The sequence below is a fragment of the Corvus cornix genome, chromosome 3, assembly GCF_000738735.6.
Source record: "Corvus cornix cornix isolate S_Up_H32 chromosome 3, ASM73873v5, whole genome shotgun sequence".
NCBI lineage: Eukaryota > Metazoa > Chordata > Aves > Passeriformes > Corvidae > Corvus > Corvus cornix.
In genome coordinates, this window is record NC_047056.1 from 5,807,226 (window position 1) to 6,036,395 (window position 229,170).

The following is a 229,170-nucleotide window of genomic DNA, read 5'->3' on the forward strand; positions in this document are numbered from 1 at the left end:
ATTTATCCTTTTTAATCACAGTAGGAGAAAAAAATTCATCGTTATTAAAATTATCTATATACGAAACAATCTTTTAGTTCAGGTATAAATGAAATTTTAGCTACTTACCAAAAACTAAATTTATTTTTTTCAGTTTTCTAATCTGCAAATTTCTTTGGGGGAGAATAAAAACCATTGTCAGCTCTAATTCAAGAGCTGTGATCTGACCTTCAGATACCAAGACAAAAGAACGCTCACAACTTCTTCTACTTGAATATTGTTTTAATTTTCACTTCACAGCTGTAGTCACTAAACTCAACATTTTTCACACTGCATAACAAGCTGCTATTATAGGAAGTAAAATAGTATAATTCAGCACTGAGCTGGAGAATCACAATTAGATGAAGTATTACCAAGATTCTTCTGTGCCTTAAGATACACACCATCATTTGGCTTCATTATTCCTGATGTTTTCATATAGTTCATGGCATACGGGAGGATCAAGATATAAAAGCAGCCTTTTCAGTAACCAGCTTTGAAGAGCCTCCATTCTCAACCCTTGTAACATTCTCCCACAAGTCCCCAAAGGATGCCTTATAGCACTGAAGCAATCATTTCAGGTCATAAAAAGATAAAGAACTTTAAATAACTCTTCATTTTTTCCCAGTGAGAAAATGATTACTTATACTCTTAAAATTAAAAGGACTTGGTACAAAAGGTCTGGAAAGATCTGTTTTTAATTACATATTTCAAAACTGAGTTATACATAACAATTCTACTGCTTATATTAAATAAATATATTAAAACTTAAGAGACCAGGAAAAACATAAGCAGACTAGACTACAACTGACTCGGATGTTTTCTGGAAACACACCATGAACAATTTGTCCCTTGTGACTGAAAACAAAAAGGGAGAAGAAAAGTGGTAGAGAAAATGAGCTTAAGTAAGAAACTCTAACACCCTTTTTGATCTTGCATGCAAGCTGAGAATGAGAAAAAGTTTTGATCATTCAGTCTACAGTCTTATTTAAAGATCAAAACAAGCCTCAGCAGCTTAAAGCCTTACTTCATTAAAAGAAGCCATGCATAGTCAGTTACTTGAATGGTAAGTGGGACATTCTTTCTTGCAGCTTTGCTTAAATGATAGAAACTTCATTATAGACTGTCCTGTATCCCACAGAAGACAATCAAGGTCCATTTGACTTTTTTTTTTTCCACCTAGACTGTCATTTCTTTTCAAATCTTCTATTAGCTACCTGCTACCTTAAGAGCTCCAGGTTAAAGTTTTTATAACTTCTTAAATAAATTACATATATGAATTAAAATCTTTCAGCCATTTAGAAACAGAAACTGCATGCAGCGTATGGTGACGAAAAATTCAGAACAAAATTAAAAACAAGGGGCTCAAGGCATCTGCCAAGCCAAGCCTTTTTTACCTATAAAATTAGAAGTTTCAGTGACAAAATTCTGCTGCAATACGTCTCTTTGAATGTGTAAAGCTTTTGTTGAGACTATATAAATTCTAATACATAACATGTTTTCTCAGCTAGTGAATTCATTTTTCCCTTTCCTTTGAAGATGCCACAGAGCTAACAAACATCCAAAACTTTCCTTAATGCAGAGGTAACAGGTTGAACATTTGAAAATGCTTGAGAGCACAGTAGGTTAACAATGAGAATAGTACTCAGTGGCCAACTGTTGAATTTAAAATTTCTGTGTGTTATCCACATTCTAACCAATTCAAGTGTTTTAACACATTATACATTATCCTGCTTTCAACCCAGTGTCTTGCTATACAACACAAATCACGTTAGATCAGAGCTAATTTTGATCTTGAATTATGTATGAAAGATCCAAAATCAGGTTGGCTGTCTCCAGAGCTACTTGCAGGCCACTGCACTTGGCAGCAAAGCAATCCAGAGTCAGGAGGTCAGTAACCTTTACTGAGGGCTCTTGAGGGCAGCCCTGCACAACAGGAGACCCAGACTGGCCTTGCAAAAACCTCCAGCTGAGGTCCTCTGTGTTACCATTCATCCCACAGCCGCATTTTGAAACTAAATCTGACCACTTTGAGACACAGGGAGAACCTGATGGAACAAACCAACAGTGTCCATAAACCATGTCTATAAGAATTTCTCCATCATCATGACTCAGAGAGTGAGCTACAGACTCCAGGGAACGGCAAAACCCATCAGCAACCAATTGGTATTGCGTCTGAGAACAATCTAGGTCTTTGAAAGTGCTGTCAGGCAGAGTGGAACTCTAAAAAAGAAACCAGAACCAGGAAAGCAAAGTTAGAACACTGTTTTACAGAAATAATTTTAAATTTTATGTATCATGCTGCTGCATCTTTCCCCGAAACAGATGGTTCAGTTCTAACTAAAAATGTTTAGGTCATGATTATTCCACAATAGGAGTCAAAGATGTATTATCATCTTTCAATATAAAAAATCTACATATTTTTAACACTTAAAAACATGCAATTACTATAATAGATACCTAAAGATTAACGAGTACAAATATAGTGTTAAAAAGACATAATTAAAACGGAGTGCTTCAAACAGACGCCTTTATTTCATATTAGTAGTTAGCAAAAATGCCACATTAATCCAGAAAGAGACAAGTGTTTTAACTGCTGCAGTGATTCTACATAAATTCTTGTTTCTCAAGTATATTAAGCATCTTTGAAACCCTGATGTCTTACATACCTTATGTCTTATGTATGAAGCCAGGTGAGTTTCTGTACAGCCCCCTCCTAATAATGCCAAAGGTTCCTTCATTGTTAACTGTAACACGTGTTCTGCAGTTTCACAGACACGCTGAAAATCATATGAAATTCTTGTCAGACATACCATGATTAATAGGAATTTTCCCCATTGAAAATTTCCCCAAATTTTCAGTAGTTTCTGGTACAGATTCCATAAACTTGAATTACACGTAGATATAAAGCTGCTGAGTGATTTCCAAACCCATGTTCACTTAATGAGAAATTTTCTTTATTTGTCCACACTATGGAAAAGCAGAAATAAAAAGCTGCATTTTATTCATTTTTTTTCAAAACAGGGCTATATATAAAAAGTCAATCAGTATCAATGACATTTCCAGGCCAACTATTCAATGCAAAACAATGCTTGACTATCATTGTAGGTGTTGCTGCTGGCTTTTTGCTAGGCAGTTTTTATTTTTATGTTCTCATAGACCAAGTAATGAGAATGAAAATATTTATCCAGCACTGGCATCAAGAACAGGTGAAAGATGTGTCTGTCCCTAAACAACTTCCTGTATTAAAAGACACATTAAACGAACATGACCACTTCAAGGATTTTGAAATCCTAGAAACAAATTTCATTTATGTACCAAAAAAATTATGTTTCTAAACTCAGTGTATTTAATATTTCTCAGTATTTTATTTTTCCATTAAAAACGTGACTTTCCAAGAAAAGATTTGAAGAAAACTTGCCTACCTTCAGCTCATCCCATGCTGTTTCACTTCTGTTACAGAGTATCAGGCTGCAGATAACCGTGTCCTCCGGAATTAGATGCAGAAAATGCTTTGAAGCAAAACTCTCAAGGCACAAATCTTTCAAGCTGCCATAACAGGCAGGAGACAACGAATGTATGGAAGCTATAGGCTGTGAACCTGTCAATTAAAAAAAGCAGAAAACAGTATGCTGTACCATCATAACAGCTAGCAGATACATTTCATAAAGTATAAACTTTATTCCTCTTGCCTTTTAAAACTATATACATTGTCCAATAGCTATGATTTCACAGGAAATCACAAACAGAAACCAACACATTCAAAGTGCAGGACTTGGTGGTAGTTTGAGATAAAATAAAGTAATTGTTTCATTTGCCTTGAATCAGAGTTTGAAAATAAAGTTACTGGAATTGGATATCCCTCATGCAGCAAGCAGTAATAACACCTATGGCCTGCAGAAGACCAGTCTCACCTCAAAAAATGGTTTTCAGACTAGACAAGAACAACTCCTGCTCAGCTGCTAAGGTAGGATACAGAGTGAAATAAGAGACTCCTTCCTCTGCAATGACACCACCCCAGGTAATGTTCACCTTACAATGAAAGCTCCAGGCCAAGGGTTCAGAGCAGAGAACTGGCTCGTTACCTGTCATGCGGCCCAGGGGCTCCATCAGAGACAGCCCAGCCCTGTCCACGGCAACGACACCGTTCTCCTTCAGGTACTGCTTCAAGGATGGATGCATCACTTTCTGGCACATTACAAGGCCCACCTCGTCCTTAACCAGCTGCTTCCCCACATTAAGCAACTGATTCAGCTCTGACATTTCCAGAGAAACTCCGTGATGGACTGCTATAGTTCCTTCCTCGGCGTTAAAGCCATCTCCTGACATGGACACACTGAAAAGTGCAGTCTTGATCGTGTTTGAACCAGTCCTTTTGACAGCAAGTGGTTTTCCCCATTGAAATTCTGGCGTTTCTATCAGCAGTCCAGGAAGAACTGTAGAATCCACAACTCTTCTACCTTTCACAGGTACTATCATACACTTCCCTAAAACAGCATTAGTCTGAACATGACATGGAATAGTAAATATAAAAGCCTTTAAAACCAATGTGGTGAGATGATCAACTTCTGTTTTATTAAGCATGCAAGCAGGTTTGCTTGTTAAAATGCTACGTACCAAACAAACAAGAGTCTCAACACTGCCAAAATCCACGGGCACCCGGCAGCCACAAGCCTCAGATTTCAGGTGGTCCATGCACAAACTCAAAAGATGCTTGCTTATTTTAATGATAGTAAAAGGTGCAACATTCAGGCTCCTGAAATTTTCAATGAAGCCACAGCACAGAATGGCAGTGAATAAGCCACAGTCACTGAAACGTGACACATGGTTCTGTACAGAGGCTGTCAGGACACGCAGCACAGGCTGGCTGGTGGAAAGGTGCCCCAGGAGGGCTGAGGATTGGGAAGTGGTACAAACACAACCCCCCACACCATTGTGGAGCTGTTTGAGTCGGCCAGCAGGACCATAGGAAGATTTTAATATTCCACTCAGCAAAGACAGCGACTGACTCACCGCATCTCTAGTTAAAGGTTCACTAATAAATAACGGAGGCTTTTTAGCTTCAAGGCGAGACATTGTCAAGGTAAGATTTTAATTCTAGTCAACAAAACAATTCATTTTTACTTGGATCTATAACTTACAGCAATTTTAAATTTTAAAAGTAGTGCTTTTAATTCTTTGCAGGTAGGAATTATTATTTTCAGTGTGAAACAGTACATACAGTAACATAACATTCCTGAAATCACTCATCACAGCTCTCTTAAAATGAGGCTTAAATCATGTTGCAAAACATGAGAGTGACAGCAGGAAGCCATTTCATTCATGACGATCTCTTTTAGCTTCTGAATGAGATTGAGCAGACTTTTTTGCAACAAAGTTTACAAGCATGCTTCCTAAATGAACACCTATAAGTGACAGTCCTGCTACAAGCAGAAAGTTCTTTCTACTCCAGGTAGTTTTCTTCATCTTTTCTGGCAACAGTCACAGATGAAAACCTTCAAGGTTAGTTATACCTACAATAAAAACCAGAAAGCTATTAGAATAATCTTATGAAGATATTGTATAGCTTGACCTATTTTAGTTTTCACCAAAAAAAGTCACAGAAGGACAAACACTGCATCACAAAATCATTGTGGCTGGAAAAGACCTTTAAGATCGAGTTCTGTTGTTACCCCAGCACTGCCAAGCCACCACTGAACCATGTCCCCAAGTGCCACATCTATGCATCCATTAAATACCTCCAGGGATGGTGACTCAGCCACTTCCCTGGGCAGCCTGTGCCAGTGCTTGCCACCCCTTTCTGTAAAGACAGTTTTCCTAATATCCAATGTAACCCTCCCCTGGTGCAATCTGAGGCCACTTCCTCTTGTTCTATCACTTGTTACTTCGGAGAAGAGACCGACCCCCACCTGCCTGCAGGCTCCTTCCAGGTGCTTGTAGAGAGCAATGGGGCTGCCCTGAGCCTTCTTTTCGCCAGGCTGAAGACCCCCAGCTCCCTCAGCCACTCCTCACAGGACCATTGCCTTTCTCTGGACTCATTCAGCACCTCAGTGTCCTCTTTGAAAGAGGATGCCCCTCACCAGTGCCAAGCAGAGGGGACAATCACTGCCCTGGTCCTGCTGGCCACACCATTGCTGATCCAGGTCAGGATCCCCTTGGCCGCCTGGGCACAGCTGGCTCACGTTCAGTTGCTGTCACCAGCATTCCCAGGAATCTCTCCAGCCACTCTTCTCTGTAGCTTAGCACAGGGTTGTGACCCAAGTGCACGACATGGCACTGGGCCTCGTTGGACCTCGTACAACTGACCTACATATGCTAAAATGCTTTTTAACTGAGAAAATCTACTAATATGATTTTACTACAAACACATTGCACCAATTATACCCGTTTGTTAATAACTTCAATTCTGACCACTGGTCTATACTGTTACCAGCAAGTCTATAAGTAACAGGCTACCATAAACTTCACTGAATTGCACTGAAGTATCAAAACAACAGCGATATTCACCTGATTTTACTCAAGAACAAAAGAACTCAACTAGTCAGCAGTGCTTGCCAGGCAACAGAAACAACAGCTTTTGATGTCCAAACAACTTTAAGAAATCTGGCTCAAACAAAGGTTTCTTACTTCAAGATGCCAACCAAGAAAGTTTTTCAGTTCTTAAAACAGTAAAACTTAAATCAATGTTTATTTACATTTCTATGCAAACTCTACAGTATTTACACTTGTACTTCATTTTGTTTCATTCTCTATTGTAATCACCATCCCTATGAACACAGAATATGTTACAAGTCACAATTATTTCTGGGCAGTTTTGAGCCTGAAGGGATACTGTTATAGAGTCCGATTACTCTCTTGAAGTTACTGGAGTTTGTTTTTAGATATCTTTAAGACATGTAATACCCTCACTTAATTGAGCCCATCAAGTGGGATTTAGCAGTAGTTTCTGAGATTTTATGATGCGCTTTTTGGGTCCACGTAGGTACAAAAAATTAACTCAGTTTCAAAGAAGAACAAAACTCTGAAAGACTAAAGTTAGAATACCAAGGCTGTACCTGTTTGAAAATTCTCAATAAATTCATCTCCTCCCTCAAAGACACAGATACAACTAATTAGGCAACTTACCCAAAAAACAAAGTACTAATGCTACTTTTCTTTATTTTTGCGATCACTTTGCATCATGAATGTCACAATCCCAGGTTCTGGAACAAAATCCTCTGTCTTCACTTGGAAGATAGGACTGGACTTCATGTGTAACCAGCCCCCGTGCACCAGCCCAAGGCCAGCTCCCACAACAATCAGAACTTTGTAGTCCTTCCAGAAGGTTTTAAGACCCATTGCAAACTGGCATCTACCTAGGTAAAGATAATTTATTATTTTGAATATATCCTAGAAATCCTTTTTTTCTTACTCTATAATAATAACACTGAACAGATGAAGCTGAATGTTAATACTTTTAATTGCATTGCAGCAGATGACTAAAACACTAAACAAAAAAGCCTTACTTTGTGAACCTAAAAAAAATTACAAAAATAACCTCAATTCAGACATTTTGAAATGTTAATTGCAGCATTTGCTTCGAGCTTTGGCATGCTAAATCTTAAACACAACAAAGCTTTAGCTAATTACAAGCGCTACTGCTCAGATGGTAAATATTTGAAGCCCAAAAGTAGATGCAAAATACACCTTCCCCTCCTCCCCCCCAATTAATTAATAAAATTCAATGACAAACTGAGCTCCTAAGGGAATATAGAACTTTCAAACTGCAGGCAAAACAAGGTGTGATGCTTCTGACACCACTTTATCTTCGTGCAGCTTTGCCTGAGCACCTTATGGTATTCAGAAGCGGCACCATTACAAAGACAATAAATTAATCCTTATATAATAAGAAACGGGAAAGCACTACTTTCTATGGGATTTCGTCAAGAAGTACCTACTTCAAAAAGAAAACGCACGTATACTCAAGCTTCCTACCAAAATACCTCACTGGTCTGAGCGGCTACGAAGCTACAAGTCGGAGAGGAAATGCTCCTACACCCGCCCAACGCCATGCCCCTGACAGGTGTAACACGCTCCACCAACCACCCCTGCACCGCGCTCCGGAGCCCTCACAACCCGCTCCTTCTCCTCCTTCCCCGGGTCCCAGCGACCTTGAAGCGCGGGCGGCTGAGGGGGCAGCGGCTCCCTCGGGCACAGACCGCGGGCGCGGCGCACCTGAGGCTTCTCCCCGCTCTAGGAGGGCCCGAGGAAGCAGCTGCCCAAGAGCCCTCCCGAGGCAACGAGAACTCACCCGCCCACCACGCGTTCAAACGCGGCCCGGCAGGAAGAAGAGGAAGTGAAAGCAGCACGACCCCGGACGTGCCGCTCCTCCCCGCTCGCCATTAGCCGAGCGTCGCGTCACTCGCGGCCCGGACCCGCCTCGGCCGCTGGCGGCCATTTTGCGTGCGGGCAGCGCGGGGCGGGCGGTGGCGACAGGCGCGGCCATTTTGGGTAGGGCAGAGGAGCGGCGGGAGGCGGGCGCGGCGTGGGAAGAGGTACGGCCGCCTTGTGCCGCCCGGCTCTTGCGGTCGCCCCTCGGGCTCCAGCCCCTCTTTTCTCCTCAGTTAAACCTGTGAGGGGATGCTCGGGGAGAACCGGTGCTCTGGCGGCGGTGCCGGTCGGCTCCCACCGAGCCTCCCTCAGGTGCCGCCTCAGCCGCTGTGTCCCGTTCCTCACCCCTGCCCGGCCCGGCCAGGCACTGGCCGCGCTTAAAAATATGTATATGCGTATATAATATCTCTGATTCTTCTTCCTTGCTTACCTGCCATTGCAGTCACTCTGCCTTACACTTGCGCCCAGGTCTCTGAGGCTTTCTGTGGGCGGGCAGAAGTGCCCTGGCCAAAACAAGTTCAAATAACTTTGTTCCCTGACCTCCGCTTTTCCTTAGCTGTTCTGCTTTCCTGTATTCACTTTTCCTGTATTCATTCCTGTAAGTACAAGAAATACTTCTGTGAATACATTAATACTTTTCACGTGTTCACTCTTCTCTCTATTCCTGCAGTCACTGTCAGGAATATCCCGTTTTATATTAATGTGTTAATGAATGGGTTTGTTTTCATTTATAGGTGCAGAGTTTATAACTAGCCAAAAGAGAAGTATTTAATGCCTGATCTCCATGCAGAAAGGAGTATAATTATTTTTCATTGTACAGTAATTTTTCATTGTTAATTGCATTCAGCTGTTCCACAAAAGTTTAAAAAGGCACTTACCAGTGCAAAAAGATAATAGTACCTGTCTGTGACAGCCCTCTCATGCTCTTCAGAACATCTCGTTCCTTTAGTTCTAGGCAGTTCTGTGGTAAGTGGGTCATGTTTTTGAAACAGAGTTGTTGAACCTTAAAGGTGAATGGGCAGTTTATGAATGAAGGAGTGTGAATAACAACGAGGAGAATAGGTACTGACTAGCTGGAAGAGTACTTTTCAAGGGTTAAGTGGAGTAATTGGCAACAGTGAGCATAAAAATCCTGAATGGCAAACATGGGAAGATTCTGGTGTGTCTTTTCAGAACCAGAGATGCTTTACTGGATATGAGAGTAGCTGAGCATTGCCCTGCTCATCCCAAGCTTAGGATCCGGTCCCAGAAACTGCAGGTGCTGGACTGGGAAGTTCAGAAAACTCCTCTTTTATGTTGTGATAGCTCATTTTGAACTACAAAAATAGTTAACCTACAGAGTTCCGTAATTAGCGTTTGTTTGTTTCTAGCGTTTTCAGGTGCCCCCTGTCCCCAGGTGTGGCAAAGGCATCCAGCAATGAGCAAGTGTGTGAAGTTTGCTGCTGTGTCTCCAAGTGTGTGGCAGGAGTTTTCAGTTCCTCGTTCCTTCTGAGTTCTAAGTTTCCTCACCACGGGAAGCTACTTTGCTAAGGTAAGATGCTGTTCATAGCTGGTAGAGGACACTTGAGCTTGCTCTCTGGGTGACCATGTTTTCTGGCTTCTCCTGAGTATCCACTGCTCCACTGGGCTCAAATTTAGGAAAGGAAGATATTTTGCCACATTATTTTTCAAGTGCATCTCACTCTACTTACACGCAACCTATGTGTTTAGTTCTAAATCATGTCTTCTTGTACAGGTTGTATCAACATTTTAGGTCTTGAAATACTACACATCCCATATCAGGACTTTTTTTTAAAAAAAAAATATATATGTATAGTCTTGTGAGAGGAGTTTTTCTGCTGTATTTGCTTATCTTTGTATATCCTTATATAGAGTTTACTTTAGATGTTTGCAACTGAAAAAGAACATGAAACAGAATCTTGCTGTCAGACAGTAGCAATTGTAATAGATCTGTGTTTTTGGTGGGGTTTTTTGCTGCCCTTTTTTTTTTTTTTAAACACAGGAAATGGCAAAGTATTTTGGGGCTAGTTTTTTTTTTTTTTTTTTTTCTTGGACAATTGATGAGTGGTTTTCCTCATCTTCTGATGTCTGAGTAATGAGTATTTTTTCACCTGTGTCACTTCAGTGATTTTCCTGATGGTTCACACATAAAATATTTTCCTTTTTGTTTTCTGAGGATTTGCTTACATTTTGTCTGTCTGCTGTATTTCCTTTGTCTTATCTGTGAGGTCAGTGCAAAGAATGGGGTAGTTGGCAAACTCCCAAAGTCAGCTTACTCCCAGGAAGAGCAAACTGAACCAAAGCTAACTTTTCTTGTGCATCTTTCTCCTTTTTATGTGTTTTCTTGTATTATTTTTGTAAATTGTATTTGGAGGGTATTTCTGCCTGCCAGTGGCTCACACCTGAGTAGCAGCAGATGTGTTGCACAAGTAGTATTCTGGAAGATAAATTGTTACCAGAAAGAGATCAGTGACCCCGGGATAAGTTCAGATTCATCCACCTGCTTTGTTTGTTCTCAAGAGAACATGAGAACATTTGGAGAAGAGGTGATGCTCTGCCATGTTTTGTTGCAATTCTTTTTTATAGTATTGCTACTGTAAGGATTAATGAGAAAACATTAGCAGTTCAAGTATTGTTTCTTGGAAGCAATGTTTTGAGGAACTGAGAAGCTCTTGGTTTTGATTTGCTGGCTGCAATTTCTCTTCAGCATCTCTTCTGAACTAGTTCTAGCAGCTGCTCTTTCAACAATGTGTGGGTTTTATATCCTAGGGAGAGTTCTCATGTAGTTTCTCTACTATGTTTACTTCTCTAGAGTAGCACTTACTACATGACTGAACTGAAACAGGATGTCTCAAATGATCCAGAGCACTGTTCCTTGCATTGTGTTTCTCAAAATTGCTGTCAGTAAAGTTGACAGGGTTTAATCTGATAAGATGGAGAAGTTTCCAGGGCTGTTTGGTGCAAGGGAGAATGACAGTGTCATGGTGCAAGGCATGATGGTATTCCAGTTTCTGTGTGCAGGACTGTTAAGTATTTTAGGATTAAAATCATCTGTGCTATGCTGTGTTGTTGTAAAGTGGGTGTTCATCTTGTTTTGCACTTTTTTGAAGTTGAGTAATGATAACAAGTGCATTTTGAAATATGTAAGTGTAGTGCCTGACAGAGACACATATCCCCAACCTGATTTGTGTCCTGAAATTTTGACAGCTCTGTCGTAGTACTTAACGTGAAGTATGCAATGACAAATGTGTACATATTCCTCAGTTTTTAGTATTTTCCTATACCATCTCCTACAAAATTGACCAGATTTTTCCACTTTAAGAGACTAATCCTTTAGGAAAATTTAGATTACAAAAGGCAGCTCTGTTCTTAGTGTGGTTTCTGTTGCTGTTCATTTATTGCAGACAGCAGCTACTGATGCTCATTTTCCTTCTTCATTTTGAAGCTTAAGCTGTATGGTTTGGGTACTCTACCTCCTGCCACTTTACTGAGACTCTGCTTCACCTGGTTTTCTGACCAATCCAAATCTCTTTGTTGTCTGTTGGCTCTCTTCCTACCCTGTGTGAAAATAGAATGTATCAGAGTTTTTGTATTCCTGTTTCTTGTAGCTATTAATTGGTACCATAGGGTCCATTGCATGTCTTTCCTGAATCCCAGCATTGTGGAGTTAGCTGGAAAGACTTTCATGAGTTTAACCTGATTTTCTCCTTTTTTGACAAGTCAGTTTTGGGCTCCTATTTATGTGGAGGATGATGGGCTTCCCAAGTAGCTTCAGTGCTGTGACTGTAAATGTCAGTTTGGAAAAAAATCTTAGCAATTAATTGAGGGTTTTTTCTTGAGCCCAAGGGAGTGTTTAACTTCTAGCACAAGTTAACACTTCCTGAGCTACTTGGAATGGTCTGAGGCAGGGTCAGAGTCTGTGTGCAGCTCAATGTACTTCACTCAGGATCCCAAAGGAAGTAATTCAGGTCCTGTTTGGGATAAGAAAGAGAAGAGGATGTCCAAAGCTCACTTTACTTTTGTGCAACCACCGTAAAACTCAGGTTATGTTGCTTTATGTGTGTAGTAGTCTCAAATTTTAAATGTGCATAACGTGTGTATGTATGAATGGATACCAGGTGAGCCAAAAACTATAGTTTCTTACTTAAAAGAGTTCTAACTTTGTATTTCCTGTGTTGAATGGAAAGTGCCTGGGCAGTTATGAGGTTCACTAAAAGAAACCAACACAGGTAGCTAAGAAATTCTCGTTTAAATAAGAGTTTTCCTTGTTTTTTTTAAAGCAGAGTGTAGGTTTGAAGAATAGCAGTAATGAAAAAATGAACCACAGATGTAAAAATCCTTCTCGATGGGTGTTGAGATCTGAGTGTTTCTCCAGTGCTGATCACTTTTAATTGGTATTTTTATAGGACCAGCTCACATTGACCTATCATGGCATCCAACAAATTTGTCATTAAGGTAAGTGGAATGTCATAGCTTAAAAAAAAAAAAAAAAAAAATCTGTAATACTGCTTAGAATGTGTCTGTTGATACTAAAAGTGCATCCTTCAGCCTTCTGGTCATAGTAGCAGGCTTTATATGAGCTTTTCTCTCCCTCTGGAAGCAAACTTGGGATTGCTGCTGTATCATGGCAGAGTGCGTCTGGGGTCAGCTGAGGATTAAAATGCTGTAACTCAAAGTGATTCGTTGTGCAGTTAGAAGTAGAAACATGAATTCTCAGTAAAACACTATTTGCTCCCTGAAGTAAAATTTTGGCTGGATTCTTTTCTTATGGTAATCTTGTAATATTATTTATGTACCTCCCAGGTCTAAGGGTTCCTGGTTTAAGGTGTAGCAGTGTTCTTAAACTATTTATCACTCTTGACATTAAATTTGTCTCTTTTTTAGCCTCTTTTTCCATTTTCAGCAATTAGTTGTTTCATGTCCAATAAAATACCGTTGAAGTACATTTTGCAAACAGTCCCAGACTTTTGGTTATGTGCTGAAGAGCAAAGCTTTTCAAAACATTCTATAATAAACATAGCACTTCATAATTCTTCTCCTGTAACTATACCAGCTAATCAATAAATATACCTACTTGTGATTAGCACAAAATATTATTTTCTTGGAAATGTTTTTTTCCTAACAGAGGAGATTTTTCCTCTGTGGGTATGCTTGGGGTTTTTTTGGAGGGCAGCTACAAAACCCTTCCTGAGTGATCAGACTGTGGAAGCTGTTGAAGCTTGGTTTTGTTTTTTTGAGAAGACCAAGCACTTAATTTTTGTGTGCTACGGGTTCTTTTCCAAGGAAAACTGCTGTCGTTTAGTGGGATGTTTGCTTTAAATTCTTTCTGTTTAACAGGATTGTAAACCTTCAGTTAACAGTATGATGTTTGTATTATTCAGTGCTGCTGAGTTGATAGAGGACTTAAGGAGAAATATCTTTGAGCACATTTTAGCTGATACTGTGAGTCCATGCACCACTGATGTGGGTAACAACAGGAGCTGAGGCTGAAGGCATTGCTTTTCTCAGCTGAGAACTCTTGATATCATCAATATTCATGTAAGCGCCCAAGAAAACAAGTGGTGTGAGTTGGAATGTCTTTACTCTGTAAAAAGCCTGAAGACACTTGGTTTCTGACCTGCATCATTACAGCTTCATTGTTCAGTATAGATGTGTTACTGGTATTCAGCATGGGCCTTGCACTCACCAAGTTTAGCATCCTTGACTGCCTGAGCAAGGGCTGGGTTCTCATTGAGGATGTGTTTGGTAAGCAGTATCACAGATAAAGCTTTTGAGAATGGCAATAAAATACAACTTTTTCGTTCTTACAGTATATGAGAAATGAGAGTAAGTTTTGCATGTACCAAATGCTGAAAATTAACTTTACCTTGACCTGATTGAAATTCACTTTGTGCACAGATGTGTAACATTTTCTTGTTAGATCAGGTAAAGTTTTGTTTCTTTACATTCACTGGATTTGTATTTCATGTGAATATTTTCTAAGACTGTTCAGCTTTCACATAAGTTTTGCAAGGAAGGTCCCTGTGCAGAAGATTCTCCATTAAAAACTATTCTTGCTTGTCTCTGCAGAGGGAGTGCAGAAAATACTATATTCTTGATTGTAGATTCCTTGTGTTTAAATTGATGGGGGCATTTTACCGAGTCTGAAAACGTTCAGGACAGATGTGTTAGAACAAGTCTACAGGAGGGACATGGAGATGATAGATGGAGCTGCTCTCCTTGAGGAAGGTCTGAGAGAATTGGGATTGTTCAGCCTGGAGAAGAAAAGGCTTCAGGGTGACTGAATTGTGGCCTTCTAGTACCTGAAAGGAGCCTACAAGAAAGATGGAGAGAGACTATTTACAAGGGTATATACCCCTACAGGAGAAGGGGGATGGGTCTAGACTGAAAGAGAGTAGGTTCAGATTAGGTCTTAGGAAGAAATTCTTCCCTCTGAGGGTGGTGACACACTGGAACAGGCAGCCAAGAGAAGTTGTGGATGCCCCATCCCTGGAAGTGTTCAAGTCTGCTCAGAGCCCCATCCAGTCCCTCCTGGTCTACTGGAAGGTGTCCCTGCCCCTGGCAGGGCGTTAGAACTGGAGGAGGGATGGTCTCTAAGGTCCCTTTCAACCCAAACCACTCTGTGGTGCCATGATTCCGTGTTTCAGGTGCCTCGCCTCATCTTACACATTCTCTACTTTTAAGTTTTTTTACTTTTTAGATTTTGCAAACTTGTGTTTGTGAATCTTTTAAGTAAAAGAGTGAAAAGTGCAGGTTATCAGTCCATCAAATCTTAGCTGACTGTCAAGTAATTAAGTGGAAACCCCCTCTAATTTGTTTAACTTCCCTTCTTACCAATGTGTGTTTTATCTGCCGGTCTCTGCACGCCGGGTAATGGTCTGTTACTTCCAGTGGAGGGAGCAATTGGTCTGTTTTTGAGAGGCGATCTTAAGCTTAGCTTTATGGGCAGTTAAGAGGGATTGAAATAAACTACTTGATGCAGTAAAATAGCTTTAAACCTTAATACAAAAACTACACTTAGGTCCGAAACACACTTTCTTCACCTACCAAGCAGCTGGACGATACAGTGTTGTGATTTGCAACAGATAATATTTTGTGCAAGTTAATTTGATCATCAATTTTCAATTTTATTTTATATTGATACTTCATAAAGCATTGCATGGTAAAATACCCCCAGCATATGAATTTAATTTATCTTTCTCTGTGTATTGCTAAAATATTTTACTGCTGTTCTGAGAAATAAATCTTAAATTTAATTGGTGAGGCTTAAAGCAAAATCATGAATTCTATATGGATTTCAAAAATAATATCACTAGGGCCTTGTTTAAAACTTTGGACAAAGTAGAAAGAATTTTTCTTCCAGAATTGTGTAAATTGACTTTATTCATGCCAAGCTGCAGAACTAAATATAGTAATTTTTATGGCTGCAATAGAAAAATTTCATTTACTGTTTTCTGCAATTCATTCGTTTGCCAAAGACGGAAGAGTAACTTGTTACTACATTTCAATAGCTCAGCTCAAAGGGAAGCTTTTTTTACTTTGTTTCCTACTTTGAGCACTGTTCTGTCTCAGATTTGTAGGCCTTATATTAAGATAATTGTAGTTTCAGTGTTCCCTCTGGTCATCCAGCTCACTCTACAATTGATTTTTCAGCATTGTTGCTCCTTGTTACCAATTTAAATTATTGCATGCTGGACATATATGTACCTTTTTTTATCCTTCCTACTCATTTTTTGCTTGCTTGAAGTGGCAAGTTCATTTGAAATAGCAAGCACAGCTTTTTGTTTTATATTGGGAACAAAGATGAAAATACTGGATATAATTGGCCAGGAAAATGATGGTGGGATTTTAATATGATCAGTTTGTGTACTTAGGTTTCTTTATATTGATGTACCTTAATGTAATCATTAAGATACTGACGTATAACCAAAGGCATCCTAACATCTGTCTTTGGAATCTTAGGAGTGTGCCATGAAAGAAGGTGTGTGTAGCAAGAGCATTGGTTACAGGCTCTAGCAGTAGGTAGAAGGAAATGGAAAGCCATCTTCCTGTCAGACAGTGTCCCAGTATGGACTGGCAGCCCTGGCTGGGTCAGTTTAGGGTCTGCTCACACACCTGTGGATTGTCTTGGGTCTGCAATAACAAGATGAGCATTTATTTTGAAGTTTATTTTGGTATTTCTGATGGGTTTTTTAGCTACCAGTTGAAATGTAGTACAGTGACAGTACATCAGCACAGATTTCTCCACCAGTTGTGCCTGTCTGGATGATTCTTAGGTGACATCTCAGTGGGCTTGACAGATTAAAGTTCACATTTCTGTGAAGTGTGTCCATTGAGTTAGCTGATCAGTATTTCTGTAAATATTTGTGGTTAAGTCATAATATTTTTGTGAGAAAGTGATGTGTTTCCTCTTTCTTGGGAATTGTTTGGAAAGAAAAAAACTATGGCGTTGAGTAGATTTTCTTACCTGACTTTTTATTTATCTGATCCCATATAGTGGGTGATAAAGGATAACAGATGTGTTTACTTCTGTATTAAGTCCACAGATACATGAGTGCAGTGCTCTCAAGGGGAGAGCAAGGATAAGGAATTCTGTTTGTATTTAGAGTAAATTTTTATATATTGTGACTGCTCAGAGCTATAAGACTGAGTCTGCAGCTGCTTTTTTATGTACATAGTTGTGAGCTTGTTAGCATTCTGATTTCTGGTTTGAGAGTTAGGTTTTTTTTAGAGAGTACTTAGTTAAATTAACTAATAAATACAGTCTTTTCTGATGTTCTTTTCCCCTTCACTGTAAAATGAAGACATTTGTATGTGAAATTCCTGTGGTTGGAGTACTCACAAATGTTTCAATAGAAACATGCTAAGATTAGGTTTCTGTGATTTAAATAGAATTTTCTAAAGTATTGTAAATCTAAAACTAAGGTACTGGTGTTCTCCAAACAGATTTGGGGTTGTTGAGTTTTACATGTATTGTGTGTTCTTGTATTTGCTTTTTGGGTCTTTAAAAATTAAGAAATAGTTATGTTAACCATCAAATAGTGGTTTTCTAGAGATGGAGCTTTCCTGAAGTGGTATTGCTTAGAACAACTGGAAATACAGGTGGCTGAAATTGTTATTATCAAGTACCATCACACTTCACTCAGCTGTCATGTTTGTTTCTGTATAAATGGATAAAATAGAATACTTGTCTAAAAGGGCTTAGAAGTCTTAAAGAAGATGATGAAAAAGGGGCAGGAGGGAATGTGATTTAAAGTAGGAAGTGCAAACAATAATAATGGCTGGAGGGACATCTATTTAGTTCTCTCTCTTAATGCTGCATTTAATTCCCAATTTCATGGGACCAGATATGGAATGGCTAAAGTGATGAGTAAATAAGTTCCAGAAGAAACAAAAGAGGAAGTTGGGAGGTAGAAGGGGGAGGAAAATTAAGTGTATAATATAATTCTAAATCCTGGAGTCAGTGGAAGTTTCCTCACTGACCTCAGAGGATTAATTTTCAAGCCCAGGGAAATGATGAGTGGATGAAGAGTTGAGAGATTAAAGTGTTAGCAGAAGGAGAAAGGAATAGGAAGCCAGAGGGATAAACAACAATAGTGGAAACACTGCTTTCACAGGGATCACTTCAAATAAAGAATAAAAGGATGGTTCAACTTGCATTACTTCTTTTGGTAATTCAAATCTGATTAGTTTTTAAAGTACCACTTGTGCCTGAAAAGTAGGTTTTTTGCTAACTGTGAGCACTATATTACTGTGGCAGTGATATGGGATTCTAAATACCCACCATACTAAGTAACATGGTATTTTTTTAATCTAATTAATTCAAAGACTGTAGGTTCCATGATACTTGCTGTGTGCTTTATTTCTGACCAGCACTACCAGATTTTACACCTCCACTGTTCTGCTTCGTGGAGATGCTGGTGGTGCTGCCTGCTTGACCTCGGAGTCCAGCCCTGAAGGAGGAAAGGATGGGAAACTTAGGAGCAGACTTGAATCTCTCTGAGTCCAGCAAAACATGAGGGCTTAGCAGCGATGCTGCGTGGGGTCACAGAGTGTCTTTAGGTCCTGGGAGAGGCTTCAGCTTAGACTGTAGGTGAAATTCTTCAATTCTTTCCAGTGGGTTCAGATGGAGGTTAGTAGGCTGGGAGGTAAAGGCATCCATGTTTTATGCAGTACCTGGTAAAAACAGTTTCATGATGCAGTGATGCAGTTTTTGCTCTTGATGTTATGATAATGAAAATGTATTATAATGTTTTTTGGTAATTTTTTATGTGGCCTCTCCTTACTTAGGACAATGTAGATGGATTCTAGTATGTGGGAGCTCTCTGAATAGTTGGTATAAGAGTGTGTTCTGACAGGCCTATGGAGTAAAGGGGGGAAGAGTGACTGACAACACGTTTTTATTCTTTCCCGATGTTTCATCCATATAGTTCACAACTTCCTTAAAAGGCATCTATTTTTAATAGCAAAATTATTGCTTACTTTCAATTCTCAAATAAAAGCTTCGTTTCTGGACATTTTGTGTTCCAGTTTGGGGACATTTTGTGTTCCCTGCAGCACTTATTCCACCGTGACTTTGCAGTATTTTTCTTGAGTCAGTAGCCAGACTTTTCCTTAAATAATGGTACCACAGCACATGGCCCCGTTTCATTGTTGTGCTGCAGTCACTGCTGTGCATGGGCACCGATGACGCTCAACTATTGTGAAAGTCCTTTAAACTGCTGATAAAATGATGACTCATGGTCACCTGATGAAAACAGATTCATTACCATGACTCCAGAAAGTTTAGCTCCCATGAAAGTGTTTCACTTCCCACACTAGTTCTTCTAAAAGAGATGATACTGCAGTTATTTTCTAAGAGTTGTCAGCTGCCCAATTAAGCTGCAACAGTGTGGTTGGCAAAAACTTGGAATTCCAGACTTCTTTTAATAATAGTTCAAGGAACTAAAATCTGTATGAGCTGTGAAGCAGTCACCAACATTCTTCACAGTGTTACTTGGAGTGATTTCTAATCAAATTATATATTTTGGATATCATTTACCACTACCGAATTAAGTTCTTTTTACAGTAGATCTGACCCAAACCTCACTGGAGTCAATGGGCTTTGGATCAGAGCCTGTAGGAGTATATTGGTAGCATGCTGTAGCTTAAGTAGGGACACACTTCCTCAGTCCAGTTTATCTGTGTTTTTAATATATTTTGTTCATCTATAATGTCAGTGTGTAAGGAAGTTAGGTTGGAAAAATATGGAAATGTGATACAGCCAAATAATAAAACATAAATTGATTTTAATTCCAGTATGAAATGAGTAAAATTAAATCTTCTGCATTGCTGACTTGCGATTCCCCAGGGACTGTGAAAGGATGCGTGAATTAAAATAGAATTATGAAAAGACCTATTACATTAGGCTTAGGTGTATATGATTTTATGTTGTAAGGCAGAAAAAGTTTCTCAACCAGTATTTGAATGTAGGGTAGTGTGGGATGGCTCATTCACTCTAATGTGATTAGGGGTTCAACTGGTGATTTTTGTCTTAATCTAGTTTCCCTCTTTTGACTGGAAGTATTTCTGACACACAATGCTTAAGAAAGTCAACATATTAAATTGCTTCAAATGTGTGTGATTGAAACTTGCTACAATAATGACTAATATAAAATAAACAAATGTTGACTAAGTAATTCATGCTTTAAAATTTAACATGCAAACTCCTACATTTTTTTAGTTACATCTTCGCTTCTGCTTTGGTTTTTTTCCTATTTATTTTCCAGCTGACTCATTTTAAATTTAGATTATGAACATCATGTATTTATTTTGTGCCAAAAACTTGTCTAGTTTGAAAAAGAATGGTCTCATCAGAATTGAAAATTAACTTCAGATATTTAAAAAAATGTAGAAATAAGAGAGATTTCTTGAATGTTTTAATATCAGTCATACAAACTTTGTCAACAAATTACATATGGAAACGTCATGGCTTGTTTGTGTTGTGGTGTTTGTTTTTTCTCTGAATACCTCTCCACCATTTTCATTACCACAAGCAGTGTTGTAATGGAGAGGCAAAGTGTTGCAGATATAATAAAGACATTTAGTAATAAGTTAAAAACCCCTTTGAAATACAAGCCCCAATATGGAGGGAAGAGGTCTCTTGATTGACAGAACTCTTACTGCAGAAGGCAACTTCTGCACAGTGTGTCTGTATTGGGGCCCTTCTGCTGTTGTGTGGTGGTGTTTTTTGCAGGATCTGTCAACTTCTGCCTTCGTGTGATGTTGCTTGGCAAAATGAAAGAAGGAATAAACACCTTTCTATATCGAATAGGAGTCAGATCAGCTGTGGATGTTCATTTAGTCATACAGAGGTGTGGTGAGTGAAGCTGGGTCTTGCCAAGCCATGGTGTCTGGCCCTTCACATGTGAAGCTCACCCATTGTTTATTTCCCTGCTTCAAGGAATGCAGTACTTTGAATGAGGCCAGCACAAGAGACAACTCTGCCTTCTTACTACCAAACAGTGTTTGTAACTAACTGAAAGCTTTTCACTTGGGAAAGTGGGAAAAAATAGTTTGTGGTCTAGATCATGTGCAGATGTTTTCAACCAAAATCTTCACTTCTGTGATTTGAGTATTTTCCTGTTGGCTGTGTACACTTTGCTAGGGAAGTAGGGTGCGTTTATGAAGCCTTAAGGGCAAGTACCATCTTTCTTGGGTTTGTACTTTTTTTGTCTTTGACCTTCACGGAGGGTTCTTTGCTGTTTTTGCTATAGGTGTGTTTTGCAGACAGATCCTTGTGCAGGAAATCCTTAATATCCACGCTTCAGCAAAATGGAGATTTTTTCCTTTTTCTGTGTAACTTGCCATGTACTATGAGATAGGATTCAAGTGGAGAATCACTGTAAAAATGTTGCATCAAAGCTGGTTGGAGAACAGTCAGTTGTTGGTCTTGAGGGAGAGTGAGAACAGAGATAAGGAAGAATGACACAGTGGTTTCCACCCAAGAAAATGTGTCATAGCCACAGAACATTTTCTCAGCATTTTCATGTTGTTGATGACTGAGGCTTGTAAAGTTTCTTCAATAATTCTATCCTCATTTTACTCAAAAAAGTTATGCAATAAGTGAGCTAAACTAAGCTCTGTTCTGTGTGCAAGGTCCTCTTTGCAAGTCCCTGCTTAGTTTCCAGGAATTAGTACGATGCCTGGCATATCTGACACCACTGTGCTGGTGAAACAATAGTTTATATAAGGTATAGTTAAATACAGCCTTTCAAGCTTGAGCCAATATTCTCCTGTTGTAAACTCTGAGGATTGTCTTTGTTCATTGAATATCCCAGTGATTTAATAGCACTCATAATGGACCAAATATACATGGCTGTGGTTTATCCTGCTTTGTATCATACAGATAAAGGCTGAGAGAATAGCAACGTCTAGATCTGAACAGAAAATATTTGCTGAACTAAAGAGTTGGGAAAGAGCTAACTCTTGGGCCATTAAAGAGGATCTGTTCAATGCCAAGATCCTAGGATGTGACAGTTAGTAGGCTCATGCAGAATATAACTTTCCCTTCTTTATTTTGACATTCCTGTAGCATAAAAATAGGAAGGAGAATCATTTGAGCTGTACCAGAGTGTGCTGCCCTGCCATAATAAGGTAATCTTCAGCAGTGGAAAACAAGCCTCCAAAGAGTTACTCATTCCCTTTGTGGTATTGTCTGCAAGTCTCTGGTTCTCATTTGCCTGGGTGTTAAACTGACACAGTCACAATCCATGGCTCAGGGAATTTACAAACAACTTGGATGATAGGATTAAGCCTGACACATCAAAAGTTGAAAATGAAGCCCATAATTTAAAAAAGCAATCAAACAACAACATATTCTCATCTCAAAGAGTGAGTACTGAATGTTTGTAGCATAACATAAAATAGCTGAATAGCAGAGAGCAGTGATTAAATCATCATTGGCTGCCATGGCTGGAATAAAAGAGCAACATCGGTTTACAGATTTCTTTAGAAAACTGATAGAATTTGTCACTAGTTTTAAATGTTTTAATGTCAATTTATGCGTGTTTCAGTAAATTGAATTGAATATTTAATTTTGCTTCTATTGTTTGGTGGAAATAGGATGGTGTTTAGAGATGACCTCAAAGGACAAAAAAATGTTAAGGAAAATGTGTCTTTGTCTCTGTCCCTTCACCCTGATAATTGGCAGGAATTTTGATTTGTAGAATATGTGGAGGATACAACTAGGGGTACTTTTTGATTATGAACTGGAAAGAGATTTAATTACAGATGCTCAGCATATTCTACATAGTTCAGAAAACTTTTTGCTAATTTGAAGCCATTTTCCGTAGGGTTATTAGAGATGGTTCGTTTGTTGTTGCTGTTTTGGAGAGGCCTTCATTATTAAGCATGTAGTAACTGTTGGGATGTAATCTGGTTTTGTAAATTCCTATTTGAACTATGATACAGGTTTTGGGAAGGAAAATCCAGTGATGAAGAATACAATAAAAAAATATTGTAAGTTCAGAAGTGAAATGATACCTGGATATTGTTAGAACCTGTCTTTTTTATCTTTTCCAAGCATCAAGGAATCTCACAGTATTTCAAGCTGTACACCTAGAAAGTCACTTAAAGCTCTCTTCTTGGTGGCCAGTGCTGTGACAAGGTGAGGTAACTGTTTTTCATGTACCATTATGAGGCAGCATTCACACTCCGAGCCGAGAAAATGAAGATGGCAAAATATAATTTCCAGATTTGTAAGTAGGCCAGGGTATTCGAGCTGTTACAAAGTGTTAGGAATACCAGTGATGATCACAGATTCCTAAAACCCAGTAGAAAGTTTGGTCTTCACTGTGGACTACAAGTCTAAAACTAGTTTAGAAGTAGAGAATACTTCAAAAATTTTGTCTACAGAGATACTGGTGGCTTTAAATTGACACAAGTGGTAGTTTCAGAATAGGCAATGTAATGGTACTTAAGAAGGTAAGCTCATTCGCCAGGAGCATCTACTCTGTAGTAATGGCCAAATCCAAATCATCTCTGCTGCTGCTGGCTGTCATCATGTTGGTACTTGGTTTTGAAATATGTCTTTCTCTTTGGATTGCCACACAGATTTGGTGGTTAGGTCCTGATCAACAAGTGGCTTGCTCGTTTCTCTCATTTGACCATCTGCAAGTCAGTTCAGTGACCCTTAAGATGTTTAGATTTGTTCCCTTGTGTTTTCAGTAATGCTTTGGATCTCCTCAAAATGTCCATATGCTATTTGTTTAAATGTTAAAATAGTTAATCAGTTAAAAGATAATTCAGTTTAAATGCTGTGTTATCTATTACCTTACTAGTGTGGTGAAAAAGAGCAAGGTTTTGTAGTTTTCCTGTGGGCTGTGTGATGGAGGTTCCTGTGTATTCAGGGTGAGGATTCCAGGCTTTTCCACAAAGTGAAAACACTATGAAAATTCCGTTCTGTGAGAGCTCATTCTCACAGCAGCAAAGATCTCCCTTGCTATTATTTTCATGTTTACAGCAGCACTGTATAGAGGCTTAAAAATCAGACAGAACTAGGGAAAGGAGTAAAGTGAAAAGTGGCAGGGTCGTGGAACAGGCTGTGGAAGGTCTGTCCTATGGGGTGGGAGCAACTGTGGCATAAGCTGTCACCTGTACAACTGCTGTTGAATAGCAGGGGAGCCTGTTTAACTGTTAAATTGCAGATAAATGCAGATAATAAGCATAAAAATGCAAAAATTTGCCATTAGCTTCCTAAGGAAGAGACTGCACATGAACAGGTGATGGGATTGGAATGAGTACTCTGCTACCTGAAGAGAAAGGCAATCTGCCACCGAATGCTTGTGTATTCTGGAGTTTCCCTCTGTGACTTCCACAGGAAGGTTTTGCAGTCCGGCATTACACAAAATAAATTCTCAGGCCTTCCTTTGTTGTTTGCAGCTGTCTTCAACCAATCCATTAATGTTTCTGGACTAGAGCAAAAGCTGAATGTTTACAAATAATTCCACACTGAAGAAATGTGTAGCGTAATGCTTTATTTACCAAAAAATACAGATTCCAGCAGCCAGGCTCCAATAGCCGGGCTGACAGGGCAGTAGAGCCATGGAAATCCCGTAAGGCTGCTTGGATCTCCCTCCCTAGGACACTTCAGCCAACGAGGCCCCCTCCTGTGAGACCGGAGTGGAAAGTGGGGATACTGCACTGCAGTTCTGCCTGGTTACAGAGCCATGCTGCTTCCTCCAGGAAACTCAGAAGGACCCCTTTCAAGGGTCATTTACTGTTTGTTTTTGCAGTGAATTACCCTTCATACATATTTCTTTTCTATTGGCTCCCTGTTCGTTTCTCTAATTTGGGAAGTGTACTTTTAAAGACTTTCGGTGACATGTTTATTTTTCTTAAATGCTTATGGAACAGAAACGCAACCTCATGGGGGCATGTGTGTCCCAAATGGAATTAGAATGATCCCGCAGTGTTAATTCTGTTCATCCATTATGTTCCTGATTTTTTCTCTTCTAACTTTAATCCTGTAATTTTAGAGAAGAAACTGATTTGAAGAACTTTGCTTCCTGTGCACACATAAAATTATCAATAGGGTATAAACATGTGGGAAACTTAATAGGTTATTCCTCCTTCCCCGTTCAGCTTCCCACATATGCAAATGAACAATAGGACCAGAAATCTGTCTCAAACCTTTGGACAGATGCATTCTTGATACAACCTTGTACTTTCAATCCTTCATTTTTTTTCCCACTGAAATCTTAGGAATTTCAGCCATGGGTAGTGGGGTTCACAGATAGATGCTGGAAGGATGAGGGCCTCTGTTTTCTGTTGCTGGCTGTGGCAGGAAGTCTCAATTAGTGTGAAAAATATTGTGAGTTCTTGCATTAAGTGATTGAAGTAAGTATTTCTATTTATTCTGCATACTTGCCTTTTAAAATTACATGTTTGATTGCTAGACATAGGGAGTGGGAAGGTGGGACAGTTTGATACACTTTACCTACCCACTGGCAGTCCTTGGCTGTGCGTGAATGGTAAAGCTGCTAATTGGTCTCCCTGCAGTACAGGGAGCTTGCATCTTCTTTTCCTTAATGATTTCACAGTGTTCTCTTTCCTCAGTAAGGCTTTGCTTTTTATTAAAAGGAAAAAAAAATTGTTGCAGGAGATTTTTCCAGTGATTCCTAAGTAAATTAGTAACAGCAATTTGTAGCAAAAATCAGCTAAGAATCAGCAGATTAGAGGTTTAAGACATTGATGAGCTAGAGCTGTTATATATGCTATATTTGTATAAAAATTAGGGCAATTTAATACATTTTATGTGCTAAAACAATACAAGTGAAATTACCATAGTTACAGAATGTCTCAGCTTTTAGCAATGATGATGTTTATTATTTTTAATTTCTTGATTTTTTTCCTTTGTAAGCAATGTAAAGGGAAGAAAACTTAATTTTGTGAAATATGAGTCCTCTTTACTTTTAGAAAAGCTTTGTTTCAATTTATTAATTCCTTTTAGAAAAGGAAATAAAAGCTTTGTATGTAGGTATATGTGTGTTGTAATGCTCATTTTCAGAAACGTAAATCTCAGTGCTTCTAATATGTGCAGTCTGGCATTGATTGTAAGTATAATAGGTTATTTCATGCTGCTTCTCTTTATATTAATGGTTATGATACTGAAATGTTAAGACCACACACAGACAACAAGATCTCCAGCCACTTACGCGTGTAAACAGTCTGGCTTTTTACAAAGTGGAAAAATATTTCTTGTGCAGCATTTTAACATGATCAGCATGTTAAGGCTCAATCTGCAACTGTGTCAACATTTCTTTGGCTGTAACCATTAATTCTGTAGCCTCTTGATAATATGTAAAATGTGAGACTGGTTTGTTTACTACTGGGATTTGTCAGCAATTACTGTCTGCATTTAGCTTAGTGCTTTCAAATATATAATAGATCAAACAGTTATTTTGCATCATCACTGTGGTTTTAGTAAAACAGAGGACTTTTTTATTCTTCCCGGCTGGCTTTGAGACCTTCAAAGGGCTATTGGAGCAATAATTTTCATAAATATTGTACTTACACCTTTTTGATATTGGTAGGCACAGGTACAATACATTAAATAACCTTCTGTAGCTACTGTTTGACATGAATTTAGCTATAGGGACAGGAATGCACATCTCCTTCAGCCTCAGTTATTGTGAGACTTGGCATGGCTTCAAAATAGCTGGGAATTTTTGTTTTCCTTATTTTTGTGTAATTAATGCATGTTTTCAGCATTCTTCTTACTGTCAGGAACTGCAAGTGCAGTGGTCATGTGCAATATTACCTAAGTGCCATATCATTTTCATCACAAAGAACTGAGGATTACAAGTTCTGATAGACAAGTTCTTCATATGGATATGTATGTATGGAGCTAATAAGAGTAAGATGGCATAAAAGCATTTTAATGGGTAATGTATCTGTTCAAATATTAACTGTTTGGGTTTATATAGTGTCTTTTATCTCTGTTCTCAAAGATAATTTATTAGCATATTTATGAATTTAGTTTCAACGTATTTTTGAGGTTTTGCAAGTAACAAAAAGAATGGTCCCCCAAACTTATCAGACAAATGTGCAGAACTTTGGTAAGGATTTTTTTGTTTAATTAGAAGTAGGCTGTAAAATCAGTTAGACTTGCCACTGCTCCTAAGAAGGTTGCCATTAATTAATTCTGTGATCTCAGGGGCACTTGATTAAAATACTTCGCTTGAGCTTTGCTTATGACTTTGTACAATTCTGAAGTGCTTTTTTTTTCTATGAGTATTTTATTTACAAGATAAAAATAATGGCACACCAGTACATAAGACCGATTAAAGATCTCAAAAATGCAGATACTGCAACAAGGATAAGGGAAATTGTTAGGGGAGTTCAGTTTTAGGGATAGTCAGCTGACAGAATGAGTTTTTATGTGAAACTCTTAAAAGGCAAACCTGTATTTTTGAAGTCAGTATTATAAAGTATTTAATAAATGTGTCAATATTACTGCTGGAGATTAATAAAGCTTTCAGTTTGTAGATCACTATCTTTTTATTTTTAAGACTTAAATGCTCTTTGCTGATTAAATTCAATTGCCATTTCTTAGCACCACTCAAACCAGAGGTTTTGTTAAAATTGGAATGAGTCTTTTGCCCAGTAAAGCCCTAAAATACTGTTCTCCTAAACAGCATATGAACAAAGAGAATCGATGTTTCATCATTCCTGTTCTGCTGTCTGGCCCAGTTTCATTTCCTTTGATGAAAAAATGATAAATACAAATTACAAAGTGAGGCAGCAAATGATTTCTATCAGTTAGTTAAAACTAAATTCTTGATATTTGTTTTGTTTTCCAAGATTTTAAGTATTTAACTTAAATTACAAATTTCATGCAGATAAGTTGGTTTAGTAAAATAATTGGAACAGAACTTTTAACTCATTTACTCCCTGCAAAGGTGTTATTTTGGACATATCTACCAGCTATGTATCCAAGTCTTTTGCATGGTAACAAATCCCAGGCTTTAAGAAGCAGCAGTTTTGTGATGGAGCTTTGTGATGAGCCCTTTGCCCTTGGTTTGGAAATCTCCCCACCAAATTATACAGCTTTGGGAAAATCAGTTTTTAGATTCACTTTTCATTTAGGAAAACCCTCTACTGAGAGTGAATCTCCTGTGATCTTGGTGGCCTCTGCTGCACTGGAGATGAGAAAGGGGGGAGATGGAGCCTGTCCAGTTTGAAAGTAAAGAGAAAGGGTTGGATGATTTATTTAAACAAAATTTAAAAAATAATAATAAAACAAAACAAGAAAAAGAAAACAGCCCTGCAAACAGCAAAAAACTGTTTGAAGATTCTTGTTATTTATGGAGCAGAGCCTGGGAGTAGCTGGCACGGGAATGGGTTACAGGGATATTCAGTAGTTTGTGTGAGGAATAAAGACTGATGGTAGGAGAGCAGTGGAGCAGGAATGAGGAAAAAATGAACGATGGATGTCAATGCTGGAGCAGGGATGTGCAGGCTGTGTCAAGCTGGGAACTGAGCTAAAAGGTGGAGAGCAGGTTAGGAACAAGACAAGGTATGGAGCAGCAGGAGTAAAACAGGAGTTAATAGCTGCTTGATAATGAGATGAGGATTAGGAGTGGTGATACTCAAACTGATGAAAAATCTCGACTGGCAAGATTAATTGCTTGAAAAACTGTTTTCAGTGGCTTGAAACAGGGAAGAGATCAGGAATATCTAGATGCTGGAAAGCTTAAATTTTGAGGGATGATGGGCACAATTGTCTGTTTTATGTACCCCTTTGCACCCCAGAAGGAGAACCTAAGGCCCCTGAGGGGACACAGAGTGGCAAAACGTTTTATCCTTCCCCAGTGCTAATCCAAAGAAAGGCTGATGGTTTACTGCAGGTTAATTGTATTGATCCAGTCGGGGGAGAGGTCTGTGGGGCCTCCAATCCTGCCCATTTCCCTGTGGGAGTCAATGTCACCAGATGGCAGATTTTCCTTAATCACTTTTCCACCTGCCCTTACCAAGGTCATATTCAGAGACTGTTTAACTTCATAAATGTACTTGCAGTCATCAAGGAGCATGTGTGGTGTCCTTGGCCTTTTTGGAAGTCTTTCTGTAGGATATTGTGATTGTGTTTTATTATAGCATTGCTTCACTCTGTTTTTATACAGTTATATAAAATATTTCATGCAAAAAGGGTGTATTTCTCATGACGGCTTTTAAACACTTCTATATTTACCTGAAGTTTTTGAGAAATATTTGGTTGATAAAATTGAAGTATTTTTGTGGGCTGTTGTTCTTCAGTGTTTCTCTGAAAACCTAATGAAGGGAGGTTGAAGGCCATATTGAAAAACCTTAAAGCCAGCAAGATTTGGAACATCTAGCCCTCCTACCATGTTATAATCATTAATATTAATGAATTAAAATGTTTACACACCCTGATCACTATTCTTCTCTTTGATGTTAATTACATTACAGTAGATCATGAGTTCATTCTTCATATCAGGCAAGTAAGGAAATATTTCCTCTTCATTTACCTGTGCCCCTTAGCAACACAGTAGGTCTTAGTCATTGTTGAATAACGTGTGGTTTTGCTGCCTTTGCTATATACAAATGCTTGTCTTTCCATCTTTTTAAAAAGCCCTGAGTGGAGCTTTGTTACTAAATTCAAGCAAAAAATAATATAAAGATATAAATACATGGATATAGGTGAGTATAATGAAGCTTAATAGTGTTCTTGGACATGTTAAAACCAAGTCATCTTTTTTTTTTTTCTTTTTTGTCTTGCTCTTATTAATGTGAATCAGATGAAATGGATGGTGTGTTCACTTGCCTGTGAACTGTCTGTGTGGTTCTTGACATCCAGGAGCTGTAATCTGTCATGTGCTGTCATCTCTGTTCCTTCATTACTTTTACCAAAGACAGTTGTGCAGCTAGCATACTATCAATTTTTTAAATTAAAAAATGAGCTGCTGCTTTCCAAAGGGTAATTCCCTCTCAATCTGTAAAGTAGGTATGGTTTTTTGTTGGTTTTTTTTTTTTTCTTTTTCCCATGTTGAAATTAATGGGAAAAAAGGTAGGTTTTTAAACTTAATTTAACCAGGTTACTCTTTCCTGTGTGGCTCTTAAAAAAGATGCAGACTTGTAGGAAGTGAAATCTCAGCCACAGCTGTTCTAGCTCTGCAGATATTGTTAAAGTTCCTCACTTGGCACAGCCCTGTCTTTGGTAGGTGATTTTTGCAGCATGTGAGGGTTCATCCTTGGGTTTTGCTCCTGTGGTTTTCACACTTACAATTGTATGACAGGGGTGGGTTTTGTAACCAGTGAAGTCACATTATATTAGTAGCATCTGCTGTCATGTATTTTAATATAAAATTTGTGACTTCTGGTAGGCATTGCTTAGGTTCCATCAGCAATGTTACTGCTGCATGCAAAGAGGCCTTTCCTCCTGTCAGCCTGGTCTCTTGAGCACAATGGATTTCCAGTGCAGTGGGTACGGGTGAGTATTGTACCCGGAAGGAAAGAAACTTTCTGCCCTGTAATATGATCTGTCAGTTGGAGAAATGCTTCACAGATCTGTTTATCTGCTGCCCGCCAGGGTAAATACCACTGCTGCATTGCCTAGAAGAAAGGGGAAGTCTATTTCCTACAAGTGATCTTGAAATTCATCTCTGAAAGTCTTCAGCAGAATGCACGTGGATTTTTGCTGTTGAAGCTGATTGCAAAGTTTTTAAATGTTAAGAGTTGCATGTCTTCTGGTATTATTGTTAATTTTATGTGACTATTTGAAAAATTTAATTGGGAATGTAAAACTTCTACTGGATCTACAACCTTAAAGATACTGATGGATAAGTTTTGTCCTCAAGTACAACAAATTGAGTCTCTAAGTGTGTCTGTAAACTTGTTCTGCATCTGTGCAGAGGTGTTACAATGGCAGAATCTGACCATGTCTTTTAAAAATCTATGCTTTTCCATTGCTTCTACTATCGGTGATATCCTTTGGTTTTATAAGATGGATAATTAATAACGTTTTTTTGAAAATATTTTTTTCTTAAGCATCTGTATCCAGAAGTACATACAGGAATCTTTATTATCTTAAAAGGGACTGTGAAAACAAGGTAATTAAACATAATGCAGCATTAGAAAGACTGTAGTCTTAAAATCTGGTTCTGTATTATGCCAAATGGATCTTTACTTCTGCTGTTTCCATATGAGTGAAAGTGCTGTTGGCAGATAAGGTTTACAGCTATAGATTCATGCAGAATTTTCTTCTAAAATTCCAACACTTTCTTGTAATATTGAACCATAAGGATATTTAAAGCAGTTACTACTTAATTTCCCATGAATATTGAGTGAGAGCACTTTTTAAAAGCCCCTGGAAAGCAGACCTAAATACAAATCTTGTAACATCAAAACTTCAGTGGACTCTGGCAGGTTACATTTCTTTCATACTTCTGTGTTTCCTTTGAAAGAAAAGCTTTCCCAGATGGTCATTGCAGGGTACTGAATGAAACCAGTAATTTTATGTAAGCATGTAAGTTCATAGCTATGTCAGAATTCCTTATTTGGCTGCTGGATTCTTTACAGAGGTTTTTTTCATTTTTATCTTTACACTGTTAAATGAAGGCAAGTTGAGGGTAAGATTATCTGCAGGGTCAGAGAGAAACTTCAAGCATGATGGGCAAAGTATCCTTACCGAGTTGGAACTAGAAATAAACACACAAAGGGAAGGATAGGGCCATACTGATAGTTATAAATTAAGTGTCAAGGTTTCAAATCTGGGAAAGGATCATCAGAATTTATAAAGTTCTATTTAAATAGTCCATTCTCCTCACTTCAGACATCTGTTACTGGTTATTGTTTGAGTGACCACCATGTACATTATACAAAAAGGAATGTGTTTTTTGTAAGATCTCTGCTAATGTGGCAGATAAAATCCCAGTGTTTGATAGCAGTGCCAAAGGGCAAAGAGGTGCTGAACAATATTCCTCATCTTTACCATAACTTTCCTTCCTGGAAAAACAGGCTTTGACAGTGGGAAAATGAAGACTGAGATAAGGAGAGGTGGAAAGAGGCTTGGGAACTGAGAGTGATATAGACCAGAACTTGAGCAAGCTGGGGAAAAAGTCTTCTCTTAGGCTGATGCACCAATAATTTTTTTTGTTGATTACAAATAGGAGTTATATCTCCATGCTGTGGCAATAAATTAAAAGGACTAGCAAGCTAAGGAGCAGTTGTTTTTGTTGGCATGGAGTGTAATCTGGGCCTAGTTTTTACATCTCTAGCAACTGATTATTGCCTCGTGTAAAGTAAAATGCACTGGTTTTATTAATGTGAAATGCTGCATCAGTCTCCAAATTTCATTTTTTCAGAGAAGCAGTATTAGAACTGATGAAAATTATTTGCTTACTCCTCAGGAGAGATGAAGCAGTTGACAATGATGGTTCTCTTGTTTTTATTGATCATGGGCATTAAGTTTCAGTACAGCAAACAGGGAAGTTTTTTACCTTTAAACTGTATTTCTTTCACCCTTGGAGAGCTAAGCAGGTGGATACAGGTTATGGAAAATTAGATGTGCTGCAGACATATTAAGTAATTCCGTTTTAATTTTCCATTTTAACATCTTGCTGGGTAGACATAAACACTGCAATTAAGCAGGATTTAATTCAGCCAGGTGACATCTTAGATGCCCGATAATAGATGGCATAGCTGAATTTATTGAGCTGCTTTCTCCTGTCAGTTTTACTGTAGCCCTTGCCTGTTTAGAAGATGCATTAAGGAGGAATTTTGACCTTGGCAGGTGTCGAGAAAGTCTTGTATTTAAATTCAGGAAAAATGTCATGGAAGAATTAGGAGACCTTTGACAGTTTTTTTGCAATAGGGTTACAGATGGAGTAGGGAGAAAAAGAATCTAGTGAATGTACAAATATGTGTATTTTTGGATAGAAAATGATAAAAATAAGAATTTTGAGAGACTGTTTTACAGAAGGTGGGGCTTTTTTTCCAGCAGTTTGGTTCATTTTAGGGGAAATATGGAAGACAAGTGAAGCAGAATTAGCCATTAGCTTACGCATGATTCTCTATATTTGCACACAACAGGACAGGATGCTAAGATGCATTTGTAGAGTTTTGCTATTTACTAATATGTTAAAGAGCTGACCTTTTTGAAACATACGCATTAACTTTGGAATCATAATGTTCTCAGCTGCAAAAGAAACAATAGGTATTAATACACTTTACTAATTTTATTTTGTTGTAGTTAATTTGTACTCTGCACTGGAATAAGTACACAGAAAGCCACCTTTTAGAGTATGTGTGAAGAATGAACTTTGGCAGATGTTGCTCTTGTTAAACTGTCCTAGCTCCATGTATGTGAGAGTGCCTTGTATGATGGGACTAGAAAGTTGTCAGTTCAATATCTGACGTCTGTGTTGGGTGAATTAGCACAAACTCCAGTGGGGCAGAATAAATGGATATCAGGATTAGTGTAATACATTGGGAAAAAGTCAAAACACCCATTATAAACAGGAGTCAAGCATCACAGCCTTCTGGCATCTTTACAGGAGTGAGTCTAAGAACAGGGAAATCTGGTTGCCATAACCCATTCAGGTTCTCCAGAAGGGATTGACAAGGTGCTTCACCAAAGGCTCCTGAAGTGAGCTGGAAAAGAAGGTCCATGCACAGATTCCCTGGCTGAAGGATGAAGGTGGATGAAGGCGGTACTGGCGTTGAACAGGGAACTCTGGAGCAGATGCTGTATTTGTAAAGGACCTGAGAAGGGAGCTGAGTTACAAAAGGTTAAAATGCAGTTGTGCAAAAAATCTCAAAGTATTGAGTGACATGATGATTTGAAATGAACTAGAACATGTGATTCCTAATGGCATGTGTGATTGGATTTGCCACACGATGTTGTAGATGCAAATATTCAAGCAGTTTTATGAACCAGTTAACAAATTGTGGGAGAACACAATCACGGATGACTTCCAAATACAGATGCATCTTATGAGATATAAAACCCAGGGTCTCATGTTGACAAAAGTCTAATATATCTGCTGAGGAAAGTATCATTATTTGCTTATGTTTTTAACCTTTTCCTGTAGACTTCTTGTTTCTGTCAGAGCATACGGGTCGGTATATAACCCAATATAACATTGTATATATTTAATGTCTACATTTTGTTGCATAAAATCAACACTATTTATCATTTTCAGTGATTTTAATGTTTTCCACGTGTATTAGGATTGGTGCTAATTATCACTGGAATTTTTCTAAACGTAATTGTGGGAAATATTTCCCACATATCCCCAGTTAGTAACATAATCCACGGGAAACTTGGAATAAAAAATAATACAAAGGCTTTGAAATGTAAAACTTTTTAAAAAGGCATTCCCAAATAGCAGTTGAAATCCTAGGTACTGGTAGTGTTTTTTGACTGTACTAAAATTATGTCCTTGTTTCTTTAAGGCAACAGCTTTTTTGATCCCAGTGAAACAGAGAAATGGTTTTTTGAGAATAAATCAATGCTTCTTGCCATTCCATCCCTCTCCATCTGTAAAATAGAGCTTCTCTGAAATCTTGAGAGCATGTTGTTTCTATTATTCTTCATAATAGGTGAAAATGAACAATGTGTTACCCATAATGTCTGTACATTGTGTTTTTCACAAGTGTTTTTCCTTGGGTTTTCATGATGTGATTGACCACATGTGAATATCATACCTATCAGTGCATGTAGTATGAAAAAGAATTATAAAAACTGGCAAAGCCAGCTAGAGATTAGGCTCTACTTATGCAAAGTACTGAATTTGTTTCTTTAAATGTTTGTTTTCATGTTAGAAACAATCACACTTTGTTTGGATTTTCCTTTCCACCATTGGAAGAGACTGGAGTCAATTAACTGATTTTTATAAATTTTTAGAAGAAAAATGGTCAACACTTCCCAACCTCAGAAACTGAGTTGCAGGAAGAGGAATATTTGCAGAAGGATTCACTTTTACGAATTAGAACTGTTTGGTGAGCCTGCTGTGGGGGCATGTAAATAAATACTGATTAACCTGTGCAACCTAATGCTGTACTCACCTGCCTTCCTTAAAGGTCAGGGATGGGTTACTTGGGGCCTCCTGAAGGCCTGAGGTTGGAGCAGAGTCAGGTGCACTTTTTCAGCTGCATCTGATTTAAGTTAAGGTCTTGTCATCCACCACCTGCTTTTCATTGCCCTGTCCTCCTCCCAGCAGTTACCACTTAAGTTTGTTAGGAGAGATATATGAATAGTCACTTCCTATTTATTTCTGTCAAACTCAGTAGATTTTAGGATGCATTTTCAAAAAGATGTTGAATCAAAAGTGGTTCAGGTAGGGGACAGTTGTACCTGTTCAGCTCTGGTTGGTGGTAACCTGTGGGAGATGTGAGATGGAGGCAGTCTGGGGCAAGGATGGACAAATGGGGAAAGTGCTTCCTTAGCAGGTTGTGTTTTAGTCCCAGGAGCCTTTCTGGTGACAAACACTCCACCAGGTACTTTTCACAGTTGATTCTTGCTTTTCACCAGCTCCTCAGTGTTCAACTATGTTAATATTTTACATATTTTATAAATTACTTGTTGCTCCTATTCTTTTTGTATCCATTTTTCTTTTTTATTTAAGCACGAAGTCTATTTATTACATACTCTGTTCAATGCCAGATGAAATGATTTTTTTTTTTTTGGACATTAAAAAAAAATTATATTCCTTTGCTTGCCAGCTTGTAATTCCTTGAGGTTTTTGCTGATCTGTTTCCATTTTGAAATATGAGGTATTCTCCATCATCTGATTCTGCTTTTTCAGCAGTAAAATTTAGAGCATCACTTGTTCATTTGAAAGACTCATCTGTTTCTTCCCTTACACCTTTGTAGATAAAGCATTGAATATTTTGTTGAACTTTCCTCTTCTTCTGCCCTGTGTTGACTTAATATGCTCCCACTTAATAGAAGGATTTTGTCCAAAGGGTGTCACTTTTGTAATATGCCTTCTTCAGCAGTGAGTCACTTTTTTCTTACGCTCTTTCTGAAAAAGCCTTGTTGCTGTTCGGAAACTTTCCTGGCTGGGTTCAGACAACTCAGTTAAAACACAGAGTTAAAAAGAACTTCTTTTACATACTTGGAAAATGCAGCATTTCAACCATTTCAGTGAATTTAACAATATTAAGAAGTTTGGCTCGGTATACCTTTTTAGCCAATAAAAATACTTTTGCTTTATGTATTTGTCTTAAAGTCTGATCATGTGCAATTGATGTATCTTTAATCTGTTAAATTATTTTGGCATAAAGATTTAGCATCTGCAAATATTTTATATTGAAACATGGGCTGCAGATGTTGGGTTTGGTTTTGTGTTGCCTCCTGCTTCCCCGTTCAGTAGCCGCGTGCTGCGGTAGGTAACGTTTTCAGGAGAGGCAGGGAAGGAAGGGAGTTCCACAGCAGGTAAGACCTTGTCTCTTAGAATAAAAAAGGAATCTGAAATAATTGCAAAGTTGGACACGTGGAACAATTTCCTGCGCGGGACCTGCCCTCACATCCCCATTCTGTTTTTGTGAGAGGGAAGTCAGCCCATCCCTGCAGCTGTTGGACAAATAACTCAGAAGGATAGTCATGGGTGCATTATGTGCTGGAAAACCTCTGCTCCTTCACCCCAGCAATGTGCACGTTACCTTGTGAAACAAACACTGTGGTTTGCCTCTGCTTCACCTTAGGGGAACCTTGTAAATTGTGTTTTCATGCTATCTGATGGCTGGATTTATTTCCTCTGACAGAGTTTACATCAGAAGATACTGAGGGTGGTGTCTTTACCTAATATTTATTGCACTTCGTTTTCTGATATATGCAGAAATACATAAAATCAGGTGGTACATTGCTAATTTCCTCAGCCCTTCTCTATGGTGGTTCTTTTCATGCTGAACAAATCCATCCGTAACTTGCCAATACATACTTGGTGATCTTTTGTTGATGCTTTAAAGTCTGGCAGATTAATATTAAAATACAGCATGTAAAGCATGTATGGGAAAACCTGTGAAAATCATTTAACAAGTTGAATGTCTGAAAAAGGCCCTCAAACCTTTTTATTACTGGCTGTAATTTCTTCAAAAAATTATATTGTCATGTTACAGTTGGCAATCTTTAGGAGTTCTGGAAGCTTTAGTAATCATGGCAGTTGTTTTGATACCTATTGCTGTAGTATCTGATGACTACACACCGAGTAATTCAGCCTTGCAGGGTGTTTTGTACAAGGTGTGTATGAGTGCCTTTGTCTCTCCACCTGGGGAAGAAATGAAATCCCTGTACTGATTTTGTAGAACCCCAAAGGAGGTCCCCCATTCCAGTTTAGTACAGCAGTGGCAATGCAATTCTTCTCATGAATTGCTTTCATAATACCAAACTTTTATTATTGATAGCGCAGGGTAAGAACTCGGTAAGATAATAATCTTTATCTGCATCCACTTACCAATGATGAGGTGATACACAATAATGTGTTATCCTGTGGCACTCCGTTGGTGTGGCTAAGCCCTAGGAAGTGTCCTTAAAATTAAGAATTAATTGCATTTGGGTAGATTGTGAATATGTTCACTTCTCCAGTTAATATGGCCGCTCACCTTCCCCAGCCTGAAGTGGCATAAAAACAGGTTGTTGCAGACATGGGTATTTCATCATCGCTTGCTTGCAATGATTTAAAAAATACCATAGTTTTTAGAATAATACTTCACAACAAGAGGGTGAAAGCAGCTTGTTGGAATCTCAAATTATCTTTTTATTATCTTGAACAAATACTGTGCTGCTATTTCTGTTTTTCTGGATCAGTCCTGACACAGGCAGGGACATGGTGTATATCCTTTCAAAACAATGGTGAGATTGCACTGTTACTTGGAGATTTTGCCCTAAGGAAAAACTTGCTTTTTGCAATTGTTTGAGCTCCAGCTACACGACTCGTTTCAATATGTGGGCTACAAAACCTCCTACGGAATTGGGATCAGACCAGCACAGATTGACAACCTAAATTATGCTTAATTCTCTCATGCAATTTAGGCCTCTTTTTCAACATTGTTCCTGATAGAGCAGTTCTCTGAGACCAGTTCAGATGTTTAGATTAAGTAATTACTGCTTAGCCTGACTGTGGGTGATGAACTGAAGGCGCTGTTTGCACTGCAGCGTTCCTACATTGCTGAAAACATGCAGCTCTTTTACCTCGGCAGGTGCTTGGCTCTCTGAAGGAGGTGTCTTCATTAATTTATTTTAATCTGTTGATTTGGGTGGATCGCTCACAGTTATGTGCTTTAACAACAGTGTGTTAGTCCTTAATTTCAAAGTCTCCAGTGTCATACACAGCTCCATCAGATCTGAAACTCCTTGGTTTTTCTATGTTCTCCTCAGGGCTGAATAATTCACAAGTATTTCTTGTTTTCTTTTTCCTGTAATTTCTTAAGTTTAATATCCTGTCCATCTGCATCTGTTAAGAGTCTAAAATGCTGCCTTGATGTTGCATCCTAGTTTCATGTGTTGTCAGGCCACATTTATCAAAGGTGTGTTCTAAAGGCTTGTTCTCTGCTTGCACCTCTTTGCTTGGCATGGGAACCTCTCAGTGTGATCTTAGTGTGCCTATAACTTATTGATTGACTTTTCAGATAACTGCTTCTTCTCTTCCACTAAAACACCAGAAAATTAAATACTCCTCCCTTCAGGAATTTTTCATACATAAACTATACTTCTAAAAAAAGCAAGCCAACCAGTTGTGAAAGATTACTTAGATATAACTCTTATGCAGGTTATAAAACGGGGAATTTCCTCCCTGCTTTTGGAAAGTCTGAATGCACTTTAGATTGTCCAATTCCTGCTGAATCTGTGTATAATTGAGTACAGCTATCTTTGAGGATAGATTTTCAAGTTAGACCCCGTTCTAACTTGACCTTGATCTGCTTCTCCCTTTTTACTGTTGCAGTGACCCCACAGATCTTTGAAAGCTGGGAATTTAAAAGATCTAGGTGATGTTAGCTGATGGCTATAATCCTTCTTCAGTAAGAAGGATTTATTTATTGAAACTGTTCTCAACTTTAGTATATAAATTTATAACAAAGTACAAGCTTTGTACAATTTCCAGAACCAAGCAGCTCCTATTCAGAAAAAAGGTCAAAAGTGGAATGTAACTTTTTTATCCCCACTCCCGACATTTGCATCGTATTTCTTAAGCATTTTGAAAAGTGGACTTATGTCATGATTTTCTAGAGGGATCCTGGTTTTGGCTTCTTCTGGAGGCTTCTCTCATTTGTTCTGCTCTGTTTCTGAATCAGCTGTTTAGAAATCTTTCTATAATTGCAAGTTCCTCTTGTTAGGTGAGCTCCTGATTAATCTCATGACAGTAAAACCATTCACTGGTGACCTTTTGGTTGCTGAAAACCCCTGAAATAGAGAGTTGGAAAAACACCTTGCTCTGAGCATTAACCAGTGAAACACTATTTCTGTGCAACTTTGCTGCCTGTGAAAAAAAATTCTATTATTCCCCTCCCCCCCCGTACTTTTTTTGGTTTGTTTTTTGTTTGTTTGGGGTTTTTGTTTGTTTGTTTTGGGGGTTTGTTTGTTTTTTTGTTTTGTTTGGGGTTTTTTTTGTTTCCCTTGGACACCCCCCCCCCCCAAAAAAAAAAAAGAAAAAGGAAAAGAAACAAAAAATGAGCAAACCCCTGGAGATTCTGGAGAAAAATATGTGGAAAAGTCATACACATATCAAATTGTAACTTCATCTATTTAAAAGAATGAGAAATGTACGGTGTTAGCTGTCACCAAAGTTCCTCTGTCCCTTGTTAGCCATCAGCAGTGGTGGTGGCATAAATAACTATCCTGACTCCTGTGTTTATACAGGTTGAGGCATTTAAGTACTGGAACAGTGTCCTCTATGGTTTGGGAAACTCTGCATTACCTCCAATCATTGTGCTCCTAGACATGCTTGTAAATGAAAGTTAAATTAATGTTGTATAATGACAGATAAATCTCTTGTACTGTATGCTCACTTGCTTAAGTGATTTTTGCCTCTTGCTATTTAAGAGAAAAAGTCAAGATACTATAAATCATTGGTGCTAAAAGTATAAACAAAAGAAAACAAGTCATTTTCTTTGGGATCAGAAAGATAAAGGAGGAGAATAAACTTCTAATAAGCCCAGAAACGTGAATTTTGTCATAATACAGTTGGCATAGTGTATAGACCAATGACAATACATAATTATACTTAATGCTGCAGATGTTAGAACTTGCTTGATTCAATGCAGAACACTTAACTGATTTTCAGAAAGAACTTACGATGGAAAATATTTCAATTCTCCTGTTTATTTTAAGACAAGATATTTCACATAAGCTTTTTATGTGTGTTTTATTTTATTTTTTCCCACAAAATCTCTTGGCTGTGCTTTTGCCAGCTGGAGACTGGAGATGATAACGTCCTATCAATTTTGTCACAATGCCACAAAGGGCTTCCAGTGGCATTTTTGAGTGGTCATTGGGATCAAGTCTATTTTTTTTTTTTTTTAATTTTAGATATAATCTAAGACTGGAATAAAATTCTCTCTGTAACTAACAAAGTAGCACAGTGCTCAGGGAAGAGGGAACAGTAAGTAAACAGTTCCTATGTGTTCATCATGGAGCAGTTTTGGAGTTTTGAGTGTGTAAAGGTTGCAGCTCGGCTCCTTCCCACCCATTCCAAAAATCAGCCAAACTATCAGATGTTTCTGTTCCAACTCAGCTTCAATTAATTCTGACCCTCCAGCCCACATCCGTAATCTCAGAAATGGGAAACCCTAATATGTGTCTTGGGAGGCTGGTTCTCCAGTGCTGTCTGCTTTAATGATATAGCACATTTGGAGTGGTGTAACTGAATACAAACCCACCATGCTCGTCTCCAGCATCCCAAGGACTTTCTGTTTTTAAGGACTAGTTTTATGCTGTTCAAGTGATGCAGTTTAAGGAAACAAGAGTACCCATGTAGGAACCCACTGATTGTAAAAATGAGTATAGCAATACAAAGTATTTATTTGGGTTTATTTATTCATTGGGGATTTGCAATAATAGTTCACTGTCTAATATGTGCTTATTTCAAGGTTTCAGCAGGTTCTGAGCAGATGAATTTGCTTGACTGACCACTTTGTGTTGGGTTTCGTTCTATTTACGTTACGTGTCTGGTTATATTTTAAATTTGCAGAGGCTATGAAGTGTTTGATGTAGTCGTATAAACAATTTGATTTCTGAAAAGATGTTCTGAATTAGATGCCATTGCTGTACAACAATATACTAACAACATTCTGAGATCATTTTAAGCCCTTTGTTTAGTAACACAATGAATGTCATTAGACTGTTAGAGTAAGAATGTGAACATTAAAAACAGCTTGTAAAAATGAAGAGTTTTTGAAATCTAGAACTATGGGGGATATCAAATTGGAGCATCTGCTTCTGTCTTTAATTTTTGAGTGAAATGTTTTCCTATTGATTCTTGACAAATGTGTTTCCCATCAAATCAGGCATTCAAGTTTCAGTTTTGACAATCACACCTCAAAAAACAATTTTCAGTGCAAATTTTGAGATGGATGTTGAAAGCATGAAATTAAAAGTTGCCATTCTTTTTGTTTGCCTTTCATTTGTGGTACTTAGGAGTCACGAGTTGCATCTGGCAGCCATGCTGACTGGAAACACTTCATTTCCACTAAAATAAAAGCTAGTATTTTCATGGAATTGCATGTCATCAGAGTAAAAATAAAAATAGAAACTTCTATAAGAGCATCAGATCTGCTAATATAAAACTGTGTTCGTTTTTCTTCCACTTGCCTCTGTTCCCTGCAATTATTTGTATTGGCATTTAGTCTGTACTTGTCTTTTGCTGCTGGAGCAGCCAAAGTTGTATTGAGCTGCTCAGTATAAATATCATCCCTACAGCTGTACCGTGTGAAGGCACATAAAGCATAAGTCAGGTGTAGCTCTAGCAGGTATTGTGCAGCTCAAGAATGCAGGGGAGCCTGCGTGGGAGCTGTCGCTCATATCACGTCCAGGACTTATGGAAAATAGGATGTAGTGAGGCTCATGAAGGTTTGTGCTTGTGTTCTCTGACTCCTCATCTTCCTCTTTGCCTGTGCCAGTTGTGCATCCCTGTGTCCTGTCCCAAAGCTGTTCTGGTTGTGTGGTAAAACTGTTGGCTTGTGGTTATTGAAATATTTTCAGGTGTGCTGTCTACAAGAAGAGTGCTCCAAAGCTTAGAGGGATAAAAATCTTCCATGGGGAAACCTTGTCTCTTATAAGGATTTATGCACTATTTACATGTATTTGTTTTTTCTTTGAAGTACTACAAATGTTAGGTGTGTTTGTAAAATTTTAAAGATAATTCTAACTGTACCGTTATGTAGTTTTGAATGTGGTTTGTTATTTTCTTTTTTCCCAGTTGTTTTGAGATTGGCAACTGAGACAAATAGTGCCATTCAGAAGAAAATAATTACAAGCATTCTCTCTCCTTGAAAAACAGGTCTATACTTTGCATCTGTATCTATATATAAAGTTTTGTAGTCATTAGAAAATGATGCCAATTAACATGGAGCATTTGATAATTTGAATTTTCTTGATGTATCAACTACTTGTTTGTTGTTATTAGTGCTGAACCATGAATAATTTACTGGCTTTCACTTTAATCTGCAGCGTCTGCTAACTTTGAAGTTCAGTAGTCAATTTAAAGTTTGCTGGAGCTGACTAATGATTCACCAGAGATTTTTGTGAGATATTTTGTCATCCATTTAAAGCTTGGAAAGGTTTGCTGTTGCAGCCATCTGGCAATTCTTGGTTCTCTGGAGAAAAGAGAAGCCTTTTGATACAATAGATCAAAGCATTCTGCTCTTTCAGTGACTGATACCTATAAGTAACTTAGAAGTTTCTCAAAATGATTTCACAATGCCTGTCTCATTTCCCAAACTTTTGCATTCTAGCTACAATACAACACTGGCCATGAATTACATTTTAATTATATTTGCATCATTATTTAGAAACTTCTGTTTGCAGTTGATTTACAGATCCAAGTGTTCTATAAACCAAGAGGTTTTTAATTTACCAAATACGCTGCTATGATTAATACAATCAATGCTAAATCTTGTGGCTCTTAGTGCTAATGGCATAGGTAAGGGTACTCTCAGCAACTGTACTTGTGCTATACCATAAGCCTGAGATATTGATGTATCCCTTAGACTGTAGGTGATGTAAAACTAGAGTCTAAAACCATATATCCCACTATTTGTAGAACTAACTCTGTTAGCAGTTGGAATTCTGAGATTGGGCTTTGCAGATGTTTGGCAGTGAAGAGCAGATATGGAGAGAGTGAGTGAGGACAGGAGGTGAGCACTGCAACATCCCTTGAAACGAGCCCAATCTCACGCCGGATGGTCCGTGCACATGGGAAGTTTGTCTGGGATCAGGATGTTGTTTCTATTCTGTCAGACATTCCGGATGTGCAGTTGCCATGACCGCACATGTCCAGTCTTCTCACAGAGTGACTTCATTGCATCACAAGTGCGCCACAAGCAGCCAAGCCAGAATGATTAAATTGGCTTTTACCTTGCATGTTATTTAGTTAAAGGGTGTCTGAGTGAGATTTGGTGCTGGGTTTAAAAGGGAACCCATTGGCTTGTAATGCCCCATATCTCTGTGCAGGTCAGGAGGCAGCAGTGAATAAATGCCCAGTGGAACTGGGATGTGTTCATGCCATTCACTCTTCCTGGTGTTAGTTCATTGTAATGATTGATGTACCAATGAAAGAAAATAATCCTTGTCCGTCACACTGTCCTCAATCAAAACCTATCAAGGAATTTCAGAAATAGCTGATGTGTCTTGGGATGTAGCCTATATCACCCTACTATCTCTATGTAGTCTTTGGTAATAGTTAAGCCTTATTATTTAACCATTCAAAGTACAGTAATGACTAAATGGCAAATGTGGTATATACCAAATATCCACTGACAAGTCCTTCAAACTTGCTGTTCTTTACATTAGGCAGCTTGGAGAGAGGAAAAGACTTCTAAGATGCTGAATTTTTAAGTACTGAATAAACTTTAAACACCAACTGGATAATTAATGTGGTACCAAATTTTCAGAAAATAGAATGATGTGAGTTTGGTGAAGGAAGAGCTAATTTTTCACACATTAAAATTTGCTTGAACTCAGATTTAAAAGTGGCATTTAAATAGCAGAAGAAAATTCCACATACTTCTGCTTGTTATATTTCAGTGAGCTATCCAAGATAGGTCTGGTGCTCTTGTTTCTTGTCCACAAACAATGATAAATTTGTAATTGCGTACTTCATAAACTTCCACAATTTAGTGTTCTGCCTGCTGTAACTCTGAATCAGATGCATGTGCTTACCTGATTGTTTATCTCCCCGTCTGCTCAACATGTGCTTCCTAGCAGCTACAGTTCAACATGTTTTTTCTTCTTTTTTTTTTTTTTTTTTTCCAGTGTGGGAACTTTGCTGTCTTGGTGGATGTTCATATTTTGCCTCAAGGCTCCAGTAAAGACACCAGCTGGTTTTCAGATCATGAGAAAGAGGTACAACAAATATCAATTCTACTTCAAAAGCATGTGGCTGCAGGGAAAATGTTGGATTGCCTTGAACTGTTCAGAATTTTTCAGTGTTATGAGAATATTGTTAGTTATACCTAAGCATCAGTGGTTGCTGTGGGACCCCTAAGTCAACCATATGTGCTTTTTGGGTCACTAATGACCACTTTAAATTTGCTTTTTAATTTTTAAACTCTGTGTGTGTGCACATATATGCATGCATGCAATGTGGATTCTTCTGACTTAGCTTTTAATTTAAAAAATATGTTTCTCATGAACATTTGTAAATTATCTTCTGTGATATAAACCAGATTGTGCCAGGTATCGTTTTCTTGGTGAAATATCTTTCTATTAATTTTCTTTTTTCATTCTGAGAAGTGTAAATGATATTGCATTTAGAGGGTACAAGAAAACATAAGTATGCATGATAAACCATAGTAGAACTGTTGCATCTTATGAAAAGAAACTTCCATGATTTTTAAGTGTATCATGTGCATAACCTGATGAAACTGGGGAAAATCAGTGCATCAGTGAGCTGCAAAATTCTGCCTGTAACTTTCATCAGAATATAGAGAAATCACACATGATCTTGTGATGAGTTCCTGGCTGGAGCTTTCTCCTCTGTGTGGGAACTTGAGAAGTTCCCTATTGAAAATGAAGGCAGGACATGTTTGGGATGCCTGTGGACTTTCCCGCAAGTCTCCGTTACGGTAATTTTCAGCAGATAGCTTCCCTAATAATGCCATCATTAACTTGTCACTGCACAGCGTCCCCAGACATCTCAGAGTAATACATTTAAGTGAAATTAAAAGAAACAATAAATTAATATCCTGAGGGAGCAAAAGCCGAATATTTAGCAGTTTGTGGTTCATCTGATTTGTGGTTTATTAAGCAGAGAAATAAGAAAATAGGGAAAATATTTTAGATTTCTTTTTTATGACTAAATGAATGCTCATTCCCTTTTCTATTTATAACCAGCTTTACGCTCCTGGTTATCTGAGTTTTAAACGTTTTCAAAATGTATTTTGTAAGACAGCCAAAACAAAAGAGATTAATTTCAGGAAATTAGATCATGATTGATTTAATAAAGAGGCATGACAGGACAGCATTCAGTGCATTTCTGTGACTGCACGTTTCGAGAGAAGTACAAAGGTTGCATATTTTCAACAACTGAGAAGTGTGAGTCCAATAGCTTTGCAATTCACTTCCTGAAAGTCCTATGCAGAATCTTTGTGTAAGTGAGGGGAGGAAGGGTCCCAAAGAAAGATTATTTTGACATATTTTTTATGAGGGCTTTTACATGTTCATCTCAAGTGGTTTCTGGAAAATACTAGTGGTGGTGCAGCCCTCTCTGCCTGTCTGTGGGAAATGTGGATGCCTCTGTAACAAATGCAGCTCCTGCTGATCCCCTGCTTACCCTGGATGAAATGCATTGGCTTGAGCTCATGGACCCTGGTGATGCTGTCCCAGTGGCCTTTTGGCTGCCAGCTCCTCCTTGGAGCATGTGCCATGGAGGGCAGGATGGGAACTTCACCAGTGCCCAAAGCATGGGATTGGTGTAAGGAAATACAGCTGGGTGTTGGAATGACCACCAGCACTGTGACACATTGGTGTGACCAGTTGGATGTAGTGTATTCTTGGGATTGCTGTGAGATGCTGCAGTTTTTGTCCTCCTTCTGCCCTTCCAGTTTCCCTGCCCTTTCTTCCACATCCCTTTTCCCCTGGAATAGCAAAGTCAAAGTTTTATCTTTGCACTCTGAGGTCTATAGGGTACTTTGTGGAAAGCCATTTAAATAATATTTCCATAAGCCTAACAAGTAAAACATGTTCCATGTAAATGAAAGAAGTGCATGGTAATGTTTATTGCTGCAGAAGGAACCAAAGACAAACCATGTTTCTGCTGCTTTCTAGACCTTTTCATTCTAACCTGAACACAGGCCCATGAAGGAATGTGTAATGGGAGCACTTTAATGAGTTAAACAGAAGAAAAAGCAAATACAGTAATTTATAATTGTACTCTACAAGCAGAAAGGAAAATATATTTCTTACTGTAAAGAGAAAATACTGGTTGTGATTGACTAATGTATGTGCCCTGCTTTTATTTAGAGCAATGCACTAAAAATTTGTTGTTCTGAGTACTTTCTACATTAATCAAAAGGAAATTTCAGGCCAAGATAGCTTAGAAACTACTTATATAATTTTATGTGTTACCCAAACACATTACAGAGGTAAAGTTATATTTTTGTGTGCCACAAAGTATTGCTTCTGTGAGCACATAGTTATGAACAATGGAAAACGAGAACACTGAGGAAAGGGCTCAAATATGTATGTGTGTATTAAGCTTAAAACTTATTCTGGTATTCAAGAGATGAATTTTTTGTTTTTACTCCAAGTATTTTTTTTCCTGGGTAATTCTGGCTGAAGGCTTTGTTCTTCTGGAGTTGTGTGTGGTTTTATTGTGCTTTGTTGAAGAAAGTATGAAAGATATGAACATTTATGTTTAGGAGCAGAACAATCTAAATTAATTAGAGCAATTAAGTCGCTGTGACCTAATTTGTTCAGAGTCTTCTCTCTTTCCACCCCCCTCTCCCCCCTGAAATTACACTGAAGCAGAATATCTGTTGTGGTTTATAAGGATTCTTGTAGAGAAATAGTGTGTTGACAATTCCTGAGAGGATTTATACTAAAATTTTGCTTAAATAACTCATGCTGTGATACATTTTTAACATGTATCCTACATTTTAACATTTTCCTCCTTTGAATGCATATGAAACTAATTTCTGATAAAAAAGTTAGCATTGTAATATAATGTATTTCATCTGCCAAGTAAGAATTTCATAATGTACTTTCCTCTCTTGTTCTGCAGAAAAATGGTTTGATTGCCCTCCTTTTTCCCATTCATTTCCTAACTGATGTGCTTCTGCTCTCAATGTTTTTCCTTTTAATGTGAGAGGGGGTAATTTTGTATTGATTTCTGCTGTGTGCCTGTGGGCATTTCTGTAAATTTAGATCAAACCAGGCCGGTGGTTTCTCTTTCAGGAGGTCTGCAAGCTGCTAGAAGAAGTTGTTGCTTCAAGGGTCAAACACTACTTGGAGGCACATAAACAACGTGGTCAGTGGAAAGCCATGGAATATGGATCATCTGGGCCTTTGTTTCTTACCGGTAAAAGAAATTATTTAACTTAGTGTGAAGTAAAGTCATGGGGAAAATACTGTTCTTCATTTTTTTCTGTGAGAAACTTGCCATCAGGAAGGCCTGAAATAGCTGATGTTTGGGTATGGAATTACTTCAGTTAGTGAACAAATTAAGTGGATTTTAATTTTCTTTGTTACTTAAAAGTGAATGTAGTGCTGGTACTATTAGTCCAAGAGCCTATTATTAGAATTTAGAAAAAGAACTTATATAACCTGCAAAATTGATTGAAATCTTGCTGGTTAGTTAAGTCTCCTTTTTACTCAAACATTTAGTTTAGAATTTTTAAATACAGAAATAATACAGAAATAATATCTTTACTTCTCCTGCTTTGGGCAATCTGTTCAGTCTTAAAAAGTCGGTGTGGTGTGATAAATGACATTTGTCATTCCACCAGTGCTGCTGCAGGCTTGGCAGCAGCACCCATCACCTTGGGAGTGCAGAAGAGAACAGCATTAAGAGCCTTCACCCCATCGGAGCTCTTTTTTTGTGTTTGTGTAAGGGTTGAGACCAACGGGTGCCATTTCAGTACATCTACATTTGAAACTAAAGATCACGGTCACTTGTAGCTTGTACCTTGATGTTAGATCAGCTTTGGGGCTAATTGGCTGCCAGTTTTTGTTTGATACCATTGCACCAATAGCATAATGGTGGGGTTTAGTTGATAGGCTTATCTGTTGGTCTTTTATCATACCAGCAATTTATTTTTAAATAGTTCTTGGGCAAAAAATTACAGATTTTTGTTACTAGCCTGGAGCAGGTCATAAACTTGTCACAGAAAAGAAGGGCTGCAGTAGTAAAGCTCTGTGTTGGCCATGGTTTGTCACATTTCCTTAAATACATTGAGGAATCTCTGCTGAAGTGTGACTTCTGCAATGCATGTAATTACATACTTACAATATATGATCACTGTACTCATAAATTTTAGAATTCAACATATGTTATAGTAACAATTTTAATAGTGCACAAATTCTTTGCCTCTTGAAATGCTTTCCATTATGGAAAAGGTATATTCCTATAGAATTCTATTAGATGGTTGCAGCTTTAAACACTATTGTCAATAACAATGAGTGGCTTTAATGAGAAAACACAGGTTACATGCTGTATGGTTGGCTTATTATTGCAAAATTTTAGGCATATATGGGAGCCAGGTTCTTCTGGCATGACATGGCCTTTTTCTCACCCCCAAGAACACAATACCACATAAGCAAGGGGTGCTTCAGGCCACTAAAGTATTTTCAACCTCTTTTTTTTCCTTTCAAGTAGTAACTACATTTTATCCCTTTAAAATATTACTAATGTAAAGCACATGAACTTTCAGACCCCTGTACTTTTCTGATTGTGAGTGAGCAAAAAGAATTTTCTTCAGTGAAAGCAGAGGGACATTACAGATGGTGGGATCAGAATTTCTAAGATTTGTTGAGATTCTTCTGTGTTTTCTTTTATCAAGGGATGTTTTTTATCATTTATTTTTTTAAAGTTTCCTGCCTCAGTAAAAAGTAGGTTTTGAAAAATGATGATTTTATAAGGTAAAACTGCCAGACATAATAACCGGTTTTATATATGTGGGCAGATGCAACACTGATCTGAGGGTGTTTGTGAGAATTTAGGGTCTTCTATTTTCTTTTGTATCATGAACATTTCAGTAAAAATACTGGTATGCTGTCCGAGGGTTGTGAACTGATCTTCTGCTTGACTCTTCCCCTTGTTTCCTGAAAATTAAAATCTTAGGGATATGCATTTGAGGAGGTCATCAGTAAGATCAGTGACAGTTTTAGATTAAAGGATATTTACTTTGGATGAGGCAGAATGACTGTTCCATCAGTTTTCTGCAGTTAATCTCACCGTCATTAATTAACAATAAAGAATTAAAGGAAGAAAACAGGCTGTGATAACGAACATTCATGTTAAGCTTCATTTCCAAAGCCAGCTCTTTCTTCTTCTCTCAGCCTGCTTTGCTCAAGGCTGTAATTTGTAAGAAAGGAGTGCTTTGTTCAGGTCCAAGAATCAAGTTTCTTCAAGTTCTATTCAAGTCTGTTCTTACCTGGGGAGGAAATAACAGAATAGGTGGGTGTTCACTGGGGCAACCGGGCCCTGCCTCTAAGGACTGACCCTTTGAGGTGAGCCACAGGGCCGGGAGTCTTCACCAGTTACCTCTTGTGTTCTGCCTTCCTCTCTAGGATCACAGGTTCTGTTTGTAGGCTGCAGGGAGATGGTTTTGTGTTTTTCACACCAATGAAGTGCCTCATTCCAGGCCAGTGCTTGGCTGGCAGTGTTGTGTAGCACACAAAGGAATGCACGAGCCTGGTACTTGCTCCACAGAGGTGCTGCTGGGAAAAGGCTTCAGCTGCAGCTATTGTTGCATTTGGAGGCTATGAAGAGTTTGAGTTCTTCAAACTCTGAGTGGTTTCTTTTGCTCCAAGTTAGTCAATCTGTATTCAAACCCCTGCTATTGTAAGGAAGTGTGTATCTATAGAAGGAACCTCCACACGCTTACTAGCTGGCTACTTACTATTTCCAGTGTCCCAGGTCAGCATTCCATCCCTGTCTGAAGATGCATCTTTTCAAGTCAATTTTAGCTAGTTTGCTGTACACACTGCGGGATGTATTCAAAATTTCTTGAAAAGAGAATTATTAGACCAGTATTAATAAGATTTTAGGCTACCTTTAATGTGAAGGTATGTTGTATTAGGTTTCATTTCAGAACTAGAAGCCAAGCTACTTTACTTCAATGAGCAGATCTAATCCTGCAAGATCTGTTGAGCAGGGAAGACTTGTTAAGTCTTCTACTTCCTTACTACTATAACTATTTTGAAAAGAAAATTTTCACCTATCACAGCTTCTTTTTAGTATTAATGTTATATTCTGTTTAATATTAATATTATTTGACACTACCTTTCATTTTTGTGGCACTTAATGTAAATATCCATGCAAGTTACTCGTTAATTTACGTTTCTTTTTTTCTTTTGCATTTGAGTTCCACCCACTCTACAGTGTGTGGTGGGTCGCATACCAGCTCATTAGGAAATCTGTGGGTGTTAGACACAGGAGAAGAAAGAAAGAAGGAAAGAATGGAAAAATGAGAAAAAGTAGCCAAGACAAGCAAGTTCTTCCTATTCTTCCTTCTGTCTGAACAATTTCCACACCCCTCCCAAATGTCCAGTATGAACAATTTGCCAAAGTAAGCTTTAATTTAGTCTTTGGACATAGGCTTTGGTATAAACTCTCTGTTTCCTGTGTTTAATTAATGTCCAAACATGTTTGACTTTGGTTTATTTTATTTTTTTAAAGAGAAATTTAAAATGGGGTGGATTTTCAAAGGTTGAATTTTGCCTGCATCACATCTGCATAGCCAAAATCATGCGAGAAGGATATTGGCCAGGTATGGCTTGTGACTGCATTATTTGAAGTTTCATGTTCCACAGAAAGTGGCTGGTTTTGATCAAGAGCAGTGAGAATTAAGAGGAGACTACAGAGGACTGAGTAGAGATATTAAATACAGGAGAAATGACAAAGGATGAACTGAAAACAATAAGGAAGAAGGTAAGGTTTACATGGGCACAGAGGAAACAATAAGGAGAAGTGAAAAAAAAATATGGCTGATAGAAATGTCAGTGTTAGAAATGGAAGGAAGGAAGAGGGTATATTGTAAACTGACCTTCTTCCCCCTCTTGAGGGAGGAGAAAGTTAACTATGTTTTTCCTACAAGTAATTTTCAGATCTATTCTCATTCCTTCCCTAGCATCCTTGCTGTTTTTCTTGGCTTGAGGGTGGGACATTTTTGCTCTGATTTCAGATCTTTTTATTGTACAGTCTCTTCTACAGTGAAAATAATTAGAGATCATGCTGTCACATGGCACAGTGAGCTCCTAGCTTGATTTTATCTGCTTTCCCTGGGATTCTGTATATTTTTTTACATATTTTTAACTTTCTTCTCTAATGAAATGGGGCTTACTGTGGTCATGTTTTCTGTGTTCATCTGTTCATCCAGGTGTTTTTGCAAATGTGACTGTAGTTTATTAACAGGTAGAAGTCTCAGACTTGAAATTCTCTGACATTAACTTCTGAGAAGCTTACTAAAATGAGAAACTGGAAGAGATACAAGAGCTGTTATGAGTAGTTCAGCCTTACAAAGATCTGGAGTCAAAGTTCATGTCTCATTTAGTGTAAAGAAAAATGCATAAGATGCAATTTCATAAGAAAATACTTTTCTCTTGCTTATGAAACGATTTTTTTGGCTCCTGCAAGCACACAAAAAATATACAATAAATCATGATGGTAAATATTCCAAACTCTTTTGGCATTGCATTTTAATTTGAACATTATGATGTTTTTAAGGGAAACACCCTTTTCAGACTGCCCCAGTTTGCTTTAGGAGTGTTCACTATTGCTGTAGGACATGAATTGTGTGAAATGCTTGTAGGGTATGTCCCACATTATAATCCTGTAACAGCAAAACTGATTTATTCCCACCCTCCCAGCTGTTAAGTCACACTCCTCTGCTGTGAAACTGTTGGTTTGGTTTGAACTAGAATCTTTTCACTTGCCTTGCTCAAACAGCAACTCTACAACACTTTGATGGATGCAGCTACAGGGGAGAATAAGCTGCCATAGGGGACTGAGAAGGAGTCTTTCAAATGAACTTTGATAGTTGCAGTTGCACATTGTAATATCTGTCTCTCCAAAGAATTACATTGCAGCTTCTCTACAATGGGCTCATTTATGATTTGTGGCCAAGTCCTGCAAATCTGTGTGAACTTTAAACTTACATTCATCTGTCTGTGACAACAGAGCTCCCTGAAGTATGCAGTAACTTATGCAATAACTTATGAAAAATGTTTTGATTAGTATCACGTACTTAATATTTCCTGTATTTGCTTTAGGTTACTTCCCCCCCACCCCATTTTTACAGCCAGATAATGGGGGAATAAGGGCATTTTTTTTTTTCACCAAAGCATTTTTCTTCTAGAAGATCGAGGTTATATATCTGAACTTTTTGTTGTTGTTGTTTGGTTTTGTTCTTTTCTCAGGGTAACTGATACTTGACAAGAACAAAAGAAATGTCCATACTTACACACTCTTTGGGTGTTTTCTTTTTCTGTGATTTTTTTTTTTTTCTATCTTACCTTAGATTGTAATACAATAGAATTGGGAAAAATGCCAAGAAGGGCAACAGAGATGATCTAAGATGAGGAAATGCAATACAGGGAACAGTTGAGTGTTCCTGGACTCTTCAGCCTGGGAAGTATATAAATTAGGGGGAATACAACCAAGATCTATGAAATCATTTCTTGTCTCATTCTTTTCCAGTTTGAGAGCAAGGGTGTATCAAATGAAGGCATTGGAAATGCTGTGGTAGTTAGGGGAACTGTGGAACTCTTTGCCAAAGGATAATGGGCATGATAAAGGCTTGTGCTGCATCCACAGCAGCAAGAGAGAGTATTCCAGCAAGGGGACAGAATCTCCTTTGGTGCACTAAAGGCCTGAGTTGAGAGGGCTTGGAGCCTGGCAGTTACCAGGGGAATAACCATGTGCACTTGGCTCTTGTATTTAGTGTCTCCTTGTAGGCATTTTACAGCCAAGGTGTTTGGCTTTAGGGACCTTTGGTGTTCCCCTGTGTGGCCTTTCTTACCACCGTGCTCCTCTGTAAAACAAGACTTCATTCAGTCAGAGTCAGTGGGAGTTAGAGACTGGCAGAGGAAGTTCTGCACTGTCTGGGACTGAAGCATCTACCTTTGGAAGGATCTTCTGTCGTGGCACTGATACTGGCAGAGGCTTCAGCAATGGTTGTCTCTGTCTTACACGGGATATTTGCAGCTGCAGCACCAGGTGGGTTGAATGTGATCTTCCTATTTTACTTCTTCCCTGGTGGCAGCTCCCCGTGAAATTATTTATGGTCTTGGGTGAGAAATGAAATGTTGTACTTATTTTAAAGATTCCTTAATAAAGTGTTTTATGTAGATAGTATTGGATTGAAAAGAAATATAATTTATTTAAAACAACAGGAGAGTTGTTTAATTTGGTGTATTTTTGTGAAAAGGAAGAATTTGCTGTTGGTTTTGAAAACAGTCTTGACCTCTAGCCTTAAAATAATCTCTGCCTTAATGCATTGTATTGCTTTCTTTTGCTTTCATCGTTTCCATTTTTTGTCTCTTGTTTCCATATGATTTTCTTCATTTTATGAGAAGAAAAAATAGTATGAAAAGGACCCCTAGTTGTGTGTGTGCAAAAAAAATAGTGTTTGTATGCACAAACAGCTACTCTTACACATCTGTGTGAACTATAAAGGTCTTCCTTCATCATCCAAGTATTTCTGCAGTGATTTTGCTGTTAGTATTTCAGTTTATGCAAAGACACATATATTTATTAATTTATGCAAATTTGAACTTTATCTTTGGTGTTTTCATTCTATAGTTAGGCAAAAAAATCAGCATCCATTAATCATGTGTCTTTACAAAGTGGAGTTATGTGTCTCAGTCTCTCAAAGTTGGCTGGAACTTGATAGGTAATTTATCTCCATCAGTTAAAAATGAAGTTTAGGGTACTAGTTTGATGCAGGTGTTTCAAGTTAGGCAAGATGAACCCCGCCTTTAATTTCTGATTTGATACTCACCTGAGAATATCAAAGTGACTCTCATCTAGGCTAGGGAACATACCTTTGGAAAGAGCCCTTGGCATGCTTGTTCTGAGTGGGAATTCAGCATTTTTGGAGGGCACATGAGGTGAATTTGAAAATCTGTTCCTAAGCACTATTTCTTACTTGACTGCCTTACTCTTCTTTGCAACGTATTTTCCTCTTGAAGGTGCTCTTTCATGTGTGCTCGCCATAGGCTTTACAGCTTCTCTAGTCCCTTGAAATCAGGAATACAGAGGATGGATTCTCAGTGTACAGCCCATGGACCTGTTTTAGCACTAGGCACAGCTGGAAGAGGTGGCAGATAGGTTTGGGGTTTTTTTGAGTGCTCACTGTTTTGGTTGAAATGTTTTGATCCTAAAAATTAACTAGGTTTACAGTGTCTTTTGTGTTTAGTTCAACTGTGCATTAAATGAGGTGGAAAAAACCCCAAGGATTGATTCTTATTTTGAAATTAACTGTTGGGTTCCTTTTAAAAATGTTCTTTATTAAGTGTATCTAAAGAGAGCAATATTGTTTTGGTTAGAATGTAAGCAAGAAAGAATAGGGATTTGAAATAATACCTGAAAGAAATGTGATTTCCCTAGAAATGTTCAGAGGAATTCACTTAATTGCAACCAGAAGTTTGACCTGGAAGTGTAATGTTTTGACCTTTTAGCTGTCTGGCTTCCTAAATGTGTTGTTTTGCTCTCTTTAAACTGTGAGAAAATCTCTTTTATACATCTTTAACCCTTGCCTTCCCTAAAAGTCTCAATAAAGTCTCAGTAAAAGTCTGCAAACAATCACCAGCAAAAGAAAAATCATCATGATATTTTAAGGAAAAAAAAAAATCATTGCATCTATGTGTTGAGCACTGAAGTCCTTTCTATTTTCATTTTAACTGGAAGTAATTGGGGGTATAATTTCACTGTTAAATATGAATAGGAATTTCTTTTAAACTTTCCATGCTGCCGTATTATACAATAATACTCTCCTTTGTTCTTTTGTTCTTAAGTTTCATTATCATATGACCAAGGTAGAAATTACAGCTTTTAAAATTGCAAACATTTTTGTGGGTTTATTCATATTTGGAAAATTTTTATTAGCCATTATAGGAATCTGTCCAGGTAGAAATGGAGGGCCAATTCCTGAAAAAAACTGTGCCTCTTTTCCCCGTGTAAGTAGTTCAGTGGGAGCAGTTCTGGGTGTTTGATTCACCACTGAAGTACCAGGTATGTTGTGGTTGTTGCACACTAAGTATTTCTGTGGACTACAAAGGCACAGCGGCAGACCACAAACAAAGGCAACGCAGCAAAGCTTTGCAGGGCCCGTGCCTTAATTTGTAAAAAAAGAGATAATTAAATAAAAATTGAGTAGTGTAGCAAATAATAAAGACTTTTACTTAAAAACAGGAGAAAAAAAGTTCAGTGTAATCTTGACTGTGTTGTGGACTTTGAACTTGATGTATTCCATCAACTTCAGACAGATCAGAGATGTTGTAATGCACAGCAAATTACACATATTCAGGGAGAAACATTCAATAGTCACTGTACAAATCCAAGTTTAAATGTCAAAACTTGCTTTAGAAGGAATAGAAGATGGCAGTTTTGTATTTGTTTACTAGGCATTTTTTTCTTAATTCCTTTAATTAAGATGTTTTGTTTGGTGGGGTTTTTTTTTATGTGTACGCGTGTGGGCAACCAGAAGTTTGTCCATAGAATATGGGTACTGCCTGTCTTTTGTCTGCTGTTTACTTGCCATGGCACAAGACAGGGTTGTGGAGTTTGGTCTTTTGCATAAAGGACCTTACCTTTGATATTTAGTTTTGAGGAAGAGGATGTCCTGTTTACTTTTTTTTTGCACTTGGCATCTGTTAAGCTGATGTTGGACATGGAGGATGCTGAGCTGTGCCATTCAAGGTGGTCCCTTACAACACAGTATTCTTGAGTGAGCTAAGACGAGTGGTTTTATACAAACCGGTTTGCAGTCAGTCTCCAGCTCTTTGCACCAGAACCAGAGCTGAGCTGGTGGCAGTGAGCAGATGATCACAATCATAGTTGTTCTTGGTCTCTTTTGGTGGTATCCTCTTTGCATCAGAGCTTATGAGAGCAGAAGGAGATTGAGACTTATTTGGAAATAGAGCCTTTCAGCAGCTGACTTAATTATGGTCTGCTTGCCAGCATTTAAAAAGAGAAGATACAGAAGGCTCTATTGTGGTACTTTCCACCTATTTTCTATGCCCCAGAATTTCCTTCTGTTCTGAGCTTTTACAAATCTAACAAGAGTCTGTTGTGTGAAAAGACAAAACCTGTGAACCTCTGGCACAACTTGCTTTATTCAGACAACAGGATGAAACTGCAGGTTCAAGTCCACACATGCCTCTTAGAACTCAAGTTCTTTTGAAGTGTCCTCTAGATGTTAGCATAGAAGAGGAGTCATGGCCATCACCATCTACCTCCTAGCTCCACTGGGATATCCTAACAGGATTCCTCAAAAAAAAAAAAAAAAAAAAAAAATTTAAATATAAGAATATTTTGTGCTATATATCAAGATCACCTTTGAAGAAACCGTTTCATGTTCACGCCACTTTTTTTAAGTTCTGCTGAATATACCTGCTCCTGGTTGTTATCTCCCTCTCTCCCATCACATTTCCAGTGGCAGTGTTGGGCTTTTTCACCAAACCCAGAGCTTTTGTAGCCCTGTTATACAATATATTCCTGACATTTTTAGTGACCCTTGCCTAGAGACCTTGTTAATGGTCGAAGATGAAAGTCTTGGCAGCTGTGGGAGCTTTAGGGTTAAAACCCTTTCCTCTTGGGGGTAAAAGTTTTGCAGAAGTTATTTCCTATTGCCAGGGAAAAAAAAAATGGGGCCTGGAGACCTGTGAAAGGTTTGATTGACTTTATTTGAAAATCTTTCAGCATCATAGTATTTACACCAGTGATTTTGTTGTTCTAATTAACAGTAAGGGGAACCAGTCTAGGCTGATGAATTCCAAGAGGTTAATTTCCACGTGTTGGTTGAATTTTTGTGCTTGAAAAAACTTAGCTTTGTAGAGATTCATCACACTTAAAATACAAAATCCTCCATTTCAAGTACTTCATGGCATCAAAGATTTCCTGCAGCTCATGGATTTCTTCACGGAAAAACCACAGAGACAGGCTGAAAGGACATATTTTGTAAAAGTGGCATGTGCTGTGTTAGGCATTCCCTAGTGCCCTGTGAGTCAAACTTGAGTCCATCAGAGTGTCTGTCTCATCTGAGCCAGAATCTACCTTTCTTTTATCGCTGTGAGGAGTTCAGTGCTATGAGTGATTGGTCCATTTGGGTAGAGCTGTGTTTGTCCAGTTTGTGGGATGTACTCAGCCTGATGTGCAAAAGTGGCACTGGCCAGTTTAACTGAACTCCATCGCAGTACAGACACTTCGAAAATCCTTCGGCTTCTCCTGGGCTGCTGACTTGTCAGACAGTGTTTACCACAGGGTTTGTTTTCCAGCTCTCTCTGCCTTTTGGCTGGTAGCAACAGATGCCTTTTTCAGCCTTTCTCTTGGTTGTTGTGCTCATTCCAGTGGTTAAAGAAGTCCAGGCATGTGGCTTTCTCTGGAATATGGTTTAGATGTTCAAAACAGGGAGCGTTCGTAAATAGCTTTCAGTTCGTGCTCGTCACATGCAATTAATAATGTGGTTATTGAGTCTGAGACCAACAAAAGGGTGAAATCAAATCTTGTCTCCTGTTAGAAAACAGTTGTCTGTGGTAAAGGTGCACGGACCATCAAATATGTTGCTCTACATTTACCTGCTTGAATGCATTGGCAGGTGCTGCTGGATGTTACTGCTCATACATTATGGATGGATATGGATTTTCCAGGAATGGATCAGCCTTCCTCTCCGTTCTTAAGTATTAGTGAGGAGAAGATGGTCTTTTTCCTTCAGAGCTGCTGTGTTCCCAGGACCTCCATCAGGGGCATTAATCATCTTGCAGCCAGATGGTCTCAGATGTGCTTTTCTTCATTCTTTCCTCCAGAACAGAACTAACAGCAAGGCTAAGAAATGCCTTATCTTGGACCTGGTTTTGCAGGATAGTTCTGATTTTGCAGTGAATTCTCCACCTCTCCTGCTAGAGGAGAGCCCTACAAACCTACTCTAGGATTTCACAAAATGGCTCAGTCCAGTTTTGCACTTTGTGGTTCATATTCTGAATGGTTTAGACAGTGTGCTGTGTCCAGCTGTCCAGGTTCTGGTAGCAGGAAGGGTTTGTCTAGGCCCATCCCTTCTTCTCTTGATCACACTCTTTGAAAGGTTAATTTCTTTCTTCCAGTCAGAGACCCTGTTCCCAGATGGCAGCTAAATCTTGTCCCCAGGTCCTTGGTGGGAAGGATTTCTTACCTATTTGTGTTGGCAACTGGCCTGTGTTCAGAAGATTTAGCAGCTAGAACAGAAGCAGTAATGCTAAAAAACTACTGAAAGAGTAAGGTGAAAAAAATCAGCAATCTGGTTTTGTCTGTACTTGGTTTCAGCTGCTGTGAGGCACCCTGGAAAAAGACACAGGCAAATTCCATCCCTGAATTTATTTGCAGGTATAAGAGTTGGCAAGGACAGACCCTGCAGCAATACTCACTCAATATTGCACCCAAGTATTTTTTGTCCATTCTTCAAGTGTATTGATTTAATGGCCTGAATGCTTTTCCTTAGCTATTAAACTTCTTTTTAAAAAGCTTATGGGCTTGATGCTACGTTTTTCAGTACGCATTTTCCTGTGTACTTGCTTACAGTAATCACTTTCTTTGAGCTGAAGGCAGACTGTATGGAAAGAATGGATGCCATCTGACCTGTTGCAGTTGTTTTGAAGCCCACTCTTTGCTGTATAAAACTTTGAACTGAAGATGCGTCTTGTTTAAAAAATATCGAGTGGATTCCAGAAAAGGCTTTGGAATTTTCAGCAGCTTTTTGTATATGATGTCTTGCATCTGCTGTCCCTATCTTAGACTTGGCTTTAAACTTAAATGCCAATATTTTATTTGAATCTCTTCTAAATTAGAAATGGCAGCCTACTCTGCAGCACATGGTATTTGTTTTGGGAAGGAAAACTGCACAATTAACGGTAGGTTCAGAATAAAATGTTCCTTTTTTTTTGTGTTGTTTACAAATGATCAGGACTTTTGATTCCATGGTGAATAATTTTAAGTGGAGAAATATGAGTGCTAAAATGCAGTGTAATAATAAGTCTGTGGAGCACTTTGAAGATGAAAAGCTCTATGTACTGTAAACATCATTATTGGTATAGCCTAATCTGTGTGGAAAAATTAATCTAGCATGAGCTAAGTGTAGATTTTTTTTATTTTAATGTACAGTTTAGTGTTTCAGAAAGTTCAATGCACCTGTGTATTTACTTCCACATTGTAACATTAGGAATTTATCCTCTTATATTTTTAATGTGTGTTGCAATGATTTACTTTGTTGTTACTTTTCAAAAGTAGAGTCAGTTCTAATCCACAATAACCTTTCAGAAACGTGAAGTGTCTAAGCTGGGAGGGAAAATGGTATGATATAAAAATACTGTGTGATGAGAAATAGGTGCCTGTCAGATATGGAAATGTTTTTGGGGCAGTCAGCCTTAGGCTTGTGCTGTGGCTTTGGACAAGTCTGGAGTGAAGTAGGGAGCCGGGCAGGTGCCAGATCGTGCTGGGGAGTGAACACCTGCCAGGCTGCTCCAGATAACTCAGCAGCTCAGAGGCATTTTCCCAGGCTCCCAGCTCAATGGTCCATAATAGCCGTGGGAGATGGCTTCCCACTGCTCCACGCTGCACCACAGCCGCCTCTTGGCAGCCTTCTGGAAGCTCAAGTCAGCTTGGCTGTGTCTCCTTTGGAAAACAAGTGTTGCTGGATAGTCTTACAGGAGAGTTGGTGTCTGATACTTCCTCTCAGTGTCGTGGGACCCTGAAATACAACAAGCAGGGCAAATTACTGTTCCCTTAAAAGGCAGTGCTCACTGGTGCCTATTTCAGCTGAAACTGAGCTGTGGCTTTTCTAGAACCACTTTTATGCAGTCTCCTTTTGGGTTCCAGGGTCTGTTTATTTCCTTGGGGTTGGTTTGTTTGTTTGGTTTTGTTTTTCTTGTTTGTTTTTGGACCCTGAATCTGATGATTTAAGTGCCCAGTTTTGAAACAAGAAAAACAAAACTTCAAGTCACTAAACACAATTTTATTTCTGCCTGTGTACTGGTAATCCACAAATGGAGCTTTGTCTGTATTGCATGGTGAAGAGGAAATTGAAGATGGGATCAACTGGGTTTGCTGAGCCCAGGATGTGTGAATTTTCTACATTACTGGAAGCAAAATTGTCTGTACCTTGAGGTTCTCTGTGGTACCTCTGTGTTGTGCTCAGAAGGAGTTAGGGATGGAGCATTTGGTACATATCAGTTGATCTGTTCTTCCATGAGATCATGAACAAATTTAAACTCATGCTGAGTAACTGTGTAGAAAGTTTAAAAAGCTGCAAGTCGCATGGGGTTCTTGGATAAGAAGGTTTTCTTGTGGGTCTTATTTTTAAGTTTCTTTTTTTCATGAAGCGGAATAGTTAATTGGAAAATATATTTCCCCAGAAGGAAGCTGAAAGAGGATATCACCATTTTTTATAGTTCTACAGTAACTTTGACAACTTTAAAACTGACTACAGAGTAGATCATATGTCCTGTACAAGAGGGTTTCAAAGCATTTGATGAGTGTAGCTGTGTGACACTTTCAAAATGCAGGTATCTTAAATGCAGTGCATCTTAATATTTTCTCATATTAGAGGGTTAGCAACAAGTAACAGCAAATATCTGTTAAGGCCTTTTCAGCAAAGTAGTAAATAATAATGGAAACGAAAATGATTTTCTGGCGTTAGTCCCTCTGGGCTAAGCTTATTAGCTCAGGTGCAATTCTCTGTGAAGGCTTTATAAGACTTTCAGACTGAAGCTGGTGCTGCAAAAATAGTTTGTAGAGGTGTCTTGATCTCTTACATAATTATTTCTTTTGTCAGATCTGAGGTAGGTGTTCTCTTCCACAGAACAGTAGCTGGCTGAATCAAGGGTTTCTAAGGAGAATTTGAAACTTTGTTCAGTCAATCACATGCAATTAAACACTTAAGCTCTCAGAGAATACCAGGATAGCAAGAAAAACAAACAGATATGGATGCCACTGATTTATAAAAGAATTTCAGGAACGAAGTATCCTGCTTTTCCTGTGAAACACAAAGATTCGCGCATTTTCATTTTAGATTCCTTTCAAAAAAACCCCAAAACATGTGGAATATCACCAACAGATGAAGGTAGAAAGAAAAACTTCCAATATTTACTGTCTGAAGTTTTGTTTTCCAAGTTGTGCTTTTAGGAATGCTACTTTCTCAGCTTTCCAAGGTCACAGTGGAGGATGTTGTTATCACACTAATAACTTATTTATATACAGGGCAAATTCTTTGATTGGACTAAGCCTACTAGCAGTGATAAAGAATTGTAGATGCCAAACTGGAAATAGCTAAAAGTAATTTTCCTTAATTGTTCTTTTAAGTAAACAGTTAATAAAGCTGGTGGATTACATCCAAATTTTTCTCTAGCGCTCATCATTTTTAAGGGATGGTTCAACTTGTCACATCTTGACTCGATCTCTAAAAGGAAGTCAAATTTTGAGTATCTTCCTGAGGGGAAGGAAAAAAGATGGCTGATAAATTTCAAAGGGATTGGTTATGATTGATAACTGTAGTTCTTAATGAGAGCTGAGGCTCAACAGCACTCGATGGTGAGCTCCAGAAGATCTTGTAGAAATAGGAAAGTGGTGGACCCCACAGGAGAGGATGTGCATTTATACTTGAAAATAAGGCATGCCTTGACACTTGCTCAGTAGGGGTTGAGACTGCAACAAGCAAACTTTCCTTCTTTTTAAATGGTTAGATTATAAAAACAACAGGAGCACTTAATATTCTAACTTATCTGTGCTAACTGCACCTAGGGTAGCTGACTGTCTTAAAAGCATCAATAATTTAAGTCTTGCAAACCCCATTCAAGTTAGGGGAAATAACACCCAACCTTCTTACACACTTTCATTTCAGTGAGGTGCACAGGGAGATTGGGGAGGATGAGTCACAGATGTCAGGTTTTTTTACACTTTCTGTGGGAGTCAGTTGCTAAATACCTTCATGAATGAAGTGCTAACTGATTTACCAGGGTCATTTGGGAATTTAAGTAGAACAAAAGTAAAAGCTGATTTCCTTGGTCTAATACTCTCTCAGTCATAATATAATCCTTTCTGCCCTTTTCTTACGCCCCTGGTGCACAAGGATTTCTGTCATTCTTGGAAATAGAAACTGAAAAAGCCTCTGGAGGTTGCAGGTACCTGCTTAGTCAGCCAGGCCAGCTCTGGCTGTTGAACATACTGAGGAGTTCAAATGTCGGCATTTCTCACTTCATTCAATGGAATTGTAGATAATTAAGCCCTCTCATGGTTGGTTTTCTTTGTAGTTATCTTTTATTTTCCTACCAGGTCTGTCACCTTCCTCTAGAAGATAGTTAAGATAATGGACATCTGTAGTGTTCTTGTAGAATATGTATGAAAACCCTGTGAGTAGCCCTAGTGACCACGACACCACAGTATTAAGCAAACGACACCTCTGATCAATTAATTTAATTTCTGTGGTTGGATTCCAGAACTTAGTGGTTATTAATTTGTGTAGATTTTTGTCCCGTTTCAGACTTTAATTTCTTGAGACCTCAGTATGAGAATTCAGCAGTTTCTTTTGGAAAATATTCCATTAAAGTTACGTTTTCCTTTGTAGTGTTGAGCTGCTGCTCCTTTCTCTCAATCCTGTCTTAGCAGATGTGCAACACTGAGACCAGAATGCCCAAGAAACCCTTATACTTAATATTATCCCTTTGTTTTATGTTGCAGCCAACAGTTTGCACATTACTGCCTACTTTATGAAGAGATGGGTTAATCTCCGTTGTGCTCTAGGGAAACGTTATCGTGGTAAGAAATCAGTTTCTTACAGAGTTACTTACAAGAGGAAGAAAGGGAACATAACTAAGATTTTGTCAAATTTTGGTCTACTTAATCAAAATTTCTTTCAGAACTTGGGCTTTTTTCAAAGGTTTCCTGAAAACAAAAAAACCCCCAACAACAACAAAACAACCCACAAAACCCCCAAAAACGACAAAAAAGGAGAAGTGTTTCTTGAGATAAGATGGATTTTTTTTTTTAAACTTAATTTTAAATTTGTGTATGCCTTGCCCCCAGGGTTATCAGCTAAGCCACACCAAATTCTGTAAGTATGACGAGACTCAGCATTTTCCTGAGTCTCTGCAGGGTGAATCAAGCAGAGGTTGCAGCATGAATCACTTCATTATTGCTCGAGTGTCTTGTGACATCAACATACAGTACAAGTGTATGCAGGAAAGGCTTTCATTCACCTCACAGCTATAAAATCTTGACGTAGGTGATGTCATTGGGACCAGGTCTTCTCTTCATGTTTTCTCAAGCCAAGATGCTCTGGAAGGAAGTGATATCAATCCTGTCCTGGCAACAGCAATGCAAAGGAGCTATAATGATCACTGCCCTTTGCGCTGACCTTGTGGCATTAAAAAAAGAGCAAAATCCTTAAAAATACTGAATACTTGAATAGATATTTTAAAATAATTTCTTGTTTTTATAGGAATTCATGATATTCATAAATGTTTAAATCTGTCTTCAAATGCTAACTGGTTGTTTTCTAAGTCCATATTGGCTGAAGATATCAGTGTTGACTTTAAATATTTCATCAAAGTAGTCTACTTGTTAGACTAGAATAGCAGTGTCTGCATTGCTATCTCAACATTGTTTGCTGTCTATTAAATTTGAACTGTTGTGAAGCATCAGTGAATACCTAAAGACACCTGCATTTTGCTAGCCAGCAGATGAGATTGTTGTAAAATGTAACAACAAAAACATGTTCCTGGAAGCAACTTGTCCTACGCTTCAATTCTACAATAAAACATCTATGAGATCAACCTCATAGGTTTTTTCCTGCAAGCCTTGTCGCTTTCTTGTCCCACAAAAATAGTGTTGTGGCTTCGTTCTGAAATATAACTAACTTTAAAAATTATTAACTATCTTTTTATAAAAACAAAAAAAACCAACAACAAAAAAGCAGGGCTGAAAATATGAAGATACTGATCTGGAAATAATTCCATAATGTAAAACAAGAAACTATCCAGCTGTGTTCTTCCCATAGCATTGCCAGGTACTGAATAAAGCTTTGTCTCATCTGTTCTAATCTGAGGACTTTTCATTTTTTAATCCTTTGTAAATAGAAACTTTGTTGTGTTCATAACAAACCATTTGATCTTGAGTAAAATGTGTAATTCAGTGGGAGTTAACCAGTTTGTTTAATAACTTCAAAAATCTCTGTAGTCAGAATGTGAAGCACTCTGCCCTGGCCTTACACTGAGGTTTGATGCCAAGCCCCGATTGAATGTTGTTCTGGGCTGCAAACCTAATTTACAGCTTTTGTGATGAAAAGACTCATCACCAGAATAGCACAAAAGAAATCCTTGTTAAGTGGTTTGTCTGTTGGTTCTGTCTGGTCTTTCTGTCCAGGGGTGCAGGTGGACTAATTTGCAGCCCTGACTGTCCTTTTGGGAACTCAATTTATTCTACTTATTGATTTTTTGGAATGCTTTATAAAAACAAAACAAAAGGAGGCAGTGGCATGTTGAAGAGAGTAGGTGAAAAGCTAGAGGGATGCATGAAATGAGTTAGTGTGCAATTAAAAAAATAATTTTGCTTACTAAAATAACATGTATGTATGTTGTTGTTATGAGTGGTTTTGAAAGTGGTTATGATTTTTGTAATCTTCTTGTCAATTCTTTTTGTGTAGAGCTCCGTGTGTTTCCAGAGAAATTTATTGTTTGTGTCAGTAAACTTGACTTTGATCCAAGTGCTTGGACATGTGACAATGGTATGTTGGTAAGTACAAAACTGTTCTATAAATTTTGGGGGTTTTTTAATAGCAATGAGATGAATGTTTATATATATAGATGTAGTTATTCAAGTATTTGTTACTGTCCTCTTGGAAGCAGAAAGTCACATTAACAGTTGGGCCAAAGTATTCAAAAGGACATCCTGAAATGAGCCTAAGGCAGGCAAAAAGGGGAATTTTGAAAGCTCAGCATTTTCTGAGCTTTGTAAAACTTGGAGGAAAAAAAAAAAGGTATTTAGAAAGCTGGGTGTGATTTTAGCACCCTGATTTAAGGATCTTTTTTTTCCTTTATATTTTGTCCTTGTAGCTGTTTGTAATGTCCACGGGTTTCTTGTATGTTTTCTTAGCACTTGTCCTGCGCAGCGACTCAAGCGGATCAGTGCTGGCCCTGCTGGGAAAAAAAATCCCCAAACATTTATGGAGGAAAAGGCACTGGTGTGTGGTTAAATACCATAAGCAATTCTCCTTAAATATTTCATCCTGAAGGCTTCATCAGGGTCAAAGGCTTCTGAATTTTATGCTGCAGTTAAGTGCTGATTGTCTCAGGAGTGCTCACATGGGCCCAGGTGCTGCTCTGTGGCTCACACCGAGGGTCACAATTACACCCTGAGGTCTGGGTGGATTTTAGTAGTTGATCTTACATGTATTAAAGCATATTTGACCCTTGAAAAAAAGGGTTTTCTTTTACTCATTCGACTCTTTTTTTTTTTTTTTTTTTTTTTTTTATACCAGGCAGGGTGTTCATATTTGTAATGCTAAATGCAGATTTTCTTGTTTCAATTCCTAGTTTGGTACATACCCTTAAATGTCAAAGAATCAAGCAAACGTTTTTTGCACTCTCAGAAAAGATTATCTCTCTGCTCTAGACGTACTTTGCTATTTTGAAAAGTATTACTTCTTCAGTTTTGTCTTGAAAACTACTTAATGCTTTAAGTAGAAAAGTCTATCTCTGCATTTTGACTGAGAAATAATAATGGGTTTTTCTTCTTGCTTAAGTAACTCTTATGAAATATCCAATTCCCTCATCTGGTATTTTTAATCTTTCCATAAAATGAGAGCTGAGAAGTTTTCGTTAGTTTTTCACATGATTCTGTGTCGGAAGGAGAAGGCAAATTTAAAAATTTGATGTTAGGGACTTTGGCTTTACTGTTTCAAAATTGGATCTTGATCTGTGGAAACTCCTTGTTGTTTAAAAGGCAAGTTAAAACACTTTTATATTTAAAAAGAAAATATCTCTTAGTAGGCTGATAACCTAATCAGAAATAAAGTCTTGAGAGTTTGCTTTGCTTACAGATGCAATGCGTGTGCACAGATCTGGCTGGGATGGCCAGTGTAATGTGTTGGAGAGAGAGTAAGAGAAAGTTACCCCTAAGCATCTTCCCTGATTTGAAGAACTTGGCAAGATGAGAGCAGACCCTCAGCAAATGTTTTGGAACATCTGTTTAATTCCCTCTCTCTTAAAGGGTCCACTCCAGACTGTTTTGTTGTTCTGGTATTCCTACAGCATGTTAGTACCAGATTTGTCATATACTCCAGTTGAGTACTTTGCCAAACTGGGGGAGTGTTTGATTGCCACTGAGAGTTTCTCAAGTTTTTGGCATTCCAGAAGAAAGGCAAAGGATCTGCACTTTGTGTATGTCTGCTTTTCTCCATGCAGTTGAGCCGTGAGTAGGCTGGAATTCTAAACTCTGCCCTACAAAAGACCACCCAGAAGACCTTTCTGTTGATACACTCAGCAGATTCTGTCAGGGGCTGGAAATGAGGCTGTGTTTTGTTTTCTTCTGTATGTTGTTTGGGTTTGAATAGTGCCACAGTGTTGGATGCAAGTTCTGTTAAACCTTTAATCAGCTCACACCCTTGGATTTGAGGGCATATTTGTGTTTTGCAAAAGCAGTTGACTATACATTAATGGAGACTTTGTCACTTTCCTGTGTTGCTGTGACTGTGATTGACTTAGTCAAGACTTGGTGATTATTTATTTTTTTTAAACTGTTTTTATGCTGGTTTATGGTCTGGGTCAAGCTTTCGTTCCTGAGCTCTGTCAAGACAAATCAGGCTCAGTGCTCCCCTTTCCCATTACTTGGAACCAGTTCTATGTCAGCCTGGTGCACGTTGCCTCCACTCACCACAGCTCTCTTCCTTCACCTGTCTTCAGCCCTTTAGTCTTTGCCTTTTCACTGCTTTTTAGGCTGTTCTGTGTATCTCTGAAATAGGCTGTGCTTAAACCATGAGTTTCAGGGGATGTAGCCAGCTATGAAATGAAATTTTCATGTCCTGCACCTTAGGAAAGAGTATAATTAGATTGCTTCTGAGATATTCACAAGCACAAACCTCAGCATCAGTTACTGGGAGAACCAATTTGAATCCTTCAATGATGCCTCATGTAAGACTAAGGTTAGAGTGGATTAGACAGTCTGTCAAATTAGCTCTAAGCATAAACTAATAAAATATTTGAGAGTGCCTCTAAGGAGCAGAGATTAAATAAAATACAAGAAAATCTATCGACCCTTAATTTTCTATGATGTATTTATAAATGGGTGTGTCTGTGGTTATGTTTAAAACTCAGGCTGCAGGCAGTAGTAAGCATTTTGGAAGAAGGGAAATCCCTGTTAAAGAAACAATATAGCAAGTTATTGAAATTACATAAGCAAATTGAAAGTCTTAAGGAAAAGATGGAAGAATAGGCTGGCTGATTAATGCTAAGTTTAAACATGAAACTATTGTTTCCTGTTTTACCAAACTATGTTTGTAATCTTGAATAGTTTTAGCTTGAAAAAGAAGACAGTTTTGGGAACATGGCAGAAGAGGAAACCCAGGGAAATATATAAGAGCTCTGGAGAGATTAGTCATCTTTGTCAGTGACGACATTTTCTCGATTATTATTATGTAGAGAGCTGAAATGGAAAATTGGAAATGGGTTATCTGGAGAAACAGATAAAAGTGGAAATGGAAATGGGTGGAAGGCTTATGAGCATTTGAAAATGTGCAAACAATGGAGTATTCATTGATAACCACATCGGCTTTATACCAGAATCTATGAGAGGAAGCACTTCTAGGAAAAGCATGAAGGAGGTTAAGCTAAAGATGGTATTAAAGTGGAAATTTGAAATTACTCTTTGAAATCAGAAAAGAAAGTGGGGAGTAAGAGATCCTGGCTTGATTAAAAGGGTCTCAGGGTTTCCACTGAGCCTTGTTAAGTTACAGAGACAGTCGTACAAAAATAAAGATCTTTTTCCATCAGAATATTGCTCTTTAAAAACCAAACCAAATAAAAAAACCCCTCATAGGTGCACACGGAGAAGAAAAGTGCTAAAGATGTGCCCAGTGCTTTTTAAATCCCCAGCAGGGAAATAAAACTATTTCATCTTCATACATGTGCGATTTGTAAATTGTGTCATTGTAATATACTTCAGGAGCATTAGAGAATTCTCATTCTTAGAACTCTTAAGAGCATTAGTGGCAGGGTTTGCTTGGGTTTTGATTATGCTGGCAAGAGGCTTCTGGTTCTTTCATGCAAACATGAAACTTAGCTGTAATTAACAGGAGACTTGTCCCACTGGGGTGTGTGCTGCTGGAATGGTGTGTCTATTGGAATGTAGAATGAAAACTTCAGATAGCAGCAATTTGTAAAGATTAGTACAAGACTTTATGTGGAATTTAGTTATCTTAAATGCTTTAAAGACTTATTGTTAAGTGATATCAGATTGGGTAGGGGAAGAAGGAAATGCTGTGAAATAGAATTGCACAAATCACACTGTAAGTACTTGGCATGTGTGTGTTTATCTATATATGTGTATAAAATATTATAGTGAAACTGCTGTGCTGGTGGGCTACTACTGAGAAGGTCAGTCCACGTCCCCTCTACATCCAGCCACATACTCCTTTCCTTTCTGGTTACAATGGACCAAGTGATTCTTCAGTTGAGAATGAATTAGTTCATTGACTTGATCTAGCAGAAAATTATTTATTTGTGAAGTTTCTGTTTTTCATTGGAGGATTAGTTTTCCATCATGTCAGTTCATTGAACCAACTCATCCTGTACCCACATGCTTGCCAATTGTGATGTAAAAAAAAAATGTTGCCGGAGCAAGCAGCTAGGATTTGGATGAATGGAGCAGAAGCACCCTTTAGGTAGCGGCTGAGAGGGTTTGGAAGTAACATCCACAACACCTTAATGTTACATTTGTTGTAATATTTGTCTTGTTGCTGGTTTTTTTATGTCACTATCCTTTTTAAATTTTTATAAAATCTAGTTTTCTGGGATTTTAGATAATGTGCTGAATTCTTTTCAGTCATTACAGGAAACAGGATAAAAATATTACGCTGTAGTTGGTAGATATGAGCAGGGTTCACTACTTCTTTCAAAAAGGTAGAGAGGGGAAACTGCAGACTAATGAACTTTATCCTAATACCACATTAGTGAAACAGGCAAAGAACTGCTTTGGTGAGCTTTCACTGTCGCCACTTCAAGCTTCTGTCACTTTTTTTTCATTCATCCTTCATGTTCTGTTCTCCTCCTGCCTTTGCTTCCCTGGGCATTCTTGTCTTCAGTGCCTGTCAGTGCTGGCATGTGTGGGGAGCTGGGCTCATTCAGTGATCCCTCTGAAGCCAAGAGGTGGTTTTGTTTTGGTTTTTTGTTGCCGTTTGTGTGGTTCACTTTCAGCCAGATCCCTTCAGTGTTGATCCTTGGCAGGACCACGTGTTGGGTAAGGCTGAGACTTTCCTTTCATTGTTGGTCTAGCTTTAAATTAGCTTGAATCATTAGGCTGCTGTCCCTGAGAAACTACATCTCAGAGTAATGATCCTGAAGGCTTTGACTCGGTTATAAAAAGAAAGCTACAGCAGCTTTACAATATTCCCTTTTGTTCCAGCTGTCTGCCTCTTCTCCTTGGAGATTACCACTCCTGCAGCAGCGTTGCCAAAAGGGCTGTGTGCCTGCATCTCATCTTGCTGTGTATCACAGTCCTGCAGATTCATGCACACCAAACTTCCCTGGATTTTCGGCTAGCGCACTGAATTGCGGGTGGGAGCAGCTGGGGCATGTGTGTGCTCCCTCCTGCCAGCTCTGCGTGGGGCAGGAACCTCCTGCAAAAGGAGAGGGAGGAGACCTGAGAGCAGTGATGCTGTGAATTGCCTCAGTGAGATTTGTCTGAACTTGTCGGAGTTTCTTCTTATAGCTTCCAAACTGATTTATTTTCTGCATGGCAAAAGTCTCACAGCTGTCTGCTGCGTTAACTATCCAGAAAAGTGAACAAATGATGAAATGAAAACTGACACAATTATTTCAATTAGTCAGGACTAGAGAAGGCTTTGGAGCATTTCAGAGAAACCTCCCAGAGCTGGGTAGAGGGGCACTAGGGCTGTAAATGAAAATAATCTGTTGATAAATGCACAGTATTTTTAGTGAAAAGAGCAATTGCAGTGCTCATGCAAACTGCTGAGTGAATTAACTGTGGGATTGCTGGAAAAAGGCCAAGATATTGCTGCAAGGAACTTTGTAGCATCGTAGCATTATTTATCTGAAAAGCAGACAGAATATTAGAGTATATATGGAATGAAATAAAAAGTCTTATTTATTGCCTTAAAGCCAACAGTAAGTGGAATACATCCTCAATAAAAGTGTACCTCATTATACAAAATCAGGTAAAGCAGAGCAGAAATACAGATGGTCCTGTAGTTGCAGTATAAATGATTAAGCTCATAAAATGATTTCCATATGAACCAATCTTCAAAAAGTAGGGACAAATTGAGCAATCTTTTACTCATTTTGGTAGTTGCTTCTTATATGAGTGCTCCAGTTGATTTAGATCTAACTACTTAGCAGCGTTCACAAGTTCCCATTTGTAAAAGCCTTGTGGTTATTTAAGATATTATCATCTGTCATCATCCTTTCACCTCCCTCATTTTCCTCTCCCCTCTCACTCTTGCTGTCACAGCTTATGCTGGTGTTTCATGTGGATTTGAGCTGATCCTCTGCTCCTTCCTCTCTGCAGACTTGGAGAGGATGGGCACCCCTGGCAGAGGGGCAGGGGGAGGGCTGGCAGAGATCATGTTAAAGCGTCAGGGAGCTAAAAGTTCTATTTAGCTGTGGTGCATCTGTGAGATTTTGATGGCTCTAGGACTTGAAAAGGTTTAACTTACTTCAGATTTTGACAATAATTCTTGAAATTCCTGTTGGGCAAAGACTATTTGACAGGATTTTAAAAAATTGTTTTAAAGAGCAATCAGCCTTCAGCAGAAATCTCTTAGAAGTAATAGGAAGTTCATAACTTGACTGAACAGGAAACTGAAATATATGATGGTGTAAAGTTCATGGCAGGATTTTTGAACAATTTGTAATGATTTGAAATTATTTGGAGGGACAGATCCCCAGTGTGAGCTCAGAAATCTTGGGAGCTTTTGGGGTGGTGGTACTGGTGTTTGTTTTGGAAACCAAGCTAAAACATTAAATTGTTGCACAGTAATTATTTCCTGAGCTGTGCAGTTCTTGTTTTACATTTTTTGCTTCTGTATAACCAGCAAGATCAAGAGTATTAGTTATTCTTTACAAGATCTCCTCCAGTTGTTACTGTGTATTGTAATTGCATAAAAAGAACAAAAGAGCATAAAATTGATGTATTTTTTCCCAGATTATTTTCCTGTAAGTATTAAAAGTGTTGAGCATCTGAATCACATTGTATACATCATGTACTCTAAGGAGTATTCTCTAATGTCATATAACCCATGCTTTGTCTGCAAGGGCAAATGCAAAGTTCGCTTCAGTGTTGCTGGTGGGTGATGCTGATGGGCATCTGCACTGGTTGGCCCTGATGCCCAGTGAGATTTGGTAGGCACACAGAGGATCCTCATGCCAGGCCTGTCTCAGATATTGGCTCATGGTTTGTAAGTTGGAGAAAGGGGTCGAGCACCACATAAAATTGCTATTCCTTTATTTTATAAAAATCTCTTTCAAGTATGAAATGTGTGTCTTGCATGCATGTCCTCTTTCATAACTACTGGAGTCATGAACATAAAATTGATGGGAATTGATGGCTGAAGATGCATGCTTATAAGGCATTGGCTTCCTTTAAAAAGGTAAAAATTGACTGTTAATATGCTTTAAATTTTTCTTCAGTGTCACTGAGAGAAGTTATTTTGGTTGAAAAGCTGTTGTCTACTCCTGCATTTCTTATCAGTGGATACTTTCTCTGAAGATAGAATCTGAGTCTTGTAGCATCAGTGTATAAAATCAGAATGATTAATAGCTCAATTACTTAACATTAATTTTAGCACTTCTTGCCTTCAAGCAAATGCACACAGCCTGTGTCACGTGCTGCTCAGTATGTAAATAAATCGGTTGTTTCAGGAGCACTTCTCTGCCTCTAGAAAGTGTGATGGGAGTATTTGCTCTGTGTGTTACACATAGGTTGAATTTATAAAAACACTCCATTGCAGCTTTAGGTTTTAGGAAGAATCACATTTCATTTGTTCTATGTTATTTACAGCAGGAATTCTTCTATTTTCTCTTCTTTAGCGAGTGTTGAAATGCAAATCTAGAGAGCTCTGAATTTCTTACACTCAGAACCATCTGGGCTTCCTCCTATACGTGAAATACAGTTAAAATCTGAACCAAACACTTCAAAAGGAAGAAGGCTTTTTCCTTCAGAGAAGTCATATGCTTTAAGCTAATCTGGTGATGCCTGGGGGACCTTTGGAATGTTTGTAATTGCCAGGACTTATGTATTGAGTGAGAAACTTGGGTTCACACGTTGTGTTTTGAGAAAGTGAAATGTGTATCACGGGGGCTTGTAATAGACTGGGCCAGTGCTTGGACTAAATAGTACAGACCATAGGGTCTCCTGACCAGCAAAACTTAAGATCCATGGTGTCAAATTCTAAGGAATTTTGGTGGTAGATAATGAAGACTGTACTGATCCAGGAGTTTGATTTTACTTTCTGTGCTAGGTCATGGGTGGGTTGAACAGTTCTGCTCCTGCTGGCGAGTTGCAGTTTGCTCTGGCTGTGACATTCTTTTCAAGACTGAAATTGGAGTATTTTTGAAAACCACCAGTATTCCTTAAAAATACCTATTTCAAAGGCAACACCAGTATTCCAATGTAACGTGGAATGATCCGAATGGTTTTTACTGGAATTTACTGACTTTTAGAGCAGGGCAGTCAACTTTAAAATGTAGAGAGCAATATTCCAGAAATCTGATCAAGGAACTGTATTTCAGGTTGAGAATAATATCCATTTCTGTACTTGGAAAACTTCTGCAAGTGTTTTATGATGTGGTTGGAGTTCCTAAGTAGAACTGCCAGGACTGATGCATCACTACATTGGAAATGCAAAAAAATTTGCATCTTGAAACTGTGGGAAGTTTTTCCTTCATGTGGGTTGGGAGAGGGCAAGAGACCAGACCCAAAGTCCTGTCTCTGTCACTTTTTTATCGGTTAGATTGTAGTATCTGATTTATCCTTCCCTCACAAGCCTCCTCACTTGCTTTAAGGAGCCCTTTTTGTTTATCAGATTGGAAGGAGTCCTGTCTGACCTCTGTGATCTGTCAGTCATCTATTAGGACACCTCTGAAACCTAAAGGTTATCTTTGATGGTTGAGCTAATGATGCAGCTTACAATGACACTAAGAGAAATCATGCAATTGCAAGCTCCTATAAAGCTCCCCTAAATAAGTATTTCTGTCTTAATCATTTCAATAATTTTAGTTTTATTGTGTGTGCCTGGGATAATAGTTTAGTTCATAGCTTTGCCTATATTATTATCTTTATAGTCCCTTCCCATTTGCCACTGTGATATAAAAATTGATTTCTTGAACCTGTTGATATATTCTATTAAGTATTTTTGATGAGCCACATTGATAAATGCATTTTAAAAACGGTGTGTTTTTATTATGAGGTTGGTTTATTTTTGTTAACCAGACATAAAATTTAATTATCCCTTAGTCTTATTTTATTGGTACATAAGCTTGTGGCACTGAGAAGAGTAAGACACAACTAGAAAGCATGACATCGGAGAGGTAGGAAAGGGGTGCAGCAGTGTTCACTTCGAAAGTTTTCTTTCAACCCAGTATTAGACTGGAAAAAAAATGGGTATTTGTATGAGCATATTGTCATGCTGAAAAGGCCAAAGCTTTCACTCTGCTTCAGGGTAATGAGTTGTAAGGGTTCCTCACAAGTGCCCATCCATGGCTAGTTCTTTAATAGATATTTAATGCTGTACTGCTGAGTTCAGCTGTCCGGGAGAGAGCTGGAGATGGCAGTGACCACTTTTACAGTTTTGAGGGTTTCTTTTTCAGCTTGAGTGAGTAGTAAGTTGAGTAAGATGGCAAAAAAAAAGAAAAATCAATTTGATAAACCTTAAAGGAAGTATGTTCAGTGCCTAACAGTCGTATTTCTCTGTAAGTTTTGATAGAGGATTTTATTCCCCCAGACATCTCTTTGGATAAGTATTTTGGATCTTAAAATCAGGTTTGGGGAGGCCATTGTCATGAGCAGGTAGGCTGGTAAGACTTTGTAAGCTTCACTTCTGCAGGCCATTCTCTGCAGTTTTAGTGACAAAAAGGACTGAGCTTACCCTGGGATTTTAAGAGCACATATTTCTAATAGAACTTGGCAGTTCAAGGGCTAGAGAAGCATTTTAATCTTTTGTGCCCACCCAGTCTCTATACAAATGTAAATATGTCTGTCTTTAACAATTTGCCAAGAAATGTGGTTTTAATTTGTTAGCAGCAATCCCACTCCCTGCAGCTCTTTCAGAGTCGAGTCGCAAGTCTGGCGGTGCTTTGACGTTTTTCTCTGTCATGGTGTCATTGTTTATATGATGTCTGCTTCTGCTGTCCTCCCTTTTATGCCTGGAATATTTTTCTTTAATTATTTCACTGCCTAAAAGGAATTTGGGATTACTAGACAGGATGAGAGCAGATTAGCTTTTTTTCTTTCTTTAACAAGTCCTGAAGTTCCCATAGGAAATAAATAGTATTCCCAAAACAGACAGTGTGTTTTATTTTTTTTTAATTAACTAAAATTATTAAGTCTAATAAAGAAAATAAAGGAAGTATCACCAATAATGGCTGTGTGTCTTAGTAGTATATGGAGTGCCCATTGTTGTTATTTATGACTCTCTTTGCTTCTATTGTGGACTTATTCCAGCCTTAGGGAGTTTACATCACTCCTAATAGCAAAAGGCTCTCTGGTTCCCACAGAGTCTTTCAAAGACTGACTCATATGCCTTATGTTAATTGTTCAGCTCTCAAAATACAGCACTTACAGGGTGTGGTTCCGAGGGGAAAATCTACTGTACTTAGAGGGCATGTTCAGAAGTGTTTCACATATAAATCATTTTGATTTTTACTTTTTTTGATGCCTTAACCCTTTCTGTCACGGCTTTGTGTGATAAGTTATTTGAAAGCAAAACAAGGGGTTGATGACAGCGCAGGGAGGGAATGTGTTAGCCCTGCAACTTGGGGCCATTAACTCCGGCCTGACTCAACTCACAAGTGCCATGACTTCGTCATCCTTGCCTCTCTGCAGGGTTTGCTCCTCACACCGTGGCAGGACCATCCCAGTCCTGCAGGGTTCGGAATCGGATGCAAGTTAGAACTGGGGTTTATTGCTTATCTGCAGTAGGGCATACGTGTGGACAGGACTTATCCCCAGTCTTCCCCTGGATTTTGTACTAAGGGCTACTTTCCACGCATTGCAACAAGAGTTGCCTTAGTGGGTTGCTGATCCTGTCCTGGTCGGTGTGTTGGGGACTGAAGAAGATTAACAGAATTAACCTTACCCGGTTCCACCCAGCAGGAACTCAGATGGGCTCTCTGGCCAAGTATGAGTGCTCTCCAGCTGCTTTGATGCAGGATGATTGTGCAAGATCCTTCAGCCTCCAAATTGTGTGACTGTTACTGGAAATCAAAACAGTTTCTACAGACTTTACAGTCTCTGCCTTCTCTTAAAATTAGCAGAATGCTCAAGTATCTTAATAGTATTCCTGTCTTTAATAGCTTACAAAGTATGATAATATATTTAGTCAAATTAGGGGAATCTACCTCCAACAAGAACAGAAGCAGCAATTAATCCCTGAGATTAAACTAGTTAAGCTTGATTTCTGAGGTTGGGATCACATTGCATGTATGCTCCATGTGTTTTCTGCCTGCTGTAAGCACACTCGTTGCACCATGAGTGGACAGAGCTTCATGCATCGCTCAGTGCGCACACTTGTGTAACTTGTTTCTGAAAGGAAGGCTCAGAACAGCTGTAGTTTTTTAAGTGCCAAAATGGCTTTGCTTCTTTGCCTGACTATGCTCCTTCTGCTAGCAAAACAGGAAGCTGTTTTCACTGGCTATTTCTTCTGGAAAGAGCATGGAGGTCCCCCCACCCTCTCCTTTAAAACAGAAATAAAAATGGACAGGGCTTAATCTCCCCTAAGTGACAGGTTCCCGAGGGGTGTTCCAGGCAGGGGTCATGTACAGGCTTTGGCCTTGTGCCTCTGCTGGCTTTCTCTGTGTCCCTCAGTTCTTCCATATCACCTGGTTCCAGTGCCCTTGCTTCACCAAGGAATGGGCTAAAGCAGCACTCTCTGTGTTTGGGGAGCCCCTGTCAGAGGCTGCATCGTGGAGGCTGAGGGAGAAAAGTGCTGTCAAAGACAAAGAGATGCACAAAGCCTCTTCTCTTCTTCACCACTTCTTTTTCCTCTCCTCCATAGCCTCGGAGATAATATTTTTTTGGAGTGTGTAGTAGTTAATAGTGAAATCAGCAAATGGCCCTTCTCTGATTGAGATTGTTTCCTTGTGAAAGGAAGTGCTCACAGCTTGATGAAAAAGAGCATTTTCCTTCCCTCCCGCTCGCCCCAACCTCGTATTATATAAAAGGATGGTGCTGCTGTTAGCTGAGACCAGAAAGAATTCCCCTGTTGTCCTGTAGTAGCCAACCACTACAAGCTGCAAGCGTTTAAATGTTAGAATTAAAAGTTTTAACCCTTGCCGTGTTCAATGAGCAAATAATGCTGTGTATGTTTTTTTGTAAGTATGGAAAATTATGGGAATTCCTCTGAGAATAAGTGTATAGACCACTGCGCCAGTCAGTCTCTTTAGAAAAAAAACTGACAAGCATGCTCCTGTCTGCAAGAGAGATTCCTGGCATTTGTCACAGTTTGAGCCACAAAGATGTCAAATATTTGCCAACAGTTTCCTCAGATGGTTTGGAAAGCTACATCCTTTACATTGCAGTCTTGTTTGTTTGCGGTGTATTTTAGCATACAAAATATGTTGGTTGGGAGTCAAGGGGAGGGAACTGACTAGACTCCCAAATATTAAAAGATTAAAAATAATTGTTTCTCTTAGACTGCTCAGATCAAAATAATAAAGAACAGCTGTAAATCTTAGTATTAGAAATGAAGCTTTCTGTTGAATAATCGTAGCTTGATGTGTCATGTTTTAAACCTGTATTTTTTTCTGGAGCAGAAAGAAGAACTTTCCAGTGGGACGTCTGAGTATTTTACTGAATCTGCTGAGAACAAGAAGCTTGAGATTAGACTGAGTGAACAAATAAAGCAAGACATCCTGAAAAAAATGTATGCCACTGTTCTTTCTAAGCTTTTGAATTTATAAGTGGTAAAATTTGGTTTGGTAGAATCTAGCTTATGTAATAAAATTTTAAATAATATAAACTACTTTACAAAAGATTGTTTTGAATTACTGAAAGATTACTGCTGTGGTGTGGATAAGCACATAAAATGATTGTTGTTGTTTTTTACAGCATAGAGAAAGCTATTACAACCCACACAGATATCACACATAGCACTAGGCAGAGTCAAAACAGGCTGTTTTTCCTTGAATTAAGCTCTCAGCCAAAATAAATATGTGATGCTTGAATTGGGTGAAAAACACTTCACGAATACTTTTTTTTGTTAATTTTGAGCATCTGGATCACTGATCACAATTAAAGAATTGTGATGGAATGGATGGGGAGGGTGAGCTGATCAGCTGAACATGTTACTGCTCCATGTGGTACCAGGACACCATCCGGTCTTGCGTGAGCTCCCAGCAGCTCCAAATCACCTGTGAAATCAGGGATTTGTTGTGAGCCCTGGCAACTTTTCTTTTTACCCATGTTGTCTCATCTGTGTTGTCTTTAGAAGTTAGATTAGCTTTGGAGCTGTGCCAGCTCTACCTGTTTTGGGTGAGCCCTCTTTGAGAAGAGTTAGATACACTGACCTGGGAGTTACTCGGCAGCAGCTGGGCAGCAGAAAGTGGTTTCGGCTTGGGGCCATCTCTAGTAACATGTTTGGACTTAAAATGCAGCTTCAGTACTTGGGCATAACGTTCATCTTATGGGCTGTGTGAAATCCAGATCCATAGGTACCACACTGCTGAGGAGTGTTTATGTACTCACACTCCATCAGCTCCCTTGTGATCCCATTTTCCTGTATAATTCCTTTTAGAATATCATCTACTTGCATTACCTAAGTCCTTGCCAGATGAATGGGCTTGATACTAGATGAGTGGTGGTTAACTTTAAAGTAATGCTTTGAAATGTCCTGGGAAAAATTCCAGAGGAACATTCTAAAATAGAGATTAGGAACTCTCACACAGAGGCGCACTTGCTGCCTCTCCCCACCTGCCCCCTCTGTTCTGTAGATATGCATTATGCATGTGGATATATGGGAATGGTTTGCAATCATTTAGGCACTTAGGAAATGCTATTTTATCTAGCCGGTTCAGAAAGGAATTCAATATACTTCTGCTCTGTTGACCTTTAACATCTGTAATGAATCCAGTTCTGCCTCTTGGAAAAGAGTGTGAACTCACTCCTTCATGGCTTAGTCATTAATAAATAGGGTTCTCCCCTAGTGCAGTGGAAAATCAGATGGATAACGCTTGATACTATCCACACTAGACAAACATTGCTGCTTGTCAAGATGATATGCAGGGATTTTTTCCATGTTCAGAAAGAGGGTGGCCCAAGTGGTGTTTCAGAGTTGGAAAAACGGTAGGTGGAGGCAGTAAAGGTTCTTTTTTCTTTAAAAAACAAAATTCCTTTTTATTGCAGTGTGAAGAGGACAAAACCAAGGAGAAGTAGTGCAAGCAAACCTCAAATCAGCAAGGACTCCAAGAAGGTGTATCTTGGCTTGGGGGACTTGCAGACAGAGAACAGAAAGAACGACTGTCAGACTTCCCTCAGTGCTTGGTCTGATGTCAAACGTAGGAGTCCAGGCCTGCTGAAAGACTGCACAAACACAGCTGAGAGCACCTTGGAGCTTCCTGCGTTAGAGCAGAGAAATTGTGTTAATCAGAGACAGCCAGATGATGTTCGCAGCCAGCAAAAACCTCACTCTCTGGAGTGGTTGGAGACGAGTCTTCTACTCGAGAACCCTCCTTGCAGCTCTGAGTCAGCGCTGCCGGCTCCAAAACAAAGTCAGAGAGTGACCAAAACACAGGCTCAGCTAAAGACCTGTGGTTCAGAGGAAGAGTTGGAGTATTTCACAAAAGTGTCCTCCGAAGGGACTCCTTTAACTTCTATCAATACAGAAATTAGTAAATGTGATGATAATTGTTTGGGTCCGTTCCTGGAGGAGAAGACACCCCTTAATTCCAGGCTGTTTTCAAAGCAAGACATGACAAAGACTGTGGCTGACAAGAAATCATTGAGAAAAAACCCCTCCTGGTCTCTGTCAGCAATCAGCAGTGGAGTGCAGGCAAGCCAAAATGAGCCAAGCACAGCCACTGAAGAGTTGCCTGCAGTGCCAACATCGTGTCTAGAACTGCACCCTGTGTCTTCAGAGGAGCTTTCCCAAAAAAGAAAAAAAGAAGTGGAAAATGGTCTCAGGAAGTTAAAACTGCGAAGGCTTAAAAAGTCACAATCTGAAATATTACCTTGATGGCACAGGTGGTCAGCCAAGTTTCTGCATAAGCAAATAGTAGGTAGCGATTCAAAATGATGGAAAATAATATAAATACAAAATCAAAATTAGAGAACGTTAAGAAAATTTTGTTAACTAAGGATCTTAGTCATTTGGAACTTTAGTAATGATAATCCTTTTAAGTCTTTAGGAATTAGACATTATTATTGCACAAATCAGCGTCATATTTATAGAAAGAAATACCTCTTATAAAATAATATTTACTAAGCAAAATTTTAGATTTATGCATATTCACTGGTATTAAAAAGTCCTATCAGCTGGTGACAGCAAAAGGTAAAACCCCTTGTGTGATCTGTTAGCAGCTACAGTTATTTGGTATCTTGCTTGTTTCTGAACATGTAGTTTATTTTAGTAAAAATTAACCCTTTCTCTATATTAGAAAGTTTGTGGTTACTTACTTGATCTTTACAACAATAAAGCAAATTGAGGTTATTTAAAATAAATCTTGAACCGGGATTAATAGCTGATGATTTGAGGCCCACTTTTTCAGAGAAGTTTCAAAATAACTATAGTTTCTGCTTGTGTAGTTTTGATATGAACATTTCTTTCTAGCCCATGTTGTGGATACAAGTCATCATGCATTTCATTTTGGGGAAAAATGAAGATTGTTTTTATATATTTAGATTTATATATTTCCACCTGGATGTGCAGACATTGCTCTTGGGTGAAGTTCATATAGAAACGTGTACACATCTTCATGCATACATGTTTCAAAATCAGGCCTTGCTTGTGTGCAAGGGCAACACACTGGTGTTCATGTGTTAGTGATACCCAAGTTAATTCTTATTTTAAGATAATTTTTAATTTCATAGTGCTTGTTCATACTGCTTTTTAAATTTAAATGATAATGAGCTAAAGAAACATACCTTTTTTATTTAATGCTTATCTTTTTTAGATGTGTAAAATAAATTTATAAGCCATTTTCTTTCATCATTCTTAAGATCAGTGTGACCACAGACACTGAGTCAGCAGTGCCCTGGCAGCCAGGAGGGCCAGCCATGTCCTTGAGATGCACCAGGCACAGCATTGCCAGCCAGGCACAGGAGGGGATTGTTCTGCTCTGCTCTGACCTGGGGCAGCCCCTCCTCAGGTGCTGGGGACAGTTTTGGGCACTGCAATATAAAAAAGATATAAAGGTGTTAGAGAACATCCAGAGGGGAGTCCATGAGGATGGTGAAGGGCTTTGAGGGGAAGCTGTACGAGGAGCGGCTGAGGGCACTGGGTCTATCCAGCCTGGAAAAGAGGAGACTGAGGGGAGACCTCACTGCAGCTACAACTTCCTTGTGAGTGGAACAGGAGGGGCAGGCACTGATCTCTTCTCCCTGGGGGCCAGTGACAGGACTGTAGGAATGGCCTGAAGTTGTGGCAGGGAGGGTTTAGGTTGGGTATCAGGAATAGGTTTTTCACCCAGAGGGTGCTTGGGCACTGGAACAGGCTCCTCAGGGAAGTGGTCACTACACTCAAGCCTGGCAGAGCTCAAGAAGCATTTGAACAATGTTCCCACGTGCAGGGTGGGATTGTTGGGGTGTCCTGTGCAGGGCCAGGAGCTGGACTTTGATGATCCTTGTGAGTCCCTTCCAACTCAGCATATTCTGTGGTCTATGATTTTATGTGAAGTAATTTAGAAAAATCTCAGTGACATTTACTTATGACTGTGGATATCCTCATTGAGGTTAAGGAGATGATTCACATCCAGGAGCATTAGAGTTGGTGGTGTAACCCAGGTCCTGATGAGAGTTTGCAGCTCTGCAGCTGACACCAAGACACTGCTGATTGTACAGCTTCCTCCTGCTGGAAATAATTTCTGCTCTTGCTGCAAATGAAAAAGATTCTGCATGTGTCTGGAAGACATGTTCTCTTTTTTCTTTCTGCTATTTGGGTGATGTTTCTCAGTGCTTTGCAGTCAGGTTGCTAATCCTTACCCAGCTCCAGGTTCTGCTAAAAGGTCTTTCCCAGTACCAGCAAAACCAAGGCTGCAAAGAACCTGGTTTGGAGGAAGAAGAGCCTGAGGTATGTTCACTGTTGTCTTTTTTATGTGCTGGAGATACTGGGCCAGGAAGGGAGTGAAAAACCCCTTTTTGATGGACTTGAAAGAGATACAGGGATATTTAATTGAGTATTTATCAGAAAAATGAGAGTAGTTGGAATAATTTGATAATTTATATTAAAGTCTTAACATAGATAACTCAAGTGTCAGAAACCAGAAGGCAACCACATACGGTTTTTATCATCCCATACTGTTATTCTATATACATATATATGTATATTTTAACCTTATAATTACATTTTAGTTTTAATCTTAACTGAATAACATACCTGCCTGCACCCTTTCAAATTAATGTCATACATTTATAGGGGGCTTGGGTAGATTAAACCATTGTTTGTGTAGCTAAGAACACTTGATTTTTCCTTTAGGATGTTGTGTTAGGTTACTTAAAATGCTGTTTTCATCTCCTCTCTGATGCCTGGGAACATCTCACTTTCAAAGCAGTGATCCTGCAACAGTGAGAGATGTAGGGTGATTGAGGGTGTTAGAGCCTGGAGAGTCAGAACAAAGGCCGGTGGACTTTCTCACAAGTTCACAGTGGCATCATTCCTTCTGTCCTTGATAAGTTCTAGGCTCTTTGGAGCTGTGTATTTTTGAGCTTCATTACTATGAAAAGTTGTGTCCTGGATCCTCTCAGAAATGCAACTATTCAGGGAAAAAGCTTTGAATTCATGGTCATTTCTGGATTTTAGATGGTGTTGCAGCTCAAAATGGCTTTCTTTTGTCTGTGCGGCAGGACTTCTATACCAGCTTCCCTTTTGCAAACCTGGTGGTGCTTTGGGGTTGCTGGGACACCCAGGCTGTGTCCGTGTCTCTCTCCTCTCTCTGCTTCTAGCCCAGGGTCACCTCACACTTAGCATTTTTCTTTATCACCCATCCATCCACCTGCACCCAGAGGGCTGGCAGAGGTGTGGTCTGACATGCTCTTGAACCACAAACCTGATTTCCTAAGTCAGGTTTAGGGGGAAAAAAGGAACTGGAAACTGAGCTGGAGTAAAATTAGCAGTTTGCAAGTCTTGGCTTTCTATTACCAAATTGCTTCTGCACAGCATTAGCATACCTTTCTGTAAAAGTAATGAATATTTAAGCCTCTGTTCTCTTCTGAAACAGCCACTGGAGCACAGAAACAATGCCTTTGGTTCATTTTTTTATCCTAAACCAGCCAGCTTTGATGGGTTATTATTTTTAATGAATCATCTGGTTCATTTGGTCTGTGCTGCTTGCTGATAATGAACAGTCCTTTCCTAGTGAAACACTTTCTGCTGCATGCAGATGATCATTGCCATTATTCTTTACATCAAAGCAGTTAAAAATATTTGTTAGTGGACTTTTATGGTTAAACATATATCAAAAGCTAGGCCAGCCTTTTACATAATCATTTATAAAGAGGAAGCAGCTCATGTGAATTCTCCCTTGCCCAGCGTTTGTCGGTAGGAAAGTTTTAAGTATCATACCCAAGATCTTGTGGGTACTAAGCTTTGTGCTGGTTCTGGTGTTACCTGCCAGGTAGGCACCCAAACTTCCTTTCCTACAGAAAGTTTTGCCCAAGTAAGGTGTTAAGTAGCTTCCAAAGACATTTATTTGGTCAGTGTGAACTTCCTTCCCTCTCACTGCTCAGCATGTGGATTGCATTGGCTGTTTTAATTGGCATTTTGTATCATCATCTCATTGGCTTTGACTGGAAAATGGTTTCTTTCTAAAGAAAAAAAATGAAGGAAATATTTTTGTGTTTGCAATTGGAGTAAGAAAGATGTGAAATATAGGCTCTCCCAGATTGCATGCTATGAATAGTTATCTCCTTGGCTTTATCAGTACCCAGGGAAAGGTTTTGTTCTCTATTTAAACAGCTGCAGCAAACAGAGGCAATAGCACTGAGCCTCTTTGCCAGCAGTGGGAAGTGCAGGTTGGCCTCAGAAATTAGCTTTAATAAAAGGCACTCCTCACTTCTTTGCGTTGTGCTTTTTCTCCTTTAATAAACATTAACTCACTTCCAGTAACCCAAGTGAAGGAGAAGATGTGGGCTGAGGGGAACAGCCACGCACAGAGCCTTTCATCAGAGGGATATCAAAAGCGCTCAGCAGCTGAACCTCAGGGAGCTGGAAGTGCTTATTCTGACAGCTGGGGCAGCACTGAGGGAAGCAGTGCGTCCAAGGTAAAGCAAGCTGGTTAAGGAACAGCAAATTCTTTCATCAACTCACACAACTCCTTCTGTCCACATGTTTTCCCCAGATAATTAAAATTGAACCTGGTAGTGTGTGACCTTGTCCTTTCCACAGTGGCAATAAGGTGACATTTTCAGGTGGGGACTTTTTGTTTATTTGGTGTTGTCTTATGCTGAGAAATCCTAAAAGTTGTGGAAATGATGGAGTGTCGAAAGGCATTTCAGATGTAACCTGGAAATTGTCCAGGAAATTAGCCACAACTGTCCTACCTTCTTTACTGTCCACTTAAATTAGTCCAGAGCTGGGACTCTGTTCCTGTGAGAGCTGACAGTGCACCTTTTGTGAATGAGATTTTAAGTGATTTGCTCCCATTCTGTCCAAGTTAAATCCTTTAGTACAGTAGTAGGAATTGGTACTCTAGCTCCATAACTGCCTTGCTTGCTGGCATAGTAATTCTCTTTTTTATTTATGCATCAGATCTTTAAAGAAAAGTGTCTCAAGCTCTAATTCTAGAGCTGGGCATGCCCCTTTTTAATATTAATATGATCTCATAGTGCTAGAATGAAAGGAATAGAGATTTATTTCTCCACCCTGTAGAGAAACTGGTTGAAACAATTTGCACATCACAGAAGGCGCTCGCTGGCAGATCTGGGCTGGGACTCCGGTCTGACGCCGTCTGATCCCGCATGGCTCTGCTGCTGCCCCAGTGCCAGGGAGGCAGCTGCTGAACCATACAGAGCCTGCACCCCTCTCCTCCTCCTCTGCCCCAGAAACTGGAGTTAATCCTTGCACAGCTGTTTTACTGCGTTTTCCCTCTCTGGGAGCAATCACTGACCTTTGCAAGCAAACTCAGTGGCACTGGCAAACAGTTACCACGATGGCCACTGCTGTCAATGCTGAAAAAAGAGGAAGCCAAAAACTTCTTAAATATACTCAAATATTCTTACTTCCGTTTGAAGGGGAGGGGGAGGTTACGCAATCACTTCCATCTTCTGGGGAGGAAAAGGCTGAATTTGGTACTTCCCTTGTCAGAACTTCTCGTCTTTGCAGGAACTCCTAAAAACCATGAAGGCTCTGCCTTGTGACTCCACAGATGGCAGGCCAGCACCCTGAACCTGGGATAGCTGGGAGGCAGGGCTGGATTCCAGCCCGAGGGCTGGAAGATAAGGAGAAGAATCAGGCAGTCTTCAAGGAGCAGCAGGGAGCATAACCTTGTACATTTTAGCTTGGCAGGGAGCTGATTAATAACATTAACTCGTGCTGTGCAGGTGTCAGCTGGTGTGAGAACAGGAGGTGTGTCTGTGCAGGGGAAAATGGTTTCACCAGGACATGACTGGAGATGCAGTCGCACGTTTGGGCCCCAACCCGGTTCACATTCCTGGCCTGAGGGGCTTCAGGTCTCAGTGCTCACCAGCTGCCCTTGGCTCCTGTCAGCAATGGCGAGGGAGCCATTCCCAAGGCTGGCATTCCCGGTGACATGAATATGATGGTGTGAAGGTTGATGTAACCTGCACCATCAGCACCTTTCCCAGGTACCTCTACGTAAGATGGGCCTTTTCCATGCGGAGGTGCAGAGCTTTGATGTGGCCGTGTTCAGCTCAGGCTGAACCAAACCCAGATTTGGCAGGTTCAATTACCTGTAGGTAGAGCAAAGCTCAGAGTGCTAAGGGGAGCTATTTTATTTTATTTTATTTTATTTTGTTTTGTTTTGTTTTGTTTTGTTTTATTTTATCTTTAAAGCTCCTGTGCTTAACTGGCAGCTCAGGAAGCACACCTTTTTTATTTCTTAGATGAAGAAGGATCCAAAGAACAGACACATAGTAGCAGCAGGAAACTTCTCCTGACTAAACAGAATGTATCTGCCCTGAGTAGTAAAGTGTGAACTGGCAAAGTATGATTTCCACAAAAATAAATGTGCCTTGGTATCTTAAGGGGGAAGCCCTAAACTTCACGTTTCTATTTATTTTCATGGCAATGAAAACCACTTCATAGACCAGCCCCCATCCTGGTGGTGGATCTGGGCTTTGGGGGACTGTTCTTGTGTTACAGTGTACCATTGAGATAGGAGGATTAATTAAAAATACCATTATGAAAATTGCGCAGAATTTTCTGACTGCCCCCTGTACAAATTGCATTATTCTAATTTTCTAACACCATGAGGTAGCAACAAAAGGAGGAAAATCCATGGGGAAATGGGGAAAAGCAGGGGTGTGTGGAGCAGCTCTGCAGTAACAAAACCTCTGTATGGAGCACAGGAAAGGCTGGAAATAAATAAATGAACTCTGGGCTCAGGGCTTTGACACATTTTGAAGCTTGAGGAACCCAGGTTTTGCTTTCACTGAGTCTTCAGATACCTAAACAGCTTTGTCACTAAATTTACATTGTTAAATGATTAAGTCTGTAAATAGAAATGGCCTCAGTAGGTTTTGGAGAAGCCTGACAAATACATGTTCCCAGAAACAGCAAATGCCCTATTTTCATTTAATTACTTTTTGCTTAAGAGAAGGCAGACTCTTAAAAATTCCTAAAAGTTCAAGTATGTTTGAGCTCTTTGGAAGAGGTAGTTGGTTTCTGTATCACTGAATTTGAGACCCATGTTAACAGTAGACAGCAGGAAGATGGTTAATTCAACATGGGAAAGCAGTCAGGGAATAGCCTGGCTTTGCCCTTTGGAGGCAGGTGGAAGATTCTATTATCTTTAAGTGGCTTTTTTGGACAGGACATGTTTGCTTTATTGCAGATTTAGAAGTCAGGGAACAAAGGGAAATAAATACTCATGGGATTTGTTTGATGAGGAATTATTGAAGTGGTCAGCTGAAGCTAATCTTGTTGACTTCCCCTTCAGGAGGCAGTAAACTAAACAGGCTCCGGTACTTGCCCTGTGTGGCGTGTGAGTGTGAAGAGTAAAAGCAGCAGCCAGCCAAAGTAGAGTAGCCACGATGGAAACCTTCTAAAGCGAGTTTAAAATGAAAAAATTAACACTAACAAGATTTCATCAATTTTTTTGACAGCTGTAAAAAAAGTACAGAAGAAAGTATTTCTCACTCCCAGGTTTTGTTGGCATTCAGTGTATTGTCTTGGTTTGAAAGACAGGTGTCTGCTAAGGAAAGCAGGAGCCTCCCTTGGAATGGAAAATGTAACCCCCTTCCTTCCAAATTATTATAATTTTGAAATTAAGGGGCTTTCAGGCAAAGATATGAGGAATAGCAATAACAGTTCTTTACTAGTACATATATGTATAATAAGGCAAACAAACAACAACACCGGCAGCAGCAGCAGCAAACAGAGCAGCAGCCCAGCCCCAGCCTCTCTCGGCTGCAGGCGGTTTCCCCTTCGGTGCAGTTCCGCTCACAGCCGGCAGGGGCGCTGGGGGCTCCCGGCCGGGCAGGGCGGCTGCGATGGTTCCCCGCGCCTGCAGGGGGCGCTGTGGCGCGAGCTCGGGGAGCACACAGTGATGGCAGACTAGATGGAGCCGGGAAGGGATGGAAGAAAAGCTTCGCAAACGCCCAGGGGCAGCCGATCCCGGTGCCCCAGCAGGACCCTTGGGAGCAGCAAACTGGAAGGGCAGGAATGAGCAGAAAATCCTGGGTGGTAGAAGGGATGTATCAAACTCCACAGCTGTAGCGGGAATCTAGGGATGTCTTGGCAGGCTGGGAGTGAGGAGCTACAGTGTAGCAAAGACTCAGAGCAGTGGCAAAGGAATGGTGGGGGTGGGGCAGCTGTGGCCCAGATCCCAGCAGGTTAGGGAAAAGCAGGCTCGGGATCCTGGGGTTTTTCCCCTGAGGCACCCGAACAGACAGTGAAAAGTCCCTCTTTTAGTGAGGTAGTGTTAAATAAGGTCCCAATGAAATGGCCACTCCAGGGAGCAAGCTCCATTCATGGTAGAAGAAAGGCAGCAGAAGGCAGAACCCTGCAGTGGTGATGAATTCTCCCCACAGTGACCACAGCTTCTCTCCCCTCCGAACGCTGAGAGAACAAGTGGAGCTAGGGCCTCCACCCAACTCCTTTTCCCCAGTCCAAATCTCGTGGCATCTCTGCCCTCCACAAGGAACCCCAGGAAAAAGAGAGTAGCCATCTGGACCCGTCCCCGAGCTGTGGCCAGATCTTTTGTCTCTCTTAAGTATGCAGTTATTGTCTCCTAGCACCACGTATGGGGGAAAATTCCTTAAGAGGAAAAAACCAAAAGGAGAATTCCTAAAACCCCAACATTATTCATATCGCAGCAATCTGTATATAAAATATCTGTTTATTTACTACAAACAAATACAGATGGGAAGGCCTAACCTTGCAGCAGGCTGGTTTAACTATTTTTCAATGAACTTGTTACACGTTTAATTGTTCCTTCAGCTTTGCAGTAGCCCTTTACCAGAACAACTTTGCAGCTTCATCAGAACATGGTAAAACCAGAGCAGCCCCTGAGCCAGCAACCCCCTGCACACAGGTGGGAGGGGCAGCATTAGTTCAGCATTCGAAGCCATTGTGTTGAATACTTTCAGAGTTTATTTTCTGCTTTACAAAGCGCTTTTTTGCCCACTAGAAATCAGCATCATCTATGGATCCCTTCCCATCCAGGTCAGCACTTTGGATCTTGCCTAGCTACTTAGATTTGGTTCCTATCTGGGGGCAGCTCATTGGCCCGTGCAGGGTAAACTCATTGCACAAGTGCAGCCACACCATCCTCTCTCAGGAGAACACCGAGGGACATTGGCCAAGAGGCAGTGAGAACAAGGGACATGCTGCTTTCCAACCTCCTCAACGCCATTCGGAGCCAGAGGGGAACATGTAATCATCTAACAAAAAAACTGACTCCACCAAAGGCAGGGGCAGGTCCTGGAAACCTCCAGCAGCACCTGCCCCTGCTTTTGCACAACTGACTGGCCGGGAGCGCCTCCAAGCTCAATAATCTCCACGCTCTTTTATGTTTTCATACAAAAAATTTAATAAATATTACTTTTCAAGATTTATTGCCAGGAACAACACATCAAAGATGCATTTTCATATAACACTAATATCACAATACAAGGTATCTTCATGATCTCAATGGTTAACCACCGAGATGACTATGTTTATAAGCCTTTTGATCTTAAACATCGTAATAGCACTTTGATTTCCTCACTTGTTAAGGCGGGCAGTGTAATCTATGGCAAACCTACACAGTGATCTTACTGGACATTCTACTGTTCAAGTATTCAACAACTAGCTTATTAGAATACTCCCTAAATGCAGTAGATTACAAAAAAAGTCAAATCTACAAGTGGTTCAGTATTACATATTCATGGTGAGAAGAAAATAATTAGAATTTACAAAATAAGATTGCTGTGTTTCCAACTTCACACGCTAATTTGATATTTTGAATTACATGCAACCACTCACATTTCATCTACATAAAGTAATAGCTCAGTTTTGTTCCCTTAAACTGCTTCTTAGCAGATTATCTGCCTTTCACTCGGTTTTCAAGTCTAAAGCAGCAAAAAAAATTTTCTAGTCTAATTCTCTAAACTGCCTCAGTCAGTACTTACAAATAGTCTTAAAGTGATACTATGGAAGGTGTTTCAAACGTTTGACATTGTACAAAAACCAGCATCAAGGCATGAAAGCCCATCCTATTAAAAATAAACTATTTTAGAACACCTTAGTTTTGGCATATAGGCAACATGTAACAAGAAAATAAATTCAAAATAGAGAAGCCACGAGCTTACAATGCTATCAAAAACCTTCAACTCTAAACACATACATATAAATAAAAAGGAATGATATTTTAAGGCTTATGATTATTAAGTTAATAAATCAAATATACACAGTGATTAATAAAAAAAGAATTATTTACATATCTATACAAACTTCTATTTTTGACACATTTTCCTCTTTAAATTCTTCATTTACCAGCAACTGCTGACAAGTTCCCCCCACCCACCCCCAACAAAAATACAATAAAAAAATAAATAATAAACTTATTTTTGATAGTTGCTGTGGTTCCGAGCTGCAAAGGCACTTTCAAATACAGAACTAGTTGTACGTCACCATAAAACCAATATACAAAAAACTCAAATTCAATAAATATAAATAAAATGTATTATTCTAAAGAAACTGTATAAATCGGAACATCTGGCAGAAAAAAAATGAACACTAAGGAAGAGTAATAAGGCTATGTAATACCTTATGGAACGTCTCCGTGATGGATCAGCTGCAGCTGAATTTACAGGAGGGCACTTTTGACTAGTTTTGCATAGATGTGAAATGCAGCACTTGGTATTCCAGCCAACCACAGCAACTATCATTGCCAGTGTAAGCCAGCTTGTCCAAACTTAAATTAACACAGGGATTCTAAGTAAATAATAGCCTTAGACTCAAATATTACACAACAGTTTAAGAACTACAAGCTCTTGAGTGCCTTTATAATGATACTCAAAGGCCCTGCATGGCAGCACCCCACCGTCTGCTATACGATGTACTCCATCCGATTTAGGCTTTGTGCACTTTCCAAGTCTCTGTTGTCCTGTTTATTTGTCCAGTTTGGGTGTTTTGTAGGGGTGCTGTTGGGGGGCTTTTCATCTCTGTCTACCAAAGTGTAGGCTGGCTGCTTGGCAAATCGGGCCTTCTGCTGGTGCTTGTCCATGTCGTCCTCCTCCACCTCGGAGTTGTGTGTCCTTATTTTGGCGATTTTAGAGTTTTTGTTTTCATAGTCTTTAATGGGGACAGTATTTGCTCCGTGTTTCTCAATGGGGTTTTTGATCTGATTCAGCTGCTCCCTTACGTTGTTGGTGGTGTTGTCGTCAGAGGCTGTGTGGGTGTGGCTGCTCTGCTTTCGGCGCTTTTGGATGCACCAGTAAAACACAGTGACCAGGCAACAGATCCAGGCTACTGTTAGGACTGAGCTCAGCAAGGGCACAAGGAAATCTGGAAGAGAGAGGAGAGAGTTAGTCCTGCTGCAAACCACAGGGGACACTTCAGGATGTCTACAGAGAAAACAAACCTCAGTTTTTACACTTTGTTTCTTCACTTATTTCTCCATGAGGAGCACGGAAGGGTAGCAGCCCTTTTGCCAGGTCAGGCCACAGGTTTAGAGAACTTTTGGAAAGTTTTTTTAGGGTTTTTAGAAATAAAAATACCTTGGTGCAAAGCCTCCCCATTGTTCCTGATGAACAGGGCCAAGAAGCAGAGATTCCAAACTTGCTACAAGTCTCCGAAGAGAGGAAAGCCCCTGCCCCTTGGAAGGGGTGTTCCAGTCAGGGCAAGGTACAGGAGTCTGGGGCCAAGGAGCAGCTCACCTGTTTTGTTCTTGGTCGGCCGCCGCTGCACCCTGACTTCGGCAACGGCAGCGATGAGGGTGTTGTTCCCATCGCGCTTACTGACAAGGTCGATGATCTTATCCGTGATGTCTTTAATCGGGTTTTCATCTTCCCCAGTATCTTCTGCAGACTGCAGGAGAAGGCACGCAATTAACACCAAGCACCACATCAGATGCACGGGGGAACCTGCTATTTATAAACCTTCACCGGCAGCGAAGGCTCTTGCTACTTTTAACAGATGACAAAACAGAAACAAAGCAAAAAGGCCTGCTATGGGCAGAAACTAAGAACTCAGAATTTTTGTCCTCATCCTTAAAAAGACCAAAACCTCCAAAAAAGCAAGAATGTAACAGAGGAATGTTTTACTCCCCCTATTACAGCTGCCCCCAGATGGCAGCTTTCAGGTACGCACGCACATGTAACCAGAATTCCTTTCCTTTTCTTAAAGGGAATCAGGATGGAAACTAAACCACAAGAAGTGCTGACAAGCCAGGAATTAAGATTTTGATGAAATCCACATGTTGCACACATATCCAAGCAATTAACTACTAAGACATATTTAAAAATATTCCAGGAATACTTACAATAGCAACATGGATTTCATTATTTGCCAAGTGGGAAGGTTCACAGGTAATATAGATGGAATATTCAACAGAAACATTCTTCAGAATATTCAGATTCCTCAATTCACTGCAAACATGTTCTGTGGTAAGGCCCTGGAGGATACAAAAAAGATGTTGGCTTTGTAAAATACATATGCACACGAACACACAGATATAAGATTTGTTCGGGATTTTTTTTTTCTTGCCCTGAAGTAAGAGTTCTCAAGGGAAAAGGAGGTGGAATTTCCTCCAACCTAGCTTTTGTTCTTCTCTAGTCACAAAAGGATTTAGGCTGCAAGGCTGTATTAATCCTCCTCTGCTTTTTGTTTTCTTTGATAATAAGGCAGTGTCAGCTTTTACTGCACTTTTCCCTACGTGGAACATCATTCTATGCTCTGGGAAGTGAGTCTATGTGTGCCACAGCCCAGTGAGCTGCTGCTACTTACTGGGGCCATCATCTCTTTGTTAAAGGTGAAGGTGATGTTGGCACAGTTGTCCTGGTAGTAGGAATCCGAGTTGCATTTGGTCCTCACAGGCTGCTGGTTGGGGGGCCAGCATTCCCCCACGGCAGCACACGGGTGGGTGAAGCAGTGGTCATCCCGCACAGGGACACAGGTGTGGCCAGCGGGGCACTCGCTGGGGCCTTTGCCATGCAGGACACAAGGCCGAGGGCCACACCAAACCTAGGAGAGAATAAATACTGGTAAGAACCCACTGGTTAGAGGACAGAAAATGGTGTAACCCACAGCACAGCACAGCTGTACCTTAGAACAGGTGACTTTTCCATTCAGACACTGACAGGTATTGCAGTCGTCATCCCACTTAGTCCCATCTGGCATTACCCGAACACTGGTAATGCAAGGCCTTCCTGTAACTGAAGAGAGATTGAACAGAATTATAAGCTTAAAATAGGAAAAAACCCCTTTTCTAAGTTCATCTAAACTTCCCACTAAGTTTGCTTCTTCAATAAAGACACTTGCTTTAAAAAACAACAGATAATACACCCCAAAACCAATCCCATACAACCACAAACCCATCAACATGCAATTATACAGCTCTTGCTGCAAGTGCTAGGAGCAGCTCTGGCATCTGGAATACCTTCTTGGCATCCTGGACCACTGTGACCCGGGGGGCAAATGCAACGGTACCCATTAATTTCATCTACACAGGTGGCTCCAAAGGCACAGGGCGAGGACTGGCATTCGTTGATATCTATGATGGGAAGGAGAGGAAATAGAATAGTTACTCCATAGTATCCTTTTGTTTTGTCAGGAAAAAGGCAAACATAGGATAGAATTGCCTACTGGAGCTTTATGTTCATCTTCTAGTGTCTCCTGGGACATAGATTCCTGCTTGCAGCACCAGTATAACCTCAGAAAAGTCCTTTGACGTTTCTGCTGTGTGGCACTAACAAAGATCAAAACCTGACCCCTGTGGCTACTTGAGCTTTCCAGGGCAAGGACACATTCCTTCCTACACAGACACACTTCCTCTCCTCTGATGTGTTCCAGTTTTGTCCCCCACTAGATTCTTCAACTGATGTCAATGTTAAACCCTTCCCAGCTCTATTGCTGCTGCGAGACTTCTATGCCATGGCTGTTATTAAAAAAAGTGTCCTCCTACCTGTAATTATTACTAAATTACAGGGAAGCGCATACATCACCTCAGGGCTTGGAGGTGGCTTATTAACTGACAAGGTTTTTGGCTGGCACACTTTCATCTCAAGCAGAAGCCTGGGCCACACAAACACATGGAAGACAGTCCCAAAGAGTATTTTGCCCACTCAGCTGAACCAAGAGGTTTCAGCTCCAGCTGAATGACTTTAAATTTCTTTCATTTGCAGTGTGATTCCTGCCCTCTCCAAATCTGCTACGGATCCAGGTAAGGATAGAGATGACACAAGACATCTATCACTCATCTGATCTACCACTTAACTCAATTAAGATGATTGTCTTCCAACAAGATCCAAGCAAGACAAGAACTGAGGCAGAGAGCCATCGAACACTTACTGATCCTGCAGTCGGGCCCGGCGAAGCCTGGAGCACACTCACAGCGGTACCAGTTCTCTCCATCCACACAAGTGCCACTGTTGTAACTGCAGAGAAAAGGCATTATTACAGACATTAAAAACTGCTACCGATAAAAGGAACCCAGAATTCTAAAACAACAACAAAAAAAATCAAAGGATAAACATAGCAAACTTACCAAGGATGAGGACTGCAGTCGTTTGTGTCTGCAAAGCAAAGACAGACAGCATTAAACATGCAGACTTTGGCTAATACAGCTCTACTGGCAGTAAAGAATGATCAAACTTCCCCGAATGCCCAAGATACACTTAGCTCAACTTTTACAAAAATATGCTGAAATTCTCTACTAAATTGATTCCAGGCTTGTACCACAAAATTTGTTAACTACATTGTGGAACACATGTACACAGGAAGAGATCCTTGTAAAGAATCTAACGGGGGAAAAAAGTGGAAGCAGACAGAGCTGCTTGTAGAAAAAGAATGCAGGAGAAAACAAGACAACATCTGTCTCCACTTAGCTCATTTGCAACTTTCTCATGCCCAGGTCAAGGCTCTATCACATAAAGTCATTAAAAACAAAGATTCAGGTGATGCTAAAGCCTACATCAAACAAGCTTTCCCTTCTGGTTTCAATCTTGACTCCAAGGGCGACAGGATGAGCTCATGTTCTCATCATGCAACACTCTGGAAGAGTTCAAGCAGAGCTGACTTACTCTGGGTACATGTAGGTCCTTCCCAGCCCTCCTTGCAGACACAAGTGAAAGAGTCCCCGCTGACTACACAGGTACCACCGTTGTGACAGGGGTTTGGCAGGCAGCTGCTGTTCCTCGCTGTAACACAAACAATGTTTGCCGCTCAGTGGTTAGAAAGCCCTCAAGTCTGAGCCAAGAGGAACAGCTGAGGTCAGAGCTGCAGCGCTGCATCTGCTTCCTGGCGATTATGCAGGGTATTTACCTATGTTACAAGTGGCTCCTTCCCATCCCGCAGGACACATGCACTTGAAAGTGTCCCCCTCGTCATAGCACGTCCCCCCGTTGTTGCACGTCGCCTCATCACACTGGCTGTCACCTGTGGAAAACCCAAACTATCCTTAATACTGGTGCTCTCTTATGGCAACAAGTTCAAGCAGCCTATCAGAGCATGCCTGTTATGTTTTGGAAATGCTGAACTTACGGGAGTGGCAAGTTTTTCCTTTCCACCCATTTTTACATTCACAGAAGAAGTCGTTGACCAAGTCTCGGCAAGTTCCTCCATTGTGGCAAGGGTTTTTACTGCAGTCATTAATATCTGGATATGTTAAGGAGAGAAAACAGGCTCAGTGGTGTTTACAGAATTGACAAACACAGTGCTTGAAAGGAGCATAACCCATCCCCAATTTTGGCCTGTGTTTCAATCGTGGATTAAATGCTTAAGTCAGTATTTTAAAGCTTTAGGCACTGTCGCAGAGATGAAGACTGTTTCACCACATTCCTCCAGTTTGTTTTCATTTTGTTTGTAATCTTGTTTCAGAAACAAGCAGTGAAAAGGCCTATTACATAAACTGCCCTGTTAGTCAGGGGAAGGGAGCAGAGTGCTCTTCTGCTCCCGAGACTGACAAAATACAAGTGTGACATGCAGACAGCCATTCCTAAAGTGGCATCTACTAATGCAAGGGGTTTCTTCCTGGAAGTTATCCAAAGGATAGAGCAGGAAACTGAACAGTGAGAGAGCCAGGTTCTAATTCCAGTCCAATTTTGTAATTTGGCTTTAGTTCCAATACAAAAGCTTGGGACTCGGTGGAAGTACCTGGTCCTCCATGGCCTTTGAAGCAGAGTTTGTTGACACTGGTCACTGTAATCTTAAAGACAGTGCCAGCCAGTGTTCTCCCAAGAGATCTTTCTGTGTGCTGAAGGATGAATAACTTACTCGTTTCACAATACGTTCCTTCCCATCCATCGCTACAAATACATTTGTAGGAGTTGATGCCATCAATGCAAGTGCCACCATTTTTACAGGGGTTGCTCTCACAGTCATTGATATCTGCAACAGTTGGGAAGAGAAAAGAGGATTAAAAAAAGAGGGGAAAAAAATCAAACTAAAAGTACAGCTACTAGGAGTCATCATCTTATTACAGACTGTTTGGTGCTACTTCCATTTCTAATACCCTTTGGAGAGGAATGGTTATAAGCAAGATGAAAAAAGGGTAAAAAACTGTGTAAGGTGATGAACCTGTCACTATTAAAACCAGAAAAAATATCAGGAGTCCTTAAGATCCACGTTAAAACCTACTATTAACTCCCTCAGACCTTGTATACATAAGGTTTTTAAAAACATACGATTCAAGGCCACAGGGTTCATTACTATGAACTTCCCCCAAGGCCTAGCAAATTCCACTCTGCCTCGCCCATGAGGGATATGAAAACTTACAGCAGTTCCAAGGTTCACTGAGTTTCAATGAAGAAACCTTAAAGGGGTTTGGGAGGGAAGGATGGAACCTTTTTCCCGTAAGAGTGGGGGACAGTAAAATACATTCTGTTTTTTGCTCTTACTCTCATGACAGTAGGTGCCAGTGAATCCTTTGTTGCATTCACAGGTGAATTTCCCACCCGCTTGGCTCTTGCACTTCCCGTGAGGACCACAGACATTGGAAGAGATGTAGCGAACCCCCTCGGGTGTGCTGTTGGAAGCCACTGCCACGGTGCAACTGTCAATTACTGCAGAAAAGCAGAGACCAGCATGAGAATTGCCCATGTGACCTGATTCCTTAAGAACAACATTTTCACTTCCAGCCATGGATGTTTAGAAGACACTCGTGCCATAGAATCATTTTGGTTGGAAAAGACCTTTAAGATCATCGAGTGAAACCATGAACATATGACTGGAAATATGTTTGCTGCTTTAAAATAATAGGACTCTGCCAACTGTGCATAAAATAACCACAGCATCTTATCTGATGATTGCTGGACCACATCCATGGCCTGGAATAAATGCATCAGGCTGTTTGCTACCTGTGCTTTCTGTCCACATTGACATAAAACTGTCTTTCAATAGCTGATGCTTACAAATATCACTCATCTTTTCACATAAAGAGAGAACTAAGGCAGAGGGCAAAATTCAGCCTCTTTACATCAGAGCTACTCAAGTGACTCCCTTGCAGGAGCTGCATTAGGGCTCCAGCGAGGGGAGGGGCAGGAGCCACTGCCAGACATTCCCATTGACCCGCAAGGCAACACAAACCTTCGCAAGGAGTGGTGCGGCAGTGATCCTTCAGGTGGGAGCAGTTCTTCCCTTCGTAATCCTCAGGGCAGTTACAGAAATAGTCCATGGCAAGATTGAAGCACTGGGCACCGTTCTGGCATGGATTTGGCTCACAATAATCTATGTCCAGCTGTAAGTAGTGCACAGAGAGGGAAGGGAAATAGGAAGGGGGAGGAAAGGGAGTGAGGGAAAGCTGAGTGAAAGAGGTTTATCACGGCCTTCCCTCACCATGCTGACATTGTGGAATCTGACCTTTTTATCTGCTGTCTCAAAGAATCATTCATAGCACACAGAGTTTAGTCGGACTTGCCACTATTTCAGCAGACAACTCTTGATATTAAATTGCCAGAGTAAATAGTTAGAGCTCCACAAAGCCTGACGTGCAAACCCTGCAGTCTGCTTAACAAAGAGAATCCTCTGCAGCCTGTCAGGGGTTTGTTGGTTTCTTTCCCCCCCCAATATATATTAATCAAGCACTTTCTTGGCAGACTGACAGCGATATCGAGTACAACTTTATACTATGCTTCACTGGATGCAAGGCATTCCGTGCTCAGATCCGGAGCGTCGGAACAAACGGCACTGGCTGAGGGCCTGCCTTTCACCCAGGCTTCTTACCTGACAGAGGTTTCCTGAGAAACCAGCAGGACACAGACATTGGAATCCATTGATTTCATCCTGGCAATGACCCCCATTCATGCAGGGGTTACTTGCACATTCATTGATGTCTTTCTCACAGTGATCTCCTGCATAGCCAGGTGGACAGATACACCGATAACCATTAACCAAGTCCTGGGAAAGAACAAAAAAAAGTTTAGAGTTAAGGGTTTTCCTCCCTCAATACATTCTTATTAAGAAAAAAGAGTTTAAAAAAGTTAAAAAAGAAAAATCATATTACTGTGTCCAAACAAGGCAAAAATATTTAGAGGGGAAAAAACACACACACAGAGACCCAGTCCCAGCTTACACTCCTAATTTTCCAGGCAGGATACATCAATCCACAGGTTGAAGGCAAGTGCCTGCATTTCCAGTAAGTAGTTTGCACAACCACCAGCCCATTCACTGGTGAGACTGACAGTGAAAATGAGTCATTTATTGAAGTTATATTCTTTTGCCCTTACTGTTCTACAGACATATCTCGACGTGCTGTGGCATGACATAGGCCCTCCCCCCAACTTAAAGAAATGACAATTTATACCAGCTAATTGCTATTTTCCAAACTATTTGTGCTTAGACTCAAATGTTTCACTTACTGCTGCAAGTCGTGGGGAAACCAAAGCAAAACAAGAATGGCTTACCCGACAGGATCCTCCATTCTGACATTGTCCACGACAGTCGTTAATATCTGCAACAAAATTAGCATGGTTAGAAGGCAAAAATGTATTTACACTAGATAGAGAGTTCAGTTCTCTCTACAACTGCAGCTAGATAAACCTTTTGTCAAGTTTCCTGCATGCCTTCCTTGAGATAAGGTTATTATAATGGGTGGGAAACCTTTCACGATTCTTCTAGGAGAGGCAGTAAAACTTCACATCATTGTTTTAGTCCCTTTATCAGAATATAGCTATGGTACAGGCTAATGACTTTGATAAAATTGTATATTTTCATTCCTTACTAACTACTCCCTTTCTAAAAACATCAGCTGCTGGGGCTCTGCCCAGTGTTTAAATCTGAGCTTAGAACTCAGTGGCACACACACACATGCCCATAGAACTGGCCTTTAACAAACCCAAGGGTATGGACACTTACTTATATCACAGTTGTGGCCAGACCAGCCAGTAATGCAGTCACAGTAGTAGCTGCCGATCAGGTTCCTGCAGGAGTTGGCATTGACACAGGGCTTGCCCTCACATTCATTCGCATCTGGAAAACCAAGAGGAACATTCAGCGGGGAGGGGAGAAGCCCACGCCCCCAGAAGTTCCTACAGAGCTAAGAGGAACTTGCAGTGGACAACAGGGATTAGCGTGACTTGAAAGAATAAAAGTCAATCATACATCAGCCTCTCAAGCTCTTTCAGTTTCTCTGCAATTAGAACGTACAGGCTACGCTAATTATTTCACAATTACCCAGCCACTCATTAGGAGCAACTTGCCCCCACACACACATCTCGGCTGAGCATTCTGAGGGAGGAATGCTGCAGCCTGTTCATTGGGATGAGTGTGTTGTGTAAAGAATGCAGCCAGCTCATTCTCCCTGAGATCATCCACATTTTGGAACCCAGCTGTGAACTCCTGGGTCTGGAGGAGTTGACATGGTTGAAGAGATACAGCAACTTTCTCACAGGGTAAAGGGAGAAACACATGTGGGGGTGGGACTGGGAGGCACAACATGCACCCTTCCCCACTTCAGGGCAGTTCTGGTTTGAGAGATGTCTCTGGTTAACTATTTCCTTCAAGTGCCAGCTCGCAAAAGCAAGGTGATGGAAGCCACACTACTCTTAGTCACTGTCCTAGACCCCAGTCCTGCAAACAGACACTGAATGTCTTCAATGTGCCACAATACATCCACACGCTCCAGAAACATGACCATGACTAATGCAGGACCATGATCCCTTTTGCATTTATCTTTCCTGGCTCTGGAACAACACTGGATGAAGAGAAAGCAGTTCTTACCTAGCTGGCACGTTTTGCCAGTCCACTGAGGTGGGCAAATACACTTAAATCCATCAACTAGATCTTGGCAAGTTCCCCCATGACCACAGGGATTTGGAGAACAATCATCAATATCTGTAATGCAGAGTAAGGAAAGACTTAGCTCCGCTCCCAGACTGGCAATGGCAGTAACTGACAAGTTTGATAATGGATTGTTGCTACCCAGGGTTTTCCCTGAGGAGCAGAAAGGCAACAGGACTTCTACTTGGAATTTCTAGGTCATCTCTGATTTCAGCAAAAGCCTCCTTTAAAAATTAGAGCAGTGTGACAAATGGGTTCAAAGCATAGGGGAAAATTTTACCGCTGTGGCCTTTTTGTAAGTGGAAGTCATATTTTGATCCAGCAAGTCCGTCTAAAAAGCATTTTAAATAACATGCCAGAATGCTACAAAAATTCAGCACTCTGCTTCTTTCAAGATGATTTTGGCTATTCCCTCCCCTGGTAGTTGACAAAAACCTTGGTAAAAGCAGAGGGGAAGAGAGTACACAGGGGTATAAATGGCTGCCAGAAACCAATGCTCAGGCTGGGAAAGGTTAAGTAGTCTGCCCTGTAAGTTTATGAGGGATTAGAAAGACTGATCAAAACCAGCAAACTGGCACATTTTTAATAAACACTGAAAAGGACTCACTGTCAGTGCAAGTTGGTCCAGCCCAGCCAGGAGCACACACACATTCAAATCCCGTGGATGTCTCAAGGCAGCTTCCCCCGTTGTGACAAGGGTCAGACAGGCAGGCGTGCTCCGCTGCACAGGGACAGAAGGACATCATGGCAGCAGCTACAGCAATGCCACCAGAGCCACCCCTGCTCCCTCCACATGCTTCTGTTCTGGACACACCATCTTGCTGCACTGTGCTCCTGCAAGAACCAGGAATTTCCTGGCTCGCAGGAGGTCTCCTTCCGTGCTAACCTCATCAGCACACTGACTGGCACCTGCTGGAGCCACAGCCAGACAGGGGGGCTTGGAGTGACCTCCCCAGTGAGCAGAAGGCTGATTTCAGAGACACTAAATGTTCATGATGAAGCATGAACAGGAAAGGCTAGATCTTTGTACCCAGCCCTGACTGGATACACTAGAAATGGAGTTTTCCTCAATCTCATAAAGTGCATCCAAAACCAGCCACCAAAAGCTGGCACAAATGAACTGTCAGGTGGCAGCTCAGCAGCTGCATCCAACTTACCAATTTCACAGTTCTGTCCTGAGTAGCCCTCAGGGCAGGAACATTGGTATTTGTCAGGGCCAGTGTTGCTGCAGGTACCACCATTCAAACAGGGTGGGTGGGTTCCACAGTAGTTCAGATCTGCAAGAGGGGAGGAGTGTTAAAGCCATGGCTGGAAAGCAACAGGAACATCACCACGTGCTTTGTTCTGTTATCCCAGAGCCTTTACAGAATGCATCCCCACACAGGAGTGGGACAGGACAGGGACAAGCTAAGGACAGATGCTGACCATGCCAGAACAGCAGTGGGGACAAGGCCAAGCAGCTGAGGGCCAGCACGCTCCCAGCACGTTTCAGGAGCTCACTCAGCCCCGTGTGCACTCCCTCAGTGCAAAGTCTGCCAGCGCTGACATTCAAGTGTTACATGGCCCTCTGGGATTAGCATACCTTTGTCACAGAGCTGACCACCCCAGTTGGTTTCACAGAGGCACTGCCATGGTTCAATGCAAGTGCCATGGACACATCCCGGGTGCGGAATGCACTGATCACAGTAGTGGCCTTGCCATCCATACTGACACCTTCAGTTAAAGGGTGAAAAAAAGGAAAAAAAAAAATCAGAACAGGGAAACAAACCAAACCCCATCGTAATTGCTGTGTGTAGATATGAGTGTGCAACTCCAAAGCTTGAAGAAAGGCTGGGGAAGTGGGGCAGAAGGGCAGGATGAGGGGAGGGGAGAGGCTATTCAAGGATTGTTTGATGGTTTCTTGTAAACAAACATTTTGGTAGTTTTGCCAAGGTCTCTGTAGCCGGCCTCCTGACAAAAGAATAACTGTTCTGAGAAAACCAGCATGAGGCCATTCAGCACAATAATACTCCTTTGGAGCCTCATATAAATGTGGCAGAGAGGGTGGGTGTGCACTACAAATCAATCTCTGGACTTTGACAGGGTGCTTTATAAATTGAAGGGGGGACGAAAAAGTCTGTGGAAACAATAGTTATCCAGAGATCCTCATAAATACAAGGTTCCAGGCGTTTCAGCCATGCTGGGTTTGCAGGAAGACAAACAAAACCATAACCACCAACTCTGGGCCTTGGCAAAGCAGTAGCAAAACATGAGGAGTTCCCTGCTCTATCAAAAGCCAACCTTATTCTGGACAGAGACACGCACACACAGCCAGTATGGACTGGGCCACAGTCAGGGATGGAAGAAAGCAGCACATCAGGATTTTGCACACGTTCAAAGATCAGCTGTCGGTGTGTTTCTGAATTTGATTGATGTTAATAACCTCTTCTCAGGGAATAACTAAATCATATCCAATTCTGAGAAACACTGATGTCTGAAGAAGAATTTATCACTATTTGATTTCTTTACTGTCATTATCAATGAGCTACCTGAATTTTCTACTTAAAAGGAAGATGTTCTTTTAAAATAAAGCTCCCTTAAGGGAAAGCTTATTTTGGCTTTCATTTAGTTCTCACTAGCAAGACAGACCACGGATCCTTCAAATTAAAGTGGATCTATAGATAAAAACAAGCAAAACAAGTTGAAAATGAAAAGCAAGGCTCTGTTGAGGTACTGTATTTCATTAACAGGTCCTGAGAGTAATTGATCAGCAGCAATTATGCACTAAGCTGTCACTAAATTATGAAAACAAACCTCAGCTCTACAGAAGTCAGCTAAGCTTTCTATTTGTTAAACCCCCCACCATTCTTCTGCTGGCAATTTCTTCTCATGGGAAAAAGCCAGAAGGATCTATCCAATGGATAATCACACACAGCCAGTGGTAAGTCCAACTTCCCTTCTAAAAATCTCAGGTGACAAACTGCATCCTAATTAACTCTTTTCCTTTAACAGCTATTACAATAGCAGCCTTTTCAAAGTCAGTGGGAAATTCTTATTAGTTTGTGTATTAAAAAAAGCCAGTCAGTGCAAAGAACAGAAAAACACCCAGATAAGGCAAAACAACCTCCCTCAAGTGGCTCTTGGAAAATCCTTGGAAAATCCTTCTGTATAGGGCATATAATGAGAATGCACAAAGATCAAGATTTAGGACCGTATGCTTTTAATTTGTATTGCATTTAAAGCAACTTGCCTGTGAGCTTGCACACAAGCCCAACTAAGGGACCTCACCTGCAAAAGCAGGTATCCAAATTAAGGATTTTACTCCTTTCTGTCAAATCAAAGTGGTGGTGGGTTTTGTTTTCTTTAGAACAAGTGTGAAGAAAGCAAAATAATTTAAAAACCCCCACACCACATGGAAAAAAAATTAATGAGCTTTAGAGCCAAAGGTACTACTTCAAACATCAGCTTCAAAACATAACACACAAAATTGGATAAGGCTATGGGCATTTAGGAAAAAAAGAGTGAGATATCAGTTCCAGAAAAAGATTCACAGCAATAACTCATGTTTAATAATATGTACGCAGCAGTTTCTCATGAGAAATTTAAAGTTAACTTTCCTTGTATAGTGATTCATGAGTAAAAATGGTTTAGTTGGCTGGCCTGCATTGAAGAAAATGACTGGCAGCGAAAGGGAAAAGGATATTTTAAGAACATTTGCAAGTTGTCTGTTGTACCAGAACGCAGAGCAGTTTCTGCTCGGATGTTATTTTTAAACCCTGTTGCATTTGTAGCATACAGGCTATATGACTCATCAAAACTTAAAAGAAAATAAAATCTTGTTTCTGTGTTCACTTTAAAGATAGTGGTCTAACTTGGCAAGCAGAAGTTATCTGAAAGCACCAGAAGGACAGCATTGTTTCAAGACTATGCAAATCAAGTGTGGGAAAGTTGCACCTTAAGTAAATAAGAGCACTAGTGCATGTCTGGGCAGTGAGTGGGAGGCAAGAGACTTAGAAAGAGAAAGGGAAGAAAAAAATCTGGAAACAAAGCCTGTTGTTCTGACTAGGAGACAGCAACCCCTACAAGGCATGTTTATTCTGATGACAGAAGCACAAATCACTGGTAGTCCTGACTGATATGCTCCTTTCAGCATCTGGCCCCCCGATACTTCCTACTGCTTGTTAGGCTTTTTTTTAATTAAAACAAGATTTAGATTTGGTGTTCTGGGGGTTAACCAGCTTATATCAGTGCTGCTGAACATTAAAATCACAGGACAGCAGTCCATCCTGTGGCTGGACTTTCACTTTGCCATGGTTCTGTGAGGATGAGAGGTTATTTCCCACCTCACTTTCAGAAGGTTCCTTGGTAATTTTTTTTTGTTTTGAAGCATGAATTACAGAAGTAGAGGAAATGAGTGAGCCACTATGGCTATTTAGGCTGAATTCTTATAGAACAGTCTGTCAGACACTCCAGATTCAGTTCCTGTTGGAACTCTAGCTCATCAAGCAGTCCACTTCAGGCAAAGGTTCCCAGCAACAGAGAATCCACCAACACGCTCATCGGGCGGAAAAATTACTTTCTATTCCTTCAGACTTCTGAGTCTTATTCAGGAATACCCAAACTCCACTTTTAACCCTTCCCACACAGGATCAATATCAACATTTTGTAACCTCAGAAGCTCTCAGTTGTAAACAGAAATGATAAAGGGTTACATGCAGCAACTTAGAACCTGTCTGTTGATAAAGAATATCCACACTTAATATCTACTGCCCCTCTAAGAGTAAGGGACAAAACTTCCCTGTGCTGTAAATATATGCTGCATATTTTAAGGCATTCCAAATATTTAATTGTTGGGTTATGGATAAAATCTGCTTTCCATTGTCTCCTTGCCAGGACAGAAGGGACTTCAAAGCACAGCAACAAAATTTGGCATTCATCAGAGCCCACTGACAAGATTTCATCCCAGCCATTAACCTCTCAGCACTTGGAGCCAGGCTCACAATGGGAAAGGAACCCAGAGATTTAACTAATCCCATTCTAAAGAATGCTTGACTTTTGCCTACTGATGGAAGAAACCAGGGGGTGGGAGGGAAGAAGGGGGAAACAGTGAAAGGGAGAAGAAGAGAGAAAAGCCACACTGTACTTCAAGCTTGGAATTGAAAAAGCCTATTAATCAGGCTGTTGGAAAAAACACACCCACCAAACATTTGCACTATTTATACAGAAACAATTAGTTAGTGCTCATTAGGCAGCATTCATACGATTTATCCCATACCCCCCTCTCCCTCAGTGCCACCATTTCACAAACCAAAAGCTTCTTAAAATTATCAGTGCATTAAAAGCCTGCTCCCCTCTTATTCTGGGCAAGTCAGCATGAAAAATGTGTCTTGGTCAAAACCACAACTTCCAAAACGCCCTCCCACCCCAGTCCTACTGTGTTTAGCATCACTCGTTTAATTAGCTGGGGAGGGCTGGGGGGAAAGCAAGGAGGGATAGGAAGCATTTACCTGCAGTCTCCTGGAATTGTGCAAGAACCATGCTTGGGGCTACATCCCTGACGACAAATAGCTGTTGAAACAACAAAAAAGAAGAGTATCAGCATGCTGCCCGCTTCCAGCACCTTCGCACTCGTGAGAATGTTTTAATCTCCAACCAGCATTGTAATCCTGCCAAATCCTCGGTTTTAACAAGTGTCTCGCATCAAGTCTACCAGAAGGAAAACCAAGGTAGGTGACTCCCTAAGATAGAAAATCTATCAGCTTTTCTTTTCTATAGGAGATCTATTCCTCTGGCTTTGCAGAGGAATTGTCCCTAGTGCTGTTCAAAGAGCTGTTTTTATGTGGGAGAAACCATCTTGCCTCGAAGTCTACAGATTTCCTTTCTCTGTCTTTTGCAGGTGATCTGGGCCACTCTCCCTGGCTCTACACCTAATTCAAACCAACTTGTAACTACTCTGGATTTAGTTCTGGCTGTATCTCTGAACAGATAGGATATCAAGATGAGCAACAATTCAAATTGCAGGTAAACTCAGTCATTAAGACAGGCCGATATTCTGTTCTAGGTCCTGCTTTCTCCTTCCCCAATTACCTAGGTAGTAACCATTCCCTAATAAACATGTTGAACATGATCTCGGGTAGAACAAACAAGCCTGGGACTTTTCAAACACCAAAGCTTTACACTTGCCAGGTCAGCTTTAAAACAAGTCTCTCCTTCCTGCTTGTCTTGAAGTTCTGCACCAAAGGGGAAATCCTTTTTGAAGTCAGCAGCAGAACTCCCATTGAAGTTAGTGGGCTGGGTTTTCTTCCCAAGGGCAAAGATGCGGATAATCAGAGCAAGAAAACATCTGCTAAGTGCCCAGCACTCGGCAGACCTCTCCAAGACTTTAACACAAGGCAGAAACCACTCTTCTCCTGCCCCCAGCTCCCTGTGTAAAGAGCTGGTCACTGTCCCATCAGTCCTCAGCCCCCCTATCTACACAATCTGACCACTGAATGCAATCTGGATACGATGCCTACAAATCCCTCCCAATCCCACTGGTCCCTTGCAGGTTGAGCATCGGTCACAAACCTTTGTTGCACTCTGGTCCCATCCAGCCTTCCAAGCAGGTCTTGTTGCCGTTCTGGTCACAGGTGTGGTGAGTGAAGAAGTCATCTCTCGGTCGACAGAACTTGTTGCAGCCAAAGCCGTAGTAATGTTCTGCACAGGTCACACGGATTTGGTACTCAAAGTGGGCAACTCCTGCACTGTGTTTCAGAGTCTGCCACTGGCGGCTGGGATTGATCATGCCGGAGTGGGAAGCCTTCTCAATAATGCGATCGGGGTCTGCAAGGCACAAGAGATGTCAGAGTTAAAAGTTCATTTAGGTCTCATCATTGACTGCCACATCACAGCTCTCCAGCTTCACAGGCAAGACTATCTGAGGCAGCCAGCTGGTTTTATTAATTTTCTGTTTTAGACAGTCAGATAAGGCTGCCCTGGAGCTACAAACCATTAACTGAAACACGCATGCAGCATTATCAAACAGAACAAAGCTTGAAATCAAAAGGGACTGTTCAGTTACTGCCAATCACTTATCCCTTTTGCAGTGTAAGGGTATCCACTAAGAATTCATACAGTTCATGACTAAAGAAAATTCAGCTGCTTTTACTTCCAGCTCCAACAGACTGATACAAAATGTGTTTTCCCCTGCTTCTCCATTAATGGCACTAGTCTTGTTTTCAACTGGAGCATTTACAAAAACAACATACTACAACAGCCTAATAAAGCCATGTCTACAAACTGAACACAAGACACTGCAAAAGGTTTGCAGCCTTTTCCTTATGTGCAAACACTAAATTGAAAACGATCAACTCCAGCATTCAGATGACATCAGCAATCTCACCAGATTTTGGCTGAGAAATACCATGGAAGCTCTGTCTTCAGACGGCAGCTGAGAATACAAAGTCAAAACTACCGGAGCTCAAAGCAGAAGACCCAAACTACTGCATATATGTGCTATAGATCCCCTTCCTCTCTACAGAGCATTTCAAAGTTTAGGTTTGCACTTGACATTTAGCTCTAGCAAAAGTAAAGTCTTCTGGCTTCCAGAGCCATACAACTGTCTAAATTATGGCTTGAAATAATATTTCACATTTGCTTGGAACATTGTATATATCTGTGGTATTTCACTTTGTAGTCCAGGTCTTGTGACTCAAACGATCTGACACTGCCTTACGACCTGCTGCTACCCAGCACTTGACTGCTGAGTGAAAGTTTATCGTAAAACAGCCAAAATATCCTTGCAGACAGAGTTCAAAACCAACAGTGAGCACACGGGAGCATAATCCAGCAGCAGGAGAATTTTAGGTAGGAAGGCAGTTTGCCAATGGTGTGTTAGCAGCGTGTGAAGTATTGGCACCTCTGAGTGCTAAGAATTAAAACGTACTGATGTGCTGCTTGTTCTTCCAACAACTACAAAAGAACCTTCTGGGATTATACATGAGGCAGAGTTGAAGACTAATGAAGTCGCTACTAAAGCCTTAAGATGACACATGGGCAATTTTTAATCTAAAATGCTTTTAAATGTATTGCTAAGGACCTTTGATTTGCAGCTTTCAAAAAAGAAATTTCCCAGCAGGCTTCTCAAGCCTCGGATACCCATTATGGATCCACCACTAGGTCCTGCCTGCTTGTCTGCAGTTTGGAATGAAGTCAAAGCTCTTACTGCACAACCACATAAGAGTGTCAATACTCAGACATTGTGAGCATTTGCCCATTTTTGGGGGTATTTGTGACTTGAGACTACAGCATTCATTACATGTTTACAGTGTGAAATTAAGGGGAACAATTTCTTATTCACCTTCTGGTATTTCTGGTTCTATAATATTTTCCATTTCAATCAGTTTTTATTATTCATTGGCACTAAGCCCCCAACCCCACAACTATGTGTCAGACTTTCAAATGCATGCAGGCCTTTATTAATTTAAATCCCATTCACAGGTAATGTGGATGCCTAAGGACCTTTCCATACTGGTACATCCAGAGCAATACCATGTTCTGTGCTGTGCAGGTGTAAGGCTCTTAGATCTCATCAGCAAGGTTATTGACTAATTCTAAGAGGTACTTAAGCAGATGCATATCTGCTGGTCTTGAATGGGGCTAGTCTGGCAATTATAGTTCCACTCATGCGTGCTGGAGATGGCTCTGCTGCACTTGCCAAGATTACACTCCATCCACAGCACAGCTGGAAAGCAAAGGCACTTCCCCAAACACCGAGTGTGCATAAAGACATCCTGCTCCTCGTGAGTAAAACAACTTTTATCCTCTCCTGTAAGTGGCAGAAGAAAAGGAGAATGACACTCAATTTAGTATTGCAAACCAGCCCCCCACCTCCACCCCCACACTCATTCTTGCTTTTCCAGCCTTTTCCTGCTCCCCATTGGGAACATACCACTGACAGCTATTTCGGAGCTTGGCACCAGAAAGGGAGCTGCCTTGGAAAAGTGAGCCTTCCTTTTGCCTCTGCTCTATCATTTCTCCTATGTGCCAGCTCATTAGGAAGCTTGTCCTTGCTGTTTGTCTATGACCTCTCACTCAAGCCATCAGCTCTTTGGAGAGCTTAACCACAGGCTGAACTCAAACAGAAACACCCTTTTAAATCCACTGCATTTCATTTCTTTCAGGGGCTCAGATGAAATCCAGCTGCAATTTCACTCTGGATCATGGATAAAATGTCTTCCATTGGATACACGTTATAAAGCTACCCCCATCCACCTAAATGCAAGCGTGGTCTCACAGGTTTAGGCTTCCTTTCCATTAGCCATCACCCAGAGTTTTCACAATGAAGCGCTGGCATGTTCCTTCTTGTACAAAAACTCCTCCACCCTTGCTTATTCCCACCTGTCAGTGTGCACTTACACAAGGGTGCTGACCCAGACTCCAGGGGAGGCATTGCAACAACTCTGCCCTTCTTAGCCCGCACCAACCACAGTTTCAGTTTTATAGGAAGCAATCCCAACACAGCAGAATGGTTAAGCAAATAAAAAAGCAGCAGTCGGCCAAGCTTGAGACAAAGGGATCTTCTGAACTCCCCTGCCTTCATCTGACTCAGAACCCCATGCTTTGATAGAAAGGTTAGAGGAAGCATTAACCCATTAGAAATTGATGAAGTGGAAGAGAGAGGCTTTCTGTACATCTCAAGCTTCCGCTCGCACTTCGCTGTCAGAAACTGTTGGTTTCATTCACTTCTTGTGGCTACACTTCAAAGCTATGAATCTCTCTTTTTATTCAGTGGGCAACTGTATCAAAGGTTTTAGACACATGGAAATGAGCTATTTTGACTGCCCACCTTTGCCTTTCAGTGCTCCAATGTCTGGAAATTATAACTATGCAGCATCAGGAAGCAAAAACAACAACAGAAAAAGTCCAGACTTCTCTGAGCAGTTTGGGTGGCCAAGGACAGCACAGTTATTTTTGAAAGTCTTTGTTTCAGACAACTTCCAGCTATGGCTTGGTTTACATTGTGCTGAAGTCTTTTATGCCTGCCTAGAATTCACATGCAACTGATACCAGTAATTTACAATTGCTCTTTGACATAGTTTGAGATGCAATGTCAGCCCATTAGCTTTATGTATGAAGCAACAGTAGCAAGATGGCAACCAGACAAGAACCAGAGTAAGAAAACCATTTGAGTTGAATCTTGGCTCCAACAAAGCACGATTCTCATCAACTTCAACAGGGCCAGAACTTAACTGCAAGCCACTCTTGGAAGTGAGACAAGAGAGAGTATGTGGTAAAGGGAACGTAGGAGGAGCGGAATGTAGAGGGGGGAAGGAAGCATCCACTCCAGGATCTTCTAACAACTGCATTGATCAGAGGATGCTTTCAAAGCTATTGAAAAGTCACACAAGGCCTACTAAACCCACTTTTATTGTGGAGAGCTCTCACAGGGTCCTCACAATTCAGTGGCAATTAGGGCAAAAGAAAATCCTGGACATCAAAAACCCCCCACTCTTCACATTATATGACAACAATTGTGTAGTTCTAATTGTTTTCTTAACTAGTTCTTCAAGCCTTACTCTTCATCTCTGGGAAAGCTGACTAAGTCAAGCCACGCAGCATACAAAGGAAAAGTTTTGTGCACTGCAGTGACTGAAGTGACCTACAGATGGATAAGTGACAGCAAAGCTGGAGCAGGAATGCAGATCAGGAACATATGCAAGAACATGTCTGCACTTGGTCAAATGCACTGCTGAGAAATGAGGCAATTTTGTCTGAAGACAATTATACTTCCAGAACATGAAAGCAAAGAAAGGGTTCATTGTGTAGCTTTGGAAATGCAGTTGTTTCATGAAAAAAGATGAGCTCTAATAATAGAAGAAGTGGCAGAGACTCAGTCTGAAAAAACTCTCAGATCCTACTATAAAACAAGACCTTCATTTTGAATTCAGGCATCTTCCATTTTTAATACAACACTGCTGCTGCAGCATCTACTTTCTTCTCCTCCATAGAACACTCTATATCCAAGAAATCCCCCTGCCACTGCTCCATGACTGTGCTGGAATAGGGCCTGAAATCACAGGTACTGCAACAATGCCGAATGAGGTTGGTTGTGGCTACCCCTGACAGGCTACATGATTCACCTCAAGGGACAGCTGCTTTTCTGGAATGAAGAATTAATAGGATATCTCATGTATATTTTAAAAAATATAAGGAGCAGATCTGTGCAGAGAAGTTCCCAAGCCGTGCACTCTTCACCAATTAAAACATAAAAGCACAGCACTGTGCACACTTCTACAAGGCCTTTCTCTCGTGAGGCATGAAGCCCATTTCATTCCTGCATGGCTGCCGCCTTGGCATTCCAAAGCAGACTGCAAGGAGCTGCTGTAAGATTTCTGTAAGATGGACCACAGTGCTGCTGCTTCCTAGCTGAAGGAAAAGGCCTGTTGTGTCAACAAAAGCTTTATGAGTTCAGATTCACACTCTCTCCTGTGGCTTTTACCACACACACTGTTAAAGCCCTAGGTTGAAATAGAGCTAATTTTGCCCACCTCCTTCAGTAACAGTAGGCAAAAAGCAGAACAGTTCATGTGCCAGGAGACCCTGTACAGCTTCCTCTAGCCACAGGAAAAGCTTAGCAGAATGTTTCTGAAACCAAAAACATGCCAGGAGAAAGATCCCCACCCTCGATTTCCAGCCAGCTCTACCAGGTGGTGTCTGGTAAATATTTTTTCAGCCCCTGCATATAAACGCCCCGACATCCAACTCCCAAGAGCTTCCAGTCACTCCTATTTCTCACCTACAGTCATTAGACAGATATTGATATCAAGTTTTATGCAGATTTTAAGGTTTTTTTCTTTTTTTAAAGCAGTACATTCTGTTTTGAGAAGTAGTTTGTAGAGAGGTTTCAGGTGGACAAGACTTAGGCTTCTGAATATTGCTCCTAATTAAAAAGAACAAAACAAGACCAAAAAACCAAACAAAGACACCTGAAGAAATCCCTTGGCTTTTACTCTCCCAAAGGAGAGAGAAGGAATTAACAGCATCTATTTTTAGGCATCAAACTGTTGGTGCCTAGATGAGCAAGCTACTCATCCTCTGCAGGCAATGTGAGTGAGACAGGCTGCTGCAGAGCCTGGAGGAATTGCTTCAAATTGTTTGGGGGAGAGCTTTTCTCTCTCCTCGTGCTCTAACTCACAGCAAGCTGGTGAGGTTCCCAGAGGCCTTTCAACACCCAGGACACAGAGGTGTCAGAAGTAAATAAGCCAGCAGAAGGAATACTTACTCGTGGAGTTATCATTGTAATCCCACGCCTCAACAAGCAGTGTGTAGGATCTCTGCAAAAGAGAAACAGGAGTTAGTTTCAAAGCCACACATGTCTAAGGAAAAAAAAACCTGAAAACGATTTTAATTAGAAAGAAAAATTCTGGTCTCTGCCCCAAAGCAGAATACTTGAAAACAGAAATAGGTAAAAGATTATGGTTGAGACAAACATGATCTTCTTGAAACCCCGTAAGCTACCTTATCCAGTCTGACTTAGAAGACCTTTCACCTTGGATAGCTCATCTTTGTCATCATTAAAGCATCTTATGTACTTAACCAGGAAGTACAGCCTTTGACACTGCACTGCAGCCGAAATAAAGCACGTGTGGAACAACTGCACATGGAAGACAGAAAGCACCGGGATAGCACAGCAGCATCAAAAAACCCAAAACCAAACCCCCGCTCTCAAAAACTGCTTCAAAAGAATTTTAGTTACAGAAAAATAGTCTTGATGTCCCTTCCCCCAGCCATCCTGAAAGCAAGAAGTGTTGCTAAGATTACTGTGCCCTGCCTTGACAGCGCAATCTCCAGGGACTTTGCTTTTCAGCACCCCCTTTGAAAGCTTTGTCTGCATGAGGGCCATCGCAGCTCCCACAAGTATCAGGTAACGGAGGGAAGAACTGATGGATATGGGAAGGGGGTGGGGTGAGAGAGAAGCATTGTAAAACAAAGGCTAAGATCAGCCTCTTTGGAAGAGCAGGGAAAGGGAAGCCGCGCTATCCACCCCGTGTCACTTTTACAGATGCTCGAAGCTGCCAATGAGCTCTGTAGCACTCCAGCAATAATAATCATAAGCATAAACTGACTGAAGTGACTCCATGGGTTGGAAAGATGCCAGCTATTACATCTAAGCCACCTTTATCTTCAACCCTAACTTGAGAACAAGACCCATTAAAACATCTCCTCCTCCAGCTCTACCCTTAGATAGTATTATCCAGGCTGTATCTTTCAAAATTGCCATTTAGCCAGCCATATCCAAACTTACACAATGATTAAAAACCAAAACAAAACACCTTCTCTCCAGAAGGGAAAAAAAAAAAAGGCTGAGGAAAAATAAGCAAAAAATATGACTTGCAAAGTAAGATATATAATAATAACTACAGATAAGGCAACAAATGTAACATCTTTCTGGAGAGTAGAACAAATATAGTACAAATAAAAACTCTGTGAAGAGTTTTGATGCTTTGCCATAGCAGCTGTGCACTGCAAGGTTTATTTCTCCTAAATTATGTCCATGCTCAGTCACAGGCTGCTCATTTGTGGTCTCAGCGCTTCACACCCTCTCTGTAACAGAAACCAAAATGCAGTTCCGAGAGTGAGCTGCTACAAGGTGCAAGGGGGTAAGGCAGACCTCAGATTCCTGAAGAGGAGAGGAAACAGAAAAGGAGGGGAAAAAAAAAAAAAAAAAAAAGAGGAGAACAAGAATTGGAGCAGACTGCTTTCTCACGACTGGACACAGCATGAGCCTCTGAATGAAAACCCAGTTTGTGATGGACACCGGCTTGCTGTATAGCCTAAATATGTTTCATATTCAAAGCAGACCAGGATTCCATTCTGTTCACTGATAACTGTGGGAAAATGCTTCCAAAAGTAAGCAAAGCTGGGCAAGCCAAGACATGCACCCAAACTTCTATGCAGAGACTCTATTGGCCCAAACCATTTTTGGTTAATATTTCATGAAAAGTTTTATGTTATTGGTTTCTATTCTAGACCAAGTGTGACAACTTGAAAGAAACTCTGAAAATAAAATAAACCAAAGTGCAACTCAGACATCTAATACTGCTTAAAACAGATTCAAGAAGTCTTTGCACAAGTCAGTGGTAAAAAAAAAAAAAGAATCAAAACAAACAAACAAAACCAGAATAGAACTCCTGAGCCACATTACAGATGCAGATTGCACTATCTTGGGTGCCTCCTCACTGGTTTAATTACCAACATTAAGCAGCACAAGCTCAACATGTTACTGCAAGCTTGAAAAAAAATATTATGATATAGAGAATGAATTATGGCAACTGACACTACTTCCAATAAAGTTAAGGATGTTTTCCTTTCGGCCTTGCATAATTGTTTTGGAAGATATTTTGTCTAAACTCATAGCAACAGTTCCCTGCTGGTTCTCAGGACTGTTTACCAACACACCTAGCCCTTAAGGAAAGGAAAGGCTGAATCCTAGCTATGAGTGCTACTGTTGCTAGATACTTGTGTGACCACTTTACACTACCACACCAGAGTTTGCTTAGAAGAGAGGAGATGCTTCTGCATAACTGGATGGAAAAAAAAATGCAGGGGGAACAGACCTACCCTGGCAAGTCCCTTGTTTCTAAGTGCCCCCTCTCATCTCGTCTGAGTATTTTAAATGAAGAATCCCTGTCCTGAAAAGGCATGATACAAAGAATGCCATTTGAACGCTTGGCTCTGTCTCTCTCAGCATGGGGAAAAAAACCAAAAAAACCCAAGACTTTGTGTTCAAGATGGGACACTTTTAAACAAAAGCCACACAGACACCCAGAGCCTCACACCAGTAGCAAGCCCCCCTCAACAATCCAACTATCACATACCTCTAGCCAATTCCCTCAGCCCCCCCCAAAAAGCAGCTCTGTGCAAAGCTGCACTGTTGAGATTTTTTAGAAGTGCGTATCATCCCCACTCTATAGATCAAGGATTCAGATATCTCAGGAATGACTGCTTGCAGTGTGGAGGTTTAAGTTTTCCCATGCCCATAGATGACCTCTGCCCGTCTTTGAATAAATATATATATCCAGACACAAGAATTCCACATCATGCACCTTATTCCATCAAAGCAATGTCCTAGGCAACAAGGCAGCAGTGAACTTTCCAGAGTCACACCCAATTAGCCACTGTAAACCTGAGCTTGACCAGAAGGCAGGGATTCTGGCTTGAGAGGAAAGGCAGCTTGAAAGGAACAGCAAGTCCTTACCCTTTGCAGAACAGCCCAGAGGACTGAAAGGCAGCACGGCCAAATTTAAGCAAAACTTCTTTGAGTTAAGCTAGGACAGGATAGAAATAGTCAAGTCCACATTCCAAAAAACAAAGCCAGCACCAGAGTGCAAGAGCTGTTTCCCTCAATAACAAGACACCGTGTCTTGATCCATTTATAATACAGCTCAAGTGACTGTGAAGACCCAAAACCCATCAGAAACTGTCCCTTTTAAGGGTCTGAACAGGCAATGCAACCTGCTTTCTGGTTATTTAAATGAATCCTGGCAGCTGCGGGTAAACAGGTGTTTAAAGCTCTCTGCTTGATTACCTTCTTCCCTCCCTTCATCCAGACATCCACCCAAAAGAGGTGCTTTTGTACTTTGGCTTCTAAAGGCACTCTGCAAGTCAGTGGGCCAGAGCAAGATTAAAACATCCGGCTCCTTAGCGAAAGCACTCCCTCCGTTTTCAAAGGGCTTGCAACTTGTCAAACTCCTTTCCCTCCTATCCTTGTGGTTAAAGCATGCAAGAGCTTTGCTGAGCATGTGAAACCATGACTAGACAAATGCAGTGGGAAGTTTTGCATTCAGAGTGCTGCGCCCGCTCCTCCTCTGCCAAACAAGGAGAGCAGGTTGAGCCCAGCAACCTTCTCCTCACGCTCTGCACAGCTGTGAAGACCAGTTTGAGAACAGTGCTCACACCCTGTCTGCATCCAGGGAGGGTGGTGAGGACACTGGCACAGCAGGCCACAGCTCACTACCAAGGGGTCCAGCAACAGCTGGGAAGGGGGTGAGACATGGAAGAGGCAAACTGAGGCATGTTTCAGCATGCCCAAGGGCCAGGAGGAGGATATCTCTGAGCAGGGTTAATGCTAGTCACAAACCCACTTCCTCTGAACATCACCAGGACTGTCACTGGGGTACCCTGCCACTCCACGATGACACCATACAGGTGCCTCACAACATCGTGCTGTGGTCAGTCAGCTTTGACAACTAAATAGCCTTCAAAGGAGTTAAAGGCACTGGTTCCTCACCCAGAGGACATGTGAACGTACTCCGGAAAAGGAGGAAAACCACCTAACCCTCTTAACCTTTTTTGAGATGGAACATCATCAGGAAGCTCCTCTTTGGGACAGCCTATGTAAGGACAAGGCAACACCCTACAAAGCTGCTACTCCCTCCACCCCATGTATATAAACACAGCCCAAGCCATGGCAATCTCACACCTCAAAGCCCATGGCCAAGAGCTCAGCTGAATCCCAAGCAGGCAACCCAGCCAAGAGCCTCATCAGAACATGCCCACATGAAAACACAGCACGCTGCTCCTTTAGGCTTCATTCTGAGTAGCTCCTTCGCTGCTGTTAGTGCCAGTAAACTCTGCACTGCCACAGAAAGGAGACATGAAAACAAATTTAACCATATTAGCAGCTTCCAGGAGAGACTTGCCCCCCATTTTGCCTTGGCACAGGGAAGGCAGCAGCCGAAGTCAAGACTTTCATTGCACTACAACGGCCACCCTCCTGCCAAATGATGAAGGACACAAAAGTACCGCTATCCAAACCATGCATACGCTTAAGCATCCAGTAAACCAGGCTGATCTCTGATCTGGCAAGCCTGCTGGAATAATGAGTATCCTGTGAATACATAATGTGCTGAAGTTGCCATTGTGTGAAGTAAGTCCATGGTTTGTCTGGGAGCCGAGCAATGCTGAGTCTACTGCTGCTTCCTGTTGCTTGTCCTGTATTAGCATTATTTTTGGATAGGCCCCATTATGTTCTGTAATCCTCACTGCAGTCAGTATGGCCACACTATTGTTCTTGGTTAATATTAGCAGTCAATGCCTCTGTCTGGGTGGCCGGACTACAATGTATTCCAATCATAAAACTAGCATGCATTAACGAGACAATGTACTGGGCACAGGGGGGAGACTTGGGGTCTTCCCTCCTCCCCTCCTTTAAAAAAAAAAATATATATTTAAAAAGTATAGCAGCTTCTTCCCCCCCCCCTTTTTTTTCTCTCTCTTTTTAAACTAACGATTTTAAGTGATCTCAGCTACCAGGGTGCTTCACACAACAGCAGTATTTTAATCAGCAGCTTATCTAGTTACAGAGTTACTTTCTCACGGAGCCCCACTTGTCAAAGAGCAGCAGATAGGCCAAAATGTCAATGGTTGCTTTCAACCTTCCCCAACAAGCAGATTACCTGCCCTTATCAGTCCCCCTACCTGTTTAAAGCATCCCACTGATAATTAAATGCACCAGTTACAAAAGGGTGGCAAGGTTAATAGACAGAATACCTAGTAGCCAGCCAAGCAAAACAGTCAGGTTCACATGGAGCAAGCCTGAACAAGAAGCCTTTCTACTTATTTACCTAAGTGCCTAAGAACTGGGTTGAGCTGGTAAAGGACTCTGGATGTTTGACTATTTACAAACCACTTTAACCACTTCTATCCACTTTTTGCAGTTTCTTCTGAACACTACAAGAATAATGAGTGTAATTTATGCTGCAGAATAGTGACCACAGAGCCATGAGCTCCAAAGACTAACAAGAAACAAATGCAACAGCTTCTAGTTTTGACATCTTTCCCTGTGTTAAGACACAGGGATTACCAGTTAAATTATTAGAACTGAGTCAATTACCATACAAAACTTCTGTTCATCAAGAGAAATTCAAAGGCAAGCTTAGTTTAGTTTTCAAAACCAATCCTGTCATTTGTGTTATCTAGAGAGATACTTCTCCTTATCTACAGAGAAGTACTTTTAAGAATTGTAGCTTAAGGCTTTTGCTTTGCAGGGCATCACAACTCCATTAGGACTGAAGTTGGAATAAACAGTTTAGACCCGAGTTCACCAGCTTTAGAACCAGCTGACTTCTACTCCAGCCTCCAGCCCACAGTGGAGCGATGTTTCCTTGACTGAACTACAACTTTAAGCATAAAGCACCAATTTTATGTAACTCATTTTCAGCCATGCTGACTTCCAGCTGCATAAACAAGCTGACAGTACTGGATGTGTGTAGTCTGAGAAAGTTTAGGAATAAGCTTCAGTGCCAGGCCCAATCCAGCTGCCACTGAAGCTAAACTGGAGTAGGCTTTTATTATAACAAGAACAAAAATTCTGGGAGCAGGCAAGATGAGGATTTATTTTTAGACGTGTTAATATAGTCAAATGGATTTACCAGGAAGATGAAGTTCTGAACTGGCTAGAACATAAAAAACTCTAATTTAAACATGTAAGAAATTCAAAATCTCTGAATGGCTGCATCACTTCTCTCCAGCCCTGGGAAAAAAAACAGCCTTGTGATGCTAATTATGCTTCAGACGTCACTTAATACCTCCAGCTCCGTTTGAATAGTAATCCTAGGCCAAACATTGCACTTTGAGTGAAGATTTATTCTTATATTATTAATTCAACAATAAATGACAGAGTATGGATTTGATTAATATGCATTTTGTTATTATAAAGATTTCTTCTGATCTGCCCATCCTCCAAGATGACTTATCATGCATTGTTCAAGAAAATCTTGAACAATATCTAGCATTTGCTTCTACAAGTTTTCAAGAAGCTAACTGGAGGGAGAGAAGAAACAAAATCAAAAGATAAATTTTAGTCTTATGACTGTGACATACTGGGCTTAAGAGAAAAAAAGCAGATGAATGAAGTGGTTTTTTTTTTTCCTCAGATTCAAAAGGCTGTTACTTTAATATCAGCTGCAGATTAGTATTTTGGAAGCCTTTTGTGTTGAGAGAGAGAAAAAGTTCACAAAGCTTAAAAAACACTAAAGCTCTTTTACTATCCCTCTCTAGCCACAGAAAACAATGCCTACCTAGAAAACATATTTTACATCTTCAGGAATCAGCAGCACTAAGATTTGTTGTTAAACAGGGGCAAGGCTGACTATTTTTTAAGGTTGACTATTTCTATTTTAAGGTTGAAATAAGATGTTCAAAACTCTTTTTAATTGTATTTTATGTTAAACGCATTGAGATGCTGGAGGGTTTATTTCCACCTCAGTAGTTTCCTGGGGTGTTGGTGCAATTGGCCCCAATATTAAATAATTACAAGGGGCATAATATCGGGATAAACAAGCTGTTTGAAATTGGAGCTATGCATACCAAAGGAATTGCCAAGTTTGACCTTCTTACTCAGTCTCGCCAAACCCCCAAAAGATTTTTCTTTACATAAAAGCAAAGTTTAGTGTTAAGTTTTGCTTAGTTAATTGATGCTCAGCTCCCTTAAGGTAGAGCACACATCACACTTGGGGTTCTTTAAGAAAGGCCAGAGATTTGATTCATGTGAGAGAAGAGCATGTGTCTGCCTTGAAACAAAACTTGTTCAGACAGACTTTGACAAGTGGAACATGGAAATGCTTTTGTTCCATACTTTTTTATATGGCTTCATAAAGCTAAGCTTGCCTGTCAAGAAAGTCAATGAAGTCTCAAAATGAATGTAAGAAGCAAGCCTAGGTGCATTTTATTTTTTTTAATCATCATCACTACTGTTTCGATTTACTGAAGAATTACCAGCTACTGCAGGGGCAGCTTTCTGATCCACTCCAGTTCCTTTATGCTGGTCTGCTGCCCCGTTTCCTAGCAACTTACTCAAACCTCCCATCACTTAAATTAATTTATGACCCACCGTCTCCACACCCATTACTCACAGGGGTACGTATCAAAACTGACAAGAGCAAACCACATGAGTTATTAATAAGACTCTGACACTTCAAATCTACGTTACAACTGCAAGCTACCTCTAACAATACTTTTCAAGCACCTCATTCTCTCTCCTTCCTCTCCTGCATGATGAATAAAGGCCTCTAATGCAATCCAACTATTTTTCACAAATGGCATAAGGGGGCAGCTTGACATGGGAAGAGGCTTTTGCTTTTCAATTATTTTTTTTTAAGTAGTCAAGGCAACAAGACTTCTTAATGTTACTGACTCAAGCTGGAACATCCAAGAAAAGCCTCCCTCAGAGAGCAAAGCACAATTCAGAGAAGGGCATGAATTTTCAAGTGCAATATGATTAACATTTTAGTCTAGCTCTTATTACCTCTACTGTAATTTTCAGCTGAATGTATTCAAAGGTATCTCTCATGATTAGCCACGAGTAAATGCAATGCTAATTGCAAGCTCTTACTGAAGTCAACAGTATTCATCCACCTAAAGAGTTTTTCAAGTTCTGAAATTTCAGCATCAGATTTGAGCTGACTAAATTAAGTTTACGACTTTATCCACAGAGCTTTGAAAATGCCTGAAATGATTTGTGTACACAATTTTAGTACGAATAAGAGCTTTGCCACATTAGATATTCTTTTGTTCAAATGCCATTTTGAAGTCACAATAGCTAGCATAAAAGCTGTGTCCTGTGGAAGCTAAAGCTGGGAGGCAGGCTTGATAATTGCACACAGACTATCATCAGAGTCTCAAAAAGTGCATTTTTGCCTGGGAAAATGCAAGAGATTACTCCAAAATTCCAGGCTTATGAACTGAGTGTCTCAAGTTGTCGAGTTTTACCCATTTCAAAGGCTGCACTGGAGTTTTGCTGCTGCTGCTCAAGGATTCCAGTACTGAATGAGATTCAGCAGGACAATAGAAGCATTTCTTTTACTAAGATGCAGGCAAGCTTAAGAGACTTCTCCCAGGGTCCCCACCCCCCCCCAAACCACCCTCTACACACAGATTTCCCTTCCCAACCCTATGAAGAGAGAGGCTGTTAGAAGAAACACGTTTAGTTCTCACACCATTTTTATATGCACACATATAGATTCAAGGCACTCAAATTACTGGGAGCTAGTTTAAAAAAATCCTTGATGTACCTGACTTCTCTGACAAAAGTCAAAATCTGCAACACAAGCACTACAGCCATTGGCAGAGCTTCAAATACCTCAGATTTTTACAAAGCCCTTTATCCCTTTGATGGCATATTTGATAACAGATTTATCTCATTTCATGTTAGGGAAAAAAAAAAAAGAAAGAAAGAAAAGAGAAAGAAAGAAAGGACAGACTTGTACTTCCAACAGAGAATACTTTTGTTAACTCTGCTATTGTACTTTGTAATACTATCTCCTTAAAAATGGAGACTTAATTTCTCCCTTGTGCCTCTTCAGCCCTCGATATTCCAGAAGTCCCAAATGACGGAGGAGGCAGGTAGGAGGCAGCACAGGACATTTCAAGAACACATGGCTGCCTGCAGCACTTGGCGGCAGGACTACAAAGTGGGTGTCTACACTAGAGAAGGAAAGGAATGGTTTTGGGGCAGGCTTTCCTCCCCTCAGAAAAAGTCCAGGCTGTCCCAGTAACCGGCCCTTATCTGACTAGGAAGGGCCAAGCTTTGGAGGGTCTAGATATGCTTCCACCTCACCAGCAGCGACAGTGGCAGAGGATAGGAAACAAGATTCACCCCTCCCCTGCATGCACATTCAGGGCCCTCCTCCCCTCCCAAAAATGACCTTAGGCATCTAGGTTAGCCTGACTGGATTTACAAAACTGCTGAGCATCAACATACCCCAAGGCAGTTGGTAGGAAATTGTCTGCTCAGCGCCTTTGGAGAAGGGGTGTGGGGGGGAACAGTTGTGTTTCCTAGGTGATCTCAAAATAAAAGTTTTAGGAGAAGAAATTTGGGAGCTTTCAGCGCTCATACCACAGCATCCCAGAGACGCACCTTAAAAGCCAGACAGGAGTCCCCCAGATCAGTCACCCCCCGCTTCAGCTCGCCTGCACACAGCACTGCCGGGCACAAAAACCATGCACCTCCTGCCATCCGAGGCCACGGCACTCTTCCATCTCCACAGATCCTGTGGCCCTAGAGCCTGTCTCTGTGGGTCTGTCCTGCATGATAGCGATTATGGAAAGATGGTCCTCACTTTCTGTGCAGGGAGCTGAGGGTTCCCCTGCAGAGCTGCCAAAGCGTCAACCCTCCCAAGCAGCCCAGAAGAAACAAGCAGCAGTGATGTCTGAGTGTTTTTTCCACGGCCAACAAAGCAGGATCACTGATGAAAGAAGGGATCACCCATCCTCCATCTCTCCGCTCTACAGGGCTGACCAGTATTTACTAGAGTGGACAACACTGGAAAAGTTCCTGGCAAAAAGCCCCACCTCCTTGAGCCACCGAGTTTTGCACACAACTAGAGGGAAGCCAGAATCTCTGGACCACAGAGGCAGGTAGCCAGGAAAAGGTGTGCTGTGGGGAGGAGTGAGGGAAGTGCACCAAAAGCTAAAGCCAGACTTTTCCCAGTCTTTAGCTTCTTGAGCCCACAAGCACCCCCAAACACAGCCAACTTCCCAGGGAAGCTGGCAACTACTTCACCAAGAACAGCAACAGCAGCTCCCATCCACCCCAAGCAGTGCAGTGAGATTTCCCCTTGGGAGAAGCAGGAAGCCTTCCCAAACACGCTCCAGGGAAGGAGGCCAGCTATGACACACACTTTTCACACGGGATCCCTCTACAGCCCCTAACCCACTGCTCTTTTGGCATAAGCCCAAGACTTCACTGGTTAAGAAAAAAAAGAAAAAAAAAATGAACTTCTGACCTTCTAAGTCTCAAGAGACTTATTCATGCTGTAAAGTGCAGAGATACTGGGTTTGCTTCCCTGACCCATTTAGATCCCCCTCACTGCACATCTGACTTTCAAATTTAACAGGCTGTGCATTGTGAGCCCCAGGGAACAAAAACAAAAACACCACTACATTTTACTCATTTCTGTGCTGCGGATTCCCGACGCTCTTGCCAAGATGCCTGCTCCCTCCCAAATCCTGATCCCTCTTCCCCTGGCACAAGAAGTTAGAGTTCAGCTCACTAAGGACATCTCAAGCAACATCCAACAGAGCCAGAGCAGCTCAAGCAACTCACCGGCCAGGCAAAGCTGAAAGGGATAACGATCCGGTTCTTTTCATTATTCCGGCTGTATTTTAAATTGAAGGTATTTCCACCGATGACAGGAGTGGATTTGGATCCGAAGCTGCAAGGACCGCCAGCAGTGACCCGCGATTGATACTCCTTCAGGCAAACTTTAAAATAGGTGTCACACTCGTCTTTGGTGCATTTTTTATCTCCTGGGTTTCGGGTGCCATCGCAGCAATTTCCATTTTGCAGTTCACCATTCACATTTTGCATGGATAAGATCTCCAACTCGAACTGTCCCGACGCTAAAGTCACCTGTTAATCCCAAAAAAGAACCGAAGGGAAAAAAACCAAAACAAACAAGAAGGGGGAAAAAAAAAAAAAAAACAAGAGACAGACAGTTACCTAACTTTTTTCCCCAAACACAATCTACAACAACTCTGAAGACAGGAAAAAGTCATTTTAAGTGTGCTTTCAAGAAGCACATGCATAATATTAAAACAAAGCCAACCACTCCAAGCTTTTCCCTATCAGACATCCATGAGAAGAGCTCATAAATCAGCCCAACTAAATAACGCCATTAATGCCAAAAAAGAACCTTAAGTGCCAGCTCCGAAAAAACAGCGTGAGGAAGGCTTCCAAATGGTTAGGAAATAAAACTAAACCAAACCAAGAGTGCACACGCGAGAGGCAAAGCCAGCAAAACGATGCAGCTAATAATGCACTGCCGGGAAAGGCACCCAATCACCCGTCTGCCTCCTCCGGGGTGCAGCTGCGCCGGCGAAGGCTGGAGCTGCCCAGCTGAGACTCAGACCCCGCTCATTAATCACTCCAGCAGTGCTGCAACTAAGTTTATTAAAAAAAAAAAAAAAGGGGGGGAAAAAAAGTAATTTCGGGGGGCGGTGGGGGCAAGATAAAAGCGGCTTGCAGTAATTAAGCCTTGCTGCAAAGAGCACTCCCGCGTTTGCCATCTCCGAGAAGTTAAGGGCAGCAGCTCCGCTCCGGCTGGAGAGGCTGTGCAGAAGTGCCCGTCCGGGATCTTCCAAACCCATCTCCCGCAAGCACTACAGAAAAGCGCCAAAACGCCCGCAGCGCGCTCCGGGCGGCCGGAGCCGCCGCGTCCCCCGTGCCGTGCCCAGGTACGTACCTCGGCCCGCAGCGCCAGGAGCAGGGTGAGGATGGAGCACGCCGCCGCGGCTGCCCGCCGGGGCGCACGCATGCCGCCGCCGCCGCCGCGCTGCCCGCCCGCCCGCCCGCCTGCAGGGCCGCCGCCGCCGCTGCCGCTCGCTCCGGGTCGGGACGGGACGGGGAGGGCCAGGAGGGAGGAGGAGAAGAAGGAGGAGGAGGAGGTGGTGGTGATGGTGGTGAAGGAGGAGGAGGAGGAGGAGGTGCCGCCGCCGCCGCCGCCGCTGCTGCCGCCGCCGCCGCCCCGCTCTAATATACCGCGGCGCACCCGCGCCGGACAACGCCGCTTTTCAAGCGCTTTCAATAGCGCCCCGCTCTTCAATGCAAAGCAGCCCGGCCTCCTTTTATCCGCCTTATTCTCTCGCCTCCCCTCTTTTCTTTCCCTTTTCTTTTCTCTCTCTCCTTTTTTTTTTGTTTTATTATGGCGATTATTATCCCAATCCTTTTATTTCTTGCGGCGGAGCCCCTCGCCCCCCCGAGACACACACACGCGCACACACACTCACTCACTCACTCACACACGCACGCACATGCAGCACACGCACCGCCCCGCAGCCGCCCGCCCGTCTGGGAGCAGCGCCGCCGCCGCTCCGCTTCATCTAGCCCAGGGCGGCAGGCGCATGCGCTCATCCATATGCATGAGGGGGACAGCAGGAGGAGGGAGCAGAGGAGGGGAATGGCACGGGCAGGGGAAGGCAGGTACCGGCAGGAGGAGGCGGCGGCGGCGGCAGGGATGAAGTGAGCTGCGGGTTGGCGGCTCCTCTGCCTGAGGGAGGTGGCGCGCCCCGGCCGCCCCGAGGGTCCGTCCCTCGGGAAGCGCCGCTCCGCAGGTGCTTCCAGCGCTACCTGGAGCAGGAGGAGCCGCGCTGAGGCGGCCCCCGGTGCTCCCTCGGAGGCTCCCGCGCTCTCTCAGCGGCGCTCCCGGCTGAGAGTTTTTCCCGCGCCGCCGCTCGCTGAGGGGACGCGCGAGTCCTGCCTGCCCGGGAGCCGCAGCCTGTTCCTTCTCGCCGCTGGTGGAAGGAAGAACGAAGCCTTTTGGGGGACACTTTTTGCGGTGTGAAACCTTTCCCCTGCCACTGGCCGGCTACGGCCGCCCGCCCTTCCCGCTCCTCAGTACCAGAGGCGGGACGGAGTGGGAGTGCTGCCGGGAGCGGGTCGGCGCGCCCTGAGGGGACGAGAGGCACGGCCGGCCCGGGACTCTGAGGGAGCCCCGGCCAGCGGCTCTCCTCAGGGAAGCGGAGGTGGCAGTCGCCACCGTGTGATTCCTTGTGCCTTCCTCAACACGAGGTCGTGCCGCCGAGGGCCTCCCGCGCTTCAAGTGGGAGGAAAGATCCCTCAGCTGATCAGTCCCGGTATCACAATCCTGGCGGAGTGCTGAGACCATCAGGGACCCCGTCCCCCGGCTGGAGAGGCTCCTCCCAGCTTTCAAGTGGGTGCTGGGGTTGTTCTGCCGCACATCCTTTCAGGAGCAAGCTCCAGAGCCACACAGACAGGTGATTACTTAAGAGACTCCCTGTCACAGGCTACTGAGAAGCCCAAAAGTTTGCACTGTAGCAAAAAGAGTTCAGACTGGTTCCCAGAGGAAGACCCACACATCAAAGCGTATTGAACAAAAAAAGAAAACCAAAACCACCCCACCCCTAACTTTGTGTCTGGTTTGGGAAGTCCCTGGGCTGTGGGTCTAGAAGTTGGGTAACTGTGCTGGGAACTCGCTGCATCACTGTCCCTTTCTTCCTGAGGCGCTGGCGACAGGAACTTGGCCTACATGACGTTTGGTCTGACCCAGAACGGCTATTCTTATGTCCTGATCTATTCCACCCTGATCTAACAGAGTAGATGTGTGAATGTCTATTTTATACACCAGAGTCAGTGGTACAGAGGAAAACAAGATTTCTGACCTAATTTTATATCCTTTGTTTTCATTTCCTATGGCAAAAGCAAAACATATGCCTGTTCTTGGCTGTGGTGAGGTCTGTCCCGTTCTGGAGTTCCCCAGGCTGGAAAGCTGGTGATGTTTGTGCCCCTCACCTTGGAACTGTGCTCAGACTTCCACTAGACTCCTGCAGATCAGTTCCCATTTGTGAGTTCATGACTTGGACTGCACACTTTTGCATGCCTGTGAGGTGCGCAGTTGCCAAATACTCCTTCCAGCCTTGCTCAGCCCCAGGTTCCAGCAGCATTGGTTGTACCTTATTGGAGTCATTAACTTTTCAAAGGCTGGTAAACCTTCATGGTGTTTAACCCACAACGTGGCTGCAGTTTGGTGATAGCAGTGCCTCTCTTCTTTTTTTTCCAGTGGGTGTTGGTCAGCTTCCACAGCCTGGTTAAGCGTTACTCATTCCCAAGTGCTGCACATCTGCTCCTCTGGGCCTTTAAATACCCTGCTGCTTGCTGCTATGCTCCGTACCTTTAGGGCAGGTCTGGAGTTGGCCTTTCTGTAGAAGGTTACTCCACCTGTTTGACTCCATTGCTTAGGAAATCCAGAGTTCTGTTTCCCACAGTGCTTGTGACTCAGCAGTGTAGCTGCCCTCAAACAGAATTACTTGCCCAACAACTTAAAATGCTTTGCAAGCATTAATGAATTAATCTCCCAGTGTCTTGAGATGGAGAGTATTAGTGATAGGTAAAGCAAGGCAGAGCATGAGTCATGTGCAGAAGTGCAGTGCAAACCCTTGCAGCCCTGAAAGAAATTTTGATCTCATAGAAGACAGCAGTAAAATCTCCTTTAACTTATTTAGTCCACAATTTCACCCTTGAAGTCCTGTCTCTTGCCTTTTTTCACTGGGCTGTCAAGGCCAGATCTTGAAGCAGTGCACAGCAGCACTGAAAGCCAGCTGAGCGCATTGCCTGCAGCCTGATCATCTTTTCAAGATGCTGCTTTCACTGCGGATGCAGCAACGTGCAAATTGCTGTGTGTGCGCGGGGGCCTGAACTGCAGTTGCTTTGAGTAGCCCGAGACTGGTACACATAAAATCCCTGCTGCAAGGCTCTGCCTGCACGTCTCCTGAGGTGTGGAGCCGACGTGTCTTCCTCTGTGGCTGGTGAAGAACTTTTCGGCGTCTGGCACTGGGCTTTTTACATTGCGTAAAGTTACTTCCTGCTAATCTTCCTATTCCGCCATAATTAGATCACATCCACATTAGAAGCCGTTACAGACATCGAGTGTGCCAAAGTCCAGCATTACAGGCAGTGCTTCGCTTTGGGCCTGAATCAGTTCCCTAATATAGAGCTGTTCATTGAGGCCGCTGGGAGGTTGCCCAGGACCTCGGTGGGACGAGGATCACAGCCTTTAGAGGGAGTGCCTGGCTTACGAGGGTCAGGTGTCGTGAAGTCAATTCTTTGTGTGAGGAAAGTTGTAATTTCCTTTTAAAGCTCGGTGACTCATTGAGCCATGGCTGTGAACAATCCCACAGGATTTCCTTAGATTTGTGATACCTGAAGGTAAGCTTGGAATGGCGCCCCTGGAAAAATTCTTCTTTCGGGGACCTGATGCATCTCATTTTCAAGACGGTGACTAAACTTTTGTTTACTACTATAATGCAGACCAAGAAAGTTGCGTAATCATAGGGGACCGATCCTGCATCAGCCTTCAATAAACCACTTAAAGGTACTACCAGAAAAGAATCTGTTGACATGTGGAATCTGTAATCATAAAGCATTCATACAGCTCAGTGACCTCTTTTCACAGCAAATGAAGAGGCAAAAGGAGCCCTTTGTTCCTCCAGATTTTTATAAAAGTAGTTTTGCTCCTCGAAATTAGCCAATAAAATAAATTTCCTGCAGTTTTAGATATAAGTCTGGACAATCTGAGTGGAAGAGTGAAATTTCATCCACTTGGATAATCCTTTATCTAGGAGTTAAGCTTCCCTGTTGCAAGGAGAAGGACATATCGCCACAGTCAATCACGGATGAGTGAGCTTTTAGATAAGGCCTTTCCTATAATACACCCACAACACTTTATTTTCCTCTCGCTGTTCTGGAAGTGACCTCCCCACTTGGGCGAGTGTCGCGGAGCAGAGATAGGGACCGCGCTGTGCTGCTTGGCTGACACACATTTCGGAGCAACACATTCCAGCAGATGAACCCATTTGCACAGTTGAGTGATCTAAACTTGGAAAGCTAATTTCTCTAATTACAAAGTGAGACTGAACTCCTGTAAAGCTTTTCATCACCTGAGTGGAATAGGAATTGCGCTTCCATAATCATTTAATGTTTAGAAGCTAATTAGGAAGCGTTTTGTGGGGAAGCCACACCCAGGGTTAGACTATTTCACAAATGGAGCAGGGGAGAAAACTACCACTGATGAGAAAGTTGAGCAAGTGGCAGAGGTTAGGAGAAAGAGCACAGTTCACCCAACGCAGTGCATTCCTGCTTCCATGTAAGCTTCAGTTCTTCCCAGTCAGGCAATTTCTTAAAGCTGTGTGTTCAGGCAAGCTTTCCAAATGTGACAAAAGATTTTGGAGCAGAAGATGCTCTAGTAACCAGAGCCCCAAATCCAGTTTGTTGCCACAAGCCCTTACTATCCCCTTTCCCTGGAGTGTGTTGCTTAAGAGAACTAAAATTTCAAAGCTGTGCTGTGTTTATTGTGCATGTGCATTTTGTCACTTTGAAATTCCTACCTTACTTTTTCTGTATGTTAGCTCCCCAGAATGAAAGTGAGGCACTAAATCTATTTCAGAGGATACTCTGAGAACAATTTAAAAAAAAAAAAAAGGTTCTGGGGTACTCAGAAATTATTGCAGTGAGAACCAGTAAACTCCCTGAAAGAGTTAAAGCTGTAGAACCAAAAAACATGTCTATTGTAGAGCCTTTAAGTTTTATCCAGCTGTAATTAAGTGAATCCATAACATTATTGCTTTCTGTCACAGCTTAAAATTGAGACTTTACTCCATTCCAGAAAATAGTGCTGTTTCTCCTTCAGTTTCTTTCATATGCACATAGAACCTGCTCTCTGGCTGTTTTTCTGTTAACCCTTCAAGGATCAGATGCCTCCACATTAACCTGTGAACCCAACTGCTTTGCCCTTCACTTATCCCCCCCAGGGGTGGGATTCCTCTGCACCAGTGATTTGATCTCAAATCCCTGCTTTCTAAAAACAGGGAAGAGCTGAGACTACAGTTTTAGATCTGGGTAGGGGTCCAGCTTATCAAGGTGGAGTAGCTTCCAGTAGGTGCAAAGACTGTGACACTGAGCAGTGCTGGCACGTCTGTCACAGACAAGATGACACTTTCATTTGATAAGCAGCAATCTCGGCTATTCTTGTCGAAGAGGCTGCGCTGAAACCTGGGCTGAGCCCTATCTCTAATGAGCAACGGGTGCTTTTAAGAGAGCTCCAAGTTTTGAGTAGGGTTTTCCTCACAGCTCACTGCAAAGGTGCTTCTTTGAGCCAATTTTGTTGAGGAATTGCTCAGACCAAGTTCCATTTTCTTGTTGTGACAGCATCAAAATGCCTGAACTTCTCAAGCAGATTGTTTTCATTGTCAATTGCATATGAGAGTATGTGTTCAATACATTCTCAATCACAAATTATCCTGAGGGTGCAAGACTGAAGTACACAGGGGTGTCATTTAGCTAAGGAAATGACTAAAAAGAAGAGACCTGCGATTAGCAGACTTAAATTTGAGTGTACAGTGACTTCTTGCCTTTGCCTGCCATAATTCCATGGCTGATCTAATATTCTGGGCCTTGACTTTACTTATTCCTGCATGTGGTATATAAAGGGAGTTGCTTCATTTGGCCTGAATAAACTTTTAGAGACATTAAGATTGCTAAAATCCAGATTCAGCCCAAAATATAAATGTGCCTAAATCAAGGAACAAAAAACTTTAGGTTAGGGATATGTTCAGGTAACTTGCTGGAGTTGCCAGTGAGTTTGGGCCCCAAAGTTGAGTGCATGGGAGTGATGCTGCTGATCTGCAAGGGAAAACCTTTCTCCAGGGAGTTAGGGATGTGCACAGTGGCCTGGTTTTATCTGGTCCCTTGGCACTGCCGACTCCCTGGCGGAAGGAACCTTTTTGTATCAGAATATGTTTTTAGATAAAGCACAGGCCAGAGAGAGTGGCTGGCATCCTTGGTGGTACAGATAAAGACAAGGCCCTAAAGGAGATAAAAATTGCTTTTTCTGTGTTCATCCTTTACACAAGAATGTAAAAAGCCTCTTGACCATTCTGCATGTCACAGCAGTGCCACTGGCATGCAGATGTACATTGAGGACTTTTCTGTCACTGATCATGCAGTGAGAGATGTGACAGGACTGGGTGTTAGAGCCAACAGCATCTGGAAGAATCAGACTCCGCACTGATTTGGGAGTTATGGTGTTGAAAACTCTGCTTTTTGGACAAGATTCGTATTGACTCCCACAGTTCATCACTTGAGACTCTTCCCGTCCCACTCTGGAGTTAGCTGTCATCAAAATGCCTTAATTTCCAGCAGGGTAGTGGAAAATAGAGCAAATGAGAAGGACTGGAATAAGAATAGTCGAGGGCATCATGGAGAGGTGGCAAATAAAGGGACTTATCCTTGGGAGTCTGAGCATGATAGAGCTCCCTGTCACTCTGCCACTCTGGTTAAAGGTTTGTCTTTTCTCTTTCCACAGTACCTGGAAGGTTTTATGTTCCTGCCTCCCTGACAGCTGTTTTGTCTCACAACATTTTCAAACACATGGGAGACGATTTTCTCTTCAATTGCTCCTGATATCAGCCTTGAGTCATGGACCACTCCAAGTGTGGTGAAGGACATCCCTGATTTGTGGCACTGTGGCAGCAAGACAGCTTGGTGAAGATCTGAAAGAAAAAGAGCGTGGCTGTAGAATTGGACCCCTAAAACCTATTAGTTTCTTTGAAGGTAATGGCATTACCCAGCTTTATGTCTGAAAGGAGCCACAGATTCTCGCAGATCCACAGTCTGTGTGTTGCCCTGAATTGTTGGGGTTTTTCCTAAATATAATGATGATTTTTCTTTACTGTGGCAGAGAGGAACGAATGAGGATCTGCCACAACTTGAATAGAAGCAATTCCACACCTGTCCCTTTAACTGCACATTTGTGGTTGGCTGCCTTTTATTGTCCTCCCCTCACTGGGGCTGCAGGGCAGTGTGTGTGTGTGTGTGTGCATGTCAGGATTTCCCAGCCTAGTGGGTGACTCCTCATCTTGCTGCTCCGAGCTGTGGCTTCCATCCCCTCCTTTCTCTCCAATATTTATTGGAAGCACGTGCTAAGGAATCTGTGAGCCTGCAATGCTAATGAGTGCGTGGCACAGAGCGGAGTGGGGCAGCAGATGCAAAGGGACAGGCACGTTTCCTAATGAGGGAGTCTCGAGACCCATCTGTTGAGTCTCGTGGGCCCTCAATGAAGTTTGCTGCACGAGGTTGCCAGTGGAGGTTTTTTTCTCTAATGCTTTTAGTTCTCAACAAGTGCAATCCTGTATAGAGCAGCATGTCATGGGGTTAGGTTTTGTTGTTACTAGCAGATAATGTGACTTTGAAAAGAACGCCCCTGCCCCAGCTGAAAGGAGGATAACCCTCCTCTACCCCCTTCCTTCCCATCCTTCATGCTCAGATCAATAACAGGTCCCTAGGCACAAAGCCTGCATTCTTTTATTCTCAAATTAGAGCAGCTGCAGCAGCAACACCACAGCTCATTGGAAACCTATTAGCTTTTGAAAGACTTAATCCAGTTTGAAAATAACTAGTGTTTCTCAATCCTTCACGCACTCACTCTCGTAAGAGGCAATATTCTTAGGCTGCATTGACAGCGGACTGGGCTTATTATTATAATAACCTGCATCTCTCTCGTGTCCCAAAGGGGCAACAAAGAAGGCAAAATGTCAGTTTCCCAGCTTCACAGGGCCTAAGAACATTGGATTTACTCTGCCATATCATACCCTGTCACTGCCGCCTACCGTCCTGCCTTCAATAGTGACTGATGTCTTGTGATTCACTCTCCAATTTCATAGTTTTTAAGGCCAGAGGGACTATTATGATAATCTATTTGACCTCCTGCACAATGCATTAGAATTTCATCCTAGGTGGGATAAAAGCTGTGAGCAGCTGGATTCTTTGATGCGGCTCTGCTAGGCAGCAGTGGAAATTTGGGGGTTTTTGGGGGCACTCTTTGCTATAAGGGGAATTTGGTTTTTTTCTTTTTTTAAAGCACCTGAAGCACAGAGCTTTGTGAATGGGAGCATATTCAGAAAATGCCTTTCTTTGGAGGTAGGGGAGCTGATTTTACTTGGAAAGGGTTTGCCCCTTGTCTTGGTTTCTTGTTCAGCTTTTGTATCACGCCTTTACTGAGGATCTCCCTGCAGTGGCCCTGTAAGATAATGACTCTCGTTTAAAAGGTGGGGGTCTGAGTTTCAGAGATTTTTAGGCCTTAAATGCCTTTTGAAGACCGTAGCAGTGAGCAAATAAAGTTTTCTTGAACAGGATATTCAATTTCATGCCCCAAGTCACACTGGAAATCTACAGAAGATGAGGGAACTTGTTTTCTCATTTTTCTTGAGTCCCAGCCTAGTGTGTTTGCAGGGACATCTTTCTCTGCTCAGACTTTTCCTGTACTGTGCCAGCCCTGAACCTTTCCTGTGAGTGCTGCCAACTGTTATCATTAGTGTTGGTACAGCTATCTTGCCAGAGGTGGCTGGGGTGGGACCACCAACTGATTCCCGAAGGCCACTGAACAGCAACAGCTTTTGATTTCTACTGACCTGGACCAGATTCAGTGTGGTGACCTAGAGCTAAGGGGCTCAGTATCTCATTACTAATCCCTTGAGCTAGCCAATTCCTTCCACCAAGTCAATGTTTTCCAAAGTGTTAAAAGACTTTTCCTGCCTGCCTGCCCATTAAATCCTGCTCTTCTGTCTGTGTCCTTGGATCAGCCTAATCAGTGAAGTGGATCAGTTTCAAGTCTTAATGATGCAAGCTGTGGTCCTGACAATGCAGAAGATGGCAGGCAGCACAGCTGAGGCAGGCACTGGTCTGGGGGCTCTGCTTTGGGGTAACCCTGATGTGCTGCTTTTGCAATGCATTGCCAGCTGGGATATGGGGTGTTTCCTGCCTTTAGCTTATTTATCTGAGATTTACAATTTTTATATGTTTCTAGATACTTTAAATAAGTAACAGTAAAAAAAAGAAACTGTTTTCCTGGATTGTCCATTGGCATTGCTTTATGGGTGCAAGTAATAATTTCCTTCTGTGGTATTTTAGTCTTCTTACTTTCCTAGATGAGGATTTGGCTTTGCAGAAAGAACTATGCAGAGCACCATCACTGTGTTCTAATGTATCTTTATTATTAAAGTCTTATATCTTAAAGATACAGAAAAATGTGTTTCAAGAGAGTGTGTACAGACAACCACATTTCTCATTAGAATCAGCAATAGCCTCATCCACATATACCTAGCAGGAAACAACTTCCATTTGCTTAATTTTAGATTGAATACAGAGCAGTTTACAAGTCCCATATATGTGTCTCCTCTTCCAGCAAAGCTTGTTCATAATTCATATAGACTTTGTATTTAGACTTCATAATTCATATACAAAGGTGGTCATATACATTGCTCCATGTATATGCTTTTTTCTCCATCTATATATATATATATATGTATTTGTGTGAAAAAGGGAAGGTATTCTCAGATATTTCAGTTATTTATCCCTGGTAACAGTTTCCTTAGTATTTACTCTGGTACAACGGGCATGGCTGTGTTTTTATGAGGAATGTTTTTCTTCTTGCAAAGTAGGACTACACTTTCCCCCACTGCTTATGTAGCTCTGGTGGTGCCTGTGTGTACACAGGCATTCAAATACAAATTTCCCTCACCACTTTTTTCTTAAAACAAAAATTACCCATAGAGAGCAATTCTGGCTTTGACTGCATATAATAGACCAGGCTGCAGATGAAAAGATCATGAATCTCCAAGGTTCTGCACTTGCTCTTCTGGAAGGAGCTCAGTATCCGTTGAGTGATACTAAGCACATTTTACTTCCGTACTTTCGGTCAGTGGATCAGGATACTCTAATTCTAGGCTATCTCATTAAGAATCTTCCAAAAATAGTTAACTAATCTCCAGAATCACAGGGGGTTGCTCCTTTCCAGTACTGGTGATGTCAGTTAATGCTCTGTTACCATTTGAAACCAAGTTCTTAATGTGGAGCTTGACATGAAGGCCCGTGTCTAGTAAAGACACAGAAGCGAAATCTGACAGTGCCCTTCCTCTTGCTAGCACTTTGTTTATGTGAATTGTTTCCCAAGTTAACTCCTGTGGCCTAACCCCAAAGAGGAGAAGATCTAATCTCTGATTGTCCTCTGGGACCATCCCTGCAAGGTCCTTGAAGAATATATCCTGTTTCCCAGTCAAAGAGTCAATCCAAGGATGTGTTCTGTCTTCTCTTCTCATTTGAAGATTGTTTACCTGTTATTTATGAACTGTGTTTTGTCTATGGACTATTCCTAGTGCGGTGGCATTGTGATGCTTGTTAGAGAAGGAGGAAGGATTAAAACGGCACAGACTTTACTTTCAACATCACATAATCTATGCAGAAGGATTTACAGTCATTTTACAATTGCACCGAAGTCCAGTCAACCCGTGGAGGCTGCAGGAATTCTGCCACTGGTGGAAGACAGATTGAGTCTGTAATAAAGAAATATTGAGAGAATTCCTAATTACCTGCTCTGATGATGTTTTAGAGCAGCATGGTATATGTTATTTGGCATCTGATGTGGATCAAAATATTGACCATTTCAGGATGATGCTAAAATAAAAGCAATTCAAGGATCAGATTAGGTATGAGTGTATACCCATAACCCAGCTCTAGCAAACAGAATGCTCTCATTTATGCCAGCTGAGATTACAATTTGGACATTTTATTAGAGTATGAAGAGGTCACTTATTGTTCAAAGAGATTTTTCCTGAAAGGAAGGCAACCAGTGCTGAAGAGCTAAAAGGCACTGAGTTGTGTTCATTTGGATTAAAAATAGGTATTTTGGGCCAGCAGAGCTTCAAAATAAGCAAATTCTCAAACCAAACAGTTTTCCTTTTGGTAGCCGAAAAGGAAACCGCACATCCAGGAGGAATGTAGATCAAAGCAAACTCTGCAAATGATGCAGAAACACATAAAATAACAAACAAGACTGGTGGGAAGAGGGGAGCTTTTGTAAGTAGATAGGTCTGTTCATATTTCACTGAAACCAAAGGCAAGATTGCTAAAGAAGATACTGGAGAGGGGTATATAAGGGTATAGATTTTTCTCCTCAGAGGAATTTTCCAGCCTATTTTTGCATCTCCATTGTATCTGCAAAGTAACAAATAAGGGGCATACTCAGCAGCAGATCTCACTGATACCAACTTTTGCCTTTCACCACCCTACCTTATCTCTTACTTTACTTCTCTCCCTAGTTTTCCCTGAGCCTCCCTCTGCCGAAGTCTGTGGCAAAACTTGTTTGTTTCACTGTTCACCCATAACGCTCTTAAAGCACATCATCAGGTCATCCTCCATGACTAAACTTTCACTATTTAGGTAGTTTAGCTTTCATACTTGCTGAACAGAACAATTCTGAATGTATCTACTATTAGCTGTTTCAATTAGAATGCATTTGTTTAAGATTTAATGTATGAGAGTACAAATCTACCTCAGAGCTGTTTCTAATAGAAAATATAATACTGCTGAATATTTTTAAACTCGTTGTTTCACTTACATATAAATGACTATGTTGCTTCAATAATCAATTGTAAAAATAGAATTGATAGGGATTTGGTAATTGTCGTAGTGAAGTCATTCTTTAGCTGAACGACTGGTCCAGTCCTTTCTTGGATGCATCTTCATGAAGCGATGGGCATATAATTCCTGAACTCCTCAGGGTTTTGATTCACAGAATTCTCCACGCAAGACGAAGCACCTTGCAGAAGGGAGAAGGGTTTTTGTCTAACAGCCAAGAGGAGCTGGGATTTTTGGGCTGTGTTCCCTCCTGTGGATCCTGCAGACATGTCCATTTCCCTTTTGTATTGCCAGCTCTTCCATGTGCCTCTCCAGCTGAAGAAGCTGCAAGTGCTGCACCTACCTCACCTTTGGTAGGAAACAGCTCTTTTCTTGTGCAGGACGTAATTTATTTCATCTAGGCCAGCAAGTGGAAAGGCAATCATTTTTCATGAGCCACATTTTTTTACACAGAGCTAAATGTGTCTCTTACCTCTCACCCCCCTTTCTTACTTCTGCAGCCACACACATTTTGAAAGCACCCTGGTCCATATTGCTGGAGTAGAATGAGTTCCTAGAGCTCTGGAGATTCAAGGACAGGACACAAGCTGGACTGACATTGCCTGGTAGTTGGAAAGATTTGATTTCTTTCTTCTTTTTTTTTTTTTTTAATTTTTAGGTAGACAGCCCCTTTTCTCTCTGCTTTGCAGAGTGGCCGTTCATCAGGAAGGGCAGGCCCCGCTGCACCCATCCTGTGCAGGTCATGGGATATACATTTCACCCTCCCATCTTCCCCTGGGCTGTGCACAAATGATGCTTGCTCCTTGTGGAGAGGAACTGGTGGAATGCTGCTCTTCTGAAGACTCTCACTGAGATTGCTTGAGGGTGGGTGGAAAACAATGCTTTCCCACTGTACCAATTGAGCCTTGTTTGCACCAGACAGAGATTTCCTCTAGCAATTTTTTATTTCTCCAGGACTCCAGAATTGTTTGCCCGTTCTTTGAACTTTTTTTAAAGTGGCCACTTTTAGCCTGAATGGAGACCAGTGAAAGTTTGAGCTCTGTGTCCAGGGAAGCTCCTCTCTGCATGAGCCCTGGACCAATCAATAGGCTCCAAGTCTAGGACTGCCAGACAAAGGGACAGCCTGCAGCAAAAGGGATGTTTGTACTGTGGCCAGAGTAAGCTTCCTTAAAAATAATAGCCAGGGGTAAACACTATCAATTCACAAGTTAGATGCTTGTAAAAAACCATCAGCCCGTTTGCTAACCCATTAAGAAAGGAAATAAGACTTGACAGTTCACTGTGCTGTGATTCTAAGCATGATGTTTCCCTGAGAAAGAGTGCCTGTGGTGCTGTGAGTGCACTGCAGTCATCGATAGCAAGGGATTGGGAAAAGTTGTTGCTGTCCAGAAGTTTGTGCATGGGTTGGTTTTAGGTTGTTTAAACCTATCCACATCAAGTGACAAAATGCAAAGCTGTCAGACCTGACCTGGCAAAATGGAGCTGGCATTCCAAAAAGAGCATGTCCATACAGTGACTTCTGTTACTCTGTTCAAATGTGGTCTTTATATTTGTGACTTCAGGTAACAAAAAATGTGGGATGTTTTTTGTTGAAAGAGGATTATCCCAAGCCCAAGTTAGCTTTTAAAAATTTATTCCCTTTGATGCCTTCCAAACACAGAATAAATTCCCGTGTGTGACTTGCTTCGTTCTTGGTAGTTATATGTACAGCAGATCTGAAATTTGGGCAGAACTCTGTGGCTGAGTGATCCTGGTCACCAGAAGAGAAAAGGCTGGGCCTGCCCAATTTTGTGAGGAAGTTCATTGGTGGGAGAAAGTTGAAGAGACCGCGATGAAAGGCATGGAGTAGACCAGCTCTAAAGCAGACTGGACAGTTTCTGAGTAATTTTATACAGAGTATTTCAAAGTTGCTAGGAAATCTCTCACTGAGTCCAAGAGGTTTTATACTGTCCTAGTGTTTAGCTGGCCTCAGATGTATGGGAAGTCACCTTGGAATTTTTTTAAGGACAGCAAACAAACAGCTTCCAGTAAGACTATGATGGTTGTGTTTTGCACTGATAACTGGGATCAGAAATCAACTACATCAATCAGGAGATAATCCTTAGTCCTTAAAACTGAATTTAAGTTCTTGAGGCAGAAAAGTGGCATAGAGAGATAAAGTGAACCAAAGTGAGTAAGAAAACCTGCTTAGGAATAAGCACTTAACCTGGACCTTACACAAAAACAGGCAGGAAATGAAATATATACTTCAACATGAAACTGAAGACATCAATTGTCTGAGGTTCTTTTGCTGAAATACCTTGCTGTGTGCAAGGCTTTCAAGGCTGGTCTTTCATTCTGGTGACTCAGTGTTGATAAACATAGCTTGAAAACTGATCCAAAAGGACCTGTTGGGGTCTTTATTTTACACACTTTTCATCAGCACCCGGCTTTCTAAAACACATGATTAAATATTTGATGACTTTGACCACGATTAAAACTGATTAGTCTTTAATTCAAGGTTTTTATAAAGTAAGTAATCAGTTTCCCCCAAACTTCCAGAAGCTCAGAAGTCCATAAAGAAGATCCCTAAGAATTAGGAACAGCTGCTTTTACAGAAGTGTTAATATAGCTGTTCTTTTATTACAGTGTGGTTCCTGCACAGTGTCTCTTATGCTTACTTATGTTAGCACAAGAATCATATTCTCACTCAAAATAGTCATTGGGTTTTTGGCAACAAAAAGGTATAATCATAAAAAATTTTGTACAAGCAGTTTTCACAATTCAAGTCCTGCATTCAAGGGATTTCTGACAACTCCTAGATTGAAAGGGACAGTTTTTAAACAAGGAAAATGCTGTTAATATCACCATACTATAGAGAAGTCAATGACATAAGGAGGAAAGCAGTAGGGAAACACAAACACTGACATACCAGATAAGATATCCAGTGTGATAACATTTGTTATTTGCTATTGGTCAGTATAAGGAGAAAAGAAATTAGAAAACAATTAATTATCTTCCTAAATGAAAAAAGGATCCCAAGCCTTTTGTTAGTAATTTGGATGAGAATCACAGAGCTTGATAACCCTGTAGTTGTACCTTGTCATAAATAACACTAATTCATTTTGAAATGCAGCATTTGTGGTTTCCTGGTTGTTTTTCTGGCAGAAAGTTCCATGGATTAATTATTCATATTGAGACTTTCCTGAAATCATTTTAAAATATTATCTTTCTACTCCACTGACAGAACCTTTGTCTTTTGTTAGTAGAGAGGCTGAAGAGAACACAGCTCACTTTCTGTATGTTTGATCTGTTATGCCACTCTCATCTAATTTTCTTTAATAGTGATAATACTGGTGTTTTCAGGCTTTTATTCCCAGACATTTCTTTAAGCTTCCTAGGAACTTCACTTGCCCATCTCTGGACCCTTCTTGTTTCTGCTCTTCTCCCCTTCCTGTGGATTCAGGATTTCAGACAAGGAGCTTATATATGGACACTACTGTACTAGGAGAGTAATAAAATGTACACTAAATGCCCACATATTATAAACAACTGTCTAGACAAGACTTTACAACACTTTTCTCATCCATGGCTCTTATTTTTTTAGGTTTTAGACTATCAAAGTACAAATATAGTGAATTCTGTTGCTAGGAATGCAGTGGCTTGGCTGAGCCAGGCAGGTGTTTTATGCTGCTACTACTTAATACTTATGTCTGAGTGAAAAATACAGGTATTGAAATGACAGAAGAGCTGCAGCACTGAGCGTGACTTTTCAGCCTGAGCACGATCTTTCATATTGCTGCTGGAGGTAAGTTCACAGTGAGTCATAGCATGGTGGTACTGAAAATCTGTTGGTTCAGGGGCCTGTGGTCTTCTGCAGGATGATCACATTACAATTTAAAAGTTTCCTGTACATTTGGGTATCTTTAATTCTGGAGTACGTGTTTTAGGAAGGCTTTCACTCTCCATATTTCAGAGTGTCTTGCTGCTGACACTGAGCACTGAGCAGTGTGAATGGCTCATGTCAAGGGATCTTGGTCTGTGGTGAAAGAACAGGAACAAGTCCAGTACACACAGAACAGCTGGCTTTTGTTTACTGAGTCAAAGCTGTAAAACCATAAAGGGAGCAAAAGCTGAAATCAAGGGACGTAGAAATAATGGAGTGGGAATGGAAAAGGAGAATCAACATTTGAGGGTTCTTCTGTACAAAGCAGAGATCTGGGTTCCAGAGGTGGGGGAAAGACACAAATCATTCTTCCAAAACTTTTTGATGCAAGGACCCCTTGTTTTAAGTTTGGATTTGAGACTCTTGGAGGGGAAAAAATTATTAGCAAGTATTCCCCAACACCTTCCCTCCCTCTCAACTTTCAGCCCAGTTCATCAAAGCCAAAAAGTATCTTTACATGATGATAAATATTCTCTCAGCCTGCCAGCTGAAGCCAGGGTTCTCTGTTGTAAGAGGAAAAACTCCATTGCAGGAAAAGCTTTCTTAAATTTTATTCTTAAAAAAAATGCACTCAACATTCCTGGTGGAGACTTCCCACTTATTGGAAGCTACTGCTTTCTTGAAAAACCTTTAGTCTTTAAGAGCATTTTAAAACATACTCTTAGGAAATGCTGAATTGCTGTGGGGCATCTGGCTTGTAATCAGTCAATCCTTTCAGTCTAACTCTTCCGTCATGACACCGACCCAGAGCATGCCTGGTGAGGTCCTGGGGAGCCATGTGCCTTATATGTCCATTGCAACTTGCAGGAGGTCAAGTAGGGGGAAGCCAAAGGATTTGTGCAAATGGTGGAGCCAAGCAGAAGGTCAGGGATGGCATTTTGTGGCCATGGGAAAGAGACAGCTCTTTCTCCTGGGTCGGGATGAGTCTCCGTCAGTGCCGAGTCTCAAAGAATCATGGGGCTTCCATGGCTGGCACCCAGTGTTCTTAATTTTGTGGTGAATAAGAGCCCTGAAAGCACATAATTTAATCCGCCTGAAGATAATTGTTGAAATAAATCATTCTTTGGTTTAAAGAATAAATCTTCAGCAAGTTTCAAGAGAGCCTACAGCACTGCTGATTTTAATCATTACTCTGCATAGGGAAGTGTCTATACTGCTTAGTGTTTCCAAACCAGCAGTACTGCTATTAAAAAGTCAGGCCTGGATTTAGAAGCTGTCCCAACTCAAACTAAGCTTTTTTGGGGATTCCTGGATTCACAGCTGAAAGAGAAGTGGCTTGGTGAGCAGAGACCCCCCTTCTCTCTCTGGGTTTAACTCACTGGGGAGCTGCACTGCCACTTGGTGCCTCAGTTACTGTGTCCGAACACGAGGTTCTGTGGCCAGCACTCTGCAGTGCACTGGCATTCTGGAGGGGAGACGTGCTCCAGGAAAGATGGATATTTGGGGTTTTTTGGTGTTGCTGGGATGCTGCTGGAATATGGGTTGCGTATGACAGGAAATGTGCTGTGGTGTGTCAGGCTGTACCACAGAGAGCGATTCCAGTCAATGGTGGGTGATTTTTATCAGACTGCCCTGTGGTCACCCCATGGGTTCCCCAGGGCTCTGCTGGGCAGTTGCTCCTCTATAGCATGTCCTGCTTTGGTTGAAATTTTTCAGGGTTTGGCTGGTCCACAGGGGATTTTTTTTTTGAGGGTGGAAAAGGATCAGTTTGGGTGAGACGCATTCTAGCAAAGCAGAAATTACACTGGTCAGCTGAAGTCTGCAGAGTGGTGCTTCACTAAACCTCTCTGTCCTTCATCTGGGAGCTGTGCTGGGGCAGAGGTGGTTCACTGCAGAGGCAGGATGTGGGCTGGAATGACTAGCTAAGGTGTTCCAACGACGGGTGAGGTAGGATTTGGATACACTACAGCTTCTTTCGAGGCTTGAGGGTTCAATTAGCTCTTGGCAATTCAGTTGCTCCTATGACTGCACTCTTGATTCCCTGGCTGGCTAGTTAAAAGGTGTCCTGCTAATTTATGATACTTAAGTTTAATAGCAGGGAATTTGGGCCATTTGTGCATTAATCCATTATGGATTGCAGGCAAGTTCCTGCTACTTAACCATTTTTCTCCTGTCCAGTAGTTGAACGCCAGAGAAAGTTGGTGATCCTGATATTTTCCCATATTTTTGTTGGGTTTTGGTTTTTTTTGTTTTCTTGGAGTTCACTTGAAGATTTTGTCTCTGGGAGAAAATCTAGGAGGAATGGACACTGGTCCAGTCTTTTCCATTGCAAATAATCCCATTTCTCCCTGTCTTCTAAACTGGGAAGTACTTACTGTTCCTTTGAAGCTGATTGTAGTGCTAAAAAATAAATTCATACAGCATTTGGCACAGCAGCATTTGAATAGTTTTAAGTGGTTGGAAATTAATTCACTGTGCCATTTAAGCTACTTTGAAGAAGAAGAGATCTAGCTACGTTTTATTTTGGTTGTATTTTGTATGAAATGTGTGGAGTTACTGGAACCAGATATATTAATTTTGAGCTAGGCTGATGTACACCGGTTAAAAATGTGCCCCCTGGCACATGGGATTGAAAGCTGAGGGTTTTCTCAGGAACAGATTCCACCAAGCCCCCTCAATTCTAGGTACCCCAGCCCCTGGGTTTGTTACTGTGTGTAATAGATATGGAAACACCGGGTCCCAGTGCTGTTTCCATCAAGTCATCAAGCCTTAGAACTTGTTTTTGTCTGAAGCAAAATATTTGTTACGTGTTATTAGACAGGGCCTTGCTGTGGAGTAAATCAGGTTTGTTAAATTGCTAAATACCATAGAATGGTTTGGGTTGGGGGGACCTTAAAGGTCACATAGCCCAACCCTCTTGCTATGAGCAGGGACATCTTCAACCAGATCAGGTTGCTCAGAGCCCCATCCAACCTCATCTTGAATGTTTCCAGGGGTGGGGCAAGCACAGTTTCTCTGGACAAACCATGCCAGTATTTCACCACCTCATTGTAAAAAAATGTCTTCTTTTTATCCAGTCTGAATCTACTCTCTTTTACTTTATATGTGAGCATGGGATAGGTTTAACTCCAAAAGTGGTGAGGTTGTAAACAATATGTCATGAATCGTTTTATTGTGTCTGCATTACCAGAATATACAGAAATCATACAAGTATCGTGTGTCACAAGCACCAGGTTTCATAGGCAAAAATATTCTTACAAATTTTCATTTGCAGAAAACCTCGGGAGCCGTTGTCTTTGTTCAAAGTTTAAAAAAAAAAAAAGTAATCAACTTAGAGCATTTATAAATCAGCCTCCAAAGAATTAATTGTAAAAGAAACAGTGCAACATTTCCAGCTATCTTTAGAGGGAGGTCTGTTCAACAATACATTTCAGGTGACAAAACACAAATATGATGCACAGTGCCAAATGGAAAGAAAGAATAGACCCTCTGCTGCTGGGAATAGAAGAAGACTGTAGTAATGTGATTATGGTAATGGTCAACAAGTCATAGTCTTTTGCTTTTGTTCACTGTAATTAACTTCTTGGAATGGCACAGTTGCTTTCTCTGTGCTCATCAGATGGCCCTGCCTTTGTGTCTGCAGTCTGTTATTTCTCCTGCAGGGACTGCAAGCCTCCAAGTGCATTACTAAATGAATTCATTGCTGGAACAAAGATTCAGTAGTAGAATAGAGATTGATATCTTTTGTTGTCAGACATTCAATACCATATAGCAATCCAATTACTTAAGCTGTTTCTATCAGTCTTATTACGGCTCACTATTGAGGCATGCTTTAAAGCTGGATAATTCTGTCTTGCAAGAATGTAGTGGAACAGATTAGAGCTTTAATGAGAAGGCTTTCTGTGGGCTAGGACACTTCCATTGTATGTGTTGGGATTGAGGAATCATACCTAGGCAAAGGCCTGGAGTCATTGTTGCAAAGAGTGATCAAAGGGAAGCCTGAAATCTGTACAATTGCTTTTAGAAATTTTACCGGTTGTAAAAAAATAAAATAAAAACTGGCAAAGTTTCTGTCTACTGTTCCCTATCTGTTGAGAATCTGTGCTGCACTGGGAAAAGGAAATTACTTATTGGAATTCAGACTGTGGAATGGATATGACATTTTGTGTTTGAACTTTTCCTCCACTGTGCTATAGGTCAAATTCTGTGCTTAGCTGTAGCATTTTAGGAATGCTGGAGGCATGGATTCAACACAAGGCTTATTTGCATACAACTGCCCAGGGTGGGTGTTTGGAGAGGAGGGGTTTCTAGTGCACAAACACACAGAAGGCTTTTATAACTGCAGGTAGAGGAGGAAGGATTAGAGCAGCAAGTCAACCTTGTCAGGTTTGCATCCTCACTCATCTCTCTGTAGCACAAAGCAGGTATGGATTGAACCCCAGGATAGCAGAAAGCTGGAGCTGGAACGTCAGCAAGACCTCAAAACTGAGCCTGGATAGTAGAAGTGGAGAAAAGTTATTTTACCATGAGAATAAACAACAAATAAATCTATCTACTTAGTAAATTTTTTTCTTTTTGAGATTTTATATGTAGATCACACCTAAGTTTATTGTGTGAAACACAAGCAGTAGAAACTTGGGAGATGCCAGACTGAATTTGTATATCCAACTAGTCAATTTGGCTGCTTGAATGTAGGATTTCTGATGGACTTTTAAAATGCGATAAAACTCTTCAGCTCTCTTTCAGGCCTCAGCAGAAACATCTGTGCTTTAAGTCAACACAGTGTGACCAGAAGCACCTCAGAATTGCTGAGGTTGAAGTAAGCTGGAAACACAGATTAGAGTGCTTCTGTATGGAATACACACAACTTGGGGTCATTCATGAACACAAGGATTTCTAAACTTGTCTGAAATTCCGCCTGTGTAGGTCACTCTCCCTAAATAAGGTATGGTTTACTTTTTGGTATGATAAATGCACCAAAGCAAACACTCACTTGGTGTGAATGGCAAAGCAACGTAATTTCCAAAGGGCAACACCAATGTCCAACAGTCTGAGGATATAGCCTATTTTCTCTGGATGCAAAAAATTGTATGATTTGTAATTTCATTATAATAAGGCTGATTTTCCATTTCTTAGGGTTGTTTTACACTATCAACAGCTAAATATTTCCTCCTTGGGGACGAAGTTACAAAGTGTTGCCAATGCACACGTGTTGTCTGGCTGTAACATTTCCAAAGTATTATTTAGAAGAACAGCAATTATAAAGACATTTTCCAAAGGAAATTGTATTTGAGTTAGGATAAGGATTGTGGGGGTGTGAATGTAAGTCTGAGGAACACCTGAAAATTCATCTGTGCATTTAGGTTTATTTTCAGAAAGTGTTTGCGTTCCTGTCTATAGAACACGAACACTGATTTTCTTCAGCAATAAAGGTATGACCCAGTTCTGGACTGAAGCTAAACTTTATTTTGTAGCCTCAGTTGCCTGATGGGGATTGAAGTTAATGTTTTATGAGGCAAAGGAAAGCACCTGTTCATTCCAGGAGCAGTTACTGCTAAGATATTTGTTTTGGATTGGAGTTAAGGTGATTTTGTGCTGAATTTTCAGTTTCCCGCTCACTGAGGGGTGTAAGGACCAATTAAAGATTTAGCGTGGCCTGACCTTTATTCTGGTCATTGTTGACTTGTAACAAGTGATGTCTACAGTAACTGGTTTCTTGTAATTTATTTACTCTATTTAGGAATGACGGGTTTGGACATGGGATCTACCAAGGGGAGATTTTAATGTGCATTTTTATTTATTTTGTCTAAATGCATGGAAACCTCCAGGACAGATACTCAGCTGGTGTAAATCAGCTTAGTTCCATTGACGTCAGTGGAGCAGCATCAGCAGCAGATCTGACCCACTTCTTTAATCTGATCCCTTGTCCATCCCGTTTATTTCAGATTACATCAGAGTGAGCAGGGCCTTACCTCATCCACTATGAACTTGAGATAGATACAACCTTGCAAGTTTTGGCAGAGGACTCTCATCCCTGAGAAACATGTAAAACACAAGAGTAGCATCCAGTCCTCTGCCATGCAGAAAGTGCTTGGAGCCAGCGCCTTGACAGACTCAGCTTTTCTTCACATGAGACTGTGTGACATATGAAATTCCAACTTGTTCATAAGAAATCATGTTTATTTACCACAAAACATTGACCTAACATAGCAACTTTTGTGCATATGTGTTTGTCTAAATACCTATTAGCTAATCAGTAATATTCATTCAGTGCTCAGGATGTTCTGTGCCCCTGCAGCATTCTGTGAGTCTTCAGAAACCTCAGCATCCAGCTGTCAAGGCCATGGAGGTGCCCGCTTTAGAAATTTCCAAGGGAAATCAGATTTAAGTTTGTGGTCACACCTTGGATCTGGCACCTCTAACTTGTCCCTTCAGTTTTTCCTGTTTTTTAACTGTTGTTTTGCCCTTGTGTCTGTTCCCTGCCATTGTCCTCGCAGATCAGGGTTGGATGGTTTGACTGAGCATTATCTTCACATCACACACTTCTCTCCCAATGGATTTCATCTCTTCCAGTGCTTGAGTGAGCACCTTTGAAGGTTGGGTTTTTGGTTTTTTTTGTTGGAGGAAAAAGGAGGTGCCCATACACAGCTGAAAAACTATTTTCCCCCTCAATCTGAACTGATGGCTGAACTGACGGCTGAACTGACTCTTGGCTCTTCTGCTTATTCTCAAACAATAATATTCAAATGTTCTACTAGCTTCCAGGGAATGTACAATATCACGTGTTTGAGCTCTCTAAGTTTTGTGTACTCAGAGAAGTTGCTTGTCCTGAAAAGTTTGCATCAAAGTCTTTATTTATTCCTGTCCCATAACCTTGTGGTGAATTTACACTCTTAAGAAGAGCGGGGAACATGTTTTTTACTGCAGCAGTTACTTTCTCTTGGTACTACAATATATCTTTCTACTTTGTCTACCTCAATGCTTAATTTACATTTCTGTAGTAAAAAGGAGAGTTTTGTCTTTTTGTCAGCTGTTTTCTGTGTACATTTCTAATATTGAGTGGCAATATTAGTAGAACTAATATTGCTTTTTCTGGCATTGAGCTGTCTCGCACATTTCTGTCCAACTTGAATGAAACGATCAATTTTCTCAGCCACCAGCAGATCCTCTGCAGCATTATCTCATGTCCTACAACCTCTCCAGGCTTGTCATGCACTGGCCATTGACTTTGTACTGGAGGTTCTCCAGTATCTCCCTTCAAGAGCTTGCAAATGCCAAGATGATGTGAGCCATTGCAGTTCTGGTATCTTTTCGCAAATACCAGATGTTGTCTTGGCTTCTCTTGTTCCCAAACTATGTCTTGTTTTTGCAGACTCTGATATTTTTGTTGCAGATCTCTCTTTGTTGGTGTCTTGTCTCTTATATCTGTCAGAACTGTCCCTGCACTCTAAGTTTCAGTTTGGGTAAAGTGGCTTTCTTTTCTTGGCAAGTTCTAGTAGGGTTGTTCCTAAATCTTCTAGCAGTATTTCTCTGTCTCTTCCTCCACCCCTATGCTACACTATCAGCTTGACCCTCATACCAGCTTATGTTTTCAGCTATCAATTAATAACAGAGTATTTCCATCTTTTTTTGTCTATCCTGGTTCAGTCTAGTACTCCTGCACGTTTAATAGTCTGCCTCCCCTGCCTCGGCTAACCAAACTATATAAATCATCTTTGGCTTCAGAATCAGACATTCCCTGGAAGGAGAACATGATCCTGTTAGCTGGGAAGGACAGTTGCTGCTTAAGCGTCTCTTACCCCTACTCTGTCTCTCTGAAGGGCTTTGACTTTGGTGGGATTTTTAACTTCTTCTTTCTTCCACACAGAATATTGTCTTTGTTATTGCTGTAGCTGCCCCATCCCTGGACATTTTCAAGGCCAGGTTGGATGGGGCTTTGAGCAACCTGGTCTAATGGAAAGCGTCCCTACTCATGGCAAGGGGGTTGGAACTGGGTCATCTTTAAAGTCCCTCCAACCCAAATTGGTCTATGATTCTGTCATTCTATTACTCTTCTCATTGAAGAAGAAACAGTGAAGAAGAAGAAACATAAAGCCCTGTTCATCTGCCTTACATCTCTCTGAACAAGCTCTTCTCTTCCCTGCACTCATTGGTGCACTTTCCACTCTACCCAGAGAAACCCAGCTGAAGGGCAGGTTTGCTCTTAGAGGTGGTTTCCTTGCAAGTGTAGAAGAGGAAATCCATTTAGGAAACCCTAAATGTACTGGGAAACCTTAGGGAGTGCACAGAAAGCAAGACAAAAAGTCATACTTGTGAAGGTCAGGTTCAAGGTGTTCTGTTCTTACAGAAGGCTATGCTTGTGTTTGTGGAATATATGCTAAGGAACTTTGCTGGATGAGGGCCTTATTAAATTTGAGTAAACTAAATAAACAGAACAAGCACAAAAGAACCAGTTTTTACAATACGCTTGAGAGAAAAGCAAGCAAACAGCTTTTTTCCTACTGTTAGGAAAAAAAAGAGGCAGAAAAATGAAGTATCTCAGCTCCTGGGAGCAAGTAGCAAAGCAGACCCAAAATTCAGAAGATTTTTGTTCTGGGCTTTGTCTAGTGCGCTGACATTTTACTTTTTAAATGTTTTTCATGAGAAGTAGTACTTATTCATTTTTTTGATTGCTTTCGTAAATGGAAAGAAGTAAATCACAGTGAAGTTAGTCCAAAGTTGGGACAATATTGAGTTCAAGGGGTACAGCAGAAATTTAGTGAAGATGCTAGTAGATCTGGGTCCTGTCAAAAGTTACTCCTTCATTTACCAAGGAAACTTCACTAAATTAATGGATTTTAGAGGAGAAGGAAACTTAAGACTATCTAATATTACCATATGTATTTTGCATGCCATAGAATTCCACTCAATTATCTCTGCAAAACTATTTCCTGCCAGATAGTGGGCCAGATCTCACCTCTGCTAACTTTAACCACTTCAGTCTCAAAGCACTCTCCAGAGATGTTCTCTGACTGGGCTGTAGCAGCTTTACTGTAGAAAGGCCTAATGGTTCCGAAGTCCATGAAACATGAAGTGAGAGCTGTATGTATGTACTCCTCTCGTAATCCCACAATCCGAGGGATTGCTCAAGACAGGAATGAAATGAAGCAAAGGAAAATCAATGTTTAACTTGGAAATATTTGTCAGTTAACAAGTCACAAGGAAGTGAGTGCTTCTAGCACCTAGTAGGAATTTATTTTATGCTTAATTTCTACTCTTTTTTTGAGTGGGGAGTGTATTCAAAAAAAGTGAACACAGACAAAAAAATCTTCCTTTTGAGCTTTGTTACCGTTGAATTTCCTAAGTTCAGGAATATTCTCTAAATGTACTTGAGCACATTTATTTTGGAGAAGGCTGACTATCCAGACTCTGACCACACTTACACACAAACTGAAATCCATCCTTCTTATGGACAACATGTAACTGTGTACATAAACCCCTGTTCTGTTTAGGGATGCTTTCCTGAACTGGAAATACAGCTTGTGTGCTTCAATTAGTTTAAGGGATCTATTTTCTGGGATCTTGGTGCTTTTCTCCTTTTTTCCCTTCAAAAACCCCTCTGTTGAGTTTGAAAGTATATTCCTTTACAGTCTCACAAGTCACAGTTTCTGAAACCTGGAATTCCTTATTCAAGAAAATCTGCCGGAAATCCATAAAAACTCTGTGTACAATAAACAGGAGACCTACTTCACCCTCGAGTTCTGGATCTCAGGTCTTTGTTGTCTTGAAGAACAACTTAATCCCCCTGAGGGAGGAGTCTCCCAGGTATTTCCGTATGGATCAGTCCCGTAAAGCGCTGATCTCTGTCTCGGAGCCACATCGATTTGTCTTGTCTGCAGTGGCTCAAAGGACTTTATGCATTGAATTTTCTCAGAAGTGCTATAAAATAACACGTCTTGGTGAGTGAAGCCAGCCTGTTAACGTATGGATTTTCTGCCTTGAGTGATTTTCTAAAATCAATAACTCATTAAAAAGAAAAAAGCTCAATTCTCACAATTCATAACCATGCAAATAAACAGGCTGACTTCAGCAGCAGCGCCCAGCTGAGTTAGAACAGTGGGTTTGGAAGCTGTTGTGTTGTTTGTTCAGTTGCCCTGATTGCAGTTTCATTTTTGCTGGATTCTTCTTGAAAAAAAAATATTTTAACAACAGTACTCATTCATTAATTCTTAAGAATAATGCTCTGTTGGCAGAATGGTTAACTAGTTGCTAAAAATAAGGTCTGCTGGTGAATCCTTTAAAAATATGACTACATCCCCAGGAAGTAACTCTCTTTCAGCGAAGAATAAAAGTGTAAATCTTTTTCAAAATCACAATCTCTAGAAATGCTTTATGCACATAATAATTCCTCAAAAAGTGTCAGATAACTTGGCAGGGGAGGAAGCTTTCCATCCCAAGTGTGTAAAGCGTTGCAGTCATTAATTTATTGACTGAATTGATCTGACTTTTAAAAGACTCCCTGGTTTGGCATCAGTATTCTGTTTATCTCACAAGCAATGAATCTCCTCTTCCTCCCCGTGTGTAACTACTTAATAACTGTTAACTTAAAAGGTCAGACCTTTCTGGATCCATAAGTATTGTACTTCAAGGTACATTTGGATTGAAGTTTTCTTTTTCTTCTGCTCAGATCTCACGTTGCTGCATTACCTGCTCTACTTGACATTCTCAGTGGCTTGGAAACCGTGTCAAATGTTTTTCAGAGAGTTAGTCCTTTTCTTCAGGGTGACTTTTCTTGCACCCAGACGTATTAATTTAAAATATTTAGGGTTTGTTTTTTTTTCCCAAAGTACAGCGACAGGATTTAGAATTCTCCACAGGATGCTGAAGTCAGCCGCTTTCACAAAGCTTTTCCATATGATGCATGTCAGCAGCACAGCTTCAAGGAGTGTATTCTCATTTTGATTTCCACTTAGCATGACTTTAACAGGTGTCTCGGAATGCCTCTGAGCAGGGCAGGCCTCTGATCTGAGAATAAAAAGAAAAGGTGGTGGGGTGTGGGGGGAAGGAAGGGAACAGTGGAAGATGAACTGGTTCCAAAGGACACCCTCAAGAAAAATCACCCTGAAGAAAAGGACTAACTCTCTGAAAAACATTTGACACGGTTTCCAAGCCACTGAGAATGTCAAGTAGAGCAGATAATGCAGCAACGTGGCAAAAGAATCATATCAGGTAGATTCAACTTCAGTGTGAGAGAGAGCAAACCTTGCATGTCAGCAGGGACTCCTATTGTTTAATAAATTACTGGAAGGTTAGGACAGTGAGACATGTCCTCTCTAGAAGAGTCTTTGGAAGGCCTGAGGGAATCCTGAGCCCAGTAAAAATTTTCTCAATCTCAGATGAAAAATGTAGCCACTAATATGACCAAGCATTCTTGAATGCCTGTGTGCTGGATTCCTGGCCCTTTGAGGCCGCTGTAAGAATGAACAGAGCAGAAATTGTCCAGCCAAGGAATTAAAATCCAAAACTATCCGGTTCATTTTGTGAGAAAACGATCAGGGGCTGTTCCTGGAGCAACCAAAGCTCAGTTTTCTATGGAACCATATCCTTGGTCTCCCATGCACCTTGTAGGGACCTTTGTGAGACCCCCAGATCCCAGGACCACTCATAAGCAGAAGGGCAAAAGGCAGCTCCTGCTGCATCTGCTGTGGAGCCCCACACTGGGCTGATTGGAAGGCTGGAAATAAGCTGTTTGTACTGACTGGACAAGGAACCATTGATCCCACTCCTTCCAGGAGATTTTCCTCAGCTGGGGGCACAAATTTAGGTCTCTTTCTTCTGTGCAATGACAAGAGCTGTAGGAACATAATTATCTCCAAATCTTTTGCTTCTCCCCTGACAACTTGCATTGAAATGTGGCAGTGGGTTTGAATGTTATTAGGGGCAGACATGAACAGGCAGAAGGCATGACTGCATAAGCCTCATTTCCCTAGGAAATCAAGTGGAAATGTTTGTATAGTTTATATACAGCACAATATGGTTTGTGTCTGTCATATTACCTTGAAGGTTGTTGTTGTTGTAATCATATGTTCCATTGTTGTGCTTCATCTAATCTAGAGTTTGCAAAAATACTGCTTTGGACCTTTGTGATTTGTTTTCCTGCATCTCATAGGAAGCCAGGACTGGAAGGGGCGTCCTGGGTCAGTGTGTCCCAGCTCCTGCCGAGGTATATGGACTGTAAAAGTTAAAAGAGAAAAATACTCTATAATAAACTTCAGATTGGTACAGTGGGAAAGTTAATGAGACAAATGAAACCTTCTGTGTGGCCTTTGCAAAGCTGAAAGTCACAGCATGGGGCAGTCCCCTTGCAAATCTTGGATCATTAGCTTATCTTCTGCAGTAACTGCTATGGATAAATGTCAGAGGATGAAGGAATTTTCCCCTTTACAGCAGTGGAAGATGAAGTATTCACATGTTCCTCAGAAAATCCTGGGGAAAGATTGCCAGATTTTTTCTCATTTAACAGGAGTATTAAAATGTTAGACATGTTTACACAGGAGAAATTATTTGATCCAGACAGAGGAGAGACATCCCTTAGCTTTTAAATGTGCTTGAATGACAGTGAGGCACGTCCAGCATTCAGTAGGATTTTCCTATAGGAAACAAGATCCCAGAAGACTCTCTGTGAAATAAGACAATAGGTAAGAGAAGGATGGGAGTTTCTTATATATAGGTCACAAGGGAAAAATTGTGTCAGATTATTTCTGAAGCTCTATTATAATGCTCAAAAGAGAACCTGATGATGTAAGGGTAAAAACCACAAGTGCCCGTGTTTCAGAATTTGTGGTGCTTTCCTTTAGCTGTGCACTGATTGTCAGTATTAAATGTGCTTCTCTACTGTATATAAGTGCTTGCAGATTGTTAAGGACACTTCTAGAACATTTATATTCCATAAAATCTTGATTATTTCAAATCTCAGTGATAAAATTCCCTCTACATAGAATTGTATATGTGCAGATGTTCAGCGAAAGGTACAGCCTGAGAGAAGGACAATGGTTTATTTGACAGTTCCCAGAAAATGAACAAAAAATAAAACAGTACTTTGCAAATCTCAGTTTCGCATTATTTAAACTTGTTCAAAAATAGAAAGATATTTTTCAAATTGTTTTGGACCATTTCCCTTTTTGAAAGCAGAGTCTGTACATAAAAAAAGCGTCGACATTTTTAGTGTTTTGTATGGAATATCTCTAGGATGAACTGGGAAGTCCAATGACTGCCTTCAGTGCTGCCTTTGCCTTGATTTTGTGATTTTACACCTTTGTCCTTACACTAGAGTCTGATCCAGGAAACCAGGGAGTACTTTAGGCTCTTCCATCGAAATGCTTGAGGCTGAGTATTTTTAAGCATCCAAACAGTCTCTTTGGCTTTGGTTTCACTGTTTGACTCTTAGAGCATGAAGTGTACACTTAAATACTTCATTGGGCAGTCCTGTACTCCACACCTGAGCTCTGAGCACAGGTAGGACTGATGGTGATAAGCTGAGCTCCATCAGCCTCATGCCTGTTCACAGACACCCAAAACTGAAATGTTCAGTGAACTACATTCTCTGAGCAGTTCAGGAACTCATAATAAGAAAGATGAAATTTGCAGCTTTATTTCAGAAAAGTCCATTTGCCATAAAAATTTACATGCTTTAGTAGAATTAGGCAGTTTAAAAGACTCATTCTAGAGTCTGCATCATTAAACTTTGGACCTTTAAAGGTATTTAACTGTTAAACTCCTGACTCGATGGAGACCTGTTTCTGGAATGTTGTAGTTACTTTTGTTTTAAGGTGCTCAGAATGAGCTAGTCTTTTAAACACTGTGTTAATGCTTGCAGCATGTTAATTTTTAACAAAGAGGTTTTCTTCATGGAAAGCACATTTTCTGCCCAACAGAATTTGATAGTGTTTTCCATCAAAATTTTGAAGACTGCTAAATTTGACATTGCTGCTCGGTTTGCTCAGTCAGGCTCAGCCTTTAGAAAAAAGCCTATTAAAAATCTGTCACCAGAAGGAGGGATCCTGACTGCTTTCCATTACAGGGTTGCCCCTCATGGCTCTGTTGCAATGGCTTTAAGCAGGTGTGACTCATTTGTATGACTTTGGCTCTCCCGCTGCTTTGGGGAACCAGCTGGCTTTGGGCTTAGAGCTCAGCTCTGAGCCTCACCAGGACCCATTTCTAAGCCCACCTTATCCTTTACTCATCTCATCTTAAATTGCATCCATTACACCATGGTCATCATGCAGTGACTGATGAGCCCAGCCTGTCACTTCTCCTCTTTGTCCAGCCACCAGCAGCTAAATCCCTTTCCCCTGGAGCCTCTGCAGTGCCAGGGCTTTGTCATTATTGTTGCTGGGCAGGTGTGTTGACAAGTGACTGCCTGACCAGTGAGTTTGTCTCCCAGTTTTTATTCGGGTAAGTACATTGTCTCCCATACTTTTGTTGCATCAAGCTCAACATCTGTGTAGTAAATAAGGCCCAGTCCTGCCTCCTTCAACTACCTCAGTGTAGAATTGAGTTGCCTTGGTCGAACAAGGAAAAAGACTGAAGCCAGTTGGCCAAATCCTGTTTTCAGTCACCATTGCATAAACTACACTGACTCCACTGAAGTCAGCAGAGAAAACCCAGAATGAATAGTTTATATTGACTTCTGGGATAAGTGCAAGAGCAATTAAAAATCCTTTTTACCATTAGTTATTATAATGCCATATAAAAGCTCTTACATTAGGCATCATCAGCTTTTGAAGAAACCAAGTGCCGGAAGTGTGTCGATGCTCCCATAACATGTCAAAGCTACAGTTAAAAATTCCTCTTTCCCTAAGGGTGCATTTACCTACTGGATCCTATTGCTTTTTGAGGGAAATACTTGCATAAAGAAGGAAAAATTAGTTATGTATATCTGCCACAGACAGAGCGGGAGAAATTCCTATTGAAGATTTCCCACCTATGTTTAAGAAACTTCAAAATTATTTCAGTTAGCAGGAGAGCATCACCTTTAAGTTTTATCTTTATGTTAATCATTGACAGCACTATCCCCCCCACAGTGTTTAATATAGGCAATACATTGAGGGAAAAAAGTATATTCACTTGAAATTCATTACTGTATTTACAATGCTGCTTTCCCATGCTTATTTTAGGGTCATTTGGGAAAAAAGCTTTAACTCCAAAAAAAATGAATGCATTGCTATTCTGGGAGTTAGACTGTCACTTAATAAATATATTTCTGATAATAAAAATTGGTGTCATTTTCCTTGCAGGGACTTATTCGGAAGAAAGTTAATAAAAACTGCATGGAAAAACCAGCATCACAGCTATTTTTTTTTTTTTTTGGTCCGAAATTCCTGCAGGAAAGTTAGCCGAATGCAAAAAGTATCAAAAAACAGAGAAGCATTCCATGGTCCTTAAAACCCAAAGGTAAGATTCTCTTCCTAAATATAGCATTAAGCAAGGTAGCTCTGATGAACCTTTTAAATACCTTTTAAGGACAAAGACTTAACTGGCCCCGCTGATGGGAAAGTCATAATGTGGCTTTTTTTCCTGATGGCTTTCTATTCTTTGTATGTGTGACAGATGTCAATGAAGTTGAAAAGTGTCCGTTTCCCAGCAGGGTGCTGGCTGTTCCCCAAAATGCCTGGGCAGTTTATAGAGGCCCTAATATCTCCTTATGGTGACAGAAGGATTTGTAGGGAAAGCTTCCTGCCGGGCAGAGGCCTGCTGCCTTTGAATAGAAGGCAGCCAGCAGCTCTACGGGCCTCAGCAAGAGATGCCACTGCACCATCAGGAAACTTTGATTTATTATCTGAGAAATTCACCATCCATCTGCATGAAGAGGTCACAGAAGCAACTTTCCTAATGTGAATCTGAGACCCCCATTATTTCCCACTTATTGCTACAAGCATGAAAAATTGTTCCAACTGAGAAAGCCGGACTTTCAGGACTTGTTGCCATGGTTGAATTTATAGGAATATTTAGGAGCAATGCTTATTGGGGTTTTTTTGAACCTATTAACTCCAACAATTTTCACAGGTTTTTGCTAATTAATGCCACCACTGTGGAAATGGAAGCAGTTCTGCAAACAAGCTGCGACAAATGGGATTTTTATTGCCAGTAGAAAAGCCTGGGGAATAATTAGCGGGTCCACAGAGATCTCTTGATTACAGACATCTGCATTGGTAATGTCCAGACGCAAAGATCGCCCGGGGAAATGTTTTGGGATTTTCACCTTAGGGCACATTTATGTTGTCAGCTACACCCTTCAAAATGCAGTCGGACATATGTGGGAAAATATTTTGTGAAATGTTAGACCTGGTGTTGACTAATCTGGACTAGGGAAACTGGCTTTGCTTTCCAAAGTACTGTCCAGCCGCCAAGACTTGCAGATGTAATATTTTGATATGTCATTAAACCTGATTTCACAGGGATATTTCTCAGTGCTGCATCTGAGTTGCTGTGAGTTGCCTGAGATGCTTTTGCAGTTATCACTGCTTTGTTGAATAGGATGAAGAGGAAACAACGAGACTGATTATTAAAAAACCACATGACTCCTTGAAAATGAAGCACTGAAAAAAGAATTCATGTCAAGACAGGATTTATTAGTTCAGGTTGAAGAGTAACTTGATTTGGGATTTTCCTCTTGTCAAAGTGATTCACAGTATAAGTTATGGATCTACTTATAGAAGTGGTAGAGGTTTTGCCTTTTTAAAAACAGCATGCTTTTAAACTGGCCAATAAAATAATTATTTCAGGCCTATGAAGCAGAACTTAAAGCTAAGGGTTTTTTAAAAACCACAATTATTTTCATTCATATAGCATTAGAGCACAGTTGCCCCAGTTCTAGACTTGTTCATGATGTATTAAATGCCAATAAATCCCAAACAAAAGTTATCCTTTCCCTGAAAAATTTATAGCCTACAGATTTGCTTGCATTTACCAATTGTTCTTGGATGTAGGATTTAAAATAAACTTAATTTATAATGCCTGTGATTTTAAAACATTGGTGACACAGCAGGTCTGTCTTGCTTAGAATCTCTCTTTGATGGGATATTCAATCCCACAAGCCTTGAAGCAGAAAATGCCCTTAAATTTTTATTTAAACCCATCCTTCTCCAGGACAACCATTAAGCAAATGATTCATTTTAAGATACATTTCAGTCCCAGTGGCATCATTTATCCTACTCACTGCTCAGGCAGTCACTCACAACAAAGTTAAGTACTGAGCAGACCTAATTCTGAATCCAGGCTGTCCTTCAAGATGTCATGAGAAGCAAGAATAACTAATTCTTCTGGCTTTTAGCCACTATGTACACATAGGTAGAGCTGCACCCATTAATGCGCCAACATATCAGAACTCTCTTGGCTTAGCTTTTCTGGTCTCTCTGTGATGAGGGGCAGGGGTAGAAGGAGTGAAGGGTTAGGAAACAAGGAGATTTCAGAGGTTTTGAGGATACTTTTGTTCTCAGATAACTGGAACTTGTATGACAACTACATGTATATTCATGGACACTGAGTATTTGTTGCTGTCAGACCCAGGATATTTACAGAGATGTGAAGCAACTTTGTAATAACCTCATTCTGAGTCCTTATGAAGTCTTTCCAGAAGCCTCCAGAGATGCCTGTGATCACATGTATCTTATTGTCACCACCTTGGACAGATGGGAAAGTCCCCAGAGAAATTGCTTCAGAGTGGTGTTTACTGATCAGGATGTGGGCTGCAATGACACTGGTTTTGTGGAACACTTGCACTGGTTTTGGGGTGCAGGTGAAAGGACACTCTATCTTACAGTGTCCTGCAGACAGAGCTCCAACTTTGTACATTTTTCAGCTGTGTTTGAGGAAATAGCTTGCAGTGGTTAAAGGTATGAGAGTGTGGCATGTATATCTGCCATTCAGAAATACGATATGAATTCCTGTAAATAAGGTATTTAAGCATAAACGTGTTTGACTGATTTCTAATGAGCCTTGTTCACAGGCCCTGCAGGGTTAATTAGGTTTCTAGATCTTATCTTTACTCTATTACACTAAAGGCAAAAACCTCTACAGGAACTGAATCCACTCAGAAAGAGCAAATAAACTGGCTCTAAATGATCACAAACTGACCAAGCTTTTCTGCTTCAGCTCCTTGTATGCCTTCAGGCAACCGGGATTTAAAAGCACTGAGATTACAGGACCATAAAAATACACATTTACATTTACGTGTGGTCACATGCAAAATTTAAGATTTAGAGAAAGCCACAAAGGGAATGTTTAACATAAGTAGCCAGGCACAAGCTGAATTAATGACACAGCAGGCCCAGCAGAAACACAAGAAAAACATGTAAACCTTCTCTATTATTAGTTGCTGTAGCCCACACTCCAGAGCACAAGGACGCATGGTCATTAAAGGCTGTTCTTTTCCACAAGATCTTTTAGCTGCTTCATGAATGGGAGCTGGGCAAGTCCTGAAATGTAATGAATTCACATGTGAGAGTCCTTGTTTTGAATTTTTTTCCTTGTTGGATGATGAAATCACTGATGATGTGAAAAGAGTATCCAGAAGTCTCTCCCAACCCCTGCCCAGGTGGGGACACTCTGCAGGAGGACTCTCCAGTCTGTCCATGTTGGACACCCTGGGCTGGGAGAAGGCTGCAGATGGTGCTCCCAGGATGTACATCAGCTCCTCTCACACTGGAAGGGTTTGCATTCCTGCAGCCCCTGGCAGGCAGGCAGAGCTTTTGTACCAAGCCTTGCACATCTGCTACAGGCAATTCAAGAGCTTGTAGCAAATACAAGAGCGTGTGGTGACAGGACAAGGGGCAGTGGCTTCAAACTGACAGAGAGTAGGTTTGGATTAGATCTTAGAAAGAAATTCTTTCCTGTGAGGGTGATGAGGCCCTGGCACAGGTTGCCCAGAGAAGCTGTGACTGCTCCATCCCTGGAAGTGTCCAAGGCCTGGCTGGATAGAGCTCTCAGCAACCTGGCCTAGTGGGAGGTGTCCCTGCCCATGGCAGTGGGATTGGAACCAGATGATCTTTAAGGTCCCTTCCAAGCCACTCAGTGACTCTATGATTTTAGGAATTCCTTTGCTTAAAAGTCCTGTGTTGTAATGTAATGCAGACACATCCTGATGGAAAGCTCCAGGAGTAGATTCTGTTTGGTTTTCCACGTGTTGGTACCACTCCTACCAGACTGGCTTTCAGGCCTGATATGTTAAGCTTCCCGATGCAACTGCATCACAAGTAAATATTAGATATGAAGAGAAACACCTTTTCTTTTTAATTTTTCTTGCCTTGACACTGTTGTCTTTGCAGAAAATACGTAATTTTTTTCACAAGAGTGTCCTGTCAGGGAATAAAAACTAGACTGGTTCATTTTAAGCAAATCTGAGTTCTGGTTGTGTAATTATGGATCTGCTCACATGAACATGCACCAAAAAAAAAAAAAAAAAAGTGGAGGAGTTCCCAGGGGAAAAGTAATGAAGTCTGTTTGTCTTGCAAAAGCTGTGTTGTATAATATAGCAAATGATAGCACAAGAACTTCTCATGTGGGACATTCTTCAGGAATAAAATTCAACCAGCAGTTGAGTTTCAGAAACCAGTTGTCCTGTTGCAAACTTCATCCCATCTCCTGCAGAAGTTTGTTTAATTCCTTTGCAAATTGCAAACTACTCAGCACCTTAGGCAGGGTCTGCTCCTCAGCTGGCCTGGCTCAGCACAGTAATGGGATCAATAGTGGAGCTACTCAATAGCAGTCCTGAATTTAGAGTGCTAATTGTTTAACCTTGCCAAGTGGAACAATTACATTTTTGATACCACAGTGGTAGGGAGTTCAATAAGCAAAGGGGAAAAGGACATTCTCTTATGAGTGCACTTTTTTTTTGCACCTAATTAGGCTAATTAAAACCTGTGGGCCTAATGATGTGCTGAAAATTAAGCATTTGCAAAACTCCTTACAGGTTGGGGGAATAAAGGCAGGGATTGTAAGACTGAGAAAAGAAGAAAAATCAGAAGGTCATGTTGTTTTATCTCTCACTGGAGTTTTCTCCTAGGATTTGTTATGATTTACTGTCATTACATATTATGTAAACAGTCACTGTTTCCATGAAGTGGGAGGTCCTGTTAAACTTCTGTAGCTATTCAGCATTGTTTGTGAGTTTAACTGGAAACGTACCTCATTACTGTACGGGAATGATCAGGAGTCTGTGTACCCTATAGCCTCGGGTTATGGCTCTGACCCCATTAAATGTGTAGGTGGGGTCTCCCTGGTAAGTCAGTAAAGCCCAGGAAAGTCTGAGATGATTTCCGTGCTTCCTGCTGTTGTTTCCTCCTTAGTGGATGCTCTTGTCTCCTCCAGATTAGCAACTGCCTGGCCCCAGGGCCCACGAAAATACTCTGGAAGGATACTTTCTTTTTCAGCTTTAGGGAATGACTGCATGGCAGGTGGTTTAAAAAAAAAAAAAGTTAAATAGAGAAAGAAGCCTCCCTTTTTTCGTGCTTCCTTCTAAATCCTTTGCTGAACTACATCTTTAGTTCATCCTCTACCAGCAGAACCTGTATTACTTAGTCATACAGGCTGTCCACACTTTCTTCAACAGCAAAGGCAAATCAGTTCTAGCAAATATGTTGCTTCTAGTCTTGTGTTCCTTTTGTTGGAAAGCCCTGCCTTTTGGTGTTGTTTGTTCCCCAGCCTATACCCAAGGTTTCACTGACACCAGTGGGAGACTTCCTAGGGTGTCTGAGAGTAATACATTAATTCCCCTTTCCAGGAGTGATTCCTTCAGTGCTGCCATACCAGTGGAGATTGTGGCAGGGTCTCCTTCCATCCCAGTTGCTACACTGGATCCTTTGGCACTGGTTCCTGTTGCTGGGAGTTGTCCCAGCTAGATGGCTGTGAGGAGGTGGGAAGAAATGCACAGCAGTCCTGTGCTCACTCACTTGGCTGCCAAATATGCACATTTCACTGCTTTCTTGAGAGCACTTTCCTGCTGTGGAAATGTGATACGCCTGACTAGGTAGGCCAACAGCTGTGTGATTGTCCATCTGCTGCTTCTCCAGATTAAATATTAGCCCTCGTGTCTCCTCCAAAGCAATGAATTTTCTCTGACTGCAGTTCTCAAAGAAGAGCTTTTCTTCCTTCTCTTCTTCTGCACCAGATATTCCGTGAGATAAGTGATACAGATGGGCAGCGGGGGAATGTAAGCACACAACTGCCAAAAAGTAGAGCCTATTATTTGTGTTGATTTTTAAATGTAATTCTCTTCAGTGGCAAATGAAACAAAGCACAGAGCCACAGTGAGATGACTACACAGTGTTAGTGAGCGAATCCTGTCACATCTGCAGGGTGAAGGCATCTTGGCTGTTGGCTGCTGAGACCTCCCCAGGAGACAAATGCTTCACAGAGAACTTCTTCCATGAGAAACCTTTCAGCTTCTTATGGCCTTTGTTGCTACTTCTGCTCTACCCTGACCATGTACATTTGTTTATCAGTGTTGCTAGAATTTTCAGTTTCTATAGATGGGGATGTTTGAGCTGACTGTTTGTTGTTTTTTTCCAGCCGACATAGAGAGAAATATTTGAGATAGTTTTCAGAACTAGACAGAGTCATTCTTAATTTGTTTCTTTAGAGCTTCATTTTCCTCATGCAAGTTATTCATAACTCCCACTGAAACCAATAAATTCCTAGTCCTTCACGGCAGGAAAGGCACTAAAGTCAATGGGAATTATTTGTATCCTGCAGTGGGGGGCAGGAATAAGCCTCCTGGGAAACTGTGGATCTCCTATTTGCCATAAGCCATCCATTACTTCCCTGGCAGTAGCAAGTCATTCCAGGATTTGTAGGAATCTCTATTATTATTTAAGTGTATCTATGCTTTCATTCTCACTTCTAATATAAAAGTAACTGATGCGAGTTATGAAATTGCGTTAATATATGGATTTCTGCTGACTCTTCGTTTATGGCTTATCTTTCATTGCCTCTATTATAGCACTTGTTGCCCTGGGATTCAGAGTTATGTCCAGGCTTGCTGCAGATCTCCTCTCCTCAGAATTTCACCCATTGCTCGTGAGAATTTCAACTTCTGGATAAATAAATATTTTGGGTCAGGTCTTAAAAACACAGAAGTCCTTATTCTAATGTTATTTTTGGAACATGCCCATGTCTTAGTGGAACTCTCATACCACAATAGCTGATGGAAGAAATAGAGAAATGTAACTTCATGTCTTGGCTTTGAGGGTCAGAGGGAAGGGAAGGAGATGGGAGAAGGAGTAGACAGATCTGGTGACTGAGCTTTCCCTGCAGAGGAATAAAAAGGTTTTAGTAGTGACAGTAAGTAGAACAAGCACAGTGTCAAATGCATCTTCCAAAGAGAGCTAAAAATCATCAGGCTAAAACAGACTTATGTGGCAGCTCAGGGGGAGGTGCAGCAACAAGCTGAACTTGCCCCGTCCTGTCCCTCTTGGCCTTTTGTTCTAGGAACAGATGTCCCTTGTCCCCCAACTGTCTTCTAGATTAAGAATTAAGAACCTGGGCTCTGAACTTTTAATTCATGATTGCCTTCATAGGCATCTCTATTCCTGCAGTGTGACAGTAATTTCATTGTTTTTCTTCTAATTATCAGTCTCTTCCTGTATTGCCTGTGTAAAATTTAAAAAAAGACTGGGCTTTGCTGACTTGTTGGGCCTATGCTGGTCATAGGCTCCTGCCCAGATATTTAACCCTTTTCAATTTCCAACAACACATAAGCAGAAGAAGTTTCTGGAGCAGAATACTTCCTGTCTTTGGGAAGAAAAATTAGGTGGTACTTTTCAGACAGAAACAGTTTGAAACCATCTTTAAATAGTAGAATAGAAAATTGATCCAGGAAAAAAAAAAAATGAAAGCAGAGAAAACCTTTGGGATGTAGTGCTTAGTGTTTCATGCCATCAAGAAAGATAAAGTTTTGTTAGATATATTCATTTTAACAGGTGGTTTTGACAGTGCCAAAGATACTTCCCACACTCAGTTCTTAATTCTCTTCCAGACCTCCTAAACTAAGGAGGTGCAGACTAACTGCTCAGACACCCAGAACAGGCTTGTGGGATTTGGAAAATGAATGGGGAAAATCATATGTGATTGGTGGGTAAGCAGAGGGTGCCTGTATAGATCTGTGGCCGCTGTGGGCTTGGGTTTGGCACTTTCAGCCTATGAGTGAGTGCCTCGGTGAAGCCCCAGTAGAGAGAGCAACACGTTTGTAATCATGGATGGGACAGGCTGTTCAAGGTGGAGGCCTGTCTGGCTTATCAGCAGAGCATCACAGAATTCCAAGGAAGGCGGACAGAAAGGTTTAAATAAGAGAAAGCCTTGAAACCTTCTAGTTGCAAAGGCAGACCATTAGGCAAGCATTGCCTGTTGATTTTCTTGGCAACTGAATAAAAAATTATTGTAAAACATAGTCAGATTTAGGTCACGTAATAAACTTATAATTTATAAAGACAACCTACAACTATCAAACACCCTGCAATGATTTTAATAATCGGATTTATACACCTTTGCATCTTTTAAAAATACCAAATGAGGGTCAGACATATGATCATGTCCTGATGTGATACAAACTACCATACAGTGATTGAAGAGATTCGTTGGGGTCCTTTCCCTCTCTCATCTTCCAAACAGCAACCCCCCATGTGATCAGATGCTCCATTTCATAAAGCAGTGTGATTCTTGACCCCATATTTTGTGCAATTGTTTTATTATTTTTCTCCAGACAGCCTTCCAAATGCTTGCAGGAGGGGATAGTAGCAGCATGAAACCTGGAGGTGACCTAGAGATTCCACACTTGTTGCTTCCACTGTGTTGTCTTCTGTGAAACACTAACTTGTTTATGGGGATGCTGTAGAATATTGATCAGAGCACAGAATCATTAACACAAAGTAGTTTTCCACATCCTGCCTCATAGCTGTTCATGCAGTTGATGTTCAACTTTGGCAGTGTAGTGTTTGGGATGTGGAAGTCTCTTTTAATCAAATATTAGAAAACAAGGGCCAAATCTGCAGCTCCTGCAAATGCCCTGGCACTTGCCAGTTTCCGTCAGGCTGCACTGATTTTTCACTCTCTGAAGAACCTTGTCCCTCAAGCTTCTAAATTGAGATAAATGCTGTCTTACTACAGAGCTTTCCAGTGATCAGCTGGAAGCCTGAGGTCCCCTGGCTCCATCTGGGTAATAAAGTGCAGATGCTGGATGCCTCTCTCCACCTGATGAGCTGTCAATGTGCTGGATAGATGAGCTGTCGGGAAACGAAAGAGGTTTCAAATTGAAACATTTCTTGGGTTTTTCCCTTCATAAAGAAAAAAGAAGTAAAAATGATTCTGTGGAATGTCTTGATTTCACCAAATCAGCATTTTTTCCAATGAGTATTGGTTCTAAGAGAAGCCAGAGGCCCTGCGAGTTCAGCTGAATTTTAGAACACTGCTACTGTGCTGCTTTGGAGTGAGGAGGGTTTGGGGACCCGACAGCTAGAGATTGGTTCTTTGCATTGCACAGGCAGCATGGCTCAGCGGTGAGTCATGAGGCAGCAGGGAAACAGGGGAGAGTTCAGTGGGTAGGGTAAAGGCCTGCAGGATGGAAAAGTCAGTGCTAGCAGGGACTCATTTCAGGATCCCTGGAACACTTGGCACTGCAGGGGTTTAATGCATATGGCTGCGAGGTGGGTGTTACGTGGAAATCAGCGAGGGTGGTGGTTGGTGTGAGTGCAGAATGCCAATGTAACACACAGCGGGTACGGTTTTTGGGCTTTCCATTAAGGGGCTGATAGTGGAAAATGTGACACAGACTAACCACTGTGCTAGAGGTACCAATTTCAAACACTTTGCTCCACTTTGATTTCTATCTGCTGCTGTCTCGCTCAGTTAGGAGCATTCCTGTGAAGATCCCTAAGTAGATGGAAGTGGATCCTGCCTCCCTAGCATACAGTGGGAGCTATGCTGTTTATTTCATTAAGACACTGGGCCTTTAGGAAGACAAAGTTTAATTACTACTCAAACGTAATGAGTCCAGCCCACAGATTCTTTCCCCAGCTTTGAAAATCTCTCCAGTAAAGGAAAAGATGTTTTTAAACAGAACAAAGCATCCACAAAAAGCTTAAAAAGCTTCATCTCTAAACCACTCCCTCAAGCACGAAGGTGGCCTGAGCAGATACATTTAATATTGAGCAGCCAGGACATGGTCAGTCTCACAGCCCTGCTTTTGGGCCATTTGACAGCAGAAGAGAGTTCCCGTGTGAATGCTGAGTGCTCCAGCTCACTCTGCTGAGCCAATCCATTTCTTCAAAGACTAGACAGTGCTGAACTTAGTAACATGAAAAATGTGACTTTTTAAATTTCTATTTTAAGTCCACAGCTGGATTTTCAGTCAATTAGGATGTTTCTTTTCTTGTGGTTTCTGGTTAAAATATTACCTTAAGTCAACCAACTAATGTTTCAGTCTGCTCTTAAAATATGTGAAGTCAAGATTGCACTTTTAAAAATTTTCAAGACCCAATTTTTCTGTGTGATTTTTAACATAATTTCTGCAAACTAGTAATGATCAGGATCTGAGGTTTCTCTTCTAAATATTTGCTCTTTCCTGATAGGGTGGAACACTCAGCTGAAGTATCCATTTTAATGTCAGTGACATATTGCAAGTCCTCTGAATAACTGCAAATTGCAGATCAGGTTGTATGTCCATCTGAAAGGGTCCTGGCTTAGAAAAAATTGTTAGCATTATGAGAGAGCTCAAAAAAACTTTTGGGGTCAGAATTAGCCTCTAGAGGTATATTTTGATTTTCTATTACAGGGTACATAGTGTTGGTCTGGTTTTCCCAGGGTTTCATCAGACTCTTTGCCAGCAGGCTGTTTGAGTTAGACTGTACTGCAAATCAGCATATTACCTTATAAAGCACTGAGTAAAATGTTGTATCTTCTGCTGCAAACTATTATGCCCTAACCATTTTCTAGCAGCATTTCCTTTTCCTCTGAGTGAAAATTAAGGATGAAAAAAGAAGATAACACTGGTTTTATGTTCCAGTGAGGTGGTCAAAGTTCCTTAGGCAGCCTGAGCTCCTCGCACGCCTCACCTGAACAGCTGCAGGACTAAGCTTAAGAGTCTACCTCCTGACACTGCTGAAGCACTCATTGCACTGCCACTGCCTTCTTTCTTCACTGTTGACTGGGATTTTGTTTGATATACCTATGGTGTCCTCTCCAGGTCTAGAACTCCCTGGTTTGACTGACATCAGTTTTTTCTTTCATCAGTCAGAGACTTTGGTGTACTTTGACAATTTGTTTATGCATCGTGCCTGGGGCAGTTCTCTGACTGATAGCTGAGTGGGAAATGGAAGGGTTGCACAGCCTTGAACTTGAACTATTTGGGGTCTGGTCTACAGAGATTTGACACACATTTTATTGCAGGGTTACAGAAAGGGAACTATGTTCCGTGGCACTCTGAAATGAGAGTTTGGTGTATTGAGAGTGATGCTTTGCTTTGTTTCTTCTTTCTCCGTACATGCCTAGAAATCACACATTACCATGTTTTACCAGAGGCATGAAAAATAATAGGTATAATAGGTATTTCTATATCCAGTTACTCTCATGTTCATTCATGAACAACAAGTGAAGCAGCATCGAGCATGGACCTTTCTACCAGTGCTTCTCTGCAGTTTTCATACTCTGTCTCTTTTCTATGTCTATAAGACAGATCACAAGTGTGGAAAGATTCATAGGAGCAGACACTGATCTCTTCTCTGAGGTGGCCAGTGACAAGACCTGTGGGGATGGCCTGAAGTTGTGTCCAGAGAGGTTTAGGCTGGGTATTAGGAAAAGGTTCTTCACCCAGAGAGTGGTTGGGCACTGGAACAGGCTTCCCAGAGACGTGGTCACAGCACCAACCTGAGAAAGTTCAAGAAGTATTTGAAAAATGCTCTCAGGCACATGGTGTGACTCTTGAGGTGTCCTGCACAGGGCTGAGAGTTGGACTCAATGATCCTTGTGGGTCCCTTCCAACACAGCATTTTCTGTGATTCTGTAATAACAGTGTCAACACGTTTAACACTTGGTTCTCGTAAAAGCAAGGAATGGGTAGAGAGGTAGTTTCGTATTGAAAAATGGTGTAATTCTTCAGCAAAAAATTGCATTAATGGGCCTTATTGGCCCTGCCTGCCTTTCCTGAGGCTTCCACTAACATTCCTGTACATGGTTCAGGGCTGCAGTTCAGCCCAGCTGGGGCTGTCACTTGTTGCCCCTGTGATGCCGTAGGATGCTGCTCTTTGGCTTTGTCACAGCCGTGCCCTCACTGGCCTCTGGCACTGCTGTGCCAGGCCTTACCTGCAGTCTGCTGGCCTGGGCTGGCCTCAGCTCTCCCTGTACTTGGCTGGTGGTCTGGGCTCAGGGCTGACCCTGGGCTGTCACCCTGTATCTGCCCTGCTCAGCTCTCTGGCCCATCCCTGGCTGTGTCATCAGGCTCAGTCCCTTAGGGAGCAACTGGCCTTTGCTGCACTCTGACATTACACTTTCCTTCCCTTCTTCTCAGGGCTGGGCTGGATTGTTCACTCTCAATTCAAGGCCAGTGTTCCAAAATATTTAAGCTGTTAAGTGCCTCCTCTCTGGGTAAGAGGCACTTCTTCTTTTGCAGAAGGTGGTGAGGTGTCTTCATAGTCTGTATACGCAATCCATGACAAGTATCTAACCTCCTCCTTTGTGAGTCATCTTCCAGGAAAACTGCATCAGGAATTCCAGGTGTCGTGCGGATAAAATTCAAGGCAAGGTGTATTTGTTACCTCTTCAGTGTGTTCATCAGAAAACCTCTCAGAAAATGCTTTTGCTGTTCCAGCTCTGTTAATTTCCCCCGATTATTAAACCATCAGTGTTTGTAATGCTGTGACGCTGCCAAACAGTGAACAAGCTCTTGGCCTGGCCTCGCGTCGTTTTTTACTTTACACTGGCAAGTATTTAATTGTTTGGGAGTTAGTCCAACGTACACTGCCCTTCCCATTATTGATTGCTGGAGCAGCCAGCATGTTTTGTAACTGCCTGTTTTAAAGACCGACAACTGCATTTGAAGTGAATAGTCTGTATTTTGTCAGCTGCAGCAGGGAAACATCTTTGGAACTGGATCACATAATGCACAGACCTGATAGATGGACTCAATTAAATCAACAATAATGTAGTAGTTGGCACACTCAGTGTAGCTACTCTGATCCCCCTCTAACATTTTTCCAAATCCTTTTTATTCTCCAAACCTCTGATCAAAACTTTAGGCCCTTTATAACCCTAATTCAAACATCACTTCAGAGGTTAACACATTTGAACTCCCAAAGCAATGCTTTTAACTTCTATCTTGTGGTCAATAAGAGGCTAAGTCTATCTATAAACAGTGTCAGATGGTGTCTCACACGTTGCACTTAGGAAACCTTACTCCTGATAGTTCCTTGACCTTGGTGGCCTTGCAGATTGGCCAGTTTAAATGACACTGAGCAGGGTACCCATGGAGAGATCACACTCCTGATACTGTAAAGCTGACAGCAAACTGACAGCGCTCAGGGTGTGAGAAAGGAGGCAGGAGAGCATCTGAGGGAAGTGCACATTGAAGTCTGTCCCAAAGCAGCAGGTTAAGATAATTATAGGATATATTTATGGACAAATCCCTGTTGGTTTTGGTTTTTTTCTGTTGACTATATATTAGCTACATGCACATGTTCTAGAGAATCACAAAAAAAGATTGCTCTTGGTGGTTACTCTCTCCCTTTTGTGCCTGGTAGTGTGGTAAATGACTGTAATGTTAGGAATTACTTGGACCAGAAATAGTGTTACTGTAGAGCAACACGCACACTGGCAAACGAATCCTGGATCTTCAGCTGGCACAAGTGTGGGAATATTTTGTGACATGGGTGTTAAGTTAGTTTCTATTAGTTGGGGGTCTGGTCCAAAGAAGCATGAACAGGAATTCAGCATTCGGTTCATATTGCAAATCCTCTAAAGGACAAGTGACTACTGGTTGATAAAGGTGAAATTGTATGAGAGGAAGCAAGTTTGTTATTTCCAGGGAGTTGTTTACTAAACAAAGCTGTTCTCAAAGTAGTGTGAAACCTATCAGTATCCAAGACTGAAGAGAGAAGGTTTTTCATTGTGGTTGCTTTGATGAGGATGACAGCAGAAAATTTGGGGCAAGGTAGAGTCAAGCCCTTTTCATTCTTCATAGAGTACTGCCTTAGAGAGTAATGGAAGTAATCGCTGCACATCCAGCCTCTATCCCTAGATCTCATGCCAGATTTGTGCTGGGCGATTTCTCTCAGTTGCAAATATCATTTGCTGTCCAGCTCCTGCTGTAGCCGCAGCCCCGTTAGCAGAGATAGTCATATATCCTTTTGTCAGGAGCTGAACCAGAGCACCAACGGGTTGGCTGCTATAAATAAGCCTGTAGACGCAGCTCCTGAAAGCCGCCCATGTCCGTCAGGATCATTTCCCCTCGCGCACCTGATGGATCCAGCTATGCTGTCACGAGTCTGTAATACACATACAGCCTACAATCCATTTCTAAGCTCTTGAGCACATAAAATATTTATTCCACATGCCTCCGTTCTGCAGCAGCATACATTTTTTAGTTCTATATTGTGGGAACAAGTTGAACATGCCCTGCCTAAAACTTTACATATGCTGAGCTGGTGGGAAGGACGAGAGTAGGGGGCAGATAGATTTCTGCCATGCTGACATATTTCAAAGGCTCCCATTTCTTACTGTTCACAACTGCAAATTGTTTGATCATGGAGTTGTTAGAACTCAACTTTGCAGAGAATGATACAGTGAATATGATTGATTAATTTTTTTATCTTCTTCACTTGCTTGGTTGATGTGAGGCCCGTGAGCTTGTCAGATTTAATTTATGGAAATTAATCAAAGAATCCAGGGGGACTAAATGACAGAAACAGGGGTTTGTTTCCAAGCTGCAAAATTTTTTCAGTTGGCATGTAACATCTGTCTATTTGCGGGTGAAAGGAATGAAATGGAAAATCAGACACCCATGTTTCAGAAATAAATGAACTGAAATTATCTGGCTAAAGACACTCAAATTTTGAATCATAGGCTCATGACAGCAACTACTGGACAAGTTTAAAGTGACAAACAGGAGAAAAGCATGGCGATTATCATCGTTACCAATTATAAAATGGGAAGATTGTCAAGATGACAACTTTTTAAAGTGATTTCCACTCATACTTACTGCACCACATTTATTATGCGTTGAGACACAAAGAACCACGACTTGGGCTATTTCTCCTTTGAATATAGTTGCCCAGAAATTCTTTCTATAGTTGATACTGTCAGAGGCAGGTAAACTGTTTATACAGCTGATTCCTGTTTAGTAGGTATAATGTTACTGTTATTTGTTTTGCAGAAAAACAGCAAAGTTTTTGTTTAACTCCAAGTTTATTTTCTTAGGGAGCAGCTGAAAAGCTTAAATAATAGTAAATCTTTTGTTTTGTTATTTTCCAGTTATTTTACCTTCATAAAATCTCATTTCTGAATAACTTTAGAGATGTTTGTTTTTGAGAAATTTTCAAAGCTGTAACATTTGACTTTGCTGATGCACAAAGTTTTGTCAAAATCTTTTTGAAGTATCTTCATTCTAATCCTCAAATGGAGAACTAGCAATATTTTCATCACCTGATTACTTTTTTCCATGTTACTCATGACCAAATGACAGGTTCATTGATCAGTTCTTTTGTCTGTAAACACAGTTTAAACATCACTTTTAAATGGAAAAGATAGACCAAACAATCTGATAAGGATTCCTGATTGTGTACACTGCATGTCTCCTTGTAATTGCATAGCTCTGGGCTCACTGGTTGCGGTACCTTTATTATTAATAACATAAATAGACTCTCCATTCTGTGTTTCTGTGATTTCTCTGCTGGACTGACTTCAGCATGCAATTTTGTTGGTCTTTAACTATAACCTGTGCCTAGATCATCTTGTCTCCACCTCCAAATTCAATCCTTTTTGCTGGAAGGTTGCACGGAGCCTAGAGGTTTGTTACATTCCTTGTCATCTGGGTGTGTTCTGCACTGCTCAAATAAAAGGTGTATCACAGCACAGTGATCTCTCTGAAGATGAAAGGGCTGTTGTGCAAGCTACTTGCTGATCAAATAAAAAACATCTGCCTCTAAACACAGACAATCAAAGCAAAGAATGGGAGAAAAGTGTTATCAACTCTCATTTATTCTTAAAATGGCACAATGAAGAGAGCTCACAGCTCCACCTGCCCACGCAGGCAAAGCAGTCTTATGTCTGTCAGTGTTTGAAATTAAACCCTGGTCAGGCTAATCACTTAATTACATAACCGCGGTCATAACAACAACGTTTTCTCTTTTGAATATATTTTTCTCACTTGTTCCATTTTGAGATTACCTTGTTCAGGACTGAAATCAGTATGTCAGGAACTAGAGAGATGCAGAACTTTGAGAAGGATTTCTCTCTTTACCAAATACTTTTCTTGGAGCCGAGCTTATGAGTTTTGAGCTCATCTCTAATGAGTACTATGACCTACGGGGAGAAAAGAGCGTGATTTTACCTTACCCTTGTGAAAGTTAGACCCCTGGCCTGGGATAACTGGCTTCAGTTTTGTGTTCACTGCGGATGGACCAAGTGAAGTATCAGCAGCTGCATGAGTGGCAGAGATAGCCGGAGTTCCCCAGGAGGGGAGGGAGGCTTCAACCATACAGGACAAGTGTAAAATGTTTTTCTCACCAGGGAACTCAAAATAAACACTGTGACAGTCCTAGTCCCACATTACCTTGCTGCCTGAGAAAATGTAAAGTAAGTACCATCTCTAAGCTGGCCTGGAATTCCCCACTTGATGGTTTAAGCATTTCCTTGATGAGTGGAGGAGAGATTTGGCTGCCTCTATCTTTGAAAGGCGATAGAAATACTCCAGAAAAGCATGTGCCAATTACATGCATTAATGTGTCCAGCAAAACCCAATTCTCAGCTGAGGATACTGTGCAGGCGACGTCTCCCGTCAAAGCACAGAGCACAAAACAGGATTGCGGGGTCTGACATGGATGAGTGATAACTGAGGGGAGAGATATTCCTGCAGTGTTTTGTGAACTTCCCAGGGCTGTCACCGAGAGGCAAAGGCTGTTTAGTGGATGAAGTTGGTGACTCTGAATCCCTGACCTCAACAGTTTCTGCCTTCGTTACATAAGAGTGAGAGTGTTGCCTCTAAAATAAGAAAAGGGAAGTTTTTGTGTTTGCTTCTACCAGCTACATGCAGGAGTTACACAGGGGCATTTGACCTCCAGTTGTTTTGAGGAGTGAGGGCTCCATCCTATATATTGGGCCTTCGGAGAGTACCCAAAATTTGCACTTGTTTGTGAAAATTGATGTTTATATGCTTGGTAAAACATAGTGAGAGTATAATTATGTTATGAATAGATATCTAAAGTGCCCAGCTTTTCTTATCTTATCTGGCCTTCTACATAACAGTAAGAATGAACACAAACACCTAGGAAAGATGTGGCTATCCTTCCCCTTTTTCTCTAGTCTATTAGACAGTTGCACATTAACCAAAAGGTAAAGTCCTGGGATCTGGCCCTTTGTTGACATAATTCCTTAGAGAAATGAATGTACATCCGTTCTCTTCTGATCTGATCTCTTCTGTGCATCAGATCTCTTCTGCCGGGAGAAGGAGTTCATGTCCACCAAGGGTCTTTAACCCTTCAAAATACTGGCAAAACCCAAAAAATTGCTGTTGGGGCAAGAAAATTGTTGTAAATTGTCAATAGCAGAAGCAGCTCTAAGTGTGTGCAGCTTTAGAGTTAAAACTCTTCCCTTTTTTCTCACGTCTTGATCTGTGTCAGAAGAAAGCAGCTTGTTCCAAGATGCTTTGCTGTTATCCCGTGTAATATTCCCAAGAGGGGCAGGTGTTTAGGCCAGGACATTGGCATGGCTTGTTGGGACAGGCTCGCCACTTCTGGTATTTACCTCTGCCTTTCCCCATGGGGATTTCTGGAGAAGAGTGATGGCTGTAAGAGGCATCCAGCCAACCTGTTCTACCTGTTCCATCCCTGGGTACAGCTCCAGTTGTGGGGAGTGCTCCATCCTCCCTTTGAGATGCAGAGATTGGATCAGTCTCAGAGGAAGATTCAGTGGGCAGTGAAACACAAACACATCTGCCCTCAGCTCGTGTGACTTGACAAAGCCAAACTGCCTCCAGTGAAGCTCTGTGGGTTTGTAGCAGCTGAAGATCTGGCCCAATAGGACATGAAGAGCTTCCTACTGCAGACGAAGCAATTCACTTCTATTATTAGCAGTTGGAGGCTTTTTGAATCAGGAAGAATGGCAAAATTGACTTCCTTTTTGTTGGGCTCCGAAGTAAAAAATGGGGTGTTGTCATCAGCAATGTTGAAAAATACCGCCTGATTTTGAGAAAACATCCTGCTGTTGAATTGTACTAATTATTTACCAGCATATTAAGCAGCCGTTACAGATGTTGGGGGTGTGTGGAATGTTAACATACATTAGGATGAGAGATTAATTTAGGGAAATTAAAACATGTTTCTGAAAATTACATTAAAAGTTTGGAGTGCCCTGAACTACAATATGACACGAACTGGGACCGAAAGCCTGAGAATCTGAATTCAATTTGTGACTCTGTCACTGACACCCTGTGTGACCTCAGGGAACTTATATAAGCTGTGTGTGCCCTATTTGCCTTTTGTTAAAGGAGAAGAAAAGAAAAACTTTCTGTTTCTCATGTTTGCCTGCTTAGAGCTGGGGCCACTGGTTCTTTCTGTAGAGCACTGAGAAGAATGAGACCCAAGTCTCTTTGTGAGGGGCCCTGGGCTTTACCACAGAAGCAATTTTAAAAGAAACAAATTCAGTGATATCTGGAATGCTGAATCTCAAAGCAAAATTAGAACAAGGCAGTTCTGGGCTTGTACACACAATGCTGTTTTTAAATTACTACTTCAATCATTCATTATTTTTAAAACTAAATACACTGATGTTTACAAAATAAATAACTACATGTTTTATAGTCACCAGAAAAGTGCTAAAAGGAGAAGAAAGGAAATCCTGTAGACACCTTCTCCAGTGGGAGATCTCTTTGAGAGGGAGCTGCAGAATTAAGTCCAGCATTTATTTACGCAGTCCTGATCAGTTTAAAGCACAAATGCTCCAAGTTCTCACAGTTGTAGGACCCAGTGCTGCCTTGTTCTGAAAGCACAAGGGTGCAGTTCTTCATCTCCTGTACTTCCATGAAGTGTTGGAAGTTCTCTCTTGTGATTTCCTTGGTCTGTGCTCCACAGGTCCAGCACCCCTGCTGGGCTTGGGAGTCCCAGCTCTGTGTTACTTGAAACTGCGTTGCCTGTGATCCAGCAAGTTGTATGTGTTCCTCTGGGGCCTGGGTGTTTAAGAAACACATCTTCTTTCCCTTCAGAGATGCAAAGTAGCTGAATGGGGTGACCTAAGACAGTATATCATGAGATTCCCTTGGATTCGCAATCAGCCGTCTGCCCTGGATCCAGATGGTGAGGGATGAGGGTAAATCCCTGAGGGTAAAGACCCATATGCCTGTGTATGTTTACCGGTCGTACAGAGGGTCACCCGCTGCAGCACCTCTTTAAAAACTTATCATTAAGCCCGTCTCCTTTGTGAACTTTCTCATTATCATTTCATTGTGCTGCTCAGTTCTGGTCGGGCGCAATGAATATTGACTTCATGCTTGCTTTTCTAATTGAATTACAGGGGAGCAGGCTGAGCCACTGAAGTTTCCTGCCTGCAGTCCTGCTTCCCTGGCAGCCAGCTGAATAGAGGCTGAAAGAAAAGCTGTTTGCTTGGGCATTATGGTTAACAGAGACGTGTCACAAAGCTGCTACAATGATTTATTAAAAGACAGAAGAAAATGAGGGAGAAAGAGTCTTGCTCACTTTCAGCACCAGCTGCTTGCTTTGCTTGTCTTCTTTCCTTTTTCTTTCTTCCTTTTTTTGTCTTTCTTTTTCTCTTTAGCACTTGCTTGCTTTCTTTGTCATCCTCTCTTTCTTCCCCCCCTCCTCTTCCCTCTTTCTCTCTCTCCCTCTTCTCTCTCTCCTCTTCCTGATCTTGCCTTATCAAAAATAGAAAGAAAAAGTCAAAGAAAAACACATCGTTTGAGCAAATGCTTCAAGCAAAAAGCATCATTCTCCAATCCTTAAATAACAGTCCCTGCCTAAGACAGATGTGTTTATCATTATGGTCAAATCATAAAAAAGATTGTCACTGTAACTGCTCCAGCAAACAACATGTCCCTACAGTGTTAGCCAGTCTTGCTTAGGAAATCCTACCGAAAAAACCACCAGACTCTGTAGTTCACCTTTTCTACTATTGAATTTAATTGTCAAGCTCTTACTGATGTAATAGAAGTGGCATAAGTCCAGGTCTCAGTGGCTTTGCAAACACCTTGTTGTATTATGTCGTTCACCAACAATTCAATTTACAGTGGTGCAGCACAATGCGAAAGACCCCAAGATTGCTCATGGAACTGCTTTACCAAAAAGACCCAGAGCTCAGCTCATGGTGCTTGGTCAACATAGGGATCACTTGTGTTGGGTTATTTTTCCTTCTTTCTTTAGTTTGTGTTTGCCTTTTTTTTTTTTTTTTTAACTTTAAAAAAGTTTGATTCTGATCAAATAATAAGATCAAGAAGCATAATTCTATTGAGTTACTTCTGTAGAATGTGTAGCTCAAAGCTACTGGACTAGGGCAACAGTTGTTTTGGTTTTTCATTAAAATCTGTGCTGGTTTATATTCCTTAGACTTTATTAAAGGCGGCATTTCTGAAGTTTGGCGGGAGAGAGAAGAGAATTTCATACCCAGCTCTGGTTAGGACTAGCCCAGTCAAAAGCATCCAGGCTGTTGCCTACTGAGGAGTTGGGCTTTCCCATGAGAATTTGGGAAGAAGTCTTTCTTCTTGCAACATCTGCTTCCTTGGATCCATTTTTACTCCCTCAAACCAGAAGATTTTAGCCCAGAGTAAGCTGTGTGCTCTCAAATCAACTGGACCTTGGCGGTTTGATACACTGTTAATTTTAAAAAAACCCACAAGAGTTCATCTCTAATAGTGTTCATCTTTATTCAAAGGATTTATTCAGACCTGATCTTTTTTCCCATCCCCAGGTTATCACCTAAATACATACTTTGTTTGATTAAGTCATTATTGTTATCTTTCCTGCTTCCCTATCTTGTTGCTCTTTATTATTTTCTTTCTTCAATTTTATAGCCTTTCACTTTATTTTTTACAACTTTTTAAATCTTCTTGTGTTCAATTCTAGTTAGCCCCAGCGTGGAAGTTTGCAATAATTACTACAGAATAATCTGACTTTTCAGTGGCTGGCACTCTCCTTAGATTTAACCCTTCTCAGTGATTAATCAGGATTTAATCTTTGTTTGGAATAAGTTTATAGGTGACTGCTCCTTGGTAGCCACTAAGCTGTTTGCAAATAGAAGGGAGGTTTTCTGGTGACCTCATTGAAGATAGGGCAACAGGTGGATTTATTCTCAGGTTTACATCACTTGGAAGGGTAAACATGAGGCTGCAGCCAATGCTTTGCATTGTAAAGAACACTTCCATGGAGCATATATGTGCTTGGTAGGTACACCCCATGTTGAAATGGAAGGGCTGTTGACTGAATCTGAAGGGCCTTGTAACTTAATAAATGACCTTCTGGCATTTGCATGATTAACGCTTTGTATCTCGTATAACATAGCAGTGTGAGGAGATGGGCTGTTAGACACAGGCATGTGCACATACACAGCAGCAGCCGCATGCCGGGGCTGTATGGGGCTGCAGGCTTATGTAGCCTCTCCTAAATACAACTGGAACATTTCAGAGGTTGTACTTGACAGGGATTTACAGTCATGAAACAGAAAACTTCCTCATGCTAGTAGAAGGATTAATTTTCTCTCCTGGATCAGTGCTGGAATTGGTACCTGTGCTGGCACTGGAATGGGTATTGTTCCCACAGGGGATTGACTGCCCTGCTGGATACAGACTGGCAAAACTCCTGGTAACTTCACTGGGACCGGGACATCCTCCACCTGTTTTGTGACTCCTATAAAGAGAATCTATTACCCATGTATGTATCTGGCAGCAAAACTAGCACATAGGATTTAAAAACTGTAGCACGGGAACCATAGCAATCAATGCACTGAAAAGTGGCGTTACAATTTCTCTCAGCAGAGGAAGAATTTGAGTAAACAATCACAATTTTTCACCATGTTTATCTTAGCTATGTCAGAGACTGAAGAACTGAATATAGTTTTTCCATGGCTAACTAGCTGGCCTGAGTAACAACTGATCCTTTGAAGCAGCACAAGGGATTCTGAGCATTTTCTTAGATTTGGGGTCACTGTGGAAAGGAAGTTTTATAAGCCACCTACACACTATTTCCGCCTGGAATCGGAGAGAGAATCTTTCTGGATTACAGGCATTTCAAACCCATGAACCAGTTTAACTCTACAATTCATTCCACAAAGCTCAAGACAGGAACTGCTTTGTGTGGCATTCTCCCATCAGGACTGGTAGCCATAAATCAAGATGAATGTCTTTCTGAATGACTTGCTACAGTTCAGCCGCAGGATCTGGGCTGGAGGCAGTGACCACGAAGCGAAGTGCTTTGGCCTATGGTATTCGGAAGGTCAGGGCTGTAGATCACGATGCTTCCTCAAAAGGCTGTGAATCTTCACATTGTATATTATTCTGTGTTGTGGAAGTGTGCAAGAAGCAGAAGATTTTTAATTGCTAGTAATTTATTTTCAGCAACAGAAACGCTGTGACTGCCCAGAGTTTGGTATGTTTTCTGAAGGAGACAGAAGGAAAGAAAATCCTTCCACTTTGAAAAGCACAATGCTTTGGCCAGCTCTTTATGCTGGCAGGGATCCTGTGTTAGAGTGAGTTCCCTGAAAGGCGACCAAGTTGCCCACCACAGACAGCCATGATGAATAACATTCCCTGTCTTTGCAAAAAGCACTGCTTACAGTTCCCCGTCCAATCCCAGCACCCTGCAACATGCGGCGCATTGGGGTTTATTTGGTTTTTACAAGCTATTATTGCCATTCAGCAAAATTAATCCTTGAGAGCAAAGAGTGTCTTGTCAAGTCAAGACTTCGGCTGCCTAAGTACAAGTCTGCTTTGCTCATTCTGGCAGCAGTCATGAACAACACCTTGGATAAACCACTCTTGAGAACAGAGTAGGGAACCAAGCTGGCAGGTGCTGGTCTGAGCTCTGGCACCAGCCTGCTGGCTAATCTTAGATGTGTAACCTCATTCATTAGTTTTTTCCTTCCCTTCCTTTCTTTAGTCCTGTTTGCCCACACTGTCCTGTTCCTGAAATAGAGTTTTTCCTGTATCTTTTTACTGTACTTAAGAGAAGAGTCTTACTGCATGTCACAGATTCAGAATAGCTTCAGAGACAATGCTCAAGACATGCTGGCCAAAGCAGTGGCCTCCAGAGCATGCCCAGCCCTGTATGCAGGTGCCTGCTGTGTTGGTGCATGTGGCCCCACAGGCTGGATCTCTTTGTCCAGCTGCTGGGAGAACCACCAGAGATGGGGCTCCCTCTGCCCATTGCTGCACATGAGCTCTGTGCTACTGCAAAATGGAAAACAGCCCTTCCTGGGTGTCATGGCTGTTACCCCTGGGGGCAGCTGAGTTGGTGCAGCACTTCCAGAGCTGTTTTCTTCCTCTTCCTAAAATACAGTAGCAGGTAAATCATTGTGTTGCTTCTTGAAGACAGGATGCCCAACTTTGTCAGAGCTCTGGCATGCAGGACTGTCTAGAGGTTTATTAGTCTGACATCATCATTCATTCATTAGGAAACAAGCTAAGAGTCTCTGCATAACTGCAGCAACCTCTCAGTTTCTAAAAATTAAAATTATATACAGTGGCTTCTGAATACAAGTATAGGAATGTTTATCAATCCTTTTAATTAAATAAGTCTTTCTTAATTTAACAAGCTTTGCTCAGCAGGGTAGTGATAAATGCATACTATTTCACACTCCTGACAGGCATGTTTAAAAAGAAGGAAGGGAGGGAAGGGGGGAAAAAAAAGCAACAGAGCTCCCTAAATGGTAATTCAACTTAATTTTTTAACAAGCCTGTTTTGGCTTCAGAGTGATTCTATGACCTACAGCAATGATCAAAGTGGTGCCACAGTGGTGAGTCTCCTACAGCCAGAGCACTACTGAGTGTGCTGCAGCAGGCTCTGCCGTGCTTAAACATTTCATCTCTCAACCAGGTGCTTTATTCTCCTGTATCAGAGCTGCTGGGCTGACTGGATGCTCAGGTCCCTCAGCACAGCAGCCCACAGCTTAATCAGGATCATGAGAGGTCCAGAGAAGGGATGACAGAACAGAAGGATAAGGTTTGTTGGTGTTCAAAGGATTGCCTGGATGTACCTTTCTGGGCCATCAGTTAAGTACTTGTCGCTGTACTGGGTGCCTCCATATTGTTTAGATATTTTTCAGTCTAATAAATGTGGGTTCATACTAACAGGAACAACGTCTTGTTCCTGTAGCAATAGCACAGCTATTCTATTTCACTCCGAAGAGAAGAGCTCTGCACACTTCGTGCCTGTTACGTGGAAGCCACGAGCTGCAGGACACTCTGTGGCATCGCTACCTTGCTCTGCATGGTAAGCAATGCCCACAGTGGTGTTTATGTACGGTGCTGGTGAGCTCTGCACCCATTCCTCAGGGGAATGTTTCAAGGCACAAGGACTGGAGAATTTTAGAGAACCTGGTGTATTTCTCAGTGTACATGAAAACTGTTCAATACTGGCATAGAATTGCTCTGTGCTTAGACCATTTATTAAAGTCTAGACGCAACATAAAAGCACGTAAATTGGTTCCAGTCGTTGCTAGTAAAAACTTCAGCTTGAGCTGGGAATTGATTGGTGAATCTCTTAGCGTAATTAAAATTGACTGTTAAAGTTTCTCTCGCTTAATTGGTAACACTTTCTTTGGAAGTCAGTGAGTTAAGACTCTTGCTGGATCATTTAAAGGAGTTCCTGTGTATATGATCAGAACTCAAATGCAGTTTTATGGAGAGGTTTACAGTTATGTTCCACCCTGGTGGTCTTTCATCCTGTATCTTTCCTATTTAAGATTTATGCTGTCATTTACCACAGCCTAATTTTGTTTTGATAAAAATGAAACGATTGCTGACGCATTTCAGACTGAAAGCCGATGACATTTTGAAGCTTTCAGTAAGATGATCTGAAATACTGTACTGCTCAAAGCCCCTGTCTCCCTGCAAGCCTTCATTTTTAATTCCAACATTTGTTAGTTGGTTTTGTATGGATTCTAATAGGCACCTATAACTCCTCTCTGAGTGTCCTGCCAGCTGTGTTATTCAGTGTGCCTAATAGCTCATGCAGACTTTTTCATTCTTTCTTTAGGAGGAGAAATGCGTAGAGTGTACTCCTTGTGTTTAGATTTTTAAAAAATTATATAAATTTAAAATTACACGGGTTGGTACATTTTTTGATGAAGCACTTCTTATCCTTTGAGTACCGGACAGCTGGGTTTTTGGCAGCTTTTAGCTCCTTAAGGATATCCTTCCACAGTCTTAGTACAGACCCAGTTCTGGAAGTTGGTGTTATAGGATGGCACCACCGGACATACTTAGCTCTCTTTAACATAAGCTGTCTTGTCCTGACTAGCCATGGACTTAATCACAGCATTAACTGCTCTCCTGAATCAGGCACTAGAGATACACTTAATTCTCTCCACAGTCACGGTATTTTTAGCACATGGCAGTCAGAGCTTATCATTAGCAAAATGTAAATGTGTCAGGGGATCGTGGATGGGCACTACAGAAGCATTGTCACCCGCTAGACTCAAGATGAGGCGCTTTCATAACTGTGATTAATGTCCTACAGAAAAGGCAGGAAGGCACTCAGGTTACTTGGCTGGAAGTGATGCACTTACACAGTTGGAAATTGTTTCGGAAGACACAGTTAGGTACTTGCCAATATTTGGTGTTACATGAAGAATCCACAGAGCACAGAAAGAGTTCATTGAACCTTGTTAACTCACCATCAGACCCATGAAAATTGAAGCCAGTTGGACCCTTACATGCCTTGGTATCCTTGCTAATGATGCACATGGACAGAAATACGTATCTTAAACAATCCCTGTGCCATCATGATGGGCTCAGCAGTGTCGGGAACAGGAGATCAAGGTCAGTGCTCCATGCAACTCTTTGAAAGAGGTACAGTGTCACCTGGACTGGTGCCAGGGCATCCCAAGGTCAAGCCCTGAAAGTTTAAGAGGTGTTCAAGAATAACATGTGGTTGATTTCAGTTAAGCCACTGAAATCACTGGGGATATTTTGTAAGTACCAGTGGCCTTTGTTTTAGCTGCTTCTAACAAAAGCATTTGAGAGGGATGTAAGGTGTACTTTGGTGGTAAAGGAATTCTTAAATACTCTTGCAGGTCATTCTGCCACCCTGACTAAGGGCCTCTGGTAACAGAATTTCCAAGCTGCAAAAATTATATCTGGACTTCAGAAGTGACTTCTGTCATGCTAAGGTTAAGCTGCCTAAATAGTCACTGCTAGAGCATCTACATGCTGCAAGTGCTTGTACTCCATAACAGTTATGTTTTGTACCATACTGTGTTCCTTTCAAAGCCACAGAGCCAAATTCCAGCCTCAGCTTCAAGCCATTGAACTGCAAACAAGTGAGGACTCAGAAAAATAGATACGTATTATACTTTGTGGTGCATGTGCCATTTACACAGACACAGTTGTCTTTCATTATTTCATCGACTTTAAAAAAAATAAAGATTTCTTTAGTAAGTTTCAATGCCATCTTTATACCTCTCTGTTAAAGAGACAGTAATAAAGGCAATCCAGGTGTTACCATGAATAGAATCTAGAGCTGTGATTTTGACAGTCCTGTAAAATATATCAAGAGGGATTTCTGAATGACATTTGCATCTTCTCTTGCTCTTGCCGTTACAGGGTTATTCCCAGCGGCTGCATCGTGGCTGTCCCTTTTTTTGTACGCACATTTATATATATTTATCTATAGAATGAGTGGACTTGGAAGATACCTTTAAAGATTGTCTAGTCCAGTCATGAAGATCACAGAGTCCAACCCATGTACACATACTCACATAGACCCCCAAAGGTCTTCTTGCACACTCATATTTCCACAGCACTGAGCTGATAAATTGTACTCAGAATGAAGAGTTATTTCAGCTCTGCACAGGGTATAACACAAAGGTTGTCTCACAATATAGGGGCCCTGCCATCCTTGACAATGCCCCCTTGGTTACTCTGTGCGTGAGCAAAATCTTTTTGGCTTTAAAATCTGTCCCTAGTATATGAAAAGATGAGTTCTCCTTGATTTGGCCATTTTCTCTGCTTTTGACAGAGGATCAGTGGAAGAAAGTAGTGATGAGCATGTCCAAAGAGATTGCTTTAAGCATATTTGATTTTCTTTTCATGTATGCAACATGTTCCAATTCCTTTTAAGCAGCAAGGTCATTTAAGAGTGCCATGCCAGAGGTTTTTCCTTTTCCCCTCATTCAGTTTCTTAAATCTTATTGTCAGCCATGTTCCTTTTGAGTAGTAGAGCAGCTGCTTGGGGTCTGCTTGTGTGGTTATAATCCCATTAAAAAGCCCTCCATTATGTTGCTAATATATTTATAAAGGAACTAGTCACCTGGGATTAGTGGTTGATTCTTCTCCCTGGACATACTGTACTGAAACAGAATTATTCCCGATCCCCCGGCTTGTTAGATACAACCAGTTGCATTTGTCATGGTGCCAAATTGGCTGAAATAGATTAGCAATTAATGCAGAACATGCTTTCCTGTGTTTGTGAAGTCCTTGTAATCATCCCTGACAATCATCTTCTCATCAGCTCTTTCCTGATAGCGCTGAGATGGCAGATATGCTGGGGCTTTGGGAGCTTATGGTCTTTCATGGGAAGTATGAAAGGCATTGAAAGAACATCCTGACAGAGCAGGTGAGGAATCTGACAAAAGGGAACCCTTAAAAGCCATTGCAGAAGGCATTGTTCTGTAGGTTTTTCTCAGCCATTTCCAAGCGTGCAAAGCTAAGGAAGACAAAGTAACTGTTGGGGGGGATTTGCCAAGTCACTGGTACATCTGTGCTGTGACTTATAGATGTGACTGCAACCATGGGGACACTTCTGAGGTCAGTCTGGGGTACTGATCACAACAAAGCAGAGGCCACACAGATTCAACCAAGGCTGCAAACCCACTTGAGATGGCTGAGTAAGTGCTCAGGCACGGATCCTGCAGGGTGGTTTGTGTGACTGTCAGTATTTTATGAAGCAACTTCCAATAGGGTTTAAAGGCAGGGTCTTTCTCACTTTCAGCATCATCTAAGGGCTCACCTGCAGTCTGCCTCTCCATGAGAGAAATCTCTGATCTGCTGCAAATAACTTTTTTCTGAGTCCTTGTGAAGCCCAATCACCATCCCAAACCTTTTCTCTTTTTATCCAGTATGACCAGCTTCAGAGCAAGAGGCTTCTTACAGCTCCAGCCACCTGTGAAGTCTTTCTTTATCTACACATCAATTCTCCATCTCAGTTGAAATCATATCTGTCTTTCCTTGCCTCCATTTCATAGGTTCATTCTGCTCCTGCTCTTGGCTTCTCTCTGTATTTATAGCATTTGTGTTGTCAAGTGTTTTCAAATCCAGGCCTGGGGGATTTTATTTGGAGTGATGTTGGAGGATTAGCACAATGGCATGAGCTCCTGACCTAACTAATACTGGTCTGTTTCTGCCTACTCCTCTCAAGGGAGGAGGGACCAGGGAATGGCTCGTTCTGCTCTGGGAAGCAGAGCAGCCCAGCCTAAGGAAGGATCAGCCTGAGATGGGGTAGCTCAGGTTACCAAGGGCTGTGCCCACAAAAGCAACTCCACTATAAGAGTATCTGAGCTGTGTACAAGCCAATACAGTTTTGTCATGTGGAAGTCCATCTCTCTTGAATCTCTGGTTTTGATTCTTGCTCACCATGATTTTCTCCATACACATTCCTATATTGTTCTCATAACTGGGCTGTGTCCTTCTGAAATGCGATGTCTGAGCCAGCTGGTCTACAGGAGAAGAACATCACTTAAATGCCTCTTTTGTATTTTTAGCCCTGTTGTGGTGTGGAATTTTATGATAGAAAAGTACAATTTGGAGGATTAAACTAAAAGCACTGTCTATAGCTGGAGCAATGAATAATGGGGATACAATGGATGCAGGAGGAGAACAAAGCTCTCTGCAAAAAGTATTTGTTCCAAAGTGCAGTCTAGCTGCTTTAACCAAAATGTCTAATGTATGGCTTGCCAGTGCCTTCAGTCTCTCGTTTCATTTCCTCTTAGGGGAAATGGTTCCTTGGAACTGTTGTGGCCTCCTTGCATTGCTATGCTGGCAGTGAACCCCATGGAGCCAGATTCGGGAGCCTCCTGCCAAAGGTGTTAGGAAAGAGCTGTTCATGGCAGCAAGGGCCCTGAGTACAGCACAGCATGTAAGGGCTTCAGCTATCTTCAGCTCTCAGGAAGTCCCTAGGAGCTCCTGAGTCAGGGACACAATTCTGAGTAGATTTGAGGCAGTTCTTAATTGCACTGGGAGGTCAAACCATTCCTGCTGGCCACCAGGACTTGAGGCTGAAAACTGTCTTTTACTCAAGCCAGACACTCTTCAGTCATGGGTTGAATGCAGCTTGGTGGAAGCAAGAGATCCAGCCCAAAGGTCTGTTCAAATGTTTCCATTTCATGTGGCTTGGTATTGTAACATTCTCCCCTGGTTCTAACAAGTTGTGCAAAATTGTGAAGCCAAAGCAGCATTCTTCCTTTAAAGTTTCAAAATTAAGAGAAATGGTTGTGGGGTTGGAAACTTGGGAGAGATGTGCTGTGGTTATCTGCTGGTCCAAGAATAAAATTCCTATGGCTTCGTACAAAAGCACGGAGTAGTTGTCTATTAAAAAATAAAATAAAAAAAATATTTCAAGTCAGGGTACCTTTTTAGTGGCAGCTGGACAATGTTTAGAGGATTTGAGAGGCCACACATTTCCTTCTCATGTGCCTCTGCGATTCCCGTAAGTGCAAGAAGTGCAAGTCAGAATCCCTGCCAGGGGAACTGGACCAACGAGGGGAGCAGCATGCATAGTCTGTGGCTGGGCTTTGAAAGGAAGTACACCTTGGACATGGGAAGAGCCGGAATGCAGCTGTCCTGACTGCAGTGTCAACCACACAGGGTTTTTTGTGCCAGGACAAATCAGATGGTTACCTTTGCAGCCAGAATACATTGCAACATCCTTTAGGGCACCCTAACTGCCTCAAAAACCTGGAGCTGGGCTGGTTGTAACCTTAGTGGTAGGTCTGGCAGGACTTATCCTAGAAGTGGTCATGTTTTGAGCAGGAAGGATTCAGTGGCCTCCTAGTTGCTTTACCCAGAAGGAAGAGGCCAGACTCTTGTCTTTGTGGAATAAAGGAGGTTACACATTAGCTACACATGAAGAGGGTGATCCATTTATATAGGGGGAATCTAGGCTTTCTATGGGATTGATAAATGACTAAGACAATGAGTAAAAATAGCTGGAAAAAGCTTTTAAGTTTTGTTTAAATTTAACCATCAAAAATCAAAACATTAGAGGGTGTTTAGAGAAGTGCCTGAAACTTGGAGACCCTGAGAAGAGCCAGAGAGGGAATCAAAGTGCCTGGAAAAAAGAAAAAAAAAAGAATAAGGCAAGAGAAGGAGGGAGAGAGATTAGGATTAAACAAACCTGTCTGGATAAAGCTAATCAGCTGAGATCCTGCTCCATTGAGATCAACTGGATGAGTATTCACCCTCAAGATGTAACTGGGAGTGAGCCCAAAAAATCTGTGTGTTTTGGGTTGGCTGGAGAAGTCTCAGCCAAGCCAAATTGGGTGATGTGGCAGAGCCTGCTCTGGATGAAGAGGTAAAGTGGTGCTGCCTGTGGAGGAAGGGAGAAATTATAAAGGCCCCAACCATCTACGTGTGGTAAAACTGAATAATGGAGTGGCCAAAGGGAAAGGAGTTTCTGGCAAAGTCTGGAGTATTTATGAGAATCCAAGTAGGAGTTTGGAGCATTAATATTTATTGCAGTGCTGTCAGTTGTCAGTGCTGAGAAATCTTCAGTTATGCCATGACAACCTGTTTTTGTTCCAGTGGCCGTAACTCAACCTGCTGTGAGGTTCCCCTGCCTCCCTGGTTCCCAAGTCACACGTGGTGGCTGGTTAACTTGTTCAGCACTGGCTGCTCGGCTTCAGTCTTGCAGCTGATTTGGGTGAAGAACATATTTTGCCTGCTACAGAGCCTCTTGCTGAGACAGTTTCTCCTTCCCTATAGCTCCCACTAAGAGATTCCCAGAGGTGCCAAAGAAAATAGTGATAATGTTAAGAAACAAGGACTGTTTGGCTGTTAGGATATTTATTGCACTCATTTTCCTTTTGAGCAAAACTATAAAAAATGAAGACAAGTTTGTTTTGTTTAGCTTTTTTTCTTTTTTTTCTAATTTTAGTGTGATTCCTCCTGTTATCACTGCTAACACTGACCACTGGAACCTCTGGGCAGGCACTGCTTCTTTCATGCAAGGTCCTGAGCTAGATTTCCTTGACTCCAAGATCAAACCCTCAGGCTGAGCAGTAAGGAATTCCTGCAAAGATTTGCATGTGCTTCATCTTACATGCTGGGCCCAGCTGTTGAGCCTGGTGATGGCAAGGAGCCCTCTCTCTCCCCTGCATGGGATTTGCAGGCTGCCAGACACTGCACAAGGGAAGAGCAGATGTGGCCGGCCTGTTTCTCCTCTTCCCTCGCGGAGCGGGAAGGGAATGTTGCTGCAGCTCCACCCTCCATAGCATGCCAGCACTGCTGAGCCAGTGGAGGGAGCGGGAAGTTCTCTGCTAAGAAATCAGCACTAACCCAATGCACATCATTTCACAAAGGACTTGTCCCTTTCCACCTTTTCCTGCTTGCCTTGCTTGTGCCTTGGTGCAGTGCCCTGTGCATGGGCTTGGTCGTGGTGTGCCTGTTCCATCCTCTGTTGGATTGGAAAAGGCTCCTCGTGGTGTGTGATGTTCCAGATGTGTGTCCATCTTCCTAGGGCCAGCAGCTGGGTCTGTGCAGGGCTGCTACACACCGCAGGTCTGTGCTGTGCTCTGTTCTACAAGCACAATTTATCCTGGAGAACCAAAGAGGCAGCGGCGCCAAGAAGACATCAGATAATCTGAAATGTATCTACCTTTATGAGAAGACCAGTGTAGGATATGCAGAGGAAAGAACTCCAAAAGTAATTCCCCATTTCTCATCTAATGGCTTTAATTAACCTGAACAGTTATGCTGTGGAGCCGTGTGTACTTCAGGGACCAGCTCGATGGCACTCTTCCTGCTGCTAGGAGAGTAGGAGCATGACAGTTCAGTTATTGCTGTGCATTGTTAATATGGTTGATCTTGGTCCTGCTCCAAGAGAACCACTAAGCAATCATGGAAAATGAAGGGTAACACATTTTTAGAAGGATTCTGGATAATTTTGGCTATAAAACAGGCTGCATAATCTTGGCAAAAAGTGGATGAATTCATTATCTGCAAATAGTGGAAAATATTATAAATGGCAGTAAATGAAATAAATGGGTGTTTCCACTGTAATATGCTATTCTCTGAGCCACCCAGAAAGAATACAGCTTGGTTTACTGGGTGGGTAGTCCTAGATGAAGTGAAAGATCATGTTCGTATGCTCAAATACTTGTTTGGGAGTGAAATATTTTATGCCTTTGTTGCAGAGGGAAATCTATACATTTTACATTTAAGAGGCCTTATTTTATGGCCACATATGGATGCTGGAGGGAAGCTAAAGTTCTATATGTGCTGTATATATCTGTTTGCATTCCTCAGCTAACCACATTTTTATTTGCTCTACTACACCTTAACGGTTTGGAGAACTCAGTGACTCACTCTAATGGAAAGTCACCGACCCTCCTTATACGAAGAAATTGATCTTCTGTATATTTTGGATTTGTTTATGGGCCAACACTCTTGCTGTGAACACATGGAATTAAAGTCCTGGCAACTTTTAGTAGAACAACAATTGCTGTCCACTAATGAATAGGATCTGGCTGGATGCTCCTCATTCCCACTTGTTTGGTCTCAGGATATATCCTCCTTTTTGAGACTCCCTTCATTGCAAAGATCCTAAGCCTATGTGTATCCCTGAGCTCATGAGTAGTCCCAACATCATTTGTAGGCCTAAGGTTACTCACATCTGAGGGTATTTTGCTGGATAAGAAGCTCATCTACCTCATTTAAGCCAAATGGACCTTTCCTTTGGCAGCAATGGTGATGGCAGCGGCCTTGGAGGGAGGCCGCAGACATGGGATGAAAGCCCTGGGCTCTATTCAGAAAAAGCAATCCCACGTTGTGTCATTCTCCTCAGCAAGGTCAAGGTCTACCTGCTCACCTCAAAATGCCACTGGGCAATGGCTTTAGCGGGCGCCAGCACCAAGGGTGTATTGGTTGGCTGTGCCATAATTTGGTTATTAGCGCCCCGAGCCTTTACCAAACAGCCCGTGGTTTTGTCCTTTGGCCTTGCAGCCAGGTACAACAACAGGATGACTGCTTCTGTTGATTAAAGGGTCATTTTGTTACAGTATTTGTAGGTTGTTATTTTTACTTCTTAATCAGATGGTTACCGTTCCAGTTGATACTTCTGCTTCCTCCTGTGTTGCCTAAAGAAGAGTTGCCTCCATCCTGCTGGTATTATACCTGTTAGAAAGGCGTTTCCTCATATACTTGGATAAGATCATGGACACGGCCACAGCAGATGAGCCACCCCTTTTCCCAGGAGCAAATACTATTACAATTTACTGTTTTGCAAAGAAAAAATTGCACACAGAAACAAACAACTGTCTGCACCCATGTTCACATCTGGCTCTTTGTAGACATGCATATACTTTTATATGTGCATATGTATATATATATATTATAAGTTTGTGCACATGTATATTTGAGTGTGTATATCTAGGTGATTTTAATTAGGTAAGCTTAAGAAGCTCTCACTGGCTTCAGAGTTATTACTAGCTCTACTGGTATTTTCACATTAAGGATGGTTTAAATGTATGGCCCCTGCCTGTAAACATTTATGTACTGTGCTATGCATGGACAGATCTCTGTTCTCATGCCATGTCTGCTTTTGCAACCTCGGTTCTGCATTTATAAACAGCTGCACTCATAATCCTGCAAGTACAAATAATTGCAACTAAAGAGGTGAACATTTATAGCTGGCCTTTTCAAAGGAGTCTAAGGGAGTTAAGTACCCAAATCTCATTGAATTTGGTTACCTAATTCCTGTGGCTTCTTTGAAAATTCCAGCCTTAATTAACTAATTCAATCAACTATCTGTGAACCAAGCAGAGACATAACATGCTAAATCTAGTCAGTTTGGGTTGCACAGGAGCTACCTGAACACTTTTCAACTGAAACTTTAAAGGTTTCATTATTGGCAAACATTATCCAGTAATTTCAGTGAAGCAAACTGCAATGTGTAACTTCAGCTTTGCTATCCATCCTCTTTTTAGTGTGGCTCACAGGGTCTTTGACTGCTTTATGTATTTAGACTTGCTAACAAGGGTGGATGGTAACCTCACAGGCTTTCTTCAGGCATCATCTCCACCTTTAGATGCTCCTGGGAATTCTTATTGAGACTACAGGAGGGATAGCTCCTGTGAAAGTTCCCACACTGGACAAACACTGAGCCATATCAGTGGCACTTAGTGGTCTGTACCTTGGTGGCACCTTAATCCATGCGGAGACGTTTGTGTTTGAGTAGATTGGTGTTCAAGCAAAAAGCAAACAGCAAACAAAGAAAAACCATGGAATGAAAAGCTTCTGAGTCTGCACATTACCCTGCCCAATACTTACTTCTATTCCATAATAGCTTTGCCTTCTTGCATCTTTATTTTTTTTTTAATCCATGTTTTGAAAATCTTTGATGTGGTGTTTTTTTTTTTTTTTTAATTTTCTTCTTTGAAAGCCTATTCTGCTAAGTATGGAAAGCCACAGTTTTAACAGTTCTCCTGTTTGTTCAGAAATAGTATCGTTCCTATTTGGCATCAGAAGGAAGACTACACTGAAGCCCAAATTTACTCCTATTAAATTAAACATAATTGAAAAAAGGCAAAGACATTCATTAACTAGTTAAACAAACGGTATTAAATTTACTTTTTTATTTAAGAGAAAAAAGAAGACATCTTTAACTGAAGAAACGTAAGTGGAAGAGTAGCTATTAAAATGTGATGGAAGGAGTACATGTTGCTGAAAACTTAAGAAGAAACCACAGGCATGTATAACAATAAAAGAAATGTACCTTCTTGGCCATTTCTCTTCTCTGTTATTGTGTCAGATGTTTCTGATTTGAATAAGAGCTTTCCTTCATGTCCCTGAGCTTCTCCTTCCATTTGACTTTACATTGAAGTCATAAACCTGTTGTCATGGGAACAACTGTGACATCACAGATGGAGCGTTAACTTCACCACGGGGCAAAATAAATGAATGTGATGGCCTGCGAGGAGAGAGAACCTTTGTTTGAACCAAAAGCCAAGCTTATCCGAATCTTGGCCTGCAGCCCGGTACCCCCAGAGCCTTCAGTGGGATCCCAGCCCTGTGTTGTAGGCACAGAACAAACACTGCCTTGTAGCAGAGACCCTCTCTTGGAGCTGACAGTCTCTGTGGACAGGACATGGCACAGAAGAAAGGAAGCATTATCAGCTGGGCTTCAAGATTGGAAAACTAAGGAAGAGAGAGAATAAGCAACTTTACCCCAGGTCACAGAGAGGATTTGAGGCAGAGCCCAGAACTGTGCTCTGATAACTCAGCAGGAACTGCTGGAGATGCTGAAATGCAGGAGCCAGAGCCTGTTTTTACATATCAGTTCCTGGAAGTCTTTCCCAAGCTCTCTTCAAAACTGAGAAAATATGCAAAAGGCAATAGAGCTTGGGACAAGTTGAAACATTGCTGCAAGCCTTTTAAACAGTTCAAAATGTCTTTGCCCTCTAGGAAAGTTTGTTTTAGGAATCTTCACCACCACATGTGGGGTGAAGTCTTCCATGGCAGCATTCCCATGTTCTTCCATGGGCTCAGGATTCCATCTGTGGCTTTTAAGGAGCAACAACCAACACCTCGAGTTGCATTCAAATGTAAAACAGGAGCAGATCTTCTACAGAGCATAAACATAGCAGCTGTTACGGCCAAGCTGGCCAACTAAATTGTCTCACTGATTCCTGTGCTTTGCTGGCACTGTGTTACTGACCTCAAGAAGTTAATCTGAGTCTCTGATTGTCACTGCTGTAAAGGGGTGACATTGATCTCTCACAGGTTTCATGTGTCACAGGTGGCCTGTTATTGAGGATAGGTACGAGCAGTGGGTTATTCTGAAGTGGCATAAACTCTGCTTGCTCCATATTTTCAGTGGGAAATCAGCGTTTGGATATTGGCCCACCAGCTTGTCCACCTTGTGGTACCTGGCCGAGGTATCCAGTCAGATGCTCCACTGAAGTCAGCATAAAGGCAGTGACCCCACTAGATAAGGTATTTTTGCCCACCATCCTGCCCCACAGACACACAAAGTCTCCAGCTTTACAGGAGTTAGGTGGAAGGGTGCCATGCCACACCCATGGAACTGAACTTCTCTTGACTTTAATGACAGCTGTGTGGCTAAATCCCACGCAACTCTCAAACTGGAGGGGTTAAATCCATTTTGCTTTTGCCTGTTAGTCTGTGGTTGAGAAAAACAAAACTCCCATGTGTTTTAAATTGTTTTAACTGATAAGTCTGGCCAGCAATTGAGAGTAAATCACGGTATCAGTGCACGCCCACAACCTAGTTTGATATACGTCTACATTTTAAAGTGACTTCAATGAGTCATGAGAACAGTTTTAATTAAAAGGATTGGAAGTGTCAGAAATATATTAAATCTTTTACAAAACAAAGATCTCTCCACTACACTTTTGTGGGTAATAAACAACTGTGATTTGTGTAATGGAATTTGAAGGAGAATTTAGCTTCTGCAGTGTAATTTTCTGCTTAAACTGTTCAAGTTTTATTAAGATACAGAAAATATAAAGCTGGTATTCTTATCCCAGTAATTGTTTTATCATCTTAAGCTATCAATCTTTGTGACGGCAAGAGCCCTTATATTAGAAGAGGCTTGTGCAACACATGACAGAAAACTTAAGGCATGTCAAAAAACACAATCACAGTATCACAGTACTTCAGGCCAAACCACATGTTCATTAACCTAGCAAAAGTCTTTGGGAAGGTGTGTACAGCATTGAATTGGCAAAAGCTGGAAAGTCGTGTTAATTCTTGATTAAATAAAATGGTGGCTGGAATAAAATCCTATTGTTTAAGCTCTAGATTCTCAGTGGAACCACCTTGTCAAAATATAGTAGACAGATTTGCCATGAAGTGTCAAACGGTGAAAGGTATAAATCAAAATCCCAAGAAATACAATAAAAACTTGGTGTTATTAGACAATCAGTAGAAAAGGGAAGGAAATTTATTAAAAACTAGTTTACATATGCAAAACTGAGTTTGAGTTGAGCGATATCCACAATTCATTTGTATTTGTGTTCTGACAATATTTAGTGCCCAGTGTTTGCCAGGGAAAATATTTATCAGAAGCAAATAAAACAAAAAATGTTCGTTTTTAAATTAAAATTTTTAAACTAAAAAATTTGAATCAAAATCCAACCAGCACTTCTATTTAGTTTTAATATTCCTCATGTGGAGTTTTCAGCTTAAATGCACATTGCTTATCTAAACAGACAAAGAGGATGTCTGTGGATCATGACAACATTAGAGAAGGAATACTGAGCTTCCAGGCTTAATAGGAAATATCTGACTGTAAAGACAAGGATGAGTCCTCTGTGGCGATTAAACTGCTTCATGTGGCAGCAACTGAGACCTTATCGGTTCCTCAGGAAGATGTGATGCTGACCCCTCTAAGAGACAACATATGACTCCAAGCAGATTGGGTTGAATCCTATGGGGCAGCAGAACTGTTCTTAAAAAATTCTCTTTGGAAACAAACAGTGTCCCAGGTAATTCTGGGCATTGCCAGCTACTGGTGAAGTAAGGTGAAGTATCACAAAGAAGTGTTTGTCAGAGAAACTTAGAAATTTCCACATCCTACTGAGAAAGATGCATTAAAAATTGGAAATAAACAGTATTTGAAAGTTTAAAGGGAGAGACGCTATTATGAATTTATTTGCTCGTCTCTAATTAAGGCTTACTTTTTCCTGCAGCAATAATTCTTTCTTTAACATGCATAATCATTGTACTGTGTAATGCATTTTCTAGGGCGTGGTGATATTTCTTGTCAGCCAGAAGAGCAATGCCAGCATGAGCAGCCACCTAACAGTGTTGGAACTAGTAAAGAGTTATGTTTTCTCCACTCCTTACATGACCTGAAAAACTGTGTGAAAGATCAGCATAAAGAAGTACTGAACCATTTCAAAGGGAAAATCTGTTTTGATTGTGTTGGCTTTTGGGAAATGTAGCTTTTTTTCCTGGAAAGCTGGACTGATGATACACCCACAGCTCCATAGCCAGTGCTTCAGACCAAACATTTTCTCTATGTGCCTGTCCCCAAAGTATGTTAATTTTATTACTAAAGTTAAACAGATATGTCTCAACTTCAGGGATTTTGCAATCAGTTCCTATAGAAGCATCTGTGGACTGGACATAAATGAGAACACTGCCAGTTGGACAGAGGAAAGGAGAGTGTGGAAATGTTCCTGCTGTGTTAAGAGCAGTTCTCCTCTGCTCAATTTCCTTTCCTAGTCTTTGCAGAGGACTAGAGGAGTCTCTGTATTTCATCATTAGTGTGTACTAGGGAAAAGGATTCTCTGGAAATGGGACACTTTTGGTAAAAAATTTTTATGACTTGGAGCATCTAATGGCAATATTCAAGAGCCAAATCATGGTAAAAGACAAAACAGAGACCTTTCAAAAGCAGGAAAGTAATTTCTTGTATGCAAGTGATTGTGCCTACATGTATGATGTCTGTGATGTACAACCCAAAGGTTATGATTTTTGCAGGAAAAGCATTTCTATTGTAGCCATTACTGTGATGCCTAAAGACCTTATCATGTAGGATTGTGCAGTAACAGCAGCTGAGACCAGGCAGTTACTAGGTACAGCTTCAGATCTTGGATTTGCATGTAGCCACAAGAAAGCCGTTTTTATTTTTGCTTGCCGTTTTCTGAAACGGAGGCAAGTATTGCATTCCCAGCTTCTTGCTAGTGCCACAGATTTATCTTGGTTCATCTTGGGGTTATAAGGCCCCACCTAAGAAGTCTGGCCTATGGCCAGTGCTAGAGGGGAGCTGTAGAGAAAACCTCAAGAGCCTTCTTGAGGTGTCTATTTTTCTTTGCAGGCAGAGGGTCAAAGAAATAAATATACAGGAACCCAAAAGAATGTGTTGAAGGCTGGTTTGGGGCACCAAAAATTACCTGATGGCTCAAAGGCAGCAATTTTCAAAATACAGATCCTGAGAGGAAATCTTGGGGTTTTAGTCCCATGCAGAAAGGTGATCTGGTAGAAGACACTTGCAGGGAAGACTGAACAGAACATTTTGAAAAGCCATATTGCAAGTCTTGGCTTTCAGGAGGTAACTTCAGGTCCTGTGAGTAAGCCTGGCTGACTTCAACTGTTTTGCTAAATAAGAGAACTAAGCAGAGGGACTAAAATTCTTTGGCTTTCAGACTGGCATATAATTTTAAAGAGTAATTTGGCTTTGTCTTGTTTTACAGGCAAAAGAGTGGCTGTTACCACATTCAAATGCCATTTTTAAGAAACGTGGAAAAACTCAATTTATCTCCTTTTCACTGCTTTTTTAGCAAAACTATTTTCATATGGCTTCTGTAGTGAATGAGCTGGAGTGAGTCAGTAAAGATTGACTGTTTTGACTACTACAAACTGTACTGACACTCTGCAGTGTGGAGAGCTTAGTTAGTTTGGGTTTAAAGACTCTTGGAACTTTTCAAGGTAAAAGAGGATGTAATTTGGAACAAGTATTATTGCTTTTGACTGACATCCAGTTTGGACATTTTTAATACAAAATCAAAGTATCTGTATATGGTTTTGTTCACCAATATGTATTTAAAATTCACTCTGCCTTTTCTGTGAAAAAGTTTTTATGTGTACAAAATCCCTAAAAAAGTGTGAGTTCAAAAAATCCACCCTGAAAGATTTGTTTCCTAGTTTGATACTATGTAGAAGGAAGGAGTTAGCAAAACACATAATGAAAAACTTAGAAATAAACCCCACAATAGTCAAGACTTACATGCCAAATAACAATATAAACATTGAAGTCCACATAAAGACTGATCAGTTATTATCTCTGTTTTAGTCTTTTGACAAATGCACAGTTCAGGGATGGATGTCTGTTGCTCCTGGAACAGTTACCTGTGCAGGCATGGGAAACCCTTCTTCTTGGAAGTCAGATTATCATTTCAGTCTTCCCATGAAGAGGAAGCCTTTGCTGCATAATGTCAGAGCTGAGATGGGGAGGATCAGGTGACAGTTCCCTCTGTTGACACAGATCCTTGGACATGTCATTTAAGGGCTGTCTGGAAGCTGCTTTACATGAATGTGAATCAAGAATTGCCTCCAACGAAACACAGGAAGCAAGTGTTGTATAAACAGCCTGTCTTCTTCTCCTACATCGATTTTCTGTCTGTAAAGTGGGGGTTATTCATGATCCTTTATTGAATGGGTTCTTGATTGCTTGTGCAGAAGGAAAATGCTATGGTGATAATCTTCAAAACAAAGCCTACAGCCATTTCCACTTTTTTTGTTATCATGTTAATGAACTTATTTCATTACTTTGTGTAATGAGAAGTTTCCCCTGGCTGTTTTACCCATAATTAATCACAGCATTTCTGGCTTATAAACCACTTCCTTCATATGTTTAGTTGTTCATTATTGCCCTTTAGTCAGTTCCATACAATGTTTTAAATTCTGGGTAAGTCAATGATTTTTTGTTTAGCTAAAGGTATGCTTAGGCCAACGCCCTGAACTCCACAGAGACACCATCCCAAATTAATTCTCCAGGTTGCAGCTGCATGATCTTGCTAAAGAAGTGAGTAGTATTTTGACATTTAATATTAAATGAGTTATCTTTGAAAAATGCTTCCCTGCCCCTGATGTACCTCAGGCAAATGGAAACATGCTTAACGTGCATAATGAAACCTTGGTAATGGAAAAAATGGGGAGCTGGGATGATCTATCAGCATCTAGAATCTGCAGGACATAAAAACTGATGGTAAAATGATGGTGAGGTTAAACATAAGCTAATCAAATTGATTGCACTTAAGTGGAGCCCCCTGAACAATACAGCTGTAATTATTCTTAATCCCCTGCAAGTCTATTTAAAAAATTTTGGCAAGTTTTTAATTTTTCAGCATTGGAAATTAGTTTGTGATAATTTCAGTGGCACTGAGCACATTAGATTTTCCAGCAACTGAATTAGGAGAGAATTCTGCATTCCCCCATTCCTTTTCTTCCAAAGAGCACTTCCTGTTCCTGGAATGATCTCTTCCTACTTTGGCCACCAAATTGTACCTCTAATTCCAAAATTTACTTTTAATTAAAAAAACCCATAAAAATAAGCAATTTGCTGATGTTGATAGAGGAGTTTTCTGGAACTGGAAGCCCTGAGATTATGGTAGGAAGAGTTTGAACCTCACTGCTTATCTGCCAAGTCTGTGTTTGGCTTGAAAGGCAGAGGTGAGGGGAAGAGTAGAGGTCTGAAGTAAGCGTGTAACAATTTTTCTGAAATACAAAGCATCATCACTCCTTGAGGACATTTTGCATAACTCACTAATTGTGAGCAATTCAGCTTTCCCAAACCCTTGCCAACGAAGCCTTTATGCCATCCCATGCCATCATTTTTCTGCATCTATATCTGGCTCTATCTGCACCCATCAGTGCCGTGCTTCCGGTAAGGAGTGTTATTGCCTATGCATGTGCCTGACTCAGAAATCTGTGATCTCGGTGTTATTAGCAACTCTCCCAACAGAACAACTGACTCATCTTTTCAAAAATGTCTCTATCAGAATATCTGAACTTGTCACAGGCATTTTAAAGACGCTTAAAGCCCAGTTGTTTAAGAGGTGGCAAATCGGCTTTAACAGACTGAGCAGGTCTAATTCCCGTTGTTCTCCTGAGTGGTTGTGATTGTTGACTACTAAACCACTTGGGACCATTAGGGAGTTCAGCTCTTCCTCTTCGGATACTCTGTGCTAGATAGTTTTCCCTCAGGTAAATTGATTGCCAATCAATTTGAGGTAATTCAGACAGTTGTAGTGACTACTCCCCAGATGCTTGTTCAAAGCTGAAAATATTTACTGTTTGCTCTGATTGTCCAACAGGCAAGCAGCTGGTTGTAAAATGGAAAAAGCAACATGTAGGAAGTCTTCCAAATAAAGGATGTTTTCAGCAGGGAGGAAGAATAGGTGGTGTAAAATACCATGGATCATGAAAAGGATAGTCACCACCAAAGAGGAAACTGCTTAGTCTGTTCCATTTTTGAAGTTTAATGATTAATGTCACAGAAAGAAAAAAAAGTTTCTCAAATTGTCCCTATTAAGAGAAAACTGCCTTGCTGAGACACACTCTTATCCAAGATATTTGAAGTAAAGCACTATTTGCTGTGTCAAATTTATGATGTCTTCAATGTAAGTCTAAACAAGCTAAAAAGGCTGACTGAGTGCGAAATCAACATTTTGGTGTGCACATTAACACATATTGGGGGACTTACGGATTATATTAGCCAGGAAATAAGAGAACTACATAGAATAGTGAGTAAACTGCTTGGCTTACAGGCCTGCAACTGTTCATTTTAATAACAACAACAAAATTTGAAATGTTCTGGGAGGATCAGACCATTGGTCCTCACGGAGGACAACCTAGAGGACTTCGCTGCCCATGTTTTGGCTCAGTGGGATGAACGTAACATTGTCAGGGAGAGCTGGAGCCTCTCAAAGAGCAGAGGGGACACCATGGCATGGGGGAAAAAGGCTTGCACTGCCCCTGCCTGCCCTGTCCCTCAGGGTGGACAGCCAGGCATCCATTGCTGCCAGTGACCTCCAACTTTGTGAGCCATTTTGGAATTTCAGGTGGATGTAGGAGAGTGGAAATAATCTGGAAGACCCACTGAGAACACTGAGAGAAAACTGGGTCACTCAGGCTCTCAATTTAAATTGTAATTGGTTAGTGAATGAGAAAGCGTGCCCAAGTCCAGACTTCGCAGCTGCTGAGTCCTGCTCAAGTACCACTACTTTGGTGACCCCTGTGAGAAAGGAATGAGCTAACAGAAACAAAGTGGATGCTAGATAAGACCAGCAGTGGGGAATGCATATTCTGTGTTACACAGTGCCTAATACAGTGTTGGCACATTGCAAAAGAACGAACATATCTCCAGGTTACTCTGCTCAAAATAAAAACAAAATAGGAGAGGATGTCATTTGCTTCAATACTGGTCAATATGAAAATAATTTCAGTTTCTTCTTCTGATTGCCCTTCTGAGCTCAAGGATTAAGTGGGATTTAAGGATTTAATTTTATGATAACTCAAGCCTGTTTTATGTTTGTCACAGAATCTCTTTTTACTTGCTGTGATGGAAGATGAAGTCAGTAGTTCAACAGCAGTGTACAGAGAAAGAAGGAGGCTTTCCCCTCCAGAATTGACTGCCTAATGGGAAAGCAGTTCTTAGCAGGCCTAAGAACAGGACACTGCATCGTTCAGAAGCAAAGAGACCATTAGACTCCCTAAGCCACCTTTGAAACAATGCAGTACCACTGGGAAATGCATCTGGAAACAAAAATCTGGGGTGATTCAATAGATGAAAATCAAACATCAGACCTGAACTGATGGATGCAATATATAACTCTGCCACAGATTATTTTTAGCTAGTTTTTCATTTTGATTTGCTTTGAAAAGTCTGATAGGAATGGTAGGAACACCCACAGTGGGTCTTGTGTTCGGCCTGTAGGTTCATGCTTCATAATAATTTCAGTAGTAATAACTGGATGCCAAACCTTGGACCTAGAAAAATGCCTAATCCTTTTTTGTGAAAGCAGTCTAAACTGACCTCTGGGCCTGCTTCATAATTATCCTGCCAGTTAAAATTTTGCATTGCAATAAACTTCACCCTGCAGCAGCAGCACTGTCCAGGGGTCATTTTCAAGGAACCCCAGCATTTTCATAGTTAAAACACAGCTGCATTAGGACAGTGTGTTTCCTTCCCACCCCAGCTGGAAAATTCTGACCTCCATCCCAATAATGCCTCAAATGCCAGTGTGCTAACTGTGCTCAGTGCTGGCTTTTAATGGCTTCACTTCCATATCCTGTGTTGCATCGCCAGGGTCTCCAGCCGCCGTGCTGAGTGAAGCCTAAATCCCTCATGGATGGGAGCAATCTGCATTCTCACGGGTGACGCAAGGCCCAGGGTCTGGTGATGCTGATTGGACGTTTGTGCTCCATGGAAAGTCATCCACGGCGTGGTCAAGACATGTCATGGTGTGTTCTGTATCATTAACTCAAGAAAATTCAGTGAGGGCTGGCAGTGTTTCAGACTCACTTTTCAATGCTGAATTCCTTCCCCTTGTCTTCACTAAGCCTCCGCAGCAACGTTATTATTGAGTGAGTGAGTAATGGCAGCAGTTGATTCGAAATAATACCAACTCAGGAGCACAAGCTTTTCATTCACCAGTTGTTTCATATGTTACTGGTACAGCTAAGCACGGTTATCCCTTGCTTTTCACCACGTGAAGAGTGACATATGCCTGAAAGGAGAAGGACTCAAATGCTGAGTTATAAAAGCTTGTGCAGGAACATCTTCATTAACATAAATTTCATTAAGACAAATTTCACCTAAAATTGTTGCAGAGAGTCCTGAAGTTGCAAACATGCACGAAATATTATCAAGAAATATTTCTTGGACATATAATTTTTCTTTTCCTAATGAAGACCCTCATGAATTTTGCACTCCTGGAGATTCATGAAGAAAATACGGCAACTGAGGCTTTGGCATTCCAAGGGAAATGTTTTTTCTGATTTTTAGCACATCAATCTGAGAAGTGTGGAGGGTTTTGTTAAGTATTTTGATATTAGTACATGGGCATATTATTATGTGGGATTAGTCACTTTTTTCAGTCCAACAGAGAGATAATTCTCCATCCCTCAGTGTATCTTCATTTAACAAATGGGCATATGGTCGATGATTTAGGTGGCATTGGTGACACGAGACAAGCATTGACTCTTATAGACAGAAACAACTACTGATTTACTTACTTCAGCTCCACATAAAAAGAACACACTTCCAGTGTGTGCTGTCAGAACATGTCTGTCGTGTGCAATTCCCTCGTTGCTCCAGCGACCATGAGGCTGCTGCTTTCGGATCATCACTTTCTAGGGACATAAATCTCTTTTTTGGAGGTGAAGGAATGGACACCTCTCTGCTTCATATTTTGCTAACTGAACCAAACTATTAGAAAACAATTTGATTGAGCAGGAACTGAAGCAGACATTTTCCATGTCTTTCAAGAATATGTGAACCTCCCAAATTACATCCATATTTTGGCATGAAGTGGAATATATATTTTGGATTAAAGTATGACTTTACCCTTCACTTTCTTTTTGTTCTACGAATATTTTGAAACAAAAGGTACTGTCTTGAAATGAAAATACATTGAAATTTCATTACTTTCTTTTTTCATAAGTATATCTATGAAATATTTTGGCATTTCTGGACTAGATCTTCTAATTTGAAAATATTTTCCTCTGGTGAATCCAATAAGTATTCTGAAAAAAACCATTTTGGATAGTTATATTCCTTCTATTAATCTCTATTCAAAATCATGCAGTCAAAATTTTAAACATTTGCAAATTATTCTGAGTCACAGAGGTATGGCAATGGAGTAGTAGATTAATACTCAATCCTTTGAAAAGAAAATAATGTGTAAGGTCATAAAAAAAAGTAATAGGAGAAATGGAAAATTAGAAGAAAAGGGGGTTTTCAGTAAGAACTTATCCAGATATCAGTAAGAAATTGTACCAAGAGTGATCACTCGAGGTAACTTTAATTTCAGGCATGGAGAGCAGTGAGGGGCAGAGACCTGAGCTGGATGTTGCTTGCCCCCTGCTTTAGGTTACATTATTCCAAGGGCTGTTTGTGCTGCTGGCTAGCTGCTGCTAGCTCAGGAAATAACCAGGCATGCTGTGCCTCCAGAAGTGGCCTCTCACCTTCCAGTAACTGAGGGCCCCAACCTGCTGCCAGGAGGGAAGAGTCAGATCAACAGCATTGAATCTTCAGGTCCATTGCAAAGTCATCTGTTCAGTAACAATAGTTTGTCATGGCTTAGAGGCTCTGAGTAGATCCTGCTTGAAATCCATGGTTTCCCCCTGGCCTCCACATTGATCCTGACATACCAGATGAATGGAACCTGGCCCATCTTCTTTTGAAGGACTTATTTCGATCCCTTGGCCTAGGGCTGACCTAGTTTCAGAAAGTTGTTGGTTACAGTCTTTTGTATTTTAGCGGTGTTTTGGATAGACCTGAGCATTGGTTGTCACATATCTTTGATGCATTTGTTCCCATATTTGTTCTGCAGGGTCAAGTTCTGTTAGTTCCCATTCTGCAAAATCTGGGGGACAAAGAGGTGGTGGGAGATGGTGCAGGAGCCGGGGTTCACACACAATCTTTGACAGTTCCCTTTGTAGCAGAGGCTCCAGGAGTCATTCCTGGGACAAAGCACCGGGATTTGGTAATTCACAGAATCAAAGAATGGCTTGGGATGGAGGGGACCCTAAAGATCATCTTGTTCCAATGTCCCTGACATGTACAGGGACAGTTTCCACTGGACCAGATTGCTTAAAGCTCCATCCAGTCTGGCCTTGAAAACTTCCAGGGATAGGGCATCCATAGCTTCTCTGGACAGCCTGTGATAGTGCCTCAGGACCCTCACAGTGAAGTATTTCTTCCTAACATCCTATCTAAATCTCTCTGCTTTTAGTTTAATACCATCCTTCCTTGTCCTATCACTATCTGCAAATGTAAAAAGTTGCTCTCCTTCTTTTTCTAAAGTCCTCCTTTAGTACTGGAAGGTGCTCTAGGGTCTTCCCAGAGCCTTCCCTTCTCCAGGCTGAACCACCCCAGCGCTCTCTGCCTGTCTCCATAGCAGTTATTAATAGTGTTGAGGGAACTTGGGCTGAGACAGGACTCGAGGAACTGGCACAATAGCACTAAATCCTGCCTGAGCAAACTAAGAATTGTCATTGTGGGAAAAATGTTATGAAAGCAATTACTGTACCTGCTCATTAAGTGCGTGTGTGTGGGAAGCCAGGGCAGGCATAGGGCTGGGTGTGACAGGAGGCTGCTGGGGGAGACATGCAAGGCCAATGGCAGCAGAGAGGGGAAAAGCAGGTGCAGCCCTAAAGGCTGAGAGATGTGATTCTGGCACTCCTGAGAGGTAGGCAGCCTTGAAAGGAACAAGAGCGAAGAGTTAAGATCAAGCAACATTGGCAGGAAATTCCCCCCGAGGGCCAAACATGCAGCAAAGGAGGTGGGGGTGGCACAGACATGTTTTTCTCTACCTTCCACTCCCACCTCATACACTCACTGCATGTTACAAGGTATAAACAAATCTATTTAGACTGAAATAGATTTTTTTTTTCCATTCTGAGACGGGAATGGGTTTTATTAATTTTTTTTATTGGTAAAAAGGAAGAAAAAGTCACGTACGGGGACATTTGGCATACTTTGAAAATTATTTTAAACCCCTTTTGCTTGTGGAAAGGTCCTCCAAACTAATAAAAGCCATGACCTCCTCAAGGGACTTTCATTAACACCCTTTTACCTTTACTGCACTGCTTTATAATATCTCTCCCCAGAATTTTCAGAATGATTTAGGGTCCTGACCCAAAGCCAGTGGGAAGAGTCATATCAGCTGCAGTGAATTAGGTCCTTGGAGTCCTTTGCACAGCTGCCAACTCACTAAAAAGGGTGTAATATGCAGGCTAATAAGCTACTTAAAAAACATAATGTGAGCATAATTCTCCACTTCATTACATTGGTTTTACACTCCACTAAAGCCAATAGAGTTCCACTGGTAGAAAACTAGCATCCCAGAATAGAGGCTCACCCCCCGTATAAGCTTTTTAAAACTGGTTTTAAAGATCAGAGGCAGTTAGTCCATACCATATACTGGTGCTGGGCCTGATCCAAAGCTCACTGTGCTGCACTGGAGTGGTTCCATCAGGCCCTAGGGATATGTATGTCTATGTGCACAGATGTGTGTATGTCTCTGTGTCAATCTATCTGTGCAATTTATCTATTTTTGCCGTGCTCCTCGCTGCAGTGACTAAGAGCCTGGGTGACTGAGGTTAAGCAATATGTAAAGTCCCCAAAGCCTTGATCTAATATATACTTGCTGATCCTGTAATATAAAAATAAATGTAGGTTAGCCTATGATCTGTGGGACATATACATCCAAGCATGCAGAACACACACAGAAAGAGCAGGGCTGTTTTCCATCCAGTTGGACAGGTTGTGCCATTGGCAGGACACAGGAAACTGCTGCCAAACAGGCATCACCCATTTTTTAATTCTCAGGCTCTGTTTTTATATGCTGCTGATGGATATCGGATGAATTGCTCATTGTAGATCAATAATACTTCATCTTCAGATTAATGAGGAACTAAAACTGTTTCTAATAAATGTTTAAATGCTTAGCATTTTTAGAAACCAAGCCTTTTATAAGGAATCCTTTTTTTTCTTTTAGACCAGAATAGTAAAAAAAACATTTGGGATAACCTTGTGAATTGATGAGAAGGGGGAGAACAAATGGGCAAGCATGTATTCTAGCTCTTTGCTTTATGATTTCAGCTATACAGAACCACGTTGTGCAAAGAGAATCACAACATTATTGTCCTGGGGTGATGTTATGAGGCTGCTTTATTCCTTAACCATCTGCTCAATGCCCAAGGACGCTGTGCCTTTATGATGGGGTTGGGGCCAGAGCCACGGACCCAAGGGGGCGGTTGAACGGTTCAGCCCAATGGTTCGGGGGCTCGGCAGGGCTCGGGAGGGATGCGCCAGGAGCCCTGTGCTGCTCTTTGGGTTTCTTTTGTGTTCTGGCTAGCGGGAAAAAGGTTCTGTTGGTTTTTCTTGTTCTTTTTGCCCTTTCCTTCCCCTTGCCTCACTGCCTCCCTTCCCTCCTCGCTGGTCCAGGCAGCCTGTGGGGGTGGCGCCAGCGGGCCTGCGGGGTGGCCCTGGCTGGTCCAAGCCCGTGTGTCTGTTCCCTCTCTGGGAATTTGTTGTATTTTGAGGTGTTTTTTTTCCCTGTTCTACCCGGTTTTGTTTGGGTGTTAATAAAGAGTTTGGTTTTTTCCACTTTCACTTGCTGTGACCCACTTGTCTTATTGGTGGAGGAAAAGGGGAGGCCCTTTTCCCTTTGGAGGAGACACTCACTCCGGAGTGTTTCCTCCTGAAGTTTTGTCTCCAAAACCGAGACAAGTATATAAGATACACTATCTGGGTGAAAATTAATGCTCTTCAGAAGAGCAGCCATATTATTAAATAGTAGTGCTGTACTATAGATGTGGTTTTATTCCTCTGCTACAAATTGCGTACTGGAAAAGATCTGTGGAAACTGCAAGGAGGAGAAAAGTTTTCATAGTTTGCCTCTTGGTAGTTTCTGAGCCTGAAGTTTTGCTCACATAAAAAAAAAAGTCAACCTAAGTTTTTTTTCCCCTAGTTTTGTATTCAGGAATTCTCTCTATGAAGTAATGAAAGATGAGGGTGAGAGATGGACTTAAAGTGAATGGGACAGAAACAATTGATTTTTATAGAGAACAAATGTTTTATCCTCCCAAGGATCTACGTGAAGTGAAATTGTGTATCAAAAGTAGCAAAGCAATACAGTGGTCAGCAAACTGCAAACCTCTGCTGTTCATCAAACAAAGAAAAGTAATGAAACGTTCTTAGAATTTCCTCTTTACTGTGTGAGGAATGAAAATAGCCCAAAATAATGTGGTGGGTGAACTGTATACACCAGGCAATAAACTAAACTTCCTGTCTCTAACAAAAGGCTTCTCTTTATAAAGTGCCAGCGCTTTTAACTGCAAAACATTGGTATCCAATTCTCCTTTAGTTCTTTAAGAATGTCTTCTGAGGAGTTTGTAATTTGGCATTTAAATTTTTGGATAATTTTTTTAGAAACATAAGCTGCTGATAGATGAAGAGCATAAGTTGTGCTGCTTGGAGCCCTGGATTCCAAACTTTTTGGAGAGCAAACCACTGTCAACCTTTGATCTGTCTTGCAGACCCCCTGCACAACTGCACAGAAATGAATTTATAGATTTTGTTCTTTCATGCGTTTTTGTGGGCTGATTATGGACCTACTCAAGCACTTGCGTTCCATAGTTTGAGCTATATGAGCTTGGAGGTTCTTTCCCCCCTTCCTGATGGCACAAATAATTAATGCCTTTCTGTCAATCATGTTTAGCTGCTAGTGGGTTCTAATGTCTCTAGTCAAAAAACCCTCCATGTGATCTCTTCCATCAGTTGCCTATCAGTGTTGCTTTCCTTTAATGATAGACTGACCTTTTCTCCTGAAGAAAATTAGAATTTATTCTCATTTAGTAATCTTCAGCCTGGTATTTTCTTGGACAAGAAAGTTTTTTTAAGATGAATCTATATGAGGCTGCAGTTTCCGTGGCTGGAATAGATAGCAAATGTCTTGTAGTTTCACTGACCTGTGGGGGAGAGAAGCTGAAAGCCTGGATGTACTGTGTCTGGAATTGCTGACGATCTATTGTTTTGTGGTTTTGTGTGTTGTTTGTTTGTTTGTTTGTTTGTTTTTCCTTGTGTGGTTTACACTGAAGCTGTGGGTTCTGTGCTGGCTGGAGGGCTGAGCTGCAGAGAGGCCGACTAGGGTAGACCTGGGGAAGTGGCTGTTGGCAGGCTGGGATCAGATTGGTCTGGAACTGCAAGGAGTTGGTCTTCAATACCTTCTCCAAAGCCTGGGATGCTGGCAGGAAAGGTGCTGGGTTTGGACTGACCCTCTGAGGAGTGTCCCTGACTCCTTAGTGGGATCGGTGTGCTCCTCACAGTGGTCTTGTGAGCATCAGGAGCGGATCTGCAAAGACTCTACACACAGGCTGGGGAGGTCATGGTATTGCTGCCTGGCTGTGCTAGTGCAGCGTGCAAGATAACTCCAGGTAAACAGCCTTGACAGAAATGCTCAACAGTTAACAAGGTTTTTGCTCATTTTAAAGGGAATGTTTGGGTCTTCTTGCAAAAAGATGCAACAGGTGCCTCCTGAGTGCTTCATTCCCAGGTACTCTAGGATAGAAACTGCATTAAGAGGAGCATGCTGCTCTGCTGTGTTTATTCCCCCTTTCCATTATTCCTCTGTAACTGTTGTGAGGAGGGGAAATTCCTCCCCCATCTGTGTCTGCGATGGATTTAGAGGTGTTTGAACGAGGGATTATCACCGTTTTGAGGGGGTCAGGGAAGTCTCAGAGTTTTCCTTCCCATATTAGAGACTAAGCATGAGGGAAGAAACCCAGTGGGGGCTGCTACCCCTTCCAGAGGTAAGAACATGCCAAAATGTTATTTCTGCAAGACACAGCAGATGCCGCTGAGTTTGGAGCTGGTGGGAAGGGGAACATTCTCCTGAATCACTACTTCCTCTCTGGTATACTTGAGCCTGCAAATAATGATGCCTACTTGGGCCCCTGTGTCCTGGGCCGCTGATCCTGCCCTGAGGGATGCAAGGCTTGTTGCAAACTGACCCAATCAATTTCCCAGGCAAGGCAAGGCCCTAAATAAGCATCCTGAGGGCTCCCCACCAGCTTGTGAATTTGGATGCTTCATTTGTGTGCTGTCTCTGTCCTCCAAGTATGTGTGCTGTGGACGGAGTCACTGGGCATGCTGGGAGCAGGGAACAGACGTGGTCCTTGGGGCACTGGGAAGCAGCACCTCTGGCCCTTGGCTTTCCTGGGATGGGGCAGTCATTTGTTTCCTTGTATTTGTGAAGTCCAGCACTTTGAAATTGTGGAGCCGGTGTCTACACACTAAGGAGGGAAAACTTCACTTCCCTGTGGAACTCTGTTTCTTCAGGCACTACTTAAGAGACCCTATTTTGACCTCCCAAACACCTCAGTTAGTTGATGTTGGTGAGAGTTCCTCTTCACTCACACACACCAGACCATGTTCAGTTGTGATCTCTTGGTTTAACAGCAAAAAAAGCCTATCCAGCAGCATTCCTGCTTGACTGAAATCTTCAGAGATTCATGTGTTTGGCTCAGCATGGCTTGACATTAATCTGCTGTTGGAATATCTATGGGAAAGAACAGCCAAACGACTGAAGAGTAGAAGAAATCCTAGTTTGTCTGGCACAGACTGGCCTGCCACCATAAAGATGAAAACACAAGAGAGGGGAGGTAGGAGGAGTCCACTCAGCTGTTTCAATTTTCAACTTGCAGTCTGGGCTGGCTTCCTTTTGATTGTCAGGGAAGCTAAGAAGTGAAACCAACAAGTTAGGTCAACCAATGAACTTATGGACAGTTGTGAGGGGAGGTAAAGTGTATAATAATGATAAAGAGGTAGCATTATTACAGTTTCAAAGTGTTTCATATTTAAATGTGGCTCCACGTTTGTTGCATGAGCAGGACAAATATAACTGAGGTGGGGCTGAGCAAAAGAGCTGGATTCCAGCCCACTTTAGAAAGCCAAAATAAACACTGAAACAAATACAACTTTTCACAGGGACTTTTGTGCTAATTATCTACAGTTTCTGATGCTGATTTTTAAAAGGGTGGGGGGAAGACAGTGACATATCCAGAAAGTTGATGGAAATCGTGTGGGGTTTATCCTGAGCAGCAGTGTAAATCACGTCTGACTCTTTAGAAATTCAGGATGAGGGTTGCCTGGCCTTTCTCCCCAGGCTATATTAGGCTAGACTTGAATTTTTATAAAGTGAGATGTGAGAATTCACTGGGTGGATGCTCAAGTGAGGATCTGGTTGTCAGGCTTCTCTGACTGCAAGTTGCTCTGTGTGGTTCGGAGCAAGTCTCTCTGCCTCTGTTTCCCATTTGCTCTTTGGCCTGAGACCGCCAGCTCAGTATTTTTTATTTGTTTATCTGTTTTATCCCTCCCTCTCTGTTACTTATCTTTTCCCAACTCTACATATTCTACTCTTGTATCATGAGCTGTGCCTGTATGTCTGTGCTTGGCTTTCTTGTTTGTCTAGGCTGTAAAGTCCTTGGAGCAGATTGCTTTGCCCACAGTCATTGTTTTATCCTTTATAATAAACATCATTGCTAATATTTGAGGTAACAATAATCTCTTATTACCTCAAACAGCTTCTCTTTTTTACCCCAACTACCATATAATCCCATACTTTCCTATAGCTGATGACAACACTAAAGATTTAGGATTTGCATCTTTGAAGCTTTTATAATGCTTCATGCAGCAGGGATGTGGTCTTTTTTTTTGAGTCTCAAGGTGCTACTGTCATACTACTAATAAAGGGCTTATAAAACAAAATTATTTAAAACTACTTTCTGTTCTTGGTGTGTTGTCTCCTAAAAAAACCCCAACAGCTCTCTCTGTTTCTTCTTGGTTTTTGTGGCAGTAAAAGCTCACTGATGTGTGTTAAGCTCTTTAGTTACTGTGCATCTGAATGGCTGTCACATTAGGAGTTAAAGATCTCTATTTCAAGGAAAGAGGGATTTTTATGTTTCTAATATAAATGAGTATGCTTCAGCCTTTTTACCAAATTCAAACTGCATGGAAGGGTATTTTATAATAGACTAAGAAGGCAACATAAAATTAAGTAAAGCTGGGTCTGGTGCCTAAAAATATTTGGCAGAATTCCCTGGAAAGCCACATTTGAACATTTTTAATATATATTACAAGGCAGACAAGAATAATTATCTTCTCTTGAAGTTCCCCAAGTGAGAGAATTGTATTGTAATGCCCTTTGAAAGAAAATAATATAAGTTGCCAAATGATTATGTTGTGGAATTCTTCCCCACCCCCTGTCTCTTTCACCCATCAGATTGTATGCAAAGAGAGGAAGAACATGGTACAAATGGAGCAGCTGTTCTTACATCCCTTTTTAAAGTACAAAACTTAGCACCTTAAGTAGGTGTACCTGCCAATGTACAGAGGAGTCCTTGTAAAAAATAATTAAGGCAAATATTTTTAAGTGGCTGAAGCATAGCACTGCTAGAGATGAGACAACTTTCTTAGAGTTCTATGTTGTGAATTCTTTGGGAAATTTACGTAATGTCACTTTTTTTTCTCCTCCCTTCTACATACAGTATTCATATACAGTGATGCTAAAGCTTTTTTTTTTTTTTAATTTGCCTTTTTTAGCTACTATTAAAATGAGCAGCAAAGTCTTCACAGTGAGAGCTGAGACAAAATAGGATTAAGTGAACCTGCAGCAACCTTTGGGATTTTTTTCCCTCAAAAATTAAGTTGTGTCCATTAGGGTAGATAAATGGAAGGATGTATCTTTAGATGAGACAGAACTTTCCTAAAACATGTAGATCCGTCTAGAAGCAGTATAAAGACTCTTAGTGCCAGATATTACAGCTTTTTTTTTCTTTCCAGTCTCACTGTGCCTGGCAATAGTTACAAAAAAGGACAATTTTACCAGCTTCTTCCTGTGGACTTTATCTTGTCCATCATATATGCTGATGATGAGAAGAATAAAGGTAGCCAGAATTAAAAAAATAAAACCAAATGAAACCTAAAATGTGACTCTTGGAAACTGATCAGATTTAGACTTCACAGTTATTTTCAGTGTATTTGGGGGTCTATGGTGAATAAAGAAAATCTGAGTCCTGATACTGGATTCCTAGAGGGAAAGAGAGGCATGGGCTCATGAAATGAACACGGGACTAGAAGGGCTGAGGGAGAGGCCAAGTTCTTTGCTGCTGTAGGCTGAAATTGCTGTTACTTGGATAAAAAAAGTTTCTTCTGATTTAGACCAGCCAAGAAAGGTCCTGCAGGGTCTTGAGAGAGCTGCAGATATGTGATCCTGCAAGTGAAGAAAGAAAACGAGGGATATATGGAGGGGCAGTGAGAGATGTTTTGGCAGCAGGATTTAAAGTTAGAAATGGTGGGGGGCAAAGCTGTGATGGGAGTGCTGAGGCTGAGCAATCCTACCCTGGGAAATCTGTCTGACTGAGGGGCTGCAAACTGCTTTCTTAATTATTTGTTTTTTCAGACCAGAAGATGTGAAATTAGACGGCCTTATTTCAAAGGGGAGGTGGGAAAGCTGAAGAATAATAGTGTTCATTTGATCGAGTGGAATCTTTCTTATGAAATACACATGCACGTGGTTTGTGTCCACCTATTTCAGTGAAGACCTTTCAATTAACTGGGTGTAGAGGAGTAGTTTGCATCTCCTGGGAAAGGTTGGATGAGTGTCCTTGTGCCTGGCCTGTTGCACAGAGACAGGGTGCTTGGGAAATATCTGCAAAATTGACTTTTAGAAATGTTCTAATTTAATCTGGATGGGACCAGTAAAACTGTGATTTGATTTTATGAGCAACAAATCGATCCTTGGAATACTTCTCTGCCACAGTTAAACGTGGTGCTGTGAGTGTGTAACTCCATCTCCCTCTGGCACTGGTGACAGTATTCCTGGACCAACATGGAGCTCAGCCTGAGCACTATATGTTTATCCTCTTTGGGAAGGTTTTGTAGTTGACACCAAGCTCCATCTTGCAGCTGTTCTTCAGCCACAGTGGTGTTCTGAGCACACACGATCGTATCATCTACTGATGTTCCACTGGGGAGGTTGGCTAAGGCTTGTCCTTCCTGGTGGTGTGAGAGGAGTAGCTGTCCTTATGCAGGTCACAGGAACTGATGTTGTGTGTGACACTGTGTTGTTAATTGCTGTTATGGACTCATCTCCACAGGCTTGCAGTGGATTGATTCCTGCAGGCTGCTGGCACTAGGAAAGGTAGAGGATGAAGCACTGAGGTTGAGAGGGAGGGCTTGGGGGTGATGACAACACCATTCTTCTCTTCTCCCATCCTCTCCCACTGTGTTGCCATAGCACAGTGTATCAGGATAGATCCCAAGGCTCTCTGCAGTTGATCAGTGTTAGGCAAACCCAGAATGGCCAAAATGCAGTGCAGGGGAGTCCAGTCCGGCAGAGAATGGGAGGAGGTGGTGCTTTCATGATCTTTGGGGAAGGTGAAGCAGTTTGGGTGCTTTCCACACATGCCAAATCCTTCCCTCCACCTATAATGCTCTGCTCCAGACTTTTGCTGGCCTCATGAACCTGGATTCTTCAGTCAGCTGAGAGAGCAGCAGCTCAGCTGCCTTGGCGGTGCCGCTGCGTCGGCTATTGCACATTTTTCAAGTCCTTTTTTTTGAATGTAGCAGATCCGAGCTTGCAAAACAGGACGTCTTGGAACTCAACCTAGATGAAAACAAGCCACAGTGAAAGTGAAAAAAACATATCATTTTACTACCGATTGAAAATTAGGACCAGATGAAGTCTCTGAAGCCCTGGGCATTTAATTTACTGGAGTCGGTCACTCCTGTGTGAAACCAGCATTGGGCTGTTCTCTGCACATAAGTGATATCTTTGTTTGTTTGTATTTGACATAATTGGTTGAAGAAAATAATGAGATGGATTGTTTTGGTTTTCTTGTTTGCATAAACTTTACATACAAGTGATTCACTTTGCAAGCTGCTCTGATAGGGTGTCTGTAGTTTACATGGCTCAGAAATTTTGCAGAACAAAGCTATCGAATGGAGTGCTGCTCTGGATCTGGAGGAGTTTCTGAATAAACAGGTTAATGCAGCTTGGCAAAGGCAGGGGTTTTGTTGTTGTTGCCCTCCCTCCATTTGCATGCATATGAGTTTTTATCAGTCGTAGCCAGAAAGAGAAGTTGCTTTGCAATCTCACCGACTTGTTCTCTTTCTGTGCAGTGAACACACCTTTTCCTAGGGACTCCTTGCCCAAGACTTTCATTGTGTGGGACACACTGACCTTCTCTGTTTGTGGTCATGTGTATATAAATATCTCTGAGTTTATTCTGTTGTCAGGCTAGAAGATGGCAGGGACTTCACACAGCCGAATGTCATTGTTTGAAAATTCATTTTTGTTTGAACTGGTTGTCCAGGTATCAAACTGAACTATTTCTTTTTGTACTGTTTGTTTTCAGATTTGTTTTTGCCTGGAAAATTTGGCTTATGGTCTGGATACCAGTCACTTAAGAGAGTCAATCATGGTCACAAATCAGGTAAAAAGAGAAAATCACTCCATATTTGCATTTATTTGTAGTATTTTTTATGGAACATGTTTTGAAGCAAGATTTTGGTGGGGATCTTTTAGGGAAGTTAGGGTCTCAAGCCATTTTAAAAACACACCTTCAACAGCCTTCATGTGGATTTTATGCACTTAAAGATAAACAAACAAACAAAAAACCCTCATAGGTGGAACCAGTAGTAAGTAATGGAAGCGCAGGTATCCATACAGGAAGTGTGATTTTCATACCATGGGTAATATGGACTTGAAAAATAAAAGTTCTTTCTCCAAATGAATATTTTTTAACTCTTGCTGTATATATTTCAGTAAAAATATTGATTCCAAAGTGCTGAAGCTCTTTATTGCAGAAATAAAGTGATTTTACTTTGTTTTGTGCAACTAACAGCCAAAGCTTGGTTTACTTTGATTTATTGAAAGAATATCTTTAAATAAGAAGTCAGGAGGATACAACTGAAATAAAACAAAGTTTTTGTTATTAAACATGGTCAGAATGGGAACTTCCCACCCTGAGAGAGGAAAGTTTTTTGTTCCAGAGACGTATTTCTTCTTAAGATGCTCGATGAGATTTAATAGGAAATGTTCAGTCTTATCCTGGTGTGCTGCCAGGTTTTTGCCAGCCTGGTTGCAATAAGGAGCTGTGGTGGGATTCCCCAACCTTGGGGACTGGATGCTGGTCAGGCTTTTAGCCCTGAGGAACTTGCATTTACATAAGGAAAAAAAGATATTATTAGAGCAAAATAAGGGATATTTGCAGTATTTAGGAGGGATGGTGAGAGAGATCCCCTCCACCACTGAAGAAGCACAAGACAAGCACAAGAAGCACAAGCTTTCTCAGTCTCAGTGCAGTTACTGTGACCTGTGAGCCCCGTGAGCCCTGCCTGTGGACACGTTCTACACTTGGCTGTAAGGCGTTGGTGCCTGCACCGAGCTAAACAGAACCTGACCAGCAATAATTGTGTGCATGCAGCAGGCTGGGAATGTATTCAGGGGCTCTGTGGAGCTCTCCAGATGTACAGGCAGGTAGATGTCCATGTGCTGAGCCCCTGAGCATCCAGGAAGGCTGGAGCTGTCCTCCAGAGCAAGAGGAGAAGGAAGAGGGTGATGCCCACCTGTGGTGTCCAGGCTGGAAAGGTGCAGTGAGAACTCTTCGATCTTCTTGCTGGAAGTTTTTCCCAGCTGTTCCCGCTCATGCAGAGTGCAAGCAAATGGCACTCACAGGACAAAATTAAGCCCACTCAGAGTGTTTGTGTGTGCATAACACTTTTAAATGGAAAAGCTTGAGAACTGTTTTCTTTTGACTTTGTTCTGGGTGAGTTTAATGTGGTCCTCTGTAAAGGAAACAAGAGACTGGGAACCCAAATCTCCAGGAGACTCTGGTCTATTAGATAATTTGAAAATCTTTAATGATCACACACATAGATCTGAGGGAGCTGAGGCACGCAGCTGTAGTTGCTGAGCACTGGCTGTATTTGCCATCTGTCTCTAAGCAAGCAGATTTTGGCGGGAAGCTCTGCCTCGCATGGCTGACTGTTACTCATTTTGCTCCTTGTCACCTCTAGACTGGGCTCTCCACAAAGATTAATGGGACATGAGAGAAAACTCTTTCCCCTTCCTGAGAAAGCAATATAATGCCATGCCACTTGTGTTAGATCAAGTTGGTGCTGTTCTAACATTTGGTGTTTCTTTCCTGGGTTGGAACTTCTGTTCAGCCTGAAAATGCAGAGGTAACTCTTCTGTTCAGTAGAGTTGGAATTGCTCATGTGTCTGTTTTAACCCCAAACCTATCCAAACTTCTCACTGCTAAACAGGTACAAAGAGGAGCCCTACCAGTGTTCTGGGGGCTAACATGGCACTCCTGTGATCCCATTAAACTGCCAGGAAAAAAAATTGATTCATCATTGTGAATCTCTCCTCGGTCTGTTATTTGCCAGTGGGTTAAAGGCATGTCTATTGTTTTGGGCAATGGAAGAAACTTTTGGTTTTTATTATAGCCTGTGAAAAGCTTGGACTGAAAGCCTCAGGAGTGCTATCGTGTCCCACTACACATATGTACTGTACCCAGGGATCTTTGAAATGGAGATTTTTATGTCTGTGTTTACAGTATTCAGTGAAATCATGGATTACTGGGCAGCAGTATACCCTCCCTTCTCCTTGGCTGAAGTGTAGGCATGGAGTTTGATGCTGAGATTTTTTAATTTTTATTTTCTTGAGTTGTACTCTGCCTTCTTCATTACTGTGGCTACTGATGCAAAAGTCAGAATTTCTCCTTATCTTGCTTTTTGTGGGACTGTTATTTAAGAGGCTGATAGTGACGAACTGCTGCCTGGCAAAAATTTGAGGCAATTATTAAGGTATACATTTATTTCGTTTTGGGGTTTTTTGCAGATTTTGGGTCAATTACATAGGGGAAAGATGTGTGTGGGGATCTTGTGCTTATTGACAAGTTCTGAACCAGCTGACACTTTTATAAGGAGTGATACCTGCTCTCTGTTTCTCCTATGAGTGTAAATGATAATCTTTCCTCCTGTAAGAGGTTAATTATCTTAGGCTGAGTTGGCAGTAAGATGGAACAAAAACTTGACAAGTTAGTAAAGCAGAAATTCAAGCAGTCTGACGTTTGATCTAGATAGAATGAAAACTGTTTCAGTGTTCATCTTCTGACTTCAGACTCTTCATGACTTCTATTTTTGAAGAACAAAATACAAAACTAGTTGAAATTTGTGTTTCTGGAGGAAACATCCATTTAGAACCTGTTTTTCAGAGGGAGAACTAGGTTCTGTTTTATGAACAGAACACTGCTGTTGCCCGAAGACCACCTTCTTGGTGAAAACTATTTTCATAGTAGTTCAGACCAGACTTGAGCGCTGTGACTTAGATTTTACATTTTCAGTTTGTACATATTGCTGTTCTGCTCTGACCACAGGAATTGTTTTGTAGTTTGCTTTTCACTTTTATCTCTTTGCTCATGGTGATTATTTCTTATTAAAATGCTCACATCAACAGGGCAATTAATTCTCAGTAATTTCCATGCTGTGTTGACTGTGACTTTGTTGGTGGTTAATCTGGTGCAGTATCAGTAGATGAAAGCAGTTGGTGCTACAGGAGCCCCTGTAGCTGTGTGTGCTGCTGGGGCGATGTGCTCTGGATCGAATATATCTCAATGCCTGTGGTCTAAAACCTTTGAGAGAAGGTGCCACACTAAACCACACTGAAGCAAACCTGGGCGTGACCCAGAATCACAGGATCAACTAGGTTGGAAAAGACCTTGGAGATCATCAAGTCCAACCTAACACCACCTTATCATCCATGCGGATGATGGTGGTGGATTTGCTTCAAAATTGCACTGGTGCTCTGCACACAAATGCTGGCATGGGGGCAATATTTGGTTCTCACAAATGCAGTCTGTGGTGTGCAGACCAAAGCCTAGTGGTGAACATCATGCTCTTTATTCTCTAGAATCCATGCTATGCTAATCATGGCTTTGCTGGCCTGTGTGTTCTAAAAGGATATCCCTCCCTGCTTGTCAGGGACAGGGAGCTCTGTCAATCAGCAGGGCTGTCAACGGCACTACAGATGTTACCTAAAGATTGGTTGAATGTCTCTGATTTGGGATCCTGGGCCATGTTTCCAGTTAGCTGGGGGAAAGTCAAGCCAGCTCTTTTCCTGTGGTTTTTAAAACCCTGTAATAGTGATTCCTAAATGCCGCAGCTGCTGGGATTTCCTTGTACAGACACACAAGGTGTCTCCCCTGTGAACCTGCACAACCAACACTCAGGTCTGTCTGTGCCAGCAGTGAGTGATTCCACAGCAGAGCCTGTGGGGCTCCTCTCTGTGCCTGTCTCCACCTGTGTGTTGCTGATTCTTGGGCTCTCTCCTGTCACTCAGGGACAAATGTCTTTCTTGTTTGGACGGGATTTAAGAACACAGATTGGCAAGTATTTCAGTGACTCTTCTCCCTCCCATTTTGCCTGTTCTTCTGGTTGACTCTTTAAGGTTTAGGGATTAAATCGACCCTCTAGCTACAGAAGCTGTTATGGGCTTAAAAACTCCCGGACTTGTATCGTAAACTTTTTATCTGAATAGTACCAGGGTTCAAACTCAAGTGTGGTGACTGTCCATAGCTCAGTGTGAAATGAAGACAGATGTGGTCACAGTCCTTGCTTCAAGGCATTTATGGTTTAAAACCAGTGAAAGAGAAGGGTTGAGGTGACTTGCACAAAAGTAGTGCAAGGAATCATCTGCCCAGTTGGACTTAAATCCTTCATTCTCTGTCTCTGAGCTGCACTGTCTTCATGTTGGCCTGTGCTGTTCTCCTTTCTCTAAAATAATCAGAATTGGCCTTTCAAAGTGCTTCCTTAGGCTGCCTCCCTTTCTCCCCTGTCTTCGGCAGCCAGTGTTGATCAGGAAATTCTCACTGACCATGCTTCCCTGTGATTTTTCCGTGTGGTCCTTCCTGAGGATTCTGTTGCCAGCTCTGTCTCCTTAAGCCTAAGGAGCAGGATGTGAGCACTCATTTATACACTGGTCCTTTCTCTGCTGGATGGATTCAAGAGCTGCAAGTTGATTTAGACCCTTCTGCACCTGTGAAGACGTGGGCTCCTCTGGGTAACCACCATCCACAGTGGCACTGACCCATAGAAACTCTCCCGCAGCTCCGAGAGTGGAGACTTTGTGTGCAGAGAGGAGGGGAACGGGGTGGGGTGAGAAATGTGGATTCATGCACTCACTCTACAACAGCCTTCCTGGGTGGCCTTGAACATATCACTTACATCTTTCCTGCCCCTCCTTTGCTTCCTTGTGCTTCAGTGTCCCACCTGTAAAATCAAGATGCTAAAACTTCCTGTTGCCCTTCCTCTGGCTTAGCCGTTAAGGGGGTCAGCTCTCCACAGCTGATGTTCTCTGTAAGGTGCTGCAACACCGAAATCAGTGAGGTAGTCCTTGGTCATGAGCTAAAGAGTTAAAGCAATGCATGTAATGGAAATGTTCAGAAGCCAGAATTTACTGTAGATTTCCAGGGTGGGATTTTCCAGGTTCCTGAAGACCATGTCCATGTATTGGGGAAACAACAGACTGACCACTTAGCCTGGGAAATTCAAATTTTAAATCCGTATTCAGGCCCCTGAATCAGTTGCTTGACTTCGGATGTGCTCACCACCCAGCACTCTGCCATGAATATGGCAGATGTGAATTTGGGGGACTGAATATTTTGGCAGATGTCGTGGATTTAGATGGATTGGGAGCCCCACTGTAGATGCGCGAGGTTGCAGGGCGGCAGTGGCTCTGTGTGCATGTGTGTGTTTTCTTTTTCCCTTAAACCACTGCTTCAGTTCAAAAACCTAACTCGTTCCCAAGGACAAAGTATATGCACTGAGTGCCTTGGTTCATCAGTAGATTCCAGACTGCCAAATGCATTTGGTGGTCTTGGGTGTTTTCCAACTGAAAGAGTCACAGAGACCTGACAGTGTGCGCTGTATTTTCACACATAGATATTTTGGCATTTTAGCTGTCTGTGTTCACTCAGTAGAAATGTGGCTTGAGTTGCTGCAGGAGTGAGGGGGTGGTCCTGGCAGGTCAGAGTTCAGTCTAGTGGTAGGGCAGGGTGGGGAAGCTTGGATTGCAGCTGCCTACACAAAATTTGACCTCAGATTAACCAGACAGCTTCAGTTTCCACTGCCGCTGTCCCAAAGCCTCCATGAGCAAAAATAACCAAAGTACAAGAAAAGAAAATAGATTTTTGGAGTCCATACAAAATGAAGAAAAACTTCTTTATTGTTCTTTATAATTTATGAGTTGTCTCTCTTTGACTGGTCCCTGCTGAAAGCAAATCTTACATATTCTGGGGCCAGTACCACAAGGGTGCACACGTTTGTCGGTGCTGAACAGGTTAGGCAAGATCCTGTGCTGATGTTAATCAACAGGGCTCTGTTGAAGTTGTGCCAGTTTGCACCAGTTAAGGATATGATTCTTGAATGTAATAATTTACCGCATTATTCCCTTTAAAGTTTAAACTCCTCTTCTTTATCTTCTAACTCTGAAGGCAGAGCTGTTTTTTATTAGCTAATGGGTTCATAGGAATGGGGTGTTTTTATTAAATATTAAAAATCCAACATTTACCTTGACTGAAAGGCTTGTCTTCATTTAGTCCTGGTTGAAGCTGACAGTGAAGAATGTAGGCCGTTCTTGCCAAATCCTGATATGGTCCAGCAGCAGAGTTTTGTGAGTGGTGATGAGTCTCCCTTCTCAGAACTGATCTTACTGGGTTTCCATAATCAAGGACAGACTTTCAGAAAGGCTCAAATTGGCTTGTTTTTCAGAAACTGCTGAGTATTGAGTGCTCATCTTCCTTTGAAAAACTTACTTTCAATTTTATGCCAGAAACTTCTGAGTGCCAGGCACTCTTAAAAGCCAGTCTCTGCGTGTCATTTGAAATATGTTCCCACATAAGCAAATTCTATACATTTGCAGGCAATCTGAATTTTTTTAAAACAACAGTATTGTTAAGTGAAGGGTGGCAGTGGTGTGAATAGCCTTAAAGAAAGCAGAATTGTCCAAAAACTTCATTCATGTCTTGCAGTGAACTTAGGTGAACTCTTGGAGTATTTTGAAGAAGATCTGTGAAGAAAGCAGCTCTGTTTCATGACTTCCTATACCTATGTATATGAATATATACCTTCATATACCTGTGCTCCCTGTTTTGTTAAAAATGCTGCAAAAATGTTTGGCTGAAGAACTTTGTGGCTATATCAGAAGGAAGATGCATCATGTATCTGGTTAGACCAATCCAAATGTCACTACATTTAAGCCCAGAAGGCTTAAATTTTTTGAATAAGAATTACTGAAGCTTCCAAAACTCCTTTAATAAAATTGGTCACTAATCCTATAGACTGTTTGTTTTAGCCCTGCTGGCTTTGCCCCTAAGAAATTCAAATAATATTTTGGAAAGATATAAAATTGTCCCACAGTGTATCAGACCTGACCTCTTGTCATGGCCTGCTATATCTAAGAGCACTCCAGGAGGTGCTCAAACTTCTACACCTTCTGACAAATATGATGCAAATTTAAATTTGGGAGTTCTTTTTGTGCATCAGAATTTCATTATTTGACAAAAAATACAGTGAAACAATTTCTTCCTTAGGCTTTCATAAATAACTGTTGCTCAAGTGGTGCCATGGACTGAAGCATCTTCTACTTTATGTAAGCAGGTTTTCTCATTACAAAAGATGTTTGTAGACAGTAGATGCAATGAATTATACGAAATGTCTGATAAAAATTGTCAGTAGCCAGAACATGAAATATCATTGAACTCTGATCTATATCTTAAGTGCAATCTAAACACAAAATTCTGCTTTCTCTAAATTGGCAGTAAAACTTGCATTGACTTCAGTACACGAAGTTATTAAAAAAATTTTTTTTTTTCCTCTTATTTTCAAATCATTCCCTCCTGGTTAATATTCAGTATGGTAAGAGTGAGGGAGAGAAATATTCTATTAGAAAGCTTAAAGGTAAAACTCTGAATTTGGTTCCTAGGAACATCTTTTCTCATTGCTATGGCTGCAGGCTTTTCCAAAATTCAAAGTCACCTCCAGGAGTCATCAAGGAGAATAAAAGAGGAGTAAGTGCATTGGTGAAAGATATTTGAGGTTAGAGTTTCCTATTCCCACAAAGGAAGGATTAAGTTAAGTTTGAGGTACCACATTCCTTTTCCTGGGGAAGTCTGGGCAAGATTTCAGTGATTCATGTGGACAAATATGGTTGAACAGGGTACGGTTTCATCCTTCACTCCTCTCCTTCCACAATGCCCAGGAACGATCTAGGCAAGAATGTTCTTAAAATATGGATTTGCAGCTCTTGTGGTGCTCGGTCCCATAGCTGTCCAAAGGAGAATGAGTCACCAGTGCTGCATCTCCCTGCAGTCAGGGAGACGGATTTTGGAGCTGGGTTTGAATGGATTTCCCTGACTTACTAAATTGCTGAAATACAGGTCTAGAAACAGGTTTTCAAAACCAGTTTGCACCCAGTCTCAAGTGACTCACTTGAGGGCCATACTAAAGCTCCTTTATGCTCATTTCAGTCGAGTACTTTTCAATACTTTTTCAATCTTTTCTAATTGATTCTTGTTGCTTATATTTGCACTGAATGGTATAACTACAACTTGGGGTTAATCCTTCTATGTCTTAATTATTTGTAAGTGGAAGAATTGATTTCTGCTCCCCTCTGCTTCCTCATCTCTTAATCTGTCTCCATTTGTGATCGTGTGCAACCATCATTTTGGGGGATGAAAGGTCAAAGGTGATGTCCATTTACTTTTCTGCAGATGGCAGATAATTTATAGGAGTTCTGCTGCCTGATATATTCCCACTTTCTAGCCATGTCAGTGTGCAAAGGTGCTGTCCAGGCTGCAGATGTTGAGCAATGAAGGGAAATAAACAGTGAGTTTTGGCTGACATGTAGAAAAGTATTAGTTTTTAGAATACTAAAACTGTTTCCTAATATAGAAAATGACCGTATTTTTGAAAACTAATGTTGAAATACAGGCTTTTTTGTATTGACTGAGACAAAACTAGAAAAATCCTGCGTGGAAAATCCATGATCTGAATAAATTACTCATCCCTGCATCTCAGTGTGATGACGTAAGCTTACAGAGTATCTTAAAACAAAGTAAAGAATTTTGCTGCTTTCTCCCTCGTTGCTCTTTGACTCAGTAACATCTTCCTTCCCATGACTTGTTCCATTATCTTCAGCGTGGCAAGTTTAGCATGAATTTACTCACTTCAACATGAGTGAAATGATTAAATCTGCTCTAATTAATTGTTTCAGTATGTTGGAAGAAAGCTCTTACTCCTCCTTTCTTCTCTCCCACCCTGCCCCTCCTTTCCCACATGTTTTTCTGGCAGTTTCTGTAATGGCCCAGGCTCTGCAAAGCATCCCAAAACACACCTGAAGCCAGGTGTTTGGAATTACCTTGGATGTGCCTTCCTATCTCAGCCCTTCCCTACGTCCCTCACTGTAAGTGTGTCCTGAGACTCCCTGCTGCATCCTGCTTTGTGGCACTTTATTTTCTTCCCTTCATGGAACAGAAATGAGATCTGAACATGCAGCTCTCTGAGTGAGGGCCCAGGGCCACAAACCACCCCAGTTAATTCAGATGTGTAGGGCTGTGGGAGTTACCACGTGTGAAATATCCGTAGGGTAAGACACTGGCTGTCAGTGCAGACCCATGCCTGACCTTTTGCCCTGGAAAGTGGCAGCACAAGGTGAGTGTCTGACAGGCTCCCTCAGGATTTTAATGGCTTTAAAATCTTAATTTACTGCCTGTATGTATGTGCACAGGAAGTAAAGGTTTTGAGACAGCCAGATAGCAACCTATAAAATTCCTCCTGTTCAATTATTCTGCTTCAGATATATTGATCCACTTTTTGCCTTCCAATGCAAAGTGCACCTAAACTTTAGAAACGGCAGGTTTGGTGGAGCTGTGATTTCAGACAGACATGACGCCTCTGGAAAGGCAGAATCAGTATTATTAATAAGCTTTCACTATTATTTTTCTGTCTTTGTTTAATGTTCTTGAATGTTGAATTATGCTAAATTATGTACATGTTAAGTGAAAAATTATGTAATGCTCCGGTGTGGTGGGAATTAATAGTGGAACTGCCTTAATTTGCTCTTTTGTTTTTTTGCCATAAACCCCATTAAATCTCTCTGCTATGTAGATGGCTTTGTCAAATGGCTCATAAGAAAGGAGGATGGGAAGAGGGGGAAAAACCCCCAAGCCCCAATCCAAACAGAGCCTTGCTCCCTTTGGACAGATGGTGAGGGCTGAGCCTTCATGAATTTGTTATTACCCTAATTGAAATCACATTGGTGTATTGTTCTCAGGCGATGCCAGGGATGCTCTCTGGGATGGGGCTGCCAGAGGCAGGGAAAAGAGTCCCACTGCAGAAATACAGAGCTGTGAAAAATCCTCCAGAAGGCTACGAGGGATTCCAGCACCTCCTGGGCTATTGCTGCTGACCCAGGGTCAGGCATGGGCAGACACCTCACAGCTGCATCGCTTCACCTTCCTTTTCCCAGTGGAAATTTCTGCAGGGAATGGATTGCCCCTGATAGCATAGCTGAAGCCTGGGAAAACACGTGCTGCTTCGGAGCAGTTGGTTTACAATATAGTAAATTAGAGGCAGGTCTTGTAGTCACAATACCCACCAAATGAAATAAATCAGGGCTAAGTTTGTGCAGTGCTTCAGTTTATTGCTGCTTGATGAATTATGGAAAGATGTTAATGGTGGGTGGGATAAAGAACAGCTTTGATTCCTAGGGCAAACTGTGGAGGTGATGCTCTAGGATGTTCTTCTGATTGCACATCTGGGAACGATATGGAAGTGTGGTTTAATCCTACATGTTGGCAAAATTCCCAGCAGCAGAGAAGGAGCAAGTGCATGCATCTACGCCTGTCTGTGCCTTGCATGTTGGAGGAACAGTTTTACAGACAAAATAGTGGATTTTTTTAATCTTAGTTAATGCTGTTTATCTTCCATACCTGGGAATTTTGGCCTTAACCTAGAGTGCCTTTTCAAGAATGTCAGTGTTGAATACATTATTTCATCATGATTCTGCAGGTCATTGTCTCAGGCCTGTGCAATCCAGAGAGTTCAGTGGCTTCAGTTTACTTCCTTTTTCTTCCAACATGTCAGGAAAAGTTATTCTATAAGTCCATAAAGTTTAGACTTTGCACTTTAATATTTTTTCTCTTTAGCTGACTTTCTTTTGATCATTAATCATCAGGCATGGGGCTATCTTATATTCCTGCCAAAAAAAAAGTGAGTTTAGGTTTAAAAACCATTAGAGGTTCTGGTGTCTCTGAATTCAAAACCCACTGCATTGCTCAGTCCTCTGGACTTCAAGTCCGAGGAAGGAGCAGAGAAAACAAATTGCCCTTTTATCTCATGCATGAAGAAGGCTCTCACTGATGCTTTTTATTTTTCATACAGACCTGATGTGTTTCATGGAGAATCTTCCTGTTCTCCTGCATTTTCAGAATTGGTAGAAACCAAGAACACACATTACTTAGGTATAAATGATGCAGTGCTCACATATCAGGTATACTTTAATCCTAAAAAGATGCCTTTTAGCATTGCATGTATTTTTATGTGTGCATTTGTTTATATCAATAATTTAATAGTTGTTGAGTCTTTGATGATGGATTGCATTGGAACAAACATGATAGTACTAACAGCACAAGATCAGAAATAGAAAAGAGTTTTCAAAATTAAGAGATATCAGAGTACTTTTCCTTTTTAAAGAAGGTCAGGAAAGAATTTCTTACACCTGGACAAATAGCTGACAGTACTTCAGAGTTCTGATTTCAAGCTTTGTTCCCTTCCTGATTTTTTTCCTTCTCCTTTTCGTTTTTTATTCTTGTCACTCTTTATCCTTTTCTCCTTAGTCCCAACATGGAGACAGAAAGAAAGAATAAAAGGGCCTTTCAAAGTTTGAAAGTTTAACTTCCCACTTCTGTGGGGAAAATTTAGGATGCAAAGTTTTTCCATGCTCTTGGTGGCATGAACAGCTGTATGTATGTACATATTCATAAAGCTCTGATGGCAGTGTGGAAATTCTCTCCACAGCAGAACAATATAGTTATTTCAATTTGCTTTCCTTAAAAAAAACCCCCAGCTCGCCCCTGCCAAAATCCAGAATAAACCCAAAAAATCAAGAATACCAACAATGAAACAGGCATCTAATTTCCAAGTTTAATTAAAAAGGGGACAGATAGACTTACTATCCATTGTCTTTCAAATTCAGTCATCTTCTATGCATGGGAATATGCAGGTTGAGAATAAAACCATATCTGTTGTATACAACAAAGCTGAGATTATCACTTTGTGGAACATATTTTGAACATCAGATCACCTGCTGAGTAAGGTACATATATTAATTCTCTCTCTCTCTCTTTTGCAAGACAGACCTCTTGGTGGCTTTTTGACTCTGTTTTATTGTAGTCCTCATGGATCTATGACCTATTCAGCTGATCTGTAATGTCATGGTGCATTACTTTTGAGGCAGAACTATGCCACTTTTTTCTCATGCATGTGCCAGAAGATGCCAAAAAGCTCGATTTTTTTAGGCTGTGCTTCTGTCAAAAAATGACAGGAAAAGACTCTGGTGTGAGAAGCTCACAGCTTCCGAGAGGGATCCAGTTTAACTCACTTATTCCCCTACTACAACCTTACAGTTTGCTTTATGGCCTTCACTCTTTCTTTGTGTCTAAGAGTTATTGGTGACTGTTGAGGCTGTAGCTAATTCCATGCAGTCCCTATGAAGTCTTTGAGTGTTCCACATCTTCCCACAAATGAAGCTCCTTTAAAATGTCTTTCCTGTAGGCAAGCTCCTGCTCCTCTCAGGAGTCTGTCAGCTTCCCTTTGAACTTTTTTTGCTAACAATTTTAGCTGGACCCATCCTGCCCTCTGGAATCTTCAAGCTGACTTTATGCAGTTATTCTCAGGAGAGACACAATATTTCCTTTGCCTTGTAGGACCCCACAACCCATGAAGGAGCAAGATGTGCACAGGTTTTGACCCCCCAGTTTCTTATTTTAACAGTAAATGTGATGCATAGCATCAATACCACAAACTGGAGACAAATTAAGCATTTTTTCCATCTGCTGCACCATCTGAAAACCTTTCAGGCAACAGATGAGGCTTTGCATTTGGATGATGATTGGGCAAGGAGGTGGTGAACTTGTCTGATGCATATGAAAGCGTGAATGGGTGCAAGGATGCGAGAATAAGGGGCTGGGGGAGTCACGGGCCTCAAGTGCTACTTTGTCCAGGAAGCGTCGCAAGAAGGCTCCTGTGCTGGGAAAGCTGCTGGATTTGCTTGCTGTGGGAGCTGAGATGATAGCTAAGGAGAGGTGGCTGGTGATAGAAAGCATGGCCCACTCAGCAAGAGGTTTAAAGTGGGAGGTTAAATGAGTGTCTGCGAAACCGGCCTTAGGCTCTAACTAGAAGTGAGGGAACTTAGTGCTATCCTGAATTTCCTGACAGCTCATCGAAAGCCAGAGATACAAGGGGGAGATATCTGGGTAGATTGCTCACTGAGCTGACACAGGCACTTATTTTGATGTTATTATGAAAAATATGAAGCTAAACTTACTATGCTGGTTGTCCAAGTCAGCAGCACAGGAGGAGCACTGAGATTTACTGCCCAGTAAATGCAGAGGTGCTCCTGGAGTGGCACATTCCACAGAGGACGCTGGTGTCATAGAGCACACTCTGTGCTGCTCCAGGGTGTTGCTGAACGTGGCCTGCTCCTCTTTTGACACTCAGCTGAAGTCTTGGGTGCTCTTCTCTCTCTGTCATGTGGAAAAGTGTGCTCCAGGTTCTGGAGGTGACACAGTTCACATGGCCCTTGGAGTCAGAGACTGGGAAGTGTCAATTCAGGAGTTCCCATGGAGGAGCCGTTTATTTGCAGGTGCTGTCACCTGGTTTATTATTAGCTCTTGGATTGTCAGTGTTTTTCTCTAGCTATACATACACACACACACACACACACATATAGGAAGAATAATGAACTCCAGCTCTTTATTACTATTACCAGTGATGCTTTGTCTGGGAAACTACTGTCCTTAAGAATTATGGATTGCAATGACTCAAATCTTGGCAGGAACTGCTTAATCCATAGGAGATCACCCTAGCATTGGCTATCAGGATTTTTAAATTTAAATTCCAGTTTTTCTGCATGTTTCCTTTTAGGACTACAGTAAGTCAATAGATATATCTTCCTCCATTTCCTCTCTCCTCTCCACCTGGAGTGAGGCTTGTTCTGTTCTGTTTATCTTTTTGAATGCTAGTCCATATTGAGGGTCCAAGACAGTTTCTCCTCACAAGAAATGAAATTGGTGTGGGGATGCAGGTGTGTGTTTGTGTGTTCTCAGTGTTGCTTGCCCGTATTCCACAAAATACATCAGTCATCTCCTTTGTAGGATATCCCTGTGTCTGTTCCCTGCTGAGCAAGAACTCTGTGTAAATCTTGTAAATGTACAAAAACCTTCCTCCCTGCTCGCAAGAGCTTTCCCATTGCAAATGTCTTAAAAATAATATCAATGCAGATTCCCTAAAGACTAAACATGACTCACTGCTGGAGCTTGTGAGACTGTTTCTAACAGCTCCATCCAGTGGCTTTGGCTGTAACATGAGTGTGGGGTTTGTCTCACAGGGGTTCAAGACCTTTGGGGCTGGAAAACGCTGCTTTAAGACAGATGATTTGACAGTTATCACCTTGCAGAAGGAAGCATAATTGATTTAAAATGAGAGATGTGGTGTTTACATTTTGCAATTACTTGTGAGGAATTTTTATTCTCCTTGCAATCAAATGGCTTCCACCTCTTAGTGTGCAAGGGGAGACCATCCCTCTTTAGTGGCTGGAACATAAATTATGCTTGTTAGGAAGATGAATAGAGTCCCTGTGTACAAGGGATTTCTATTTTTAAAGAGCAAAATATCCCAGGTGAACTCACTCATGCAGGAAAGACCTGCTCTACAGTTCAGGAGAGAATGTTGGAATTGTTCAACAAGTTTTTGATGTCTCATTTTTGTTGAAAAAATGCCAGTATCTTTATACAAAGCCTTTGATTTTGAAAACTACCTTTAATTTCAAAATTTAGTTTTTTCCCTTCACTTTCAAACAAAATATTTTAATCAGGTTTTGATTTTAAATCTTGTCTGTTTTGTGGGAGTTATATGAGTAGATATTCAGGCTGCAAAAATTTGAGATTTCAATTTTTCTGTCTTGGTCAGGATGGGAAAAAGCTTTCAAAATCTCAAAAATTCTCATGGGTCAGGGAAAAAAAAGGTTTCCCACAGAGCTCTAGTCAATGGGAGTGTTACCATAAACTTCCCCGTGCCTTGGATCAGGCCCTGAGAGCGTATCGGAGATTTTGTCAGTCTCATTGATTGCACAAACCAGCCTTGTTATGAGGAAACATTCCTGGGCCAGACAGAATTCTGACATTTGTCTGTAGCCTTCACATTGAGGAGAGATTATTGTCTCCAGAGGGCCATTCTTAATGATTTAAATCTGAGGTAGATCGTTTTTTCTGGCAGCGTGTGTGTAATCTAATCCATATATTGTTGAAAATAATTGGCGTGAGCGTTGAGTTGCTCTGTGGCTGTGGTCAGTCAGTATTGACTGCGTTGAAACTTGCTGAGTAGGTGGTATAAATTATAAGAGGACCTGGAAAACCAAAGCAAAAAATAATTGTCAGGAAGATATTCAAAGTAGGGAAATGTGGAAGTAGAAATGCTTTCCACTGGGATCCCTTTGGAAGCAAACAGTCTGAGCTTTAGAAAATTTCCTCCTGATAATTACACGCTGGATAACATCACACAGGCCCCATGACCGAGCCTATGTAAAATCGGTGTTTGTTTCCTTCCCAAAGAGCTGGATGGTGACTCTGGGCTCGTCCTCTGAGCAAGTGATGGGGTGTAAACTGAACCACCCAAGGAGCAGCCCCGGGAGGCAGTGTGACTCATAGCCACGCTGCTGAGACACAGATCCCTCCCTGCTTTCCCTCCACTCTTCAGGCTGTAAAATAGAAAGATTCTGCTCTTCAGTTTGGGATTTTTCTTTTTTTGTGTCTCCCCTAAAGGTAAAGTGCCTGCAGTGGTACAGCTATCCCAGCTAGTTGTTGGGATTGGAGGGAGAGTGCTTGGAGCAGGGATACCTTCCCCTAGACCAGGTTGCTCCAAGCTCCATCCAGCCTAGCTTTAAACACTTCCAGGGATGGGGCAGCCACAGCTGCTCTGAAGAACCCTTTCCAGTGTCTCACCACTTTCAGAGTGAAACATTTCTTTCTGATATCCAATCTAAACCCACCCTCTGTCACTTTAAAGCCATCACCCCTTGTCCTTGTATATAGTCCCTCTCCATCTTGTACGTTCCGTTCAGGTACTGGAAAGTTGCAATTAGTTCACCCCAAAGCCTTCTCTCTTCCAGGCTGAACAATCTCAGCCTTTCCTCATCTTCTGGAAGCAGAGATGTGTGGACAACTCCAGCATGTATCATACCCCACTATCAGAGTAACTGATGGAAGTGAGTTATATCTTGAGCTCAGCTTAGCAAAGCATTTCAACACACTCTTCAAAGCTTTTAAATGTTGATTGGATTTAAATGTGTGCTTCAAAATAAGTGCTCTAATGCTTCACCAGAGAAAAATGTTGCTATGAGATTATATTCCCTTGCATATATGCCTGCTCCAAGTTACAGTTCCACACATTACTTCCACCTCCTCTGCATTCCTGCCCTGTCCTGTGACTGACTTCAGTTTTGGACACCTCACTACTTGCTAATTAGAAGAATATTCTGATGTTGTTTATCAGGACTTGGCACTATCTGTTAGCATTGTTTCTGTATAATAGTGATATGCTTGGATTAAAAACAGAAAAAGGCCTGGGTACATGGAATATTCTTGGTAGTACCCCACAGAACAAGAAATCAAAAGCAGTGTTTTCCCCCGAGGTGCAAGGTCCAGTTTGAAACACATCTAACATGTTGAACTGATTAGAAAGGTATTTGAATAGGAAGAAAGCCAAATTTTAGCCAACAGGTTGAATTTTATTTCAGCCCCAAGAGTTAATTTTGCAGAAGAAATCAGGCCTCCCATTTCCCATCCCTTGGCACTCATGTTTCCTCCTTTTCTTTCCATGATTGCATTAATTGTCAGCTGAAACAGACATTCAATCCATTGGTTAATTTCTTCAACATGAGTAGTTTTAGGGAT

The 229,170-nt window shown here is 41.2% G+C and overlaps 3 protein-coding genes and 1 long non-coding RNA gene across 16 annotated transcripts; 2 read left to right on the forward strand and 2 right to left on the reverse strand.

The window, feature by feature from the left end:
• Window positions 1-243: 243 nt before the first annotated feature.
• MKKS (McKusick-Kaufman syndrome) lies at window positions 244-8,879 on the reverse strand. 10 transcript variants are annotated; one of them, XM_010403049.4, is made up of 7 exons: window positions 8,309-8,392; window positions 7,144-7,373; window positions 4,636-5,531; window positions 4,104-4,521; window positions 3,444-3,619; window positions 2,688-2,798; window positions 244-2,241 (listed from the first exon to the last, which is right to left on the reverse strand). In XM_010403049.4, exons 3-7 carry the CDS (start codon window positions 5,092-5,094, stop codon window positions 1,801-1,803), a joined length of 1,605 nt encoding a protein of 534 aa, XP_010401351.3. In that variant the 5' UTR covers window positions 5,095-5,531; window positions 7,144-7,373; window positions 8,309-8,392; the 3' UTR covers window positions 244-1,800. The 10 variants fall into 10 exon arrangements, with proteins under 10 accessions (XP_010401351.3, XP_019143549.3, XP_010401342.3 ...); XM_019288004.3 differs by lacking the exon at window positions 8,309-8,392 and adding an exon at window positions 8,819-8,879 and having other exon boundaries at window positions 4,104-5,531; XM_010403040.4 differs by having other exon boundaries at window positions 4,104-5,531.
• LOC104691528 (SLX4 interacting protein) lies at window positions 8,465-80,628 on the forward strand. 4 transcript variants are annotated; one of them, XM_019288006.3, is made up of 9 exons: window positions 8,465-8,508; window positions 9,759-9,919; window positions 12,795-12,843; window positions 44,360-44,449; window positions 47,501-47,624; window positions 63,189-63,266; window positions 65,152-65,240; window positions 77,708-77,817; window positions 79,296-80,628. In XM_019288006.3, the coding sequence occupies exons 3-9, from the start codon at window positions 12,817-12,819 to the stop codon at window positions 80,122-80,124; spliced, it is 1,347 nt and encodes a 448-aa protein (XP_019143551.1). In that variant the 5' UTR covers window positions 8,465-8,508; window positions 9,759-9,919; window positions 12,795-12,816; the 3' UTR covers window positions 80,125-80,628. The 4 variants fall into 4 exon arrangements, with proteins under 4 accessions (XP_019143551.1, XP_019143550.1, XP_010401352.1 ...); XM_019288005.3 differs by having other exon boundaries at window positions 8,488-8,552; XM_010403050.4 differs by lacking the exon at window positions 8,465-8,508 and adding an exon at window positions 8,871-8,986.
• An 8,661-nt stretch (window positions 80,629-89,289) lies between these two features.
• On the reverse strand, window positions 89,290-124,497 carry JAG1 (jagged canonical Notch ligand 1). Its single transcript, XM_039569041.1, has 26 exons — window positions 124,404-124,497; window positions 123,266-123,571; window positions 112,442-112,493; window positions 106,747-107,001; window positions 105,687-105,747; window positions 101,783-101,913; window positions 101,358-101,477; window positions 100,808-100,921; window positions 100,141-100,254; window positions 99,277-99,390; window positions 98,826-98,872; window positions 98,146-98,319; window positions 97,510-97,660; window positions 96,822-96,986; window positions 96,199-96,312; window positions 95,467-95,580; window positions 95,248-95,361; window positions 95,007-95,123; window positions 94,472-94,499; window positions 94,276-94,361; window positions 93,365-93,478; window positions 93,031-93,140; window positions 92,713-92,949; window positions 92,249-92,380; window positions 91,644-91,794; window positions 89,290-91,272 (listed from the first exon to the last, which is right to left on the reverse strand). Exons 1-26 carry the CDS (start codon window positions 124,473-124,475, stop codon window positions 90,815-90,817), a joined length of 3,651 nt encoding a protein of 1,216 aa, XP_039424975.1. The 5' UTR covers window positions 124,476-124,497; the 3' UTR covers window positions 89,290-90,814.
• LOC109145102 lies at window positions 105,739-109,407 on the forward strand. The gene is made up of 3 exons (XR_002046305.3): window positions 105,739-105,905; window positions 106,076-106,200; window positions 109,341-109,407. It is a non-coding gene; the product is annotated as an uncharacterized LOC109145102 (long non-coding RNA).
• Window positions 124,498-229,170: the final 104,673 nt, after the last annotated feature.

What these genes read in the sequence shown, in the direction of transcription:
- MKKS (XM_019288004.3), bottom strand. Translation starts at nt 5,094, where the DNA reads ATGTCTCGCCTTGAAGCTAAAAAGCCTCCGTTATTTATTAGTGAACCT. An exon ending in GCCCCTGGGCCGCATGACAG is followed by an intron (nt 3,620 to 4,103) that starts GTAACGAGCCAG and finishes TTTAATTGACAG; the next exon opens with GTTCACAGCCTATAGCTTCC. An exon ending in CTTCATACATAAGACATAAG is followed by an intron (nt 2,242 to 2,687) that starts GTATGTAAGACA and finishes TTTCTTTTTTAG; the next exon opens with AGTTCCACTCTGCCTGACAG.
- LOC104691528 (XM_019288006.3), top strand. Translation starts at nt 12,817, where the DNA reads ATGGCATCCAACAAATTTGTCATTAAG. An exon ending in CCAACAAATTTGTCATTAAG is followed by an intron (nt 12,844 to 44,359) that starts GTAAGTGGAATG and finishes TTTTTTTTCCAG; the next exon opens with TGTGGGAACTTTGCTGTCTT. An exon ending in CAAGACATCCTGAAAAAAAT is followed by an intron (nt 77,818 to 79,295) that starts GTATGCCACTGT and finishes TTTTTATTGCAG; the next exon opens with TGTGAAGAGGACAAAACCAA.
- JAG1 (XM_039569041.1), bottom strand. Translation starts at nt 124,475, where the DNA reads ATGCGTGCGCCCCGGCGGGCAGCCGCGGCGGCGTGCTCCATCCTCACC. An exon ending in CTTTCAGCTTTGCCTGGCCG is followed by an intron (nt 112,494 to 123,265) that starts GTGAGTTGCTTG and finishes TCTCTTTTGCAG; the next exon opens with AGATCCTACACACTGCTTGT. An exon ending in CGGGCCCGACTGCAGGATCA is followed by an intron (nt 93,479 to 94,275) that starts GTAAGTGTTCGA and finishes TTCCCATCATAG; the next exon opens with ATATCAACGAATGCCAGTCC.